Source organism: Amphiura filiformis, chromosome 17 (genome assembly GCF_039555335.1).
Source record: "Amphiura filiformis chromosome 17, Afil_fr2py, whole genome shotgun sequence".
NCBI lineage: Eukaryota > Metazoa > Echinodermata > Ophiuroidea > Amphilepidida > Amphiuridae > Amphiura > Amphiura filiformis.
This window is the reverse complement of record NC_092644.1, coordinates 52,600,871-52,889,228: the sequence shown is the minus strand read 5'-3', so window position 1 is coordinate 52,889,228 and position 288,358 is coordinate 52,600,871. Positions and strand designations below refer to the sequence as shown.

At 36.8% G+C, this 288,358-nt stretch overlaps 9 protein-coding genes and 1 long non-coding RNA gene across 17 annotated transcripts in view; 2 read left to right on the top strand and 8 right to left on the bottom strand.

Moving 5' to 3' along the window:
* LOC140138469 (uncharacterized) overlaps positions 1-7,168 on the bottom strand; it is an 18,609-nt gene extending 11,441 nt beyond the window's left edge. For both annotated transcript variants that reach the window (XR_011857010.1, XR_011857011.1), the window contains exon 1: positions 7,062-7,168. This is a non-coding gene — a long non-coding RNA (uncharacterized lncRNA). The remainder of the gene's footprint in view (positions 1-7,061) is intronic.
* A 58,631-nt stretch (positions 7,169-65,799) lies between these two features.
* LOC140137960 (uncharacterized) lies at positions 65,800-109,318 on the bottom strand. 6 transcript variants are annotated; one of them, XM_072159780.1, is made up of 6 exons: positions 109,265-109,318; positions 99,066-99,162; positions 97,254-97,939; positions 96,349-96,703; positions 78,028-78,235; positions 66,976-67,113 (listed from the first exon to the last, which is right to left on the bottom strand). In XM_072159780.1, exons 2-6 carry the CDS (start codon positions 99,138-99,140, stop codon positions 67,100-67,102), a joined length of 1,338 nt encoding a protein of 445 aa, XP_072015881.1. In that variant the 5' UTR covers positions 99,141-99,162; positions 109,265-109,318; the 3' UTR covers positions 66,976-67,099. The 6 variants fall into 6 exon arrangements, with proteins under 6 accessions (XP_072015878.1, XP_072015881.1, XP_072015880.1 ...); XM_072159777.1 differs by lacking the exon at positions 78,028-78,235 and having other exon boundaries at positions 65,800-67,113; XM_072159779.1 differs by lacking the exon at positions 66,976-67,113 and having other exon boundaries at positions 75,914-78,235.
* Positions 109,319-109,546: 228 nt separating this feature from the next.
* Positions 109,547-123,388, top strand: LOC140137959 (uncharacterized). Its single transcript, XM_072159775.1, has 5 exons — positions 109,547-109,733; positions 113,026-113,120; positions 117,308-118,023; positions 121,053-122,169; positions 122,825-123,388. The coding sequence occupies exons 2-5, from the start codon at positions 113,049-113,051 to the stop codon at positions 123,251-123,253; spliced, it is 2,334 nt and encodes a 777-aa protein (XP_072015876.1). The 5' UTR covers positions 109,547-109,733; positions 113,026-113,048; the 3' UTR covers positions 123,254-123,388.
* Positions 123,389-137,445: 14,057 nt separating this feature from the next.
* Positions 137,446-184,586, bottom strand: LOC140137295 (nuclear pore complex protein Nup160-like). The gene is given in 35 exon segments (XM_072158938.1): positions 137,446-139,964; positions 140,898-141,002; positions 141,896-142,021; positions 143,131-143,275; positions 143,745-143,840; positions 144,451-144,577; positions 145,136-145,246; positions 146,228-146,294; positions 146,811-146,971; positions 148,258-148,363; positions 149,309-149,405; positions 149,846-149,940; positions 151,178-151,273; positions 151,555-151,773; positions 152,571-152,640; positions 153,429-153,671; positions 155,746-155,879; positions 156,543-156,670; positions 156,673-156,702; positions 157,456-157,485; positions 157,488-157,621; positions 158,097-158,259; positions 158,665-158,773; positions 159,062-159,127; positions 159,791-160,003; positions 161,001-161,069; positions 162,229-162,322; positions 163,106-163,281; positions 163,946-164,107; positions 164,426-164,540; positions 166,958-167,036; positions 167,899-168,124; positions 170,947-171,154; positions 171,429-171,540; positions 184,505-184,586. Coding segments are annotated over 35 exon segments (4,305 nt in total). The 3' UTR covers positions 137,446-139,853.
* Positions 184,587-186,742: 2,156 nt separating this feature from the next.
* On the top strand, positions 186,743-200,415 carry LOC140137957 (U1 small nuclear ribonucleoprotein C-like). Its single transcript, XM_072159772.1, is given in 6 exon segments — positions 186,743-186,842; positions 193,043-193,085; positions 196,279-196,387; positions 197,645-197,787; positions 197,790-197,883; positions 199,317-200,415. Coding segments are annotated over 6 exon segments (501 nt in total). The 5' UTR covers positions 186,743-186,834; the 3' UTR covers positions 199,421-200,415.
* A 6,070-nt stretch (positions 200,416-206,485) lies between these two features.
* On the bottom strand, positions 206,486-235,497 carry LOC140137954 (DNA-binding protein SMUBP-2-like). 2 transcript variants are annotated; one of them, XM_072159766.1, is made up of 16 exons: positions 235,435-235,497; positions 232,412-232,516; positions 230,312-230,481; positions 228,835-229,027; positions 228,064-228,182; positions 227,581-227,744; positions 226,935-227,135; positions 225,516-225,740; positions 224,660-224,757; positions 213,882-214,064; positions 212,724-212,842; positions 211,946-212,040; positions 210,851-210,974; positions 209,800-209,976; positions 208,502-208,866; positions 206,486-207,548 (listed from the first exon to the last, which is right to left on the bottom strand). In XM_072159766.1, exons 2-16 carry the CDS (start codon positions 232,486-232,488, stop codon positions 206,700-206,702), a joined length of 3,159 nt encoding a protein of 1,052 aa, XP_072015867.1. In that variant the 5' UTR covers positions 232,489-232,516; positions 235,435-235,497; the 3' UTR covers positions 206,486-206,699. The 2 variants fall into 2 exon arrangements, with proteins under 2 accessions (XP_072015867.1, XP_072015866.1); XM_072159765.1 differs by having other exon boundaries at positions 235,398-235,479.
* A 16,908-nt stretch (positions 235,498-252,405) lies between these two features.
* LOC140137294 (uncharacterized) lies at positions 252,406-252,876 on the bottom strand. Its single transcript, XM_072158937.1, has one exon. It carries the CDS (start codon positions 252,874-252,876, stop codon positions 252,406-252,408), a length of 471 nt encoding a protein of 156 aa, XP_072015038.1.
* A 4,169-nt stretch (positions 252,877-257,045) lies between these two features.
* Positions 257,046-262,302, bottom strand: LOC140138468 (uncharacterized). Its single transcript, XM_072160352.1, has 6 exons — positions 262,278-262,302; positions 261,622-261,776; positions 260,832-260,896; positions 259,029-259,210; positions 257,958-258,103; positions 257,046-257,653 (listed from the first exon to the last, which is right to left on the bottom strand). Exons 1-6 carry the CDS (start codon positions 262,279-262,281, stop codon positions 257,477-257,479), a joined length of 729 nt encoding a protein of 242 aa, XP_072016453.1. The 5' UTR covers positions 262,282-262,302; the 3' UTR covers positions 257,046-257,476.
* Positions 262,303-262,689: 387 nt separating this feature from the next.
* On the bottom strand, positions 262,690-270,041 carry LOC140137293 (cysteine-rich venom protein latisemin-like). The gene is made up of 7 exons (XM_072158936.1): positions 269,703-270,041; positions 267,940-268,185; positions 265,893-266,002; positions 264,362-264,453; positions 263,922-263,954; positions 263,261-263,353; positions 262,690-262,859 (listed from the first exon to the last, which is right to left on the bottom strand). The coding sequence occupies exons 1-7, from the start codon at positions 270,003-270,005 to the stop codon at positions 262,690-262,692; spliced, it is 1,047 nt and encodes a 348-aa protein (XP_072015037.1). The 5' UTR covers positions 270,006-270,041.
* Positions 270,042-276,591: 6,550 nt separating this feature from the next.
* LOC140137290 (solute carrier family 23 member 2-like) lies at positions 276,592-283,735 on the bottom strand. Its single transcript, XM_072158934.1, has 9 exons — positions 283,694-283,735; positions 282,791-282,972; positions 282,094-282,214; positions 280,786-280,942; positions 279,891-280,144; positions 279,569-279,698; positions 279,255-279,398; positions 278,985-279,080; positions 276,592-276,827 (listed from the first exon to the last, which is right to left on the bottom strand). The coding sequence occupies exons 1-9, from the start codon at positions 283,733-283,735 to the stop codon at positions 276,592-276,594; spliced, it is 1,362 nt and encodes a 453-aa protein (XP_072015035.1).
* Positions 283,736-288,358: the final 4,623 nt, after the last annotated feature.

Sequence of the window (288,358 nt, the reverse complement as noted above, 5' to 3'; positions counted from 1 at the left end):
TGCTCATTTTAATGCTTAAATTGGGAATTAATGCATGGGTTTTTCTGATAATTGAAATTCAAGGGCGCACAACCATATATCACTATTTGGTGTTCTGAACTCTTTTGGACCTTGGATGATCTTCAAGGAAGCTCATGCCATCCTTGAACTCGAAGGACTATTTCTTTGCTGTTGAATACCACCGACTTTATCACCATTTACAGCAACTGCACATTAAATTGAATTTCATTTGAATTTTCACCTCCGTAGAAGCAAATTAAATTATGATGACCATTTTGGTAGAATTCAAGGAGATAGGCTTCTTCTGCAGGGTGTCCTAACCATATATACAGTGATGCAAACATCGAATACTGCTGCAATAATGGTTTGAAGGAACAAGCTTTCAAATGAGACCAATTCATTACTGTGCGACAAAGTAGCATACCTTGTTCTACAAACTTGACCGCCCCTCATACATAACTGAACCTGGTCCTTTGAATCACCGGACCGATGCCCTACCAACTGAGCTATTGAGTCGGATGGAGAAGAGCAGTGATGATATCATCTTTATTATTATACGGCTTCAATTCAATAACTGCCCACTATCATATGGAATATATATGCTTTGAATTGAAATAAAATAATATTGTAAATAAATTCACAGCTTAAACTTCATTTTTGCAGTTCTTGGGGTGTGCGGTTCTCGACACAAAGTGTCAGCCTCAATTCTTCCACCATCGAGCTAGGGGTAAAAATCATATATAGGGGAGACCTGGGCGAGCCCCGCCCTATTTTTTTCAATCTCGCCTAGAGAGGACAATTCTCATATTAGAAGGTTATCAGGGGCGGATCCAGAAATTTTCCATAGAGGGGTGCGCCGCCACACGTGGCTCGGCGCCCACACAAAGTCAGGCGCCGCTCTGCAAAAATACACAGAGTCAGGCGCCAATCTGCAAAAAATAGAGGGCGCCCCTCTAAATCTGCCCTGGCTATAGTTTTTACATTTTTAAGCTGTGTATGTACTATAGCTAAATACTACCACATTTGTAAGGACATTGAGCTTTCATAAACATTAAACAGTGGTATGTGTAATACTGATACCACTTAACTTTAACTAGAATGGTTACCGCCCATAGCTGAACCATGGGGCTTTGGCAGCCTATTGTGGTACATGTATACCCCTTTATGACCCCTTAATGACCTCAAATATTTTAAACATGTTTAGAGTGTCATAAGGATCATTGCATTTAAATATCAGCTCAATTGGAGCATTTTTGAAAACTTGACCTTTGAACCCTTTATGACCCCTTATTGACCTTTTAAAAATGAATTTTAAAATATTTTAAACATGTTTAGAATGTCATGTCATAAGGATCATTGCATTTAAATTTCAGTTCAATTGGACCATTTTGAAAACTTGACCTTTGACCCCTTTATTGACCCCTTAATGACCTTAAATGAATTTGAAACTATTTTAAACATGTTTAGAATGTCATAAAGATCATTGCATTAAATATCAGCTCAATTAGAGCATTTTTGAAAACTTGACTTTTGACCCCTTTATGACCTCTGATGTTAGGAAATATTTATTATATTCTTTACTCCTTCCTCTTTCGTGGCATTTAAAGATATGTCCATTTCAGACCAAATGGTTGGTAAGGAAGTATTAAGTAAGTAAGCAAGTAAGTAACATACACTAATATAGGTTGATACCATTTCATGGTTCAGCAAAAATATGCTTGCATGTAGTTTTACTCTTCTTAAAGGTATTATTATATTTTGCATAATACGCCGATAGCGAGATCAATAAATTCAGGTATCATGCGAAAGTACCCGTCCAATTTTATTATTATTATGTCTTCAGAATCATTTTTGGTCAAAAACATTTTTAGTAAAAAAAACATGAGTTTTAGTAGAACTTTGCTTAAAATTTGATTTCTGCTCAAAGTGTGATTTCTGCTCAAAGTGTGATTTTGGTAAAAATGTGTGATTTTTGGGTAAATAATGTGATTTTTGGTAAAAATGTGATTTTTGGTCAAAAAAAATGTGATTGGTGGTCCAAAATGTGATTTTTGGTCCAAAATGTGATTTTTGGTCAAAAATGTGATTTTTGGTCAAAAATATGATTTTTGGTCAAAAATGATTTTTGGTCAAAAATGTGATTTTTGGTCAAAAATGTGTTTTTGGTTAAAAAGTGATTTTTGGTCATACTACGGCAAAAAAATCACACCAAAAGAGACATACATGGTGACTTTTGTATATATATAAACTAGATGAAATATGAACTCTATGAAGAGGTTACAGACCGATACACAAATTTATCGGACAGCCGATACACATCAGATTTATCAGACAGCCAGGTTATGTACAAAGTATAGGATGCAAGAGATTCTGAAGACATAATGAAGTTAATAGGTCCTTGCACTAAACTGCAGAGTATATTATTGACAAATTTATAGGCAGAATATGCAAATAAGTTTGTCATTATCACAAAATAACAAGTCAAGAAAAACATGCTTTACACTACATTGCTCGTGACGTTGCATAAATAGCTCATGCGAGTATGCATGCGTATATCTTATAAACATCTCAAAAAAAGTAACTAACCCCCACCCTCCTAAATAATGGCCATTTACACATTGGTAAAATGCATTGGAAGCAGAATTTTCTGCGCATTTTGACACCTCATTTGACAGTAAATTGACACAATAGCCCAGAAAACAATAAAATGTCACCGGTCAATTTTTAAAAGTAGTGAGGTCCAGATTTGAAAGTTGCACTTACCTACGCCCCAGATATCATTACACAGATTTCCTTCCATTATGCTGAATACAAAATCAATACAATTTACTGCAACTTTCAAATCTTGGGTTACATTGATTTAAATGTACGCTGTGACATCAATATTTAGTCACTTTCTACAAATGAGGTGTCAAAATGTGCAGAAATAAATGCTGCTTTCAACACATTTTACAGATTTGTAATGCAATCACCCATTTTGAATAATGGTCTTTATTTAAGGATGATTAGAGATTTTTTGAGATGTTTATCTGTTCTAGCAGGGCTTGCATTGTTTAGGACCGGAAAGCCGGGTGTAGATGTTGTTTATCCATCCCGCCCATATCCAACACTTCAATTCCGTGGTCCAAGCTGTGCGCCAGCGTGAGACGAGCGTACACACAAAAGAAATAAACAAGCCGATTGAACCATTGGTCGTCGGCCCGGTGCGTAGTAGCGACCTTGTCACGTCTCACGCGATCACAATTCACCAGCGCGTACCGGACCACGGAAGTAATAAAAATTAACTTTAGACGAGAACAACTGGTAACCAGCGCCAGCGGCACTGTGCAGTACCGGTCTGCTTTTCAATTGCATGGTGCACACATAATAATTTACGTGTAAAATGCCTATACGGTGATCCACCCAAAAAAAAGAATCATCGTATAGATCCCTGTACTACTATACTATACTATATTACTATACCTCATAAATATTTATTAGGTAATCCAGACATCTTATTGGTTAATAACGCCAGCGTCCGAGTCGGTATTTTGACTGCTTCCCGCGCCTGTGCAATTACGCGCGCAGCGAGGAAGTAGTAAAACTTCCGCACCCTACTACCACACGGTGTCTCGACCCCACGCGTCACCGTTCCTTCAGACGTTAGCATTATGCTACACAACGGCAATTCTGAAGACGCGTTAATCGTGAAAATGACGTCTGCTGCAGTTATTTTGCCGAGATTACCGATGGATAATAACACGCGAATTTGACGTTTTATGAAACAAAATGTTATTTATCCATCCCGCCCATATCCAACACTTCAATTCCGTGGTCCAAGCTGTGCGCCAACCGTAGACGCGCGTACACACAAAAGAAATAAACAAGCCGATTGAACCATTGGTCGTCGGCCCGGTGCGTAGTAGGCGACCTTGTCACGCTCTGCGATCACAATTCACCAGCGCAGCACCGGACCACGGAAGTAATAAAAATTAACTTTAGACGAGAACAACTGGTAACCAGCGCCAGCGGCACTGTGCAGTACCGGTCTGCTTTTCAATTGCATGGTGCACACATAGTAATTTACGTGTAAAATGCCTATACGGTGATCCACCAAAAAAAAAGAATCATCGTATAGATCCCTGTACTACTATACTATACTATATTACTATACCTCATAAATATTTATTAGGTAATCCAGACATCTTATTGGTTAATAACGCCAGCGTCCGAGTACGGTATTTTGACTGCTTCCCCGCGCCTGTGCAATTACGCGCGCACGCGGGAAGTAGTAAAACTTCCGCACCCTACTACCACACGGTGTCTCGACCCCACGCGTCACCGTTCCTTCAGACGTTAGCATTATGCTACACAACGGCAATTCTGAAGACGCGTTAATCGTGAAAATGACGTCTGCTGCAGTTATTTTGCCGAGATTACCGATGGATAATAACACGCGAATTTGACGTTTTATGAAACAAAATGTTATTTATGGAGTGTTAAAAAGAAACCTAGAATAATATAGGCCTAACTGTAAATTGATTGAACAGAAATACTCCAATTAAATCAGGTAAGCAAAATATTAAGCTTATTTACCATGCCTGCCGGCACGTTGATTGGTGTGTGTTTTGACTTTTGTTTACGATTTTACCGTGATAGTGAAAATATTTATGAGGTATAGTAAAACAAATACAACATGTTCCATTTAGGGGAAGTAGTCAAAACTACTGGTCCCTCGGTGTTGGATGATTTGACTACTTCCCTCCGTCAAATCATCCAACACCTCGACCAGTAGTTTTGACTACTTCCCTCAAAACATGTTGTATTTGTATACTATACTACGCAATAACATGAAACTACGCTGCATGGACATACATGGTAATGCAGATGTTTTTAGGACTATGCCAGAGTAGTCTATGCCACTGATGAACGTATTTTGGTGATTATGATTTAACATGTTTATAATTACATTTTTGCAACTTTCTCATTTTTTTGCAATCTTAAACCCATTTTCTGCTTATATTTATGGGTCAAAATGTTATACTGTAGCGTTTTGTAGGACAAAATTCCGAAACATAACGATGAAAATGGTTCCGAATTTTGACCCACGTACGTACTACCCTTACGAAAATGCAAGCAATGAAACATGTGTGCGACAGCATGCAGCACGCGTGCGGCAGTGTGCAGCACACGTGCAGATGTGCGCAGCATGCATGCAAGGCCTGCTGGTAGCGTGTTCATGCGTCGAACCAGCTGTATGCATGCAGGCATCGCACGCAAATATCCACCGCGCACACAATTTGCTTGCAGAACCTGCGTGCAGACTACCAATCTGCACGCAAATTATGTGCAGACTACACTTGTGTGCGGACTGTAGGACTGCACGCAAATTGTTTCCCAACTTGCACGCATCTTGCATGCAGCACGCATATTGCTGCACACATGCTGGATTTCCAGATCACAAAGTTAGAATGCTGCACGCATACAGGGTTTTCAGAAGCAGCAAAGGTAAAATGCTGCATGCATGCAGGATTTTCAATGACTAATTCACCTTTACACAACTTGACATCAAGTCACAATTTGGCAATGAACTAGTAGTGAAAATATTTAAATGTTTACAATGAATAAATAAGTTAGCCTTCAGACCAAAATTTTCTAAGTGTTTCACCTTCAGACCAAGATTTTTTGGCAGTCCAAGAGGGGGGGGGGGCAAGCAATTTTTGGCAGGCCAATAGGTGAGGGGGCAAGCAATTTTTGGCAGGTCTATATAGGGGAGGGCAAGCAATTTTTGGCAGGTATTTGACAATTTTACCCACTAATTATTGCACAGCCCCTAAATAGACCTCGTCTCATAATATCAATACAACATTTGCTCAACGTTGGCAAACATTGGAAGGACCATCGCGGTTGGCACGCCAACATTGGCCCATGGTTTTTTGCATCTTTTCAGCAGCCTTTGGAATTCCATTATTGGCCCAATGTTGAAATGCCAATCTTGTATCAACAGTTGGCATTGCAACATTGGGCCATTGTTGATTTGCCATTACTCAAGTTTCGATAGTTAGCATTTCAACATGGGCCAATGTTGGAATGCACCATTCCTGTTTTGATAGTTAGCATTGAAACATTGGGCCAATGTTGGAATGCCATTCCTGTTTCGATAGTTGGCAATGCAACATTGGGCCAATGTTCAGTGGAATTCCATTCCTGTTTCGATAGTAGGCATTGCATCATTGGCCCAATGTTGGAATGCATTCCTGTTTCGATAGTTGTCATTGCAACATTGGGCCAATGTTGGTATGCCATTCATGAATCAACAGTTGGCACTGCAAAAAAATCAAAACAAAATTCAACATTTTTATAATAAATATCAATATTTACAGTAAATTTGATCAGTATTCATAAAATGATGCACTTTGGCCAGTTTAGTCATCAAAATATTGCTTATATTAACTTAAAACACTTCATCAAATGTGTACACCCCTGTTAGCTCAAATGGTAAAGCATCAGACTCCCATGCAGAAGGTCCCTGGTTCAAAATCAGGTAGGTAAAGTTAGATAATGACTTGTATAAAATTAAGCCAGGCAATTTTGGTTCATTGTAAAATAGATAGCCAGGTAATGTAAGACTTAATGTAAGGACAATATACACTGTTAACAACTAATTTTGATTTTTTTTTTCGTGATTTTGTCTCGCATATGTATATATGGCCAGTGCGTGCTGCACGCTAATGGATTTGCATGCTGCATGCAAACTGCGCGCACTCATTTTTGCTGCATGCATGCAGCAAGCATCTGCATGCTTCCTGCATGCGTGCCTCGCTTCAAATATACGCATCCATACGCTACCTACTGCACACATGCTGCACACGGTGCGGCACGCGTGCTGCTTGCGTACTGCATGCATTCAAAAACTGCGTGCCATTTTCGTAAGGGTACTGCCTGCACTGACTGGCATGATGACCACGAATAATGATCGACGAAACATTCTGTTTCCATACAATTATAGCGTATTATATGGAGTACGCCAAAAGAAAAAAAAACCCGACACGCCTCTTGGCCGGGTTTACATTGACTCTTACCTTTTCATAAAATCATGAAATGTCATGACTAAATCATGAAATTATAGCTCCTATCATCGCATCATAAACAGCACCAGCAGTGCAGTCACATGATGTTTTGATTTTCGGTGGCTCCCAATATTCATCGAAAACGCTCCCTAACGTGTGTGGAACCGCTGCAAACATGGTACAGTGTAAATGTATGCTAGTATCCCTTGTTCATCAATTACCAGAATACCATGTGAGACTACAATATATTTTAGCACAATGGGCAATGCATACTATCTTTTTCTCGTATCCATTGGTTAACATGTACTAATATGAGAATAGGCTGGCCCACATGACCTATGGGCGCTGCCATACCAAGACCACCAAGTGATCAGTAGATGTGTTACAATGCTAAGAGATAGGAATTTTTCAGACAAATATCATCAAAATTGCTGAAAATTTAATAGGCAAAATAAGTATACCTTGGGGGATTCTGTTTTTTTTAGTATGTTTTCAAGAACTAACAGCTGAACTAAATTTTGAAAGATTTGATCGACGGAAAAAAAAGTTATCGACGGAAACTCTTACAATAATACTACAAAGTTGCAAAAAAATGACAAATTTGAAATACACAGGAAAACCACCCGCTGTGCCAAAGGTCACTTTTCCAGACATCCTGTCTAGACGCTGTAATGTCAGCGCCCATCTGGTCACATGGGCATTAAATTAAGTGCCTTTATTTAAATGCCCTAAGACGACTGATTGAAGCAATTTGTTGGACGAATTTAACACTATAGTATATTATGTAAAATTCTAGTCAGAAAAAAATAGGAAATGTATGAAATTGAAGGCCCAATTGAAGCCATTCACCATTATTCACTAATACTGTAGGCCTAATTGTTAAGTTATTGCTTGAAACATAAACTCAAGGGGAGTCCAAAACAGGAGCGAAAAGTATTAAATCACTTTCATTTGCCCTTTCAAAGAATCAAACCTATAGGCAAGCCAGCAAACAACTAAATTACAGCAGCACAAAATCACAATGCATATTAATATGGGAATTAAAGTGCATGAATTGTTCTGCATACATGCATTTACACAGTTTGTAAAGAGCCATTTTGTTCAGACAGTGTTCCCGCACCTTGAAGCCTTTAAAATTCAAGGACTTTCAAGGTCCAAAAGCATGATTTTCAAGGACTTATGACAACACAAAAATTACGATGTGGCTCTCCATGCGGCACAAAAGTGACAGTTCCTCTCCACTCTCCACATTTTGTCAAAATTACACTGTAGGTAAAATTCCAATTTTCAAGGACTTTCAAGGACCTTGTGCACATTTCCAGGACTTTCAAGGCCTTGAAAAGGTGTTTTCAAATTCAAGGACTTTCAAGGACTGCAGGAACCCTGTTCAGAGTGCAGCATACAACATTATGAATATCAATAACCCATGTCTATATTTTTGTGTTTATCACCTAACAGTTAATTTGATTGGGAAGCACATGCAGTACTATACACAGCTAATTTAATATAAAGTGCATCAAAATGCAACAAATAAGAAAGCCAATTAATTAAGTTCAGTTGAAAACATTGGGTATATTTGAAAAATAAAAACATAATGGTAAATCAGTTTGTAACTCAAACAAAAACAACTTTGGCAACATTGTGCTCATTTTGCTAGACCAGGGCACAAAGTTTGAATCTCTTTCGTAAAATAATCCCCACAACGTTTGACATTCCCATTCATGATCATAATAAAAGTACATGTTTCTTCTAAGACTTTGATCCTTCTCTGGAATTTTTTCATAGCCATTTTCCATATAATTGCATGTTGCCCAATATTTTATATTCTATATTATTCTTGATTCCATTGAAACCATAGCAACTTTTTTTTTTTTTTTCATAGCAAATTTTAGAACTAATGATTGTGTACTAGCTCACAGAGTATCTATCCAAAACACAATATGTTTGAGCTACATACTAGTACATCCATATACGAGTGGATATTCATACGTAGTGGTAGATAATGATTAAAGAGTTTAACTTCAACTGTCTGGGAGCACGTCGTAAGATCAAAAGTTCTTGAACGGGAGCAAAAGGAATATTCACGTAGAGTTCTGGAAGCAATACATATAAGGACTCAGAAACCAAGACTGAATCGTGACAAAGGTCTAGAAATAGACCCCATCTGGGATAACTTGCTGATGCCCGGGGGGGGGGGGGGGCGGTGCTACATCGTAACATCCTTATGACATCATCCTGTCAATCATGACGTCATCAGTGAGAAATATCCCGATTGTAGACAAAATATCATCACAGCATCACCATCTGCTGAAGACGCTAGTCGAACTAGTGAAAACGTTCCAGGTGAGCGAAAAAATAGTGTAGTGTTGAAGTTAAACTCTTTAATCATAGTACATCCATGATTCTTAAATGGAGGATATCAAACTTTGCAATTATTACAAAAGATAGTTTTTGAGGTACATACCATATTAGGTTACCTACAAGACAACAATCTTCACCAACTTCAACTATATTGCCCTAGGGTGGTAGTTACAGAATGCAGATACACAACAATAGATCACTACACCAACACCTGAAATGGTAATAAATCGTGTCATTAAACTTAGTGATTGGTCAGATCAAAGTATGTAAAAATTCCAAATATTTGCAGTCAAAGGATTCCATTGTAATAGAAAGTGACTTTATAAAAAATGTGGATAGCTACAATATACTCTGTACAAAATGGTAGGTTATGTGCTGCCGATATGGGCCACATTTTTAGCCTCTTACTATGGTAGATCAGTCTTTGTTTTGGTGCTACTTGCTAAATACTTGCCAAATATGATGGGGTATCCAAAAGTTTTTGAAATCACCCAGAAGTGAAAGAGCTATATCGATGAAATTCTGTCAGTGTAATCACTGGTCCTTATGTACATTATGGTCCAAAAATGGTCTCATAAGTATGTTTACTTTCTTTACAGGTGGCGCTAGATGGGCAGTAGGCGCAGGGGGCAGCCAAAACGAAGGGGTGGCGGAAGAAAAAAGGGGCGGAAAAAATTTGAAAAAGTTGGGTCAACCTTTTCGGGCTGTTGAGGAAGGGGCAGCAAAATTTTGAATTTTCTTCAGCCCCCCGGGGTAGGAGCGGCCACGGTACGCCACTAATATTGGTATTGATGAAGTAAGTAGTTATCTCCTGCTGATACTGGTATCGATGAAGTAGCCATCTACTACTTATTGTGGTATTGATGAAGTAGCTATCTACTGCTGATACTGGTATCGATGAAGTAGCCATCTACTACTGATAGTGGTATTGATGAAGTAGCTATCTACTGCTGATACTGGTATCGATGAAGTAGCCATCTCCTGCTGAAATATATTTAGAAGAGATAATAGTCGCTCATTTCCAATTTCCTCAAAATTTCCGAAAAAATCTGGATTTTTGACCAAAAATGAGCATTTTTTTACATTTTTTTCAGAAAAAATAAAAATCGATATTTATGAGCATGGATGTGTGCTTGATTAATTTTTCAAGGGGTCAAATGTCACAAAAAATAACAACTTGCCCTTATACAGCGAAGATCAATTTTTTTGATTTTTTTTTTTCTTCATGGGATGTAATACTCTGACCGAAGTTGCCCCAAATGCGGGGTAACTTTGGTCAGGCTATTTTTAACCCCTAGGGCACCCTTACAAAATTATTTTAAAATCTTTTTCAACTTCAAGGTGTAGAAGGGAACCCTAATGTCACAAAAAGGATATAATTAGAAATAGAACTGGTTTTGTTTGGAAGCAGTGGTTTAAAAACTCTGAAAAGTGCCCAAAGTTACCCCATTTTACGGTAGCTATACACAGCTGACATATTTTGTTACTTTTACAATGTATTGGATTTATTTCACCAACTGTTTAGAAGCCATCTACTGATGATATTGGTAAAAGTCAAAATTTTTGCATGCTTCGTGCTTTTCAGCACAAATAGTCATTTTGAAAGATCAATTTAAGACCAAAATTCAACTTCATTTAATATAACCAAAATGAATTAAGGTGGTGTTTGTGTAAAATTTTGCGCAGTCTGTGTGCAATTGTTTCAAGCATGGAGGGAGGGGGGCACCATTATGCATCCTTGCCCTGAGCGTCACAACCCCTAGCTACGCCACTGATGACCCATGTATGTAGAGAGTTACAAAAAACTTGTGTCACAAATAGTGGACCATTTTGTCATTCTTAATACTTTTACTAACTATCCATCAAAAATCAGCTTTCACAGTAGATCAGTATAAACACTAGATAGCTGCATCATTAATACCAATATCAACAGTAGATGTATGTAGAATTCAATTTGTTTCACAATTTTCAAATAAATTTTCCCCTTTTACAGGGTATAAAATAGGCTATTGTTCACCCATTTTTTTTCCACCAACGCCTTCCGTTTACCTGACAGCCTTACATGAACCAGCGGCCATGATGGGGGGGGCACCGCTATGCCACTACGCTACGCCACTGTGGGTATACCTCACTAACAATAACTACATGACTCCAGATCTTGTCATAATAATATTTAAACATTTGATAAGCCCCTGGGATAAACCAAACTAAAAAGGACCCCAAACCCCTATAGGATCATGCAGGGGGCAAAAATTAAACATGTTCCAAATTTACTATCAAATTATTCACTTGGGCCTAAGGATCATAAAAATGTAATACATGTGCGTAGGCCATATAGTTACTAAGTTATGAGCCTAAACAGGTCCAAGGTCATTTGCATGTTGCACAGGGATGAAAAATTCAAGTTGCTCCGATTTTGGTAAAAATGGAGGGAAATGGTTCAAGTTCACAGGCAGATCTTTAAACTCTTTGCTGTGTAACATACTAACTAGACACTGAAGATAGTTTCAAGCATGGAGGGAGGGGGGCACCATTATGCATCCTTGCCCTGAGCGTCACAACCCCTAGCTACGCCACTGATGACCCATGTATGTAGAGAGTTACAAAAAACTTGTGTCACAAATAGTGGACCATTTTGTCATTCTTAATACTTTTACTAACTATCCAACAAAAATCATTTTTCACAGTAGATCAGTATAAACACTAGATAGCTGCATCATTAATACCAATATCAACAGTAGATAGCTACTTCATCCATACCAATATTAGAGTAGATAAGTACTTCAACAATACCACTATCAGCAGTAGATAGCCCCAGCAAACACAAAACGTTTTCGACATCATTCGCAAAAGGTTATAAAATGTTGCCAGAAAACGTTTAAATGTCGGGTTATATAAAGGGTATATTAAGGGTATAAAACGTTTTCATAACATTAAAAATCATTTTTTGATAATCTACCGCTCAGCAAACAAAAATGTTTTACAGAAAACGTTTAAATGTCGGGTTATATAAAGGGTATAAAAACGTTTTAATAACATTCGAAAAACATTTTTGAAAACTTGATACAAAACATTCTAAACAGAATGTTATTTTGGGGTTGAAAAAATATTTTGCGAAAAATGTTTGCCCAAAATATTTGCAATAACGTTTTAAAAACGTTTTCATGACGTTTATATAACCCGACATTTAAATGTTGTTAAAACGTTTTGAAAAAAACATTTTAAGAACATTTCTGTGTTTGCTGGGTGCAAATATTTTAACATAATGTTATTAAAGTGTTGACAAAATATTTGGCAAAACATGTTTGCAAAAATATTTTACAATAACATTTTTGAAAACATTTAAAAAATATTGTTGTAGTGTGTTTTCATACAAAACGTTATAAAACGTTTTCATGACCTTTATATAACCCGACATTTTAATGTTATTAAAACGTTTTTATGTACACCAAAGGCCAAAATATAACTTATTAAAAACGTTTTTAAAACGTTTTTGTGTTTGCTGGGTAGCTACTTCATCAATACCTTTTGGAGGGGGCGCAAAATCTATTTTTTCTTTATCCACCATCATTTCGGCTCTCCCAAAATGTGGCGCCCAGGTCATGTGCCCACCCCCCCCCATAAAAAACAGATAATAGGTGCTAGCAACCAATAGAATTCAATTTGTTTCACAATTTTCAAATAAATTTTCCCCTTTTACAGGGTATAAAATAGTCTATTGTTCACCCATTTTTTTTTCCACCAACGCCTTCCGTTTACTTGACGGCCTTACATGAACCGGCGGCCATGATGGGGGGCACCATATGCCACTACGCTACGCCACTGTGGGTCATATACTCATATACCTCACTAACAATAACTACATGACTCCAGATCTTGTCATAATAATATTTAAACATTTGATAAGCCCCTGGGATAAACCAAACTAAAAAGGACCCCCAAACCCCATAGGATCATGCAGGGGCAAAAATTAAACATGTTCCAAATTTACTATCAAATTATTCACTTGGGCCTAAGGATCACAAAAATGTAATACATGTGCGTAGGCCATATAGTTACTAAGTTATGAGCCTAAACAGGTCCAAGGTCATTTGCATGTTGCACAGGGATGAAAAATTCAAGTTGCTCCGATTTTGGTAAAAATGGAGGGAAATGGTTCAAGTTCACAGGATTCAGGAAAAGAATAGACAGATCTTTAAACTCTTTGCTGTGTAACATACTAACTAGACACTGAAGATAGTGCAAACTATTCTTTTTCTGAAACTTTAAGCTAAACGAAGAATTAGCAACAATTTTACGAAAATTGAAGCAACATTGCCATCTGACCCACGTACAACAAGCAAATCGACCTTAGACCTTTTGTGTCCCATGATTTCTTAACTATCGGTTGTACGTGCACAAACTTTACATTTCATGGCCAGACAAATAGTTTATTAGAAATGGAATCAAATTAACTTTCAATCCTGTGGGCTGGAGGTGGGGGGTTCTTTTGTGGGTTATGGTCTCAAAATACTAACGGAGACAACGGACTAGATAACAGTTCAGCGTACGTGATTTAACAAAAAGAAGTGGGTTGCAATCTTTCATGCAAACTTGCCGATTGGACTGTGATTTTTCCGAAATAGAACCAGTCTATTATAGCTTCAATGGAAACCGTCACCATTTTGAGTGAAAAGACCATTATTTTTGTGAACAAAATAACTTAATAAATACAGCATTTAGATGTAAGCAATAAGCTCACCATCGTAAAAAGCACAATGGCTCCATGGACGTTTTTTCTTCTTCATTTTTTGGTCTATTTCCGATTTTAGGCATCAGTTTTTTGCAGATTTACATATGTGAATTTTAATGCACGAACATGTCAAAAATGGCCCAATTCATTTTCTGGATGCATGAGTTAGTTTATTGCGAGTAGCGTTTGAGCCCAAACTTGGTAAAGAAACCAAGTAGAGATATTACGGATTCCACTGCACATATAATTAACATTTAACTGATATCAGTATTGAAGTAGATATCTGTTGCTCCTACAGTAATATCGATGAAGTGGTTATCTACAGTCCTACTGAACTGTAATATTTGAATTTCTTGATGCACATTTACATTTTCACAGAATTCTTTGCTTTTCAGAATTTGTCAAGATGTCAAAGGTCTGTTAATATTAAATAACAGTTAACACCCTTAATTAAAAAGTAAAACACTTACAGACATATTTACAAATGTTCAGCAACCAATTTATTTTATCACTGTAATACTTCAAACTATAACTGTTTTCAGGGATGAAAGTGGCCTGAAGTGACTTGGCAGGAAAAGCCTGAAAAAGTACGTAAATTTGGGCTATAAAGCCTCAAAACGGGCTAAAAATAAATAAAAGTGCGGAAATTTGGAGTAGCAGAAGGCCTGAAATCAGGCAATTGCCTGAAAATTGACATCCCTGTGTTTTGGTGTTTTTACAATTTAACAAGAAAATAACACCTTTTGGTGGTGTAATAGCTGGGCTACTTACAGGTTTGTTATAAATAGGCCCTATGAAAAAGTATTGTTTTTAAATGATCATTTGCCACACAAGTCCTCCTGAACCACACAAGTAAACAGGGTTCGAATTTGGCTGTATCGCATAGCAGTTTGCTCCACATTTTGAACTGCTACCCAATTTTGCATTTGTATAGCACTTTTTATAGTGCTTTAGTATATGGAAGTATCCAAAAACTGCTACACAAAATTTTTAAACCAATTCGAACCCTGCAAGTAAACCTAAAAGAACAGCAAATGTGATGGACAAAAACTTCCAACAACAGGTGTTTTTATCCACTCATGAGTGAATTTGATGAAATTTATTGTCAAGTAAATTAGTATGTACCTTGTCTTTCAGACCACCTATTAGATATGTTGTTAGTGACACTGTACACTTGAATACATAGCATCACCAGCATAAAATCAATAGCTAGACATATTGGACACTGTCTGAAAATGTTTGAAATAATTAGCCAAGAAAATACAAGCCAGATGGAGGCATTACTACACATTTCCAAATATCTTGGGAATACAATTACGGAATGTGTTAACCATTTAACAAAGGTAGACAAATAACCCCAGGTTGATGCCAGGCTATTTTTTTAGACCTATAAACATGTACTGTAATTTCTTGTGGATTTAAGGGAACATGTAAAATATGTTTTGACAAAGCTAGTACCCTGTTCTTGTTTCAATAATGAGAAATAAAACATCTAAACTACATTAATATAACACTTTTAACATTTCTTGATTTTAACTACCAAACATTCAGATTATCCCAAACCAATTTAATATTGAACTGTTTATTGTCTTCAAAAGATCAAGTTTATTCAATTAGAGTAGCAACACAATATATATAAAACATTAATTTTCAATGCTTTCATATAAAGCAAAAATAAACCAAGTTTGTGTCCTGTAGGTGACCTAAAAACCAAAACACAGCATGCATATTTGTACATTTTTATATTTTACAGGATTTAATATCAAATCAGTGCAGAATAATTTATTGATTTCAGATTGCTGGATTTCTTAAATAAAAAAACCCAAAATACGGTAAATTGCCCCCCCCCCCAAATAAAAAGAATGCAGCTATAAACAGGAATCAACTTATTGTTTTTAGCCTAACAACTTATAACTAGTACGTTTAACTCCCAGGGGGGCCACTGGTCATTGACCAGGGGTATCATCGTGGCCAAAGATTCAAGTAAAAGGGTATTTTTTCATGATCAGGCACTGTACTTACGTGCATCGTGAATAGGGTATCTAAAACAAGGAAATTTGAGAAAAAGGGTATACCTTGTACAATAAATCAGTGTTTAGGGTCCTTTGAGACAAATGTAGTATGTAATAATGGTTAAAAATTATGAACTTTTGAATTTGTATTTTCCCTGTTATCATGAAGGGTTTTAGAGTCAAAATATGACTGATTTACTTGCTTCTGGGTGCAAAAATAATGTCAATACTTATTTAGGGTATGAAATAGCACTTGTCATACTTGTTTAGGGGTGCATTTTCAGACCTCGTAAATACTTGTTTAGGGTGCTATTTGAAACTTCATGGCCACGCATGATACCCCCTTGTCAATGACCAGTGGCCCCCCCGGGGTTTAACTTGTGCGAGTGAATGGGGCCTGTGTTGGTATGAATATTTGATAACACTATCAATAGGAAATCTGCCACTGATCATTCACTTTTGTGGTACGTACCCTATAGTTTGATTTTCATTCGAGGCAACTTCTCCACCTAAACTGACAAATCGGATGAGGAAGAGTAATTTTCCACGTAAAGTCGCTAATAAAAACGGGATATGATCTATGCAAAAATTCACTGCTTTAAATTTAGGACATTGTTTAATAGAATTATAAAACCAATGTGATCCCGAAAACAATTATGTAAGAGCCGATAAGCGAGTGCTTGAATTCAGTTCGCGTAGTAACACAAAGAATGATTGCTGATTGTAAAACAAATATTCCCTCAATTATTGTCATTCCCCATGGGGTAGGTCATCCTACCTTAGTGTAGCTTGAGCTGTATGTGGACTTGGGATTGCATTGAGATAGTGCGGGTGGTTCAGTTCAATACCTCGGGCGGCATAGTTCTGGCAGCATTTGCACTGATACCTTTACAAGTAAAACATCTGACAATACTTGCACTAACAGGGTTTTTCTTTTGGTCCTTGGTCAGTAAAAGATGCTACTTATGGTTTCTCTTTGGTGTGAATTGTGATGTGTCTTTTCATATGTTGACTCAATCTAAACAGGGATGTGAGAGTAACTCTCACATCCCTGATCTAAAACATTTCTTGCAGTGGTCACACTGATACGGATTCTCTTTGGTGTGAATCCAAATGTGCAATTTATAATTATCTTGGTCAGTAAAACATTTCGGGCAATACTCACACTGATATGGTTTCTCGTTGGTATGAATTCTGATGTGTCTTTTCAGATGGTTACTGTGTCCAAAACATTTCTGGCAGTACTCACACTGATATGGTTTCTCTTTGGTGTGAATTCTGATGTGTCTTTCAAGATGACAGTCATTTGCAAAACATTTCTGGCAGTACTCACACTTACAGCAATTCTCTTTGTTGTGATTTCTGCTGTGTACTGTCAGATGGCCCCTATATGCAAAACATTTCCGGCAGTACTCACACTGATAGAGTTTCTTCTTTGTATGGCTTCTGATGTGTTTTGTGAGCTTACTTTTATGAGCAAAACATTTCTGACAGGATTCACATTTCTCTTTGTTGTGATTTCTGATGTGTCTTTTCAGATGTTGACTCTGTCTAAAACATTTCTTGCAGTACTCACACTGATAGGGGTTCTTTTTGGTGTGAATTCTGACGATGTACTTTCCGCTGAGAAACCTTTCTGGCAGTACTCACACTGATAGGGTTTGTCGCTGGTGTGAATCAGAATGTGCTTTTTATAATTAGATTGGACATTTCTGGCAATACTCACACTGATATGGTTTCTCTTTGGTGTGAATTCTGATGTGTCTTTTCAGATGATGATTCTGTCTAAAACATTTCTTGCAGTACTCACACTGATAGGGGTTCTCTTTGGTGTGAATTCTGATGTGTGCTTTGAGATTACATTCCATTGTGAAACATTTCTTGCAGTACTCACAATGATAGGGTTTCTCTTTGGTGTGAATTCTGATGTGTACTTTGAGATTACTTTCCGCTGTGAAACGTTTCTGGCAGTACTCACACTGATAGGGTTTGTCACTGTGAATCCGAATGTGCCTTTTATAACTACTTTGGTCAGTAAAACATTTCTGGCAGTTCTCACATTGATATGGTTTCTCTTTGGTGTGAATTCTGATGTGTCTTTTCAGATCAGAATTCTTTCCAAAACATTTCTTGCAGTACTCACACTGATAGGGTTTCTCTTTGGTGTGAATTCTGATGTGTGCTTTGAGATTACATTCCATTGTGAAACATTTCTTGCAGTACTCACAATGATAGGGTTTCTCTTTGGTGTGAATTCTGATGTGTACTTTGAGATTACTTTCCGCTGTGAAACGTTTCTGGCAGTACTCACACTGATAGGGTTTGTCACTGTGAATCCGAATGTGCCTTTTATAACTACTTTGGTCAGTAAACCATTTCTGGCAGTTCTCACATTGATATGGTTTCTCTTTGGTGTGAATTCTGATGTGTCTTTTCAGATCAGAATTCTTTCCAAAACATTTCTTGCAGTACTCACACTGATAGGGTTTCTCTTTGGTGTGAATTCTGATATGTACTTTGAGATTACTTTCCACTGTGAAACGTTTCTGGCAGTACTCACACTGATATGGTTTCTCTTTGGTGTGAATTCTGATGTGTCTTTTCAGATCAGAATTCTGTTTAAAACATTTCTGGCAGTACTCACACTGATATGGTTTCTCGTTTGTATGGGTTCTGATGTGATATGTTAAGTTACTATTATGATCAAAACATTTCTGACAATACTCGCACTGATAGGATTTACGACGTGTCTCTTTGTTGTGATTTCTGATGTGGTAGAAAAGGACACTTTTTAGGTCAAAACATTTCTGACAATGCATACACTGACAGGGTTTTTCTTTAATGTTCCAGCAGTTATTAATTTGGTACCATATCTTACTATGGTTATTCAACTGTCTTTGCAGGTTTGTTGAAAAGCTTTCCTGACTAAAACTTGATCTGCATCGAAGTAGCCGCACATATTTAATCATATGTCTGTTGACATGGGTTTTCAATTTGTCCAAAGATGAATGTTTGATGCTGCAAAATGTGCAAGAAAATGGTTGCAAAAGTTTCATTTTCATCTTAATGTTTGTTACATGTAATTTACAAAGTACATAAAGATGAACCCAACAACATTCAAAAATGTAGATCTAGTTATGTTCACATTTCAAACCTACAATGGAAGTTAATTCTAGCAAAGATGTAATGGAGCAATAAGTAATATACAAGACAACAGCTATAGCTTCTGTATTAGGCCTGGTTGTTCCCCGGGGGTTGTTCTTTTGCCAATTTCCAACTGCAGATATATCTGTGGATCAAAATATCTGAAATGTTAATACAACGTTAATTAATGTTTGGATTATGTATAACATAATCAAAATCAAAACATATCCATGATATCCAGTGGCAGATCTAGAGCAGTCAGAGGTGGCCCAATTTGAGAAAAATTGGGAAAATGTAAGAAATGGGCACGAAGCTGCCATTGTGCCACACTTGTGCTATGTAGAAGGAGGATGTGCCTTGCAGAAGTGAGAAACTTTCGCAAAATGCAGGTCTAAATTGAAGCCCTTTTGGTGGATCATCTTGACACTATTATTTTGTAAAATGTTATAGTTTGAAAAAGCCAACATTTGTGAAATGACGACTCAATTGAATTAAGCCATTTATGGGCAAGTTTTTGCTATTATTGTTGCTTTAAACATAAACTACCGGTTGTCCAAAACAGAAACGAAAAGGGCAACTTCTTTGAGGGGGATGTTTTGGAAAACTTTGCAACTGAAGGCTTGATTGAAGCAATTTGATGGATGAATTTAACACTAGGCCTATGTAAAATTCTAGTCAGAAAAAATTCGGAAATGTATGAAAATAGGCCCAATTGAAGCCATTCACCATTATTCACTAATACTGTAGGCCTAATTGTTAATTTATTGCTTGAACCATAAAGTGCAGGGGTGTCCAAAACAGGAGCGAAAAGTATTAAATCACTTTCATTTAGCCCCTTAAAGAATCAAACCTACCATGCCTATAGGCAAGCCAGCAAACAAATAAATTACAGCAGCACAAAATCAGTGCAAATTACTATATGGGAATTGTGCATGAATTGTTTGATCTGCATATAGTCCGGCTGCAAACACCATATTTTGGGGGTTAGATGGTTTTGCCAGTTAAAGTTTGTTTTTTTGCTGGTTATTGATCTTTGAGTGGTGTAGAAAAAGATTCCGTGGGATGTAAAATCGTCACCCTTGGGCAATCCGAGATATTCAAGATGGCCGCCACGTATCTCTGAAATAACATTCAAATGGTGTTTTAGTGACAAAAGGTATCATACCAAATAACTATAGTGTTTTGGGCAGTTAAAGTTTGTTTTTTGCTGATAAATGATCTTTGAGTGGTGTAGAATAAGATTCTAGGGGGTGTGAAATTATCACCCTTGGGCAATCCGAGATATTCAAGATGGCTGCCGCGTATCTCTGAAATAGCATTCAAATGGTGTTTTATTGACAAAAGGTATCATACCAAATACTGTTCTGGGCAGTTAAAGTTTATTTTTTGCTGATAAATGATCTTTGAGTGGTGTAGAATAAGATTCTAGGGGGTGTAAAATTGTCACCCTTGGGCAATCCGAGATATTCAAAATGGCCGATTCGTAACTCTGAAATAGCATTCAAATGGTGTTTTAGTGACAAAAGGTATCATACCAAATAATCAGGCGCGGATCCAGGCATGAGCACACCGGGCCCGTGCCCCCCCTTTTCGAGGGTCCTAATTTTTTATTTTTTTTTACAATTTTGTTGAAAAAAAAAATAAAAACCCTTTGTTTGGCTTTACATTTTTACATGTTTTATGGAAGATATAAATCGGAATTTGTTCATGATAAACTGCCTCCCATGCCATGGCGGATCCATGCAGGGGCACACCCCGGACCGTGCCGTCCCCTTTATTTTGAGAGTGCCCCCCCCCCCCCCAACAAATGAAAGAAAAAAGTGCCCCTCCGAAAAAAAATGAAAGAGAAAATCAGGAGGGCAAAGGAAAAGAAAAAGGGCAAGGAGCCCCTTTTCTAGCATAATTCAGGGCTAAAATAGTGTAAAATACAAATTTTTCCGCGCTACGCGCGCATATTGTCACAATAAAGCCCATTTTTAGCCGGATAATGGGCGAAAATAGTGTTAAACACCATTTTTTTTTTTTTCCTACGCGCGCACATCATCCCAATAAGGCCCTTTTCGGGAAGCTCAAAGACATACAGTCTCTATGTATTGTATGATGCAACTGCAATTTTTTCGTCTGTGCCCCAAAATTTTATTTTGCCCCCCTGACCAAGAAAGCTGGCTACGCCCCTGCTTCTCAGACACCCCCTGCGTATACATAATAGTTGCCATTTTCACTTCTGCTTTGGACACCAGACCCTTTATGTTTAAAGCAATAATTTACACATTGGTAGTGAAAATGTGTCGATGAATGACTTCAATTGGGCACAAATATTCGGCTTTTTCTAATTGAAACTTTACAAAATACACAATTCTTACTTCTGAGGGGGCACATCCTCTCTCAGACACCCCCTGCTTGCTTCGATTTTCATTAATTAAATCAATAGGCCCTATATTACTGAAAAATAACACTTTGTTTTGCAAAAGTTCATTCTACAAATTATATACTTTGAATTGAAAACGTGCTTGATTTGTTGTTGAGTTATGTGCGTTTTACAACATCCCCCCCTCAGACACCCCCTGAGTATGCATAAGGAAGTTACCCTTTCGCTTCTGCTTTGGACACCCAAAACAAGAGTTATGTTAAAGCAATAATTTACACAATAATAATGAAAACTTGTCGACAATTGGACCGTCATTTCACAAATTTTCACCTTTTTCAAATAAAAATTTTTACACAATAATAGTGACAAAATGGTCCACCAAATGGCTTCACTTAGGTCTGTATTTTGTAAAAGTTTCTCACTTCTGAGGGGGGCACATCCCCCCTCAGTCACCCCCCTGCGTCGCGCAAGCGCGACGAACGGCGCTTCTGCACCATTTATTCTAAGTTTGTGCCCCCCCTTTTCAAAAATCCTGGATCCGCCACTGAAATAATTATAGTGTTTTGGGCAGTTAAAGTTAGTTTTTTAGCTGATAAACGATCTTTGAGTGGTGTAGGATAAGATCGTAAGGGTGTGAAATTGTCACCCTTGGGCAATCCGAGATATTCAAAATGGCCGACACGTAACTCTTAAATAGCATTCAAATGATGTGTTTAGTAACAAAACATTAAATAATTATAGCGTATTTATCTTTGAGTGGTGTAGAATAAGATTCTAGGGGGTGTAAAATTGTCACCCTTGGGCAATCCGAGATATTCAAAATGGCTGCCGCGTATCTCTGAAATAGCATTCAAATGGTGTTTTATTGACAAAAGGTATCATACCAAATACTGTTCTGGGCAGTTAAAGTTTATTTTTTTGCTGATAAATGATCTTTGAGTGGTCATACTTGGCAGTGGGGTTTGACCCCCACCCTTTTTATTTTACCCCCACCCTTTTTATTAAGGCACCCTTTATATTGAAAATTCCTGACCCCCACGCTTTTTACTGAGGCACCCTTTATACTGAAAATTCTTGACCCCCACCACTTTTTGCTTTTTCCCCTATTTGTATACATTGATGAAGTCACAGGCAATTTGGTTCGAAGTAAATCAAGTACACCGAATTCTGCACCTATCATATCACACGATAACCTAGTGGATGTAAACATGCATCAAATGGAATTTTATCTTGCGATATAGTTTGCTGGCAGTGGTTTGGCACTTATTCTTGTGGTTTGGCACTTATTCTTGGAAACTAGGATGATTTTATCATTCAATATATTGTAAGCTGGCACTCCCACCCTTTTTATTTTACTCCCACCCTTTATATCAATCCACCCTTTTTACCAACAAAGTTTAAACCCCCACCCTTTTATGGATTTTCCAAATTTCCAAGTGGCACCCTTTAAAAAGGGTGCCCTGCCAACAGTGGTGGTGTAGAATAAGATTCTAGGGGGTGTAAAATTGTCACCCTTGGGCAATCCGAGATATTCAAATTGGCCGATTCGTAACTCTGAAATAGCATTCAAATGGTGTTTTAGTGACAAAAGGTATCATACCAAATAATTATAGTGTTTTGGGCAGTTAAAGTTAGTTTTTTAGCTGATAAACGATCTTTGAGTGGTGTAGGATAAGATCGTAAGGGGTGTGAAATTGTCACCCTTGGGCAATCCGAGATATTCAAAATGGCCGACACGTAACTCTTAAATAGCATTCAAATGATGTGTTTAGTAACAAAACAAATAATTATAGCGTATTTATATTTGAGTGGTGTAGAATAAGATTCTAGGGGGTGTAAAATTGTCACCCTTGGGCAATCCGAGATATTCAAAATGGCCGATTCGTAACTCTGAAATAGCATTCAAATGGTGTTTTAGTGACAAAAGGTATTGACCAAATAATTATAGTGTTTTGGGCAGTTAAAGTTAGTTTTTTAGCTGATAAACGATCTTTGAGTGGTGTAGGATAAGATCCTAAGGGGTGTGAAATTGTCACCCTTGGGCAATCCGAGATATTCAAAATGGCCGACACGTAACTCTTAAATAGCATTCAAATGATGTGTTTAGTAACAAAACAAATAATTATAGCGTATTTAGTGCGCATTAATGGTAGTGTGGGCTCAATATGTAATAAATGCACATAGATTATGAATTGATACGCTTCAGTATTCCCAAATTGCCATGATGGCGTCCCGTGAGTTGTGTAATGTATGCTCATAATAGGTAACTGTCTTTTCTTTACATATTGAATGGTTTGCATAACATATCATACTCATACGTTTCTTGTTATTTAATTTAATCATTCTTAACCATTTGCATAAAGTTTTAGCTGTCTTTCAGACCATTTTAGCAATAGAATACACCAATTAGAATGAATTAAAAATCATTACATGTGTATATATTGTCATCATGAAATTATGTTCTTTAACACAAATACCTGAGAATTGTAGGTATAATTGTATGACACTCTTTGAAAATACACTTTAAAGGAGTGTGAAGATATAATGATTACTGTTCTAAGGGAGTAATTTGAGTAATAGCCCACACTTGTATGGACTAAGGTTGAGTTTTGAAAATGACAAACTGGCCTATATTATACAGCGAGAAAACATTCCAACGTGCGCAGAAAAAGACAGCATATTTTCTTCAGTCATTTAAAAAAAATTGAAACAGTATGTATTTGAAGATCTTTGTTTCAAAACCCTTACATCCACTTGCCCATTTTCGAGAACACATCAACAAATCATCAAAAAAATCACTGATATATGGGGGTTTGCAACAAAAGCAGTTTTTGGTGGGATGCTTGGGTAGGATGAGCATCCCACCAAAAACTGCTTTTGTTGAAAAACATCTTACATGTTGAATTTTTATTGTGTTCTTAAAATTGAGCAAGTGGATGTAAGGGGTTTTGAAACAAAAGCTCTTCATATCCGGTTATATATATTTGTTTCAATTTATCTTCACATACCGATACGGGAACGAATGTAATAATGCTCATTGTTGCTCTCTGTACAATGGGCCAGCACGTATACAAACAATCATCAATGCAAGCAAGATTATGAGTATGATTTGTATGTCAGCTTATGTCAGCCTGAAAAATGATAAATTTCTTAAGAAGAAATAAAACAAGCAAACTGTATTTTTTACTGTTTTTAGTGACAAAAGCAATACACGCTGTGATGTTGCAGCATCTGAAGAAGATGCAACTGATGAATTAATAAAACATGCGGTAGATGTCCTATCTGGTGATAAGAGTCGCATTTGGAAACCTGCTGAATTGTATCAGGAATGCTGCACACATTCGGAAATCACATTAACTCGTGCTGATCGTAGGTGACTCAATGAAGAACTCCAAACAAACTTTGCGAAGAGCTTCTAGTTCTTTCATCACAAAGTTATTCTAGTATTATCGTATTCCGTTGCAACTTTAACGCACGTGAAAGGTGAAGTAGCATCCAAAAGAGTAGCCAAACAGGTAGTACGAGAGTGCAAAGACATTCGCATTGTAAAGTCACACTACAATATCCCTATCGACGAGGATTTGGCTGCATAATCAGTATCTGACAACAGACTGACATGCTACAATTTCCTCGCCGAAGTTGAAGAAGTCCTTATCAGCTTTACTGATAGGCAACAAATTCCTGTGCAAAAGCAAGCAATGGATCTTCAAGTGGCATTGGGTGTCTTACTCAGATATTCAAAGATGATTATAAACCATCTGTTCGGTCCTACACTTAAAGAATTTCGGCTGCAGTTGCAGGCGCTGTTGATATTACTCTTCAAGGAATTGAAGGCGATCAGCTCAGGAAGGATTGGTACAAGTTCGGCAGATAATTTCGATACAGATATCAGTTCAGATATCACCAAATGGAAAGCTGTTAACCCCGAGCTGTCACTCAATTCACAATACACTCCCTGCAAAAAGTCTTCCAAAATGTGTTATATTTCTACCTTTCATTTTGGTGGTGGCCATCTTGGAATTTTTATGCGATTGTACAGAAGTAAAATGTCAAACTGGATCTGCTTAATTCTAGGGTGTACATTAAATTTTGTAAGAAACAAAATCTGGCAAAAGAACTTTACCTTGAAACTAATGGTTTTTGCTTATGACGTTTAACAGCGGCCCTTTTGAATTGCGAGAGTGTCATGTTTAAAACTGTATATAGTTTACATTTAAAGCATCCAAAAGGAAAATAAATTACACAAAATACTGTAAGTTATCATTTATTTTGGTACCACTAGTGAATAACCGAGCTTAATTTTATTATCCATAGCGGCCATCTTGAATATTTCTAATTGCCCAAGGGTTACCATTTTACATCCCCCAAAATCTTATTTTGTACCACAGAAAGAGTAATAATCAGCAAAGAAAACTACTTTAACTGGCAAAACCATCTAACCTTGCTCTGCCACCGGACTAATAGGCCATTTTGTTTAGACAGGGTTTCTGTACCTCGAAGCCTTTAAAATTCAAGGACTTTCAAGGTCCAAAAGGTACATGCAGTACTATACACAGCTAATTTAATATAAAGTGCATCAAAATGCAACAAATAAGAAAGCCAATTAAGTTCAGTTGAAAACATTGGGTATATTTGAAAAATAAAAACATAATGGTAAATCAGTTTGTAACTCAAACAAAAACAACTTTGGCAACATTGTGCTCATTTTGCTAGACCAGGGCACAAAGTTTGAATCTCGTTTTGTAAAATAATTCCCATAACTTTTGACATTCCCATTCATGATCATAATAAAAGTACATGTTTCTTCTGATCCTTCTCTGGAATTTTTTCATAGCCATTTTCAATATAATTGCATGTTGCCCAATTATTTTAGATTCTATATTATTCTTGATTCCATTGAAAGCATAGCAACTTTTTCCCTTCCCAAATTTTAGAATGATTGTGTACTAGCGCACAGAGTATCTATCCAAAACACAATATGTTTGAGCTACCAGTACATCCATGATTCTTAAATGGAGGATATCAAACCATGATGCAGTCATGTCTACAGTAGAATTCATCTCGACCTTTGCAGGACTTAAACCCCATTAAAAGCTATTAAACCAAGATAACACTCATTGAAACAGCTCAACTGATTAAATTGGATCTTTTCTGGTTGTGCACATGTGTCTGTTTTTGCATGTGCGATATCGCAATAAAGCTGGTATTATAGCTTCAGTTGGGTAACCGATTATAAAGGAAACGGAAGGACACAATGGTATGTGGACCTTTGTTCACGAAATGAGACAATGGCCTGCTTTTTCTTAACCAGCATTCTTGAAATGAGCAACATAATGATTGTTGACTTAACACAGTTTGGAAATAATTTCTTCATTTTTTTTGGTGTTATTTGTCGTTTACATATCCTTCCTAAAACACAAAAGTGCGACCCTCTCCAAACACCTAAATTAGCTAAAATTTAGGACATGTTACAAAACTATATTTTCTAGAATTTCATAGAATAATTTAAATGTAGATTGTACCGTTTTTTTGTGGCATCCTTCAGAAGTGAGCGGTCCGATACTAATATTTTCGGTCAAATCTCCATTCAATTAACACGGGGAGTTGGCTAGCTATGCCTTGCCCTCACTCATATTTTACAAAAGTGCGACCATTTCTGAACATCTAACCTAGCTGTAATTTTAGGTCATGTTAGAGAAATATATTTGCTAGAAGTTTGGAGAATAAATTAAATATTGGCTGGTTATTTTAAAAACACAGTGATGTTAACTAGGCAAGTGTCCATTCTTCCAACATACATCATTTGTAGAGGTCACGCGTCAATGGTGAGAGCACTGTGTATTGTGTATAGGAAAACGGACAGTAACTGCAGTATGCTTTGCAATTATTACAAAAGATAGTTTTTGAGGTACATACCATATTAGGTTAAACCTAAAAAGTTCTATCCAAGATGTCCCATGATGAAGTAACAAGCTAGACGAGACAACAATCTTCACCAACTTCAATTATATTGCACTAGGGTGGTAGTTACAGAATGCAGATATATAAGAATAGATCAATACACCAACACCTGAAATGGTAATAAATCGTGTCATTAAACTTAGTGATTGGTCAGATCAAAGTATGCAAAAATTCCAAATATTTGCAGTCAAAGGATTCCATTGTAATAGAAAGTGACATTATTGAAAAAGGTGGATAGCTACAATTCTGTACAAAAAGGTAGGTATGTGCTGCCGATATGGGTCACATTTTTAGCCTCTTACTATGGTAGATCAGTCTTTGTTTTGTTTGTTTTGGTGCTACTTGCTAAATATTTGCCAAATATATATCCAACAATAATTTTACAACATTTATTAATTGTTGTTGCAGTGTTTTCTCATACAGAATGTTTTAAAAACATTTTCACAAGCTTTATAACCCAAAATTTTAAGTTATTAAAACACTTCACCAAAAACCAAAACATGTTTATTACAAACTTTATAACATATTCATAATAACTATATTTTCAAAATAATTTTTATGATTGCTGGGATAGGAATCTGGGATACAAATGGGACATTTTTTGATTACTACCACTATATAGCAAACGTCCAAAAATGGACTTTTTACTATGTGATTGGTCAATATTTGTACCCTCTGGAAGCACACCCCCTACCCCTTTTGCTTGAAATAGCTATGTCCTGCTGATAGTGGTATTGATGAAGTACTTATCTCCTGCTGATAGTGGTATTGACGAAGTAGCTAACTGTTGCTGAAATATTAGTATTGATGATGCAACTATAGTCTGGATACCTTTCTTGAGTCAGTAATTTAGATATTGTTTTTTATTGTATCTCTAAATGTAATGATGATAAGTACCGTGGTATGTAAAAGTTTACATTTTCAGAAAGAAAATGATGCAAGAAATCCAACTAGCATAACAGATGCCTGCAAAAATTCAAAATATGATTTTACTTTACTGACTCGAGGAAGGTATACAGACTATATATCACCTGCTGCTATTGGTATTGTTGAAATCTCCTGCTGATGTTGGCATCGATGAAGTAGCTATCTCCTGCTGATACTGGTATCAATGATGTAGTCATCTACTATTGATAGTGGTATTGAGGAAGTAGCTATCTCCTGCTGATACTGGTATGAATGATGTAGACATCTACTACTGGTAGTGGTATTGATGAAGTAGCTATCTCCTGCTGATACTGGTATCAATGATGTAGCCATACTACTGATAGTGGTATTGATGAAGTAGCTATCTATTGCTGATACAGATGAACTAGCCATCTCCTGCATGCTGAGCTGATAGTGATATTGATGAAGTAGCTATACAGCTGACATATCATTTTTTTGTTTTGATTACTGCTACTACAAAAAGTCCAAAAATGGGGTTTTCACTAAGTATTCACCTGCTGATACATACTGGTATCGATGAAGTAGCCATCTAACAAACGATAGTGGTATAATGAAGTAGCCATCTACTGCTGATATTGATAGCTATACACAGCTGACATATTTTGTTTAGTTACTTTTACTATGTATTGGATTTTTTCACCAACTGGCAGCACACCCAAACCTGTTTAGAAGCTATCTACTGATGATATTGGTATTGATAAAGTAGCTATCTACTGCTGATAGTGGTATTGTTGAAGTACTTATCTACTCTAATATTTGTATGAAGTAGCTATCTACTGTTGATATTGGTATTAATGATGCAGCTATCTAGTGCTAATACTGATCTACTGTGGAAAATGATTTTGATGGGTAGTTAGTAAAAGTATCAAGAATGACAAAATGGTCCACTTTTTGTGACACAAAGTTCTTCTTTGTAACTTTCTACATACATGGGTCATCATAATGGTGACCTTTCCTCCATTCTTGAAACAATTGCACACAGACTGCACCAAATTTTACACAAATGCACCACCTTAATTCATTTTGGTTATAATGAAGTTGAATTTTGGTCTTTCAAAATGTCACTTTCTATTACAAAATCCTTTGACTGCAAATATTTGTGCTCAAAATGAGCGAAGCATGCAACAACTTAGACTTTTACCTTTTGGAGGGGGATATATTTTCTTTATCCACCACCCAAAATGTGGTGCCCAGGGCATGTGCCCCCTCACTACGCCAATTTCGTAACGGGGGGGGGCACAACTTGTAAATGTACAGACGGAAAAGTTGTGAATTGTTGACCCCTCATAAAACAGATAATAGGTGCTAGCAACCTAAAAATGCAAAAATTTATGTATTATTCAATTTGTTTCACAATTATCAAATGTTTTACAATTTTGCCCCTATTGTTTACCCATTTTTTTCCATCAACGCCTTCCGTCTACCGACAGCCTTCACGAACCGGCGGCCATGATGAGCGGGGGAGCACCACCCACTGGCTATGCCACTGCACTACGCCACTGTGGGTCATGTCAGAACTCGGAAATATTGATTTTGAGATATAGCCAAACAAAGGAAATATTTCCTTTTGTTTCCTCTTGTTTTGGAAACTCTTTTAATTGCTCATATCTTTGGAACTAGTTGTTCAATTTCAATGGGGTTTTCTGCAAAATGCAGCTTTGTAAATCCTTTTCACTATCCTATAAGAAACTGATATTTATGAGTTCTGATTGATTTTGCTTGATCGCATCACATATTTAAACATTTGATAAGCCCCTGGGATAAACCAAACTAAAAAAGGACCCCAAACCCCTATAGGATCATACAGGAGGCAAAAATTAAACATGTTCCAAATTTATAATCAAATTATTCACTTGGCCCTAAGGATCACAAAATGTAATACATACATGTGCGTTACTAAGTTATGAGCCTCAACAGGTCCTAGGTCATTTGCATGTTGCACAGGGAGGAAGAATTCAAGTTGCTCCGATTTTCAAAAAAAATGGAGGGAAATTGTTCAAGTTCACAGGATTCAGGAAAAGAATAGACAGATCTTTAAACTCTTTGCTGTGTAACATACTAACTAGACACTGAAGATAGTGCAAACTATTCTTTTTCTGAAACCTCTAAGCTAAACGAACAATCAGCAACAATGTTTACGAAAATTGAAGCACCTTTGACATCTGACCCATGTACAACAAGCAAATCGATGTTAGACCTTTTGTGCGCCATGATTTCTTTTACTTTCGGTCATACGGGCACAAACTTTACATTTCTGGGATCCGTATGGCCAGACAAATAGTTTGAAAGAGTTATTGGAAAAGGATTAATTTTCAATCCTGTGGGGGGGGGTCTTTTGAGGGTCATGGTCTCAAAATACTGCTAAACAGACAACGGATTAGATAACAGTTCAGCGTATGTGATTTAACAAAAAGAAGCGGATTGCCAGCTTTTATGCAAACTTGCCAATTGGAACATGATTTTTCCCGAAATAGAATCAGTCTATTATAGCTTCAATGGAAACCTTCACCATTTTGAGTGAAAAGACCATTATTTTTGTGAACACATTAACTCAATCAATACAGCATTTAGAGGTAAGCAATGAGCTCACCATCGTAAAATGCACGATCGGCTCCAGGGACGTTTTTCTTTTTACACAGCCGTGACGTTAGTCACGGCTGTGTCTTTTTCTTACAGGATCTTTCTTCTTCTTCTGTCAACCATTACATTTGCTCTAGTACTCACATGCTTACATCGATTTTGACCTAGCTTGGTCACAATGATCATTGACCATGCCCCTACATCTCACATGAAACTCGCGGGGTCAAAGGTCATGCAGGGGTCAAAAACGTACCCAGTATCTATGTGGTGTACACAGATTTGTGGTCAAAGGTCATTAAGGGGTCACTTCCGGTATAAAACGAAAAACCTTCAACAATTTTTATTAGCTAAGTAAAACATAGCACAATAACGGTATGTTCACATGTGATCTGCAGTCACCCAATGTATATGTGGTATTTTTTTATTTGGGGTCAAAGCTCATTAAGGGGTCACTTCCGGTATAAAAAGAAATACCTTTAAAATGCATCTTCTTCCACAGATTCTGTAGGACAGTGACGCCACTTGCACACATGCATTGTTATTACCCAGTGTCTATGGGGTGTACACAGATTTGGGGTCAAAGGTCATTAAGGGGTCACTTCCGGTATAAAACGAAAAACCTTCAAAATTTTTTATTTGCTAAGAAAAACATAGGACAGTAATGGTATGTTCACACATGAATTGTGGTTGCCCAGTTTATATGTGGTATTATTTTATTTGGGGTCAAAGGTCATTATGGGGTCACTTCCGGTATAAAACGAAATACCTTTAAAATGCTTCTTCTTCCACAAATTACGTAGGACAGTGACGCTACTTGCACACATGCATTGTTATAACACAGTGTCTATATGGTGTACACACATTTGGGGTCAATGGTCAGTAAGGGGTCACTTCCGGTATAAAACGATATACCTTCAAAATGCCCCTTCTGCCACAAAAAGCATAGCAAAGTGATGCCATGTGGACACGTGCATTGACATTAGCCAATGTCTATGGGGTTTTCATATATTTTGGGGTCAAAGGTGATTAAGGGGTCACCACACGGCTGTGTTCGTGGTCTTAGACCACAGCTAAGTCTAGTTAATTTTTTGGTCTATTTCCGATTTTAGGCATCAGTTTTTTTGCAGATTTACATGTGTGAATTTTAATGCACAAACATGTCAAAAATGGCCCAATTCATTATCTGGATGCATTCATGAGTTAGTTTATTGGTTTAGTTTAGCCCAAACTTGTAAAGAAGCCAAGTAAAGTTTTTCTGTTAGCAAATATATTACGGATTCCACTGCATATAATTTAAAGGCTGATATCAGTATTGAAGTAGATATCTGTTACTCCTACAGTAATATCGATGAAATGGTAATCTACAGTCCTACTCTCCTGATTACAAAACTAAAAATTTATTTTAATCGGACATTCGTTCTCGAGATATGGCCTGTCAAAATGGCGCGAAACCAATAAATTGGCAACAACTTTCTTTTTATTTTCTTTATTTTTGGCATGCAGTGTTCCCAGGTAATTTTCTACTGCATGAATTATGCAAAGTAAAGTTTTTAGATACAATTAGAAGAGGTTTGGTACTGAAACTTGGTACATGGGTAGTACAAATGAAATGCAACAAACCTACGGATGCGTTTGGCAAATTTCCATTTGCATAATTAATTAGGCCCCTAATCAACTTGTCTAATTAGTGGCCGTAATTAATTATGCAAATTGAAGTTTGCCAAATACAACCGTAATTTTGTAGCACCTTGTGTGTACTACCCATGTACCAAGCCTCAGTACCATAGCTCCTTTAATTGTATCTGAAAACTTAACTTTGCATGATTCATGCATATATAATTAGGAAATTACCTGGCAACTGGACTGGTCAAAACTATAGAAAATAAAAGAAGTTGTTGCCAATTTGTTGGTTTCGTGCCATTTCGACAGGCCATATTTCGATGTCCGATTGAAACTAAATTTTCAGTTTTGGAATCTACAAGGCAAGAATCAAAATTTTTGCATTAGCCAATAGGCCCACCTTAAGGCCAGTATAAAATTAATGTTTTGGTTCTCGTCCAGAGGATTTTCATGAATTGATGAGGAGGGAGGTGTTTTTTTTTTTTTTTTTTTTCAATGTAAAATTAGCATTGTCAGTAGTTTTCGGTCTTCTCCAACAGTGCTCGAGGAAACGATGAGGCCCTTTTTTTTTTTTTCAAATGTGAGATTCTGAGGATAAACCCCTAGAGTACCACAAAAAGACTTGGAAGTGATGCTTGTTCTCTAATAAACTTATTTATATGTATGAAGATTTCATAAATCATTCCAAAGTCTAAAAAATTGAAAAATCTAAAAAAAAAAAATCTGACAAATCCAAGAAATTGAGGAGGGAGGGGACGAGAACCAAAATATTAATTTTACACGGCCTAAATAACATCCTTAATTCAAGTAAAAACACTTACAGACACAAAAATTAATTTTCAGCAACCAATTTATTATATCACTGTAATTATATTATAGGAACACTTAACTGTTTTTACAATTTAACAAGAAAATAACACCTTTTGGTGGTGTAATAGCTGGGCTAGAGGTTTGTTACATGCCCTATTATGAAAAAGTATTGTTTTTAAATGAAAAAATTTGCCACAAAAGTCCTCCTGAGCCACACAAGTAAACCTAAAAGAACAGCAAATATGATGGACAAAAACTTCCAACAACAGGTGTTTTTATCCACTCATGAGTGAATTTGATGAATTTATTGTCAAGATTTGTCTTTCAGACCACCTAATATGTTAGTGACGCTGTATACTTGAATAGGTAGCATCATCAGCATAAAACCAATAGCTTATAGACATTATCTGAAAATGTTTGAAATATAGCCAAGAAAATACAAGCCAGATGGAGGCATTACTACACATTTCCAAATATCTCAGGAATACAATGGAATGGGTTAAGGTAGACAAATAACCCCAGGTTGATGCCAGGCTATTCTAGACCTACCCAGGACCTAAGCATGTAATTTCTTGTGAATTAACATTTTTTGTAGTACTCACACTGATAGGGGTTCTCTTTGGTGTGAATTCTTTTTATCTTTCAATGTTTATTAGATTTTTATTACGAAAAATTATCAACAAATTACAGAAATCACAAAAAAGCAACAGCATACAACATATTTTAAAATAATTACAGAAAGATGGGTAATTCCAAGTTTACACACATACATACATACATACATACACACATAAGATCATGCAGCCAATATATAAACTATTAAACATGTTAAAGGTCAAAACGCCATTTACGGAAGTGGGAACTAAGCTTACCTTTCTTTTTTGCAATTAAATATTCTATTTCCCTATTATTCTTAATACAAGCCTTAACACTAATAATATTTGGTTTTTTGTTTTGAAACTTGCTGACAAACACATGATACTTAACACATAAAAAAAGATAAGTTAAGAATTTATCATCAGGGACACCAAACATTTTGTCAAAAACTGAAATTGAAAAATTAATATCATGCTTATTTCTGATAATGATAAGCAAATCATTCCAAATAGGTTGAACCACTTCACATTCACAGAAAACATGAGTAATTGTTTCAGGCATCTTTTCACAGAAAGTACATAATGGTGAATCCCTCCTTTTAATTTTGTACAGAAAATCATTAAATGCAATAGCATTATGAAATTTTTTAAAGTAGAATGAACGGAGACGAGAATCAATGGAGCTTTTAAAATTACGTAAGTGAATTTCTTCCCAGTCCAGGTCCTGCGAATCATCAACCAACTCATTCCAAACACCAATACGCTTTTCGGGAATACATTTTTCAATCATGATGGAATAAACATGTTTTGGAATTTGTTGAAAGCTAATAAGATTATCAACCACGCGATTGAAAACATCCAAAATTTCAATGTTTGGATTATCAAGCCAAGAACTGGGAATATTTTTCATCACAAAATTATATTTTTGTCTACCACGACGTGAAATATCAAAATCCAAAATTAATTCTTCAAATAGTTTACTACCTGGGAGGGGGGGATTAAGTAAGTCATTTACCAGCAAGATACCTTTGTCACACCAGTCTTCAAAATAAAAGCACTGCTTAGATTTAGACCTAATATTTCTATTGTACCATAAACATTGACAAGCTCCAAGGTCAGTAAAGTTGATATCAAAAATATCTTTCACAGCACTTTCACGGTACATGTACCAGGTTCTAAGAGAATCAGCCAATTGAGTACAGTTTAACCTATTTAAAATAGATTAAAATAAGATTATCAACCACGCTTGATGTGTTTTGTGTCCTCGTCCGTTGGATTCACCATTACCTACTTTTTCTGATTTTGCTGGTGATCCCCTGCAGCCGTCATGGTTCCGGACCTAGGACTCCTCTCGCTTGTCTCTCGCTACATCCCCAAATCCGTCTTGTCTTCAATCAGCTTCAAAAACACAAGAAAAAATCTTGCGCCACACTTCCAATCATGATTTTCTTACTACCCTCAGATCTATCAAACTCATCCCTAAAGGATTGTCAATTAGAGGCCACATCAATACAACAAGTAGGTTTTGTTCTGACCTGGTTGATGAAGCTTTTCTTTCTACATCCAGCAAGCTTCTTGATATTCTCATTATAGATTCTGTCAATGCTGTTCAACAACAGTCTACTGAATTCTTGTCTCTCTGTCGTGTTTTATCTTCTCTGGTTAACCCCGATATCTTTTCAGCCATCCTTATGAAACTCAAAGAAATGGGCTCTAAACTACAGTTCGAGCTTCTAACTCAAAAATGTCGCAAACTCCGTGAGAACATTAGCATTGCACACGCATCACCTGGTGCTTACCACTATATCGACGAGTCTAATCGTCCAGCTATGATTAGTGGTGATAAACCTAACATGCAAGCTTCCATCCTTAATGCTACTAATAACAACGTTCACCAGGATAGTAGACCTACTCACAGGCCCACACCGGCACCTACCAGAACTCACAAACGGCGTTGGGTTAAACGAGCCTATCGGCATCGCCCCAAAATAGCCCCTATCACTGATAACAAGAGTGTTGTCAACTTGTCTTCCCACAGTCTTACCGAACATGAAGCCTCTGTTCTATCCCAAGGCTGAAATTTTGTCCGACAAGTACCTCTCTTGATGATCTTGAGCTTCGACGGACTTGGATAAATTTGCCCGTCGACTTCGCCTTAAAGTTCACTTTCACAGAGACGATGAGGAGAACACTAACACCACTCCTACGACTGATGAAAGTCTTCTTAATCATCCACTCTTGAAGCGGGAAAGTCTTTTCACACCCAATTCAATGCTGGTCAAGATCCATTTCTTGATGCTTATATCACTGAGGTTAAGGCAGACATTATCCAAGGATAAAGCCTAAAACATATCGGAACATCTCTCGTGAGGAGAACAAGGCTCTGCATGATATCAAAAACAATCGTAGTATTGTTATCAAGGAGGCTGATAAAGGTTCTGCAGTTGTCATTCAAGACAGGGAAAGTTATGTTCACGAGTGTTTAAGACAACTCAACAACTCTGATCACTACCAACAACTTGACCATGATCCTACCCCTGAATTTGAAAAGCGTGTGTGTAAAGGTCTTATCAAAGCCTTGGAGGTGGACCTTATAGATCATGATCACAAGGTTGCACTCACACCCAAACGTCCCAAACCAGGTAGATTTTATACTCTACCTAAGATCCACAAACATTTTGACACTATACCAGTTGGTCGTCCAATAGTTAGTGCCAATGGCAGCGTCACAGAGAAGGTTTCTCTTTTCATTGACCACCATCTCAAACCACATGTCTCTACTTTGCCATCGTGATGTTCAGGATGACATGGATTTCCTTCGCAAGCTAAAGGCTTTTAACGCACATGGGCCCCTTGCGCCTAACACCATACTTTGCACTATGGATGTTTCAGCCCTATACACTAATATCCCGTCAAACGAGGGTATAGATGCATGTCGTTCTTTTCTTGAACCCACTTACTCTCCTGACCAACTTGATGCTTTCTGTGACCTCATGGAAATTGTTCTTACTTGCAATAATTTCACATTTGACAGCACAAACTACAAGCAAATATTTGGGACCAGTATGGGAACGAAAATGGCGCCCTCTATGGCCTGTCTTTTCATGGGCTGTCTTGAAGAACGTCTGCTCTCTTCAATCTCCAAGAAACCCCTCATGCGGATGAGATATATCGATGATATTTTCTTTCTGTGGACACATGGACCTGATGAACTTCAGCACTTTGTCAACTTCTGCAATTCATTCCATCCAACTATCAAGTTTACCTCTGAATCCTCAACCAAGGAAATACCCTTCCTAGATGTACTGGTATCCATCAGAGATGATACTCTCCACACGGACCTGTACTCTAAACCCACTGATTCACATCAGTTTCTTCACTGGACTTCCTGTCATCCCAAGCATACCAAGTCAAGTCTCCCATACAGCTTGGCTTTCCGGTTGAACCGCATCTGCTCCTCCCCTGAGACACTTCAGAAGAGAAAAGTTGAACTTGAATGCTTTCTAAAGGCCAGAGGCTATCCTGGTTCTGTTATCAACAGACAAATCAACAAAGCTCTAGAGATTCCTAGATCTGATGCTCTCGAGCCTAAGACGCCAGACTCTGATAATCCAGAACGCATTCCACTGGTCATCACTTACCATCCTTCGCTTCCCAAACTTTCTCAGATACTTCACAAACACTTGCGTATCTTGCATTCTTCAGATAGATGTAAGAAGGCTATTCCCAACCTACCCATGGTAGCTTATCGGAGAAGTGCTAACATCAAGGACATGATTGTATCGTTCATCCCTACCTCCAGCCCAACCTCCTCCCAGAGGCTCGATTGCATGTGGCTCATGTACTTTATGTAATCATGAGATCCACTCTAAACCTAAATGGGGTGGTGGCTCACCAGTCGCACACACCAAGAAAGGGTCGTCTTTCACTAGTTCTTCCACAGGTGAAAGTCATGTCATCCACAAACACCTCAGTTGTCAGAGTGAGAATGTGGTCTACCTTATCACATGTGCTAATTGTCAAGTGCAGTATGTGGGAGAGACTGGTCGTAGCCTGGAAACCAGACTGACTGAGCATTGTGCCGATGCTCGTCTTAACAGAAATACACCAGTAGCTAAACATTTCAAGCTCCCAGGACATTCTGCAAATCACATTACTGTCATGTGTATTGACAAACCCCCAAAGACTGACACATTCATGCGAAAGAAACTTGAGAAAGACTGGATCTCTAAACTTCAGACAACCCAACCACTTGGCTTAAATGTTAAAGATTAACATGCCAGTGTATCTTTAGGCCTATGGATCTTGTTAGCATTTATTACGGGACCTACATGTAGGCCTATATGTTTGATGTGTCAATTCACATTTGGCTTTCTTATTGTAGGCCTCGTTGCTTGCTAATATTTTTCCAGCTTTTAGCAGTCCCTGTATCACTACCTTTTTTGGCATATTTCATGTCAATTTGCAACGGTATTTCACTGTGCTTTGGTTTTAGTGATTTTTGGCTTTATCACTTTCATCCGCAGGCCTATATCTGTACATGCACTGAAATTAAATTTTATCATGCATGGACCACATGCTTTCTTACTTTCTCTGTTTTTTTACCTCCCCTTCTTTTCAGTATGCATATTACACTTTAATATTTGAGACCTTCATTAACTTGTGTTTTATCCAGCAATTTTTGGCTTATTTTTCACTATACATGTATTGTGTAGGTCTATAAACATTATTTGTTCTTTATTTAATATGCATTACTTTTCTCATAATATTGCAGTTTGAGTGACATTTGTCCACTTATCCTATCTATTCATTCTCTACAACCTTGACATTCACTTCCTGTCAATTAGGACAATACCCTATTGTCCTGTGGTGGTGCTTATTTACATATATAGTGTTTCCCAGTCTAACTTTGTAGTGAATTTGCTCTCAATGAGAGAAGACACAACTTATTTTGCTCTGAGTTTGAAGTCTTTTTTCATTATATGTACATGTCCTTAAAAGTTTTCAATGCATGCTTTTTCCAGCTATTTTCAGCTGTGACAGCTAGTTGCCATGGCAATTGCCATGGGCATAGTGGTCCACCTGTCATCATAACCAAGTGGACTTGGGTCACCATACTATATGCCCTCCGGCAATTCAGTGCTTGGACTATACTTTCAACCACTATTTTTATAATGAAAAAAAACATAACTACAACTCATTACCAACATTTAAAGTTCATGATTATTATAGGCCTACTTGGTATTTTATATTATCAAGTGTCCATAAGTTTTGCCTGTGAAAGTTGACTGCCCATTAACAATATCGGACGCCAATAAACTACAAAACAACTAGCCTGAATGCAGGGCTCTTCAGAGCAAACAAACTTCCAGCTCTCTCTCCTCTCCTATAGGCCCTATGCATATATTTTTAACTTTTAATTTTCATATTGTACTGAAAAGTGTGCTATTTACGACAGAGTAACATTGTATTCTGCTCCAAACATACCCAAACTCATTTACAAACATTCTTAGTTTTTGATATTTGTAATAAACTTAAGGGATCTAAAATGAGCGTTTATTGCGTTTCGACAGTATTTTTTTTGGGACATGAGAGCACGCAGACCTATCGAATTGCATTCTGAATACGAAGCATGTCTTTCTGATATCAAATAATTTTCATTTTTTGAAAATCACAATATAAATTATAATACAAATTTTATGACAAATTATAAAAATTTGATATTTTTCCATTTTTGATATATAACAGTCCTCGAAGTAAATTATATAAATCTAATGATATATTCTTAAAGTGTATGTAGCAGGAGGAAAAGCCGACGGTCAGTTGAAAATTTTGACCTTTCATATTGAAGATATGGATTTTTTTCCCAAAAAGACCTAATTTTTTTTGTGTGTTTTTTGGGAAAAAAATCCATATCTTCAATACTAAAGGTCAAAATTTTCAATTGATTGTCGGCTTTTCATCCCACATACATACACTTTAAGTATAAATCATCAGATTTATAAAGTTTACTTCAAGTACTGTTAAATATCAAAAATATCAATTTTAATGATTTGCCATAAAATGTGTATTAAATTGCGAATTTCAAAAATCAAAATTATTTGATATCAGAATGACATTCTTCGTATTCAGAATGCAATTCGATAGGTCTGAGGTGCTCTAATGTCCCAAAATAAATACTGTCCAAACGTTCATACCCCAGCCCTTAATAAAACTAAATTTTCATGAAATAGCGAGATACGAATATTTTCCACCATTCAAAAATATCCGCAGTCACATGTTCTGAGGTTTCAATACTTCCAGGACTTGGCAAATTAAAACTTCCCTGCCTCACTTGTAATTTTTTTTAACTTCAATTTTCACATTTTACTAAAATTATTATTTTCAGCACCTGTATTATTAATTTCTAACATGTATACCCAAACTCGCTTGCAAAACATTCGAAATTCTTGATTTTATACTAAATGTTTCTATATTGTCAAGTTTTTTGTGAAATAACGGAATACAAAATTTACCACCATTCGAAAATATCACAAGCAATCCAGGGCCTCAGCCACCACGTGTTGCTGCAGACTAGCTATGCATGCTTGTGACTACCCTAGACGAGGTGACCTTTGCACTAAAGCAAAGCAAAATTGATCGACCTTGTAAGGAACAACCCAAAAGTTCGATGAAGTCCTATAAACGAAAGTCCTTTCGTTTAATAGGAGGAGGGGCAGGGGAGGGGTGAAAAGTCCGATTACGTTTGTACCGGGCATTTCTATAAAAAAAAGTAGTTACAACATCGGACAAAGTTGATCTTTTTTAAAAGGATTTATTATATAATTTTAAAATTTAGTATTTTCTGGAAGTACGAGTTTGACATTTTACAGTGGTCGCTTCAGATGATTTCAAATCAATAGAGTGCAGGACGTAGGCCTACTCGTAATTCGCAACCTGCAATTTATATAACTTCATTTTCAAAGCAGTTGTACAGTTAGGCCTATACCGCAATTTGATTATTTTATTAAAAAACCCAGCAAGTCTTATTTTTTCCGTGCCAAAAAAAAGTATGAAGAAAAATATTTTAAAATAAAATGGAATAGTCAGTTATTTCTTCCATAAACATGATCAATGTCCAAGCATTGCATCGCCAACCCCCCCCACCCTTGCACATCCACCATAAAGACAGCCCTGTATTCTATATGGGTTAGAATTTTCGATATTTGACTTCATCCAAATTTTGGGTTGTTCCCTAATGTGATCTGTCGTTGTTGTGGCTCTGTGCATGTGCTTTAGCTGGTCAGCTTCCACGAAATTGTATATGTTAGGTGAAACTTCTTAACCACATGTGACGCGGATGAATATGAATAGTGTGATTAGTAAATAATTTTGTATATCAGATCTGAAACATTTCACGATGTTGCATTTAATATTTACAAATTTACAATTTACAAATAAAGATACTCACTGAATATTTCACACATAAAATTTAATAAAGAAATCCTCTAAATAATATAATATACTTGGAACTATATTATGTTATGGAATTCAATTTTCTCAGTGATTTGACTCAGCGAGCCAGGTTAACCTTGCCCCCAGAACATCTGGAATGTGTTGACACGCAAGAGGACAAACATCAGCAGGTGTCGAGTACTGGCCAGGAATATGAGATTAAATTTATGATATCCTATTTCGGAAACTGAAACCAGTGGAGCAAGATTTATTGCCCTCGCTTCTTTCTAATCGAGGGTAATTTTGCCCAAGTTGTTTAAGGAGCCGTTTGCGAGATGTGCTACTTATTTCAATTTGAACTTGCCTTCAATTTTTGACTTGAATTTGTTTTTAAACTACAGCATGTAGTTTTTGTTGTTTGCTTTATATTTTGGTGTCTTTCCCTGAATAAGAGCAGTTTATCTGCTCGAAACGTCGGGTGTTTTTTGTCTATTCTGTGTTTGACTGCTATGTACACAGTGATTTTCATCACTTCCAGTGTACTGTTTTCCTGACACTTTTGTGGGCTCTGGAATTGGCAATTTTTGGCCATCGAACTTTGCCTGTTTTGTGCCTACTCTAGATGTTTGGTTAAGCGTGTCTGTTTATATGCACAGTGATTTTCATCACTTGTTCTAGTGCAGTTTTGTATTACCATTGATCCTTGTTGTTTTTGCAGGTTCAGCACTTACTTCTGTGGGCCTTAGAACTGGTAAAATTTGGCTATCGAACTTTGCCTACTTCTTCTGCCTATATTTGCTGTTTTTTGTCCCCCTGCATACTGTCTAGTCTGCATTTTACTTGTTTCCCCACATCAAGTTGGTGTACCTTGCTTTTTTCTTTCCTATTTAAAATACTTTCAGGAGCATATGAAATCCATAACATATCACCGTAATGATCCATTACAGATAATTCTATTTTTTTCCATAAACTAACATACTCATTATCTGACAACAATTTAACCCAGGACATTTTTGTGCCAAAGCAAAGGTATACGGGTCAATCATGCGCAGACCACACATTGAAAAATCATTACACAATACTCGCACTGATAGGATTTACGATGTTTCTCTTTGGTGTGAATTCTGATGTGTCTTTTCAGATCAGAATTCTGTTTAAAACATTTCTGGCAGTACTCACACTGATACGGTTTCTCTTTTGTATGGGTTCTGATGTGAAGTTACTATTATGATCAAAACATTTCTGACAATACTCGCACTGATAGGATTTACGACGTTTCTCTTTGTTGTGATTTCTGATGTGGTAAAAAAGGACACTTTTTAGGCCAAAACATTTCTGATAATACATACACTGATAGGGCTTTTCTTTAATGCTCCAGCGATTATTAATGTGGTACCATATCTTACTATGGTTATTCAACTGTCTTTGCAACTCGCCTTTTGTTGAAAAGCTTTTCTGACTAAACAAACATGTTTTGCATCGAAGAAGCCGCACATATTTAATCATATGTCTGTTGACATGGGTTTTCAATTTGTCTAAAGAATAATGTTTGACTCCGCAAAATGTACAAGAAAATGGATGTAAAAGTTTCATTTTCATCTCAAACCCACCATGGATGTTATTTCTAGAAAAGATGTCCTGAAGATGTCTCGAACCACACAATACCCCTGGCTGGGCGGTCAGTAAACTTGTATCTCAGATGATCCCTGGTGACCCCGAAATGACCTTCCAAAAATTTGGCTTTAAAAGGGCATTTCGGGATCCACAGCCTCATCCTCCCCACTTTTCTCAAAAAAAGTTGAGATTTTTATACCACTGGATACCTCTGACAACATATTGTTTATGTACCAAATATTTCTTGCAGATTAATTCGTTTAGCAAAAATATCGCCAAATTTGTATACCAGAACGAAATTACAACAGTGGCCTATGGAGCAGTGTAATACACATAATCGCGTATAGCTCGCAAACGTGGTAATTGCCACACCAAGAATATTGAGTACATTGCCTGTTATTCAAATGGAGCTCGGTAACATAACCATTCAAACTACCTCCTCTGTAAAAAAATCTAGGCGTCATATTTGATTCCGGCATGAATATGTCCGACCAGATCAGTGGTCTGTGTAGGAGCGTTAATTTTCATATTCGTAATCTATGGCGAATAAGAAGGTTCATTACACAAGAAGCCTGTCATCACGCTGTACGATCTTTGGTCCTGTCCCGAATAGACTATGCCAATTCGTTACTTTTTGGCGCCAAGGAAGTCGACCTCAAGCGTATTCAGCGCCTGCAGAATAAGGCTGCGAGGTTGGTATTTGCTTGTGGACGGGACCAAAGTTCGTCACAGCTTTTGTGTACTCTTCATTGGCTTCCGGTTAAGGACAGAATTAAGTACAAGATACTGTTATATATCTATAAATGTCTTCATGATCTAGCTCCTTGCTATCTTACCAATGATCTTGTTTTGTACAATATTTCAGATGGTAATGATGACTCTAGGCGTCGACTCCGTTCTTCCTCTGATGTTACCAGGCTTGTTGTTCCACGCTCGAGGCGGACGGCTGGTGACAAAGCATTTCACGTGGTTGGCCCATATCTTTGGAACCAGCTTCCTGTTGGCATCAGAGAGACGGCGTCCGTCCAAATCTTCAAATGCCATCTGAAAACCCATTTATTCCCTAAAGTTTAGGGATTTGTTTATTATGTGCTTCTTTTTGATTTTGCTTCTTGGTTTGTTTGTAATTTTGTATTATTGTAAGGCGCTGTGATCTCTGTAGAGCGCCATATAAGTATTCGTTAATAATAATAAATAATAATAATAATAATAAACGCAAAATCGGAATCAACTGAAATTTTGGGAATGAGCTTTTTTTGTGGACATCTACTGAAAAATGTCATAAGAAGAGGACGCTGGGATCACGGAATCCTCCTTTAAATGTTGACTGTACCCTCCAAGTTTCATGCCCAACATGGACAAAATTAGCTTACTATGTCATTTTTTTTAAATTGTCATGTCAACCTTGGTTGAAGTAAAGTTTAAACAGTCTAAAGAGCTAATAAAATATACTAAGGCAGACTGCATTTTGAGGAGAGCAAGAACAATCACTATCTACTGCCTCTCCTTAAATCTGATATAGGAGAGTGATTTTAGCTCTCCTTAGTTGATCATTCTCTCCTTACTTTCTATTGTAAATGCTCTAAACAGCTCTCCTTGAAGGCTCCAGAAGAGTTATTTAATGCTCTGCTGCAAATTACAAAAGACAGTCCCTGCTATGGCCAAAAAAATAAAGGTTTGTCTTGTGTCCCCCACATGCATTAGATTTCTGATGGTGAAAATGTTCATAAATAAAATTTTATTTCATAATTTTTATTTTATTTTTAAAAAAATGAAGAAAAATTGCCTTTGGCAAAACATAATGGGTCAAAACAGGTGAGTTTTCAAGGGGATAACCCCCTGAACACCTGATTTATTGATTTAAAAAAAAACATACCGAAATTGGATTTCAAACTCCCATGGGACATGAGACAAATGTTGTTGTTTGTTTGCCTAATATGATATTAGTACTGATGAAGTACATATATCCTGCACACATTGGTATTGATGAAGTATCTATCTCCTACTGATACTAGTATTGATGAAGTAGCTATATTCTGCTGATATCAGCAATGATGCAAGTACCCTTCCACTGCTAAATTTTGGTACCATATCATTATCAATAAAGTACCTATCTACTGATGATATTTGTATTGATAAAAGTACTAAATCAACTTCTGATATTAGTATTAAATGAAGTACTAGCTATCTAATGATGATATCAATTGGTATTGATGAAGCAGCTGTATACTGCTGATAGTGGTATCCATAAAGTAGATCTTCTACTGATATTGGTATAGAAGGAGTACTGTGGATATTGGTTTTGTTGAAGTACCAATGAAGTAGCTATCTAGTACTGATAGTGGTATTGATGAAGTAGCTATCTACAGATTACTAGTATATTGGTATTGATGAAGTAGCTATCTACATATTACATATAATCGTATTGATGAATTAGCTATCTACAGATTACTAGTATATTAGTATTGATGAAGTAGATATCTACATATTACATATAATCGTATTGATGAATTAGCTATCTACTGCGAATAGTGGTATCAATGAAATACCTACTACTGATAGTGGTATTGATGAAGTACCTTTCCACTGCAAAATCGTAGGTTTTATCACATAGTGACAAATTGTGATTTTTGGTACATGGTCATTTTCCTAGTAAGGGGTGTGTGTAACTTCTGCCTCACAGGGTCAAAATTTCAAAATACGTTTCCATAAACATAATCATGTCTATTAAATTATGTGTGGAAAGTTGTAAATTATTTTAATAATGATAAAATTTTAAAAAACAAGTTTTAAATTATTGCTTAAAGGGGCTGGTGTCCAAAATAGAAGCGAAAAAGGTTAACTTCTTTATGCATAGGCATGGGGGGTGTCTGAGGAGGAATGTTCCCCCCCCCCAAGAAGTTAGAAAATGTGTGAAAATGAAGGCACAATTGAAGCCACTCGAAGACCATTATTCACTATTACTGTGGCCTAATTATATTGCTTAAACTTGTTTAAAAACAGAAAGTGTACAGATGTCCCAAACAGAAGTGAAAGCGGTCACCTGTTTATCTCCCCTCAGAAGTTAGAAAATTTTGCAAAATAAAGGTCCCATTTAAGTCATTTGGTGCATCATTTTTACACTTTTATCATTGCTTTTAAAAACAAAAAAGGCACCAAACTCAATGTGCAAAATTTTAAATATTACACACAAGTTTGTTCCGGGACTGGTCCGGACTGACACTTTATTAGGCCTAGCATGCACAGATTGGCGTTGAAGTCAGCAATGAGTCTATCGTAATACTGATGTTGGGCGTTTGGGCAGAGGACCCGCCTTGAAGCAATGCCTAAAATAATCACAGATAAGTATAGGCTTGGGCCCACTCAAAGACTACTCAATTACGTGCAAATATTTTTTCCCTTCTTCTCACCCGGTCTTCTCAATTTATTTTTCTTTTCTTTTCTGTCTCTCATTTTCGCCCATTCTCTTCTCTCCTTTCCTCATTTTTTTTAGCTGTGAAGGGGGCAGGGCACGGGCCAGTATGCCCTTCCACCTAGATCTGCGGCGGCGCCTGGTCCAAAAAAGAAGCCTATTGACTTCTTTACCCATATGCGGAGGGAAGGTGTCTGAGGGAGGATGTAAGGTTGAATTGAAGCCAAATCATGGACCATGAAAAGGAGGCACGGTTCGGGTGTGCCCCTGTATGGATCCGCCACTAGCATGGGAGGCCGTTGATGTAAAAATGAAAAGCAAAACAAAGGAATTTTGTTCATTTTTTTCCAACAAAATTGTAAAAAAATAAAAATAAATAAATTAGGACCCTCAAAAAAAGGGGGGGCACGGGCCCGGTGTGCCCATCATGGATCCGCGCCTGTGGTGAAGGTTGCAGTGCAGTGAACATCAAAGAAACTAGTCTAGGTTGTTCTCCATGTCAAGAAATGACACAGAATAATATATGAAATGTAGCAGTGGAGCAGTACCGTACTTCATTAATACACTATAGAGTAGATACGGTACGGTAGTTACTTCGATACCACTATAGGCCTACTCTGATCAGCCTATAATAGGCGGGGACTCATAACACAGGCATGAGACTGCACTTTCCTAAAAAAAACTGAAAAAACTGAAAATGCGTGTGAAATTGGGCAAAAAGTACCAAAAACAGGCTGAAATTAAATAAAGTTGCGGAAATTTTGACTGTAAAAAAAACTGAATTCAGTTTTAAACTGAAAATTCTCATGCCTGATAACATCGTGTGGATTGATATATAACGGCTTACACACAGCTGGGCGCAGCAGTTATGCAAACTGCGCTTTGCGCGAAGATGCATGCTTTTGTGAATTTACGCGTGCGTAAGTTGGAACTTGCGCAGTAACAAAAACTGAATAATTCCCGCCTATTATTAAGAGCTGATCACAGTATATCAACATTTCAACAATTAGCATATTTTCCCCTAACAATCGTTAGACTAATTTGAAAAAGAAGAATACTGACCCGGGTCTTATAGCTTCTTATAAAGAGTGCCAACACTGGGTGGGGAAAATACCACCAAAGTTGGCACAACATTTGTATAAAAATTTCTTATTTTTCTCTTTCATTTGACACCTTTTTTCAGTTTTTGAGATTTGTCCCTTTAAAAGACCAAAAGGTGAGCCTGGAAAGAAATGTCTAGGCTGGCAATTATTAATTTGGTACTGTACCATATTAACTTAAATGTCTTTGCCGCTTGCCTTTTGTTGTAAGCATTTCTGACTAAACAAACATGTTTTGCATCGAAGCCGCACATGTTTATTCTTTTGACATGGGTTTTCAATTCTCGCTATTCGCAATAAGGGCGCCGCCAGCGGTTTGCGATGTAATCGTGATGCATCATGGGAAAATCGTGATGTATCATGGGAAAAGGTCGACATCAAGTCCGCGCAATACGAATATTACCATGCTATTACATATGTTACAATATTTTTTAGTTTGTCAATATAACGGTATTACACGCAAATCGATAGAGAAAAAATTTATTGTGCACATTTCAAATCACATTATTAAGTATTATTGAGTATCGATTCGCGTGTAACACCTTTATTTTGACAAACTAAAAAATATTGTCACGTGTTCCTATGTAATAGCATGGTAATATTCAGTATTGCGCGGACTTGGATGTCGACCTTTTCCCATGATACATCACGATTACATCATAAACCGCTGGCGGTGCCCTTATTATGAATAGCGAGAATTGTCTAAAGAATAATGTTTGACTCTGCAAAATGTACAAGAAAATGGTTGCAAAAGTTTCATTTTCATCTCAAACTCACCATGGATGTTATTTCTAACATGAGATGTCCTCCAGTTTAAACTCCGCAGGAGTATTTAGGAGGTTATCTCATCCAAGATCCTGTAGTGGAGAAGTATGTAATACAAGACCCCATGCAAATCCTCACTAGTTTCTGTCTTTATAAGTCTGGTTGTTCTTTTGTTAATATCCAAGTTCCAAATTTATGCAAACATATCAGTCACCGATGTCTGAAAGGTTAAAATACAACATTAATTCCAGTGGCGGATTTAAGCTGTCAGCAAGTCAGCAGTTGCTGACAAGGCCCCCCTGCTATTTTGGCCAAAGGGCCCCCTGCTTTAAAAAAAAAAATTTGCTTTAATTGTTTTCTGCAAGGTTCAGAACAGCAATGAAAAGACCATTAAATTTATGCCCGCATTTATGATTCTTGGGTTGCTTCTCCTTCTCCATCCACATGAGTGTCAAGTCTCAAACTAAAACAGTTATCAGGCCCGATATGTAGCACATCTAGGGCCCTCGTTTTGGCCCCAGCAAGAGATCAAAGGTCAAAGGCCCAGGGGCACAAATTCAATATTTGGGAATACAGTTTGAGAATCAGGACTACGAGTTCACACTGAAAATCCTAGAGAGTACGGTATACATTCTCAAAATACAGTTCACCTATATGGGCCCCGAATGATAAAGCTGGCTATATAACTACAAAGGATCCCGTATGTGCATCGTGATACACTTAGGCCTAAAGGCCTTTCCACCTAGATGAATTTTACCAATTTTGGCCCAGATATCCAAGATCAAGAGATCCCGGGGGCTCAAATGTCAAAACAAAAGGTCAGTCGTTTCTTAATAACTATTTATGGGTACAAATATTATAGGCCCCCTTGGCCCTTTTGCGGCCCTCTACCCCAGGGCCTAAATGTTATAAACGAAATAATTTAAATTAAATATAACAGCTTATAGCTTCATGGTTCTGAGTTGGTATAGCATAGGCGTAGATCCCGGGGTGGGGGGAATAAATCCCCAGCATAGCAGGAAAAAGTGGGCAATACGGGAAGCTCATTGCCGGGACAGTAAACTTATTCTGTCGCCAAAAACTGATTTACTATACTTCAAGAAATTTTTCCAACCCCATCCCCCCATGTCAAAAAGTAAACTACGCAACTGATAGCACTTGGGCAGTGTACCTTTATATGGGTACGTGAACCTCATAATGTCACAAATTATGGGGTACAGGGCCACATTGTTAAAACAAAGGACTAGCCATTTCTTAACCATGTTAACCAATAAAGCCATGTTAACCAATAAAGGTCGCCAAAAAGGAAATATTCCTTGTTTTTAACTCTTGAAACAGATTCATCAGGATCGTTCATAGTTCAATTAAGGCCAATGGAACTCGATTATTAGTTTCTGATTGGATGTTTGAAAAAAAGGACGAGGTCGCTATTTCATTATTCATTATTCGGTCTCTTTTCATTAACCATTATGTCAACAAAATCAATGATTTTATGAACAGCTTTCTCCAAATTTAGGTTCCCCACTAGTACCAAAGTATATATTGTTGATGAAAGACCATCTCAAAACCGGTATTAATGCTAAGATCATCTTTACAGACATTTTACAACAGATTGAGAAAAGATTTGAATTTGTTTTCATTAAAATGAAAAGAAATTTGCAATTTTTGTAATCACTATAAACATGATGAGGTAATCCTTAAATGTCCATTATTTACTACATCCTCTACCCCTACAACTAAGACAAGGCGGTTCTCGAACCACGAGTCTCGTCTGCTTTTGTGACTGCCTGCTTTAGCGATAACTGTTGGTAGAGAGGTAAATGAATTTGGCGGTTATCGGCTGGGCACGATTATCTGGCCGATGCTAACTGTACCCACCAAGTTTCATGCCCATGCAACAGTTTTTACTAATATGACCTCAGATGACCCCTGGTGGCCCTGAAATGACCTTCTAAAATTTTGGCTCTAAATGTTGACTGTACCCCTCGTGCTAAGTTTCATGCCCATACGACAGTTTTTACTAATTTGACCTCAGATGACCCCTGGTGGCCTCGAAATGACCTTCCAAAAATTTGGCTTTAAATGTTGACTGTACCCATCAAGTTTCATGCCCATACGAAGTTTTTACTAATTTGTCCTCAGATGACCCCTGGTGACTCAAATTACCTTCCAAATATTTGGTTTTAAATGTTGACTGTACCCACCAAGTTGCATGACCATACGACAGTTCTTACTAATTTGACCTCAGATGACCCCTGGTGACCCCAAATGACCTTCCAAAAATTTGGCTTTAAATGTTGACTGTACCCACTAAGTTTCATGCCCATCCGACAGTTTTTACTAATTTGACCTCAGATGACCCCTGGTAACCTCAAAATGACCTTCCAAAAATTTGGCTTTAAATGTTGACTGTACCCACCAAGTTTCATGTCCATCCAAAAGTTTTTACTAATTTGACCTCAGATGACCCCGAAATGACCTTCCAAAAATTTGGCTTGAAATGTTGACTGTACCCACCAAGTTTCATGTCCATACGACAGTTTTACTAATTTGACCTCAGATGACCCCTGGTGACCCCAAAATGACCTTCCAAAATTTGGCTTTAAATGATGACTGTACCCACCAATTTTCATGCCCATACGACAGTTTTTACTAATTTGACCTCAGATGACCCCTGGTGACCCCAAAATGAACTTCCAAAAATTTGCCTTGAAATGTTGACTGTACCCATCAAGTTTCATGCCCATACGAGGTTTTAATAACTTGACCTCAGATGACCCCTGAGTGACCTCGGATGACCCGTAATGACCTTCCAAAATTTGGCAAAACCAAAGAACTTTTTCATCAAAGTAATAAATCAAAACAGAAAGATGCTTCCTTTACGAGTTATCACTCATTGAAAGTGCTACTTTGCTATACTTTACATGGAAAGCGACTATCTTAAAGTCGTCATATTTCCTTAATTACATGACCGATCAAACTGTTATTGGGATATGTGATGCACAGTTGAAAATTAATTATTAAAAGATTTGGTGACCTCAGTTGACCTTTGACCTTGTATGTGACCTTTGACCTCACGAAATTGGATAAAGTATGTTGCGCTGAAAAATCAAATTTGGCAATACCAAAGAACTATTTCATCAAATATATCAAAACAGAAAGATGCTTCCTTTACGAGTTATCACTCATTGAAAGTGCTACTTTGCTATACTTTACAAAGAAAGCGACTATCTTAAAGTCGTCATATTTCCGTAATTACATGACCGCAGTGTCCGATTTACAAATTTTTTCCTACCTGCACTGGTGCATGTAGCCCAAAATTTCTACATGCACAGCAAAAAGTGTGCATGCACCAAAATTAAAGCAAACATAAAATCTCATTGAATCACGATCATTGTCAGTTAAGCTTGTAATAATATTCCCGGCTCCACTGTCATTGTCATTTTTATGCCGATCACTCGCCGATTTCTTAGCCAAAACACTGGATGCTGTGCCTTCATCTGTTCTAGAACTAGTCGCCGACGAGGTGCACGATTTCCAGAATGATGCAAGTGTTTTTTGAGCTAAATATTTCCTTTTTTGCTGGACATTATTATGATTATTTTCCGTACGTAAACAAATATTTCCCACGTTTTAAATTCCGGTTCTTTTTTTTCAATGAAATGAAAATGACAGCTTCTACATGTGCGAGGGTATCGGGAATTGGTGGATGACGTCACATTACCCTAGCCCCTCTAAGGGAAGTCATAGTCTCGGACCAGATTGTATGTGGCTATCTCGAATGTTCGTTAGGATCGACAAGTATCAGACCGATGCAAACTGGCTGTGTAGAAGACTAGGGAAGTCAATGAAAAAAACTGACAGTTCTCACGTGATAGGGGTATCTGGAATTGTCGGGAATTTGCGCCAGCCCTTCTAATGAAGTCAGGATGTTGCGCTAAAAATAGATTGGGTTTTTCCAAATCGGACTGACTGCTTGTTTACTTTTGTATATTGCCTTGTCATATCGCTAGCGCTAAAAATAAAATCGTACATGCACGCGTGCAGGCAGGTAGTGAAAAGCTGCATGCACAGAGGGAATGTTACATGCACTGGTGCAGGTATGCAGGTGGTAAATCGAACACTGGACCGATCAAGCTGTTATTGGGATATGTGATGCACAGTTGAAAATTAATTATTAAAAGATTTGGTGACCTCAGTTGACCTTTGACCTTGTATGTGACCTTTGACCTCATGAAAATCTAATCTGGTCGAGTACCTCTGGCCACGCAACTCCCCACCAAGTTACGTCACTGTACCCCATACGGATCTCCAGATAATCTGTTCACAAGGTATTTTGCTTATTACGCATATATTATGCAAATTAGGTACTTAATTACCATATTTTACGCTCAAAATCTAATCAGGTCGAGAACTTCTGGCCCCGCAACTCCTCACCAAGTTACGTCACTGTACCCCATACGGATCTCCAGATAAGCTGTTCACAAGGGGTTTTTGCTTGATACGCATCAAATACGCATAAATTATGCAAATTAGGTACTTAATTAGCATATTTTGCGCTGAAAATCTAATCAGGTCGAGAACATCTGGCCACGCTTACTCCCCACCAAGTTACGCCACCGCACTTCTACACGGATCTCCAGATAAGCTGTTCACAAGGGTTTTTTTGCTTGATACGCATCAAATACGCATAAATTATGCAAATTAGGTACTTAATTAGCATATTTTGCGCTGAAAATCTAATCAGGTCGAGAAAATCTGGCCACGCTACTCCCCACCAAGTTACATCACTACCCCATACGGATCTCCAGATAATCTGTTCACAAGGTATTTTGCTTATTACGCATAAATTATGCAAATTAGGTACTTAATTACCATATTTTGCGCTCAAAATCTAATCAGGTTGACACCCTTTGGTCATGCTACCCCCTATAAAGTTTCATCATCATAGCACTTACGGTTCTCAAGATAACGCGTTCACAAGCTTTTTCCGAACACACACACGCACACACGCACGCACCCCCACACACACGGACACACACACACCATAGTGATTACTAAGTCTCTCCCTGAACATTCAGGCGAGACAAAAAACTGCTGATTATGATCAGCAGGGGATGTCAGACATTTTGAGAGTTTCAATTTTGATTATTTCCATTTCAATTTTCAGATCATTGACTTTTTATGAAAATAATGAAAGTTTTGGTCAAATTGAAAAAGTGATGCGAGCGGTCAATAGGAAACTAACAATCGAGTTCCATTAGCCTAAAGTAGAAAGGGTTCTTTTTCAGATCCAATTATTCTGGTACTTACTCAGAAATATTTCAATTCCAATTGAAATATTTCTGAGTAAGTACCAGAATAATTGGATCTGAAAAAGAACCCTTTCTACTTTAATTCCTTGTTTTTAGTCCCGTTTAAACATGCACAAATTTGATCATGTGATAAACCCTCGATTTGGGTATAGAATAGTGTAAAATCGCAAATTTTCGCGCGCTTCACGCAAAATTACCCAGATGTACATCAACTTCTACTTCAAATAGTATGAAATGGAATTTATTCGCGCACTGTGCGCACGTAATTTTCATAACATTGGGACAAACTGGTCAAATGTCTGTCTTGCCACCCTCCAAACAAAAGGTTCAGGGTAGGCACGTTCCTGATTTCAACTCTTTTGCTATTGGGCCCCTAGGATATTTTGCTGACAGGGCCCTTTTCCTTAAATCCGCCTCTGATTAATTCATGTTTGACAAATACCGTACCGTAATGAATTAATGCAGAATTTCCGAGGGCCATGATTTGGGCAATTCCTTGATCTTAAATGTTTGAGGGCCCTCACCCGGGGCCCTCACAAATTTTTGTGGTTCCGAATTTGGGCCTGCATTGGTTTTTACCTATAGGTGACCCCGGAGTGACGTCACAAGCCGTTGACCTCCGTTGACAACAAATCCGATTCAGAAGTCAAATTTGTAGTTTTCTGTGGTTTGTCCCTTTTCAAATCGGCCAAAATACTACCATTTCTATAACTTCTCGACATGGGGCTTCCAGCCAACAACAAAAATAAAGACTCTCCTCTACATGTTCATGTGTTCAGCTTCACATAAAATGCAATTTTCGCCAAGTATTTAACCTTAATTTTACCGAAATCGGCCGAGAAATTTGCTCGATTCAAGGTCAAAACAGAACGTAAACAACTGAATAAGCTCTGCTACAAGTCTTCAAGTAGTCGCTCAGCTGCACGATCTATTGTGGGTTGAAAAGCGTAAGTGTAGCCGACTGTAGCGTCATGTAAAATAAGTACCCGGATGACCGGGGTGACCTATTTGCTATAGACTATGTCACCCCACAAAAAAGTGAGAAAAACTGCCACAAATTTTGCGGGCCATTTGGGCCCGCCGTACATGTCTTTTGCAGGCCCTCACTGATTTTGGGGGGCTGAGGGCCCTTGGGGCCTCCTTATTTCGAGCCCTGGTAAAATCTACCAGTGGCAGTGCTAGCATACGCCGGTATTTATCATGTTATCTTAAAAGTGCCAATAATGAATTTAAGCTTACTTGGCTCTGATTTCCATCAACTTCACTCTCAGCTTTTATAGCGATGTATACAACCATGACAACAGAAAAGTACTTATTCGTACAGCGTACACACACCAATGACAACTACCGGTACAAAGTTGGTAAACAAATTCCAAAAATTGTGCTATTTAAAATAATAATTTTATTAATTTCCTGGATCTTAACTTACTTTTGCATGTCGCGTCGTCTGCAAATATTTGGCGTGGTGTTTCTATTCCATAAGTCGAAAACCTTATATTTCTATCATCAGATTATGTTTATCTAACCCATTATATACGTATGGTATGATTGCAACAAATACTATGCACTGCCAACAGATCTCAATCTTTTTGGCAGAAAAGATCTTTTATCTTATACTATGTTGTTGAATTTAGAGATTAAAAACACTGAAAGCGCCTCAAGGGGGCACACCACTAAATAAACGTCCAAAGTAAATTAAGCTTATAAATTATGCAATTTAGCTTGGTAAAAATTAATTTCTAGAACCACTGTCCCACCTACCCTAAGCGGTGAATTATATTAACTGGAGGTGTGAACAAGTGAACAGTTGCATGGCATAGGGGCCTATAGGGGAGAGAGTGGGCATGTGCCCTCCACCGATGTGGTACCGGTAGGGGAAAGTGGGGTAATGCCGGACTGTGGGGAATCCCGGACACATCGATTGCAGCTAAACGGAGAAAGGTGGCACTATTATACTACCTTTAGGGTATTAGCTACCTCAAGGTGTACCTCACGTGTATGGCAAGCCAAAAGGCCCATTACGTATTGCGACAACGCGTTGCTTTCGCCAAAGCAACGCGTTGCTTTACTGTAAAGCAACGCTGCTGCTAAGCCAGCCAATAGAAATAGAGCTTTTAGCAACGTTGCTTTTTCACAAGCAACGCGTTGCTTTTCCCAAAGCAACACGTTGCTTACATACTCAATTCAGAGGCGCCCAAGCCGAGTTTTTGCATAGCCAATCATATCGTCGCTTTGAAGAGCTGTTGGTTATGTCCATCTTGCCTTAGTGGTACTAGCAACATTATATTATAAGCTAATAAACTTAATAAATAAACAGCACGATGTGCAGGTCTATGTATCTAAGCAATCTGCTAAATGAAATTAGCAGTAGGATTTATTCAAAAGGGAAGAAGAATAACAAACACACAAAACACAAACTAATAAACAAACAATGAACACATGAGCTTCTATGCTAAATAATTGAGATTCAAGGAAATGAGGGGAATAATGGTATCCTGTAAGAGTCGCTGTGATTGGTTGTCACCACAAGACGTAAAGAATGACAACATGGGGTTGTTTGCGAAAGCAACGCGTTGCTTTCAGAAGGCGAAAGCAACGCGTTGCTTTGGGGGAAGCAACGCGTTGCTAAAAGCTCTATTTCTATTGGCTGGCTTAGCAACGCGTTGTCGCAATACGTAATGGGTCTTTTGGCTTTTGGAAATAAGGGGAATAATGATATCCTGTAAGAGTCGCTGTGATTGGTTGTCACCACAAGACGTAAAGAATGACAACATGGGGTTGTTTGCGAAAGCAACGCATTGCTTTCAGAAGGCGAAAGCAACGCGTTGCTAAAAGCTCTATTTCTATTGGCTGGCTTAGCAACGCGTTGTCGCAATACGTAATGGGTCTTTTGGCTTGCCATACACGTGTACTACTACCAGCGCTTTGGGTCTCGTCTTTCTTTGTGAAAATTGCGAAAAAACAGAAATTGTCATTTTTGACTATTTATCTGAAAAGTGATTTATTAGCTGGGTGACAGTTAAAGGCCCTTTCAGTGATTTCACAGGAACATTAAAAAAATGGAAATTTGTCAGAGTTGCTTAGAAATAAAGAATAAGTCTACAGAATTTCATTAAACCACTTTTCCCTGAATACATCGACAAATTAGTCAAAAAACAGAAGTTTTAGAAAGGTTTTCTACTTCAACTCAGATCGACTCGAGAAAATCGAGATTTTTAGTACAGTGCGCCACCAATCGACTGGAATAACTTCCTAGTCCAGTGTTTCTAACACGGGGGAAGTAGAGTCTAAATTGATTTAAAACAGACGCTTAATTTTTGTAGTAGAAAACAAAATAAGCAATTAAAGGTCACCGAGGCAAACTAACGGTCAATTCAAATATGAAAAACAGTTAAAATTGTGTATTTTGTTTAAAATAGTAGCTACTGATGTAATAAGTAGTAGAAACAATACATAACGCGTGTTGGTACGTGGAGAGTGAGCTTCTTCGATCTCGAGTCGGACTTTTGTACTGTCAGTATCAAAAGTCCAGAATCATGCAAATGCTTTATTTTGTCTAAAATACACGGCTTTCGACCGAACCACTAGCAGGCTATGTTAGCACATCTATGCCAATTACAAAGGTACCAAAATCTGAATTTTGATGATTTTTACGATCGTCCGGATGAGCAAATCACTGAATGGGCCTTTAATGCAACAAGGGACACAGATGAAGTATGGATGAAAATTATGTTTGATACTTGATTGTTAGCTGGATGTAGCACTGAAAAATTAAATCAGGACCGTGAGGGGTAAACCCGGACACACATGCGTCTCTATACAGATGGGGTAATGCCGGACACTTGTTATTTCGAAAATATAGACAACAACAGCCCCCATAGTTGTATGCTAGAGGTAACAGAAGTACCTAATACTTTCTAGGGGATTATCATCCTATTCCACTTTCCCTCTTAGCAACGATCATGTGTCCGGGATTACCCTGTGTCCGGCATTACCCCATCATTTTTTACCATTTTGTTTTTTAATTATAACTTATTAATTATAGATGTTGAGTTATTAAAAACTGGTTACTAGTTTAGAACATTACTCCTACTTTGCATTGATATGATTTTCACTGATGAACTTTATTTAATCTTGTACCTGTGTAGCCTTAAGGAAAGGTGCCCGCGATTACCCCACTTTCCCCTACACTGCGGGCCCACATCATCCGGCACATCATCCATTGCATAATGAACATGGTGATTTTTCATTTTGCAGTCTTTTTTCAAAGTGTCACATTAATGTGGACCAGTGTGACATCAAAATTTTAAATTTGAGTTCCGACCTTGTGGTGCTTGAAGCAAATAGCGCGAGAGTGATCATGGTGATAGACGTGAAGTTTATTATGTTGTTTCTTTGCATATAATGATTGGATATTATCATTTTGGCAGAAAAAAAGAAAAATCTCAAAATGTAAAAAGATCGTACATGAAGGCTAAAACATAAAAGTTACAAGTGCCCCTGTGTGATAAAGCTTTTACAAGCAGCTTCATACCAATTTGAAATGTTGATACCCCGGTTAACAAGTCATGTGGAAGTCAAATCATGAGTGAGTGAATTCGTTGGTTGTATTCCATTATGTGGCGTATAGTGGGGCACCGCGAATAAACAACTTTTCGAGAAATTCCGGTTTGAAGAAATGCCAATTTAAAATCGAGTTGTGTAAATCAGACATTCATCATATTTTGTAAATGATGTGAAATTTCTGAAAAAGAATTAATTTTTATATATTTTTCAAAAGAAATAAATACATAACATTGCTGGCAAACTGAAAACAATAGGTACAAAACTATACGTCACTATGGAAAACAAGCAAAACGCAACACCTTAACCTAACATTAACCTTACGCCACCTACATCGCCGTGTAATCCCTATGGCGTTACTTTTTGTCAGCTTTATTCCATAGTGGCGTATAGGTCTGATACGTCACTATGACATGTAGCGAGGTGTACGCCACTTTGACATGTAATGTTTTTCATTTTTGCCGATATTTTTTAATTGTAAAATGTGTATAAAAAGTGGTGTACATAGTTTCACTTTGTAACTATACGCCACAATTAATTAATTAATTACTAATTAATTTGCTAATTTTAACTGATGAGACTTGAAAAAATGACCAAAAATCACTATACGCCACTATGGAATACAGCCGACGAATTGTTCTGTCATCCAGTAGTTGAAATCAAACATCATTGATAAAATCTAATAGTGGAACTTGTAGACATGCATCCAGAGGATGATTTAAGGAAGCCCCATCATGCACTGTAAAAGTGTAATCACTAGAGTTTCAACTGCCACTTTACTTTTCAAATCCCATTGAACTCTGTGCAAAAGATGTTGTTTTAGAATTGCCCGTGTTTCATTATTACTTGGTCGATTTCAGATCTAAAGTGATGTATGCATGAAGGATAATTCACACCTTCTGTAGATAACATAAAATGGGAAATCGACTGGCATTTTGAATGTGTATTTATTGTAAATATATCAGTCCAAATTCAAATTTAACCATGCACGTGTGTATGCAGTGGGTGGGCAGTGGTGTCATATTCACTCACACAGCTGTGCTAACCGCAAGACTTGCTGGGAAGTGCTTAAATCATCCTCGGACATGCATCTGAAACCACCCAACTTTATCAGGTAACTGACCAAATAGACTGGTCATAAGATTGACAAGCATTAAGCATCAAGCATTTTAGATATCGTTTCATATGACCAGTGCAATAGGTCAGTTGTCAGGTGAAGTCTGGAGGTTCCAGATGCAATGTAGCAAGTCTACAACAGTAAAGATTTATTCCCAAATGTTTACAGATTAATAAATGTGAGAAATTGTACCCTGCAACCGATAAAGACGTGCCCAGGATTGGCTCATGAAGTTTAGTTAGATTGGTCAACATGATGGCGATTATATTGTCATCATGTCTTGCACATGAATCATATTCAATTATACTTATTATGATGCGATGTAACTCTGGTAAGACTCATTAAAGATATAGGCATATTTCTTCACGCCTAATGCATGCATACTGAGATGTGATGCATCTAATGCACGAGCCCCAAAGGCCAGGAGTGTATTAGACGCATCAACATCTCAGTACAAGTGCATTATTAGTTAGCTCAATCGATAAGGCGTTCGACTATGGTGCGAGAGGTTGCGGGTTCGAACCCTGGCGGTGCCTAGTATGCTCTCGTGAAAAATTGAGTTAGCTTGAAATTCCCTTGGACAAGGAACTCACTGCTAATTGTCTTGTTGTGACCCGTACGAAACTCGGGGAGCTGATCCTGGTTGCGAAGGTTAATTGTGGAATGTCTAGGGTGTGCAAGTCCCTGAATAGTTGTTAAATGGTTTATGGAATGATGTGGGGCCGTAGTGGTCAGCGACAACCTGTAAAGTGTGCTGAGGCTTGTGGATCAACGTCTAGGCGTTGTGCCTGTCAAAGCGTAGCGCACTATAAATCATTGCGCTTTTTTTTTTATTTCTTTTTATTTTGTACAATATTTCTCAAGCAAGAAATGATATGCATTTATTAATGCGTTTATTTCATACAAGAAAAAATTCCATGATTTTAAGAAAATTGTCACTAAAGTGTTGGAAGATAGAAGCAAATATAAATGTATCATCCCACAAGAAAAATTAACACGTTTGAAAGCACTGCACATAGTGCGAGCGAGCCCATACATATACACAATCAATGCATGGTTTGCATTTTTCTAACGCTGGCTGTGATTGGTTCTCGCTATCTAAAAGTGTGTGAATGTTTAATCATGAATGTTTTAAAAGCTTTTTTGTTGAAAGTAGCTTATAGTCTGATAGTTGGAAGGAATGAAGGAGTAGGGTGCCATGTCCAAATCCTAGTTTTAGGCCACTGAACTGAACTGATTCTAGTTGAAGATAATTTTCCTTTCCTATGGAAATAAGCATATTAATAATCAGACACTAAAATTTACTCATAATTGTTGTACCATAATGAAAATGAGAACACTCATAATATATGGATCACTCAAAAAAGGGTCAAGGGTTTTAGTTTCACCACCATATGGGTAGTAGTTTTATTTTGATGTACATTTTATGACTTCCATATACAATGTACAGAAATATAAAAATAAAAGTTACATTGATTACATACCTTGCTACATACATACCATTTATCCTGACAGGCCTAAACTAATAAGTAGGACGTAATTCAGAGGTTGCAATTTCTTATGCCATCATACTAACGTCCATAACTGATGAGCATATAAGCACTAAGGTTTAAGAAATCTCAGCCTCTCAAATAATGTCTACATAACTCCGACTACAAATTTAGTCTACAATAGAAACATGTACAATTTGTTTTTGGGACCTGGATCTGTACAATGAGAGTGTTTGTAGTAACCATATAGGCCGAGTTTTGAGCTCAACGTTTCAGACTTTGTGATCCTTCTTAACTAAACATAATGACGAGAGAGTACAAGCCGCCTGGGATCGAGACTATGTATGGACCAGTACAGTACATTCCCTGAAACGACTAGGTGCTAAAAAATGAGGAGTTTCCAGACAATTTGTGACCGCACACAATTTATATGCCAAGTACCGGACATCTGCACCCACTCTAAACAAACTCAGTGTTGCTACTTCAATGAATTTTTAGATATGGCTGTAGGTGTTGCTCTGTAGTCCATTTCCGTCAACATAAAAGTTTTCTTGGGAATTGCAAGTCCAATTAACAGTCCGGTCCGACTGCCTGATCAGGAAGTACTGCCGAATCTGGCAGCATGTTGCCGAGTCAGGCAGTATGGTATCCCATGATGCAATGCTCTATTTCAAATAGAGCATCTTTTAATATACTGTTATTTCTTGGTTTAGAGTAAAGAGGTAGGTAAAATACATAAAATTATCAATGAATGTACAATTAGTAGTAATTTTTCATCAATTTTAGTTAAAATAAAGTTAATTTGCATATTTAAATCAAATTTTTAAAAAACTGTTAGAAATTGTTTTGTTATTTAAATAATTTTTCTCCTGGTGGAATTTTTTTTCGCCCAGTGAAAAATTGTCAACGTATGTCAAAGTAAAATTTCCACCGATCTTTTATAAAATCACCATCAACAATTTAGTCCTTAGTCTGTCGAATTCGGAAGGGTTACCAAAGCCTGTGTTGCCAAACTTCGGCAACATGCTGCCTGATTCGGCAGTACTTCCTGATCAGGCAGTCGGACCGGACTGATTAACTTCTGTGGGTTTTACAAAAAAGACTCTCTTGAATTAAAGCTAATTAAGTGCAAATAAAAGTCCTAAGACTTGACAAAACTAGAAACTGGGTGATGATAATAATCATCAAATTAGAGAGTTATTGTATGATTAGCATGGTGTCCAAATAAAAGTGAATGTATACTGCATTGGGAGAGGCAAGAATTGTTTTGCAGAACTAAATCAACTAATGGGTGACAGCAGATCAAGGGGCAAGAAATATTTGGCACATCATAGTTTGGGCATAATTTTAAAAGATGTTCTGGAGGGGCAATTCACTGATTGGGTCTTAAAGAGTGTTGTGAAACAACAACCAATACCTGCAACCTGTTGAAGGTCATGAAAACATTCTAAAAATGTTTCATATATAAAAATGTTGTCAAAAAGCTATTGCCTATATTTTTTGTTGACAAATATTTTGGCAAAATATTTTGTCAACACTAAAAACATTAAAACGGAGCTTTTCCTTGGAGATCACTTGCTTGCCTTTACCAGGCTCATAGCAATGTAACAATTTAAATTGAAAACATTTAATTTCTACATTTTGTTATTCAAACATATACTTCATCCTATCCTTGGCACTTAAGAACTGTAGTGGGTAACCTCTATTTCTAATATTGTAGTAAAGTGTCAGCAAGGACCTCGAAATCAACAAAATCGGCATTCTGATATTTATTATAATAATCCCATACGTGAAATTAACAGAGAAGGGGTTCTTGGAGGACACCCAGTGATTGGGGATCATATTTGCGCATTTGGTAAAAAATTGGGAGTTTTATTTTTATTTCTGTATGGGCCATGATATAATTTATCATGATTTATACATAATTATGTACTCTTTGTATGAATGCGAATGTGATAATATAGGTGCCACATTCTACATTCATACATCCATCATTAAGTCGCTAGTTACCTGCAAAGGGGTGCTGAAAATTGCAGTCCCTTTGAAAAAAAAACCCCCAAATTGATGAAAAATCCTTATATTTGAAACAATTAAAGAATGATCGCAATCATGGTTTCCCTCTACAGTACCTAGTGCCAAGGCGTGGTTTATATCTGCAAGAAATTGCCTTTTTAGTACAATACCACAAAGCAGGGAAGTACAACTTACCTGACTTGTACTAAATTGTAGAGTATTGGTATTGTTACATTTAAAAGTTTAAAACGATCTCTCTATCACTGCCTTTAAAGTGTGATACTTAAATTACATCAATTTCATTTAAAGGAGTATTTTGTGATCTTAGCATCCTCTTTTTATGACATTTTTCAGTATACAGGGTGTCCCAGAATGATTTGTACCGTGTTTGCAAAAATAACTAAAAATAGAAGACGGGCAGTGTATCTATTTTTGATACAAGCATTATAATGTTGGACATGTCTCCTACTTATTCTGTTAATTTCAGCACGCTACCTTTATTTGTTTTGGCGTGGCATGCAATAATGTAAAATCGATGAAAAACGACTCGCATACCTTTGAAAAATGGCACGATACGATTATTGGAACGTGGGATGTTTTGCACAGCATTTCGACGACAACTACTGTTGGGGTTGCGCCTTAAAGCTTGCCGGACAGCTGCAATGTTTGCTCTAGTTCTTACAGTCTTACGAGCACCAAGCTTCACTCTGCCGATTCCTGACAGTTCCGTGCTCGTCAAACTTCTTTACATTATACACTATCGTCTAATGAATCTTCTTTGCGTCTCAACATAGCTGCCGGTTTACCAGTAAGTTTTTAAAAGAAATCCACACTGCTGTACAGTAAATTGAGGAGCCTTTTTTTCTGTACCACAACCAGTTCGATCTCTGCAAGCATTTCAAATGACATGGACCTCACACCACAATAACCATATTTAAAACTACCGCCAAGGAGAGAATGGGATTAGGCCACAAATCCTTAATTCCATATAATGATTGCTTCAGAACGTCATAAATAATAGATAGATATCGGCTATTTAGTGGAAATATGATCAGAGCACAACTAAAATACCTGCATAACTTTTTTCCAAATAACTTTGTGCTGAACGGTTAGTAATGTTACAGATTTTCAAAATAGGTTGCGTTGTCAAAACTTAGAATTCACCATTTTTACGCAATCTTCTATAACTTCTACTAGAAACGTCCAATTTTTAAAATCTAAAAAATCTGAGAAAGCTAAATATATGCAAAACTTAAAATGCAAAACAATATGACCATTCAACATGCCCTTCATACCTAAAAAATTCCATATTTCCCGGTACAGATCATTCTGGGACACCCTGTATATCCACGTAAAAAGCTTATTCCCAAAATTTCAGTTGATTCGGATTTTGCGTTTGCCAATTTTGCATGTTTATGTGTATTACACTGCTCCATAGACAATGTGTTGTAATTTCAAATTTCACGATATCATTGCTAAACGAATTAATCTGCAAGCAAGTTTTTGTACAAAAACATTATGTAGCCAGAGGTTTCCAGTGATATAAAAATCTCAACTTTTTTTGAGAAAAGTGGGGAGGATGAGGCTGTGGATCACAAAATGCCCATTTAAATATAATAAACCATGCCCCAATTTTATGGCAGCTAGAAATCCATTCTGAATTGTTTGAATATCAATTTAAAAACAGTAATACATCAAAATACATTATAAATACATGTAACTTACAAATGTACAATAAAATCCTTTATTTCAAGTGTATGCTTGTTACAAATTTATTGACTTGTGTGTCACTATAAAAATAATTATCTAGAGTTGTGCATAAAAATACTAAATAAGGCTAAAAAGAACAATTGTTATGTCTCAAAGCCGCCGCACGCGTTCATTTTTCTTAGCGCATCCATGTCAGCTTAAACGGCGAATTCATTTTTTATTTCCCTTTTTCTTTTTTTATAGCTTTTTTGCCATAAAATCATGAAATTCTGAGACAAATTTAGAAGAAAAGTTACTTGATTCAATACTTGCATTGTTTAGGTATAAAACAATTGATATTTGTACTTCGATTGTGTAAATCAACCACAATTTTATGCTGTGTACAATCGAAAATGACATCTCAAAATTTAGTTGTAAAAAATCTTTAAAAAATTAAAAATCTTAAAAAAACCACCTCATTCCGCATTCGTTTTTGAAACTGCCATGGGCTTTGAGACATAACAATTTTTTTAGCCTAACAATTGTTTTCTTTTTTCAATGATTGTGATGTAAAACTGCTCAGAACAGTTTAAATTGTGAAATATTAGAACAGTTTAAATTGTGAAATATTAATACCTCTAAATATTCCGCTATGCAGTTTGTCTACTCACCCGATTGATTTAATTTACAATGATTGATTTCCACACATAATCCCCTATTAAAGCATAGACAGTAGAGAGCTCTGTCTATGATTAAAGTAAGCGAAGATCAATCATAAGTCTTTGTGAAACGGCCCCCTTGGTCTTTTCGCCTTACAATGTCAAAACCAGCATCCCTGCTTCCCTTGACTTGTGTGATTTCCTTAAGGCCAAAAAAAAGGTTTGTCTCAAAGCTTGCGTGCGCGTTTGTAAAATCGCACGATTCGACAAAAAAGAAATGCGGAAATTTTTTTATTTCAAATTGGTTTTTTTATAGTTTTTTCAGAAAAAATCGGCGAAAATCAGACTTTTTCTTAAAATACTATGAAAAAGTCGAGAATGAAAAAAAAAAATCGCATTTTCGCATTTGTTTTAAATTTCTTGTGAGCTTTGAGACAAAACTTTTTTTTGGCCTAAAACACAATGTTACTCCATTTACACTAGAGTGAAAAAATGTAATTAACTTTGTTTTCAATTTTATCCAAGGATAGCAATAAATTAATTTGGTTGTAAGCGCAGTTCTTAAAATCTGCACTCAGAAAAGTTTGCATGGGATATAGTAATGTTTCACTCAAGAATTTGTGTAAAATTTCTTTGCACACCGATTCATGAGCAAAATTGAAGGCATTTCAAATGAAGGATTGAAGTCCCATTCAGTGATCCCAGTGCAAGTGTAAAAAATTTATATTGTTTATAAATTTCTTAAAAGTGAAGAATAAGTCATTCATATAGTCAGTTGGTATTTTTGAAATGAATAATTTGGCAAACATTGAAGAAAACAGGTGTATTGAAGAAGTTGAAGCCCCGTTCAAATATATGTAGCTAATTTATATACTGTCAATATATAAATTATTACAGATTCATGTAAATGCCTTATTTTGTCTTAAAATACATGGCTTACGGCTGAACCACTAGCAGGCTATGTGAGCACATTATAACAATGACAAAGGTACCAAAATCTGGATTTGGATGATTTTTTCGATCGTCTGGATGAGCAAATCACTGAATGGGCCTTTAAACAAAAATCATTGAAATGTTAATTGTGACCAAATTATGTTAGTTTATGTTGATTAGGCAAAAAAAATCTGTGTTCTATACGTGGAAGGACTTGACAAGAAGGGCCAGTCGGTTAGGATTTAAAAAAAATCTGGACGCGGCTAAATGATACTAAGGTGACGAAAAAAGAAACCCTGATTTACGGACGGACAGGCTTTACAATTAGGGTCCGGATAGCCATTCAACCAAATTCAATTACAATTTTTGCAAAACGTTTCAAATTGTTTGTCAGGTACCAGCATTCTTTAAATGCTGAAAACAGTCACTTGGCACATAAGCTAATGCTATCAAATGTTCTTGAACTGTTCGATTATATGTTGGATACGCCGGCATTCTCAGTATATATCTATCCCTATACTCCCTTGGTGTACACAGCTCTAAATCCCTGTTAACATCCAATATTTCAGAGGCATTTTCCGGTTTCTCCTTGATGAATACATAATGCTGTGCAATCACTTCAATTGTGACAAGGAACCCTAGGCCAAGGCCCTGAAGCTCCTCACAGGCAGACTGGAATTGCTGTTTTGTGATCTTTCTGAGAGACTTACGATTTTTGACAACAGATATGAAGGATGTGAGTGGTCCTGCAGAGAGTAAGATGGCTGACATGATGGTGCTCATGGTTACAGTACCATCACATAACTGCAAAGCTTTACCTGGTCTTCCCTAAAGATAAAGAACAACAAAACAAAATATCATTTTAAGTGATATTGAAAGAACAGAGGTGGATTTTACAATCACTAATGCATCATAAGTGATTTAACCCATCATAAAGGCCGCTAAAGACCCTCAGTATCGACATAGAATATTTGATGTACATATCTACGTATATTCTATTTCCAGTAATGCTTATGTTCGAACAAATGTTTGATGATGTAAAATCGATAATATGTTACGTAGAATATCTGGTAGAAATATGTTATTGATTTTACGTCATCAAACATTCGTTAAAACTTTAATATTACTGGAAATATAATGGGAATAGATTAAATAACGTAGATATTTTACAAAAAATATTCTACATCCAATAAAAAGTCTGCAGGGTCCTTTACTCTTCCATAGGATTTTTATGATTAAAATTACAATGGCTTTGGACTTACATGTCATAAATGTTAGTGAAATCCACCCCAGTTCTCTTCAGTTAGATGGGCTAGAGGTTAATAACTGCACATCAGTTATTTGGAGGGCATTGTTTGGAGGGCACTTTCATCTCTTCCCTTTACAGAATATTTGTAAAAATAAAAAACTTTTACATTTTGCCTTTCCAAAAATCAAACAGGCTGATATAGGATGACCAATAACAGGAGTGTGAATCACAATCTGTGCAAATAAGGTAGCGCGCAATCCAAATATGGAAGACAAGCATGCAAGCAGTTTGCTCGACACACATCATCATACATGTGCACGGAGGTTATATTTACGCTGGAACAATGACGCAATATTTTGCGGTCAATTGTGAGTACTGAGTAGTATTAATGACCTTGATTTGCATTCACATTGTTACAAATAATAAAATATGATCGATCACACGCATCTCCTATATCCATGAGGTTATGAATGACGGGTATTTAGTACATGTATTAGGAATGACAAAATGGTCCACTTATTGTGACACAAGTTCTCCTTTAGAACTTTCTACATACATGGGTCATACATACTCCTATCTCAATGTCAATACTTACATCTTGTCATAATAATATTTAAGACAGCATTCAAGAACTCACCCCGATTTTACTGACACGAGTGTGAAAAAAATATTTGAGGGTGAAAATAACAATAAAACATATGCTTATAGGTCATTTCTGGGGTAAAAGTGTTTGTAGTTTCTAATTTTACCACTTAAAACCTTGTGTCTAGTATAGTTTTTGAGAAAAATACTGATTTTGGGTCAATTTTGTCCGAAAAACGCCATTTTCGTGTGACAAAATTTTGGAGCCTTCATTTAGAATCACTGATTATACCCATTTAACCTTTAATAATGATCCATTTATCACTTTTATTCATTAATTTAGGGTAGTAGCATTCAGTCAAAACCATTATTTTCCATATTGATCATTTATTTTTCTTGTAATGGTCACTGGTAATTGTAACATTCATAAAATTTGATCAGAAGGTGCTACAAAGGAGATTTACCCCTCATTTTATTCAGCATTTAATAAGCTTAATGCTGATAATAATTTTGTGTATTTATTATTGTTTACAAATTTTCAGAAAAATCACAAAATGTTACCCCTACCCCTTAATTTTCAAGGGTGTGAAAAAAAATACATGCGTTTGTTAAAAAAATCCAGGCTTTTTTAATAATCGACCTATGGACTTAAAATACAAACTTGATGTGCCCAAGATACTTGGCTACAACAAGTTTGAGTTATTGGTGCTCACTGTGTATATTAAAAAAGCCTGGATTTTTTTAACAATCTGATATGCCCATTTTAGAGCCCTGGACACACCTTTTCGTATAGGAAATTGCCATAGGAATTTTGGATTTTGAAAACGAAAGCACTGTAGGCATTTTTGACTTCAGATTCAGATTCTACACAAAATTTCACTATAGAAAAAGTGTATTTTATTGTTTTACCAATAACTTTACTTTTTGGCAAATTTGTCAGTCAAACCGGGGTGACATTTCGAACCTTGTCTTAAGCATTTGATAAGCCGCTGGGATAAACCACACTCAACTCAATATCATTCATCCTAGCATGTGGAATCTCAGTGTGCTTTACCAAATCATGGCCAAATATTCAAACTACAACCACACTTGTGACTTGTGTAAAATGTAAACTTGTGTAAGGTGGTGGTATGTTTTGTTATAGTTCATTGAGGTCGAGGTAAGGGGCTGTATAATAATTCTGAAGGGGAGCAAGCAATTTTGGCACATGGGGCACCATAAGGTTAAATTTGGTGACAAAAAAACACTACCGTTTTACGGCCCGGTCGACCAAGATATTTTGTTTCAATTTTGCTCAAATAATGCAAAATCAGCCATTTCTTGGCCAAAATTGATTGACTTTGACCATGTTGACTGAAAAGTTTGCAAAACATGAGAATATTTTCCAAATATGTTTGCAAAAATCATCAGACTTTTTTCAGATTTTCAGCCTTTCAGTGATATTTTAGCAAGAAAGAAACTACCAACCCAAAGTGTTACAATTAAACAAGACAACAAATAAACACAAATCCTGACCGGCACACAGCCCAACTTGAAAAAAAAAAGCAAGGGAATGTGCTGGCATGGGATTCGAACCCACAACCCCCGATCTCTAGACGGACGCTCTATCCATTAGGCTACCAGCTCCCACTGATAAACGCTGGTTAAAACTCAGGTCTAATGTGGGCAGTCTAGTTGAGGTATACAATACTCACAAATACTTGTGTACATGGCTTGTGTATAGAGGTTTGTGAGTATTGTGAATTGCTCTTTGTTATGCTAAAACCTTTCCCTATTTCACATGCTCAAAGCTGTTTCTACACATGTGAATGAGTATGAAGAGTCTATCACACAACAGATTTTTCAAATTATGTTCTTTTGTGTGTGTAGCTAAGAACAATATGTTTGACAGTATGTGGCCTTGTATGGTTTTCCCACAAGTTATTGTTTTTACCAGTATTCCTGAGCAAGCTGTTTATGTGACATAATGCAATACAAGGTTCATTAGCAGGGCATTTGAGTAGGCCCAGCCATACCATAGCAGACGTAGTAATCAGTGGCGTAGCGTGGGTCATCTGAGTCTGATGGGGGCGCACCGGGTCTGATGGGGGGAAGCACAAGCTATTTTTTGGCAATTTTCCGATGGGATTTCCTAAGTTTTGCAATCAATGGGGGGGGGGCACATGCCCCCAGTGCCACTGGTAGTATTTCTATTTGGATGAACTACGAGTGAGAATAAAACTTGCTTAGTTTTATTTCGGGAGTTTAAGTGCCATCAGAAATGGACAATATTCTTACAGAATAATATGCCAGATTGACACTCTGTCTAGGCCAACTTTACGAAAACTTGGTTTAATGCGAGTTTCTTTGTGCAATTTAGTTCAACCATGAAAAAAAATTAAATAAAAATGGAAAGTAATGAAGAAAATATGCAAAAACAAAGGTGTGCTTGTGTTCAACTTTCGTTGGAAGATATTTTGATGGTTGGTCCCTCTTGACACCAGTTGTCTTGTGCTCATAAGTAAGTTACTTTTAAGATACAGAGTTGAAACTTAGTAGACACTTACATTGTTTTTGTTGAAGGATGAATAAATAAAATCTTAAAAAATTACATCGTTTTACCAACGCAAAATGTGGTTCATTTCTACATCTAACCTTTTCTAGTAACAAACTGTATTTTAATACATGTAAGTTACTGTACAGGTCAGTTAGATAATCATATTGATGATATTATGAAAATATTCCAGCTGACACACACAACAACAGCTCACACAAGTTTCACATATTTCAACTTTTATTTTAGTACATTGGTTGGATATTTTACAAAGTTCACCATTTACTATAATCATGATTATGTACAGTACACTAACTTTACAAGATACATTGTATTGTATTGTATTGTATTGTATTGTAAAACACTTAAACAGTGGCAGGCAAGATGAACAATTTTTCAGAAATCTCAGACCTCTCAGCAAACACAAAATGTTATTAAAACGCTTATTCAAAACATTTTAATAACATTTAAAAACATTTTTGCAAAATATTTTGTTAACAGTTAAATTACATTCTGTTACTAGTGTTAGAGTGTTTTGCATCATGTTTTGCATCATGTTTTATAAATGTTATTATAATTATAACATTTTCATACACTTTATATAAGCCCACATTTAAATTAAACCATTTCTGTAAAACGTTGTGTGTTTGCTGGGCTGCCACTGTTGTTTTTTGTTTAAGATTTAAGAAAGGAACAGAATGCATGCACGCTACAACATATTTGTCAAAAATAACACAATGCACAAAGTATAAAGGCTTATTCAGTGATCCCCAAAAATATAAAATTGTGTATAAATTTCCTCAAAGTGAAGAATAAATCATTTAATAGTCATTAGTATTTTTGAAATGAAAAATTTGGCAAAAAGTGAGAAAAACAGCAGTATTGACAAAGTTGAAGGACTTCCCATTCAAATACATGTAACTAATTTCTCTACTTTATAGAGAAATTGCAGATTCATGCAAAATGTCTTATTTTGTCATGTAATACCGTAAAAACTCGATAGTTAGCATAAGTATGTGCTTACTATCGAGCGCTTTTGAAAACATGAAATTGTACCAAAGTCCAGCGCTTTACCAACTGATCTATTGGGGTTGAGACACATATTTGCAGGTTTACTTGTTTGTATAACTATGTGTATCGATGATTTGCTCAAAACCCTTTACACCTTTGTGAATGGGGGCTCTTCATGTTTACATGTTTTAAAAGCGCTCGATAGTAAGCACTATGCTAACTATAGAGTTTTTACAGTATACAGCTTTTAACTAAACTAATTTCAAAAATCATGAGCAACCAAAAATAGCAGAGATATTACTTTTGAAAGTACCTGAGCACCCAGGTTACTAGCAGGCTATTAGGTTAGCACATCTATGACACTAACAATTGTGACACCATAATCTGAATTTTGATGATTTTTATGATCCTGAGGATGAGCAAATCACTGAACAGGCCTTTAAATGCAATTACTTGCAGTCATATTTGTTTGAAAGGTGGGTGATCCTAACATTTTGAGTTGTGGAACAAATGATTATGATCTTTTAGATGCCAATATTTCAATTTTGATGGGGTAAAGTCAGGGGTGTAGCCAGCAAATTGCCCCCCCCCGCACAGCATTTTACGGGATAAAATGGGGATGGCAAAGAGTAAAATGGCTAAAAATGGGACAAAAATTGACAAATGGGGACAAAAATAATTTTGGCTTTTCCCCCACTAAAATTCTGGCTACGCTACGCCACTGGGTAAAGTGCTTTGTGTGAGTGACGGGGGTGACTGGGGGAGATGAGAATGTAATTCGGATCACCCATCCTGAGTACACATGTCAATGCTTTCAAAAAAATACTGTAATATTTACATGCAACATACAAATGTACAAACATTCATTCATAAAACATGTGCAAATGCATGATTTCTAATGATTTCACTGACAAAGGGAACTCATTTACATGTTTTAAAATGACAGAATATCGCATTAAAAACTATGTATTTTATGACTTTACATAATTAGAATACTGTAATAGGTTACAACAGTTAAGAGGTTGTACAAAAAAATTCATAGAATTATGGTCCACAATGAGCTACTGTCAAGTGCTTCATTATAAGGAGATAAAACAATAAGTTCATCAACTCTAGCAACTGACTTTATCTAAGTAAAACATAAGCAATAAAATTTGGCAAGAATATGGGAATCGATAATCGTTATTATCATCATGACATGCCACATTTAATTTTGATCATCTATAATAATGAACCTCCTATACATAACAGAACCTGTTCATTCTTAAGGCAAAATGTAAAATCATCTCTTTGACCCGGGGGCCCCTACCAAAATGACTTTACCAGGATACATGCATGCACAAATTTGCAGTTTTAATTGGTCAATTTTGTACCGGTATTTCGAGCCTGGGGAAGTGCCCTTTACCCCCTGTCTGTACTCGTCCCGTTACCCCCGGTCTGTACGGCACTGATTCTGAATATTAAATATTCCTGTCTGATTCTAACAAAATTGAAATCTTAATGTGAATTCTAAGCTCTATACCATGTACACAGCATTTGTAATGATTGCAGCTCAGTCCAGAGATATAGTGTTTTGATGCTTATATATCAACTTATTACTATACGTCATAAATATTTATTAGGTAATCCAGACATCTTATTGGTTAATAATGCCAGCGTTCGAGTACGGTATTTTGACTACTTCCCCGCGCCTGTTCAATTACGGCACACGGGGAAGTAGTAGAAACTTCCGCACCCCTACTATCACACGGTGTCTCGACTCCACGTCACCGTTCCTTCAGAGTTATTTTGCTGAGATTAACGATGGATAATAACACACAAATTTGACGTTTTATGAAACAAAATGTTATTCATGGAATGTTAAAAAGAAAATTAGAATAATATTGGTCAATATGTAAATAAATTGAACAGAAATCCTCCCATAAAATCAGGTAAGCAAAATATTGAGCTTATTTACCATGCTTGCCGGCATGTTGACTGGTGTGTTTTTTGACTTTTGTTTACGATTTTACCGTGATAGTGAAAATATTTATAGTAAAACAAATACAATGTTCCATTTCGGGGAAGTATTCAAGACTACTGGTCCCTCTGTGTTGGATGATTTGACTACTTCCCTCCGCTGACGAGTCAGGAAGTAGTCAAATCATCCAACAACTCAGGACCAGTAGTTTTGACTATACTTCCCCTCAAAACATGTTGTATTTGTATAATACTGCACACACTGCATAAACACCCTTACATCATTGACTCAGCAGAGGCAATATACTATCTAGACAAAATAGCATTAACTCCCAGTTTGAACTTGCCATGACATGTAAAGAACAAGAAGTGCAATGTAGGCAAATAAGCCAATTTTTACCTTGGAACCAAATTGAAAACTTCAGCCGTTGAAAGAAAATGAGTTTTACAAACCTACATTACAGTACACAGAGGGTGCCCACATTCAAAATTGGATGTCGCTTTAAAATGTTCATAAAAACAAAATGTCCAATACTAATGACTTCATTTTTTATACAAGGTCATTAAGTCGGTTTCAGATTTGAAGCAGGTTTGACTGCCAAAAATGGCAAAATATAAAGTTTAAAAAAATATTGTTTTAAATATGTTTTCTAGACTGAAATTTTGTGTAGAATTCATTTCTGAAGTCAGAAATGCACAATCTGTCATTGTTTTCCTGATATGAGCATTACAGTAGAGGCATATGCTTTTGACGGAAATAAAAATATGAGATCCATAAGTGACAACATCATCACAACATATTTGAACTCTATTGGCACACTTATAAAGGCTCTGTAAGGCTCACATCATGTTGTAGTGCAAGTCTGACATCTGATTGGTGCACTCACATTGAATATAGGTCACATGATTGCGCAATATAACAGGTACTAATTGTTCCCGATTTTGCTCAAAAATGGGATAGCAAGTCAATTTGATAAAAAAAATTAGAACTAAAAAATATGCATTTTAGCACAAGTTTGATACTATATCCCTGTAGTACTGTATCATGGGAATAACTGATTAGTTTTTCTGAAGTCAGATATGCAAAATCTGTCATTGTTTTCCTGATATGAACATTACAGTAGAGGCATATGCTTTTGACGGAAATAAAAATATGAGATCCATAAGTGACAACATCATCACAACATATTTGAACTCTATTGGCACACTTATGAAGGCTCTGTAAGGCTCACATCATGTTGTAGTGCAAGTCTGACATCTGATTGGTGCACTCACATTGAATATAGGTCACATGATTGCGCAATATTACAGGTACTAATTGTTCCCGATTTTGCTCAAAAATGGGGCGGCGAGTCAATTTGATAAAAAAATTAGAACTCAAAAAATATGCATTTTAGCACAAGTTTGGTACTATATTCCTGTAGTACTGTATCATGGGAATAACTGATTAGTTTTTTAAACATGTCGCCCTAAAATTTTACGTAATTTACAGATGTCACAAATTGATAAAAAAGTTAGAAAAGAAAATTGAGAAGGAATGGAAAGATATTAATGTTATACCCAAGTAGGAACTTATACTGTGCATAACTGATTAGTTTTTCAAGCCTATAGCTCTTGTAGTTTTCTTGTAATCCCGATTTTTATAAATGGCTGGAGTTTTTACACACATCAAAATTTTAAGGGGTAGGGGAAACATTTTTACATTTTGCAAGTCTTTCCCATAGTTAAAATGAACAAAGTTAGGTATCAAATGAAAGCCCATTCAATACTGCATAGACTGGTAGGTCAACCATCACTGTAGCACCTTCCTATCAAGAGTTATGATTTTTCAAATCAATTTTTTTGCCGCAAACGGCTTATTTTGGCATGTCAATTGTCACGAGGCATGTCATATTTGAATGATTCTGGCGTGCAAATGATTAAGTCAATCACAAAACAAATACCTGAATCCATCAAATAGTACCCCCAGCCCCAGCTGATATGTTGACATTTTAAAGGGCCATATCTATGTATATTGTAGACTCTATGAGTATACAAAGTTGGCATGTGAAAATTTTTGTCACCCAAAAAGTGCGTTTTTCGGGCAAAATCGGCCACAAATCAACATTTTGTAGCAAAACGATGTAGGATGCACACGTTTTGACTACAAACAATTTTACCCTAGAAAAGACACCTTAGAAATTAAACATAGCTATTTTCACTCTGGGGTGAATTTTTACACACTTTGGCAGTGAAACCTGCTTCAAATCTGAGACCATGTCTTAATGACTAAACATTCATGCATTCATTATACTTGTCATAATTATAAACACATAATTATTTTGTAACATTGGGTGAAAGACTGTGTAGTGATATGTAATAAAGTATGTGTTTATATTTAAAATAGCTCTACCATTTATTGGTATTGAGCACTTCTTAATGCATGTATTGTATATATAAAATAAATAGTTCAACCTGGTTCTAAAATAAAGATGACTTGGCCCTATTGCACTTTTTTACTTGCCCTGTATCTTAACAACTTTAAAGATACATGTATAATAATATTACACCCAATTATAAGGGTGTTTCATACAAAAGTGAAAATTTTGCCTGTAAGAATCAAATGAGACTTTCCCAAAACCAAATAGAACCTTAGTGCACAATTCAACAACTACAATGGAATACATATTGAATATATTCCTATCTAGTGACAAGAAATAGGCAAATATATCAGCTACCCTTTTCCTTCCATTTCACTGAGCAATAAAAATAGCCCAGACCCATCATGCGGTTTAGGACAGCTGAATAATGGGGCAATAGTTTGGATAAATTTATCATGTTTTAACTTAACGTAAAACAAAGTTTGGTGGTTTATTAATTTTATAGTAGAATCTGTAAATGCAGTTTGATTATTATCACTAATTATTGTATTATCATTCTATGTGTTTCTACAGGGGAACGGTTGGCGGGTAATGTGGTTTAGTTTAGAGTGTTACCGGTCAGTTAATGTGCTCAGTGGAAACAGATCGGTTCAGAGTGATGCGGTTTGGACAACTTGCCCATTGCTGCTTGTTATGTATAACATACAGATCCAATAGGGTACAAACCAAAACTTTGGTGACATCGTAGTTGATCTTTCCGGTTGGAATTTTCACAATTTCAAGCTTATGTTAGAGGGAGAGAGAAGTTCAGCCTCCTACTGAAAGCACTTACATTTATAAGACATCATCAAACTTATGGTTTGTTCCCTTACCAGGTGCACAGGGGTGCGAAGTCCTCCTTTGCCAACAAAAACAAATTTGGTCCTTACTAATATTACAGCACTATGTGCCTTACAAAATCAGTAGAATTTAGATTTTTGCAGTTTTGTAATACATTTGTAAGTTTACATACTCTGTCAGTGACAGCCAACTTTAATGTAAATTTTCAGCAATTGCCAATATATGCATTTGAACAGAGTTTTATAAGACAAAACTGCTGGGTTTTTTTCTTCCTGTCTTTTAAAAACCATTAACCACAAATTTCACATATTTCTAAGCTGTTACAGTGATCACTGATAATATACTGGTAGTTAATGTAAAAATTATAGCATTCAAGGAAAATCACATACACACACAATCAATTGAAAATCTGAGTGGAAGAAGGGCCCAACTCCAATTTTTTACAAAAACAAGGTAGACGGTAGACCCACTATTTTATTGCCAGCAGAATGTTCTTCATTGTGTGTGAAAGATGAGCTGAAATCCACTCTCTAAATAGACTTTCACGTATACTTAATCATGGTTTTCATGGAAGAAAATATTGGGTTAAAGAGGAATTTTGTTCATCCATGAAATCTGCTTTTCACTACAATAAACTTTCTTGCTAACATATGACATGCTTCTACTTGTGCAATTAATAGATATTTATAACACATCTGCTTACGGACAGTACTGCTTACGGAACTGGCACTTTCAGTACATTAGTGGAAGGGCCCAACTCCAGCTCGTATTAAGACCTGTACCGTTGCCATGGAAACATCATCTATAATTTCGAATATATGTAATATTGTATGTTCATGTATTAAAGGTCCCTTGAAGATGAAAACATTCTGCCTATAAAACTTTTCCAAATATTAAGTTTTTTCTTAATATCTCAAAATCAGTTTTGATGGAGTTGGGCCCTTCTTCCACTCGGGTATTCAATTTTCTAGAGTCAAAATGGTTCCAAAGAATTCACAAAATTCCATTAAAAGTCCAACATATTTTTTTCAAAGACCACATTTTGGAAATCCCAAACCCCAACAAAATACAACCTGCATATAGGCCTGTGTTTTAATTCCATCATTAATAAACTGAGATCTATTATTTATAGAGTTCAATAGTTACTTAATCATCTGGATCATGATTATGAATTCCCATGATCTTTACTTCATTATTCCCGTTCTCACCCGACACAATCGCTCGTCCTTTGCACTGATACCTCTTGCGACGTTTACAGCGTAGATACCAAACACCTTTACGAGAGGTTCTGTCTTTCAAGTACGTATAGTCACCAATTTTGAATCCCCGTCCATTGCGGCCGCGGCTCAGCTCTTCCCATACCACATTGTACAATTTGATTACATCCGGGCCACTTCCCTGACGATATGTCCTATCCTGTTTTCAAATCAATTCAAATGAAATCAAAATCAATCTCTTGTTGTCAACTTAATTATTTAAAATTGCTTTAGTTGGAATTAGGTTGAATGAATTTGAAGCAATTCTCAATACAAAATACTGCCTACAGGTATGCTTACAATTGAATACATGAATACAAAACCCACCCAAGTCCATGGAAAGTGATTTTAAGACAAATATAAAAAATTGTGTATCATTTTAATTCCTTCAGTTAGAAATACAGCATGCAAATGAGTGGGTTAAACTGTATTAGGTATGACGATTAGCATTTCAGGGACTTTGTGGGGGTCATTTTGTATGCCGGACTTGGGTTGTTTTTTGAATCATATAAGTTAGTGTATTCTTTACCCCTTGCTTTCAGTCTTTTTTCTTGTTCTGTGCCCATTCAGCTTCATATTTGTGTTTTTTACCACTTCTCCGTCATCACTGTTGCTATCACCTCAATTCACCACATCGGCCATCTTGGCTTGTTTGCAAGGGCACTATAATATGTGTGCAAAAACTACCCAAGTCCTGGACTTGGGTGGTTTTTGAATTCAAATAATACAGATTTCATTCAATGAAGTGTTTCAAAAAGCAATTTATGGATGTCTCAAAAATAGAGTTTGAGCTGATGTATGTGACCAAAGCAAGTTCAAATCTGTGATGGAACAAACTGAAAAATCAATGCGGACCAATGAATGAAAATTAATGTGAGTGTGGATGGGTATTTTATGGAAGTTAAAAATTATGTTTCTGGTAGCCGGTATATTTTTATTTTAAATTTAAATATATGTGTATACTTTTCAATCAATTCCTGTTTCACCTCAGAGAGAAGGCATGTAGTCAACCTTGTTATGGAACTATTAACTAAACTTCCAAATTGTTCAGAGTTATGAGCCTTGTGTTGAGTGTACATGTACATGTATATGCAGAATTAATCTGGAGTCACACTGATTGGCTGATCAACAATCATTATAACAAGATGGTTGAACCGTTGGCCAAAGGTCATCAAGCACATAGAACAGAGGAGACTTCGCCTTTTCTAAGCGCTCGATGATCATCATCATTCATCACATACCAGGAACTCTGAAGTAGGAAATTTATTTATAAATGCTTATATGGCTTCATCAATGTTTTGGTTTCTTCCCTTATTGTTTTCTGAATTGTAAAAGTATCATGGGGCTTACACGATTTATTTTGTTAAAGTGTTTCTTGGTCAGTAATCTCCACTTACTAATATTAAACTGGCAAATGTACAATAATATTCATCATGCATGGGATTTAAACTGATTTTTGTCTTGACAAATGACTTGTGGGGCTATTCCAGTTGAAATTCACACACTTACTAGGGAACTCATTGTGTTAATCTCCCACACAGTGACGGTGAATTTCAAATGAGGTTACCTGAATGGGTGACTCCATTTGAAATCTATACTCCCTGTGTGGGAGATTAAAGACATGTTTTCCACGGGGTATGTATGGATTTCAACTGGAATAGCCCATTTAGCTTGATTTCATCATAGGTATGAAACACCCTGAACATGAACAAGGATCAGGGCAAGCAAAAACTATCACAGGTTTGTAACTCTCTCCTGTGTCTACTCTGAATTTTTCAATCTTTCACCTCAGGTCATCAGTCTAATGACCTCTGACCCCTGACACAGTATGTCTCATCCATCAACCAGAACAGTGAACAAATTGTTCGAATACACAATAAAGGTGAGCAACTTCTCAAGTTTGCATCTTGAACTTCATAAATAAAGTACAAAATGTTAATGTAATTAAATGCCAAAGCATGCATTTTGGGATAGATGCTAACATTGGGAGAAAATAAAATGCCATCTCAGGAATCACTTTTTTTCACCCTCAACACCTCTGTGCATGTGGAACTTTGCACCATACCTGGATCACAATGACAAGAAATCAGGGAAGTGGCTGAGAATTGTTTTATAATCATGTTTATAGTACTGTTTCAAATTCAATCTAGTTCTATAAGTTTTAAATAAAACCTCCATCCTTGAACAAGACGTCTTATACTATTGGTGGGAGTGTCACCCAAATGCCCTGGTTTGTGCTCCCTTTACAGTTCTTAGGTACCCCCTAAAAAAACTCACACATTTCAGTTTGCACTAATTCTTCAAGATCTTGTTATCATGCTGATACTCTTTGAAAATTTTCATTCCCTTTAGTTTTATAAAATTATTTTTACTATTATTATTTCATTGCGTATTATATCTTCCTTGCTAGGGTATAAATATTTGCACAGCATTTTTTGTGGGACATGAGAGCACATCAGATATATCGAATTGCATTCTGAATATGAAGAATGTCCTGATACTGAAATATGCAATATAATACACATTTTATGGCTAATGATTAAAAATTCGAGGACTGTTAAATATTTAAAAAAAAAAAAAAAAAAAAAAAAAATCAAATTTTAATAATGTCATAAAATTTGTATTATATCGCGGATTAAAAAAAAAAATTATTTGATATCAGGTCATTCCTCGTATTCAGAATGCAGTTCGATAGGTCTGGTGTACTCTCAGCTCCCACAAAAAATACTGTGCAAACGCTTAAAATGTTAATATCCGATTCCTTAACAATCTCCATTTCTGACTAATATTTTGAAAATCCAAAGACACTGTTCTTCTCAGCAACCAACTCTTAATTTTCAGAAACTTGGCTTCATTCACAGAAAAGCATCTTTTTCAAAACCATGTGCTCTAGATGTATATTAGGACAATCTTTTGTTCAAAACCAAACAAAATAGTGCATCATGCTCTGCTTTTGAAAATCATGCGTTAGAATAGAATGTCACCAAACAGAATTCACCAAATCAACTTTTGATTCATGCAAATATTTGTATCATGTATTTTATAATTAAGCAAGAATATGGTTTCATGGATGTGAAACCCACAAGGGTACTTGAACTGACAAACAAAAATACTTGTTTAGGGGTGTCAAAATTACAAGTTTAGGTTAGCACACTTGTTCGGTGCATAGGGGACTGTGACAGGCTCCATCTGACATTACAAAATCCACCAGCCCTAAAAAGTATGTAAGGTGGCCGCTTCGCAGCTGTGACCCCCCTCCTGGGCCTGAGGAACTTAGATTAGATTATACATCTAGGGTATTCTTATGCTGACACAAATAATTGCTTAGGGTGCTTTATAAAAGTCTATGTTCATGGATGATACCCCCTTGTCAAAGACAAGTGCCCCCCTTCAACCCAGGATTGAACCAATTCCGAGCATTTTCATGCTAACACAAAATACACCCAAATGTTCTCCATAGAAAATGTTCTTCTAGTAAATGCTGCATTTACAACACACAAACATGTATTTGTCATTCATCTTGCAAGCGATTCCTCCATGAATCTCTATAGATCTGAACAATTCTGTGAAATTCATCCTGCGAGAAACAATTCCAAATTGTGTTATTATATTCACATGACTTCTTCCTTCACAGACCGCACTTCTTCCTTCACAGAACGCATCGTCGATGCCCGCGGTGATGCCGTTCTCCTAGTAGCACTGACATCTTCTGGTTTGTGATTATGCTGATTTTTAATCTTCACAATTGACGTGCCATCGGATTGCATGGATACAATTGCTCGTCCTTTACAATGAAGATGATCCTTCCTTTGCAGCGTAGGTATACAACCCCTTTAGCTGTTGATTTGTCCGTTTTGTATAAGAAGTCACCAATCTGGTAAATATTTCCATAGATATGAGTCACTTCCACTGGTTCACCAGTTCCTTGATTATCTTCAGATTTCTGTTTGAGAAAGTCAGGTCAGAAGAAAAGTCTGTCACTAGTTTGCTCCTTACATCATTATTACACAAGTCAGTATTTCCTCAAATCATACATCACTTCAACCTGTTTATTGGTACATATTGTAGGTTTATTCACAATTTCACAAATACACATAATCACAAAGGGTTGTTATACACACTCATGATGACAATTTTAGGCCTAACTTATTGGGATGATACGATATTAACCCTTTGCACAGATCTTGCAACACAATTAAAGTGAGGTTCTCTGAGCAAACGCATGCCCAAAAGTGCATTTTTTTTCCGCGCTTTCCATGCATTAAGGTTCAGCCAGTATCTTACGCAAATGCAGTATTTAAAGCATGTATACGAAAAGCGTACACAAGTTAACGCAACAAAACAGGCATTTTGCAAAAAGCTCATGTTGAGATATTGAAACCATGCAGAGGATCAATAAATAGTATGCAAGTTTCTGTTCACCTTAGATTCTTCATGATACATCTTTAACCTCTCCCTTATACATTGTAGCACACTGTAGTTGATATCAATGCCATGACCGTAACCATTTCAACTAAATAATATTCAAATTTATGCAACATATTTTTAAACAGATTGATGTATGAATTTACAACACAAACATTCCACACATGAATGGTAAAAGTCCCTTTTAAAAATGTGTAAAATTAAAAATTAAAAAAAAGTATGTGACCATGGTGACTAATCTGTACACAATGATCCAGTCCAAAGTATCAGGGGTACAAAAGTGGGTACTCAATTGGCGACCATACTGTACTTGAAAGACAATAACTACACTATACGATTCTTATTGCGACCGCCTGAACAGGTACACCATCAGTGGTATTGCACTGGTACTACCTTGGTACTACATAGTACCTGCCAAGTACCTTGGCGACAGTGTACCTGTGCAGGCTGCCCAATAGGAATCTTGTAATGTACTTAAAAGAGATGTTTGGTACATTGCATGGGTGTGTACGTACCGACAATGGGGTAGCATTATTTTGACCAAACATATTATTAAATTACACAGGACTCAAACTACTTTTTTGGTTAATATCTAGGGGCTATATTTTGGACTAATGCTACCAAAAGGAGCCCCCTCCATGGGTGTACTATTTTGTTAAATAACATAAATTTGAGGGTGAATAACCTTAAGCCCATCTATTTTGAGCCCTGATTGCATACCACTAAAAGGTACATACATGTACATTACATATACCATAACACAAACATGTTTGTTCCAAGTTCCCCTGTATTTGTGTGCAACTACATCATATATGTATGACAAGTTGGATCCCTATAATACAATGTCCTTGTATTGGTTGTCAACAGGATGACACACCCTTATTGAATTAAATGCTATACACTTGGATCAGTTATCATATCTAGATAGCATCAAGTATCATTATGCAATATATTTGGTAAAAAGTTCAAAATTCATCCTCATCCAAATAAGCTCCAAGAGTCATGAGTGTAAGAATAACACAAACTGGTTTTCAAGCAAAATGTTAACTGCAGCACACAAAAAAACCCATTGCCAGTATTAACAATGTGCCTTCCATTGTGATCCAAATTATGCATTTCAGTGTGTAGAGTCGGTTGAGACATTCTTGGCTTTTGATACCCACATCATAGAATAGACGTCTACTGGTCTTTCTTTCTTCATCTTGAGAGGAATATCTACATGAACGGGCTCGTGTGTGTGTTCCTTTTTAATCTTCACCACCGCAGTGCCGTCTGCTTCAATGGATATGATTGCTCTACCTTTACAATCCACAAATTGTTTATGAGATTTGCAGCGAAAGTATGAATTCCCTTTTGCCGATGTTTTGTCTTTAGTATAAACATAGTCACCGATTCGAAAAATGTTTCCATACAGCTGGGTTACTTCCAATTGTTCACCAGGTCCTTGGTGGTCTTCTTTTTTCTGTTTGAAGCATAAAAAAGTGGGCCAAAATGAAATTTAAAAAGAAATCACTAAGCGTGTTCGGTGAAGTACACAGAATTTTATCCACCACCCATTTTGTCTCAAACTGTTTTACATGTCACATGCATCCTGCGATAGAACATAAAACATGTGCCTATAAACATGTACAAAATCACTTGCAAAATGAAACAAATAGTAACTCCTGTGTCATCTTCATTGGTTTCCTTCAAGAATAACAACAATTCACATTGATAGCCATATTTCTTTCAAAACATTGTATTTCTTAAATTCAGAACACTTGAACTACCGACTATGATATAACATTTGATTATAACACCAAATGTTTGCAAGACCCCCTGCATACATTTGGTGTGCCTAGGCCAGCTTTCCCTTTTAAAGGGATTTTTGTTTGTATGAAAAAAATAGGTTGACGGTCAGACCAAGAATCACATTTTTGGTTCAGCTTGAACACTTCACATCTCACATACTCTAATAAACCTCCCTCCTTTCCCAGCTACAAGACTACAGTGACCACTTTCCCCCTGTGGATCATCCCCCCATGCTAGCAACCAACTAGGCTTTATAGTTTCACAAGTTTATGTTATGTATTGCATGCACCCATGATAAAAGACATCAAAACTTCAAACAACAGACAGCTACACTATTCTTCAGATTTTTAAGTTTATTACTGTAATAAACTTACACTGTACTAAATACTGGCAAGATTTACTACAAAGTATCATGATTTACAACTGAAGTATAATCTAAGACATCACAGAATGCCTCCCACACTGCTAAATTGCAAATTTCATGCTCCATGATTCTTTTCACCTAAAAAGCAAAATAATTTGCAGTTTAATGCTTTGTAAGTATAACTTGCTACATGGGATATATACAATGTCACTAGATGCCATTTCAGAGAGAGGTTTTGTACAAATTTAAACATTTTATGGGTCATTTGGAAAAAGTATCCTTTTGTATTTGTAGATAGACCTTTCATGATTATATTAAAATATGTGACACAATCTGATCCAACCATAACAAAGTCGGTAATAATGAAATAACATACTAAAACAGTATAAACAGAAGACAATGGACATACAAAGTTCACAGCTTCGTTACCAAGTATGCCAGGGACTGGGGATTTCAATATTAGAAAGCTTAGCAATATTTTTTAAATTTCCATCTTTGGTCTGAGTGGATCAGATTGTGTCACATATTATATTTGATGCTACAAACATGATTCAAATTTATTTTAAAACCTATACCTTAACATTAAAAACATTGATGGACAGAAATCACAATCTTTAAAAACATACCATGACATTTATATGTCAGTCATTACATGAGAAATATCGAGTTGTTTTATGAGTTGTATGAAGAAACAACAAAGAGTTCTTTGACCCAAAATACACATGTAGGCAATAATCATGATCTGTTAAACATATCCAAACTAATCCATGCATTTTTCATAATCTAAATTATCCAATTCACTGGCCACTCTACAGTATATTTACAAGTTTGAGTTGCTCAAATGTTTACTTAAAATCTCTCCCCGGTCCAATAAAGGCATTGTCAGCATAAAGCTTTCTATTTTACATATTTAGATATCTGTCAATATTTATGGACGGCTGTTGTACTGTTCAACTCGGGCATTATAGGGAACAATTTTTAGCATTTCCAACACATTTTGGTGACTAATGAATGAACCAAAATTTCTCAATAGCTACTTGGCATTCAATAAGCTTTGAGACATTAATTGTTTTGTTTCAGACTGTCTACACATGTATGTAGTATTTCAAATGTAGGAACTGACTTCGATTTTTGTCTCGGTCCCAGCCGGTTTGTGTTCCTCTGTCACTAAACAAACCGTCTGGTGACAACCCGAAATGATGATCACTAATTGGTTAATGAATTTCCAAATAAAAATGTTTTCAATTGGCTATAGGACGTGATTTGTGTAAGTGACACTAAACATCATAGGCCCCCACTATTTGTAGATACCACAAACGCAAAATGTACGCTGGCTTAACAGCCACTAAGGCGCCAATCGTCTAATATTGCCTTTTATGTCAGTGACTCTCAGCGCGTACTCATGTACATTGTGTGGATTTAAACCGCATAGCTGTCCATCAACGGCTGCATGCGCTGAAGCCCAGCGCCGAGTGACAGCCAAAAATTAACTCAATTTTTCAGTGAGTTAATTTCAGCCAATCAGAAAAGACGTACTATGAGGTTGTCGCCAGACGGCTTGTTTAGTGACAAAGGAGTACAAATAGGCTGGGACCGAGACTAACTTGATTTCACATTATTTTTACAACAAAAATCACCGCACTCAATTTCATCCCTATTTTTAGATTGCCTAAAAAGAATTCAGATATTCATACTCATAGACACATTAATAACCATGCACTTGGTGCGTAATATTTTTATGTAAAATTTGAAATGAAATGAATAAATTGTGATGTCTCTGTACTTACATAAAATTCCAGTGATTTCAACGACATTATGCTTTAATAATATTTCAAAATTTTGTTTTCAAATAAATGATGAAAACTGAATCTCTACATTAAGGGATGGGGTATGAACTGTGAACGTTTGGACAATATTTATTGTGGGACATTAGAGCACATCAGACATATCGAATTGCATTCTGAATATATGAAGAATGTCCTTCTGATATCAAATAATTTTGATTTTTTTGAAATTCGCAATGTAATACACATTTTATGGCAAATGATTAAAAATTGATATTTTTGATATTTAACAGTACTCGAAGTAAACTGTATAAATCTGATGATTTATACTTAAAGTGTATGTAGATGGGATGAAAAGCCGACGATCAATTGAAAATTTTGACCTTTCTTATTGAAGATATGGATTTTTTCCCAAAACACCCAAAAAAAATAGAGGTCTTTTGGGAAAAAAATCCATATCTCCAATATGAAAGGTCAAAATTTTCAATTGATCGTCAGCTTTTCCTCCCAGCAACATACACTTTAAGAATATATCATTAGATTTATATAATTTACTTTGAGGACTGTAATATATCAAAAATGTGAAAAATATCAAATTTTAATAATTTGTCATTCAAAATTTGTATTATATCGTGAATTTCAAAAACTGAAAATTATTTGATATCGGAAAGACATTCTTCGTATTCAGAATGCAAATTCGATATGTCTAATGTGCTCTCATGTCCCACAAAAAATACTGTCGAAACGCTCATTCCAGATCCCTTAACTGAACGCACAATACTACCATGTATAAAATGTTCTTTAAAATCATAAATATTACATCAAAAGTCATATTTCATCTTAAAAAATGTTTTTTTTAAATTAAAACTGAGCCTAAGTCAATTAAGCATTAAAATAAATTCCTGTTAAGAAATATTTCATTCCAAGTTCATTTTGTCAAACTAGTAGAACAAACTTCAATTGTTAATTTATGCATGAAATTTTCAATCATTTATCTACAATGTAATAAATATTTTGACATTTCATTATTAATTACACAAAAGTATCGGTTGAAATTGATATACAATGTGGGCAACAAGCGACTTGATGGGCACCAAAATGCACTGTTTAGGAATCTACAGTACATGTACATGCTTTTTCATTAAAATTTCACAGAAATACAGATCTATAAATCATACAATAATAAATGGTAATACAAAACATTAGTGTATACACTGTATATTATACAATCAAACAAACCGAGTCACATATTGACCATTTAATTTGGACTAGCTTTTCAACATAAATTTAAACACATGTATTGTAAACAGTACATTGCGAAGCGTATCAAGATTCAATCGTTAATTTATATATGAACAGAGCACATGTAGTGTCCCTAATAATGAAACAAAAGAAACATACATGCCTGCTTTGGCGGTAACCTAAAATTGAATTATCATTACACTGCAGACTCATTTTGCTTGTTTGCATCATACATTGTAAAATATATTTTGGTCAGATACATGTAGTACCATGATACTTGTAAAGTGAGTTGCACATTACAATACCACATAAAACTCTATCTTTGTACATACATGTATGTACAATGTGAATGTACAATCTATAAATCTATTATTCAAATAAAAATAATACATGTAGATCTAAACTCCTCAACAAAAGTTTGGAAAGTTTTTTCAAGCATCTGTATCTCCAATTATTTGTGACATATTCATATCGTGTTGCATATCACTGGATAGCTACAATACTCCCCTTTACAATGACACCCCATTTGAAACAACAACATTTTTCACGGCCGAGTACACGCCTTGTGAATGTAGTGGGGTCTCAAACAGAATTTGCCAAATTGACCATTATTCTGTGCTCAAACAAAGCTAGCCACTAACCTCAATAGCGGATGGAAAAACCACAGGCAGCCACAATAGTCAGGCACTTTCTCCTCATGATGCTCACCGACCTGGTTACACGTTACTGTGGGATGGAATTCCATTTTTCAACAAGGATTCGTCGCAGGTCATTCAATGTGGTTGCATATGGGCTTCTCTGGTACGCACAGCACGATCAAGCTGGTCCACAAGTGTTCAATCGGGTTGAGGTCTGGCCCCCGGGTCTGGCCTGATGGCAGGCCATTTTGACTCTACTCCCATATTCTGAAGGTAGTCGTTGACTACCGTGGCTATGTGGGGCGAGCGGTGTCATCTTGGAGGATTGCATTAGGTCCCATATTGTGAAGTTATGGGATTGCAGCTTGCTGCACAGAATAATGGCCAATTTGGCAAATTCTTTTTGAGACCCCACTACATTCACAAGGCGTGTACTCAGCCGTGAAAAATGTTATTGTTTCAAATGGGGTGTCATTGTAAAGGGGAGTATTGTACTTATCCAGTGATATGAAACACGATATGAATATGTCACAAATAATTTGAGGTACAGATGCTTGAAAAAACTTTCCAAACTTTTGTTGAGGAGTTTATTTGAGCTGTTGCATATAAAATCTATGGCTAATTACTTAGCAGAAGCACATTGCTAAATTAGGTGAACAGAAATGTTTGTATCTTGAAAATCTGGAGAAAAGTTTTTAGATATAATTTAAGAAAACCAATCTTAATTTGAGAAATCACAGAAAATGGGTTTTCTTTCAGAATTTTGACAGACAGGCTAAATGTGACACAACATCTGATGGTGAATAACACAAAAAAATAAAGGTAACTTTTTAATTTTGTATTTTATATACCTTTTGTGTTACTCCCCCATTGGATGTTGTGTCACATTTACCCATCTACATGTACTTTTATCCTTTGTTAGTGCAAGATAGTTTCAACCTCTTGGATCCATCCTTTTGTTCCCTGCTGGTAAGTTGGAATTGATTTACCCTGTTTTTATAGAACTTTGACAGGCTGAAAATGTGTTCCCGCTTCTTCACGCTTCTAAATGTTAGAAAACATGACTGAAGTGATGCAGTAGAGAAAGACAAACCCGGTATTCATAGAAGGTGAGAACAAACATACAATTTTTAGCTGAGGTGTGATTGCCTGTGGCAAATACATACATTTACCTGTATCAAAATGATTCAGCAATCAGTTCCGATGGTTTTTGAAAAGCCTGCTTCTTCCAAATGCAACAGCCAACATACATGTAGGGTCCACTTGAAATTACTATAATTTATTGCTATATGACTAATTATGACATTAATCAACAAATTATGCTGATACCATGTTGCATTTTGATGTGGCAGACTGCAGTCATGTCCATAATCACTGGAAACTGATGGGTACCATTCATTTTAATACCGCCTGTATGAGTACATGTATACATTGGCGGACAAGCACACAGGCAATCATACACATTGCAGCTATTGGACTGGAATACATCTTTCTACTGATGAGCCATCAAAATAAAAAATTTTACAAAATTGAGTTGAACTGCTTATTATAGTGCTAAAATCAATGAGTCATATTTCTAAAGAGTTGGAGAAAATATTTTCAGTTACTTTGTATACAAATCTGAGGCTTTATAGGTAGAGTTGTGCAGCTGGAATTTCGAAACCAGACTCCAAAAATATACCACATGGCGAAATGAGACCCAAAGTATACCAATTTTTCGATTATTTCTGTTCAAAATTACAGTGGATTTGCTCAATTCTGGAAAATGGTCTGCAAATTTTGTTGAAGAATTTGCACTTTTTCCAGATCTTTGGAGAACATGTGCACATCCCCATACCCACATTTCTGTACATGTACATATTCATGCATTTTTCAAATTTTATTAGTAGAAGCTTAGATGAATCCATCAATTGCCTGGTGCTCAGGAGAACATTTATAAACTTCTGACAGGCAGTATATCAAACAAAGTTAATATTCAACATTTGATCTACAATATGTACAAAGTACACTCACAGCTAAATGCTAAAAGTCACAAATTCTTGGTCAGAGAAGCCAAGTAGCTCAAGAACATAATATATGCTCCACTCCGTAGTATTTGATTACGTAGCATAAAACAGCTTTCCATACATTCAGTAAATTATAATTTTTAATCAAAATTTCATGTATAATCTGCATTTATCCCTTCATGTCGTCATGTTTCATAAAATTGACTGAATGACAGTGATAAGTAACAAGAATATATTTCACTGAAAGGGGCATTGTGAGATTTCACAAAAATTGCACCCTCAATTTTGGTCAAAGTCCAGTTTTTTAAAAGCATGCACACAATGTTTGTCGAATACTAATCAGCATCTCAAATAACTTAATTCACCATCTGCTATATAAAAAATCTGGAACTTTATTTCATAACACAGTTCAATAGCAGATTTAAGCTTAAGTGGCGCTCACACAATGTCTCTTATTTTCAATGTTAGATTTTCGTCTCTAAGTTACTGCTCGGTAGGCTTTTGAGTATTCAATAAGGCAATATTTTCTCATTTCATTTTTGTGTGAAATCTCTCAGAGCCCCAAATGGAAATAGTGCAAGTGAGACACTTTCACTCAAATGGAAATGCAAATAGATCAAGCCAGATAAGCACTCTCATCCCGCGTTTCATCAGCGGGGGGCTTTGGTATAACGAAAGCAGTCTCTTTATCAAGTTCAACTCCATCTGGAGGTTCAACCAAATCCAGATAAGTACTCTCATTGGGGGTGTCATCAGCAGGGGCTTTGGCATAACAAAAGCAGTCTTTCCATCAAGTTCAAGACCATCTGGAGGTGCAACCACATATTCTGTGTCATCAATGGGAGGCACAGGGGGAGGCCGGACAGGCTGAAGAAGCAGAAACTCCTCTTGTTGACGCGCCCGTTGCAAGTCAGGTGGTGAATGATTATGCCATCTAGTGATCTTCACTTTGTCATTAGCAATGACTGCACGTCCTCTGCATTTCATTCTCTTTGGTGTTTGGCAACGCAGGTACATGACACCTTTCTGTGTGTGCATATCCTTTGAGTACACATAGTCTCCGATGATGTAACCAGTTCCGTTTTTAACTTTGATCTCTTCATAGGGTATGCTCTTCCATCCGTTACCTCCTCTTCTGGACGGCGTCGAGGTGGACTTGTACGCAACACTCTGTTTAGAACAAAAAACACAAAGGCAGATTGCAGTCATGTTATTTGTTCATCATAGTATGTATAACAGTAGATATGTCCACATATAACTAGTTATTGGTAAGCATGCACATGTACCTCTAGTTGGTATTTGAAAATATCCATAATAGGTAGTAGTCCTGACTTGCTGGGTTGCTTGCTTGTGTGCCTCCCTGCCTCCCTGTACCCCTATAGATCTATCTGCTTTCCTGTTTGCCAGTCTGCTACCATATCTGTTATTATATCTTTCTATCTGTAGGTCTCATGGTCCAGAGTTGTCTCTTTATCATGATAACATCACAAAGTCTGCTTTAAGTCAAATTATGTATGCAGTTAAAACTAATACAATGCCTAAATTAAATTTCCAAACTGTTCTGAGTTATTACTGAATGCATAAATGATAAACAATCACGCCGATTGGTCATCAAGCGTGCAGAAGGAGTAGAGACTTTGCCTCTTCTACATGTACGTATGCACGCTTGATGATCATCATCCCGTAAATGAAACTCTGAAGAATTAGGAAATTTATTTTACTGTCAAAAGGATGGGATTCAAAGCTTGATGATTTACTCCATGAGGTGAGAGAAGTAAAGACAAAGCACACCAGGAAAGTTCAGGGAAACGGATCCTGCATTAAACTACATACCATGTATGAAGTGACGCTACCTATGTATGTGGCCATGTGTCTTGAACTCGCCCCATTTTGCGTTGCGCAGCCTTTTTGAGCTTATTTACGCCTTCTGAGGTTTAAGTTGACATAAAATGTTAAATATGCATTCCACCCCATACAAACTATACATTTCCTGAAAGGAAATTGCATGAGGAATCCAAATATGCCATTTAAAAAATTGTAGGAGGTATTGTTAAGTTATCCCGACTGAAATTTTCAGCTAAAATTTTACTTTTTCATTTGTTATCTTTCAAGCCATATTTTTTTAACCTCTGCCCCTATCTTTAATTGCTCATCATATTTGAACTCCCCATGAAATTTCCCTTCAGAAAATGTATACTTGTATAGGGGTAGGGCATATATACCTATTTTCTTACTTTTTCGGAAAATGACCTTTAATGACCTTTGTCCTGTGACCTTTGACCCTGCCTTTGACCTAAAACATAGCTTATCTAATACCTCTTTACTTATGGACACTTGGGTCCAAGTTACATGGAGATGGGCTTTTAAATTTGTAAATGGGATCAATTAAACAAATATAACGGCAATGCTCATGATGCTGTGTCTTCCATAGGATTTGTACAGCCCGCTTCCTCAGCCACCGCTTCCTCAGCCACCACCACCCTGAATATTCCAAAAACAAATGGACATATCTCCAACACCCTAAAACACACATTAATGAATTTCGCACAGCATGTAGTATGGAGTTTCAGCTTTAAATTGACACCACACTTATGTCTGTAGTACATGTGGTTGTCAAGTTATAAACATTTTTGGCGGAAGGATCTGGAAAAATGCAACACCGCCACCCTTTTTGGGTGGCGAGTTCAAAACACATGGCCATGTAGTTACAAACTAAATGAGGCCTAGGCCTGCACGTAAGTTCTAAAAACACTCAAGTGGACACAACCATAAAATAATATCACCCGAAAACTACAATGTATACTACAGACTAACAAGACCATCATGAATATTACGTATAAAACATTATAAAACATGACTACTAGTATTCACAAATGTAAGGAAGTTGATAGTGGTTAACGGGATTCTAATTAACAGCTCGGAAAAGAAAGTCCCCTCTTGTTCGAATGCATGGTTATATAATTTTGCGCACAATTAATTGAGAGTAATAGAATTGACATGTGTGGAGTTTTGTTAGTAGCCGGATATGATATGGCACTTGGGTAAAAAGAAATCAGAATAATTGAGAATTTAATTAAAATAAAGTTGCACAGCATCATACTGTGTAAAAGGATAAGCTTTGGGTATTACGTATTACCAGTACATAATGTTCTCTAAAGGAAAAAGCACGGTCACTGCTGGTACCGATTGATGACCCATGCTGAATGCTGACCGCCACTCATTTCAGGTGAGTTCACGTTAGGCTAGATGTAATTTCACACACCATAATCTGTTCAAATTTGCAACTACACCAGGCACAAAAAGAAACTCGTCAGTTATATTCATCCTTGCTGTTCAATAACTTAATAATTTTGGATTATTCTGAAATATACATTTTGTTAATTGGACATTTCATTCTCATTTGACACCCTGTTCGTGAACATTGAGCAAGAATTGACCAAGATATGCGCCTCCAAACTCTTAAACCCCAAAATGAAAAGTTGCAGTTTTAACGATTCAATTGTGCCTGTTACACTGTGTGCTTTATTGATTGGCCCGTGGTGCTTGTGTCAATACAACGATGCGTTCCCATTGAAAATCGTTGAAAATGCAACTTTTGATTTTGGGGTTTGAGGCTTTGGAGGCGCATATCTTGGTCAATTCTTGTTCGTTTTTCATGAACAGGGTGTCAAATGAGAAAACAAAGTCCAATTAACAAAATGTATATTTCAGAATAATCCAAAATTATCAAGTTATTAAACAGCAAGGATGAATATAACTGACGAGTTTCTTTTTGTGCCTGGTGTATATTTAGATAGCAACAAAATTCATTCAATTTTTAAACATATATAAATTTCACAATTAGCCCTCCTGTGAACCAACTGTACGTGGTAACACAATTCATGTTCACCACTGGGTCATAATTTCTGATGAAAGTTATAATGAATGAACAATAAATATATTGCCATCGAGCCAGGGTGAGGATGCGAGGTCAACATCATGTTTCATTTTGTAAACATGATAAAGATTTGTTTTGTAATCCTACTATGTAATCCTACAAAAAATGTACTATGCATCTGTAGAATTTTTAATATACGGGTGGCTTACATTTGTGTAAAATATGCAAAACAATGTGATGCTGACTTGCTGTCAGTTAGAAATAAACACCTCAAAAGAAATAAGTCCCCCTCTGAACATGTCATCATAACATCGTAAGGTTTCGTTTTGTACCAACAAAACTAACTTTGAAATAATTATATGACTGTTTACTAAGTGCTGTGTGAAAATGAGAGATTTCCATGACTTCAGGGCTGAATGAGCCTAAATTGAAGACAAAAACTGCCCTTTCCAAAAGTCACAAAGTAGGCCTATGCTTGTTAACTGCAAGCGTATTGGGACAAGGAATGGAACTGGCCATCTTACAACTCACTGTGCTGAACTCTGCACCAAGGGGATTTGCATGGCTGAATGATCAAGAATCGATACACATTACAGTAAATGTTCACTTGGTGATGATTTTAAACTGCACTCAAACACATGGGGTTTTCCATTAGTAACAAGCCATGAATCAACTTGTGACAAGCATATAGGCCTACTTTGTGACTTTTGAAAAGGGCAGTTTTTGTCTTCAATTTAGGCTCATTCAGCCCTGAAGTCATGGAAATCTCTCATTTTCACACAGCACTTAGTAAACAGTCATATAATTATTTCAAAGTTAGTTTTGTTGGTACAAAACGAAACCTTACGATGTTATGACGACATGTTCAGAGGGGGACTTATTTCTTTTGAGGTGTTTAGTTACTGCATCTTCCATAAAAGCTTGTTATGACATTAGAAATTAATTGGTATATCACCTTCAAGATATATAGCTCTCCTCATCAAAACACCATAATTTTGAAATTAATTCATGCAAGGTATCTATGAGTGACATCAAATACAAATTTTGCATGTGGTCTTTCACTGACAAACTAATTTATCTCTTCAATTTTAGTGAATGAATACTTGTAGACTAATGTTACCAATGTGCAATCCAAATTTGCTGTCTAATGAAAGAACAAAGAAGCCAGGGCAGTTTGAAAATGTTGCATTCATATTTTTAGTTTCTGCAGAGCAGTCCTTTATCAAAGAGTTGATGCACCTGTGATGTCTTCAGGTATAAATACAATACCTACATCAGTCTTACAGGCACTTTTTAATAAATAACAATATAATGCTGAAGTTGGTATACCAATGACAACCAGACATCATGCTTTCATGTACCACTTCATCCATCCTGTCATGTAAATGTAATTAGGGCTGGGAACCACTAGTAGTGATTCAAGGCAAAAAAATCATAATATTGGCAATGTTTTTAAGCTTAAAAAGAACTTGAGCTGAGCGCGAGTAATGTGGGCAAAATTTGACCTTTTGAAAAAATTGAAAAATTGTTTAATTTTGACACTATCGCAATGAAGTTACATTGCATGTCAGGTTTCTTTAAATCATGACATTAGAGTATAAGACAAATCAATGTACAGTGGAAACTCATTATAACGAAGTTGTCAGGGACAGAGAAATTAGTTCTTTATATCCAAATTTTGTTATATCAGGGTCGTAAAAACAATAAATAACAAAAGAATTTTGTATTTTGGTTCTAGAAAAATACTTCTTTATAACAGGGTTTTTCTTGTATCAGATTTCGTTATAATGAGGTTTTACTGTACTTGCACTAAATGTTGGTGATTGTCCCATGCAATTGCCTGCTTAGGACTTGTGCATTAGAATTTAGATGCATACATCTTAACATGTGTGCATTGATTTGTGTAAATTTCTCTTGCAGAAAATAATAACAGTTTTTAACTTGTTTCTATAACCATTATGACTATGACGGAGCACATTGATCATAATCTGAAAGTAAATTTTTTTTAGCATTTTTAATAATGTACCAATACTCTAGTGTTTCCAAAAGTTTTATTAGACGGCTTCAAAACAAAAAGCTGCTTTAAAAATCTGCATGGAATGGACTCAACAACCCAAACTTGATTTGAACAAAACTTGCTACTTACCCGTGCAGGTGTAGAACTTCTCGGCTTGATTCCTGACATTGATGTACTCGCCCCACTGGTGGAAGGCCCAGCACTCTGGAAAATTGGATTACTGGTAGGACTAGCCATGGTAAAAGTGGAATGGGAACTTGTTGCCGTGGAAATTTGCATTACACCACCTTGCAAGGACATAACTTGGGATATTTTGGGCATTGTTGGGTCACTGCTACTGCTAGTTTCATTGTCGAATTGTTGCGGTTGTTCCTCCATGCTTGCGTGCTGGAAATTTGTCGAGGCCATCATATGCGAACGGCTCATGTGGTCGTTTAATAATGTAACATTTGGGAAATTCCGACTACATACTGTACACGAATGTCTGCAAAAGAAAGAAACAAACTTATATACCATATTGTTCCTAATAAATGCCCCAGGGTGTGGCATTTTTCAAAAGGGGTGTTTATTAAAAGTATATTGGGGTGAAAATTGCAAAGTACGATTCACATCCGGTTCTTTTCCAGGTTCAAATCTAAGATGTTTTTGATGTTGATGTTTTGATTTTGATTTTTCCAATACAAATGCACAGATATTCATAGTTTTTTGGCAAATATAACCAGTTCTTATTGTTATTTTTGGAAAATCACAATAATGAATTCAAGTGAGGCTCAGAAAATGAAGTGAAGGTGGGTGACGGGAAACTGAAAATCAACTTTCATCAGCCTAATGGATTCCTGCAGACTTTCTATTACTTCATAATCTCTTCTGTGAAACCAAATCAAATCAACTTACCTGCTTGAATATCTCTGATGTATTATACATGGCAGTTAAATTAACCATCTAATAAGATGGGGTGATATGGTTTCAGCACATTGAATTTAACACTTAAAATGATTTCTTTGTACAATAATCTACATGCTGTTTGTGTTTACCTCTTTGGTGCTAATGCTCTCCCTAGCTTCACCCCTGCTCCCTTGCTTTTCATTCTCACACTCATTGATGACTTTGCATGGAATGCCTGTGTGTGTTTCTGTAAAACCTGTACACTTCTGAACGCCTTCTGACAAATCGCACATTGATACAGTTTGGGGGCTACTGAGGGAAGGTACACCTGTAATGTTGACGGATTGTCCATGTCTTCCATTCCATACGCTGCAGCTAGATCATTAGTATCATCATCCCCGATCAATAGACTTGGAATTGGAATTTCCATTGAGTCATTTTCACTCTCACCATCTTCTACAACTTCCATTTTAATCTTAGGTTCAAGTTCTCTTATTTCTTCTACATCTTGTTCATCCGTTACAGTTAACTGTAAGGGAAGAGGTGAGTCGTCATCTTCCAAATTGTTTTCTGTGCTTGTCGCATTCTCTACAGGCTTAGTGGATTTTGCCACAGGTTGCTCACTGTCTTTTTGCGTGGCTATGCTGACTTTAGGATACACGGGCATGCCTGTTTCTCCCGACACGCACATTTCATTGGACTGTTTGCACAAGCCTTTGGAACTGTACTCCTCCTGGAGTGATTCTGTGGCATAATAGAAGTTACCGTCATTGTCTGCTTCATCCCGGATCTTCAGAAGCACTTCACATCCCGTCTGCATGGCAAGCTCATGTACCTGTGAACAATGATTCCAACATCATGTTATATATTGCAGTCATCATATATGAAAAGATGTATCGTGCAGTTTTGCACTCCACTTGTACATGTACATGTAAGGTGTTATTGCAACAGGCAAATGGAGATGTGATACGATGCAGCTTAATTCAAAGTCTGTTTCTACTTCATTTCAACAATAACAACAGTCCCTGCTTAATATTGTCAAACAAAAATAGTAATAAGGCAGATACATGTAGTTCAGGATCAAAAATTGATGAAAAGTGCAAGCTACAGAGATGTAACAGAGGTGTTTGTAATTTCCTAAAAATCAAACTAGCCCTTGGCCAAACATCCCAGGCATCAAACATTTATTGGAGCTCCTCCGGGGAATAGGCTATGGGGTATCACAGCCCTAAAAACAAATTTCTCTTTAAGGGGGTACTACACCCCTGGCCAATTTTGTGCCTATTTTTGCATTTTTCTCAAAATTATAGCGCATTGGTGAAAAGTATGATATGTATATTATAGGGGCAAGGACTACAACTACTCCACTGAAAATTCAGCAACTCAAGCTTAAGGCATGTAGTTATTGATTTATTGATCAAATATTGGTTTTCCCTCATTTTTGACTGTAACTCCACAACTGTTGTCTGTGTTGAAATGAAATTTCCAGTGCAGTAGTTGTAGTCCTTGCCCCTATAATATACATATCTTATTTGTCACCAATGCGCTATACAGGCATGAGACTCCACTTTCCTAAAAAAAACTGAAAAAACTGAAAATGCGCGTGAAATTGGGCAAAAAGTACCAAAAACAGGCTGAAATTAAATAAATTTGCGAAAATTTTGAATATAAAAAACTGAATTCAGTTTTTAAACTGAAAATTCTCATGCCTGGCTATAATTTTTGAGAAAAATGCAAAAATAGGCACAAAATTGGGCAGGGGTGTAGTACCCCTTAACAACAAGGAAATTTGAAGAAAAAAAACCAAACCCATAATACATCACTGGAATTTGATATAGGCAAATATGGTGTGCCAAAAACTTCTTGCCCCTCCCCCTTGATTATTTGTCACTTCTGCATTCATGCTTGAATACCCTTGACTCACAGCACATACCACGAAAAATGACTTTCAATAGTCTTACCTTAAGGACAATGGTTTTTCTCAGGCTTTTCTTCACCCATTCCCGAAGGTCCTGGTTTTCTATGTATTGCATCATGTTTGCTGGAGTTGGTTTGGACCTGGATTCAAAGTTATAGAAAAGGAATGTTAATGTTAGTACTAAAGAAAGTTGAAATCATAAGAGCTATGTGAGATCTAGTGGAAAATATACATCTGTGATTGGTTTTTGTCCAAACCTCAAGTGTTCCAATCAGATTTTTTTTATATTGAACAAAAGCTAACACTTCCCCCTAAAAACACTTTTTTACATTAGTTCAACAGATAACGCAATGCGACAAATCTGTTGAAAATTACCTATCCAAGCACATTTTTGACCAAAATGTAGGTTTTAAAAGTCAAAACTTCAAGTGTTCCTTACAATATTTTTATGTCATTAAATGAAAGAGCACACTTATATTGGCCATATACTAGCTTCTTTAGAATGAGCAATTGCCAATTCTCAAATTGCAAACCTTGTGCAAAAATGTACAGATTTCGCCTGTTTTGTCATACGGTTGTAAATTCAATGAACTATGACTTTGGGGCCAGAGCCAAAATTCCTGTTTGTGGCGGGATGGAATTTTGATAGGCCTTTTAAATTGTAGCTCTGTGCCTGTTTATTTTATGGATTCTTTATGTTTTTAATATAAACAAGTAAGTTACAGACTACATTCACACACAAGAAAAATAGTCCTAAGAATCAACACGTTGCCAAGGTAACACAAATTCATTGATGTGGCGGGACGGAATGATAAACTTCATGTATTTGTGAACACAGTACATTTGTTGTACAAATGTACATCAAAAGTACTGGGATAAAACATTTGTTTCTAACATTGGTATTAACTTCAACTATCCTTCTTTTGTTATGGGAGGAATTGTAAAATTCACCCCCTTCTTTATAGTATGTTCATTAATTTTTAAAAATCATGTCAATGTGGCGGGACGGAATGTGGCGGGACGGAATTTTGTCCACCATGTCAAAATCAAGAAAAAAAGTAATTGATTCACTTTAAAACTGACAAAATTGTTTTTTCTTTCACTTCCAATGAAAAATTATTGCAAAATATTGACTGAGAAAGAAATTTTCATAGATTCCTGAACTTAAAAAATCATCTCAAAATGTGGCGGCGCCGTGTTTTACACCAAAGACCCTGAAAATAGCATTATTGCTGGCATCCTACCACAAAAGGCCTGAAATAGAAGAAGTTAAAATGGTTTTGAGCCTAGCAAAGTTGATGAATTCAATTTTTATGTACTCAGGAATGTTAATTACCATAAAAGTTGATATTTTGGAAAGTTTTGACTAAAAATTTTTTTTCGTCTCTTCCGGAACGTAAAAAATTCACCTCAAAATGTGGCGGGACGGAATTTTACACATATTTTAATTTATTTCTTTATTTTTACAAAGTCCACGGACATTTTTTTTCGTGCTGAAATTGTCTATACATAAGACATTTATAATACCATAAACAAAAAAATCCTATCTTTTTTAAATATGCAGTAACCATGGTAATATCAAATTTAACAATTCCGTCCTGCCACACCGAGAGGGCGCTACATGTGTATTTTATTGCTTGTATTCCAAAATTGACGGGCTAATTTTACATTTTTTTTGCCGATTCATAATCTTTGGTAAGTGGTCTATTAAATCAGAGGAGAAATTCACTCCTGTAACAATTTCTAAATTTTAGGTTGAGTGATGACCATTTTTGGCTCTGGCCCTTTGTTAAAGAGTGCTTACAAATTGATATGATTCAGTGGGAAAGAAAAGCCCCAAGAAAATGGTGGTCATTACATATGGGAATGCTAAAAATTGGGTGTTAAATTTCTAAATAAGGGGTCATTGGGTGTAAGCAGATACACTCCAGAATATAATTTAACTTCCTTTGCATTTCACTATATCATGTTTGAAGCAATACCAAAATGAAATATCTTTCAAATTTCAACGCCTATCGATGCAACCCAAGCCGGCAAATCCACAGCTACATGGGTGTCTAGATTTTGTCCAAACATGTGCTAATTTCTACATAAACAGAAGTGCACACATAGCTTCCGAGTCAAGTCAGCTTAAGTTAAGTCTTTGAGCAAGCACCCGACCCTTTGGAGCAATGGCTGGCGCATGCTCTCTATTCCAAAGATCATTGCGGAAACTCAAGGGCCAGTGCACTTGATCATCAGAATGTGGTCACTCTTGCTCAAGTATGAGAACTGTGGCGTAGCGTCATACATTTGTACAGGTATGTGACACCCCCCCCGATCAATTGGAAAAACTTAGCAAATGGCCAAAAAATGGCCTGTGCCTGCTCCCCCCCCAAAAAAAATTATGGTCGGTGACCCCCACAGGATGACTCACGCTACGCTTACCCCAGAATCTTAAAAACAAAACATTAACAAAACATTATTTTAAGGGGGTACTACACCCCTGTGGTAAATTTGTGGCTATTTTTGCATTTTTCTCAAAAAATAATAACACACTGGTAACAAAAGTTATGTATATTATTGGGGCAAGGAATCCAATTACTACACTGAAATTTCAGTGACTCAAGAAAAGCGGTTCAGTATATATGATAGGAAATGAGGTACATTCTAACGGTACCTCTTTTCTTATCATAAATAACGAACTCATATGTCTTGGGTCACGGAAATTCCAGTGTAGTAATTGATTCCTTGCCCTATAATATACGTGAATTCGATTACCACTGTGTTATTAGTTTTTGAGAAAAAATGAGAAAATTGACACAAATTTATCGAGGGGTGTAGTACCCCCTTAAAGAAGATTGTATGGATAATTTACAATAACCAATTATCATTGCATTAAATTCAATTAGGTATTTACATTGTTGTAGAACGGCAGTTTAAGGTTACACGAAGAAACATATAAAAAACGTATAAAAGACGTATAAAGTTGTTCTCTAAAACCGCGTTTTCTCAGCAATCAAATATCGCAGTGAGTGAAATGTTGGTGCATTGGATGTAGCTTAGCATTTTTGTGTGTTATATACAAATTTTTAGAATAAATTTGAAAATCCTTCGTTTGAAGCATTTTTACGCACTATGTTCACAAGATCAAAAACACGTTCCATGACGTTTTTTTCAAATGGGCGCCCTGTATAAATCCACGCCGAGTGATTGTTTTCTTCTTTTTCGTATTGTACTACAAATCGACCAAAGAAATAATGTTGCCATGGGGAAGAACCAAATACAGAACCGATTAAATTTTAAAAGCCCGTTTTTGGGGAAAATTTTGGAGAATTCGCTTGAGAAAAAGCTGGTTTGTGAAATTATCGATATCTTGATTACGGGACGTTAATTTAGACATCTGAATACCTACATTATTTCTCAACATTCTGCCAATTGCTATTCCATTTGATTTTCACTCCAAATTGAAGCTAGTTTTGCAAAAAAACAAGGTTTTTCTCCATCGGGTTCGTCCAAAATTTCAGCGCCGACACGCGTGTTTATTCTAAGAGCCATTATGCGGACGCAATTGTAATCACGTCATTAAGTCAAATTATAATTATATATCCCTTTGAGGACAATCAATTGTGCAAGCTAATGTGTGGCGAGCGGATAGAGCGTTGGACTTTGAATCTAATATGATGAATTTTTGTGGGTTCGAGTCCCTGTGTGGCTGAAATTTAGTTTTTTTTCCCTCTTTTCTCTTTTTTTCTTCTGTTCTTCCCTCTTTTCTTTTTTCATTTCTTTTTTTTCTTTCTTTCTTTTTTTCTTTCTTTATCTTTTTTTTTTTATTCACTATTTCTTTATTCTTTCTTGCTCCTTTCTTTTATAGTTTTTGTATATTTGATTGATTCGCTGACTACAGTGATTGATTGTTTTTCACAAATATAATTCAGAAATTTGTAGGCCTGCTAAGTCTGTCTTGTTGAATATTCCCAAATTCGATTTACAAATAATTGCTTTGTGATGTTGTTGTTGATGTTATTTATTTATTTCATCAAAGATACCAAGGCTCTATAAATTTAATATCAACACATTTTCTAGACGGTGGCGTATCTTCATGGGGCGGGCATATGGGCCAGAGGAACCCGGGGGATCACTCGCATTCCAAAGTGGTATGCATGCTCGTCCCAGCACCTCAAAAATGGACCCTAAATGGCGTAACCAGTGTAGAAAAATTTCACCCCTTAGTGGCGTAAGGCTCTGTAAATCTTACCCCTAAAATATATCGTAATTCGGCGTAATAAACTAAAATGGGCCCCTAAATGGCGTAAACTCTAAAACAAATCCATTAAAGTTGAAAAAAGATACCCTAAACGTCGAAACTTTACCCGAAAAGCACCCTTTTTTCTAAAAACGTCGACGCCGCCACAAGGACAAAAATTGACCCTTTTTCGACGTTTTTTGGGACGAGCATGCATACCACTTTGGTATGCGAGTGACACCCCCGGGCATAGTAAGTGCCCCCAATCGATTTTAAAATTTATAAAATCCTCATGTGCCCCCCCCCCCATCACGAGCTCCGGGCACGAGCTGAGCCAAGTTTCATGTCTTGACCGTGGATCGATATTCTATTATAATTATTAAAGTAGGCATATACCTCCCGCACGCTTGTTCATTTTCTGCATGGCTGTTTCTGTTATGAACTTACGCCCTCTGAAATCAAGCGCATGAAAAACCTTTCAGCTAACCTTAAAACCATCCAGTTATCAATTTCACATGCATAAGGTATATAGCAAAAATCTGCTGGCGCTATGCATGTTGGGAATGGATAGGAATCAGCCCTCGAATTAACCCACGGCACCCACAGCATTTTGCCGTGGGTGCCCATGCCAACTGCCGTAATGCCCTAAAAATATGTACTTAACCCAAGGCAGTCACTTGCTGTGCCCTCTAATGAAGTTGCTGTCGGTGCCCCAGCCCTGCCCCTCCATTATACAATCATCTATCTCTGTTTGTGTGTGTTTTCTTCACTTTTGAGAAATTGCCTTGGTGCCTTTCTCAACCTTTCAACAGTTGCCATGATGCCCTCTAGAAATATTACAAACTGCTGTGCTGCCTTGCCTTTTCAGTGAAAATCCAAGGCAATTTTCAATGTGCCCTAAAAAAGTTGCCGTGCCCCTTCAGATCCTTAATTTGAGGGCTGATAGAATAGGAAAGGTCCAAATTTGCATTGGTGCAGAGTCGGCATAGTCCGAGTCGGCATGAGAATGAGAATCTATCCCCATGCGGCGTATTTTGGGGGGCTTTGGGCGCCAGCCCCGGGTCAAAGTAAGGGGCGGCAAAAACGAAGGGCGGCGGAAGAAGAAGGGCGGCAAAAACAGGGCGGCAAAACGAAGGGCGGCAAAACGCAATTAGCAAAGAAAAAAGGGCGCAAAAAATTGAAAAAGCCTAAAAAAATTTGAAAAAATGTTGCTTTTAGGGCGCTAGCACCTGAATTCCTTTTATTTGATTTTTAGTACAAAAAACTACATAATTTATTCAACACATTATTCAATTTAGCTCTGTTAACCATGTTTATTAGATACCGGTATTTGAAGAATAATTGCAGTAAAGTTCAAAATCAGCACAGTTTTAACACCCAGTACAAAGGTCAAAGCAGTCGAAATTTACCAGGAACGCACATGATTCATACATAGCTTCCGGTTTTATTCTAAAATTAACCTAATGAACTTCAGAAGTGGTTCGAACATGATCCAATTCCAAAATTTTTTTTATCAAAAACATCGGCATAAAATTTACTACCGGTAATGAATTTCTGAAATGGCGGATGGTGCACCACTGGGCCTTACTATTTTTGGCTGCTCCGATAAGGAATGATCCGATAAGGAATGATCACATATATCCATACCTACCTAAAGTTTCCTTAGTGTGTTATGGAAGTGATTCAAGTACTTTTCCTCATTTTTTCCATATTTTGAGGTTTGCTGCATTTATCATATTCATTCGTAAAATATGTTTGCTAAAACGAATCATGTATTCATATGTTTCTATGTGTGCCCGCCGCCGATTTATCACCCTGATCAAAATTTGTTTTCAAAAATGGGCTGCCGAATTTGGCATGCAGGATTTGATCAGTGAAGATATCTATTCTCATACTCAGATTGCAGCTTATTTTAATACTTAATATATTGATTTCTTTTCATGCTTTAATACCGGTAATTATTTTTAAAGCATAATAATGACATAATAAACTAGAGCGATAACCGCACCATAGCTGAACCATGTGGCTTCGGCAGTATATTGTGGTAGGCCTATACTAAAGCCTCCATTCCTCCGCGATACGGAAAACGGGAAAAAATCACGGAAATTGGAATTTGAGCACGGAAAATCGAAAATGAAAAATTCTGAAAAAGTAAGCTTAAAATTGACAGAAAAGTAAGAATTTTCTTGAAAAAATATTTAAAAATATAAAAAAATTTGCTTTTCTCGCCGTGAATCTTGCTTTTTAGTGCTTTTCTCGCTTTTAAAAGATTCATTTCTACCACGAAAATCTATTTCTGTGGCGAAAGGTTGCAGAATTCGACAACCATTGCAGCTAAAAAAGCTAAAGTTTGACCTGATTTTCCAGCCTGAATGTACAAAAACAGTCCATTTTCTGGCACATTCAAGCAACAACACAAGTAATATTCTTTATTTACTACTCAAACCTTGCAGTATATTGACCTTTTAAGCTGATTTATGAGGACAAAATTTGTGTATTTTTGATAGTCCGGTCGGCAATTTCCATGCTTTGTTTTGGTATCACTCAGGGTATGGAGTCAATGAAATACTGCCTCACTCAATTTTTTTACCTTTTTTGATTTTCGCCAATTTTTGGGCATAAATCTCGCTTTTTTCTCGTTTTTATAGGGATTTATGAGTAAAACGGAAAATCACGGAAAATGGCAAAATTGCAAAACGGAATTTTGATTTTGTAAAACGGAGAAATGGAGGCTTTAGCCTATACCACTGTCACCCGGAGGTATGACCGCCCGAGTGGTGTTAATGAAAGAGGAGAAGTAAAGAATATAAAATGAACTAGAGGAACTGTGCCCTTTGCAAGGGCACGAGGTACCGTAAGTTAGGCGGATGACTGTGACGATCTGATCAAGCAGCAATACTGTGCAGGATAGGCCTAGTATTAATTTTAATCAGACTGTTTCATTAATTGCCGTTTTAATATAGGCCTACCTTGATCGTGAGAAGCTGGCATTTTGAAAACTTGACTTTTGACCTCTGTATGACCCCTTAATGAATTTTAAAATATTTAAAACATGTTAAGAATGTCATAAGGATCATTGCATTTAAATTCCAGCTCAATTGAAGCATTTTGAAAACATGACCTTTGACCCCTTTATTGCCCCTTAATGACCTTAAATGAATTTTAAAATATTTTCAACATGTTTAGAATGTCATACGGATCATTATGTTTAAATTTCAGCTCAATCGGAGTATTTTGAAAAACGTGACCTTTGACCCCTTTATGACCTCTTAAGGACCTTAAATGAATCTTAAAATATTTTTTTAATGTTTAGAATGTCATAAGGATCATTGCATTAAAATTGCAGCTCAATTGGAGCATTTTGAAAACCTTGACCTTTGACCCTTTATGACCCCCTTAATGACCTTTAATAAATTTTTAAATGTTTTAAACATGTTTAGAATGTCACAAGGATCATTGCATTTAAATTTAAGCTCAATCGAGCATTTTCAGTTAAAATGACCTTTTTGACCCCTGTGACCCCTGGATGACCTCCGACGTTTGGAAATATTTTTATCACATTCTTTATGTTTTCCTCTTTCATATGACACCACTCATGGGGTCATACCTTCGTCAACATTTAGAGATATGTCCATTTCAGACCAAATGGTTAGTTAGTAAGCTAGTAAGTAAGCTAGTAAGTAAGCTAGTAAGTAAGCTAGTAACATACACTCTTATAGGCTGATACCATTTCATGGTTCAGCAAAAATTACCAGGTAACTTTCAATTTCAAGGGGGGGGGGGTACATGTGGAATGATGCTGGGTGGGATAGGGGTCCACACACCCCTTCTGGGAATTTGTTAAAGTCAGTTTTTTTACTCATTCAATCATTTTGGAAGCTTTTAAAAGACAATTACCGTATTTCGTCAAATAGTCGCCCCCCTCAAATAAACGCCCCCACCACTTTCGATATTTCCATGCTATCATGTGTACGTAAGCTTACCAAGTTGCTCACATGGTTGATAATAGCAGCAATAAATGGCGAAAATCTGCATCGGCAACCCGGAAGTGAACCAAAAGTCAGTGTCAAAAGTTCATAGTTCGTCATTTTAGCGTGACTTTTAAGCTTACCTAATGATTTTAACGGGAATTGTCGTGCTAAAAATTACCTCTAATAACCACCCCCCCCTTGGGAAAATGTAACGCCCCCGGTGGCGTTTATTTGACAAAATACGGTAATTTTTATTTTTCATTATATTTATTTTTATTTTTGTTGTTTTTATTTTCACAGATTTGTATTACCTTTGAATTGGGTACATGCTGTACAAAGTTAGAAATAAAGGATCCATTTAGCATGCCAGGCACCACTAAGCGAGTAAGCGTGCAATGTGCATAGCATCGGACTTTTGGTGATCCCTGTTATCTTTTTTTATCGTGTCAGGCAGGAGCGCGCTGCTCATTAAATATTCATGAACATGATGAACCCAACACGTCACAAACACATGGTCTTATTCGGCCGATCAGAATCGTTTCAATTGACCCGACATGGTTTTATGAATGAATTTATGACCTTACTGGGCTCAGACATATGCATATATTCATTTATTTTGTAATATTCAAGATGGCTGCTCGATCCTGGCGTCAAACGAGCAAAAATTTCAATGACTGAAGATACTCAAATTTCATTTATCTGTAATTTTGGTAATAATTTTTTGTTGGACATGGTATATTTTTTCTGACTTAGCTGGAAGCTTATTTCAAGTGGTCATGATGGATTTTACTGCGGAGGATCCAGTTTTTCAACGGAGACGGACAATATGCATGAGGTGTTTTTTACCAAATTTTACAAAAATTTCACCGATCCTACGCACACGATTTGTCAGTTCTGTGCACGTGATGTCATGCAGTGGGTGCGTGGGGCAGTGCTAAGAAATTTGCATAATTTTAACTTGGTAAGAACTAGCCCTGTTCCACAAACCGCGACGCCTCTCGAATAGCGAGCGAAGCGAGCACCGAGATTTTGCAATTAGAGCTCTTGATATTAAAAAATACATGGAAATTGTGCCCACCATATGACATATGCCACCTATTGCAATATATTCTGAAGTAATCACACGCACAGGAAATAATCACACACAAAACAAATTGTTGCACATCTTTGTACACTTTATTTATGTCCCTGAAAGTAAGATTTACAGACAAGTAAATTCAAGTATATAAATTAAAATAAAAACAATCTGTACATGATTAGATAGTTCAGTGAATTTGAATTAACCAAATTTTCAGTGAGTGGCAATTTTCACATTATTTGTCTTGTGCACAGCATTTTGTTCCAACTTCTTCAGTCATTCATCAGTCAAATTCTGTAAAAAGCATTATGACTTACTGTAAAATCAAAATGGAAATTTTTGCACTATATTTATATTTTCGTTGACTTCGACTTCGTCTACGAAGATGCTCACACAGTGTCCGAAATAAGGAAAATCTGGAGGTTATCCCGAGGATAACTAAAGCATAAATTCTTCTTGTCCTCAATACATTTTGGTTGTCCCCATAATGTGTCATACTTTTGGAGGTAAAATATAGTGATTGTCCAGGGGATAAGTACATAGCTCAATATGGTTGTCCCCAGTGATTTTTGGACAAGAGGACAAGAGGATAAGTACTTATTTCGAACACTGTGCTCACAGAATATAATGAAATTCATCTACAACTTCATTTAACTACAAAGCTAACATAAGTCTAATACACCATGTACACACGATATAAATATAAAAAATCACAATAATTAGCCATTTAAAATTTTGACCTGCACACCCCTACCATAATTAATTGAGTTGTTGTGCATGTTTTGTGATTGAACAAAGGATGAAAGTGCCGACAAAATTCTAGGAAATTACAACAATCCACTTGGGTATATCCCTCTAGAACTGGATCAAAACGCAATTTTAGACTGTCAATTTACAATCTATTACCTTAAAATAAATGCATATACAGTTTATAGGATGTAAAATAGCATTAAAAATTGAGACATTACCTTGAGTTTTCACGACTTTCTCCTGTGACCTTTCACCTGAAGGCCCGGAAGTAGTGTTTACAGATATAGAAACCTATAATTATTTTTTACATGGCACAAGCACCTCTTTTGTATATATTTAGCTATAAAATATATATTTTAAATTATATATTTTATTATAATAATAACGTATAATAATTGTGAAACCAATTTTATTATTATTTATTTTAATAACGATGAAATCCTATAATAGAAACACCTACATTGTCACGGCTGGAGGTCAAGGACATTTTGATTGATTGAACTGGCGATGATGCGGACATAGACATGAAGGAAGACCAGGCCTGAAATCACCAGAAAACTACCGATGTTATGGAAATGGAGACTCTTGAATAACTAGTTTACATGTGTAGACTATAAGCTCTGAGTTAGAATTCAACCAAGACCTTTTCAGTCTTTTAAAACAGTAATTTACGGGTTTTTTTTTTTGGTAAGCTTAAAAAATTAACCATCCAATCACAATGAACCATCATCATCATGTCCATAAAAATTTCCCAGTAAACTTCTAGTTCTATTACAATCATAGCCATGACTTTACCCTTTACTTTGTACTTCTTTTTTTTTTGCGTTACGGCTCAACACTTCAGGTGGAGAAAGGGCAAAAGCGACACTTTTTACAGCGTGGGTTTGGAATTCCGAAAATCTGTAAAAAGGGTGGGGGTTAAAATTTTGCTGTATAAAGAGTGGGTTTCTAAAAAGCGTGGGAGCAATATGTAAGCGTGTGGGTAAAGCCTGAGACGAATATACCTAATTCGTCTCGGGGTACAATGGGTAAAGCTACCTATTGAAAAAAAAATTATTTAAAGTAATTTGATGATCTCTTGCTCTGAAGTGAAGTCAAAAACATTCATAATCATATTTTATTTTTTAATTTTGATTAAAAATTGCCGGAATTAATTTGCTGATGTTCTCATAAACGTCACCCATAGTAGAATCGACGAGCCATGAATTTTATGAATGGCCATGATTTAATAGTAGTCTCTACACAACGGCTTTGGCCCTCTCACTCCACACTAGATTTAGTCCCAGAGCGAGCGGACGGAACCACGGTGGCTGTGTAGAGATGATATATATCTCGGAATCGATTCAGGATGTCAGCCATGTGCAGAAGTTCATACGTGTTATTGTCGTCTGAACGAAAGGAAATTGATGATAAAAATGGTTTCAACACAGAGTTCGTTCCTAAGGGACCTTTTGGGGCGAGTTAATTGTGCCAATATAGTGTTGCAAATGTTTCAGATGAGTGTTAATAGATGAGGATAGATTCTGCATCAATTCGGACTCTGAAATGGACAATTGCGGGTGCAGATCGTGAGAACCCGGAAGTGACTATGTAATTGCTGTAGCGACGAAGCTTCCAAATTTGACAATGTTGTAAGCTTTGGTCACAAAAGCGTGGGGTTCAATTTCTGGTAAAAGGGTGTATGGTTAAAAAGCGTGGCAGAAAAATAAAAAGGTGGGGGTTTGACCCCCTGACAAACAGTGCCGGCGAGTCGGAATTGTGTGTGCGCAAGTGCTTTGATGCTTATTACTGGAAATGGTACTTAGTTGCTGCTTGAATACTTTGCTGGTTTCCTCCTGAAGCTTCCGCTTGGAAACTTGGCTAGGAGGTCGTTATAGTGTGGTTGTTTGTGTTGCCTAAATCAGAATGCAAACCTGAATGCGAGGTGCTACTACATGTAGTGTAAACATGATAAACCAATGGCGATCCTACATGTATATCATCAGCCTGCTACGCTAATTGCCTACTTGGTCATTTTTTGTAATTTTAAGAACAAAGAATGTGGTTCAAGCATGCATCAGTTTACGTAATTACCCTAATTATTTTGGATTGTTCCCTTTCATTTGTATCATTAGGCTAATGGAACTCAATTGTTAGTTTCCTATTGACCGCCCGCGTCACCTTTTCAATTTGACCAGAACTTTCATTATTTTCATTAAAAAGTCAATTATCTGAAAATTGAGATGGAAATAATTAAAATTGATACTTTCAAAATGGCTGACATCCCCTGCTGATCATAATGAGCAGTTTTTCTTAGTTGTAGGGGTAGTGGATGTAGTAAATAATGGAAATTTAAGGATTACATGTACCTCATGTTTCTAGTGATTACAAAAATTGCCAATTTCTTTTCATTTTAATAAAAACAAATTCAAATCTTTTCTCAATCTGTTGCAAAATGTCTGTAAAGATGATCTAAGCATTAATACCTGTTTTGAGATGGTCTTTCATCAACAATATACTTTGGTACTGGTGGCCGGTGGGGTACCTAAATTTGGAGAAAGTTGTTCATAAAATCATTGATTTTGTTGACATAATGGATAATGAAAAGAGACCGAATAATGAATAATGAAATAGCGACCTCGTCCTTTCTTTCAAACATCCAATCGGAAACTAATAATCAAATTCCATTGGCCTTAGGCCTATCATTTATTCATAACCTCATAATAATTATACGCGAAGCCTGTGTGATATGACGGTAATGAATGACAATAACTATTAGTCGGGTAATGAATGACAATAACTATTTGTCAGGTTTTGTTTTGGGCCTCTGGAGCTGCCGCTCCCTCTGAAAAATACCTCGGCCCAAAACAAACCCCTCCGATTTCACACAATGACCTCAAAATAGATGGTGCTCAGTTATTATTGTCAAATTTTTGTGCAAAGATTGGTGAATAAATATTTTTAAAAATGCATGCTTGAACCATATTTTTTTGTTCTCAAATGACTTGGGCAATTAGCGTAGCAGGCTGACGATACAATACGTCCTAGATGTCATACATCTCTTAGCTTAGTCCCAGTAAGACCTGCGCTCATTATCATTTACATTGGGTATTATCTGTTAATTGCTTGGCCTCAGGTTCCTCGCCTTTGGCGATGGCACCATACAAATAAGCGTCTCTGTGCAATTTGACCTATACTGTATCCATTGCCTACATATATGTTTGTCAGAAGTTCAATTTCAATAAAACACATCTCTGAAGTTTCCATAGTATGGAAATTATTAATGCTCACTAGTGATTCCTACATTTTATTATTCAAAAAAATTTGTTGTAAGTTGAAACAACCTCCACCCTTTTTATTTTACTCCCTCAGTCCCTCCCATATCAATCCACCCTTTTTACTGACAAAGTTTAAACCCCACTCTTTTAATGATTTTCCAAATTTCAAAGTGGAACCCTTAAAAAGGGTGCCGTTCCAACAGTGTGACTAGTGCATGAACAATATGGCGGCCATCTTGTTATTGTTATATTCATGACTTTAGAGTTTGATTAAAACATTTGCAATCCACTGTGCTGTGATACCTTCTGTCATCCATCCATCATCCCTTGTTCCTTCCATACCCATTCTTCCCTTGATCATCAAATGTTATTTTTGAACACTTTGTGACAATGTTTAAGTGATACCTAATTTTATCGCTGTGGGTCTTATTATGCCTGGCAAGTAACTTTTGTACAAAGGAGCAGTTTACTGCACCATATAGACTAAGCACCGGAGGAAAATGTGATCGCTGTTTTCGCGGCCGCAGTTTTTTGGGTGCAATTGTGTTTTTTCAAAAATTTCTTTAATTTTTTGTAAGTTATAGACCCTTAACTTTCTTGTTATTCAAGGTTGGAATCAGAGAAAACTGCTGTTTAAAAAAAACCACTAAACTAAACTAAAAGTTCTGAGGTTTTTATTCAAAGCTGGATAAAGTTGTTAATTTTAAAAACTTTTCCCACAGATTTTATACTTTGTGAAGACAAGATGCGATACATAGAAAACAGTGATTTGAGAGAATGGGTGAAGGACAACTTGAGGAAAGCACTCTTTCAAAAGGTATGTATTTATTATGCACAAAACTCTTGATGCAGCGACGCCATCCATCAAGCATACACTCCATGAAGCATGTTTTAACCATTTTATGACCAATTCTTTAGAGAGTAAAAAATCCAAGGGGAAAATTCACCATTGCATACTTTTTATGCCTCCACCGCGAGGCATACTGTTTTTGCAATGTCCGTCCTTCCGTGCTTACGTCCATCCGTCCTTCCGTCCGGAGGCTATATCTCGGGCATGGATGGGCGGATTAACTTCAGATTTGCAGGATAGGTGGGTCATGGTCAAAAACTCTGGCTACTTTTTTTTGAGTGAGTTTCAAGGTCATCTACTGAGGTAAAAGGTCATTTGAGGTCAAGGGGCCCATTTTCCTCATTTACCTCTTTTCTCGGAGACTAGGGGTCACACGTTCCTCAAACTTGGTGGGTGGGTGCATCTTGACCCCAGACAGAACAAGTTTGTATTGGTTAGTGGGTCAAGGTCTGAGGTCATGCAGGGGTCATTTGAGGTCAAATTAGCAAAAATAGTCATATGGCCCTGAAACGTGGTAGGTAGGCCTACAGTCAACATTTAGAGCCAAATTTTTGGAAGGGCATTTTGGGGTCATCTGGGGTCACCCAGGGGTCATCTGAGGTCAAATTAGTAAAAACTGTTGTATGGCCATGAAACTTGGTGGGTACAGTCAACATTTAGAGCCTAATTTTTTGAAAGGTTATTTCAGGGTCATCTGAGGTCATCCAGGGGTCATCTGAGGTCAAATTAGTAAAAACTACTATATGGGCATGAAACTTGGTGGGCACAGTCAACATTTAGAGCCAAATTTTTGGGCGGTCATTTTGGGGTCACCCAGGAGTCATTGGAAGGTTGTTTTGGGGACATCTAGGTGTTGTCTAAAGGTCAAATTCAGTCCCCTCTTTTAGGCCACATCACACCCTTTGGTGGAGGCATCACGGTCGACGCTGTGCGTCGAAAGCCGCGACATCCGAGAACCGCGGTCCATCTAGTTTTCAAAATAAAAAATGTTTACATAAATATTGTGCTTTATAAATATCAAAAATTACAACTCTCAACTTCAGAAAATCATCTCATTTCTTCTGCTCCCGATAATTGTTTAGTAATGTTTACATGTGCCATCTTTCAAAATTAGTTTTGGTATTGCTCAGTTTGATCGATCTAACACTATATTCAGATCATGTGTAATAACTCATAGAAAAATTTTAATGTGCAGATGAATTTGGGAGAGTGACGCTGTCTCTTCACTGAGAATCATGTTTGAACTTACAGAGCTACTGGGCAGCCAGTCTGTGCATCATGGCATCACCAGGGTGACATCATGTTCTCCCAATATGGTGCTTTATACTGGCATTTTGATAGATCATTGAGTGAAACAAAGGACAGTTCTCACATTTCACAATACAATGCGCCTCCAGCAGTCGCTGGGTCGAGGCCAAAATATGCAGTGCATCATGGGAAAATGAGTCGACATCCAAAGCCCGCGTAATACGAAAATTCATACAATACAGGAACATGCAACATTGTGGGTTTAAATGTCATTATAATGATGTTACATGCGAATGCACACTAAAACAACAATTTACAACTATAGTAGATCCATTTTCTAATTATTGATCACAGGGAATCCTTTGTGGAGCTGTTTTCAACATATTTATTATCACACTCGCGTGAAAATTCAATAGCAGCTAGAACGGCGATGTCGACTCTGGAGTCGAAAATTTGACTGCCAAAAGTAACCGCTGGTGGCGCATCGTATTGTGAAACGCGAGAATTGTCAGTATAAAGCACCATATTGCCTATTAAAAGTTGGAACATTTGTATAAAATCTAATCAATAATAGAAAACGTCTGCTACTTATTTAGGCACCAGAAACAAATTGGTTCGATCTTTGGATCGATCGACAGTCGATGCTGCTTCGATGCCTGTAAAAAGAACTAACAACTAATTAATGATAATTAATGCTAAATTTATATTGATCAATATCAAAACGTACTAGAGATTCATATGTATGTTATCACAATTAACAATAGTCAATTAATTGATTTCATAAATAATAAGGATCGACCAAGCATTGATGGTCGATCGAAAGATCAAATTAATTTGTTTCTATTGCCTTAAAAAAAATGAAGACAGGATTACAGACCATTTATCTTTCTTCCAAGGCATAGTTTGTTTGATGCAATCATAATGCTAAAAAAATTAAAAAAATTGTGCTGCATTTGATTTTGCAAACTCTGTTTGATGATAACTAAATTGTGTTTTATAGTAGCAGAGACCTAACTGCCATAAAAAAAGGTTAATGTGTATTCTAGGAGCAGAATTTAACCACACAAGATGTAGGACGGTCAACTTCATAGTAGGCTCAAAATAAGCTAAGGTGTCATAAAAGTGTAACACACAATTATTTTTCCAGCTCTTTTCTTTTGGTCTCCAACCAGGTTTAAATTATAGTATGCACATATATCGTTCATAATACACTAAAAGAAAGATAAGTTGTAGACCATTTACTTCACAAATTTAATTTTCTAGCCCTTGCGTACGTTATATTTGACAGACACAATTTTGATGATTTTCTGCAATCAAATAAAAATTTATAAAGTATTACATAAGGTATTTTGTGGTTATTTAGGTGTAGGACCTACAGCAACTGATTGTGGAAAAAAATGTGTCCAAATATTACAATAAGGAGGATAAATTGTTATAAATAAAATATGTGTGTCTGTCAAGCCATAACATACGCAAGATGTCTGTCAAATGTAACATACAGAATAATAATTTGGCAAAAACAGTAGTTCAAGATGGGAAATTGAATAAAGATCACATGCAGTTTATAAATCACATGTTTTAAAACACTTTTATAAACTCTCATCATAATGTGAACATCAAGTGATTTTTAATTTTTTAAAACGCATTATGATGTTACTTTTGACAGACACATACAAATCTTATGTATGTTACTTGCGCACAAATGTTTGACAGACAACACTTAACAATGGATTGTGTCATCAAAAAGCTTCTCCTCACAAAGTGATAGTGCCACAAAGCTAGGTGGAGCTAAATGCTATGTCATGTAGCATAATTAGCTGTATCACCCTAGTTTAGCAGGAATTACAGCACCGTCTTGCGTATGTTACTATTTGACAGACATTTCAAGAATAATTTTAAAATTGTTATATGTTCAAAAAAGATGGCAGCCACTTACAAATTGATTATAATATGGAGAAATGAAGTTATTTACAATAGATTTACCCTTTAGTTTATGCTTCAAGTCTTTGTTTATAAAATACTGAGGGACTTCAAAATCAATCAAAAGTTTGACAGACAATAGTAACATACGCAAGGCAAACTTTTAAATCCTTTTTTTGATCTGTTAACTTATAATTCATAATGCCTTTTTCTGTTTTTTTGATTGGTTTACTGCACCATTTTGGGAAACAGGTCACATGAATTTCTATAAGGATCCATAAAAAAAATTAAAAGCTGTTGAAAAAAGGCGTCTCTTGGCATGTTACAAATAAAAGTGTAAAAATAGGCATTTTTACAGCTATTTTTTATTTTTTTATTATTTAGAGTCAAAGGATTTTACTTAAATTGTGTATGCTATGTCTTTACTACCTAAACTTGCCACTAAACTAGCAAATATTCCATTTCTATAATTATTATTTTAAAAAAAAGATGTCAAAATATATGGCTATAATATGACACCTTAGCATATTTTGAGCCAGTAACATGTACAATTTGAATTTGTGCAAGAATTTTTATGCAGATTCAAATGGCGTCACCATGGGTCACTTGTGCATACAAGTATTTCACTTTTGCATACAAGTACATCACAAATCGAGGGTTTTATGCAAGAGGTTCCTGTCTGCAATAGCTGCCAGGTGTCATTTTAGATGTGTGTGTAATATTATGCAGAATTGAGTTATTCCATCATTTAATTATACACAAAATTTGGATTGGGGTTAGGATTAGCTTACCCGAAATAATTACATGAAGGATCGACCAAAAATTGTCAAATAATATAGCAGCTATATTCTGTCAAAGTATATTTGTATACAAGTATGTACGCTATGTACATTATGTAAAATGTAAGATTTGGTCAAATGTAAGATTGCGTCCATGCTGATTGTTTCATCAATTGTATCAATAAATTTTCTTTTTTTTTCTCCTAGGCTCATGCTCTAGCTGTCCAAACAGGTTGTGAGATATTGTTGAAGCTGGAAGATGGCATCGATTCTACTGGTAACCAGTACTATGTCACTCGCAGCCTGCAGGAAGCTTTCACCCACGGTGGGGTGTGTGAAAAACCAGGAGACTTGTGTGTGTCTGGTGAAACTGGTATGCCTATTAGGCAAGTGGTGAATGTAGCTGTGCAGAGCTCTATGGAACACAGTGGCATACATCCATTACTGACTGGTAACAGGGACAGTTTTGGGTTTCTCCCATCTGTAGAATCACCATCTAGACATGGGTCAAAGCATAAATCACCAGCCCATAACAAAAGAAATGGACCACATGGAACGGACACTTCCCCACCGAGTACCTCTGATGGTACACCTACATGTAGCAAGCGGGTCAAGACTCATCACCAAGACCAGGCATCTGCATCATATGAGAGCAATGCACATCCCTTGTCTGCCAGCAAAGATGGCGGTGAGAAGGAGAAATCATCACCAGGGGACCGCTTGACCCTGTCACCAGTACCAGTCAAGCCGTTTCCGTGTACCTGGTGTGGGAAGAGACTGAAGACTGCCAAATCTTTGCAGAAACATACAAAGACATTCCACTCGCAGGAGCAAGAAGCAGAAGTAAGCCGTGACAAAGGAGAATCATCTAAATCAACTCATGCGGAAAAATCACCCCTTTTCACTCCTATTAGTCCTGAAAGGTTTGTAGTTTTTGTACATTCTTTTAGCCTTGATTTTAGATCTGTTATACATTCATAGAATAGACCTGCAGAGTCACTCTGAGGGGTCCACTAATACATTCCCCTATGTTAAAATTTGTCAAATGTAGGGCTCAGGGGTGTGAGAGTTTCTCTTTTCTGCTGATTTCCTCGTTTTTGGTTGACAAAATTTACGCATAATTTTCTTTTATTTTCAGCCCATATTTGGTGTTTTTTTCCCTGATTTTATGCTGTCAAATCTAAAGATCCGACGTCGGCAATTTGTTGACAAAAAATATGTCAATAAAGTCATATTAAGTTCAGAGACCACGGTCAGCATCGTTTATTTACATCAACATATTACTGTCAATTACACATCAAATTAGTAGATTACCATTGCAAAATGAAGTCTATTAATCCACTATATCATTGTCATCTTGTGCTCAATTATTACTTATTATTCTCCACTCAAAATTGTTCAGATTTCCCCCTTGTTTTTCTCTTTTTCCCCATTTAAAACTTAACATCCCTCCGCCATGGTTCAAGTAAATAATCAGATTAGGTAAGGGTTTATGTGCAATCATCAAAGGCACTTCTTACCTTGGTGTGTTGTACACATCCTAAGCATTTGAAATGTGCAATATGCAGTCCCATCCTAGCTTGAAAAGTACATTGTACATTTATATAAATTTTTCCCTTAAGGGGGAATAATACCCTGATTTTCATCAGTACCCCTCTTCTTTTTTTTCTTGCAAATTTATGAACTCCATAAATATGTTCATCATCTCATGTCCTAAACTTATAAAATATCTCTACCTACAAAGTGATTTTAAACCATTTCAGAAAATCATTTTAGCCCTACATATTTTTTTGTTTACTGTATCCTGGTAACTGAGATGTGTGTTTCATAACAAACCATAATTTATTCTATTGAACATGTCCAAGTAGAATACATGAATAGAATACATTAAATCCTTTGTTATACTATCTATAGAAATGTACTCACTGATTATAACACTGAATAAATTAAATAGGCCTAATCTCTTCCACATAGACAATTTAATACTACACCATGTATGTACTTCTATAATGTGTTGTTAGGAAAAGAGATTAAAAAAAGGCTATAAGGTCATCAAAGGTCAGGTTATAGGTCAATTGGTTCAGGTCAAATTCAGGCATCAATTTTGAATACATGTGATAGTCTGTGATATCATACATGTCATAATGAGGCATCAATTTTGATATTTTGTCTGTTACTGGATATATAATGGAAATGTGTGAGGTGGATATACTACATGTAAAATACCTTGGGATGTAAATGGTGAGTACAATTTAGATTGCCTAGTTGAGATGGATTGGGCAAATAAATATAAAATAGTTACCAAAATCACAAAAATGAAGCTTACGGAAAACTACCTAATATGGTGGTATAGGTGACAAAAAATACATTCAATCTTTTTCAACATTGCTGTAGTGTGGTTGTGGTAACCTGTTACCTATGGCTTAATTAAGTTTCAGTGAAATAGTGTCGCAAGTTCAAAATACAAAATATAGCTCAACATTGAAAATAGAAGCATTTTAACCGGTTCGTTTTTTGATAGTTGTGGAGCACCAAGTTCATGAAGTCATAAAAGAAATCAGGGACCACTTGTTCCCATTTTACATATCAACATTATTTCCCTAATGTGTTAGCAACACATCGTCGGCTGTATTCCATAGTGGCGTATAGTGATTTTGGTCATTTTTTTGAAAATTGGCACATATGTTTTTAATGACGTTCTCTTTCATTTTTTCTAAGTCTCATCAGTCATAATTAGCTAATTAATTAGTAATTAATTAATTAAATGTATGTATAGTTACAAAGTGACATTTTTGTATTCCATAGTGGCGTATCGACCATACGCCACTTTTTATAGACATTTTATGATTGTGAAATATCGGCAAAAATGAAAAACATCGTATGTCATAGTGGCGTGCATCGATCGGACCTATACGCCACTATGGAATACTGAACGACGAAAAAGTAACGCCATAGGGATTACACGGCGACCGAGGTGGCGTCACGGTTAATGTTAGGTTAGGTATTGCGTTTTGTTTGTTTTCCATAGTGACGTATAGTTTTATTTTCAGTTTGCCAGCAATAGTATGTATTTATTTCTTTTGAAAAATATATAACAATAAAATCTATTTAGTTTACTACAGAAATTTCACATCATTTACAAAATATAATGAATGTCTGATTTACACCACTCGATTTTAAATTGGCATTTCTTCAAACCCGATTTTCTCAAAAAGTTGTTTATTCGCGGCGCCCCACTATACGCCACTATGGAATACGGACGACGACATATCCAAAATTTTAACGAAATCCGTTGATAGTAAGCTTTCCAAAATTAAGTGAATTTAAAACATCAGTGATACTTTTTGGCTTATACCATTAGAAGCATGTACGCGTCATTGATATTGATGCCACCAATTGAACGAGAAGATTTGCCCCTTCATTTTGCATACCACTTTGTCCAATTTCTTTTTCTCATTTCTTCACAAAATGCAAAATAATGCAAAAAAAATGCAATGGGTGTAGTACCCCCTTAATGGGCTTACAGCAAACCATTACATAAACAAAGGGCTAGTGTATACACTTACCCTTTTTACATTTTTTGAACATCAACTCAGCAGTCAGGAGGTCTAGAAACTACCAATTTGTGATTTTACACTCATTTTGTGGAGGCAGGTCACATACCGTAAACGTTCGCCTAATGGCGCACCTGGGCTCCTTTAGGAGCCTTGGGGTAAATTTCATGTTCAAATAGAGAGCTCCTTCCTCTAAAAATCCCAACAAGAATTAAGGGTACGTGCCCTGATTTGCTGGTGAGATTTTTATGTGAGGGCACTTTTAGTTTATGTGTCTAAAATTCCAGTTATATCAAGGGAGCCCATAGCGCCATTAGGCGAAAGTTTACACTATGGTCACCTCTTAAAAAATTGTTTTAATTATTGTCTTAATTATTATATTTTCTTTCTGTATTTAGATACCCATGCCAAAAATGCGACCAGACCTTTGACTGTCCTGATTACTTAGAAGCTCACATGAACGACTTCCACAAGAAGTTGTCGAAACACAACAAACCAGAAGCAGTAATGCCTCGCAATACAGCATCTCCTAGTTCCAACAAGAAGCGGACACCAAAACGAGACAACCAGACCCCCAAAAGAGATGATCATAGGGGAGATGAAGGTGGAGGGGGGAAAGTAAAGAAACAAGAAAGTACAACACCTAAACATGGTCATCATACTCCAAAACAAGACCATGGGCATCATAGTTCAAAACAAGAACATAGCAACCACAGTGAGAAACATGAACACAGCCACCACTCTTCAAAGCAAGAGCACAGCCATTATACTCCAAAGCAGGAACATGGCCATCATGCTTCAAAACACGAGCACGACCGTCATGCCTCAAAACATGAATATAGCCACCATAGCCAAGAACGTAGTCACCATACGCCAAAACATGAACAAAGTCATCGTCACACCCCAAAACACGAACATACTCCAAGACAGGAGAATCACACACCTAAACATGACCTAACACCCAAACATGATACAACGCCTAAACAGAATGTAACACCTAAAAGTGATGCAACACCTAAAAGTGATGTAACACCAAAAAGCGATGTCACTCCAAGGCACAACTTAACCGACCTTGCAGCTCCCACAACTTATCCTCTTCTTGGACTCTCTCCTCAGCATCTCTTTGTAAGTCCTCCAGCTTTGTCCTCAGCATCAAGCTCTCCACTCAGTGCACCAAAGACCCCTGGAGAAACAATTGAATCACAGTTTTCCTTCGATCATGACACACATACCTCCCTAGTAGATTTACCAGGATCTCCTGCTGGTTCACATAGTTCAGGATCGGAGCCCAGTCGACCAAACACGCCTGGTGACACACCGTCTATGTCTTACGAGTTTTCTGATGAGATTCAGACTTCCATTATGAACATACCATCAATCTCATCAGCCTCTGAATTGATCCAGGAGAGTCCGGCAAGTCCTGTTGAACATTATACCCCACCAAGGTCATCTAAAAGCTACAGTATGATGTCACCGGACTCAATGGCTCATAAAAAGCAGACTTCCCCTAGAAAGGTACCTTTTATCCTTTAATATTCATAAATAGGATCATGATTTATCATCAGTAAACCAGAGCAGTTGTAAATCAAATAGTTTATCAATAATGACTTTGGCCATTGTTCATTTCAACTAAACCTGAATAAGTTGTTATCATGCTTTACTAATTTCCCAATGTACATAGAGGGTCTGCCTGTGACATATACTGTAATACTGACTGAAGTTCTTTCAGCATAAAAATGTTTATTTCCCGGCAAGAGAGATACATTTCGCTCTAACTTAGCAGGATTTCCCACCATTTCTTGTGTATTTCTTTATCCAGAAAAGCACAATTTCCCTCCAAATTACCAAATTTCCTGGCAAGAAGAATGCCAAATTGCTAATTTTTTTCAGGCCTGCTGAATGCATGGTATCAGAAAACAATAGCCACATTTCAGTTATATAATCGGCTTATTGTACCACAAAAATTTGTCAAAAGTTCCACACAACATTTAATGGAATGGAATTTATTCAGATAGCATGCCTGTTTGATGAAAAAACCTACTCCCAATTAGTTGATGCTGCAATGTAATCTAATGACATGATCCTAAAACAAAGTTGAATTCAAAAAATAACTTTTCACTGGTACAAACATCAAAATAATTACATACTTTGTTGTTTTCTTTTATCACAGGGTACTGCTCGAGGAAGTGAAATCAAGTCGGCAATACTAAGTACTCCTGGGCCGATAGTGACTACACTCTCGCTGCAACACAACGGGCCGCATTCTGTCAGACACATCTCCAGAATACAGTTTGAGTCGGCCATCCAAGGTCTTCAGATCGNCGACTTCGGCTATGTGGTACCTCTAACAGTGAAAGATAACGCTGTGCTTGTGTTTGTCAAGAAGTCCCCTGCTGAGATACAGGAAGTGTGGCAAGAGAAGGTGGCGGAGCTCGGACTTTGCTCATTAGAGAGATATAGAGAATTGTACAATCTACCTGCACCTCGTGTTATTTCAGAACATGTGAAGAGTCAGTTGATTGAGCAAGGTCATGTCACAGATGAACAAATGAATGGTATTAATACATCATATCTATATACTATGAGTATGGAGTATTAAAGTAATGTAAGATATCTTGATTTGTCTTTGCCAGGAGCACTGTTTAAGTAGCTATTTTTCACATATAGAATTTTTCACGATTTCAGACAAAGGAGACCTTTGTGCATGTTGGTATTTGTTGTAAAATTCTTGCCTTAAGGGGTACTACACCCATTGATTTTTTTTTTTTTTTTTTTGCATTTTGTGAAGAAATTACCAAAAAAAATTGGACATAGTGGTATGCAAAATGAAGGGGCAAATCTTCTCGTTTTATTGGTGGTATCGGTATCAATGTAGCTTACATGCTTTTACAGATAGAAGCCAAAAGGAGGTACATCACTGATGATTTAAATTCACTTCATTTAGGAAAGCTTACTATCAACGGATTTCGTTAAAATTTTGGATATGTGTTGCTAACACATTAGGGAAATAAAGTTGATATGTAAAATGGGAATAAGTGGTTCCTGATTTCTTTTATGACTTCATGAACTTGGTGCTCCACAACTATCAAAAAAGGAACTGGTTAAAATGCTTCTATTTTCAATGTTGAGCTATATTTTGCATTTTTAACTTGCGACATTATTGCACTGAAACTTAATTAAGCCATAGGTAACAGGTTACAACAACCATACTACAGCAATGATGAAAAAATTTGTATTTCTTGTCACCTATACAACCATATTGGGTAGTTTTCCGTAAGCTTAAGTTTTGTGATTTTGGTAACTATTTTATATTTATTTGTGAAATCCGTCTCAACTAGGCATTCTAAATTGTACTCACCATTTACATCCCAAGGTATATTAGTATATCCACCATGCACTTCTCGATATATATCCAGTTAAAGACAGAATATCAAAATTATGCCTCATATGATATCACAGACTCTCACATGTGTATTCAAAATTGATGCTTAAATTTGACCTGAACCAATTGACCTATAACCTGACAATACGGTGACCTAATAGCCTTTTCTTCTCCTAACAACTAATGACTATGCATCCATTGTATACGTGTTTATCTAATTTATTCAGTGTTATATCATGGTAGGTATTTTGCATGCACCACTATAGATTTTCTATAGAGAGTATAACAAAGGATTTAATGTATTCTATTCATGTACCCTACTTGAACATTTTCAAAAGAATAAATTATGGTTTGTTATGAAACACAGATCTGAGTTACTAGGTTACAGTAAACAAAAAAATATATAGGGCTAAAATGACTTACTAAAATTGGTGAAATTCACTTTATATGTAGATATATTTTATAAGTTCAGGACATGAGGTGATAAACATATATATGTACTTAATAAATTTGCTAGAAAAAAAAGAAGAGGGGTACTGATGAAAATCGGGGTATTATATCGCCTTAAAGGATCGGATAGCGATGTTTGCACAGTATTTTTTGTGGAGCCTGAGAGCACATCCAACACACCAAATTGCATTCTGAATGTGAGGAATGTCCTTCTGATAATTTTGATTTTTAGAAATTGGAGATATAAGTTATTAAAAATTGACATTTTAGACATTTAACAGTCCTTGAAGTAAACTTAATAAATCTAAAGATGGAGCTGGGAGGAAAAATCAGGTCTTTTTGGAAAAATGTGTATCTTCAATACAATTTTTCAAATGATGGTCGGCTTTTCCTCCTAGCTGCATACACTTTAAGTACATCATCATTAGATTCATAAAGTTTACATTGAGGACTGTTAAATGCCAAAAATATGAATTTGTAATAATTTACCATAAAATTTGTATTGCTAATTAAAAAAAAAAAAAGCAAAATTTCTTAATATCAGAAGGACATTCCTCGTATATAGAATGCAATATGGTGTGTCTGATGTACTCTCAGGTCCCACAAAAACTACTGTGCAAATGTCGCTATCCAATCCCTTAACAATTTTATTATTTGACAAGTTTCATATAATTTGCGTGTTGGTAAATTAGTGGCATACCCTCTATTGGTAAAATTCAGGACAATAATACATTTACAAAAATTAATACTTGTACAGTATGGTTTGAAAGAAATTTACATGATTATTGCTTGTGGGGCTTATTGTTTCTCACTTAGTGGTAAATTATTTCAAGAAATATAATTTCAAAGCAGGAAAAATATAGAGATAATTAATATTGTTGTTAGATTGTACAGTGCACCGAGGCCTTGTGAATTGGGTATGGTGCACAATAAATCTTTGTGTGTGTGTGTTTTTTTGTTTTTCTTTTCATTTTTTTTCTTTGACAGTAATTCATCATTTCATTTGTTGTACAACTTCATTTCAATGACAGTAACATAAAAAGTTCATAAAAGTGCAATACATTTTTTGTCAAACCAAATGCAGATAGACATTTATGCGATGTTGGAAATGGGATAATGTGCATTGAAAAGCAATAATATTGGTAAAATGACCGGAAACAAATGTTAAAACTTATTACCAAGGGCATTTTAAACATATTATGTGACATTATCTGATCCACTCAGACCAAATTCAGAAATTTTTGAAAATTGAGTTATTACCATTTCTAGTTCTAAATTTTTCTATATGCGTACTGCTGTTGAAATCCCCACATCCGGGGTACATGTATGGTTGCAAAATTTTGCACTATGTATATTAATTTTCTTGCTGTATTTAGTTGTATTTTTGCTTCTTAGTTTTGCCTTTATCTCAATTTCATTATTGCCAACTTTGGTTTCATTTGATCAGGTCATGCCACATTATAACCAGTTGCATGAATGCCCAGTAAATTGGACTCACAAGCTCACATGCGCAGATTATAACCATCAACTCTTCCCATCGACATTACATTGGTCAGTTAACATCTAATCTCTTTGAATTTACCCATCAGAAATTCAGAATATAACTTAAGTTCTAGAGGGTTCATTTTACGAATGGTTCCTGCCATCCCACAAAGTTCTGAAAAGTAAAAAGTATGCTTCTGCTACTTATGACAAAATGAGTTCAAATCTTTGTGAAATGATCCCTGGAAATGTAAACACAGGTGAAGGTCAAATGCACCACAATGTTTATTAATGTTGTGGTGGGACACTATTTCTTTATGTAAACAGAATAGTATGATTTGATTAAGTCTGTCTTCACCTGACACATGACATCTCATTTACATATATTTGTATTTTACCATGAATATTTTTGGATATTTTTTGATAAAAGTGATTATACAGATCACTGAGATCAGCTCATGAACAAAATGAAATAAGCAATAAATAAAACAACTCCAAGATAAAAAAAAACCTATTTAAGTAACACATTGTACAATGTTTACAATAAATATTTAATAATAATGAATTTTAATAATAATTTAAATTTTTGTTACTTTTTTACAATATTGAATTAATTATTTAAAATATAGTGGTAGAGTGGATCCACAGGAAACACTTGTGTGTTATTATCTGGTACATGTATTTTGTGTTCACAGGATTTGTGTTGTCAAGTATTCACTCTACTGTGTCAGCTATAATCAATGTATAGTTTGATCAGCTAGTAATCGGCGGGAATTGTTAGGCTTTTACCACTACACCGAAAAGTAGACCCTCACTAAGAGTGACATAGTTGACCTGTTTGGTCTATATTTTGAGTGTTAAAGAAAGTAGACAATAGTATATGATTTTAATCAATAATTTTTGATGTTTCTTGCGATATCACAAGACAATTCTCGAAATAAAATATATTGATATTAATCCGCGATGTTATAAGGCCTGCCGATTACAAGCTGATCGTAGTATATTTGTACAGCTGTACAGTTCTTCTCACATCGGGTTTGGTAGCGGTGTCACTGCATGTGTTAGCTTGTATAACCTTGGATTGTGCACATTCTCTTAATCTGAGCATAATACACTTGTGTGTAAAGATGGCATAATTGAAATGCTTTTGCATATGCAGAAACACTTTTTGATTTCACTTCCAAACCAAATAGTGAGAAGAACTAGGGTTAGTGTCTATGAATCGCTTTTCAGTATTTGTTTTATGGTGCAAACATTGATCATGATCAGACGTGTTTATATGCTGCAAACCTTCCTTGATTTTTACATAAATATTTCTAATCTTAATTTCCGTTGCACCAGCAGCCAGAATGAGAACAATGTTTCTAGATCAAAGTGATTAGTTCGAAAGCTGACAACCAGTTACATGCTACGGTCATAAATTTATGTCATTGTCATCATGACCAATTGCTTTGCTTTAGAGCAGAATTGGCTAACTCACTACCCTATGTGACTTCCAATGCGACCTGCGATGCCTCTCCTTCCAAAGACCTGCTACATGTACATTCAGTACAGAACCAAACAAATCCCAAATGACAATAAGGCCTGCAGGTTCAGCCAACAGCTATTATATAACTTTTCTTCAGAAAAATTGCCCCTATCCAGTTAGTGTTACTCATTTTGTGGGAGCTATTTTAGAAAATACAGTTTGGGTGAATCGCCCCATCATCCTATATTGTTTGAGTCGTGACTGAAGAGTAACACTTTTACTCGTTTTCAATGTTTAACATTGCATTAGCATGCCATGATTGTGACATACATGTGTCCCTGCCTTGTGGTGTTCCTTGAGAAGCCTCATAAATGCAATTTTTAAAATGATCCAGCAGATTCTGCTTGCCAGCTCACAGTTTTGTCTATTAAAATTATATGATGTATAAAGCTTGTTGATCATCATAATTCTTGAGTCTGGAGCCAGTTCACCCATGTAGCCTGCAAATACATTGCACATAATATGCCATGTGATACCCAGATCAAAAATGGTTGTTCAGCTATGATGCTGTTGCGTATTTAATTACTTTATCATGTTTTTGGAATTCTGATGAATTTTCTATTCTTGAAATTTGTAGATTTTGTAATTTAAGTATATTCCTCCTTTGTGTACGAAATTAAGCTTGTTATATTATCGGGCTATTCCAGTTGAAATCCATACACCCTATGGAGGACATGACCTTAATCTACTATGCAAGGGGTATAGATTTCAGGTGGCATCACCCATTCAGGTAACTCCATTTGAAATTCACACTCCCTGTGTGGGAGATTAAGGTCATATCTTCCATAGGGGGTACACAGATTGCAAGAGGAATAGCCCATTGCAATAAAGAAGTGTTTGGGGGAAATTAATAACAATTTGAACAAAATATTCAAAGAAAATCACTAGAGATTTACTGTAAATTGAATGGAGGATGGTGCACCTTGTTGAGATCCAAAAGACCTTGAAATGTTATTTTAAGAAGAATGATTCATTCAAAATTTATGTTGAATTTATCATTATTGAAAATGAATTTGTCATTTAAAATGATCATAAGGTACGGTAGATATAAATTTTATTTATCAGTATTAACATTTTCTTTGATCGTGTGATAGATACAGATGTACATTTATCAGTATTAATACGTTAATTGGCTGTATTATCAGTAAATCATGTGTGTAAGTTTATATTGGAATTTCCTGCAGGTGAAGCAGCACTTGCTCATCAGTGCTCAACATGACATGTGTCTGCAAACCGGCAGATGATCATGTTTCTTCTGAAAACTATTTTGTAATTGCAATTTTATGTAGTTCATCACAAATTATGAGTCAACGCACATAAAGCTAATGAGAGTTGATAGTGAGTTTTCTGTCTCCCGTCACCTTTCTACAAAACAATATGCTACATCAGAAAGTAATTTTGCAAAAATAATTCATTATTTTAGCATTTTATTGAAAACTTAATGTTTCAGTTCTGTTTTGTACATGTACTTTTGATAGTCTCTTGTGTAAACATACCTCCTACATAGATGTTGATATACTGAAGAAGCTAGAGTATATTATTGAGCTGTCATTTCTTGCCTTTTGTTTATAGTATACAGCAAGGTACTTCAGCAGTCTGTAAATACAGAAGTGGGGTTCTGATTGGCTAATTGAATCACATCATCACCACATCGGCACCTCATTCGCCGGACAAGCTGAGTAGCATCATGTGACATACATGTAGATCTTTTTATGCAATTAGTGAGAAAAGCGATAGAGCTGTGCTGAAGGACCTTGCTGAATACTATACTATAGTGTGATAGATAGCCTGGTAATGTGTTTTATTATTATAAATGCTCAAAAATAATGAAACAGCCGGCAAAAATGTGTAGCGGGAAACTCAACATCAAAGTTCATTAGCCTAAGTTAGGGAGGAGGCTATTCTCTTGGTCGGGCTGACGTCACAAAGGGGAAATAGCCTTGTAAAACCAGTGTGCGCATGTGCAGTTCCCCTTTCTCGAGCTGGTTGCTATGCGCACGGTTGTGCAAAGAGGACGAAGGGGACAATGTTCCCAGATGGCCGACCGAGTGAATATATGCAATAGTTCATTGCAACTCATTTTTGTACGCTGCATTTGTAACATGCATTCAAACATGGCAGAATTTCCCCTGTTTATATCCCTTGACCTACAGCTCATCAGAAAAGTTGTAAATTGCAACAAAGGATTTGTGTTTGTTAGTATTTTTGTAATCTACAGTATTATTATAGGCCTTGAAATTATGTGTTGCAAAATTGCAATTGAGAAACAGATTAAGGTAGTGAGTGCACTGCAATGCAGCATATTTCAAGGCCTGTTAGGTCAAGAAAAAATAATTATTTGCTTGTCCATGCTCCCTCTGTGGAAGACAGGGTGATCGATCACAATATTTTATAGGTCATAAACAAAACATGTATAGACCTAATTAACTTAATAAAACAAAGACTAATTATGAGTGGGATATTTATCTTCTGGACCACTCCACCATAGTTTTAGAATTGTGAAGAAACTAGAAAACTTTTCAGGATATCAACAATTCTGAAAGAAAAACAACTTATGGAATTTCTAAAATTAGTGTTGGTCGGTCAGGGCGAGGACAAGCAAACATGTTTAAGGTAGCCTTGTCTAGTGTTTGATATGGTAACTTGATTATGCATGCAATTAAAAATATGAATATAATATGCTGACCCTACTGCCCTTTCTGACAACTTTTTTGACATTTTGTAGTAAAATACAGATATTTTGTATGAACCACTGTTTTATGCGATCAATGAATTCAAATTGCACTTGCACATCAGGACTTAACAGGTCTAAAGTCACAATTTTGTGTGATAAATATTTAGTAAAATGTTCTTGAGAGTATGATACGGTAAATATTTACCCCTGCAACTGATTTTCACATGTTTATATGTGACATGATCTGGTCCATGGGGGCCAAAGGAGGCATGCATTTTTGAAAATTGAGTTATTATAATTATCACCTTATACAAACATTGAGCTATCATATACTGAAAACACCAGAGGTCTAGCACACTTGGTTTTAAAGTTATGAAGTTTTGCGACGTCTATTTTCTTATGTATTTTATTGTTTTTTTGACCCCATATTTTTGCCATTATCTCAATTTCAAATTTGCCGCCTTTGGCCCCCATGGACCAGATCGTGTCACATATGGTCATATTATGTGGAAAACGCTTTTTCTTAACTGTTGTCATTTATTCGCTGTCGAAGTTGGGTAATAATCGGATTAACTACCATAGCAATAGATGTATAACATTTTTGAATAGATCACCGTGCACTACAAGCAGGTTGCACTCATCACCTGTGTATATCTGCATTCATAGATTGAACACAATAACGCTCTTTTCAAAGATACTAATCTTACAGGTGTGAGTGATTAGCATTTCTGTGACATCTATGGTTCAATAATAATAATAATAATAATGGAGGGTTCTTAGTAGGCGCACAATCTTCAAAAGAACTCAAGGCGCACAAACAATAAAGACAAACAAGTTACATATGTGAATCCGGAAAAGCACGAAGAAAAGATGAGTTTTAAGTTGCTTTTTGAACTGCGTAGCGAATGTAGTAAGATGGAGGCTGTTTGGAAGCGAGTTCCAAACAGCCGGGCAGCGAAATGAAAGGAGCGTTCACCAGCCGATTTTAGATTTACACGGGAGATTTCAATAATCTTTCAGTAGAAGATCGAAGTGATCGAGCTGGTTTGTACGCGTGCAGAGCGTAGCAGACAGATAAGTTGGTAAAGTATCTTCAAAGTGCCGAAAAGCAAAAACAGCTAACTTATACTGAATCCGAAATTCTAATGGCAGCCAGTGAAGCTCATATATGACGGGGTGATATGCTCATACTTCCTTTTCTTCATGATTAAACGGGCGCGCAATTTTGTATTCTTTGAAGTCTGTTAAGTTGGTCAGTGGTGATACCAGTCAAGGACGAGTTACAGAAGTCAAGACGTGATGTAATAATTGAATTGACAAGACATGATGTAGCTTTATCAGACAGATAAGGCCGAATACACCCAATTCGTCTTAAAGACAAAAATGATGAACGGCAAACTTCACTGATGTGACTGGACATGGATAACGTTTGATCTAATCTCACCCCAAGGTACTTAACAGACTCCTGTATTTTGATATCAGAATTCAAAATTGTGATGGAATTACTAGCAACCTGCTTAACACGCAAAGTGGTGCCCACAATCATAACCTCGGTCTTATCTGTGTTTAGCATTAGCTTATTGCTGTCCATCCAACATAAAATGTCACTGATACATTCCTGAATTGCGATCTTAGTTACCTCAAACTTCTCAGGAGGACCACTTTGAAATACAACGGTATCATCGGCATACTTATGGAAAGAGCAATTGTGAAGATTGATGACATCTGAGAGGGATTGGGAATATAATGTAAACAAAACTGGCCCCAATACAGAGCCCTGTGGAACCCCGCAAAAAAGTGGGCACGGATTTGAAGTAGAACCATTAACAATGACAGATTGGAATCTTTGTGACACGTATGAATGAAACCATTTAAGAACATTGCCACTGATACCGAAAGTGATTTCAAGGCGTCTGAGAAGAATTGAGTGGTCAAGCGTATCAAACGCAGCACTGAGGTCAAGGAGGGCAACGAGTGAGACAAATTTCTCATCAGAGTTTTTGAGCAGGCGGTCCATGACACTCAGTACTGCGGTTTCAACACTATGACCCTTCCTATACGCAGATTGATTTATTTCCAATAGGTTATTGTCAAAAAGGTGTTGCTGCAATTGACGAAGAACCACTCTTTCTAGAAGTTTTGAGATAAACGGTAGATTGGATACCGGTCTGAAGTTCTTTAGATTATTACAGTCAAGTCCATGTTTCTTAAGAATTGGAACTACAACAGCCTCTTTAAGTTTAGATGGAACAAAACCTAATAGAAGAGACTCGTTAATGATACGAGTGATTAGAGGAATCAGGCTCTCGGCACATTGTTTGACAATATATGTTGGAAGTGGGTCCAGGATGCAGGTTTTATTGGGCATTTCCTTCATCATAGCAACAATATCCTCTTCACAAACCGGAGAAAAATTATCAAACACTGGACCATCATAAATAGCAAAGCATGGAGGCTGGCAATGCCGAGAATCTAATTCCTCTCTTAGGCCTGTTATTTTGTCAGAGAAGAATTGGCAAAACTTGTCTGGCAATTCATCTACAGGAATATTAGATGGGAGGGCACGAGATTTTGATTTGCCCAGAAGCTCATTTGACACATTGAAAAGTTGTTTGGTGGAAAAACCGACAGAGTCTATTTTACTTCCATAGTAGTCTTTCTTCGCGCAGTAACATGCTTGATAGTATCGCTCCTAGCATTAATATAAAACTCTTCGTGAACAGACAGTTTTGTCTTGCGCCAGAGTCGTTCGCACGTCGACGCCTACGCCGCGCATTCCTGACTTCTGTGGTGAGCCAGGGGGCGGATGGTCTATCCTTAACACTGCGAGTGGTCAACGGAGCATGCTGATCGAGTGTCTGTCGGAGGGTATCATTATAGGTATCAAGAAGACTATCGACAGTCAAGTTATTCATGCTAAGGGACATCACAGACAAGTCCTCTTTCAGTTGATCTGTATCAATTGCCCTCAGATTTCGCGAGGTCACAACACGTTTAGCAGGAGCAGGTCTTAAGATGATAATCTGTCCTAAAATAGCAAAATGATCCGATATCCCACGATAAATACGAACATCATTAAAAGTTATAAGAGATCTTTCATTCCGCATTACGCCCAATCGAGAATATGATTCTTAATATGGGTAGGTTTATCTACAAGTTGCAAGAGTTGAAAGTCGGATAACACAGCATTAACGCGTTTCACACAAGATTCATCAGGCTCATCGAAGTGCAGATTAAAGTCAACAATGAATGACAAATCACTGTTTGAATCCGCAGTATGAGGAAAGCATATCGACAAAGTCGCCCATGAAACCATTAAAAGTTACATTATTCTTCTTGGTATGATGGATTCTATATAAACAAATGCATGTAACTGAAAGTTGGTTAACACACAACTTCATTTCAACACTTTCAAAAGAAGAGTAGTTCAACGGAGTAAATTTGACATATCTGGATAAGTTGGATCTAATGATGAAAGCAATTCCACCTCCTCTTTTTCCGCAACGTGGGAAAGAGTAAGACTTGTAACCATGTGGGGTCATTGTACTTTCATATGCCTCATCACCTTCAGCATATAGCCACGCTTCAGTTAACATTAAGATGTCTAGGTCATTATCGAGGATAATTTCAGAAATGTCAGTAGCTACATCGCGACATGATTGAGTATTAAAACACATCCATTTCAGATGATCACGATTAATTTCCACGGGAATTTCCATAGGCTTACCATTTTTGCGGTGGTAACGTTTACGTGGTAGGCCAGTGCCAATTTCTAGCGATCAAGTTTGGAAGCCAAATCTTTAGTCAAGCGTGCAGGTTGAATAGCGATCAATTGATCACGATTGTACGATATTCGTTGCTCACGATCAATGATGGATGTCAAATTACTCGGCCTTGGTTCAGCTTGTTGGTCTGACATGTATAATGGCGTATGCAATATAGGTATGCATCGTGAAGAAAATAACACTGCCAGAACCAAGAGATGGTATCGTGCTAGAACCATAAAAGATGACCAGGAGAATGAGATCGCCATGGCAAACCATATATCCAAAATTCACAGAGCAACACAGAGTACAAACACCAAAAATAAACGCAAACAGACGGAGCATGAGATCGCTCAAACCTCGCGGCAAGCGACCCAATGACCCATAGGTACCGCGTGAACGTTGTAGTGCAGGGCTATCTATTCAAAAATTGCTATGGTAATTAATCCTGTTACATCATCACTTTGAATGTATGTAATTGGACACTCAGTTCATAAAGTGCCAAAATAAAAGGGTTTTTTCTTTGTATTTCAAGATTTTGGAACATGGAAGAACTAGCAGAAGCATATAAAGAATACTAATTAGTTGGAACCACATATTGATCAAAGCAAAATGAAATGAGTAGAACATCTAGAATTAATTTAATTTTAAGAAGCAGCTAAATCAATCATGCTTTTTGTTGTGTTTTCTATGTTTAAGGGACAATACAGTCATATTGGTGTGATCACAACAGGTTGCGGAATGGGATCCAAACCGTATTGTATTGTTTTCTGTAAACAAAGGGAGATGTTACCTATTGTTTTACACTGAAAAATATCAACTTGAGCTTGATAGGGCTGGTTAATATTGTTATTATGCATTTGGTAAAATCACAACGATATCATTTTTCATCAAAGTGCAGCGTTTGCAATGTATTACTATTATATGTTATATATTGAGATGTCAAAATTGTACATTGCCGGCACTCTTTAAAAAGCAATATTGTAATGTAACATTTCCATAAGAAATAGTATTTCTTTACCACAAAATGTAAGTTTTCACTGTCAGATATGTCCCCTGTTAATTTTAACCAAAATAGATGAGGCAAAAAAAGGAAAAAAAGACATAATAATTCCAGCGCATATGTGGCCAATATGTGTCATTCTGTTTATTGTTACAGAGGTTGGTCCTTTTTGATGTGTTATGACCCTCCCGCACAGTGTCATCACTCCGATATCTACATGGCAGAAATCCCCATGATAGCAGGCCGATTGATTCCACTAGTTCTTCAACAGCCATGCATGGCCCTTTTGTTCCACCATGTTTAATAGTTTCGAGAGAGGGACGGAGGGACTCTGGCTTCGTGGCAACTAGCAAATATACGATAGATTGGTACATTTCTTTCCCACTTCGCATGCGCCACACACCACTCATTGGCTTGAAGGACTCATTTTTTATGTTCTGCGCATATAATTACGCATCTTTCACATTAACAGAACTAGAATTTTTTTCAATGCACAGGCTGGAATTGCAATGCGCCGACTGAAGCTTACCATATTCTTTCCACACACATATATTCAAGTGCAAACCTTATAATAGGTTTTTTATAGAAAATTACAGAATATATTCATAGTTTTCTACTCATGTTGAGGTGTAGGCATTCAAAGATCTAACATAGGAGTATCAATAGCATATGCCATGCATAACTCAGTCGGCCAAATTCACACTCACTATAAATAGATATAGATAGCCCTTAAAGCCAGAAATTTTGCAGGGTATATTAATTACTAGAATACATTGCAGTTGGGTAAAAATTTTGAAAATTATTGAGGGCACCCTCCTCAGCAAATGTTACAATATTGCTTTTAATTCCTGAAGATATTGCATCACCATGATATGGCTCATTTGATTTGTACAAAACAACACAACCTCACGATGTTTAACTACCTTGTATTAATAGTTACTGGAAGTACATGTATATAATAAATGATTTTTCTGTTTTGTCGAGGCATTTGCAGAAATATGAACAGATTTGAGATGGATGTTTGACTAATTAATAGTGCTCATTATTAGTGAGGGAAATCTATGTATCCTTTGCCTCTGTATGCTGTAAGCCATCTTTGTCTTTGCCTTCTTCTACTACGCTTTCCCATTCTTGGTTGCTATTCTGCGACTCCTTTTGTCCACCTTTTGTCATTTTTCTTGCAATGTGTCCTGCCCATCTCCATTTTGCTTCACCAATCCTTTCCATGATGTCCTTGACGCCTGTTTTACTTCTTATGTCACTGTTTCTGACTCTATTAAGTTATTAAAGAACAAACCTTGATGGCATCCTATAAACAAAAGCCTGTTAATTGGGAAGCTGTCCCCCTCCTCTGCCCTGAAACGCAAGTGTCAGAAGTTTCAACCCATATTTCTAGGATATTGATAAGAGTTGTACCCTGCGATTCGATTGGAAATTTTTTTGAAGCAACCACTGTGGAGCATCAACATTGAACTTCAGAAAATCCTTCAATTTGACATACATATTAAAATCCTGAAAAAAATCAACTTGACCCATGTTTTTGCAGTCTAACCTCACTTATCTATCCGGCCATGATGGGACAAAGCAATGACCACATTAAGTAAATTAAATTATGTGCAATTCTACATTGAGTTAAATACTTCATTGCATGAAATCCAAGGTCTTCCTGACCCTACTAAAGAATAGGCTTTTATTTGTAGGACGTCATCAAACATGTCTGTTCATCTACTGAGCCCTTTAAGAATAGGTCATCCAAAGTTAGCTTTTCATTCAATTGTGGTCGAATGTAATCTTCTACACCTTGTTAGTTAGTGACATAGGAGAGCATGAATAAAATTGAATTGAAATTGAATTGAATTTCTCTGGATGCAGTATTGAATCATGCATGTCAATTCAATTCCACAAAGCATTTAGTTTACACATGCGTGCAAGGGCATTGTTGGCATTCTTGAGGGGCAAACATGTGAAGTAAATGATGTCACTATTGAACTCGAGGTGAAACAAAGTGTAGAGATAAAATTGTTGCCCGTTAAATATTAATATGGCTACATGTACACACCCTGGGGGTCACTCTCACACACAAGACACAAGTGCTACCCACCCACATCTGGCCTCTGAAATGCACCGCAACTGGTGTATCTTACACAACCAATTTTGTACCCCTAAATGGTGTAATAGTACAATGAAAAAGCTAGCCTAAATTGTGTAAATGTGCTTGTTGGTTTTGGGAACCAAATGGCACCTGCCCTCCCCAACTTGGATTTCCCTTGGCAAATATCCCAACTATGCTACTTGTTGTACAAGTATCATGTAACTGTAAGATAACGACATGCTAGAATGCTAGATCCATGGCCATGGTACTTTCCATATTTACAACTTTTTATTAGAAGCATTTGACTACAAAATTTAGGACATATAGGACTGGATGGGATCAGATGACAGGCTGACAACACATTAAATAAGATGTAAACAAGGGCTTCAGATCAAACTTATTTTGTGTCTTTTCAAGATGCTTTTTATTAGTATCAAATATTTTCATATTTACAAAACATGTCTACACTGTGTGTAGGGTTATACTAATCATGATGTTTAAGTCACATGATACGCTATAACATTACTGTTTCATACATTGTTTTGAAGAGCCTCAAGGTGTGTCCCCCACTCCTTTGAATGTTTTTTGCATCCTTCAACATGTTTATATTATAGTTACTCGCCATAAACATATTTCTTACTAATCAATGCTAGGGCTGAAAATAATGTTATTTTCCAGCATACAAAATTAAATTCAAAACGTTTTTATAACATTTAAATGTTGGGTTTATAAGAAGGGCCTAAAATGTTTTTGTATCAAAAATACTACCAAAATATCAAAACATTTTTAGCAAAACAAAATGGGTTGTCAACATTTAGATAACATTAACTGCAAATATTTGGCACAACAAATGGATATATTTGGAACATTTTAAAGAAACTTTTTATATAACCCAACATTTGGACCTTTCTGACAATGCCTGTGCGCCCATTTGAAAATGTTACGAAAATGTTTTGTGTTTGCTACAAACCAAAATGTATTATACTTTGAATTAACCCATTCACTGACATATAGGCCTCGGATTGAGTGTACATGAGGAGTCAGTTCATGCAAATATGTGACACGATCAAGGTGAATGAGTCGCATGTCGACCTTGGTCGAAAATGAGTTTTACTTATGTTTCTAAAGAGAACATTGAGAGCTTTTAGAAACTGAAAACCCCATGTTGATACGACTCTTTGCAAAGTTACGTTAATTTATCAATCACTGAAAACAATATAGAACAAAAGAATTTTAACACTTTCTTTGCCAATATCTCAAAATCAATATTAGCGACATCCGACTCATTTCCGTTGATCGTGTCACATATTTGCATATAAAATCAAACTATTACCACCAAGATGCAGATGGGGAATGGAATAATTTGAAGAGCATTAGATTTACCAGCACACTTCACCAACAAGCCATTCCACAGCCCAATCACTTTACATCCACAGAGTGCGCAATAGCAATACGATTCATCTCACCAACAGAAGTAAAAAATATAGCCTTACGGTGCCCCATTACATCTAGGTGGAGTGTGGCAAGACAAGTAAATGCCCTGTGCAAGTGTGAAACAAGTTCTTCTGTCCTAAATGCATGGATCTTATAAATACAAATGGGGCAAAAAGGTCACATTACCAACTTAATGAGAACATATTTTATTTAGATATCATTTAAAGAATGACTGGTCATAGCTTCTGACAGGGTGTGTGAGATATCAAAGGCTAATCAGGATGGGGTCATGCTCCACCTTATTTTAAGTATATTATAGCATCTTGAAACTTGCAACTGTCTACAAGCCTCATCAAAATTTTAACTTGGCACTTATTTGCCAAAACCTTTCATACTGCCAGATTTGGCACACATTCAGGTCAGCAAAACATTCCCCACAGTGGGTTTCCATACTATTTTTCATTTTGCCGAGTCAGTGACGACAACATAATGAGGCAGCTGTTTCACATCTGCATGTATGTGGCACCTTTAAACATGTTCATATGTACGACAGTGCTTGTGAGCTGCGCTCAACAAAGTATGCACTGACATCACTGACTTGCCCAAGTGAAAATTAGTATAGACTTAAGGTGTCACAGGTAATGTGGGGTTCATTCTTTGTGAAAATGGAATAGTTGTATTCATTGATGGCTCGTAGCTTTTTTTTAGCCCAAATTTCAAATGGCCATGAAAGATGGTGGCTTATTTAAAGCATGGGTCCCTGATATACAATTGTTATCTGATTTGGAATGATGACAATTGATGGACATTGTCTTAACCACTTAAGTCCAATGTTCAAATGAATTCCGTCAGCTTGTTCCTTGCTGGTTCCAACTCTGTAATGCCAAGTTGGTCATTTGTAATTTGGAGTGATGTAAATGCCAATTGATGGACATTGTCATGTTCATGTCTCTTGGCGAATTCCATCAGCTTGTTTATACAGTTTTTATCAAATACATTGTCTTATGTTCATGTCTCTTGGTGAATTCCATCAGCTTGTTTATCCTTGCTGGGATCTCTATAATGCCAAGTTAGTCATATGTAATTTGGAGTGATGTAAATGCCAATTGATGGGCATTGTCTTAACAATGAATGTCCAATTTGTCATTTTAGTGCTGGTCGGCAAGACCTATAATTCCCTTGAGTGCCAGTCACTCAGGCTGAGTACTGGTTGCTGCCGACCACCGTGGCTACAACCCTGCGAATGTCCAGTGTTCAAATCTCTTGGTGAATCCTTTCAACTTGTCCCTTGTTGGTACCTGTAATGCCAAGTTAGTCATATATAATTTGGATTGATGACAATGCCAATTGATGGACATTGTCCAATGTTCAAGTCTCCTGGTGATTCCCATCAGCTAGTCCCTTGCTGGTATCTCTGCAATGCCAAGTTGGTCATTTGTTCTGATACCTGCTGAGCCTGATTGTGATAGCTCCGTAATTTGTTCTGCAAACTAAGATGGAGCTGTAAGAAATCATAGAAATATCACAAAGTAAGAAATACAGTTTTTATAAAATACATTTCAGCTATTGTGTTGATATTAGAGAGGCGTGGTCTGATTTTTTCATGTTCTGTTTTGCATCTTAGATTGAAGCCTACTACTAAAACAATGTGTTTCTATATTTTGAGCTCCATATGCAAAGTAAAAATGTGACATGATCAAGAGGAATGAGTCAGTTGTCGCTAATATTGTTTTTGAGATATTGGCGAAAACAGTGTTCAAATTCTTTTATTTTATATTGTTTTCACACTATTTAAATGAAAAATATCTCAGGCGATAAGTTTAAGTGGGATGAGAAAAATCTCAATTTTAGTCAGTAACTTGTTAATAGAGAGACAGACAGACATGGAGGAAGGAGGGAGACATGACAGAAAATCAGACAGGTGAGAGAATCAGAGAAAGACAAAGCCCACCCCTATGTGTTAACACCAGTAACTGAGGACACACACATTTGAATTTTGTCACCTTGGAATGGCTGTGATAAAGATTTTACTTTCCAAGTGCTGACTCACACTACACCACCAACTGCGGTTAACTTCAATGCTTTCTTATGGCATTTAAAACCTAGAAACACCATATGTGATGCGATCAAGCAAAATCAGTTGCAACTCGTAAATATTGATTTTGAGATATAGCCAAACAAAGCATATATTTCCTTTGATTTCCTGTTGTTTTGGAAACTCTTTAATTGTTCATATCTTTGCAAACTGCAGCTTTGTAAATGCCTCTTACTATCCTATAAGAAACTAAAAATTTAACATTTCCGCTCTTCGACTAATTTTGCTTGATCGCATCACATATGAATCATGGACATCCAAAGTTCCTGTGAGTCCACTGTTGTAAAAAGACTATGTGTCCTTGTTTGCCAGTGTTACAAACACAACTCAGACATGTACCTTTTGCAGGAGAGGTTCATTGGTAGCATCTCTAAGAGCCCTTGATAAATGATCAATAGCATTGTATGGTAGCCACACACTGGGTGCTGTAGCCCTGAGTGGAGTCTGAAAAAAGTACAAAAGTATACACTTTATAGGAAGCACAAAAAGCAATAAAAAATCAGAAAGTATAATGACAAGTATCATAACAGATTGTAGATAATATATTGTGGAATGTTCATTTTCCAAAACCAAATTTTCGACATTGTCTTCAGAGTGATGGAATTCCCAACATGCTCTCTGCTGTGATGACACAGCTCTATTTTGTGGTGGCATGTTCTTGAGGGGAGGGTCACAGACAAAACTGAAGAAGTATGTTGACTATGTCATACAAAACTGTCAGGTCGGTGTCAAAAATTTGGTTTTGGATGATAAAAATTACAAAATGAACCTCTTTGTTAATACTAATTTCATTTTATTTTTTGTGAAGTGCGGATCTTTCCACCATAAGATTTCAATATCAAAATCACCATTTCAAATAAGTAATGATCACATTAATTTCTTTCCTTCTAGAAAAGTTAACTTTCTCTTCACTGGAATTTGAATCAAGGACCTTCTGACCCAATATCTAAACCAGTGCATGCTCTTACCACTACAGCCAAAAAGGATTCAGTAGTTGGAAAATTAATGCACTACATTTATATTTTGTGTGTAACCTTACCTATGAATGAAATGTATTCTGCTAATTTCAAGGTTATGCTTGTCTTTTTCTCATAGGCCAAAAATAATTGTCTCAAAGCTACTGCACACATTGTTTCGCGGTGTGCATTTGTCTCCAAGAAATCGGACAATTCAATTTTTTTCCCTTTTTTATTTTTACAAAATATCAGTACCAAATGTTTTTAGAATTGTGTGACTGACACTCTCAATTAGGCAAAATATTTCATTATTTGATAAGAAATGTAAGCAACTGAAATAAGTATTTAGAACATTTTTCAACTGGAATTATTCAGACTTACTGTAAGACCAAAGTATTCTGTGCCCTTGCCCATAACTGCATCTATATACTCTAATGCAAGATAGGTGGCTTCTTCCAACATGTCATAGTTGATGTACAATGTCAACAGCTCTGCTGCATGCAATTTCTGTAAGGTAAAAAAATGTTATGAAAGGTAAAAAATATTATTAATCTGTTTAATTAAAACAATGAACAAAGATAGAGTGAGCAAATTTTATCCAAACGCCAGTTCCGAGGACCATATTCATGAACTTATATGTTACTCATTCTATTTAGTGATGGGTCGAATTATAACTTGTGTGTACAATACGCTTAGTAAGGGTTCCATGTTTAAACCATTGCTAATACTTCTGTCTGTTCAATAAACTGTAGAGTATTTTCTACGAATCAACACTTTTCTGCACAAAGTGAAAGAATCAACAGTTTCTCATGTATTCTAAATGATAGTAAGGGTGCACTATTCCAAGTCTTTCATTACACACGACATCATCCATAACACAATTTAAGAATTTAATGTACCAAGATCAAAGACATACCTAAAGTATACTATTCCATTTTCTACAGCCTGAATGAAATACTCTCAATACTGCATTAATATAATATGATTTTATAAAAAGATAATTGTGCATAATCCATCACATGAGTGACATTGCTTTTGGTGACATGATGAAGTTATGTGTGTGCTAATAGCTATATGCATCATGGGATGTGTGCACAGTCAAACAACCCAAATGGGCTATTCCATTTGAAATTCATACCCCCACTGTAGAAGATTTAGTTGTAGTCTTCCACAGAGGGAGTATGGGTTTCAAATAGAATAGACAATTGGGTAAGTTCAATTTGAAATACTCAAAGTTGTGGAAGATATAGGTAAAGCTATACAGGGGGAGTAAATAATAACCCTAGCCAATTCCATCTGAAAAACAAACTCCCTCTTTGGAAGACTTCTCTTAAATCTTCCACAGGGGTATGACCAATTTCAAATGTAATAGCCCAATAGAGGTTATCCACTTTACTCATGTGTGACCTCTAACAAAAGGTGCTGCTTCCTGTAGTATTCCTCATTCAAAACAATTCAATGCACAACAGATTTACCTGCATGTCTCTTGGCGGGCTATTTTGAAACAGTCATGGTTGCACATGTAGGTACTTCTTTTAAACGTTCTAAATAAGGTATAGCAGTCACTGATAGGATATGCAGCTTTTAGAACACTGATAACCTCTATAGATACCTACCTTGTAAGTATTAACTAGCCACTTGGGTAGATGAAATCCTACTGATAACAGCCTGTTGACAACACACTTGTAGTAAGTATGATCACCTTCCTGGTCATATTTGATCAGATATGCTCTCAGTAATCTCCATGCTATATCAGCAGGCCTGCATTAGGTATGAGAATAATTGAAAGATGAACATGTCACTTGTGTTTATGTATGTATGATCATAACTAATGCACAACTCAAATATGATTAAGACTAAAAATATCACTATGATGAGTAGGTATGCATGATTTCTTATTTGGGGTAGGTGAGATGGACTTGGTGTGCATCAAATTTAATGCTGCTTTTTATGAAATCACTGTAATGTTGAGGTTATCATCACAACAACACAACTTCCATTAATATGATCACTTTCTTCACTAATTCAACTATCAAATATCATATAATTGAAACACTTGGGTTTATCAACATTCAAAGTGTCAATAGATTCACTACATGTAAAACACCCTTTTTACAAATAGTCCAAATAATAATTCACCCACATAATTTCACATAGTTTTCATTGATGTGGTGCTCATCCTTAATAAACTCTAATCCAATGTGTTATGCTTTTGAATTAATATTCTTACCCAACATCTCTTGAAGGATTCAATTGTCCTAGTTCATTGGCTGACAACCACTTCCAGGTCAGGTCATCTGGCCCATTGGATGACAACTTCACACATCTGAAATAAAAGAGTAGAAAATTACTGTTAACAGAAAATATTGGGCAGTTAGTTTGTTCAAAAAGCACAAGTTAATTTCATATGTGGCAGTAAATTGTATAACTGAGAGCAGTTTCAAACAAAATATATGTCACTCACCAGTATTCATGACAATTTGTGATAAGCTTTTTTGTACTTATGATGAGTGAAATATTTTATAGAAATCAAAATGGCTTACTTTTACTTTTGTTGTCCTTTACATTTTCGTACCATGAGACAAGAATTTTCACCATTTGTAAATAAATGCATTTTATTTTGACAATTAGTGAAGCAACCCAATAAAAGTGATGCAAAAGAGAAAAATGTAACACCGGCTGCAAGGCTTCCTGCTAGCTTTCAAATTATGAAGTCCACATGGACTTCATTAATCTGACAAAAATGGGGTCCACACACCAAATTGTTTTGGATCTGTAGTGACAAATTCTCACATATTTACCAAGTTCTCTTTCAAAGTATGAGTCTCTGTAGACCCCACAATCTTCAACATTTCAAAAATATAAGATCTCCCACAATATTCCACAAAAAGATCCAAAGACTCTGATTATCATTCTAAATTGCAGCATCAACTTACTTTGTAGCCAGTCCTTCAAACACTGAATTCAAAGGCAGTTTGAAAGTCTTGCACACAGTGACTGCTGTGTCAAACAGACCTGCTTGTACTAGCAATGCTAAGGTCTCATCAGCAGACAGTGAAATACCTGAGGGGAAAAAGATTGAACAATAAAATGACATTAAGACATATGGCAGGTTGAAGGTCTGCACAACAGACTGAGAGATTTAATAATCTGAATTAGTAATACAGCAGTTTTCTATAACACACTGGCAGCTGTGTCAAATAAACTTGTTTGGCCAACAAAACTTACATCTCATACAAAAACAGGGAATTAAAACAAGAATTTACTGTTGTTTATTAATACAGCCTCACAACATTTTCAACTAAGGATTGCTTGTTCTTTTCTGATATTCTAGTTCTTCCAAAGAAGTCCAATATGATAGGAAAATATTATAACCGATGACCCCATGTTCACATTCCCTAAATAAGCTGTATTTTCGCTGGAAAGGGGCCGGGACGAGTCGGCCATTTTGTTTGCAAAAGGCATGTTCTTCTCCCGCGTTACCCGGAAGTGGCAGCACCAGAACAAAGGACGTCATTTCTGGATTTCAGCCGGAGCGGTTTACGTTCACTGCCGTGCATCAGTATAGGCATCAGCGTATCTAGGTTTTACTAAAGTAAAACATCTTTGTGTTCATCTTACCTGTCACATGACTTGAATCTTGTTCATGATTGGCTAGTTTTAATCTGGCTGATAAAAGCAGATATTCTTTCTCTATCTCCTTCAGTTCCAAAACTGTAACTTGTCGTTTTACTGTATAAATGAAACATTGAAACAAAACACCATAATGAAACCATGTGATTCATGCACAAACTTTGATTCAGTTGCTTCCATGCAGATGTTCCTCAAATGCATACTTTATGAAGACCTCAACAGCTGTTGGATTTCTATGCAACTTATTGGGTTGGTCAGGTCATACCTGTCAATCAAGCTTTTGCCCTGTTACTGTTATAGGGATTTTTTAGTGGCATTAATTTTTGGAGATAGTTTTGAACAGTTTGCAGATTGTTGATATTTCAGTTCATTGATCACTTTGGGTCAGAAATATTTTTGATACTAAGTTAGATAGTCCAAAATCTGAACATTATTATGTTTTGATGAATCCAAGTGCGTGAAAATATTGGATCCAACACATAATAATGATAAAATTGGATGCTTTACACCCAATATTTAGTGGGCTCGCTATGAGTATTATATCACTATTGATATGAATATACAACCATGTTTTTAATCAGAAGTAGGAATGTTGTTTCACATTTTACATATACTCTCAGCTTCATATGCTTCTTGAATAAGTTACTGAGAATGTGCATGATTGGCTCATTGTTGACAACTAAAACTAACAAATTGTAACCAAAGAATTTAACTTAATGTGCAGTAAGTCCGTAGACTGCCATGTATGAGGACAAATACATTGCACCTGCAGCATCATTTTTAGAATAATTACCTTAAGCCCTACACAGCGTACCCTGTGGGGCATCACACCCTTATGGTTCTCAGTGTGGCGGGTATTCCGTAATTGTACCCAATTTTTTGCATGCTACCTAAAATCCAATGATGGTTGGAGAATGATCATTATAAGTTGGTCCCTAACTATCAGCAAAATTCAGTTTCACTCATAACACAAAGTAGCACGCTCAAAAACTATGACAACAATTTGGAATATCTCCATGAGTGGCTGTCATTGTGACAAAGAGATCGCTTTTTTCTAGTTCATTCTATGTTTCAACTTACCATGTTGTTCTAATTCGTCCCCATCGTAAGTCCTCTTGGGTGAAGCTCCCATCATGTCCTCACGACTCTGTAACCAACAATGACATTTACTGATTAAACTTAAACAAAGCATTGGTTTAACATTACAACTTGCAACTCAGTTTACCTCACATTTGGCAAGCAGTGCAAAAAGCTGAGACGAATATAACTATCTAATCTAAGGTGCAAAGACCACTGCTGGACAAATTTGTTTTCTTAAATTCTTCTTTGATCAAATTTATTGTTATTGTTGAACATAACTTGTTTTCCTTTTCTTACCATACATGTCATTATGATATATATAACATTTCGAACTAGAGGATACTTCAATGATCAATGGTGTTAAAACAAATTGTTGATATTGTAGAGAACAAAAAATGTCACTTTGGATTTATTATTCTATGTGGTGTCATGTGGAAAAAAATGAACTCTTATCCCATTCTTATTGTCTGTACATTCCTACTCTTTCTCACACTGTAATCCTGTAAATCTTATTTACAGATGTTTATAACACAAAAAATGATTTGTTGAAATGAAAATTTGTAAAGAATTAACCCCGACTTACAGGTTGAGTATCTGTTGGCACTGGTTTAACGATCCATGCGTAATTAGGATGCACCAATCTCAATGCATTAATAGCTGCTAGATAGCATTTAGCTTGCTGTTGTAATCCACTCAGAGTTGGTACTTCTAGAGCTAGACGCATAGCTTGTTCATACATCACACCTCCAAAAAAAAAAAAAAATCAATATCAAAATAAAAATAGCTGCCACATAGGATTTTTGTTTCTTTGTAAATCTTTTCAGAATCGGCATTTGAATTGAAAAATTGAGATAAGCTTCTTATGCAAAACTGTATAGTTTGCAAACAGTGAATAGTATGATTCAATTCTTGTTTTGTTATGCACTACACCCAGTGGTCAACATATGCATATTTATAATGCATATATAATTATTGTGGTCACCACATATTGCTGAAGGGAATCCAAGTATTAACGGTTTGCATTACATTATTGTGTCAACAGCTGGCGACATAGCAAATTCTCTTGATCGCTTCTCGTGCTCAGCAAATTTTAATATTAGATATGGACTCACTGTAGTAAAATGTTATTCAGCATTCTGAAAAACTCACAACTATATGCCTTTGTACTTCACAGCTAGTGGCCGACCATGAATGTGAAGGTACAAGCTGATCAAAATTAATACAAATGCTGACTAAATGTTGCCACTACACCATAGCTCTACTTGCTACTACTCCTGTGTATTGATTAACATGTAGAGGTGCAACAGAGCTCCCCAAGGTGCAAAAGAGACAATTGATGCACTTTATTAAGAGAATATGCTGGCATCCACTACAATAAAAATATTGACCAGCCCATCCATTATGACACAATATTGGATAGGTAAAAGACAAAATCTTTTATTCTCATTCTTATTAAGTTTTAAGTATAATTTGTTTAAGTAAAACTGCTTTTTTGGCAGAAATAATAAAGCTCCTTTTGTGAGGACAAACCCGTTGTTTCAAATGAACAAAACCATTATGAACATCTAAGGCACTGAACTGTGTTCTTAGTTCGCGCACATGTATTATGTGAACACATTATCGCACGATCATTGAGGATCAACAAAGCATGCCGCTATTGTTTGTATCACTATCCACTATTGTGTCATACTATTTGGGTGAAACCAATCAAATTGCATATGTTTTTGACAATGCACACCAACCTTATAACAATGCATTCTATTCTATCACAGCAAATGTTCAGGTGGCTTAGTGTGATGTATATAACCTCACATCAGATGCGGGGGAGGGATGGGGCAAATAAATTCCAATTGAATGCATCGATTCTACATCTCTGATACTACAGCCCTTATCTGATATGTACTAGCCCATACTAATGTCATTGGTGGGCAGGGGAACAAGGGACTAAAGTCAAAAGGAGCTGGCAAATGCTTACATCTACAACTATGATGCTAATTGATGAACAGAAGTGCGGTCATTTAATATATTACCTTTTCTATAGTTGCCCCTATAGATATGGAATGCATAGAGCAAGTCATAATAGTTGTGTGTGGTCAGGTCAACTGTCCGGGCTCTTGATTCAATGATGCTTACAACCTGTAACAAACAAACAAACAAACAACCCAAAGTAATTAAATTATCCATTGCTGAAGTAGTTACCCTTGTCTTAAATAATCGCATGTACAACCGGTTTCTTTCAGGTAGCTATAATAATGGTTTGCATTCACATACTAGTGTACCAGGCAAACTGTAGAAATGGCCCACTGACCTGCTCCCATAATGACTATACTTGGGCAAATGTGAGTTGTGCAGTCTGCACACAGTCTTGTTTCAACATAAATTCTAGAATTAATTGAAATTTGGTCTCTACCAGGACTAGTCGAGATACACCCTGTAAATTTTGATCGATTTTGTCCATTCTGTTTTTCCAGTAAAAAAGTTGCCAACACCACACTCCACCCAGGTCTGTACACCGCAAGTGTCTCAAAAGTTTCCTTCTTCTTGAGTAATGCACCATGTGACAAATGTAACATTCAACACATCATAGCTTGTTCAGGTCATTTTTTGGAAGGGGGATGTCATGAACATGTCAGTAAGCAGAGTCATATTTTATAACCTCCATATCTTTTATGGCTCAATATTCAACTTAAAAGTTGAATTTCTTATTGAAAATTTGCATGACCCTTTCCCTCTGCACACACAGACCACAAACAAGAAATGTGTTATACATTTGTTCCCAGTTTATTTGGAAAGAATGCATATGTAGCACAAATGTTTTGATTGTAACAGCAATTTTGGCCAATGTTTGAATGGCAATTCAAAAGTCACAAGCCCTTTGATAATTTTATGACCACCTCATTTTTGGTGTATACAAATTTACGATCCCCTTTGAAAATAGCCGCCCCTTAAGTTTCCTTATTACAATGTAAAAATTTTGTTCGATTTTTATCAAACTGAGAGCATTTGCTCTGGTTTTTTAAATATCCATCTTTTTAGTTCCATGTTTTTGTGTGAATACCGCTTAATTCCTGGTCTACTTACCTCATCATGCAGGTCTACATAAGGGAACTGGCAGAGTTGCTTGATTTGAGCGCGCTCACACAATACAACAACAAACTGACGCAGACAATCATGACGTCTGAAAATTAAAAACAAAAACAGTGAGCAAATCAATTTTTTGATGGCTTAAATAAAAGAAAACATGAAAATTTACCCTAACAACAACATCCCTGATGTGGGTTAAAAAGAGACAATAAAATATTTTCAGCCTGTTTTGTCTTTTTTTACCCAGTTTTATCCTTTATTTTCCTTGGTGGTGTATACTTTTTGAATCTTTTCAGATCTATACTAAGTCCTCCTGCTGGTCAGTTGGTACTATTTTAGTTTGCTTCTTAGCTCATAATGTAATAATCATATATGAGGGTTCAACATTTAAAGGAAGCTCTTTAAGTTTGGGATGATAATTATATTGTAGGAAATTTTATAGCATAACAGTTTGAAACAGAAAACAGAAGGGAGTTACCAAAGCTGCTTCATCATACATCTTACACAACTACCTCAATTGTACAATACAATTACCTTTCATGGTCCCTATTGGCAGTCATAGCTCTGTAAGCTTCATCTATGTGGCCCAGCTCCAGATGATACTTGAACACTTTGCACCATAGAGTAGACTGCAATGATAAATAAGGTCAAAAGTAATTAGTGAATAAAACACAAAAAGACTGACAGAGAGAAAGGTGATCAAAACTGCTATAATAATGTGTGGGTCAAAGTAATTGCTCTTGTTATTGTTTTAAAGAGTTCTGATATGTCCAGCCATTTGTAACAGCCAACTCAATGAGTTCATATCAGATAAAGAAAGGTTACCTCTGCCATTGAAGAACTTGAATAGTAACCCTTTCAGGTATAAGCCCATCTCGCCGGCAGAGTGCTACACTATCGTAAGTGCAGTTTGGACAGTTTTACAGGAGGAGCATTTTTGTGTTTAGCGTAGCCGTTTGTTTCCAAGTAGCCATAAAATGACATGGGAATGTAAAGCAATTTGATTTTAATAATATAAACTATATAAATGGTGTTAAAGTTAATAAATCGATGAACTATTTACTGATTTAGATGTCGTAAGTGCCACATACGATAGTGTTACACTCAAATTGAAATGAGTGTAGAGTACAACACTATCGTATGTGCCAGTGTAACATTCATTGCTTAATTAGGATATGCGTAATATCGGCTCAAATATCCAATATTTTGTCATTTTATGTTTCTTAACAAGTGTTAATGTATTTTGGCACATAATATTAACAATAGCAAGACACCTTTTGCCGTAATGTTATCTCTCAAGATTTATTACTGAATCTAAAACTAAAAACACCGGATTTATCGTCTCTATTACCAGTCATGGGAGCTATGAACTTAGCCAGCATGATGACAACGCATACAGCCGTCAGCGTCACAGCCAGTGATGTGTTAGAGACTGTTTTGTACTTACGATGGTGTAGCATTCCGTGATTTTGGTGTTTGGGCCCAATAAAGTAGCGTATGTGGCACATACGATGGTCGTGCAGCAAATGACAAACAAAATTAGCGTGCAAGACTATCGTAAGTGGCACATACGATAGTCTGGCATGCATTAATTAAAATTGCATTGCACTTACGATATTTTATTTTATTAATTAAAAAATAATTAAGCAATTTTGAAACTTAAAACCAGGTTTAAAATGTGCGTTTTTATATGGCCTTCCATAATTAGTCAAAATCTCATTTTGGCCAAAAATGTCACTTACGATAGTGTAGCACTCTGGCGACGATCTGTGATCAAATTGCTAATTTAGGGGATGGGTTTATACCTGAATGGCTACAGTAATTCAAACAGAAAAATGACATTGGCCAATTCTTATAACAACTCACAATGTTAGGGTCATCATCGTCTGCTACACTGAGTGCTGTGTTGGCTAGTGAGATGACAAGATCTGGTACTGAAAACTGCTCCAATAACCTGATCACCTACAAAGAATAACAAGAAGTAAATGGTCGTAAGAGCACATAAATTGGAAATGGGAGGTAATGGGTTTGATCTCCATGGGGGATAATGGCTAAGATTTAGCTATACAGCTGAAGCCAATTTAAGTTTTCAGTTCTATGAACGGGCCAGGCCGCAGTCAAACTTGTGTGTGCAGTACACTAGAACAAGGCATTATCGAATGTGGAGAAAAATGTCTTCTAGCAGTCTAGAGCACCAGACTATGGAATGGGAGGTCCTGAAGCAATTCTCCCCAAGATCTTACCTTGAGATAATACAGGATGTCCAGTTTCTTTCCTTCAAGTTCTTCCGTCTGTAGCAGCTTATTCAGTAGGAAATCCTCTCTTGCAAGCCTGTTAGCAACCTTCAGGAAACATGACAAAGCTTTGTGAGGCTCACCAGAGTTGAGAAGACTATGTCCAAGAAGAAACTGACGAGAGCCTGCATTCCATTCACACCATGGATTCAACAGTCTAATGCATTCCTACAGAAACAGGTACATGTACTCTTGTTAAAATGTAAGATCAACTTATCAATATTTTGACAGAAAATGAAACTTGTGATTAAACGACATCACCCTCCTCCTGAATTTGACTCAAAACTGTTTTCTTCAAATATTCTTCAAGTAGTATAGAGCACCTTAAATAATAACCATGCATGCTATTTATCACGTTGTGAAATATTTTTCTGAATATTATTCATCTTTGTCCTAAAATTAAACTTGTGACATGGTTTGTGTGAAAAGCTTTGATTTTCATTTAAAGATGTCAAAACTGAAATCTAGTTTGCTGGTAAAATGTCTATATGTCCCTTTAACCAAATGTTCCAATTATAACTAAAGCCAAGTCAGATTCCATTTTTTTAAATTCATTTCTTCCGTCAATAATCAGATTCAACTTACTCATAAAAATCTGTTTACTCTTAATTTAATGTCTATTATTCAAAATGCAGAACTATTTCCATTAACAATGATGTACTGAGATTGAGTTTGAGGTACAAAACAGTGCAACCTATTTTAAGTGATGATTCTGTTACTTGACACATCCACTTTATGAAAAGGACTCACTGGAAAGTGAAAGAAAATATTGACAATGGTTTCATTCACTATCATCTAGTTTCCTACTACTGGATCAACTGGCGATTAGTGCCAAAAAAAGATGACATACAGCCCTGGATCATGTGATATTTGTCACAATAATGGTATTCATAAGCTGCTATGTTTTTGTTCAGAATTACTGCCAGAATTGCCTTTCTCATGTTAGGCACTTTGATGTGACCTACCTGTAGCTGTGTGTACTGACATCTGCACATGAGGAACTCTGAGAAGAGAAAGTTAGCACTGATTGGCCAACTGAAGTCACATGGTTAAGGTCTATAAATGTGTAAACACTTTCAATTTATACCCAATACACATTTTTAATGCAATGTTAAATGACTGAGTTCAAGAGCTAGGATGTTGATGAGCAAGTGGTACTTTGTGTACAGCAACTGATGATTTGAGAAAATTCAACCAAAAATTTAGGTCACAACATTATAGTAGTTTTTTGTTCATGTAGCACATTTTATAACATAATTAGCAATTACTCTGAATCTGGCTTCCACTATCATTCATAAAAGTGATCTCAATTATATTAACATGGGTAATAATGATTTAAATCATGATTTAATTCACAATTTAAATCAAATGTGTTTTTTTTAAATCACTGATTTACATCAAGTTTTTACCATTTTTGATAAATTCAAGTTAATTTGCTTCATTTGTAATTGCAATACTTCTACACCTTTTGGATATAATTAAAATACCTCTATGATGTCATTATATATCTATTGCTAAAAATTCATCTTCAAGGTGCACAATTCAACAGGTTTTTTCCATGATTTTACCAAATGTTTTCTTTGAAATTTTCACAAGTAAAAACATGTTTTGATTTTTTGTATATATCTGATGGGATTAGCATATGTCTAGCATTCCACTGGTCTCTTTTGACTTTATCATGGCGTAAAGCAGTTCTTGGAATCAAAAAAATTGATTTAAATAAAAAAAATCTGATTTATATCAAATAAATCGATTAAAAAAAAAAATCAACAATAAAAAAATCGCTAACCCTGTCAGTCCGTATTACATCACATTAAGGATACATAAGCTGAGCCAGCTTAGACACAGCCGGCAGTAAAACACCCGTCCACATTTCACACATGTCCTGTGATAAATAGCCACCTCTTGAGATCTGAGACCGCACCTGTGTACCACCGACACCCCTGAGGAACATATGGATCACGGTCGGTGACATTCCTCCCATCTGACTGGCCGCAAGACTCTGTCCCAGACCTGACGAGGCATCAGTGATTTCAAGAGCTGCAAGCTGACGCATGTTGGACTCCCTGCAAGATATGTGGTGAAATCAGAATAATGATGTTCTTTTAAATTAGGCTATTCCTCACGGTTGTTTGATGTATATATAATTGGCTTCATTATTAACTAAATACAAACTATAGATGGCGCTATTTATCATAAATCATATTTCTTTATTTGCAAGGGTTTGGTGATTAATATGCCATTAAAACAGTTGGAATAGGTGAAACAAGCAACAAGGACATTTTATAAACATATTTTATCAAACAATAAAAGGAATTATTTGTATTAAACGCTTGAAAGGGTAATTTCCAGTAATTAAATAGGGCCACCAATTTTGTCATTAATAGATACATTTTATATCCAAAAAAGCTTTAAAAATACTATAAAAGTGAATAATTTTGTAAAAGAGGGGAAATTAAAGTTGAGAATGATTCAAACGCATCTGAATACATTAGCATGATATCACTTTTAGCTGTTTAGGCCTAAAATTTGGTTGTACATGATGTTTTGTTTGAAAAATTAATAAATGATCCCATCAAACAACCGTGTCCTGCTGAAATCCATACACCCCCTACGGATGGAAGACATGCCCTTTATCTCCCATACAGGGAGTGTTAATTTTAAATGGGGTTTCCTGAATGATTGACTCCCATTTGAAATTCATACTTCCTGTGTAGGAGATTGAAATCACACCTTCCATAGGGGTGTATGGATTTCAACTGAATAGCCCACTGTATGTATTTTTGACAGTTGCTGAATTGTGATTTTCCTTCCTCATGATCCAAAGACTGGGTCTAAACTTCCTCACTTGATGTGTTGGAAAGTGGCCCTTTACCCTCTTGATGTTTAAAACTTCAGTTCTGTGCATTATGTACTTTCATTCAACATTGACCAGCATGCTTATAAGGCCCTTTGCACTTGATTATTAGTTTCCTGTTTACCGCCCAGCGTCCAAAATTGAAAATCTCAAAATAATTAAGTATTTTATTTTTATTTCTAATTTTCTCCTTTAAAATAACTTTCAACAACTTCTACTTGCCATTTTCTGACTTTAATAATATCAACAATAATGATGAATGAACAAAGAGTACAACTCCACCTTCACTTATTTATAAAATCAAATATTGTTGTGAAATAATTAAATGCCCGCTCTAGTCAAAACGAGTCAATAGTTGCTTGTAATAGTTCAAACTAAATAAAGAAAATAAAAGATAATTAATAATTAAAAGTCACCTCGTCCCTTTTTCAAAATCTTTAACAGGAAACTAATAATCAAGTGCGAAGGGCCTAATAGGGTTTTATGCCTTCCTTACATACATACATACATACATAAAGGTATTCATATAGCGCCTTTAAAATTTATCAAGGCGCTGAACAAGGAGAGAAAGGATGGGGAAAAAAGAAACACAGTGGAACAAGAAAGAAGCTAACTGAAAAGGTGAGTTTTCAGTTTCTTCCTGAAAACTGGAATTGATGGAGACTCCCTGATGGATTTAGGGAGTTTGTTCCATTCCCTCGGGCCAGAGACAGAGAAGGTATTTAAACCAGATCCTCTATGTGCCCTAGGCTGACTAAGCAGGGTCTTATCGGAAGAAGATCTCAATTCTCTTCCTTGAGCAATGTACTTGAGTCATTCCCATCAGGACCCACTTTTTGACACACAGAACAGAACATGACATGTGGATCTAATATGACCCAGGAAAATTATATAGACATCCATGACCTTTGATTGTGGAGATGATTAGTAAAACCAACAATTGTCCGCAATTTTATTTATTTATTTTTTCTATTAGAGGACCATCTTATAAACTGTGTGTCATGCTCAATAAATAAAAATTAGAAAGCCTCTTTGTGTCTCAATTCTATAAAAATGTTACTTTCTTGTCAAGTTAGCTTGCCATTGCCCATGACCAACTGTGCAGTACAAATGAGACAGGGGTTCCTATCTGTATTGTTGAAAGTCCATCCACTTGTGACCCTGTTCAAACCCAAGTTACTATTTTATTTAATAGAAACACTTTTGACTATAAATTTTGAGATCAAGATAGACCGTATTTGGGGTTTGGATGAACAGGATGAGAACCTTATGATGAGACTTACATAGAGTTTGTATGCACAGATGTTGTTACACATCCACTCATGTAATACAGCATATAGTAGGCTAGCAGCAAGTTGGCAGTATCTGGGATCAGCTCTGACTGGATCTTGATGGAAATGTCTTGGGAGATTGATGCCTGGTAAATAAATTTAAAAACAATAACATTACAACAAAAATAGTTGCAGTAGTTTCCTCTTTATTAAGTTCTTATCACAAGTTTTTTAATTGAAAAACTATGTCTATCAAGACAAATCAATGTCCTTGCACTAAGTGCAGAAGTCTGTACTACCCCTGTGGGGCTCATTCATGAAACACATCAATATCTCTGCATGCATGCATCGTTTTATGTCAACTCTTAAAAACAATTTCTTCTATAATTCACTCATCCTTTTGTCATATCTGAGGAATGTATCTCATGTTAAGTTTCCCCACCCAAATGGGTTCTGATTTATGCTGCTACAGCCTTAATTTTACACTTTTGACTGATCCAATGTTCACAATAAATCCCTATAGTCCTAATTTGGCAAGTCAAAAACATTATGTGGACGGAAGAGTAAAAACACTGTTGGAATTTGATTTACTGTATATCAGGTTACTTTTGTGGGGTTTATTGTTCATGATTTTAACAATTCTGAACAGTTTTGTGGTTTCTTTTATTCACTGTATAATACAGCTACACACTGAAGCATATAGGCATATGGATTTAAAATATTTTCACAGGGTTTAATGGGGTTGCCTATTTAACCCTGAAAAGCACAAAAAATTAAAGCAAAACAAAAGATTTTCCATTATATAGTACCTGTTGTCCAAGTCTGAGCATAGCACACTGCAAGATGAGTAGATCCCTGAGTAGATTTAGTCTTGTATGTGACATCTGTGTAAAGCTGGTAGCTAACAGATCTACAGCAGATGAACTGGTAAAAGTCCACTTGCATTGAGATGCTGTTGTGCATCTGGTTCTGTTCAATAAAAACAATCATAAGTAATTTCAACATAAACCTTTACAACAAAATCAGCACTTGGGAAGAGCATGAGATGCTTGGTGAAGAAAGGAATACAAGGCCAGATGGTCTGGTGTAGGAACCCTTACATCAACAGAATATTTTCCCAAGTCCTTTGCAAGCCCCAGTCCTTGTGTGACATCCATCGTCAAGCAATGTGCGTAGGACCCAGTATGCTTAATTTGTAAAAGCAATTTGGCAAAACATTTTTGTTAAAGAGTATGTTTTTCCTTAATAATACATGACATGCATGCATACTGACAGGCCAAGAATTATGACAACTGCTGAGCAACTGTTTGATATGACCTCACATGTCACCTCAAATATACTTATTTTTCTAAACAATAATAAAACAATTCTTCAAATGAAAAATGTATTGGGTTAACATCAGGCTTGCAGGTATCCATCACTTTAGGACTTTCAGACCCATTTTCTCAAATTTAATCTGCCCCTTGGCCAGGTGGCTGAGTGCTTTCGTGCGACACTGAACTTTTATGGGGGCTCAGGGCTATGGCTGGAGTTACAGGGTGGTTTCATCACCTAAAAAACAAATATATACTCTGATCAGCTCATAAGAGGCGGGACTCATAACATTGTGTATTTTGCTTTTGTGAATTTACGCAAAGGTAACTTAACATGTGCATTGTGCAGTAACAAAAACTGAACATTTCTCACCTATTACAAAAGCTGATCATAGTATAAGCTACTTACCATCTTCATCCAGCATCAATGATTCTGGGTTCCTTCTGCAAGATCTATTGCAGCTAGCATCGCCTGGATGGTCTTGTCCATGTCTTGTATGGCTTGTAATCGCCTCGATAATTTGGCTGTGAACACTGTACCCTGCGCCGCTCTGCTAGGAGTGTCTGTATCCGCTCTAGGTAAGAAAGAAAAGCAATAGAATTAACTGTTTAAATGTCTTTTTTACGTTCTGATGAGTAATGACTGTCAGCCCTTTACTTTTACCAACAAGAAATATAAGAATCCAAGATCTAAGGGAGAGTTGCGTTTTAGACCCGATAGTGCTGCCTGGAACGACCCTGGACGAAACAAATTTTCTGTTTACAAGCAATATGAAAGCAATAAATACTATGAAAATCAATCTATAATTTCATAAAACTTATGATTTTCATATCAAACCTACTCTGCACTGATTTGACAATAAATATTTGTGATTTGAGGTAGCATATGTTATGTATAAATCATAACTGAAGCAAAACAAAATTAAATTAAAAAATACATTTCACATTTGAATTTTCAGACAACCAACAGGAAACAAACATCTTTAAGAGTCCTTTTAAGAGTCCTTTTGAAATCAGGAAAAATTTGTGAAAATATGTATCCCTACTTACCCTAGTCCCAATAGATCACTTGCAATTTGATGAGCGACTTCTTCTGGTCTGACCAGCTGGAATAAGTCATTCTCAAAGGATAATTGTATGATGGGACTCAGTTTACCTCTCACTATCTTGATGCAATCTGACAGGGCTATCAGGTCATTGCACAGAGATGTTTCTGAAATGGTCAATGGGCAATAAATAGTGTTAGAATCACTATTATTTCAAGTGATATTTTTCATATTACACATACTATCATGATTATCAACATGTATCACCTCCATAGTGCACCAAACTTGTGTGTAAGCAAACAACCTTGAAAACTTTTAAGTTTTCAAAAGAGCCAACAAATTAGCAATTATTTTAATCATGTGTTAACCCTGACAGAAACAATGGATTTTTGCTATAGGAAAGGAAAGAAGAAATGAAAAAGGAGAGAAGATGAACAAAGAAGTCAGTTGATATCCCCGGGATTTGAACATTAGTCCCCTCACATGCCAAGCAGAAGGTCACCGCCTGGTAGCCACAGGGGTTTAGCTGGCCCGGCCAGTGATTCTGTGGGTATATATGACATAGTACTTACCATCTGTTACAAATGGCACATTGGCAAAATCTTCCGCTACACAGCTGCCGATGGGTGACAAATACAGGTGCTCTACTGCATCACAAGGCCGCAGCACACTCAACAAACTCTGTGTGAGAAATATTTAAACAGTTTAATACTTTTAATCTTATAGATGTCAAGATAAATACAATCTGTAATGATAGAGAAACAGACTACATAATCATGTGGCTTCTTTGCTTTAAGTCCAAGTTACACAACATATAGACCAGTCTTACAAAGAAGAGTATCACATGATTTTGATTTTATATAACATGATATGATATCGATGTGATAATGAAGTCTGATCCGTCAATGGCAGTAATCCCAATTATAAGAATGGTCTAAAGTTTGTTCTGCTTATATAGGTTGAACTCACCTTCTTCACAATAACCACCATCCCTGTTGCCTGATCTAGCATTACTCCAACAGCTTTATTTGCAACCTGGCAAACAAAATAAAAGTGTATTACTTGAATAGATAGTAATGAAGAGTAGCTTTTATTTTGATAAATTCAATAACTTCAAAACATGTGCCAATCACACATAGGACTCTCATTTTCTGTACCTTCCTGACCCGCCGTCCAACACAAACACTGTATGGTCTGCATGTTCAATAGAGTGTGCAAATAAGGGAAATTCCATGTAAAATTTTACTGCAACTGGATAGAAATATCTGAAACTTCAAACTGATGATATTGAAGTAATAAAAACCCTGACATTTCAGGCTCTAATTGGACATTTTAAAGTAGACAATAATTCTAAACAGTTATACACTACATGTAACCTCAGCAACTTGGAAAATGAAAGTGCTTTTTTAATGTCAAGCATATCTAGGGATATCAGCTGAAATCAGACAGATAACAAAACTTCACTCAGGCCAAGTTACCTGGTGAAGGATATGCATGTGTAGCCGACAACTGTGCATTATGCTGATTAGAACCAACTGTAACAAGGTTTTTATCATGCATGGATCACTGCCCTGTCATTTCCAGATGACCATGAGTAGAGCAGATTTTGATTTGATTTTTTTTTTTGGTTCAGCAGAGATTTTGAACTTGTGACTTCTTGCACCACAGGCAAAGACCTTATCAAGGTGCCATGCTTACCTCATGATACTGCACACAGCATGCATAGAACTTAGACCAGCTCTGTTGCAATAAGTTATGGTACTCCTCCTGAGTCATCTCGCTGCCTCCAACTTTCTGCTGGATATCATTACCTATGATAGCCATGGTCTCTTCCTTCAGTGCATCCATACTAATCTGACTCATATCTGATAGAGAGCCAATTCCTTCACCTCCTGACTGCCCATGGTACAACTGTAATAGGACACATAAATTCATACACCACAAGATTCTTATTACGGCCACATGCGCAGGTACACCATCGCCAAGGTGGTGCACACAAAGTACCTACAATGTACAATTTGTATTATGTAGGTCCTACATAGTACAAATGCAGCTGCTGCTGCACATGACCCACCAGCAGTGGTACTGCATTGGTAAGTACACTGGTACTGCAAAGTACCAACCGAGTACCTTGGCTATGGTGTACCTGTGCAGGTGGTCCCAACAGGAATATTGTACTGTAGTAGTGTTAAGAAACAATTTATTTCAAAAGGCTCAGCCTTATCACTTATAAATCTAACCAAAAGAGACTGGTAAAAACTTCACCTATTAAAGTGCTTTTTAAAACTACATTTAATATACCACACCCATTTACAGGAAGTTGCCAGAATATATCGGACATACTAAAGGAGATTAGACCCAAAGAGTCATGAATCCGAGTGTTGCACATGGAGGGCAAAACACAGTACCTCTGGATTATTTTGCCCTGCACTCAGCAAACTTTGACTAAAATGTGTGGCTGTTTGCATTCTGTGTGCTGTGTGTTCTGAAGCATTGTACCAATAATCCATGCTAAGCGCTACATGTACATGTGCAAAACCTTTGTAACACTGATGCTTAAAGATGCAAATTATCATTCAATTTTGGGCTTCAGTACACTATTTTGCCCTCCATAAACAACAAAGCAATACGCCAGATTTACATGATAGCCTCACTTATGGGCTATTCTGAGTTGGCACTCTTTAGATCTATTCTCTTTGGCATACTGCAACAAAATTTGTTGTATCCCCTAATTCTTCAGAATAATGGCAAAACAAAACAAAACTAATACCCAATGTTTATGACTCATTTTATGGAAACAAGTAAATATGCACATAGATGAAACAACCACACAAGTAAAAGTGACAAAACTTCAAAATTGACAATAACACACAGTAAAGTAGAATCAAAATACAGCTGCATCACTTACATTCAAGGCTCGTCCAATGGAATGCAAAGAAAATTTGCCAGGTTGGAAAATATGATCCATGTATGCTTCCTGATGGTAACAAGACATGACACGTAGATAAATATTTAGCACTATCATAGTTATCAGTAAAAAAATAACACATTTGCAAAATTTTATTTGATTAAATTGCTTCAAAACATTATTGATAGAGTTGACCGAGCTTATCAGAATTGAAGCATGATATCATTGAAAGATTCAATTCACCTGATTTTAAGTTAACGTTCAATATGAGTATAAATCCGACAAGAGAAGTAGCAGATCAAAATACCATATCGGCACTTTTTAGTAGCGTTGCTCGACTAGTCAGTAATAGTCATAGTCACGACCATTGACAGTAGTCTCTACTTTCAACTATGATTTGATGACTTTCTATTGTGTCCTCGAGACACATTAAGTAAGACAACTGTAACACAGAAAGTTTGGAAACTGATAGTTTGACATCCATACAACTCTTGCTGGAATTTGATTTTATGTGTAAGTTTATTCGTAGGTAGACTTGATGTATTTGTCTTGTCTTGTGATCTTTGGTTGCATTATGATTGTCACAGTTAGATTAATCCCTCAAACCATCAAGATGATGCAGATTTGTGCATTTTGGACATGAAAATTGCTTTGAGTTTTTACTCAAATTTTGACCTCCAAATAGTCGTAATTAGTCGAGTAGTCACTACTATTTGGTGCAGACTGGTCCACTACTAAAAAAGCTGAAGTCATTCAATCCTATGTTTTGTACAATGAAGTTTTATAATTAAATTTGTCTGATTATTCCTACACAGGATATGGAATGATCACAGGATGATTGTCACAACACATACAGCTTTTAGATTTTGGCCCTTGTCCGAGGACAAGTCAAGATTCACATCTCTTCAGAGTTCAAATACACAGCTCTTGCGGAAGCTTTTTTCAATTTTTACAACCAAAGGCAACATTTTGAACCATTCCAGATTTAACACTTTCCATCCACAGCAGTACAAAAATGTGAAGAATATAATGTGGGCAAAATTTATCACATTTTAACCTCTATTACTCTGATTCAGCTGGAATTAAACACAAAATGAGTATTTATTTCCAGGATTGAATATTTTGTGCAGTTGCTCATGGCAGTAAGTGTAATCGCACACATGGTTGGGTGGGATTTACAAATTGGTGCCAATTCAAAATTGGAGAGGTCTTGTATTTACTGACTCACCCGAGGCTCCAGGAATGGTGGAACAAGAAGATCGTCACTTGAGTGAGAACTTGAGAGAAACACAGGACTCCAGCCTTCACTACCAGGACCACCACTGTTCATAAAAAAGTACAAGTTATTAGTAGAAAAGATGACCTCAAACTAAATGACCATTAACTGGCTTCACTTTTCAGAAACATAATCCAATGTACACATGTCAAAACTATAGCAGATGATACATGAATTTTTAAAGTAATTTCTAGCTACCGAATCAATGTTACATTGACTCAGATATCAAAATTTGAAGATTTGGACTATTCTTTAGAAATAGTGCTGAATAAGACTTATCTGCAGGCAGCATATTAGCACCCTTTCCAGATTTTCTCTCAAATTAATAACTATAACAGACATGGCAATATAACCCAAACATCGCTCATTCTTTGAAATGCTACATTTACACTTCAATTCAATTACCGTATTCATTCCAATAAGCACCCAGGGCACTTAACAAAGTCATTTTGGGTGGGCGCTTATTTTTACATGGTTTATCTAATTTTTTCCTGACAGGCGTTTATTAGAGACGAATCTATGTACGTTATAAAAGGGTCCTGAGACGTTCTAGTAGCTTTTCTGATGCAGAAAATGTATTGCAAGTTTTACACAGGACTTCTAATCCCCCAGCTATTTCACTTTATCGATGTCTGTCCATCACTTCAACATTAACGGTACCATATAGCAAATTGAAAATACCCTGGGTGGGCGCTTATTGGGGTATGGGCGCTTATTGGAACGAATACGGCACCTTAAATTTGGCAATTGTCTCCCCAGATGAGGTCTTCCTGCTAAAATCAAAGATGCCTCATAGTAAAGCTCAATTGAATTTTCCTATAACACTTACCCTTCATATGCTTTGAATTTGGCAACTGTCTCCCCAGATGAGGTGCTCCAAGCAGCCCAAAGGTGTGTCATGGTGAGCCCAAAGTCAATCAGCGTACTCTCTTTACCGCCCTCTATTGAGGCTATGTGTAATAGTCGCCACTGACCATCTTCCAATGTTGGTTGCAACACAAGGAACTAATGACAAGAGAGACAAACAGGTAACATTATATGCATTAGTACATTAACATCTAAAACCTGTATGCCCATAACGTAAAGCTTTGCCTAATGGTGCTATGGGTCACAAGACACAAGTGGAATTTTTTTAGGCCTATTATGTGTTTAATACCACTCATACATAAATTCAGTAACATTGTGAAGGAAACTTCATATTTTAAAACACAACACAAAGTTATGCCTTGGCTATAATTGAGTCCACAAGGTCTGTGCAATCTTGATTTTGAGCTGTCTCTAGCTTGCCCGCATGGACACAACACATACACTGTCTGTCCAAGGCATGGAGGCTTGTTTTGTATTGCATGGCGTAAGTGTCAATAGGATGGTAAAAACTGTGAAACAAGGGTGGTTGATGTTGAAACTATCAATGGTATTCTCTCAACCAATGAGCTTTTTGGAGCTGTACATATCCAGCATCACTTGTCCCAGCACCTTGATGGCAGCTGCACGAGTATACAAATATTCTGTATTTTCCTTTTAGGCTCCTATATAGCGGTACAAACAATAAACAGCAAGTTTCACAGTCACAGCTCTGCCCTTACCAAAACCTTACCTTCATGACATTTATAGCTGACATCAAAGATAACTTGGATAAGGATGAATTTCTATTTTTTACTTGTCTTACCTGATTTCTATCAGGGAATCCAAGATATACACCAATGATTAGGTTCCTTGGATCGCTACCTACAGCTTGCCTGATTTTATGGCCTACAGCTGGGGCCTCAGATAACTCGGCTCCATCGGGTAAGAATTCTAATAATTCAATACTCGCTAGGCAGGTCTGGTTCTGAAAATTATAAAAAAAAAAAAATTTAAAGCTGTATGGCTGAAATAGTGACAAACATGTAGACAGTCACCCCAGAATGTAGACAAACATCATCGCCCCCTAAAAAGTGTGCTGAGGCTTGTGGATCAATGTCTAGGCGTTGTGCCTGTGCGTAGCGCACTATAAATCACCATGCTTTTTTTAAACACACACACACCCACCCCTGCATTATGCAGTATTTCCAAACATCTGAAGTCTAAAAGGCCTCTGTCGGTGTGTTGCAAGGCGCAATGCATACACACATTCACACACTTTATCCAACATTTAACACATTCCTACCTTACATGACCACATGCGCAGTTTATGATCTCTGCAAACACAGAATACAAAAAAATCTTGTCCTACTGGGTTCATCACCAGGCTCAATGTTGTATCAACGGTCTCTTGACCTCTCCTGTGGTAGCAAATCAAAGTGCATTTTTTGGGGGTCAATAGAGCATTAATTATCACCCTCATTTACATCTCTTAGATTTATTCCATTATGTTAAAAGTCCTTTAAAATATTATCGGTACAAACCATATTGGGCAACTACTCCATGAATTGTTCAATTAGTTTTGTTCAACTTATATAAGGGGGAAATTATTGGCTTTTGTTACTGCGCGCGTCAACAAAGTCCCAACTCACGCTCATGTAAATTCACATAAGCATGTGCCAGCCACACATTACGCAACGCAAACCTAGCGTAAGCATTGCCCCAACTGCGTGCATGCCATTCTATATCAATACACGGTGTTATGAGTCGTATTTTTTTTCCATCTTATATAAGTCAAACAAATTTTAGCAATGGTCCACTTGATAAAAACGAATGGTTAAGGGGGTACTAAACCCCTGGCCAATTTCATGCCTATTTTTGCATTTTTCTCAAAAATAATAGCACATTGGTGACAAGTAAGATATGTATATTATAGGGGCAAGGACTACAACTACTGTACTGAAAATTCTGTAACTCAAGGCAAGTATTTATTGATTTATTGATCAAATATTGGTTTTCCCTCATTTTTGGCTGTAACCCCACAACTGTTGCTTGTGCTGAAATAAAATTTACAGTGCAGTAGTTGTAGTCCTTGTCCCTATAATATACATATCTTACTTGTCCCCAATGCACTATAATATTTAAGAAAAATGCAAAAATAGGCACAAATTTGGGCAGGGGTGTAGTACCCTTAACACTCACATTTTTTACTTTTTTTTGCATACAAGTAATTAAATATTTTCTACCAATCCCTAAAGCCTTAAGATAAATATTTCCCATTAAATTGTTACTAATTATTAGGGCTGTTGTTGAGTAGAATTTACATAGTCAACAATCATCAAATCTCAAGATCCGATATCGACAAGTTGTGGATAAAGCAGTACATCAATAAAGTCAAAATATAAAGTTCAGAGACCACATTGTGCATCGTTTATTTATACACCGAAATATTTAATATTACCATATACCATATGCGCATATTTGGATTGTAATAGAAAGAATATCTGCACCACTTATGAATGAAATAGAGAGACTGATGCAGTTGTTTCATGGAAATAATGGTGATGCTAAGTATATCTTAAGTTTTTTTAACCTTTTAGTGACTAGATTTTTTGCTGACAATTGTTCCATGCTTGCTGACAATCCGGAAAATTGCTTTGTCGAAAATATTGTCAACAACAGCCCTACTAATTACGAAAGGTAAGAATTTGTTAAATAAAACAAATATATTAATTTAAAATACATCATCCATAAGTTACCAATGTGCATTGTCCTATTTTAATCACCAAGGAGCAAAGCATTTGTCAATTCAGGATGCCATATCTTTACCCCAATTGTGTAACATGATTGCCGGCATTATCTATGCCCGTGCAACGGGGCATAGATATTGTATTTGTTGTGTTTAGTCTTCTCCTCCTCATCGTTCTTTTGCATGACTCTAGCTCAAGAACTAAAGTAGCCTCGGAGCCCATACTTGGTATAATGATGGCCTGTGTGCCGTGACCCCTAAAAATTTCCTGGGGTAGCCTCGACCCCAGAGGTCAAAGGTCATGGGCTACAGGGGGCAATATGTGTAAAATTTCAAACACCTCTAGCTCATAAACTATAGCGCCCTCAGGGTTCATACTTGGTATAATGATGGCCCATGACCCCTAAAACATTCCTGGGGTAGCCTCGACCCCAGAAGTCAAAGGTCATTGGCTACTGGGAGCAATATGTGTAAAATTTCGAACACCTCTAGCTCATAAACTATAGCGCCCTCAGGGTTCATACTTGGTATAATGATGGCCCATGACCCCTAGATATTTTCTGGGGTAACCTTTACCCAGAGGTTAAATGTCATGGGCTACAGGGGGCAATATGTGTAAAAGTTCAAATACCTGTAGCTCATAAACTATAGCGCCCTCAGGGTTCATTCTCGGTATAGTGATGGCCCATGACCCCAGATATTTCCTGGGGTAACATCGACCCCAGAGGTCAAAGGTCATGGGCTACAGGGGGGAATATGTGTAAAATTTCTAACACCTCTAGCTCAGTAGCCTATAGTGCAATAGATATCAATCATTTGGGTAGCTACCTGCATTTGCAATGATAACGGTTTCGAACATATGTCAACTTGATAAAATTCCCTTAAAAGGGAATGTGTACGCATTTTGCTTGTAACAATGTACGAATTAAAGTTTATAACAAGGGCTTCCACATGGTGGTCACAAAGTTTTCGTTTGTGGGAAGGGGTTTAGGTGGGGTCATGGGCATAGATATTCATGTTTGGTCAAACACAACTGTGCCATCTAGTTTCATATTGTATTACTAGTACTACCGATCTCTTCTACCATACCTCATGACAGCAGGTACCAATCCTGTCCATAGTCTCTGCATCACTGTAGCCTGCCGCAATTCATGCTGGGTTACAATACCTGCAATGATAATGTTTGCACATACATGAGCCAACATCTCCCTTAATAAACTTGGACACTTTCATTCCTGTTACGATATGGGATTTCAGTATTGGAACTTTAGAGATTTTTAGTAAAGACCCATATGTGATATCAAGCTAACAATCCAAGCGCGAGACCTGACAACATGGAGGTAAATAAAGGGAAATAAAACAAGACTGTCATAAAATATAAATTACACCTGATCTATGTGTGTTCATAAACTATTGGCTAAAATACACAAGACTTTAACAATTCCCAGCATATTTTGATAGAAACATACCAATCAAGGAAAATGATATAATCCACTGGGAATTGCTCATTTTCTCCCCATTTTTCTCTAGATTGAATGTGTCGTCAGCAGATTCTGATGAACATTTTGGATTTTTGTTTGATAAAACCAAGTGAATTTTTACTCACTACAATATCAGGTATTCACTTCATCAGGTATGACTGATGGTCATCTGATCCACTTTCCTGGCAAACAAGTTTGAGTGGTTTCTGGTGTTCTTTAGTCTCTCTTGGATATTACAATAGTGGATCGTAAACATGACTTAAGAGGTATGTGTCCCCCTCTCTGTTTAGATGTGTAGGACAAAATATTGTAGTACAAATTCACTTGATTTTGTCAAACAAAAATCTTGAATGTTTATTTTCTGAATAAACCTGATGAATCTATTCAAAGATTCTGATGACTTTCCAGAGCTCTTTATGATGTCATACAAATTGCCTAGTCTGCCATTTGAAAATCAATATCTATCAACATCCAAGTGTGAAGGTTGAAGCTCACTTACTACTTCATACAAAATGTGTGTAGTATATTTATATATTCAGTTTTACTCACCTTGAATTCCCATGGGAGCAAGCTTGATAAGAACCACACTTCCCACATTGGTTGCCATAGCAAACAGTGCCTCGCCCTCATTGGTCAGCCATGAGGCGCTGGTGTGAAACTCATATGACTGTGATGCGCTATGGCTGATCACATAGTAGTTGGTAGATTCCCGGAACTGTGCCAACGAGACGTCTGCAAATACTGAAGGTACAGATGACTCGCCACCATATGGTTCCTGTAAGCCAATCAAGGAGTAGTTACATCAAAAATAAAGCAACCATAGGCCTGTCACTGACACTTCTTGGTATTACTTGAATGCAGAACTTGGTAAGCTGTTTCAACTAAAATGAACTGATCAAAGATATTTTCTCAACATTATTACACCCAATTTAGTGCAATTATTTTGATTTACCAAATGAGTTCCACATTTTCTAAAAAGAGAGGTATTCTCTGTCCCTTTTTCTCTTTAAGTAGCTTCAGCTAGAAGAGCTAGTGTTCATTTTTAATGGCTCATTCAGAAGCCATTGTAATCAGATTTGGGATGGGAAGTAGTCAAGTAATATAGGAAAAAAGTTTTTTTACTACTCTATCATATAATTGTCAAATAATTTTAAAATGATTATTGATTTCAGAGAGGAGAGAGGAAAAATAACCTATACTTTAAGACAGTTGCTGAATATACAATGTAACACATGGGTAGGGTCAGAATTTATAAATACCACCATGACAGCATTGAAGTTTTCAAATTAGACCAAAAATCACCAGAGTGTACCCTTACCAAAGTGGAATACAAATTTGGTATTCCATTTGTATTCCATCTGTATTCCTGGCCTAATTTTGCTGGATTGATGGTGTAGGAATGTATTCCGTCATGAGGAATACATGTACACTGATTGGATATTAGGAATACAATATTTGTATTCCTCATAACATTTTGGAATACAATTTCCTGGACCTGTATTCCTCATTTGTATTCCTTGCAATCAAGGTCATATTTTGTATTCCATCTGTATTCCTGACCTTTGACATGTTTGACAAAAAGGTGCATGATGGGAATATATTTCTAGCAGCCATTTTAAAATTGAAATGACTTCAGAGAAGATGTGGACTCATTATTTGGGGATATTTCACCATTTTCCAGCTGTATTACAGGCCTTGTTTTTCACTATTATTGGGTTGTTGCTTAACAACAATGTATGTAAACCATGTAACTATATCAATTCTTGTGTGCAAGTGTTACATTTGAAATACAAGGATAACAAGGTAAGCTTAAATATTAATTAAGGTAAGCTTAAAAATATGATTGCTTGATGCAAATTAAGGTATTCTAGTTATTATGTATAGGCATGTAGTGTCTCAGTAGGAATGGTCTAGCACAAGGCGGAGGGAGGTGTAATTGGCATTACATCATATGCAACTTATATAATTTCTTATTTTGTGTAATTTATAATGTTTAACAATTATACTAAAAGTGCCTTGTCATGCTGGTGCAAGATTTGTATTCCTGGAGTGCAATACATCCCTGGGGTGTATTCCTGAGGTGTATTCCTTGGGTGCATTCCTGAGGTGTATTCTTATCTCATTTAAATAATTAGGCTCACAGGAATGCATTCGGAATACAGATTTGTATTCCTGGAGTGGAATGCATTCCTGGGGTGTATTCCTGGGGTGTATTCTCATCTCATTTAAATAATTAGGCTTGTGGGAATGCATTCGGAATACAGATCTGTATTCCTTGATTGTATTCCTGCCCATATACTTGTTAAGAACCATATCGCTAATTCTACAAAATCGGGTGCCAATCCACTGTAAAAATTGAAAAAATAAAAGTTGTTCAAAAAGACCTGCTTTTTATGTTTTTTAAGAGTAAATGTATCACTACTTTCATATGTAAAAGATTGCCAACACCACTTGCATATTTTTCTTTCAGGAGGTCATGATGTTTTTAACACTAAAACTCAATGTAATGTGAGCTACGTTACCGGCTACAAAATGGGCTGGTTTTACTCAATCCAAGGTCATAAAAAGCAAACTAAAGATCACTTGAGTGAAATGTAAACCCGAATTCACCATTTCGTGGAAGTTTTAAAGATGCGTAAATGAGTGTGTAACGTAGCTCACAGTAACGTAGTTCATGGGTTTTAATGTTTTGATGTGATTTGCTTGAACGTTAGAACGTTATGTCGGTTAATTCTAATATAAATGGGGTTCGACCACTGGTAGCTTTCACATATTATTAGGAAGTACATGTAATACAAGTGCATACTATAGAATTCTGGTAACGTAGCTCACCAATCTTAACATGGTCGGTCGAAATTTCAATGTTGACAATATTTCTATGCCAAAAATGCTACAGCATCACGATTTTTACTGTGATTTTAAAAACCTATGAGTGTTTCCTTTCAAAAACCGCAAATTACATTGATACCTCTGTTTTACTTCTTTCCAATAACGTGTGTTAAAAAAGGGTAACGTAGCTCACAGCGTTTTGGTGGAAAGTGCAATTTATTTTAGAATTACTCAAAGACGTTTTAATCACTAAAAAATAATGTTGATAAACAATATGATGGTGCGTTATCTAATTAAAAAACAACAAATATGTAAAGAAATCGCATTTATTCAAAGAAAATATTCAGGGTTAGATGTGACACTTGAGCAGTGGAAACGCATTTTTAGCGATTTTTGAGCCTTTGCAAGGGTTAATCAGGCTGAAGAAAGCATTTAAAGTATGGAAAACTATATATGTCCGTGTAGATCTCGGTGAGTTCTACCAGAAAAACAACATAATTGATGCCCTAAATGCTCGACAAAGTGTTTGTGGACCAAAGAATGGAAAAAAGGCTATTGGCACCGGATTTTGTAGAATGAGCGATATGCTGTATTCCTCTATTTTGTGTATTCCTCATCTGTATTCCTGCACGTCCAGGAATACAGATGGAATACAAATTGGGAATACAGCTGGAATGTATTCCACTTTGGTAAGGGTATACATGTCTGAGAGCATAAATCTATGGGTGGTTTATGAAGTCCTGCACTTCATACGCATGAATATCTTACCATTCTGTGCAGTTTATTTGGATGGGGTACCACCAATCTGTGAACGCTGTGAATGGTAGCCACCAGGACAACAACATGGGAATGTGTCTCATGTATGGATACCCTGGGCAGGATGGGAGCATCGGGAAACCTGAGTCGCACTGCGTTGCCAGACAAGTTGTAGTCCAGGGATAACTCCACTAATTCGACAGTGTCTTGTGATGATCGCCTACAAGAACAAAAACAATTTATCATTACTGCATAGTATCATAGACGGTTGACGTGGAATGACATCTGTACTGAACTTATATCACATAAAACCTTGTATACACCTTATCAACATATGAATCTGTAACAAGTGACAGTGCTACCTTTACTTTATTCCTGTAACTTCCCGCAGCATCTGGGATGAACACATATTGTACAGTAATATTGGAATTATATCATTGTGTCCCCTTGTCCTTGAATACCATATCACCTGTGTGTACAGTACTACAACTTACCAATAGATGAATCTGTTGCGAGTGACAGCATTAACTTTAGCACTATCTCTGTAACTGAAGCCACCTGCACTGTCTGGTAGATTGACATCTTGCAATGTACCTTGTGTGGCACCTATTGAGATAGGAAGAAACAAATCATCCATGAATGATATATTAAATCAGAGACAGAAAATTTAAAAGACTCGATTGCGTATTATACAGAGAAATCCCAAACAAATTTGATTCCAAGTCAGTCCAAGATGATTGGCAAATGCACTTCAATCCCAAAAAATGTTTTGTGATGAGACTCACATATATATGCAAGAACTGTAAAGCATTTTCAATACAAACTTAGGGAATCAATCTCTAGAGGAGCAGACTGACAGTCAACCACACCTTGGAGTGTTTACAATAACCAACAACCTCACTTGGAATAAACATGTTGATAAAATCACTGCAACAGCAATAGGACATCATCTCAAGAAATGTGTACTCAATGTGCACAACACATCAAAGAATCAACATTTAAAACCCTCATATGGCCACTCACCGAGTATTCATCAAGTGTATGGGATCCCTACATACAAGTTCTCATTAACAAGCTGGAACTGGAAGGGGTCCAAAGGAGAGGAGCTCGGTTTTGACTGAATTACTATGAGACCAAGTCGGGGACCAAGTCAAAAGGATGTGTCACTGAAATGCTGGAGAAACTTGGCTGGTAGCCACTTGCAACAAGAAGACAAACAAGGCATCTCGCTATTTGCAGAAAAATGATGGCCGAGAAAATGCAGTAATCACGGTCACCTATCCTTAATTACCAGTTGGAAACCTCCTTCAGCACTGCGATCCTCATGGCACTCCAATTCCAAAGCTTTCACACCAATATTTGCATCAAAAGACTGCTATAAACATTCTTTCATACCTCGAACAGTTAAAGATTGGAACACATTGCCTGTAACAGTGGTTTCAGTAACAGAACCCAAACAATTCAAAGCAGCAGTTAAAGAATCAAATTACCATACCCAAACATGGTTTAGGCAAAGCAACCAACCAGCATATCTAAATTTCATCTGCATGCGCACTACTACCCTGACAGCTTGATTCCACCAGAATAAGAAGGCAGAGACACATAGAATTAGTGTGCACGCTAGCCCCCCCCCACGCCGCATACATACAAGGAACTAATACGTTGTCCTCATTCACAAATTGATACTATCTGTCCAAGGTACGGTATAAGGCTAAGACCGTACAGCAGGTCTAGTCCTACGCTGTCTTTCCTATTCGTCTGTTTACAAACAGAGAGGTAGACAAAAGACTGTTCCATTTGTCCAAACACTCAAGTATCAGAAGGTACAATGTAGGTATGCCAGCTGAATTCAAATTTGCCATCAAACTGCATCATTTTATATCAAATTAAATCCCTTGAGTAAAGAAAGCCAAAACTGAAAACCTTTTTGTCATAGCACTTTCCGTAGCAAAGTTATATCTTGTCAAAGATTGACTTTCATCAAAAAGATTCAGCTAACAATTTTCGCATTTCGGTGGTGTTTCTAGATCTTAGTCTCATGATGATAGCAGCTTTTCTATGTGGAACTGCTATCAAAATCCCTCTAAAATTCCATGTGCGAGTGTCTCATCACCATAAAAAATCATATATTTGGGTTAAGTGAAGTATAGTATAGACAACATTTATGTAGCCTGTTCTTTTAAATTTCTATGTAAATATGTATTGTGTTCTAGGCAAATTTGGCTGACTAGCAAATGTGTTAATTAAGGTTTGCCTGGCATACCTACAGAAGGATGGTCCACATAGCGTGATTCATGTACGGTAACTAAATTTAATTTTTATTACTTCCGTGGTCCATGTACGCGCTGGTGAATTGCGATCGCGTAAAAGTGACAAGGTCGCCTAATAAGCTAATTCGATAATTCAGAACAGAGTGCATTGTGGGTAATATTCTTGAGGATATAATAACACAATCCTCCCATAGACGGCTGTGGGAATGGACTTTGACTGATCGGAAATTCCTGTGATTTCATTGTCATTTACAACTTTGGTACTTCCAAGGTAGGTTCTAACTATCTTTGTTTGTTATATAAAAGTTCTATGGGACAATCAGATCCAACATCTGGCAAAAAAATATTTTAAAAGGTTTTTTTAAAAAGTGCAAAGTTCGTCACCATTGAATTACTGTGTGAGGCCTGGCTGTGATATCCCTACAAACTTTTACCCACAATGCACTGATTTGCACTCTGTTCTGAATTATCGAACTTGCTTAGGCCATGGGAATTGAAGTAGTAGATTTGCGTCCAGAACTTTATGAAATCCCACGGGGCATTTTTTCATAAATTCATTAAATTCATTATTTCTATTCTATTTAGGCACAAACGAACTACCCCATTCACGCTGTACAAAGTTAGAAGTAAAGGACCCGGTTAGCACGCCAGGCACCACAAAGCATGCAAAGTGCATAGCATCGAATTTTGGTGATCCCGTCATCTTTTTTTACCGTTTGAGGCAGTATCGCGCTGCTCATTAAATATTCATGAACCCAATCACGTCACATTCACATGGTCTTAATCGGTAGCTCGGATTGGTTGGGATTGACCAGGCATGTTTTTATGAATGAAATTATGACCTTAACAGGGGCCCAGGAACAGGGGTCAGGCATTAGCATATTCATGTGGTTTTGTTTTTCAAGATGGCTGCTGGCTATCGGCGTTTGCCTGGCCTGTCATGCTTGTTGTACTGAACTACGCCCAGGACTCGCGGTGAACAGCCAACACGGGTGAACAACATCATTGCAGAATCATTTTCACGGGTTTACGACTGTTTTACCAACTTCAAACTTGCTGATTTTATGTTTGCAAGCCATTTTTTTTGTTTCTGGTAAATAATGGAAATTTTTTGCAAATAATGAAAAAATATGCAGTAGGTTTTGGAGCATGCGGGCGGTCGACGCAAATCTACTACTTTAATTCCCATGGTCTTATAATCTACCCGAATAGTCATTTCTGTGTATGCGCTTGTGGAGTCGTGGACGCTTGGCGCTGCTCGGACCACGGAAGTAATAAAAAAATAACTTTATGAGGATTAAATTAAAAAGTATGCCCGCAAATTTAAGCTTTATGAGAAGCCTATTTTGGTTGCAAAATGAGAACACAGAGTGGCTTATCTTTTAAACCCACATTCTCAATCTCTCATGCCAGAGGTTAAAATAAAACAATCTCTAACTACTGGTTTCGTTAAATGTTGATGACACGTGGGTGAAGCTACGCAAAGATCAACTTGCTCCGTTCTTCGACCATATCAACAGTGTCAATGAACATATTAAGTTCACCCAGGAAGAACTGAAAGACGACAAACTTGCTTTCTTAGACTGTTTGGTCACCGTGCAAAGTGATGGCAGTCTAGAAACATCAGTATATCGTAAGGACACTCACACAGATCAGTATCTGTTGTTCGACTCACACCACCCATTGATCCATAAATTGGGTGTAATACGGACTTTATTTCACAGAGCGAACACGATTCCCTCTAGCGAGAACGCAAAGGAACAGGAACGCGAACACCTACATAAAGCACTGAACCGTTGTGGTTATCGCAATTGGACCTTTAAAAAGGCTCTCTCTCAGACCAAATCCACGAAAAAGACTCCGCCGCTTTCGCAAGACCCAAGGTGACGGAGAGGCAAAACGTGGTAAGAACATCACCATCCCCTCGTCTCTGGACTGTCAGAAAAACTCCGCCGGATTTTTCGAGACAAAGGGGTACCGGTGTCTTTCAAGCCCAAGAACACGCTACCAGGGACGGATTTAAGCAGTGGCCCGGTGGCCCGGGGCCAGTGGATTTTGCGTCGGGCCAGTAAACTTCCAACAACACTGGCCCAGTGGGCCACTAGATTTTTGAGCCAACACATATGGCCCTTCGCACTTGATTATTAGTTTCCTGTTTACTGCCCGCGTCCAAAATTGAAAATCTCAAAATAATTAATTATTTTATTTTTATTTCTAATTTTCTCCTAAAATAACTTTCAACTACTTCTACTTGCCATTTTCTGACTTTAATAATATCAACAATAATGATGAATCAACAAAGAGTACAACTCCACCTTCACTAATTTATAAAATCAAATATTGTTGTGAAATAATTAAATGCCCGCTCTAGTCAAAACTAGTCAAAAGTTGCTTGTAATAGTTCAAACTAAATAAAGAAAATAAAAGATAATTAATAATTAATAATTAAAAGTCACCTTGTCCCTTTTTCAAAATCTTTAATAGGAAACTAATAATCAAGTGCGAAGAAGGGCCTATGAGACAAGATATAATCAGTCATGGACATTATTTACACAGTTTCTGCTCTGCCTATCCCCTGTAATTTATATCTTTATTCAATGATTTTTCGTATATTCTTATTCTTGCATTGCTAGCAAGTTGGAAATATACAGCCGCTTTTACCGGCGATAGTAGGCCTACGTAGCCTACTACTTCCAAGGCTCTTTCGTGCTCTATCTGATGATGATAACGATACCGCATATATGAACCTTTGTGAACTTTTGGAACTAAAAAAGGCAGGACCAGTGGCGTAACTACGGGGGGCAGAGGGGGGCAACATATAACATGGCCGGGCGCCACCCTAGTGCGCCTAAATTGACCAATTCAGCATCGATTCTGCGCCCCCAAGCGATCATAGTGAAAGTCAAAATTTTTGTGCGCATTTCAGCACAAAATCAATTGAAAGAACATTTTAAGACGGATATTCAACATCTAGTAATCAAAATTAATTAGTGTATAGGCCTTATTTGTCCAAAATTTTTTCGAGAATGGGGGAGCATTATGTATCCTTAGCCCCTGAGCTACGCCACTGCCAGAGTCTAAGATATTCTTGGGTGGGGGTAGGGGCACCAATTTTGTTTCTTGCCCCGGGCGCTACCAACCCTAGTTACGCCACTGGGAAGGACTACTGACTGAACTCGTCTTAGTGACTACTACACTCTCTACATTGAGTACATTCAGTACAAAACAAATGTTAAGGTTTGCTTGACTCTAAGGGCTCGGATAGCGACATTTCCACATATTTTTTGTGGGACTTGAGAGCACATCAGACATATTGAATTGCATTTTGAAAACGAGGAATGTCCATCTGATATCAAATAATTTTGATTTTTTGAAATTTGTTATACAAGGTGTCCCATAAAAAGGTTACATGTAGAAAATGAACCGCATTTTGTGATGGTACAACAAAACAATGTGATTTTTTCAGATATTATTTATTCATCCTTCTTGTAACTGTTTGCTAAGTTTCAATTTCATAAAAAGCAACTTAACTTATGAGCCCAAGATGACAGGGGTGTCCAGAGTGGCTAACCATCAAAATATCGCACAACGAAAGTTGAACATAAGCACACCTTTGTTTTAAATCTTTTCTTTGTTTTTTTTTATATTTCTCTTATTTTTCATTATGGCCATGTGTTTTGAACTCACCACCCGTAGCGTTACATCACAAATATATGAATTTTTACACCAATTGAGTTTCAAATTAGAATATCTCCACAATTATCAACCCTAAACTAGCAAAAGTATACATTTTTGGAAAGCTGAAGGCATAAGGAATGTAACAATACATATTTCGACTCATTATACAGGGTGACCTTGAAGTTATACAGGGTGGAATAAAAAAATTGCGGATACAAAAAGGGTTACTTAATGCATTGCTTATTACTAACTTGCAGTAATAAACTGAAAGTAAATAACATCTATTTAGTTAGAGGATAGGGGGAGCCTACAGACTTTGGAAGATAAAAAAATCACAGCTGTTTGATAATCTCGGAGTACAGGGTGTCCCAAAGTATGTTAGAATTTTTTTTTTTTTTTCATATTTTGAAATGAATCATTTACCCCTAACCCATACAGGAAAAGTAAGTCCATATTTAGATTCCTCATCAAATTTCCTATCAGAAAATGTATACTTTGACTATGATAGGATAAGTAATAAAAATTTTACAGTAACTTTTAGATTTTGAAGACATCCGCATTGCTTACTACAGTGTTTAATATGAAAACGGGTGGTTTCGTACGTGAAAGTTTGAATTTTATAGGCTAAACCAATCATCAAGAGTTCAAAATGATTAAAAATAATTAGCACAATTGTTTAGCTGTAAATTAAGACCAAAACCAAGTTTATAGCCCCTGTAGCAGTGAATTTATTCAAGTTACACACGTGAAACGTCGCGTTCCCATAGAGTTTGTGTGTACCACCTCCCCCCCTCCGCCTCCACCACCCTGACTACTCGCAATTCAATCGACCACAGCTTTGTTAGTTGAGAAGCTATATTGTTCATATGTACAGGTTATTTAGTGGTATTATTTAGCTTTTAAATGAGACCAAAACCATGTCATAATCTTTTTGTTTAGCCGAGTTATGATGAATTGAACAGATCACAATTTGAAAATACGTAACACCACCACCCTTTTTGGGTGGCGAGTTCAAAACGCGTGGCCTTATTGAACTTATAGCACAAAAGAAACATTGAAAAATTAAATATTGTACACTGAAAATAAATCAGTTTTAGAGCTTCTTGACTCTTGGTGGTAAAAATAAAGGAAGATGGTCATTAAAGAAGAACACGTTTTTGGTGAAAGCAGTTCTGCACGCTGTATCTCCTGTTATTAACATATTTAGTGAAATAAATAACAATCTTTTGCATTTAGATCTTGCTTTGATTTGTTGACTTGAAATCGCTGCTGTTTGTTTTTACATTTCTGACTGAAATAGAACTGAACAAGTTTTATTCTTTGTTTATCAAAATAGCCTACTGCATCTGCCTACTCAAGTGCCCCGCCAAAATGCACGGTGGCGATAATGAACCTTGTGTCGCATTACGTATGTCACGTAAAGAGCTTGGTCAGGAATGCCTGGAATGCGGGCTAAGTACGTAGGTTGTGAACTTGATATTCACAGGGGTACTAGTAGAGGGTACATAGATTATGTCATGAGAAGGATATTTATATGTTAACATTAACTTAGATTATTTTCAAAAACCTACATGTAACCTTTTTTTGGGACACCCGGTTATGGCAAATGATTAAAAATTGATATAGATTTCCTTTTTTGCAGTAGAACATATTGAAAAAGCTGGGCCAGTAAATTTATTGCAGGGCCACTAGATCTGCCATTTCACTGGCCCGGAGGGCCAGTAGAAAACTGAAACCTAAGTCTGTCCCTGCACGCTACGTCAAGCGCTAGTCCACCCTAAAGACAAACAACCCAAGGATAAGCAGAGCAATATTGTTTACGCGATCCAATGTCAAGACAGCGGTTGTGAAGAACGGTATATTGGTGAGACAAAACAAACGCTTGCAAAACGCATGTACCAACATAGACGAGCCAGCACTGGTTGTGGAGACTCGGCCGTCTATACACACTTGGACAGTTCCAAACATTCCTTTGACAACAAGGATGTTATGATCTTGGACAGAGAAAGCAGATGGTACGAGAGAGGAGTCAAAGAAGCAATTTACGTGCAACGGGAGGAGCCTTCACTGAACAGGGGAGGCGGCCTACGTCACAACTTGGCGGGGCCTACAGTTCAGCGATTAGGAAGATCCCTCTCAGGTTGAACTCGAAGGTGACCTGTGATACTACAACATCCGTTTCACAGGTCAATGAACTTTACCGCCAGAAGATCAGTCGGGCTGATGATGCGTTCAGGATAGAACGTGAAAATTTCCCACTCAAAAACGTAAGTCCAGTTGCCTAGATTGTAGTTCAAAATAATTTATTAATCTCTAACTAATTATCAAAAGATCGTAAATTTAATTTCTGGAAACGTGCCGGCGAAACGATTTGTTTACAAGTAACAATCCTTGTTCCGACACCGATACCGTTCATTCGGCTTCATTCGGTTTCATTCGGCAAACCATGTGATCACTCAGCAGCCCTCGAATTAACCCACGGCACCGACGGCATATTGCCGTGGGTGCCCACCCCCATTGCCGCAATGCCCTCAAAATATGTCCTTTACCGACTGCAGTCACTTGCCGTGCCCCTAAATGAAGTTGCCGTGGGTGCCCTAGCCGGCCAGCCCTATCCCTTCATTATAAAATCATTAACAAGTACTGGTTAAATCCCCGCAAAATTGTGGAAAATTAAATCGAAAATCTTGAACACGATCGCTATTTTGAGCATCGTAACCCAGCTATCAATCACAGTATACACAATAGTTTGTTGTGAATTAATATTCATTAGTAATCATTACCCGTACGTAAGCTTACATATTCAGCCAATCACATCGGCTTTTATACATTATCTGGTTGCTAGAAATCTGACATTCTGATTTCATTTTCTCGATTGGTCAGAGAAATACCTCCAACGTACTATCGACCAATCATAATTTACCAAATATTTGAAAAGGTACCCTAAACAAGTTGTCCAGTTTCAGAAAACTACCCTTATTCTTGAAAATCACTGTTTTTAGACCCTAAACGCGTCACGCACGTAACTTGCCTTGCCTAAAAAAAACACCCCCTTTTACTTGTTTTTTTTGGTCACGCATGCGTACAGACCATTTATGTGAGTGATCCCCCCGGGGTTTTAGTGTAAAGTTGAGAGTCGAATTTTACTTTGGTGTCGAATTCAGCTGACGGTAATGCATCTATTCGCTTTTGAAAAATTGCCTTGGTGCCCTTCTCAAATTTTCAACAGTTGCCTTGATGCCCTTTTGAAATATTACAAATTGCCGTGCTGCCTTGCCTTTTCAGTGAAAATCCACGGCAATTATCAACTTGCCCTAAAAAAGTTGCCGTGCCCCTTCAGATCCTTAATTCGAGGGCTGTCACTCAGGTGAACTATGATTGGACGATTGCGTTAAATTTTATCCAGGTTACCGGGCCATTCCTAATGGCGATACTCGTGTCTTGGAAATATTTTTCAACCACGTTGCAAAATAATCAGAAATACACCATCAAGGCGACTCGATCGGTAAGCATCATTGAAATTTCTTCTTTTAATTTTTTCGATAAAATTGTAGTTTACAGTTTTGATTAGTTTGATGAGAGTGGATTTCAAAACCAGTCCACTAGTAGACGTTGTAATTGACAGTTTGACATTTCCGCCGGAGGATAATGTGAATCCATAAGATGTGGCAATCAATTTCACGATTAAAATCTTTCCTTTGGGGCGATTTCCATTTCTTGCTATCATTTAAAGCCTGAAAGCATCAATACTAAAGATAGGCTATCAGTCGCTTGTGCAGATATATGTTAACATTGGATTCCATTTCTTGTTTTTGTTCACTGTATGGAAAAGCCTGTTCTGTTGTATCTTGTATTGGTTGTATTTCCGACGCTTAATTAAAAAGCTGTCAAGTAGAACCATGTGCTTCTTTTGTCCAATTAAATTTGCCATCAAGATTTCATATGGAAACAGTTCAGACCCAGAATACGATCATGTCAGAAATTAATATTTTGTTCTGGGACTGATTATTCTAGTGGGGATTATGCACTTTCAGTTTCCCACGCGTTTGAACGGGAATTGGATTGCGTACTTTTTCGATGTCTAGTGAGCAAATTTCTTCAATATTTTGAGAAAATGATGTCAAATTTTCTATTCTATATTGTTTGGTAATAATGTCTTTTGCCAATAGTATGTTTAAAGTTGTAATTTTGTGTTTTTGATCGCAAAGATCGGATATTTTCGTTCGATTCAATTCTGAACCCTTCAAGGGTGCCGATTTCAATGGAACTTTGACGATAATTTTGCCTTTTGGACACTAAAATGCATTCGATCCTTAAATTTGTTTCAACCGAGTCTTAAATTAGCAAGCACAATAAGGTTGGTACCATTTTTATATACATTGATGAAATTTTAAAGATTTTTTTTCAAGTTTCTAACCGGCGCAAATCGTTAAGTGTGTATTTCCCATTGACATCCAAAATGGCATAGGTACGGCGTATATGGTCATTTTCACGGTAAAGGGTGTAACTTTGGATTTTTAACATTTTAATCCGTAGTGTTCTAATAAAGCCACATATTTCCATGATTTTTTGGCCACATAAGTCATCTAGTTAGCAGCTACCTTGGGTAGCATAATCAGCTTTGGGAGTTACTGCGTTCAGTTTTAGCAGGCTTAAATGTACTTAATATTGCCATTTTGAAAAACTATAAAAAACAGTAACATTTTTGTAAAACCCTGTGTTTTCTTCAGTTAGTTCATGGATAATTTTTCTTATCCTGAAAGTACAGTCATATGTTCAGTAAACACTGCCACATTAGATTTAATTGTGAACAGCCCTGTATTTTTGAGAACCGGACTTTGATATTTGTTGTTTGAGGCTTCATTTTCCGTTAACAATTGTTAACAAACTTTGTGGGTGTAGCTTTGGTTCATAATTCTTGGTTATTTCTTCACTTCTTCTTGATTCATAACAGTTGTTATCTTAACTTGAAATGGGTAACAAAAATTAGTCGATTTGCAAGCTTTTAAAATTTTTATAAAATCTTGACTTCAAAGAGCCGTTTTCCGTTAACTTTTTGAAGCCTCCGAAACAAACTGTTCAGCAAGCTTGTGCAAATATAAATAAAAGAGCTCATCCAATCTATTTATCAAAATGTAGCAAAGTAGATCCTCAAGTCACATGTTTTTAAATCGTGGAGATATATATCACCGTTTGAAAATGGGACCAAATACGAACTTTCCGTTAACAATTGAAGCCTCCGAAACAAATGAAGCCTCCGAAACAACAATAAGATTAATTATCATCTATGCATATCTAAATTGGTGTGTTTCATACTGATATCTGCATTGTAATTATTACTTGATATGTGCAGAATGTCATAAATTAAAAAAAAATTTGACATTATGGTTAATGTTTGAAAAATATACTGATACCCAAAAAGCCTGTTTCGGAGGCTTCACATGCAAAAAACACCATACTTAACAAATGGGTGAAAAAATTAACATGTGATAAATCTACAATATCTGCCACATAGAATCATTGATTCAATACACACAAGAAAATAACAGCTTAGATGATCCCAACACTGTTGTTTTCAAAAAAACTACTTCTGCATTGTTAACATGAAGCCTCCGAAACAAAAAAAATGACTTGCTGTGATAATTTAATTTTTGTCACAACTGAAATTCAATACTTAGAAGCAAAGCATGAAAATTGGTAATTGTGATATTTTTTACCTATTTTTTTATGTCAACTTGTAGTAGTTAGCCAAATATTTTACTTTTATGATCACCTGTGTTGTTAACTGAAGCCTCCGAAACACAAATCGCTTGAATTGCCATTTCTAAAAAATAACTCCAATTTCTGTGAAACTTGGCTAGGAGGTTCCTTTCATCAAGTAGTATTTGTACATGAAGTTAGACATTCAAATTATTTTAGGAACCCAATTAAAACTTAAAAAATATGTTTAAGGTTTGGAAATTTCCATTGTAAATGACACTTGATGTTAAAAATTTTCAAAACTGCAATTACAAACATAGCAAAACATGGTATAAAATTTAACTTATATCTGTTGACTTACTTTGGAATGGGATTTCACATGTATTACAGCTTTCATGTCATAATTTTCTGAGGTTATGTAAAATACATTTTTTCTTAGATTTTAACCAAAATGTTATGGAAATGTCAAATTTTTTATTAGAAATCAAAAGGTTTAAGCCTTGAAACATTATTTTACTGGAATTTAAGTTGCTTCTATGCATGATTTCAGTAAACAGAAACATATTTAAGTGGTTTGAAATTTTGACCCTAAAAATCAAAAGTTACACCCTTTACCGTGAAAATGACCATAGGAATGGCAAGCGAGTCTAGATTATTCGGACTAGGCTATGCTAGGCACCGGAGTTTCGCTCGATTTAAAACGGCAAAATGCGCGGCCGGTTTTTTATAAAGCGCGAAAATTCAAGTCAAAAAGCGTGAAAATGCATTTTCCAGTATTTAAATTCACGATTATGACGATACACACGTACCCCGGGTCTACACCTCATCAAATGTTGATTGTTAAAAAAAATAAAAGTGCATTTTCGCGTGATATTCCATCTCCGTTAAGCTATGATAATTTTTCTCATTTCTGTGTCAGTTTTGGTCCGAAACGTGGTCAAAAACAGGTGCAAAAACATGAGCAATTTTCGTTCGTAAATTCACTTCCGCATTTCTTTTTTAAAATTAACGTGTTGTTGATGCTACAAAAACTAAAACACGTGCTACCACAAATAATACGAAAAAGGGGTTATCATTTGGATTTTGTCTTTAAAATTGCTTTTATTCATCGTAACAATAATACTAATAAAGGAAACCTAGATTATTTATGAGAAAATAAACTTAAAATATTAAAAATTGAATATTGTCAGGTTGTGATAAATAACATTAACCGCACGTTAGCGGCACGTGCTTGGTTGTAAACAAATCAATCGGGACTTCCCCACCATCAGGCCAGCGATCGTTCGGAAAGCATGCAAAAAGTGCACGATTTCCTGACGTTGCATTTACAAATATTGCAGAATTTACTTCAATTCTCAGCAGGTGGGTCAAAATTTTGGGGCTTTTATTATCTGGACGCAATGGCGCACACTAACGGGAAGCCTGTTATGTTGTAAAAAGGTTATTATTGGTGAATTTACATTGAAAAGTAGTGTGTTTGGCAAAATTCTCAAAATTCACGATGGACCACCAAAATCGCGATGGACCCCCCAAAATCGTGATCTTTTATGCTTTTTCTTGCGATCGCTGAAACTCCGGTGCTAGGCTATGCCTAAAGTTGTCATGCATACATCATTACAAAATGATGATGAAAACAAGGCGGTAGACAAAGCACACTCTCCCACTGTTCTCGCTGACTAAATAAGAGGGATTTTAAAAGTCTGTTTGTTTATTTATTTATTTGGGTTTTTTCTTGGCTTTCTTTCTTTCGTCTACCGCCTTGTAGTAGTTGTAGTATGATGAAAGCTTTAAAAAATTAAAAAATAAAAATTAGGCTTCTCTCCCGGGGCTTCTCTCAGGCATATCAGGTAGCCAAACTTGACACGTCGATATGGAATATAATTGAAAATATGTTACTTCATATTACAAGCTTTAATACCAACCTGTAGTGATTGTCAGCTCCTTCCATCGGTAATTTTCTGCAGTAACCAGTGAAGCCTCGTGATAACTACTGTAATCCGCCATTTTGTTCAAAACAAAACAACGATCAAACCGTTAGAGGCGCTAGATGAGTAATTAAGCGTTTTATATTATACTAACCATTAAAAACTAATCTATAAATCTGATATAAATATAAATATACACAACTTTGTATATTTTAATGATGTTTGTTACTTTTAACTAATTAAAATATATTGTGATTGTGTTTTTTTAATTAACAAAAGCTTTTTAATATTTTTGAACTACATGTAGTGGTTATTTATCTTGAAACTAGAAACATTGATTGAAGAAAATAAGGACAACCAGGGATATAAAGGGATAGGCATCGTAGCTATTACGTAACACACCGAATGATGTAGTTTAACTCTAGACAATAGGCGCCATATTGCAGGAGGGTTAGAGTTCATAGAGGAAACGTTAAAGGTTAGTAGATTAGGTCACCCAGGCACATCACTAATGTGTTTCACGAGTTGTAATACCGACAGGTAAAAACATTGATTTTGTAAAATTCTCCCCAGCTTTTAAAATTACTAAATAAGGAAGAGTACTTCAAACCATTCTTTGATGAATCTATGCAATATGACGGTAATTTTTGAAACATCTAAGAATCAATCTTAAACATCTTCATGATATTCATTTTTTTTTTGCGCATGGTCAAAGCATGCTCTTGCGCTATCCACAGACTATCCGGTGGAAACTTCAAAGCAACGATCATGCGTTAATATTTACAAAATGGCGAATGATGTAGTTTAACTCGAACAATAGCGTGACCGGCGTGACGTAGTTTTTGGCATTGTTCCTATATGCACTTTCACCCTCCTGGGACAACGTCGCGTCGTGCGGTGGTAAATTTGTGAAAGATTTTTACCTGTATTGTCATCTGTAAAGCTTTCTATAATGCCAAAGTGAGTGTTATATATGTATAGAAGATTATTATTATGTTGTTATTATTGTTGCATTGAATATCTCCCTTCTTTTATGTCCCAAATGACTTTTGAAATGAGCGATCCATCCCAACCAAAAGCAAGCCAAATGCAAACCATGCATGCATGCAAAATGCCCATTGACGTACGTAGATTATTTATGAGAAAATAAACTTAAAATATTAAAAATTGAATATTGTCAGGTTGTGATAAATAACATTAACCGCACGTTAGCGGCACGTTCTTGGTTGTAAACAAATCAATCGGGACTTCCCCACCATCAGGCCAGCGATCGTTCGGAAAGCATGCAAAAGTGCACAATTTCCTGGCGTTGCATTTACAAATATTGCAGAATTTCCTTCAATTCTCAGCAGGTGGGTCAACATTTTGGGGCTTTTATTATCTCGACGCAATGACGCACACTAACGGGAAGCCTGTTATGTTGTAAAAGGTTATTATTGGTGAATTTACATTGAAAAGTAGTGTGTTTGGCAAAATTCTCAAAATTCACGATGGACCACCAAAATCGCGATGGACCCCCAAAATCGTGATCTTTTGCGCTTTTTGCGCGATCGCGCGAAACTCCGGTGCTAGGCTATGCCTAAAGTTGTCATGCATACATCATTACAAAATGATGATGAAAACAAGGCGGTAGACAAAGCACACTCTCCCACTGTTCTCGCTGACTAAATAAGAGGGATTTTAAAAGTCAGTTTGTTTATTTATTTATTTGGGTTTTTTCTTGGCTTTCTTTCTTTCGTCTACCGCCTTGTAGTAGTTGTAGTATGATGAAAGCTTAAAAAAATAAAAATTAGGCTTCTCTCCCGGGGCTTCTCTCAGGCATATCAGGTAGCCAAACTTGACACGTCGATATGGAATATAATTGAAAATATGTTACTTCATATTACAAGCTTTAATACCAACCTGTAGTGATTGTCAGCTCCTTCCATCGGTAATTTTCTGCAGTAACCAGTGAAGCCTCGTGATAACTACTGTAATCCGCCATTTTGTTCAAAACAAAACAACAATCAAACCGTTAGAGGGCGCTAGATGAGTAATTAAGCGTTTTATATTATACTAACCATTAAAAACTAATCTATAAATCTGATATAAATATAAATATACACAACTTTGTATATTTTTAATGATTTTTGTTACTTTTAACTAATTAAAATATATTGTGACTGTGTTTTTTTAATAAACAAAAGCTTTTTAATATTTTTGAACTAGTGGTTATTTATCTTGAAACTAGAAACATTGATTGAAGAAAATAAGGACAACGTCGCGTCGTGCGGTGGTAAATTTGTGAAAGATTTTTACCTGTATTGTCATCTGTAAAGCTTTCTATAATGCCAAAGTGAGTGTTATATATGTATAGAAGATTATTATTATGTTGTTATTATTGTTGCATTGAATATCTCCCTTCTTTTATGTTCCAAATGACTTTTGAAATGAGCGATCCATCCCAACCAAAAGCAAGCCAAATGCAAACCATGCAAACCCATGAACCATGCATGCATGCAAAATGCCCATTGACGGATGCATGCACATACAAAACTGTGTAGGGAATTTCAACGAACATAAATTATCTGTCGTATCCAAATATGGTAGATCGTTACCCAAATGAGGCAAGTTGTAATATAAACATTAAACAGTGCGGCGCTCAATGGCGCTCGTGATGTCTATCAAGTAAAATAATATTATTAATTTCTCGATCATGAGAGTATGTAGGTAACCCAGGCAAACCTTAGTTAACACATTTGCTAGTCAGCCAAATTACCGATAATGTCAATGCATTTTTACATAGAAATTTAAAACAACTGCCCGAAGAAAGAAACCTACATAAATATGTTTTCTATACTTCACTTGACCCAAATATATGTTTTTTTATGGTGATAAGTCACCCGCACATGGAATTTTAGAGGGATTTTGATAGCAGTTCCATTAAAAAAAGCTGCTATCATAATGAGACTAAGATCTAGAAACACCCCCAAAATGCCGTTTTGGGGAATTTTGCTAGCTGAAACTTTTTGATGAAAGTCAATCTTTGACAAGATGTAACTTTGCTACGGAAAGTGCTATGAAAAAATGGTTTTCAGTTTTGGCTTTATTTACTCAAGGGCTTTAATTTGATATATAAAATGATGCAGTTTGATGGCAAATTTGAATTCACCTAGCATACCTAGAGTATGAATGTTCTGCTTGCACTGCTTAATGTCGCAAGTTTAGTGGAAGAACACGATAGCGCGATCGATTGTGCATGCACAGGAAATGCAGCGCCATCCAAAGCGTGTGTGGTAGGCGTTGTACGCTTGACGCAATTGTCATTGCGTGCCAATTGAGCACTCATGATCGAGGAACTATTATTTTAGCTATAGTCCCAGTCCCAGAACAAAATCAGAAACAGAATCACTCAATCAGTCCCAGAACAAAATATTAATTTCTGACAATAAAGTGACATGATCGTGATTCTAGGTCTGTACTAGACTCGCTCACCAGTCCTACGATACGCTGTACCTACGAACTGGCTCGCGTCATTTTGTTTGTCTGGGAAATACACACTTGACTTGACGGTTTGCGCGGGTCAGATATTCAAGAAATTTCTTCAAAATTTAATCAACAGTACGGTATATAAAATTGGTACTCGCCTTATTGTGCTTGCTAATTTAAGACTCGGTTGAAACAAAATTAAGGATCAAATGCATTTTAGTGTCCAAAAAGGCAAAATTATTGTCAAAGATCTTCCGAATTCTGCACCCCTGCGAAGGGTGCGGAATTGGAATCGGATCGGGAATAAAAATATCCGATCTTTTTGGGATCAAAAATTACAACTTTGGACGTACTGTTGGCAACAGACATTATTGGCAAACAATATAGAATAGAACATTTGATGTCAGTCAACTTGTCAAAATATTGAAGAAATGTGCTCCCCAAACTTGTGGCGAGTAGGCAAAATAATTCCCATTCAAACACATGGGAAATTGAAAGTCCATAAACAGTTTCTGTTTGAAATCTTGATGGGAAATTGGACAAAAGAAGCACATGGGGTCATGGTTCTACTTGACAGCTTTTAATCCCTATTCATGTTACGTTAAACACCCTATTGTGGACCATCCTTCTGATACTTGAGTGTTACAAGCAGAACGGTATTTTGTCTACATTTCTGTTTGTAAACAGATGAGGAGGTCAAAATTGTCATCCTCGCCAAATAGGAAAGTCAGTGTAATCGTACGGCACTATATGATGTCATTGATCATGTGATGCACAATCAAACTTCTACCAAGTTACTAGTTAGGCATGATCACAAAATTTTCAAGTAGGATATTTCACATGGAAATTGTTTTGTAATAAAAAGGTGATTATTTAAGGGGGTACTACCCCGGGTACTACACTTGATAAATTTGTGTCTATATTTGCATTTTTCTCAAAAACTAATAACACAGTGGTAACAAAAGTTATGTATATTATAGGGGCAAGGAATCCAATTACTACACTGGAATTTTAGTGACCCAAGACAAGCCCTTCGTTATTTATGATAAGAAATAAGGTACCGTTAGGATGTACCTCATTTACTATCATATATACTGAACCACATGTCTTGAGTCACTGAAATTTCAGTGTAGTAAGTGGATTCCTTGCCCCTATAATATACATAAATTTTATTACCAGTGTTTATTATTTTTGAGAAAAATGCAAAAATAGTCAAATATACCACAGGGTGTAGTACCCCTTAACTTAAAAATGAGTGGTCAACCATGTTTGTAGGTCAAAAATAGCAAAGTTCATGGGCAAATGTCTGTTTTAAAGAACTGCATTTTTCTGCGGCCATCATTTTTCTGCATCATTTTTCACCACGCCGATCTGTTTTACACAAAGGCGATTTTATTTGATGAAATCTAACTATCTGCATGACTTAGCTGTATCAAGGATAAAGTACCAGCACTTTTTAGACTACTTCTCCAAGTTTCTGGTGTCCATTCTGGTGAAAATTTTCTATTTTCCTATGGGGATTACACAGTTAAGCCATTTACTGTGGACGCAACTTTTTGAGTTGAACGTCGCCCTCTATAATAATAAATAATAATAATAAATTTTGGATCTATTACTACGACACAATAAGCAATGTGGACATGCCTAACCAAGTCTAAATTATGCAAATTTCCTAGCACTGCCCCATGCACTGACTGCATGACATCATGTGCACAGAACTGACAAATTTTTTAATAGAAAGCAAAATTATACTCAAATTTGGTACACTCACCACCAACCGGAGTCCAGAGCGTTTTCACAGGGTCAATTGGTGTCTTCAGCAGATGTTATTGCTCTGAAGATTTCTTGTTGACTAGTGGCATTGTTGAGACACTTCCGACGTCAAACAAGAAGATGTTGTGGCTCCCCTTCATCTACATACATTGGTGAACCTGGATGCAAGCTCAAAAGGGGGCTAACAGAACATAAATCCAAAGCAGCCAGTTCAAAGTCAGCGATCAAGGAACATATTGACAGGAGCAGAGGGCACCAGATTGACTGGGAGAACGTAAAGTGTTAGAGAGGGAGTCTTAGGACTTGTACGTAATCCATATCAGAACTAAAAAACCCAGACTAAACCGTGACAAAGCGCTAGACACCGACCCTGTTTGGGACAACCTCCTGACCCCCCGGGGGTGCCACTACATCTTCTTGTTTGACGTCATCGGAAGTTTCTCAACAACATCACTACAACACTAGCAACAACAAATCTTCAGAGCAATAACATCTGCTGAAGATGCTGGTTGACCCGGTGAGCACGCTTCAGTGAGTATACCAAATTTGAGTAGCGAAGTATAATTTTGCTTTCTATTATTTTTTGAAAATGAAATACCAAAATCTAGATTTAGGTTGTGGAAATACAATTGTTTGTTTATTCATCTCTGTCACCAATTCCGTGTGAAGTTTGCATTGTTTATCACTCAAAATAAATCACATTGCAACTGACCCTACTTTTGATTGGCACACAGTCCTAAGCAAACAATTATTTTACCGTGCAGCCTTATGGGCAATTCCACAATCTAACAGGGTGACAATTTACAAGCAGTAACTTTTGTGCGGTTGTAATATTTAAATTGCAAATTATTGAGAATAGCCTAAAATTGCGGTTTCATTACTTTTTAATCGATTTTTTTTTCAAAATGCCTAAAAATGAAATATAAATATTAATTAGAGTGGTAAAAAGGCATGAATTTGTACCTTAAAACTGATATGAACTGTGTGATTGTGTGGGCACGTTTTGTTTCATAAAGGCATTTTTATGTGGGATTCATGATTTAATAAGGCCGTGTAAAATTAATATTTTGGTTCTCGTCCCCTCCCTCCTCAATTTCTGGGATTTGTCAGATTTTTTTTTTTTAGATTTTTCAATTTTTTAGACTTTGGAATGATTTATGAAATCTTCATACATATAAATAAGTTTATTAGAGAACAAGCATCACTTCCAAGTCTTTTTGTGGTACTCTAGGGGTTTATCCCTCAGAATCTCACATTTGAAAAAAAAAAAAAAAAGGGGCCTCATCCTTTCCTCAAACACTGTTGGAAAAAACCGAAAACTACTGACAATGCTAATTTTACATTGAAAAAAAAAAAAAAAAAAAAAAAAAACACCTCCCTCCCTCATCAATTCATGAAAATCCTCTGGACGAGAACCAAAACATTAATTTTATACGGCCTAAACTAGACCATCACATCCAGTCCTGGGGTGCAAATTAGGCAATAATAGATTCTCGCATCAAATCTCCTGTACGGTAAATGTAGTTTAAGTATCAAACTTGATTATCCTAAAACATGCATACTATAGTGTATGTCTATTCCATGTTAAATTCTTGCAAGATGAATTTGAGAGAATCAATTTTAATTCATATAGTTTGCACCACTGCAGTCACTTAAAATGATGAGTTAAAAAGGCAAACTGATATCAAAACAAATTGTATTCAGTAACTACATGATGATGACAGTCATGACACCCTAAACTTGATGAAGAGATAATCAAATACATAATAAAATTCATTTGCATGTAAAAATTTCACTCTTCAAGTTCAGCAATTAAAAAAAACTTACTGAGAATGTTTTTTTTGAAGTATACATGTATATACTTCAAATATGTATTCATGGTACCGGTATAACATACATATGTGTACAATATGGCGCAATTGAAAGAGCATAAATTTTATGTTGACCTCTTTCATCTTGCCATGGTAGCACTTGTACTATTTTTATAGTGTGAAAGTTCATAAGCATTTTTCAATTTGTTTTTTCATGTCCATGTTTATGGAATTGCCCAGAAGCTACTAGAGCCCAAAGTCTCAACCAGACGTTCTTCCACACCACCACTGTCTCAAAACTACACATCACCACTGTCTCTACACTAAAATGAAGTGAGTTTGTAAATGTTTGTAGGTATAGCTTGTATGTGTAACAGCATAAGAGTGACATAGAACCATCCTGATGTATATTATTTATTTATAAATGAACAGCACCGCTCATTATGACAATGATGATGTGTGCTCAGATGCTCTTGGCCAGACCTGATATGTTTGTATATAAACTTGGCCTTTCTGGAAATGCATCATGGTCATTTTCTAATTATTTATTATCAGGGTGCCATTTTGTGTGTATTTCATGAAAATTTCAGATGACGATACCCAAATTTACATTTTTTACAATTTATTACTGGTTTTTCTGGGAATGGGAAAGGTTTATTTTGACAAGTTATGCTGGATGGACAGTGTTGTATTTCAATGGCCATGATTGTTTTCTTTTTTCCATGCAGTTGTGAACAAATTTGCTTTTGCTACAATGATTTAGAGTCAGGCATTTAGAAAATTCTCAAAGCCCCTGTGCGGCTGTGCACATTAGTAAAATTGCCCGCTTTTTGCGTGATATTCCTGGATTGAGTAAATTTCATTTTTTCTTTCAGCTGTTTTTATCTCAAATGCATCACACAAAAATCTCATAGCCTGAGTCATAAATCTCAATAAAATTCTTCATCTTGACCACAGTAATGCCTTCTTGAGAGATGGAAGGTGGTCTTTTCTTGTCAAAAAGCTCACCCTACAGTTTTAAAAACAAAAAATAAACAAAAACTGCATTCCGCATTACATTTTTAACTTTGGAACCTGGGCTTTGAGACAACAAACTATTAAATTAAGGCATCCTTACAAAGAGGAACTTCTGCAACAATTTGACCCCAATAACATGCCTCTGCTACCAGGGATGAGAATTTTCAGGCTTTTGCATGAATTCAAGCGATTTTGTTGTCCAAATTTATGCATTTTTATTTATTATTCTCATGCCTGTGCTACACATTCCTACAAGGTTTGATCAGATTACAATTGCAACGCCATATGTTTACTAATCGGATCATAATACAGAAATTCAGACTCCAGGATATGCTACACTCACTCTGTTTGTACACGAATGAGGAGAATTTTAGGGTATTCTTTATGGCAGCACGCAAACACATAAAAACAGTTACGATATCAAATACACATTGTCTTGAATAATGTTTTGCTACTTGTTTTTCAGGTACTACTGTGACTACTGTGACACATACCTAACACATGATTCTGTAAGTACAAGACAACTTTCATGAAAAAAGTTACTGCAAGAGTGTTAAAGGAACAAACAAAAAGTTTGATGATGGCCCATAAATGAAAGTCCCTTCATTAGCGATGGGGTCAAAAACAAAAAGTCTGATTACGTTTGTAAAAAGCTAGTCAAAATATCGGTCAAATTTTACCTTTCGGGTTGTGTAATTTTCAACATTTTACTACTTTATGTAGTGCACATTAGTATCTATTGGTTACTGGTTCAAGCCTAGGCTCATACACCTATTCCGAATTATGATATGCAATAGGCATTGGGTTGTAATCATTTCAGTGGTTGTAACAAAGACAGTGTGTGCCAGTTGACCTAGCAACAGTCATATTCTAAGCAGTCAAGTTAGCTCAATCGATAAGGCTTTCGACTATGGTGCGAGAGGTTGGGGGTTCAAACCCTGGCGGTGTCAAGTACGATCTTGTGGAAAAATTGAGTTGGCTTGAAATTCCCTTGGACAAGGAACTTACTGCTAATTGTCTCGTCGTAACCTGTACGAAACTCTGGGAGCTGATTCTGGTTGCGAAGGTTATTTGTGGAATGTCTAGGGTGTGCGGTCTTGTAGCAGCAAACACTGATATTCAAAAGTATCTCATTTTGGAAAATGGATCTCATATTTGTAATTGTCTCAAATTGAATAGATTTGAGATCCAATATGAGATCCAATTTGAGTGACAAATTGAGATATAATCCACCCAATTAGGTTTTATTGGGTGCTATGTTGCTAACTATTATAGTTGATGAAGTATGGTACTGTATGGAATCAGTGTCTAGACTTCTCATGGTCAAGAATGGGGTTTAATTCCTGTTCATGGTCTTTTGAGTATACACAAGGTGACCATAAGGTAAAGTTGATCTAAAAATGTTTTGCTGGTTCCTTTCCAAAACAAAAAATTAAGAGAATGTTTTTCAAATTATTTAAAGCATCAGAATATTCTGAATATCTCACAAACTTAAAATCTGGCTCAAAATAAGCTAAGGTGTCATAAAAGTGTAACACACAATTATTTTTCCAGCTCTTTTCTTTTGGTCTCCAACCAGGTTTAAATTATAGTATGCACATGTATCGTTCATAATACACTAAAAGAAAGATAAGTTATAGACCATTTACTTCACAAATTTAATTTTCTAGCCCTTTATGTCGTTATATTTGACAGACACAATTTTGATGATTTTCTGCAATCAAATANCAATTTATAAAGTATTACATAAGGTATTTTGTGGTTATTTAGGTGTAGGACCTACAGCAACTGATTGTGGAAAAAATGTGTCCAAATATTACAATAAGGAGGATAAATTGTTATAAATAAAATATGTGTGTCTGTCAAGCCATACCATACGCAAAGTGTCTGTCAAATGTAACATACAGAATAATAATTTGGCAAAAACAGTAGTTCAAGATGGGAAATTGAATAAAGATCACATGCAGTTTATAAATCACATGTTTTAAAACACTTTTATAAACTCTAAACTATCATCATAATGTGAACATCAAGTGATTTTTAATTTTTAAAACATATTATGTATGTTACTTTTGACAGACACATACAAATCTAGCGTATGTTACTTATGCATAAAATGTTTGACAGACAACACTTAACAATGGATTGTGTCATCAAAAAAGCTTCTCCTCACAAAGTGATAGTGCCACAAAGCTAGGTGGAGCTAAATGCTATGTCATGTAGCATAATTAGCTGTATCACCCTAGTTTAGCAGGAATTACAGCACCGTCTTGCGTGATGTTACTATTTGACAGACATTTCAAGAAAAATTTTAAAATTGTTATATGTTCAAAAAAGATGGCAGCCACTTACAAATTGATTATAATATGGAGAAATGAAGTTATTTACAATAGATTTACCCTTTAGTGTATGCTTCAAGTCTTTGTTTATAAAAAACTGAGGGACTTCAAAATCAATCAAAAGTTTGACAGACAATAGTAACATACGCAAGGCAAACTTTTACATCCTTTTTTTGATCTGTTAACTTATAATTCATAATGCCTCTTTCTGTTTTTTTGATTGGTTTACTGCACCATTTTGGGAAACAGGTCACATGAATTTCTATAAGGATCCATAAAAAAATTAAAAGCTGTTGAAAAAAGGCGTCTCTTGGCATGTTACAAATAAAAGTGTAAAAATAGGCATTTTTACAGCTATTTTTATTTTTTATTATTTAGAGTGAAAGGATTTTACTTAAATTGTGTATGCTATGTCTTTACTACCTAAACTTGCCACTAAACTAGCAAATATTCCATTTCTATAATTATTATTTTTTTAAAAAGATGTCAAAATATATGGCTATAATATGACACCTTAGCATATTTTGAGCCATCTGAATACTCATAAAATTGCCCCGGAAAATCGCAAACTCAATCACAAACAAAGGTCTTATAAATTCCAGGAGGATAGTTAGTTTCAGGTTGTTTGCTACAAAAAATGAAAAGAACAACAGCTAATGTTTAAATAATTCATGCAGTGAAAACTGAAGCAAGACCCTGATATTTAAATTGGGATTCATAAACTTGAAGTATGTACATGTATCAACAATAAGATGTTTCATAGTATAATTGACCTTGTCTTCTTGGCACTTGCAGAGAAACCTGATCTTAGGCCTTGCTCTGTCAAAAATACAATTTTGGTGATCCCCAACTTCTTTGACCATGAAATGACAAACATTCAATGGTAGCAGCAATGTATTAAGCACCAATTGGGTGATTATGGATCTCATATTGGTACTCAAATTCATTCTCAAATTGGGTCTCAATTCTATCCAATTTGAGATGATTTTCAAAATGAGATCCATTTTCCAAAATGAGATAGTTGTGCACAACAGTGAAAGTCCCTGAATTGTTGTTGAATGGTTTATAGAATGATGTGGGGCTGTAGTGGTCAGCAACAACCTGTAAAGTGTGCTGAGGCTTGTGGATCAACGTCTAGGCATTGTGCCTGTGCATAGCGCACTATAAATCGCTGCACCTTTTTTTTTTTTTTTTAAGGTGCACTATATGCTAGTGAATAATATTAAAGAGACCTTCAAAGAGCTGTACCTGTAAATTTGTAGTCAGTTTCAAAAAGAGTAGGGCATTTACCCTGGGGTTTTCAATCTGACACAGTTGTTTGTAAATAAACTCTTATTATCTAATGTGACTTGTTCTTTTGCAGCCCTCTGTGAGGAAAACACATTGTAATGGTAGAAAACACAAAGAGAATGTGAGAATATACTATCAGAAATGGATGGAGGAGCAGGCACAGAGTCTCATTGATAAAACAAGTAAGTCTTGTTTGTGTAGTGCACTACACAATTATTCCTATCATTGCATTATATGGAATTGCACAAATCAGTGATAAATGGTTTGGCATGGTGCTTTGTGATGTAAAAAAAAATCAACCCGGTTTTTGGATGTTGTTAATTCAAGAATTTTTTAAAAACAAAATAAGCAGTGTACTGCAGGAGAATTAATAATGATTAATAATTTGATATAAAAGTTTGATATAAAATTGGATCGATTGAGCCCATATTTATTGGTCGAGCTATGAGTTTTAAAATATTGGACGAGACGTAGTCGAGTCCCAATATTTTAAAACTCATACCTAGACCAATAAATATTGGGCGTAAAGCATCCAATTTTATCATTATTATGTTTTGGATCCAATATTTTCATACACTTTGATTCATCAAAACATAATAATTACAAAAATTGGACTCCTGTACAACTTAAAAAATGGTTTATTAACACTTTGGTGCATAACTCGGCAACCACAGGTCGTTCACACACTAAATATATATTTGTAATCCATATGACAAGCAGCGGCGTAGCTGGGAATTTTTCCAGGAGGGCAAGACTGTATGGGGCGGGGGCCCAAATCCACCAAATTTCCTCTTGGGGGGGGGGGGCAGGGGCCCAAATAGACAATTTTTGCCAGGCTTATTGATAATAATCGTATGGTATTGCATATCGTATGGATTCCCCATCTCTCTGCCCCTCCTCTCCCTCTCTCGCCTCTCTTTTTTCCTCTTTCTCCCTCCTTTTTCCTCTTTTTTCCTTGCACTAGGGGCGGGGGGGCCCAAATAGGCAATTTTGCCAGGGGGCAATTGCCCCCCCTGCTCCCCCCCGGCAGCTACGCCACTGATGACAAGGCGGATAATTTGATAATGCTTCTGAGTGAAATCAGAGCATGTTTATTTTTGACCCCTGTATAACGCCATGGGTTTATTTCAGGGGTCATTTAGAATCAAGTGATGTATGGGGTGGTATCCACAATTTTGGATTCAACAGGTCCAAATTAGGTAAAGTAGCTAGGATACCAACTTTTACTAACAAATGCCTTTTGAAGTTTGATTTATTGAAATCTTGTCTAGTCTAAACAGCATTCACTTGATGTTACATTTGAGCCTTCTCCCTACTGACCTCGAAAAAGTGGGGAATTTGTGAACAACTGTATTCCTAAGAAACTGGACGTGTGACATCGCCACCACATGGTTTCACCTACGCCTATTATTATGTTTGCATTTTATTTTTCATTGCAGCTGAGGCATATCAACAGGGCAAAATTCCACACAATCCATTCCCAGGTGCAAAGCCAGGTCAAGAGGGACCACCAGGAGTTGGGCCCCCACAGCGAACCATGGTACCACCACCAGCAAATTACGGTCCTGCTGGTGGTCCACCAAACCAATGGGACCTGGAGGCCCAGGTTTACCACCACCTCTAATGGGCCCACCACCACCAGGAATGATGATGGGGCCACCAGGGCCAAGAGGGCCTAGTAAGTTCTGATTTATTTACCTCATTAAAAAAACACCAACAGCAATGAAACAAAACAGTGATGCGACTAAAAAAAAACCTTGTTCTACGGTCCTGACATATCCAGATTTTGTGACTTTAAAAAAAATTGAGCTGTATGCAATTAAAAACAGCCATCGGCCGTAGAACAGGTTTTTTTTCTCATAATGATGAGAATCTAGTCATGTATGACTTCTTGCACTCTTCTGCATTTTATACGTTCTCCAGACACAATCAGTCATTCAATTTTGTGGTTCAAACCAGTTCAAATTTGGTACTCTGTAAAACTAGTATTGTATTTAATGTCAAAATATGCCCCCACCTCCAAAAATGTCACCTGTACGTTTGATAACCCTAATTTTTGGCATTTGCCTAAACTGTAAGTTCATGTTGCACTGGGCATATTTTGTCGGTCTGAGTGTTGTCATAACTTGGCTATTCCGGGCACGTTCCTCATCAACCTCCCTCTGACACTGGAGTGAATGATTGCTGGTGTGGGGAATGTTAACAGAATTTGAAACAGCAGCCACATCTTTTCATAAAAAATTCCAACATTTGACATATTGTTCAGTTTGATATTTTCTAAATTTCTGGTTGAGAAAATGTTTTCACTTGTGTCAACCCGAGCAAAAGCCTGTTAGCTTGGTTGTCTGACCGACAGAATAGAGCAATTTTCTAAACTAAAATTTAATTTTGACTTATGCTGTAGAGTGTCCAAACAACCTGGAAGTACTGTATACGTGTCTTGTTAATTTGTTGATATGCATAATAATGAAAGCGGTTCAATTTACGGAACATACAGAATTTATATTCTTTCATTTAAATATGTGGTATTACAAATGGGTATCATTCGTGTGTGCATAGGCATGTTAGAGGGATATCATATTGATGGGGTAAAGGAGTTATTTCATTGAGAAGTAAAGTGGAAGTTTGAATATAAAGGGTCCACAATTTCTCCCTAAGACTTTTTAGAATAAATCAACAGCAGGTTTTGTTTAAAATAAAAAAATTAAAAAGGTAATTTGTAGCACATTATGTTTGACACCATTGGTCCAAATTTATAATGTCACACATCCTTGTGTTCTGTCACAGTGGCTCAGTATGTAAGAAAATGTGCAGTTTTAAAAGATGCACTTTGATCCTTTCAACTCTCAGTAGGCTTGAACTACTGTAGGTTACATTCTGCATACATTGTGCGAGTGGAATGGATAAAAATGCAAGTTTCAAAACTGCATCACTTAGTATGTAATGTGCCATTGTGAGCGCATTGATGTGTGTTTTTTAATCTTGTACAAAACTTTTTGATTTATTTAAACAAGTCCTGTGGGGAATTATGTGAGGACCTATTAGTTTTAATTCCTCAAATATCAATCAATCAAAGTGTTAATACCAATCTCTTTGTGTTTATTTGTGTAGTGCTGAGACCAATGGGCCCTCCTATGATGATGCCTCCTATGGGACCTGGTGGACCGTTATTACAAAGACCTCCAACAGTACAAAATGGACCTGCAAAGAAATGAGGAGTTGGAGAACAATGACAATCATGATGGACAAGATTTTTAGCAAACTTTGTTGTATAAACTTTTTTAATTGCCAGCTTTTAAAAACAAGCAAACATTTGGCCATGCTCTGCATGATGTAGAACATCAGTAATGAAGTGCAGGTCTACAGAAGTGGAATGCGGAATTTCCTTGAGTTTAAATATTGTGAGCCAGCTTTGGAAATCAAGCATAGGCCTGAATTTGGCTGTTTAAGAAGACACCTTACTTGGAAGGAACAAAATGCAAAGTTTTCATGTGTATAAATATTTTTTACTTGTGTTGTCTCTTGAAAATTGGGTTCTCAAACCATGCTCTACAAGGACCATCTAAGGAACCTGTTAGCTCATTTTAATGAGTTAATGTTATCATTGGTGTAAACTTGGAAAAGTTAGGGTACAGCTACAAATAAATTGACAAGAATTAAATTTTTAAAGCATTTTGTAGAAAAGTTAAAAATGAGAGGCACAGAGCATTAAGCTATTTCATTGGTCTGGTATTGTGTTGCAAATTGTTAATAATTAAAAATTAATACCCCTTCAGGGGCAGCCAACCATTTTAGACAGTTGCATAGTGTTACTAAAAAACTTCTTTTTTATTGTGTATTCATGATAATAGTCTTGTAAAAAAAGGCTCTGCGAACCACATTAGATGTCATTTCGGGCTGCAGGCAGGCCACCCCTGCTATAAATATTATGTCAATTGTTCATATCATCACACAAGGTAACAAATCATAAAATTGATGGAGCCTGCAAAAAAAACTAGTTGCGTAAGGTAGGGCAGGGTTTAAAATGTTACATGTCTTGTATACTCCTGAAAATATAAATGGTAAAATGTGTCTCGTTTGTATCAGAGGGAGGGAGTGGTGGATAACTTTGTAATGAAATTAGTAATTATGTTTCTAGAGCTTCACGGTTTTGTTTTTGTTTTGTTTTTTCCTAACAGAAATCCCCAATAAAGAAGTAAAATTTCAATAATTGTCATTGCATTAGTATTATTGTCACATGTGAAAGAAGTTTATTTTATAATTGAATACCTGAGTGGAAGAAGGGCCCAACTCCAATTTTTTTTACAAAAATGAGTTAGACTCAGCATTTTATTGCCAGCAGACTGTTCTTCCATGTGTGCGAAAGATGAGCCAAAATCCACTCTCCAAATAGTCTTCCACGTACACTTAATCATGGTTTTCAAGGAAGAAAGGCTCAACTCCATGGAGTTGGGCCCTTCTTCCACAAATATTGGGTGAAAGAGGAATTTTGTTCATCCATGGAAATCTGCTTTTCACTACAATAAACTTTCTTGCTAGCATATTACATGTATAATTATCAAATTTCTGTAGCTATTTATAACACATCTGCTTACAGAACTGTATCTTGTACCTTGTATATTAGTGGAAGAAGGGCCCAACTCCAACTCGTATTAAGACCTGTACCGTTGCCATGGAAACATATATAATTTCGACTGTATGTACTATGGTATGTTCATGTATTGAAGGTCCCCTGAAGATGAAAACATTCTGTCTATAAAACTTTTCCAAATATTAAGTTTTTTCTTAATATCTCAAAAACAGTTTTGATGGAGTTGGGCCCTTCTTCCACTCAGGTATTCAATTGAAAACGGAATTAGAAAGACTAGTTTGCATATGACGTCCTGTCAATCAGACCAAATATGCTGTACTGGATGGGCAGGTCAGCAGCCATTCGCACCTGCCTTTGCCCTGACGTCAGACACAAACTAGTCTTTTCAATTCCTTCTTCGTAGGGTTGGTTTGGATTTCACTTGATAGTGGAATGATTAATGACCTGGGGATGAAATCAAAACTCGATCGCCGGTTCTGCCTGGTTACCATTATTTAGAACAATAGCAACCGGGCGGAACCGGCGGTCAACTGCCGGCCGAGTTTTGATTTTGTCCCCTAGCCTGCTAGCTGTATTAAAAACATATTGAGGTACCGTATTCGACTAACTTGGAACCCCCGGCGATAAAATGTAGTCGAAACCTCCCTTATCCAGACCTATTAAAATATGGTTCTTGTTATTTTCATGCTTTGAAGCATTGTTGTCAATCACATGTTCTACTCAAATACATTTACCATCTTTCTCACCTTTTATTACTCCATATGAAGGACTCTTCTGTTGACCCAAGTTTTGAAATTCAATGCGGAATTCCAAATAATTCACTAATACAGATTTTTACCTGGCCAATGCTTGGTCCCACCATGGCAGGATAAGAGGTTTGACTGCAAGTGGTTTTAAGAGGGCACTGATTATTTATTGTAATATGAAAGTGAAACGGGACATTTGCCATGCAAAATATTTGATTGGGAGCTAGCGGCACTGGCTTTGCATCCCTCTGGGACTAAACCAAACGAACTTTTTTAGGTTCCCTAGATGGTCCAAAATCCCCAAAACAAATTCAAGATATTCCCAAAACTGAAGTGGCCTTGGGTGCATAGGGGTCAATCAAGGGTCAACACAGGATTTAAAAGTTTTGACTCAATATCATGCTGAAAAGTACACTGAGAGAGGGGTGTTCCTAAACAATTGCAAGTTGGAAAAGTCTTGTGGAGTGCTAATAATGTTGAATATGGAAGTAGTTAACCAGTGTAGGGCTCAGGTCCATGCTACCACATTACGTGGTGTAAGGAAGAAATTGTTTATCCTAATAGTTTTGCTGTCCCCCAATTTGGGGTAACAGAGCCTTGAACCTTTCCTAAAACTCTGCAATCCATTGGTGAATTGCAGATACGTTTGCAAGTCCCCCATCCCCACAGAAAAACACAGTATAACTGATGGAATGAAGTCACCATGTATTATACATAACACCACAATAAAATAATGTGAAAGCACAGACCCCCATTGCCCAATTATACATCAATACAAAATATTGACCAACACACCTTGTGCGAGTCAAGCGGTACATTGTGTTCCATACTCAAAATATACCTCGATCAAAAATGCATTTGAAGCTGATTAAGATTTGCCCAAAAAAGGCTTACAAAAAAGATGCTTCCCCTTGGTTATGCCACTGGTTGGAAGTCCCTTGGGCCTACTTAACATTCCAGAAAAATACAGAACTATTTTGGGGGATAAAAAAGATTGTTTTGCCATATGAAACATAGTTAAATCCTAAGCCTTTAGTTAGTTGCAACTGGCAATAAAAGTAAAATTTTAATATTCTGCTAATTTTTGTTTTTTTGGTCAAAAAACATTCATTTTACTGTGTTTTTCTTTTGCTGTGACAATCAAGCCCAAAGACTTGTGCTAAATTACTATGACTAATTTCAGGTTATGCATTCTAAATTCTGGAAGACATGTTTCATTTTATTACCAATCATTTAAATATAGTAACACAAAAGTGAGAATTAGAGCCAAAATTTTGGCATATACTCAATATTTTGAATGCTTAAGACTTGTTCCAAGTCTGATAGTAAAATAGTGAACTATTTCATTTTTGGAGAACTGGTTTAATATTTTTGTTAATCCCCCAAAATTAGTGCTGTATTTTTCTGGAATGGGGAGTAGCTAACGCAGTATGGTGATCAAAGACTGTTTACAGGTAAGGGTATTGTTCGCCATGAATTTTCATTTTCACTCTATTCACCCTTTGCTACCAAAATGAGGTTCTCCCTGCAAATACATGCGCAACACATGAATTTTTGTTTCTCTCACTTTCGAAGCAACACACCAAAAGAAGGCTTTTGCAAAGCGTATGTGGTAATAAAACACGTCTGACAGGCATACCCACACACAGCACACACTTTGCGGGTAGAAACTCATTTTGAGATGACCGTGCGATTGGCGAAATTGAGGAATGCAAAATCATGTGACAATGCATTCAATGGAATATGAATTGTGCCACTAGGATGATGCTGCATTAAGGACAATGTCTTGTTTTATTCCGTGTTCAAGAGTTGTCACACTATTTTTCAGGCTACAACACTATTGGGTTTCAATTTGCCAGGAGCAATATAAAATATCCTCCCCTATCTATGGCAACATAGGGTAACCAATGTCTATGAATCGAAAGAAGTACACAGCTACACATTTTTTTCCAATGTAAAATAATTTAATATAAAAATATTAAACAGGCCAATTATAACAAACAAAGAAAATATTATCATTAGCATTATCATTTTCCACACTTTTGGCATTTAATATAAAAATATTAAACAGGTCAATTATAACAAACAAAGAAAATATCTAGCATTATAATTTTCCACAATTTTGGCATACCAAACTTAATTACCGCCTTGGTGAGGTAAATCATTTTAAGGCGCTTTTATGAAAGTGAAACTACATTTTCAATGCAAAATAGTACAATTCAAAGGAGGAATACAAGCGAAGGGTTCAAAACCAGACTACCTGCAGAACCAGCAGTGTCACATGTTTTAATTTGTCCAAACAATATAAACCAGGCCCAACCGCAACATCTGCCAGGGTGCTGGTGGTTGAGTTCTGAAGCTACCATAAATGTTGCAGCCATTGAATCTTGATGCACAAATCATTTTGTGTCAGTGCTTTAATTTGTTTAATTCTGACTAAATTTCATGCAAAAAGTACATGTGGAGAGTACTAAAAACACATGCAAGTTGGAAAAGTCCTTAGGATTTCTACAGGTGGTGGTCGGTATGATAAAATTTTGCAGGTGCTGCACCCAGCGCCCAGATGTGTGTACGCCATTCTATATCAATCCACGATGTTATGAGTCCTGTCTCTTACGAGATGATCAGAGTATAGTGCACATGACAAAAATAAATGCATATGCCCTTTAAATTTGACCCCGAAGAGTGAGTGCATTGTGATGGGAAAAATAAAGGGCAAGTGCAATGATTTTTGTCATTTGCACATCAACAGGATCATATTAGTCATTATACTCATTCATAAACATAAAACCATCGTTGTTATGAAGGTATTTTGTTATAAAGGTATATACAAATTACCAAAATCAAAAGTAACATAAAAGTCAATCACTTGTAGCCTAGTTTTGGGCACCCATAATTGAATTGACCAAGCTACATAGATGTATGTGCGTCAAGTAGTAATATGTGACATGATCAAGGGGAATGAGTCACATGTCGACCCTGGTCGAAAATGAGTTTTAAATATGATTCTAAAGAGGACATTTAGGGCGAGTTTCCCGACAGGAGTCTTATTAAGCCGTAGTCTTAAGGTGGCCTTGAGGCTACTAAGCCTAGCCCGCTCTTGAAGCCCGAGTCTTAACTCTAGCCGGATTTCTTCAACGCAAATTCAACCTAGTCTTAGTGGCCTGGCAGGCTTAACGCATGACAACCTCGTCCCTTTCAACCAGCGACTTAATTGTATAGGCTGTTGGAGGTATAGATGTACATAAGCTGTGGTCCTCACGGTTTACCGTACTAACAAGGTTGCCGTCTCATTATCGCAATGTTCCCGGCGCAAATACTAGCCTGGACCCACGGTCTTGTGCTTGGGCTTATACCGTACACAACTTGATGCAAGAATATTGTGTCTGTTTTTGTGTCTTTTATGTAAGTAGGCCTATATGCTTTATACTCGTGGTTTTTTCTTTGCATCCCAAAAAGGGTAAAACTGTTAAGCCTAATGGAAAGGAATCTGTGATTCCCCTAAAAAGGAAAGCAATCAACGTGCTATCTACTGCTGATATCAGTAGTCTTCTCAGATCTCACATGAAGTTACTGTTGGTACAATATTTGTAATTATTTAAGTAGAAGATATAGCAATATTATATGCATCTTATCCATAAATTCAGTTTTAATACTGCATGCATTATTAATTCGTGTCAAATATTTACTATATCTTTACCAATTTTGTCGTTCTTCTATTGTATTAAATTGATGTCCAACCTGGTATAATATAGGCACTCCAAAATAATATTGTAATAGGCCTACTTATGAAAAGTACGAGTATCAAACTATTAAGGCTTGGATAGGGACAGGTGGTATCATATAGGTCTTCATGATGATGATGATGATGATGATGGTGATGGTGATGGTATTATGATGATGATGATGATGATGATGATGATGATGATGATGATGATGATGATGATGATGATGATGATTATGATCATGATGATCATGATGATGATGATGATGATAAAAGATTTTCTTTAAAATTATATTCGTTGTTAAAAAAATCATCATTCATTTGGGGGTGGGGTAGGGGAAAGCGGGGGCAAACATAATAAATGAGGGGCAGGCATCGTTCATGCTGTTTGGGTTTGTAAGGGGTGGAGTGGGTCTGAGGAGTTATGGGATCTGCTTGGAAAGTGTCCCGGAACATTGGCGTGGGGGAGGTGGGATTGAAAAAATGGTACAAATGCCATTAAAGCTATTAAAGCTGGTGACATATAGGCCAATGGTACAAAAGTGGGATAAATGTAATTTATTTAACCTTAAAAATTGAGTTTTTAAGGTTAAAATGACCAAATATGAGGTTTTATAACTCTCAGAAGTTTAAGCCTAATTTACCAAGAGCTCCCCCGCTCCACCCCCCTAGTTATGCGACTGCTTACTCATGTTAATTGAAAGACCGTCAAAATATGAAAGATACACTTTGCGTTACAATTTAAATAATTTGTAAATTGAAATAGACCAAGGCTTACGACCTAAGACATGCTCTGAGGCAGGGCCAAGAAAAGCCGCTGTAAGCCTGGTCTAACAGGCTTGCGAAGACTACGGCTACAGAAGACTGATTTCGAGAAATGCAAATTTTACTAAAGCCTGCGGCTAATCCTACAAGCCTGGCCCACGGGCTAACGAAGCCTCGAGGCTATGGTAGCCGTGCTTGGGAAATACGTTTTCAGTTAAGCCTGGTCTTACGACCTCTTAAGCCTGGAGGCTAGACAAGCCAATTGCTAAGCCACGCGTCGAGGAATTCGCCCTTAGAGCTTTCAGAAACTGAAAACCCTTGTTGATATGAATTTTCTTTGCTTAGTTAAGTCCATTTATCAATCGCTGAAAACAGTAGAAAACAAAAGAATTTTGACACCTTCTTTGCCAATATCTCAAAATCAATATTAGCGACATCCGACTCATTTCCTTAATCGTGTCACATATGTGAATTTGCATTGGTGCATTGACAACAATCAATGCATGAAACATACTTCAAAGGTCAGCTGCTGGTGGTTCACTGCCTCACGAATACCATTTATGAATGCATTGTAAATGTTTGTGAAATACACCCCAGTTTGATTCCAGGGATAAACAATTTGACCCCTCCAATGAACACAACAAATCAAAATATTGCCTACATATCAATCATTTCTTTTTTCCTGATTTTCTACCTCTTTTTTGTCCCATTTCGCTCAATTTTGCATCTAATTTTCTCTCCAAATGAGCCTTATGAGCTGGATCGACTTTCTTCTCCTTCTTGCCACTCCCTGGGGTGACCACTTTCTGCTGCCTGGTGATCTGCCTTGCTTTAGCCCTGGCCATATCCCCACATCCATGTACTTCTGGGATATGATGACTAAAACAATACCTTTTATTGCAAAATTCACACAATTGCCCCAAAGCTGTGATCTTTTCTTTGCATTTCCGATAATTGCATACATTATCCGCTTTCTTAGCCATTGCGATCAGTTTATCAAAGTCCTCTTCTTTAGTGTTTTCTAATGCCTGTTTTTGCTTGCTTTTATCGATCTTCCGTTTGGCTTGTTGTCTTTTAGCTTTCTGAAGTTTCTCTTCGTGTATTTTCTCACAGTGTATTTCATGAAGTAGATGATTACCTGGGAGGAGTCCTACACCACAGTATTTACACGGCAATGTGCCGTCATCTTTGTATAACGTCCTTGTAGCATTAGCATTGTTGTGATTACCAGAAACTTGTTTGTTATCAACTATTTCAGTACTATGCTCATTGCTTGGTTCATTTTCCATGGTGGGCAACTCGGCAAGAACACTCATTTTGTTTTCCGTTTCAATTTCTTTGATTGCGCGCTTCAACTCCTTAACAGTCACCTTGCTGTGTTCCTTGTTATTTTCATCAACCTTATTGCCAGTTTTTGCCTGCTTGTGACCTGCATGGGTGATCATCTTGCTTACTGTGATGTGCCTTTCTGAACCTTCCCCTGTGCTCTGATGGGCTACACCGGTCTGCTCAGCAAGCTGGAACATGGAAAGAAAAATGACACAATTATCTTAGTGATTATGAAATACTAAAGGATAAAACAAAAATTGATGTGCAGTTTTGCATACTACACGTGTGTTCGCGTCTTGCATGGTTGATCCATTTTTCTTGAAGGTGGGTGCATTGGTATTGGTCAAATTTTAAGGCATTTTTAGTATTTTAGTTAGTTATAAAGAATAGCAGACGTTGCTGCCAAAATTCTTTGTCGTGTATGAAATAGGTTAATAAATGCATATCACTTGTTGCTCAAGAGCTGAACACAATATACACTTGTGCTGAATGTTGATGTATCTGATGCACTTCCCCTGCAGCTCCCTGCAGGGTTTGTGCATTGGACACATCAACATCTTATTCTTAGTGCGAGTACATTATAGAGTCCAATTTCTCTCTCCACAAGTGATACACATTTATTAACCGGGTCATTCCATTTCTAGAATACCTCTATGGGCATAATGAACACATGGAAAAATAGTAATGCTCAACTTCAAGCGGTTTTGGAGATATGGCTTGTAAAAATTTGGCCCAGACCCACCCCCCTTGTTTGCTCTCGCGAGTCGCGTCATTGCCTCGGCTTTGGGTCTTTGTGGGCGCACGATAACTCTCAACTCCCCACTAGGGTCTGGCTGGGCTCCAGTCAGCAGCAGAGAGGGTGTCTCGGGCCATGGCGGCATTGCTGTGATTTAAGTTTTTTGAGGTTTGGTGGGGTTAGGGTTAACTTAAAAAGCAAGATATTTTAAGATTCTTTAAAAAAGACCAATCTTGAACTCCCCACTAGGGTCTGGCTGGGCTCCAGTCAGCAGCAGAGAGGGTGTCTCGGGCCATGGCGGCATTGCTGTGATTTAAGTTTTTTGAGGTTTGGTGGGGTTAGGGTTAACTTAAAAGCAAGATATTTTAAGATTCTTTAAAAAAGACCAATCTTGACTTGTCATACCTCATGTACAATATATCTTTCTCTTGAAGTGAGTCCAGAGGAGAACTCCATCCGTGACCTTTCCTTATCAGCAACAAACTCATCAATCTGTTTCTTGAGTTCCACATAGCCAGGAATATCTTCTATAGACTCCTGGACATCCTCTGATGTAACCTTCTTGCCACTGATACTGCCTTCTAATTTCCTCTTGTCATCTGGTTTCTTTCTGTCATGATGCTGTGTGGTCTTGTGACCATGGTCTTGCTTCCTGGTCTTAGGTTGCTTAGGTCTTGCACCTTTGTTACTTTTCTCTGTTGAAGTCGTATGCTGTTTTTTGAACACAAGATAGTCAGGACGGGACACATCTAGTAAGGCTGAGTTCATATCTGATGAAGAAATAAGTTAAATGTTATTCTTATTAATAGGTAATTGGCAGTGTCAAATCTGAACTAGTATTAAAACTAGTAAAACTGTCTTATTTGACCTAACTACTGCTTGGGCATTTAAGTCAGTCACTGGGGGGGGGGGCCTAATCAAAATGATAATAAGGAAGTCAAAAAAGTGCATTTAGGCACCAGAAACAAATTTGTTTGATCTTTGGATCGACCGTCAATGCTGCTTCGATGCTTGTTGTTAATGTACTAACGACTATAAATTAATCAGAATTATTTCTAAATTTATACTTTTCAATATCAATACAGGCAAAGAATTAATAATGGTAAATTAATTGATTTCATAAATAATAAGGATCAATCAAGCATCGATGGTTGATCGAAAGATCAAACTAATTTGTTTCTATTGCCTTACACACAGACATTTCAAAGTAATTTCATGGAAATCTAGGGACATAAAAATTAATAAAGATCAAAAATACAATAAAAAATATATATTGGCCTGCATGCAGGTGTGAAAATCAAAAATATTATATTGTACTTTTGCACATATCAAAATCACAAAGCACATAACTGAATGAAAAGCTGACCACACCCACCCTAAACTACACACAAATGGTAAATAGGGCAATTACACATTTAAGAAGGGACATCAAATAAAGAACTGGACTATAGTTGAAGTGCATGGTTTTGGCTGGCAATTGCAACAATCTTTGAGAGTTTCTAAGAACTCTACCTTGTAGTAGGGAGCAGATGACCAGTTCTCACATTGCTACCAAGTCCCTGGGTAAATTTTAGACGGTGGGAGTCTCTTCTGTCTTTTAAAGATCTCATGTTACACTAGACAAGTGCCTCTCAGTAAGAATTACCAAGACACTGACTGTACCAGATAAAAACAGTATAGTAAGTATGATATGTCCACTGTACCTTGTTGGTATTCAAAGGCAGTCCTCACTTCTCCTTTAGCCATAAGATATTCAATCAGGCTCTTGAGAAACTCATGATGGCTAACCGTTTCTGAATCACAAATAACTGCTAGGTGGCGCCTTGCTCTTGTGATGGCAACATTTATGCGTCTATCTTCAGAGAGAAATCCAACTTCTCCTGTATAATTAAAAAGATTGCAGATCAAAGTAAGTACGCCTAGTCATTCAAGATTTGCTGTAAATAGCATGCAACACTTAAAACCTTAAGTGAAGGAAGGGTAATTTGTAGCACAAAGACAGTAAATGAATCGCCATTCATTTGGTCCATAGATCATAATTATGTGTCTGACACCTGTACCTACACACATACCCCACGCCCAGGTGTGACTTCAGGTACCTGTGTCCACACACCTTTGTATCACTGCCTTTCCAAGGACACTTAACCTGAAGCGAATGTCCCTGGATAGGTTATCAAACATATATGTGGAATGCTTGCATTCTGAATGTATGAGGTGTACAATACTTAGACATATACCCTAGTTTAAGTCCATTACTTGGATCATGTAAAGTAAAATCAATTACACACACACACCCCTATATGTTTTTATCGACAAACGTGGCAATAGTTCACAAAGTCCACACACAAATGAAACAGTTTCAGGGTAACTGTTTGGGGAATAGTAGTTTTAAGTTTGTAATGTAGTTTATATACTTTGGGTACTCCAATCATGTGATTTTATACTGTTTTTTTATCCTCTGTAGCGCTAAGAGACTTTTTTGCACACTAGCACTTTATAAATGTCTTGTATTACTTATTATTGTTATTAACTGTGGATATTATCCCCTATGCCCTTTCTGAGTATTTTTTTAAACACACACACACCAGTTGCATAGCTTTAAAAGCACTACATGGAACCAGGAATATCCCTGTTTGACTGTGTGCCCTACAGGTAAATACATTGTAGGACTCATTCATGTCCCTGGTTGTATACAGAAAACGGGTGCCACCAGTGCACACCTGACACACACCCCCTACTAACACATACACCTACCTTTTTGATTAGATCTTACAAGAGAAATAACCACAGCCTCTTTTTCCCTTCCTTGGAAACCATCTACAGATTTGATTTCTAGCTTGGGGTATTGATTGGATAGCCGTAACCTTAACAGATCAACCTGGAAAAAATAATAACAAAATATTAAATGGTTTGGTCCAAATCTTGAACCAATGGCAATTGAAATGAAAGAATATACCGGAAATAGAATACAGTGGCTTCGCCAATTAAAAAAGAAGCTAACCCTTTTATCCATTGAAATCCTTCAGTCTTATTCCCACTCCACTAGTTTCACACATTTTATGGTGCTATAGTTAGCCATACTGGTCAGCTCACTTCTCTTTAAACCCAATCTCATACATACCTTGCAATCTACAACTGATGACACAAAGCAATGGATGGATCCCTTATCTAATCCCATATACCATGTGCAATGCTTCATTGTTATTTCCACTCATCACAGCAATTACTAATTCTGCAGTTTGTATAATCAACTCCCTTATCCCAATGATCACCCCGTGAAATCATTCATTCTTTTCTCACTCCTTGTGATTCTGACTAACCTGCAGATGATATGGTGCTATGTCACTTTGATCAACTCTCTTATCCCTAAACCCAATTCCATACAGTACTAGTATATCCCTTGCAATCCTTCATTCTTTTCCCAATCTTCGTTGTGATTCCAACTATCCTGCAGGTTGTATGGTGCTATAGCAACTACATGCATCTTTTTTAGCCCCCCAAAACACCATGTATAGAGCAAAATTGCAACATTTTGCACGATTCGCATGCACTGGGCTGTTATATAGCAAAATTCACCTTCATTTGGGGTTAAAACAGCCTGAAATTGAAATTGTTTGCAAATTCTTGTTAAATCTATGCTCGTTTCCCTCTTAATTGTAATGCTCCCAACGCCACTGTCGATCTTATACCTGGACCAAAACTTGGCCATTGAGTGCACATGCCTTCCTCACAATATATTTGGGGCCTCCAAATTTTTGCCTGGCCAAGGGCCCCCAAAAAGGTAAATCCGGCCCTGACCACCTCCTTTGCACTTATCCAAACCTGTGCATCTCTGTGATTCTAACTAACCTGTAGGTTGTATGGTGCTATAACAGCTATGTCACTCTGATCAACACCACTTTCAATCAAGCTCTTGACATGTAATGTCACAAGGTCAGCTTCACCTGTAAAAAGAGCAATGTGAAAAAATAAAGCAAACTGTGGACAATTCATATTCATATTTTTTTATTTTTTCATCATAAAAACACAACAAAATAATAAATAAACACAGCAACAACAAAAAACAGATGGGGAAGTGCAGCTAAAAGCAAAGAAATGCTTGGCAATTGTTGCACCCCTTTACATTTACAAAAGTTGCCAAACAAAATACACAATCAGAGCTTTCAAAACAAATCCAATACTGGAACCCACCCCTAGCAACCCTCCCATGCCACATCCGGAACCACTAGACTCTGTCAGTCACCTGATGAAACCAGGGAGCTCCAGACGCACATAGCAAAGTTACAAAAAGTAAGTTCCAGCATTAGATCCATTTCCAAATCCCTGTTTAGGGTGGTGCAATAACCAAGGGTATCCCAGGTGGTGAATTAAATGAAGGCAAACTGCCACAAAAAAGAGGGTAAAGACTTTTTGGCAGGCAAAATGGGGGAGCAAAGATTTTACAGCAGGCCAAAAGGGTAAAGCGTCCTTTGGCACAGATATTTAGGCACGGTGAGCTGGCGCATGCTTTTATGAATTTTTATGTGTGTAAACTGGGACTTTATTGATGCACGTAGTAAGAGCACCAAGTATTTCTGCCTATTAGTAATTGAACAAAGTATGTCTAAGTAAAATCTGAGCCACTTGCCTTCATTTCCTTTGGACAATTCTTCCTGTAGATCTAATTCATGAAAATCACAGCCAGCTGTGTCAATCAATAGCATAGGAATGCTAGTGTTCTCACTCTCTGTCACACTGGATAAATCTCTGTAATAAATCACAATGTAAAGAAATACATATCTGAATATTTGTTGATAACTGCTGGTCTGCTGGATGAAAATGAGCATGGGAAAAATTTTATTAAATTTTAGTATACAATTACAAAACTATGAAGGAAAATAAAAATATTTTACCCCTAATCCCAAGTTGTTTTTTTGGATTGGCGATCCTGACAAATGAAATCATTTCCTGTGTGGTGCACATGACAGAATGGACTTTATAAATCCAAAAATTATAAAAAAAAAGAAATTAAATATGAAAGGCGCTATATTGTTGACAGTAAAATAATGCCATCATGATATAGTAATGTTGCAATATTATCATCGAAGGCGATAATGGACAAGATTAATCTTGCCGTGCCGGAACCCTTTTCGGTATGGTAGGCACCTTCAGCCCCTCATTTTAATCATGATATATTGCAGAAGGCCAGCCCAGTTCACATCATGTACCATTGATCACTTCAACTGTTATTCATCTTACATGTATTAACCAGCATAAAACATGACAGTGTTAACGAAAGACATTGGAAAATAAGTGACAGACAGCCAGAGACAAATTCACTGGCTATCCCAGGAAGCAAAACCTTTAGATCTCCACATTCTCCTGCTCTATCAGAATCTATTACCAGAACTCTGACTGTAAAAATTGGTGGGTTATTGTTTTATTTCCTTGTCGTTAAATTTGCATGCTACAGAGTCTACACAACATGGTGCATTGGATCAGAAATTTAACATTCTTGTTTGTTCCTTCCTTCATTCATTCTTCCATTCATTCATTCAATTATGTTATTCCCAAAATTTTCACATAAAAAATAATAAAATATAAACTACAATATCAATACATCAAGATACCATCAAAAGAATCATAGATGAGATGACTGAAAGGCCAATATGGCCAGAGGTAGCTATCATGCGCAATGCACCCTATTGTGTTTCAAGATATGTGATAGCATGGTATAACTATGACAGCTTACATAGCTTAACCGACTGCTACTTTGATAAATTTCTTTCTCCTTGCTATTACTTACTTCAAAAGATGTCCAGATACTGACTCATGAGCTGTAAGCTTATTGCTATAGAGTTGTGCTGATGGCCAATCCATGATATCACTATGCATACGATACTGAGTTGTCAACATCCTCACAATCTTATCACCATGGTTACCAATGAGGCGTTCCATAAGCGACAAGGCAAGCCCATCTTTTGCAGCTCTGTAAAGATACAAAATATTACAGATCAGCAAATGTAAAATTGAGAAATTCAAATGTGAAACATGATAAACACCAATTAGGAAATGGATGTGTTGTGCATTGGAACACTTTGGCTGTCTTTTGGTATACCTCTGCCCCCCATTCAAAGTTGCACAAAGCCATGATGTTGGCAGGTTTGTGAGACCCTCCAAGATGAAAGATTTGGAGTCAGGGCCGGATTTACCATAGGGCCAGATGGGCCCGGGCCCAGGGCCCCCAAATTTTGGGGGCCCCCAAATTTGCCCTGTGCAGTGTGCATCTTCCATTTTAGCCAAAAAACACCATGTTTTTGACCAAAATAGGGTACAAAAATGCAAAATTTTGGCGCTTCGCACGCACTGGCCCATTATCACTGATTATATAGCAAATTTCAGCTTCAATTTGGGTAAAATAGTCTAAAATTGAAATTTGTTGCGCCCTTCGCGCGCAATTATCCTAGTACAATCTAAACACTTGGCAACTTGACAGCACATGCCTTCTTCACGATACGTTTGGGGCCTCTAAATTTTGGCCTGGCCCAGGGCCCCCAAAAAGGTAAATCCGGCCCTGTTTGGAGTAGGGGAAGGGCGAGATAAAGGGGGAGTCTGTGCTTCACATGATAATACATGCATATTTCACTCCCCTCTCCAATTTTGATAGGGCATGCATTCCAAATGTTTAGCACAAGTGTTTATTTTCCAGGATTGTAGCTTTAATCACTTTGCACTCCATTAATCCTGGCATTCCCAAGTCCAATCTTGTGCAGTGTCTTTACTCAACAGCTATTGCTTGGAACTTCTCCCTGAACATGTTGTTTCTTCTATCACTCTGCAGAACTACTAAAGGAGAGCGTGGCACAGTGGTTAGAATTCACACTTCTAGTGAATGATGTCGCAGGGTCGGTTCCCAGTGGTGGAAAATTTGCTGGGGTACTGACTTGAATGATCGACAACATGGCGGACAGTGAGCCACGATAGAAAACGTCGTCGTGCAGGCCCATCTGTTTTCTCCATCTTCATGTGTTTACAACACCTCAATTATATTTCATTTGACTGTATCATGATTTTCTGAACACTTCTGTCTTCACGATATATCAGCAGGTATTATAGATTTTCTAATATAAACTGATTTGTTGCTCATTTGATTCACTACTCCATCGCTTTGCTTTGCTTTGCACTGTGTATTCGCCCGCTACATTCAAAGCCGTGTTATTCGCCGTGTCATCCATTCATTCTCCATTGCTTGTATTGTGTATACTGTATCGTGCTCTTCGGCGGATTTTGAACTGGCGTGCTTCTTTTGACACCACGGTGTTACGCATCACTAAATCCTTTTGCACGGTTACGCTCTTGACAATTTATGAACTTATCGCAATGGAGGAACTTAAAACAATTCTCAATGACATGAGAAAGGAAAACAAGAATAACTTTGCGGGTATTTCGTCACAAATTGAAACATTAAAGAATGATTTATCAGACCTGAAACAGGAAGTGACGGACCTGAAGCTAAGCGTTGAATTTATTGACTCAGAAATCAACGCTGTGAAAGAAGAAACGGTGCCGGCGTTACGTGCTGAAGTAATGAAGGAAATACAGGCCATGAAAGCTCAACGCCTTTCGTCAGAACTGTATAGTAAAAAGACAAACCTTCTCTTTTATGGTATCCGCAAGAAACACCTGAGGACTCTGAGCTGGTTGTTCGCAACTTTCTGAAGAACACTCTCAAACATCCCAGAGCAGATACGATGCACTTTGTTAACGTGCATCGCCTTCCCACCCGTCAACCAGACAGCTCAAAACCAAAACCCGTCATAGTGAAATTCGTCAAGATGAAAGATAGAGATTCTGTCTTAAGCATGGCTCCTGTTCTGAAGGATGCCCCTGTCAAATATGGCATTTCACCTCACCTTCCGCAGGAGATGCAACAACAGCGGCAGAAGCTTCTACCAATCAAACGACAAGCTATGGCAGCCGGCAAGAAGACCTTCATCAAGACTGTGGGCACCGACATCAGACTCTACATTGACAATATACTGTATGATCCTACCTGTATCTTCCCCCCTGTTTAATGCAGCCTTCCAAACTTTGTGTGGAATTGACGATGCATTATGATACATTACTTGACATTTTTGTGTGTCTTTCATGATAATGAACTGCATCCATAAATTGTATGACTTTGGATAACTAGTTAGAAAGTTGGTTCACTTAACTAATCTACTCTTGAACTTTTGCATTTTGAACTTTCTGCCTCACCATTCACAGTTTCAGTCAATTGTATTTTGATATCTATTTATATCTGTTTGTACCCAATGTCATGATCTTTTATGCTTAAGGTTTAATAATTCTTTATTTGTATGTTCCCTTGCTTTTGCATTGCAAGTCTCGTTCCTGCATATTATGTTTTTCACCCCCCCCCTCCTCCACGGACTTACACGGAGAGGGATGCTGCTTTGAGATGTACGTGGCATGGCCCTGGGTATGGGGTTTTGACGGCATTTTTCTCCGTGTACGTTGGCCTGTTTTTATTTTTCCTGCATCCATTCCCCGGGGTCCTCTCATTCCTTCCTTTTTTGACCTGTGATTGTGGACCCCGGTGTCTACTTATTCCCTCCAATTTTGGTCTGAGGTGTTAGACCCCGGGGTCCACACATTCCTTCCAATCTTGTCTGTTTTCATGGCCCCACTTATTCCTTTTAAGCATCCTTGATCTGTCATCATGGTCCCATTCCTATTATGTTTTTCCCATCCATGTTTACCTTCTTTCTTAATTATTTGGGTGTTTTGAAGTATTTTGGCCTGACCGTCGTTTCCTTTACTTTCTCGAAGCCCTGTCCACGATTATTATATATATATATTTTCTTATAAGTAACTTCTTTTTGTTTTGTATGTTTGTATGTTGTATGTTGGCATCTTATGGCAAATACTTGTAATACTTGTTGTAAACTTATTTTAAGACATCAATCTCGTATTTTATGCAATTCATGCAACTCATGGTATCATAATCGTTGTGTGTTTACTGATTGTAATGTTAATGATGCGTGGTTTATTTGTTTTAAATGTACAGGCTAATTATTTCCATTTAATCATTATGTTGATGATGATGAATTTAAATTTGCTTTATTCTGTCATGACAACACCATTGATTTTAATAGACTGCTAGGTCTCAAACTTAATCCTTTTGCTTACGATGATATTCTTTATAATACATTTAATGATTCTGACAATTTAATTAATTATGATATTTCCAAATCGTGCTCATATGTTTTTGATCGTGACAATATCACCGCTTCTTGCAATGATGATTTCTCAATTCTTCATCTCAATCCACGTAGTTTCAATAAGAACTACGATTGTATTAATGAGTTTCTTTCAGGATTAAACCATTCTTTTACTATTATTGCTTTGTCTGAAACTTGGTTTAAAGATGATGATTCAAATTTAATTGATATTGATAATTATGTCTTACTTAATGCCCCTCGCCGGGGTCGAAGAAGTGGCGGTGTCGCTATTTATGTTTCTAATTCAGTTTCTTATCATATCAGGAATGATCTCAAGCTTATCAATCATCCAACTGATGAAACTGATCATTCTGAATCTATTTTTATTGAAGTTGTCGTCACAGGGAAGAAAAATATTATTGTCGGCAATATTTACCGTGCTCACCGCACCAATACTGATATATTTATTACAGATCTTGCCCGTTGTCTTGCTCAAGTTAATTCCGAAAACAAACAATGTTATATTTCAGGTGATTTTAACTTTGATTTATTACTTCATGAAGATAACCAAACTATTAACGAATTTCTTTCTATTTTCCATGATCATGGCATGTTTCCTATAATTGATAGGCCTACAAGAATCACTCCTACGTCCGCCTCATTAATCGACAATATTTTTACCAATGTCCTTACTCATAAAATTAATTCTGGTGTCATCATTGCAGACATTACTGATCATTTCCCGATTTATCAAATAACTCAGTCGCTCCCAATCAGTTATCACACCGACAGGCCTACTCCTACTCGTGCTTTCAGTCAAGACAGAGTGCACAGTTTCCAGAACCATCTTAACCTTGTTGATTGGAATTTTGTCCTTGATTTTGATTCATCAGATGATGCGTATAACGCATTTATTTTAAAATTCACAAATATTTATAATGTTCACTTTCCTATCAGGTCTAAATGCAAAACTGGGCACAGTCGACGTCGTCCACGCAAACCATGGATTACACCCGCGATTCTGACTTCTATCCGCCGTAAAGAAAAGATCTATAAAAAGTACATGAATCATCCGTCTGACTCGAATAAATTTGCCTATGTTACTCACCGCAACAAGCTAACTACTTTGATTAGGCTTTCTAGCGTCAATATTTCACGAAAAACTCGAAGAAGCCAAATTTGATTCAAAACAAACTTGGAATATTTTGAATAATTTACTCGGTCGACATAAAAATCCGAATATTTCATCTTCTTTTAAAGTTAATGACACGCGTATTTCCAATCCGAACACAATTGCTGATTACTTCAATTCCTATTTTGTTCATGTTGGTCCCAAACTGGCACGTACCATCCCAAACCCTGACATTGATTTTAGGCACTTTTTAAACAATATTAATTCCCCTCCAAGTTCACTTTTCTTTTCTCCCACCGACAAAGACGAAATAATTTTAATTTGTAAATCTCTTAAGTCTGGCTCTAGTGGTTGTGTGGCGACATTAAACCTGACATTATTAAATCTGTGAGAGATTCAATTGCTTTACCTCTTGCTCATATCTTCAATTTATCTTTAAGTACTGGCAGCGTTCCAAACCAACTTAAAACTGCCAAGGTTGTTCCTATATTTAAAAATGGGGATAACGATATTATGAGCAATTATAGGCCTATTTCAGTTTTACCTGTTTTCTCAAAAATATTAGAGCGTTTAGTTCACAAAAGGTTGTATAGTTTTATTTCCCGATATAATTTAATCAACAAAAATCAATTTGGTTTCCGTTCAAATTTTTCTTCAGAAATGGCTATCCTTCAAGCATATGACAAAATTATTTCTGATTTGGATAAGAAAAATCATACTCTGGGCATCTTCTTGGACCTCTCGAAGGCATTTGATACCATAAATCATGACATTCTTTTATCTAAACTCTCCCATTATGGTATCCATGGAATTGCCTTCGAGTGGTTCAAAAGTTACCTTACAAATAGGTCCCAATACGTTTCTTCAATCACTACAATTCATCCAGTTCTAATATATCTTGTGGAGTTCCACAAGGCTCCATCCTAGGACCTCTCCTATTTATTTTATATATCAATGATATAATTCATACTAGTAATTTCTTCACTTTTATTTTATACGCCGATGACACCAATATTCTTGCATCCCATAAGGATTTAAATTTGCTTATTAACACTGTCAACAATGAACTTTCAAAGATCTCCGTTTGGTTTCAAGCTAATAAGTTATCTCTCAATGTCAATAAATCAAATTTTATGATTTTCAAAAATAGATTTAGTAATCGCAAATACCAAGACATCAGCATTTTTATAGATAACTGCTCTATTTTGAGAGTTTCACAGACAAAATTTCTTGGTGTTATCTTAGATGAGTGCTTAACTTGGAAGCCACATACAACTTCTGTCGCTAATCTTGTGTCCAAGTATTCTGGAATTCTTTATCGTCTCAAACTTACTTTAAGTGTCAACATTTTGTTCTCCTTATATACAACTTTAGTTTTGCCTCATATTCAATATTGTAATTTAATATGGGCTGATCGTAACAATTGTAATTTGAATTCCATTCATATCAAACAAAAGAGAATTATGCGCTTATGTACTGACTCCCATTTCCTTGCACATACACCACCCTTGTTTACCAAACTTAAAACTCTTACCGTTCATGATATTCATATGTTTCAAAAAGCCGTCTTTATGTACAAGTATCATAATAAATTACTTCCACATAATTTTTCTGATTATTTTGTCCTAGTTAATGCTATTCATGATTATGGGATCAGGTCTTCTGATTTGTATCGCCCAACCAATTTTGTTACTGATCTTGCACGAAATGCAATCAGAAGACAGGGTCCCATATTATGGAACAGCATTGATATTTCTATTCGTAATTCAACATCAATCAAGCGGTTTAAGTCACTTTATAAGATTCATTTATTATCAAATCAGTAATCTCTTGTAGTACAAATGTTTATTGTAATAATTATTATTCTATACTTTTCAATGTGTATTAGTCTTGATTCATATTTCATTTGTCTATGCCAACATACGTCGTTGTCTGTCTCACTTGTCCTGTCTTCTTGTTGTTTTCACCATGTCTCTCTTTTTGTCTTGTGTGACTTGTCCTTAGTCTCTTTGCACTTTTCAACATTTTCTTTGTTATAGGGTGGCCAAATATTTTCGAGCTGTGCTCTCTTTTGACCATCCTTCCATTATATATTTATATTTCTATTTTGTATGACTTAGTGGATAAATAAATTATACTGAACTGAACTTAAATTTTAATTTTAAAGTGCAATACTCTACCAACATGCTGCACAAAAATTATTAAAAAATTAAGAGTGTCTTTAGCATCAAACCGATTAAAAACTAATTTATTTGCACATGTTTTTCAATAATACAGGTTTGTAATTAAGTGGTTTACTAATTGTGGTGGTTCTTTTGAATTATAATAAGTCCTCGTAGTAATATTGTGTTGGGGAAACCCTAGTTTCAGACCATTGTTTTTGTATTGACACTTAGGATTCTGACTACATATAGGGTCCACAACTTATAAGTACCCCCCTAAATACTTTTTAAAATAAATCGAAAAATAATTGACGAAATGTAAACCTGTAAAAAGATATGGGTAGCCGTATTTGTTTTACACATGTGGACCAAATTTCAAAGTCACACGTCATTGCGTTCAGTCACAATGGTTCATTATGTAAAAAAAGAGACCGTTTTAAACAGTGTTAAAAGTTGCATAGGACTTAATTCTCAAACAATACAGTAGGTCATTGATATGTGTTTGTAAAAGAAAACATAATCTTTGGTATTCTTACACAGCCGTGACGTTAGTCACAGCTGTGTCTTTTTTCTTACAGGTTCTTTCTTCTTAAGTTAGGCGTGCAGCCTAACTTATTTTTTTCTTGCCATTTCTTTCTTCTTCTTTCTTCTCACAATTTGCTACTACTTCCACATCCTTGATCGGATTTCGACCAAACTCAGTCACAAGCAGTATTGGGTGGCTGGCTACAAAAGTTATGGATTGTTTAATGTCAGAGGTCATCCAAGGGGTCACACAGGGGTCAAAAAATGGTCATTTTAACCGAAAATGCTCCGATTGAGCTGAAATTTAAATGCAATGATCCTTAGGACATTCTAAACATGTTTAAAATATTTTAAAATTTATTTAAGGTCATTAAGGGGCAATAAAGGGGTCAAAGTTCAAGTTTTTTCAAAATGCTCCAATTGAGCTGAAATTTAAATGCAATGATCCTTATGACATCCTAAACATGTTACAAATATTTTAAAATTCATTTGAGGTCATTAAGGGGCAATAAAGGGGTCAAAGGTCAAGTTTTCAAAATGCTTCAATTGAGCTGAAATTTAAATGCAATGATCCTTATGACATTCTAAACGTGTTTAAAATATTTTTAAATTCATTTGAGGTCATTAAGGGGTCATAAAGGGGTCAAAGGTCAAATTTTCAAAATGCTTCAATTGAGCTGAAATTTAAATGCAATGATCTTTATGACATTCTTAACATGTTTTAAATATTTACAGGGGTCAAAGGTCAAGTTTTTTCAAAATGCTCCAATTGAGCTGAAATTTAAATGCAATGATCCTTATGACATCCTAAACATGTTTAAAATATTTTAAAATTCATTTGAGGTCATTAAGGGGCAATAAAGGGGTCAAAGGTCAAGTTTTCAAAATGCTTCAATTGAGCTGAAATTTAAATGCAATGATCCTTATGACATTCTAAACGTGTTTAAAATATTTTAAAATTCATTTGAGGTCATTAAGGGGTCATTAAGGGGTCAAAGGTCAAGCAGTATTTGGTAGCTGGCTACAAAGGTTATGGGATGTTTAACGTCAGAGGTCATCCAAGAGGTCACAGGGGTCAAAAAAGGTCATTTTAACCGAAAATGCTCCGATTGAGCTGAAATTTAAATGCAACGATCCTTATGACATTCTAAACATGTTTAAAATATTTTAAAATTTATTTAAGGTCATTAAGGGGCCATAAAGGGGTCAAAGGTCAAGTTTTTCAAAATACTCCAATTGAGCTGAAATTTAAATGCAATGATCCTTATGACATTCTAAACATGTTGAAAATATTTTGAAATTCATTTAAGGTCATTAAGGGGCAATAAGGGGGTCAAAGGTCAAGTTTTCAAAATGTTTCAATTGAGCTGCAATTTAAATGCAATGATCCTTATGACATTCTTAACATGTTTTAAATATTTTAAAATTCATTTAAGGTCATTAAGGATGTCATACAGAGGTCAAAGGTCAAGTTTTCAAAATGCCAGCTTTCCACGATCAAGGTATATAAAAAAGGCAATTAATGAAACAGTCTTATTAAAATTAATACTATCCATCCAACACAGTGTTGCTGCTGGATCAGATCGTCACAGTCATCCGCCTAACTTACCTCGTGCCCTTGCAAAGGGCACAGTTGCTCTAGTTTCTTCTTTCTTTCTTCTGTCAACCATTACATTTGCTCTAGCACTCACATGCTTACATCGATTTTAACCTAACTTGGTCACAATGATCATTGACCATGCCCCTACATGTCACATGAAAATCGCTTGGTCAAAGGTCACGCGGAGGTCACAGGGGTCAAAAACGTGATTTCAACTAAAAATGCAGCTTCTCCCACAACTTACGTAGGACAGCAACCCCACTTGCACACATGTATTGCTATTACCCAGTGTCTATGTGGTGTACACAGATTTGGTGTCAAAGGTCATTAAGGGGTCACTTCCGGTATAAAACGAAAAACCTTCAAAAATTTGTATTAGCTAAATAAAACATAGCACAGTAACGGTATGTTCACATATGATCTGCAGTCACCCAATGTATATGTGGTATTTTTTTATTTGGGGTCAAAGCTCATTAAGGGGTCACTTCGGTATAAAAAGAAATACCTTTAAAATGCATCTTCTTCCACAAATTATGTGGGACAGAGGCGCCAATTGCACACATGCATTGTTATTACCCAGTGTCTATGGGGTGTACACAGATTTGGGGTCAAAGGTCATTAAGGGGTCACTTCGGTATAAAGCGAAATACCTTCAAAAATTTTTATTAGCTAAGTAAAACATGGGACAGTAACGGTATGTTCACACATGATCTGCAGTCACCCAATGTATATGTAGTATTTTTTTATTTGGGGTCAAATCTCATTAAGGGGTCACTTCCGGTATAAAACGAAATACCTTTAAAATGCATCTTCTTCCACAGATTCTGTAGGACAGAGACGCCACTTGCACACATGCATTGTTATTACCCAGTGTCTATGGGGTGTACACAGATTTGGGGTCAAAGGTCATTAAGGGGTCACTTCGGTATAAAGCGAAAAAACCTTCAAACTTTTTTTTTGCTAAGAAAAACATAGGACAGTAACGGTATGTTCACACATGAATTGTGGTTACCCAGTTTATATGTGGTATTATTTTATTTGGGGTCAAAGGTCATTAAGGGGTCACTTCCGGTATAAAACGAAATACCTTTAAAATGCTTCTTCTTCCACAAATGACGTGGGACAGTGACGCCACTTGCACACATGCATTGTTATAACACAGTGTCTATATGGTGTACACATATTTGGGGTCAATGGTCAGTAAGGAGTCACTTCCGGTATAAAACGATATACCTTCAAAATGGCCCTTTTGCCACAAAAAGCATAGCAAAGTGATGCCACGTGGACACGTGCATTGACATTAGCCAATGTCTATGGGGTTTTCATATATTTTGGGGTCAAAGGTGATTAAGGGGTCACCACACGGCTGTGTTCGTGGTCTTAGACCACAGCTAAGTCTAGTTCTTATTCTTTTTCAAAAGCAAAGCAAGTGTTTAATTCGTTTCTTTTTAATGATAAATGGCTGAGATGGAAGGGATGTGTTAAAAATGAGGATGACCACCTTATCAATGAAAACTCAACACTGCAAGAGCTAACCCGAGCAATCCACATGTATGAAACAACATGGACCAGCAACAGGTCCGGAATTTAATAAACAGCATGCGGCGACATTGCAATGCACTTGTCAACAGTGCAGGATGACACATTCACTACTAAACACAAAGACTTTAAGTTTTATATCCATTACAAACACATGGACAGGCCTAACATACTGTATTGTTTGACAATTGACTCCTATGGACTCAGGTGCAACTTCCTCTTTTTTACATAATGAACCATTGTGACCAAACGCAATGATGTGTGACACTACAAATTGGCCCAGATTTGTAAAACAAATAAGGTTACTCAAAACTTTTTACAATTTTACATTTTGTTAAATAATTTTCGATTTATTTCAAAAAGCATTAGGGGGAACTTATAAGTTGTGCACCGTATACTTACCTCTTTGAAATGATCGTTGGTGGAAGCTGTTGGTGATCACCAGCTAGCACACAGCGAGGCCCTTTCAACAGAGATATCCAGCAACTGGCTTCTAATGCCTGCATTATTAAACAATATTGGAATATGTTTCAGTCAGATTTAGTCCCAAACTTATTATTTAATTCTGGGATTTATACTACTAGTCTACTATTCAGGAACCATAGTCATTATTAGGGTCACAGGTTCGAGTCACATCGGGGGTCAACATGTTGTGTCACTGAACAAGGCATTTAATCCTATTTGCTGCACTTCACCCAGGTGTAATTGGGCACCAGTTTATGCTGGGATGGTAAAAAGACTCGTTGTGTATGAGGAGTGGTGCACAGCGTCTTAGCTAGCCAGTCACCCGTCTGCCTGTCATGTTAGACGGGGAGTTTGTTTCTGTGACGGGCCAAATTAATGCCTTTGATAGATGCTACATTATAATTGTAGTTGTTGAGAAAGGCTGTTGACTTTTTTATAGACCAGATTTTCAAAACAAGGCCATATCAACACATATTTGAACTCTTTGAATTTCTAATGTGCTGGTAAATGTTTGAAAGGTCAAATTAGGATGGGCAGTTTTATTCAAATGGCCGGCAAGCCTCAATTTCTAGCTAAGACCCTGGTGGTGTACCCCACAGCAACATTACCCATAGAGTCTGGCCTCAAAGTTGCTTTGAAAGAGAAATGGGAACTCTGACCTGTGAACTTTAACATTTTGTACACAGATGAAGTTTTACATCTCTGTCAATGACCTCCATATATTCTTGAGTGCACTTACACTTACTGTCTAATTTTCCATACAAAAACAAACAAAACAAAAAACACATCTTACCTGTGCACATTCATCTATAACCACAAGATCAAAGTGATCATTAGACAACTGTTTCAGCGGTCCACTTGAAGTAGCTCCTGTGTTAGTCGCCAACACCACATCTACATGTGTCAACACATCTCTGATCACATGATTTTCTCTTTCACGCAACTCCTTCCGTAAGAACTTGGCTTCATTGCGTAGTTTATGCCTCTCATTCTTGTCTCTGGTTTTCTGAATCTTTGCCTTCAAGAATTGATCAAATAACAAGAATCTTAGAAATGCAGAAAAAATCTATTCATGTTATTTATATATACTGCACACTGGTCATTTGACAGCTTCTGTGGAAGCCAATATTTTCACTTCAATATAATATTCACAATTGGAAGCAAAAAAACACGGCCATTTCTTAATTTTCACAGTTGCTCAATCCTGTCACATAGTTCCAATGCAGTATTTATCAATTCATGCATCTTTAATTTCAAGGTTTTGGCTGGATTTGTGAAATTTGCAAGAATAAAATCTCAGGGATGTAAGTAGGCCTGAAGAAAAAAAACTTGAAAATCTGGAATAATCACGTAAATTTGGGCTAAAAAGCCTCAAAATGGGCTGAAAATAAATAAAAGTGTGTACATTTGTGCTAAAAAGCCTCAAAATGGACTGAAAATTAATAAAAGTGTGTACATTTGGGCTAAAAATCCTCAAAATGGGCTGAAAATAAATAAAAGTGCATACATTTGGACCAGCAAAAAATCTGGAATTCTAGATTAATCCTGAAAACTTACATCCCTAAAATCTTCATGAAAAAAATACTTATATGGTATTTAAGAAGAAACAAGTAAGCTCAATTGCAAAGGTATGATATGTTGTACTATTTTGTGTTCATGATTTGAATAGTGTAGGCAAGACGTACTGCAGCTGTGCCTGCATGGCTGTGACTAAGTCGGTACAGTTTATGAAGTATCCACACATCTGGAAACTACGTACAGTTTAAGTCACTGTGGATTCAATTGTCTGGGCCACTTATTTTGTTGTAGAACCAGCAAGGGAACAAACCAAATGTTTGATAACGTCCTATAAACAAACATACTTTCGTTAGGAGGGAGGGGGTCAAAAAGTCTGTGTGCATGTACATTTGCAGAAACTAGTCAACACATCAGTCAAAGGGTTGAAATTTTCCATATTTCACAATGACGTTTCGGGGAGGGTTGGAGTGGTCAGCTTCCTAACAAACAGACTTTCATTTATAGGATGTCATTGAACTTTTGGTTTGTTCCCTTTTTACAAGTTTGAAAAGGCAAACTATATAAATACCATGTATCCAACGCTTGCCCAAATGAAAAGTTAACAGTTGAAAGGATTTCAGAAAATGTAGCTTTTTTTCTGAACTGAATTTTATACATTATTGTAAATTTTTAAATTAACTTTGGCAAAGTTTACCTTAGTCTGATCCATATCTCTGCGTACATCCTGCACAATCTTTGCCCCATCGCTTGAATCTAATAAGGCATCTAGTGAGTACTTCTGTATGCTGTGTAAGAGTCTAGCTGGATGTCCTAATCGCACAACCTTAGCCTTGCCTGCGACTAATCGTTCCACTAGATTGTCTACTGCAACATTGGAGGGAGCACAGGCAAGAACCTGTAATAGCAAAACAAAGCATATGAATGAACCTTTCTTTCATATTATGAGCTATGATATGCATTACCATATAATATAAAAGTAGAAATTCTATCAAGACTTTTGGTTGCCAACAAAGACTAAGTTCAATGCTTCTCTCGGTGTACAAATTGATTGATTACAAATGGTTCAAATTCATTCCCCAAGTCACAACTGTTCACCTAATTAAGCCCTGTGGGAAAAACGTGTGTGTAACTGGTCTTTAAATATGTTCAGCAATATCCAAAATTAATTCAATTCCTCTCACTGCATAGGTTACTGTTTGGAACTTGGGCCATGACAGAATACATTGCCATTCATAGTTTATTCGTATGGCTCATCAACACAAAACAGAATAAATCATAGTATCAACACTTCTGGTCAGTAGCCTCAAACTGATATAAAGCATGTTATAATCTATACATACCTTGAGCTTATTACGGACAGCCTGTAGGATGATTTCCACAACTGTAGTAGTTTTGCCAGTGCCTGGAGGCCCGTGAATGATGGCTACGTCTCTCTGAGCTAAGGCAAATTGAACGGCTTCTTTCTGGGAATCATCTAGTCTCTCGTTGTAGAAATGGATTGGTGCTGCATAGGTGAAAGTAATGACATGGGGAGTCAATTTTGGAATAATCTTTGTACTTCTGTTTCCTACATAGAAGTGTAGGAATGATTGATTTTACATCCTCAAGTTTTCCTTTGAGTGTAAACAAGTGACCAGGCCCTCAATTCTGTTTAATATCTATTATTTAAACATACACATATAATACAGACATTGAAGATATCAACAAATTGTAAATTATCCCCAATAAATGCAAACATAGGAAAAACAAACACATACAAGCAAATAAACAATTACATAAATAAACAAAAATAATAATAATAACAAGCACACAAAGTAAATTACCTAGTGGGTCATCCAGTGGCTGAGTGATAGTTGGTGGACTGACTTCTGCATCACCAAATAGTACATCAATAAGATGACTGGCTGGACCAGCATGGTATGACTCTAATTCCTCTAATGCTCTGGAAATAAATATAAAAGATACCAATATAGTACAATGTTCATCAATATTAAAGGTGATTGACTGAATTTCACGGTACGACTCTAAACTCCTCTAATATCAAATATATACAAAGCAGTAATATGTACATCAAGAAGGTGATTGACTGAATTTTATGGTACGACTCTTAACTCCTTTAATGCTCCGAAATACATATCAAATATACTAAGTAGTCAATGTACATCAATAAAGATCTCACATGTGGTAAGACTCCCTAAATGCCTTAACATAGCAGAATGCACATTCTCAGCTGCAGGACTGGAATTACATTCTGTACACACCAGCCTGACAGTTGAGACTGTTATCTTTGCTGTTGGGCTGGTAAAGTTGCAATGTTGTGACTAGCTAGTAGCAATTTAAAATGATCCATAACATTACAGTATGTTGGGCAGGTAAACTTTCCTGTGTGAGTCTCACATCAGACACACTAACATATATTAATGCTCAAGTAATGCTACAAGAAAGGCATTCTACAATGAAGACAATTTTAATACAAAAATTGACTAGATTTTCAATTCTGATGCATATGCATCTATTTCATCAATCTTAATACATTCTGAAGTAAAACCTCTCACCATTTATAAATTACACACCATAACTATACCTAGATGTACCTTTTTATTCTTTTGTAAGTGACATCATTAGCCAATTTTGTGAGTTGATAAAGTTGTCCATTGTCGACTGTGAGTTCATCTGTTTGCTCCTCAAAGGCTACTGTTATAAATGAAGTCCCAACCCTGGACACTATGCCAGAAGCCACTTGAGATGACGGACTTCCATGTACAGGACCAACACCAATGATATCACCTACAATAATACATAGGGAATAAAGTATGACGATAATTATGATCAGGATTTGTTCAGGATATGTAATTTCTTTTTGCAACTATAATGGGCCACAACTTACAAACCTGTTGGGGTTAGGGTTAGATATTAGGGATATGGGGCCGGCCAGGCTTGTGGGCTATTATGACTCTAATTCAGAAAATTTAAAAATCCTTACAAAATTGTTATCTAACCTTTAGTGCTGGGATTGGAAGGTCAAAAAAGTTTGTCCCAACTTCCTTTGGCAAATGGTGTGTATTTTTTGTTTTTCCATTTTTGCTCAAAACCATAAAAAACAAAAGGAAATGTGCTAAAATGCAAATTTTAAAACTTATGCATGCATGAAGCTCAGACAAACTTTTTTGGGCTTAATAACAGTAAATTGAAAGATTCCAGTCAATGTTGCCTCATACATGTAGACACTAACAGACTCACATACTTAATTAAACAGAGCTTCACATTTTTTCACAAAGTTGCTGATTTTTCCTTCCTTTTGTTAATTTTCATATGAAAACAATACCTGACATGAATTTCATACATTTATCCTTCACTCAAGCTAATCCTACACAAGTTTCCATTATTTGTATGCATTGATGGGAATTGTTGATGGTGCCTTATACAGGATGAAAAATGTGAAGGCTAAACAAAGTCTTAAGAATTCCTAACACTGAAAACGATTTCATATTAAAGTGACTTGAGATTGGATGTGACCAGTGCCTCTTGAGCTGGTAATTTTGATATTAGAGTTCCAACTTTGATAAGTGGCCTAGCTGGCTAACCAAATTCAAGGTACAGCCCTGCTAAAACATTACTGATTTTGAATTGCTACAATGCAGAATCTTACTAGAAATACATTGAGACTATGGAGAGAGCCCATTCATAATATCAGTAAAATACTTCAACAAATATTAAATGCACACACTGAACACCTCCAAACTCCAACTCCCTCACACACATACACTGAACTATGGTATGTGTTAACTATATTATAGGCATTAATGCAAACACACCCCCATGTGTAATCGCCTCAAAACGTGGACACCATTTAGGATTATGAAAACATGGCTGTCTGAATCTATACTCAGTTGACATATCGAGGACATATTTCGCAAATACATTACACATGCAATTGTGGTCATTTACAAACCTCCTTCAATCGAGGATGGTCCCCATTGCAAAGAAGTCCACAGTTTAAATGTGAAAATGAGTATGAGTCCTCATTTGCTGGCAAACACCTACACAAATGTATGAAGTTAAAGTACATACCTGAACTGAATGTGTGAGTTGGCAGTTTCCCATCGCCATGTCCTTTGGGGAGTTCAAAGGTCAGCAATGTTCTTCCATATAAGCCAGTTGATTGGTTGCTAATGTGCAGCTTCAGCAGACAAACACCACGCCGCTGAAGCTCTTTGGAGGAGACATTTTCTAGTAAAGTACTGCAGAAGGGAATTAAAGAAAGTAATTTTGACAGGGTTTGTGGAAAAGAGGATCTAATGAAAAGACCAAAGCAAAAGAGAGATCAAATAAAAAACATCAATGTACCAAAATGTTCAGCCACATGTGCACTACCTGCCAATTTATCAGCCTTTATTGAAGTACTATCTTGACTGGTTACAAAGAGGGCTATATATCATGCACTGAACCAATCAGAGATGTGGTAAGAATGTTCAGTTATATGCTAAGAGATCTGAAAGCTCTATTTTGATTGGTTACTCAGATGATTATATCATGTAACTAACCAATCAGAGGTACTGTGAGAAAGGCAGTAATGCCCACAGGTTAGATAAACATACATTGTATACACTATACAGGGTGTCCCAGAATGATTTGTACCGTGTTTGCGAAAATAACTAAAAATAGAAGACGGGCAGTGTATATATTTTTGATACCAGCATTATAATGTTGGACATGTCTCCTACTTATTCTGTTAATTTCAGCACGCTACCTTTATTTGTTTTGGCGTGGCATGCAATAATGTAAAATCGATGAAAAACGACTCGCATACCTTTGAAAAATGGCACGATACGATTAAATGAAGAACGTGGGATGTTTGGCACAGCATTTCGATGACAACTACTGTTGGGGTTGGGCCTTAAAGCTTGCCGGACAGCGGCAATGTTCGCTCAAGTTCTTACAGTCTTACGAGCACCTGAAGCTTCACTCTGCCGATTCCTGACAGTTCCGTGCTTCGTCAAACTTCTTTACGTTATACACTATCGTCTAATTAATCTTCTTTGCGTCTCAACATAGCTGCCGGTTTGCCAGTAAGTTTTGAAAGAAATCCACGTTGCTGCACAGTAAATTGAGGAGCCGTCTTTTCTGTACCACAAGCAGTTCGATCTCTGCAAGCATTTCAAATGACATGGACATCACACCACAATAACTATATTTAAAACTACCGCCAAAGAGAGAATGGGATTAGGCCACACATCCTTAATTCCATATAATGCTTGCTTCGTAGCGTCATAAATAATAGATAGATATCGGCTATTAAGTGGAAATATGAACAGGGCACAACCAAAATACCTGCATAACTTTTTCTAAATAACTTTGTGCTGAACGGTTAGTAATGTTAAAGATTTTCAAAATAGGTTGCGTTGTCAAAACTTAGAATTCACCATTTTTACGCAATCTTCTATAACATCTACTAGAAACATCAAATTTTTAAAATCTAAAAAAATCTGAGAAAGCTAAATATATGTATAACTTAAAATGCAAAACAATATGACCATTCAACATGCCCTTCATACCTAAAAAATTCCATCTTTCACGGTACAGATCATTCTGGGACACCCTGTAGTTGCCAGAAGAGATCAACTTAAAACGTCACTTCTGCATGATCTCTTGTCAATCAGACCCAATATGACATACTGTGCAGGTCTGTAATTAATCACATCACGCTTCTGTCCAGACATCGGGCGCAACATTCTGAGTTTGTCTCTGCTGGTGACTCTAGCAAAGACACACATCATTCAAGCAATAAAGCAATAATTAGGACTGAAATTCCTGACACAGAACAAAGGTAGGACAGAGCCAAGCATCCTCAAACTTAGCTTGCCAGTTATGAAAGTGGATGGATTCATTGCACATCTTCCTGGGAGCTGTATGATGTAATGGTCACATTATGACTGAGCAAGGCTTTTTTCCCATGGGAGAAGTCTGCCAGCTCCCAGACACCCCTGGGAATTTTTGCGGAACATTGATTGTCCAGACGCTTTTTGTGCTCAGATACTGCAAAATTAAAAATGAACAAATCATGCATGTGTCTCAAATTATTTACTATGCAGGTCAACACATTCTGCATGTTTTGGGTGTTCAGGAGAATGTGTTCTCCCACAATACATGTAGGTACACCACTAATCTCACCTTGACTCTTCTATTTCTGCTTCTCTCTCTAAAGCTAACAACTCATTTTGCTTGGTGACAAATTCTTGCACTGCCATATAGGATCATTAGTCTGGACTCCTGTATCTATTAAAATATAAAAATAATAACAATAATATTGGAGATCTGAAATGAAAGGTTTACAATCTGATTCTGACATTTTTTTTACTGTACCGGTATAACAGTTGAAAAACCAGGCTAGTGCAAAGTGCAAACATTTGAACTGAAAACTATTTCAGCCTCAGGACTTCAGAATGTGACCTAGAGTCATTTGTCCATCATTTCCATATGTTCATTCTAGTGATAGAGAATTGAATGGTGCACCTAGAGCACAACAGAAATCAGCATAAAAGTTAAAAGTAACTCTTATAAACAACTCTAGAAAAGGGTTAAGGGAGTACTACACCTAACACCCCTAGTCAATTGTGTGCCTATTTTTGAATAAAAAAAAAAAATTATAGCACATTGTTGACAAGTAAGATATGTATATTATAGGGGCAAGGACTACAACTACTGTACTGAAAATTCAGCAACACAAACCAAGTAGTTATTGATTTATTGATCAAATACTTGTTTTCTCTCATTTTTGACTGTAACTCCACTGTGTTCTGTGCTGAAATAAAATTTCCAGTGCAGTAGTTGTAGTCTTATCCCCAATAATATATACATATCTTACTTGTCCCAACTGCGCTATAATTTTTGAGAAAAATGCAAAAATAGGCATACAATTGGTCAGGGGTGTACTAGTTCTAGACTGCTGTCCTCATTCGTCAACCATCTTGTCACTATGAAGCATACGAGTGCATGCACAGTATAGGCGAGTGATGGAATTAGTCAAGTTCATTCATGAAATATATTGTGACTTGTGTGTTAAAATTAGATGCGCTGTCCAGTGGTTTCCATTATTGTGCTATCGGCTTTTACGTGTAAAATGTGGTACCCATTTTTTTTCTATCTTTTCTGTATCTGTATCTATTGTTTCACATACAAACACCATCTCTGGTTGTCATGGTCATGTGGGGGTCATGTTGGAACCATTGGAGTATGTAAGAAATATTCATTAATGTGACTGAAGCAATGCTGCAATTTCTATGTTTGTACTGAGCATTTTCTGACACGGAGACTTCTACAAATTCGTCCAAAGGTATGTTAACCAAAGCCTGAGGGTGGGGATCGCATTTTTAACTTAATCCTTCGAGTTGAGGTCAACTAAAAAGTAGACCATTTTGAGGGCTGTAATTGGTGTACACATGTCACGTTTTGAACATAGTAAAATGCAACCATACAATACATTCTTCTTCTTCTTATATGTGCATACCTCAATATTGAGTTTTGTTGCACGGGCTTATTATGTGTACAGGTTATCTATGCACAATCCTGGAACCTAGGATCGATTGTAGATATCAAAACCGGGAATGGTCCTTCTCTTTTCGAATAGCTCTAACACTTAACATGCACAGTGGTTGACTCTTCCTGTACACGGGACAAACAGCTTTACATGACCTCCGAACCACGAGACGTCGCACATACATGTACACTTACCTATATCTGCACGTGCTAAGCAGTGTATGGGGGCGAGAGGACATTCTACAATTTTATTCTGTAAAGTAACTGAACTGTGAACACAATTGTAGGATTTCAAACCTTAGGGAACATGTTGGGAGAGGAAGAGAATTCTCACCTAAAAGCTAAGGCAAGCCAAAGGCTCGAACCCTCGCCGATCATAATCTCCCGGCCGACAGCGCAACACCTTTGGCTTAACCTAGTACAACAAGTCATACCTTGAATATTTTTTCAATCTGAATTTTATCCTTTCTAGATATGACTGCTTTTTCTGTGAATTTGCGTAAATTCCCGATGTCATGATATGTGCGCCACGTTTTTTAAGCTCTGCGATTGCCGATTACAATAGACGAACTGACGAGAGCAACTGGTAAACAGCGAACCTGTACAGTACCGGGCTACAATGTACTATACAATTGCATGGTGCATGGGTGACGTGTATTTTCAATGTAAAATGCCTACATGTATACGGTGATCCACCCAAATAAAAAAATCACCGTATATACTATAGATCCCTGTACCGTCATGACCGTACTAGGCTTAACCTCTCGGCCATCTCGTAGGTATGCTAGGTGAATTCTAATTTGCCATCAAACTGCATCATTTTATATATCAAATTAAAGCTCTTGAGTAAACAAAGCCAACACTGAAAACCTTTTTTTCATAGCACTTTCCGTAGCAAAGTTACATCTTGTCAAAGATTGACTTTCATCAAAAAGATTCAGGTAGCAAAATTCCCCAAAACGGCATTTCGGGGGTGTTTCTAGATCTTAGTCTCATGGCGATAGCAGCTTTTTTTAATGGAACTGCTATCAAAATCCCTCTAAAATTCCATGTGCGACTTGATTATCACCATAAAAAATCATATATTTGGGTCAAGTGAAGTATAGAACACATTGTCACATATTTATGTAGGTTTCCTTCACCGACCTATTCTCGAAAAAAATTCAAATTTCTATGTAAATATGCATTGTGTTTGGGCCCCGGTCTCGGCGAATTTCGCTGACTAGCAAATGTTTTAATTTAACTGAGGTTTGCCTTTGTATTCGCCTGGGATACCTACATCTCGCACGCCCTCGCCGCACAGCCCAGGCTATTTGCTGAAACAATCTAGATTATTTTAGCCTTATTTGCTGTCCGGAACCAGACATAATATAGAGACATTTTGAATAAAAATTTATAGGACAGTCAAACTGTCGTTTCGCGTTAAAATATTTTGATACATTCATGTCATGACCTGTCCAATTTGGTAAAAATCAATCCAACTTCATTAACATGATTCATGAACATGTCCAAACCAATTCCTCCATTTTTGATATTTACTCACACTTGCCGAAAACAAAGATCAATTGTAACTAATCAGGATATTACAGCTTACTCTTACGTTTGTTTCCAGAACATTTACCTAGCTAGAAAATCCCTAAATGGTGTTGTTTTTCTACCTGAAAATTAGAGTTTTTGTCCAGTTCCGTGCAATTCGTTCGCTGTATCTCGGTAATGAAAGCTCGTCACCCAAGTTCTGCCTTACGGATGCATCACACTAAAACTAGTAAATCGCTCTAAAATCTACTGACATATCAAAGGGGCTGCCATTTTTTTTTTTTTTTTTTGGGGGGCATGAATATACGGTAATAGAATTTTGTATACCAAAAGGGGGTCATAATTTTTACACCAAAAATAATGACATATTGTAACCGAGGTATAGGTGCGTTAATAATTAAATTAAATTAAAAAAATTAAATTAAATTAAATTAAATTAAATTAAATTAAATTAAATTAAATTAAATTAAATTAAATTAAATTAAATTAAATTAAATTAAATTAAATTAATAATGAAAAACTATTTAAAAGATTATAAGTATATGCTTACTATTGATATATTGGCGTTGATAGTAGATTTCATATATCGAAGACGAAAAAATATTTGATAAAACAGTGATTGTATTGACTGCAAATCAGTGGCGGCGCTACAGGGGGCAAGGGGAATTTCCCCCAATATTTTCATTCCCCCAGTTTTCCCCCACACTTTTAAGACAAAACCCCAAAACTTATGTTAATTTCTACTTTTTTGTGGCAATTGTACGCAAAATTTGTTGATTTTCCCCACCTGAAATTCCCTTTGCCCCCCCCACCCCCATGCCCCCCGAAAAAAATCCTGGTGCCGCCACTGCTGCTGATAGCGATATTGATGAAGTAGTATAAATCAGCTGACCTGATATCGACGATGAAGAACTATTTGACAAATTATATGAATAAGCTGATGTTTTGCGCCTACTGCTGATATTGGAGTTGAAAAGAAGCAAATTTCAATTACCCTTAGACAGAGAAAACCAAAAAGGACAATGACACGATTGTTTTGCTAATCATGATGGCAATCAAACAAGTCACCATTTATTATGCACTTGGAATTTGTTTCCGAATCAACACCAATTAAGGAAATTTTGCATATTTGAACGTGTTCATAACGTTTTCCTACGCCTTTTTAGGGCGTAATATAGAAACGGTGCCCAAAATATCTGTGCCAAAAATTGCTTGCCCCCTTTCGACCTGCCAAAAATCGCTTGACCCCCCTTTAGACCAGCCAAAAAATGCTTGCCCCCCTATAATCCCCCCCCCCGGTACACATAATTATTGCACCACCCCTAACATATAATATCCTGGCTGAGACCCACAAAGGTATATAAACTACTGGTGCATACAATTCAAGATCTCAGAGGGTGAATATCCCTGGATTCCTACCAGGCGTATATGTGACCTGGAAGTTACAATGGATAAAGGATTACTGTGAAATACTCGTATAATGTGCATACATATCATTGTAATTCAAGAAAAGAATATCTCAAAATCCAAGTCTCCAATTAACTATGGAGATAGTAAAGAAAAAAGGCAACATACATTTGCACAATTATAACCTTATTATATTGCGACACCTTTTATCTTTGAAGATATCATTATCTTTGAAGATCTATGAAAGCTTTCTCTGAAATACCTATGGCACCTGAGATAATTAAATTACAATTAAATAAGCTAATTAGTTAAGATATAAACCCAACTATATTTCCATTTTGCTTGTAGATCTGTGGAAGTTTCTCCCTCTAAGGTACTCTTATATAACCTATTTAACTAGTATCTTGCAAATAACTTTTAATGTAAACGATTTCCTTCTCACATGTGCTCCTATGCTTCGAAAAAGTTGAGGAACATTTTAACGATATCATGCTAATAAAACACAATTGATAATTCATCACTCTATTAATTTTGTTTTCTCTTTCTATAACTCTTTTGTATGCAATCTTACTAACTTTTCCATAAAGTTACATATATCTTTTCATTTAACTATTACATTCAAGACTTTTTCTTCCTTGCACGGGTTTACCAAAACTCTATTGATATAATATTAGATATTTTTCACCAACAACATACCCTTATATATAAAGGGAGTGGTGGGTGGGAAATTTTTCCCGATGTTGCTTGTTTGATTGCTAATCAACAATGATAATCAAAACATGATAGCGCCCCAACGTTATCACGAGACGGAGACTCCCATTGGTTCATGGTCCCTGCCAACAATAACAACAACTGCCCAACAATGACCGACCTGGAACAATGGAATCATCCCTTTTCTCAGCATGGGTAAAATGAGTTTTACTTTTACTGCGCCTTGTAAAACTGAATTAATAAACGGTGTTAAAGAACTATTTGATTGATTATAAGTTAGCGATCTTCTGCTGATATCGGCGTTGATGAAGTAGTTTTTATTTTAATAAATCAGCTAAGCTGTTATTGAAGATAAAGAACTATTTGATTAATTGTAAGTTAGGGATCTTGATGAAGTAGTTTTATTTTAATAAATCAGCTAAGCTGTTATTGAAGATGAAGAACTATTCGATTGATTATAAGTTAGCGATCTTCTGCTGATATCGGCGTTGATGAAGTAGTTTTTATTTTAATAAATCAGCTAAGCTGTTATTGAAGATGAAGAACTATTGATTGAACATACTAAGTTATGATATGCCTACTGCTGATATAAACATTGATGAAGTGGATTTCATCAGCTAAACTGATATCGGTGTTGAAGAACTATTGAGTAAATACATCTAAGCTATTATATCTACTGCTGACACCCTACTTGTTTTTAGCTTTTTATCGAGGACAGAGAAAAATAGAGGATAGGCGAAGGAGAAGTATTAGTAGAAAGTAACTCAAAAGTGTTTGTCTAAATTTGAACGGTGAGTCGTATAGCTAGTCCACACATTGTAGCTCATTGTTACATCGATAGTAGATATTCGATAATAACAACATCTTTCAAGTTATTCACTAATAGTTTTATCACAGACCTGCAGATCAGTGAACAGCAAATTGAGTAGTATTAGTTCTGTCGTCATGGTCGTGACCAGTTTTATCCGCTCTGGCAACATGTCAATAAATCGAGACCATCACATCAAGCTATGTTTCAGAACATGAGTCAACGTAAGAAAGGACTGAATTCAACGAGGAAAGCCTAAAAAGCCTTTTAAACCACGGACAACTTTGGCTAACCTACGAAATGAAATAAAACTTTCGCAACATAGGAGCTGCTCGAACAATACGCTTCAATTAATGCGAATTTGCAACAAAACTACACACTTACAAACTTTCATCATGGAAAAACTGGTAGAATTTGTAGATGCGTTACCATGGTTATTTATTTATTTATTATTTATTTATTAGACTTCATCACTGGTACTGGTACATAATTATTGCACATCAAAAATTAGACAAATATAAATATAAAAGCATTTATTTTTTTTAAACATGTTAAAAGACCAGCGAATAGGCTGGGATAAACAGGTGTAAATTCACCTCTAGAACCATCCCACCTAGGAAATACCTAAATAAAATGGAAAAAAGAATGGAATGCCAGAGGCAAGACCTTAAATGGGCCTACAATTGGGGCACCGGCAAGTAGAAAACCAAGTGCGGGTATCAGAAGGAACAAATTTGGAATAAAATTGAGACTTCAAAAAATCCAGAGCTTGATATTTGAAAGGAGAAATGGAATTGGATAATCTGGTTTCCAGAGGCAGCTGGTTCCACAAGGGAACAATGCGGTTGAAGTATGATTGTTTGTGGGATTCAGTCTTACACCTCTGAAAAGATAACATAAGAGGATCTGCAGAGAGCCTAGTGGTGGGATGGTTCTGTTGGTTTTACTTTTAAAACAGCAAACTTATCTACATCTAAATCATATTGCCCCAACTTGCATCTATGAAAAAGCCAAGATCACCGAGTTCCTTCTGGATGATAGTGGAAGAAGGTTAAGACTGGTTAACCGCTCTTTATAGTCCTTGTCAGGATAGTGCATAATGAATTTGGTAGCCCGTCTTTGGACACCTTCAATAAGCTGGACATTTTGTTTTGAAGTCCCGCTCCAAAGACAGCTACCATACTCAAGGTCACTCCTGACAAGGGCAGTATCAAGAGTCTTAGTCACTTTAACTGGTGCATTAAAACCAACTGTTCGCATGATCATCCCCATCTTTCTGTTGCTCTTTTTGACCACTTGTTTAACATGAATACTCCAGTCAAGCCTGTTTGAAACATTAACACCAAGATCTTTAATGGCATCAATTTTCTCAAGGGTAATACCATTCATCTTATAAGCAAATTGAACTTGATTTATGCGCCTGGACATGGTAATAACCTGACATTTTGAGGGATGGAAGTTGAGGTCCCACATCAGACTCCAATTATACAAGGCATCCAAGTCTGATTGCAGTAGCTTACAATCGGAAGTACTGCTAATGTTTTTGTAACACTTGGAATCATCCGCAAAAAGAAAAACATTTGCATGTTTGGCAACGCTGGGCAAGTCGTTAATATAAAGAACAAAAAGCAAAGGTCCCAAGATCGAACCTTGAGGGACACCTGAAATGACAGGGAGCCAGTCAGAGTTTACCCCATCAACAACCACTCTCTGCTCCCGTCCAGTAAGGTACGCACTAAACCAATTTAGGAGGTTGGAATGCATACCAAAAGATTGTATTTTGTGTAAAAGAAGTTTGTGGGAGACGCTGTCGAAAGCTTTTGAAAAATCAAGATAAATCATATCGACTTGCCCAGCATTGTCCATAGCAGCACTAACCTCATGAAAAACGGTAAGGAGTTGAGTAGTAGTTGACCGTCCCTTAATAAAACCATGCTGAAGATGATGTAACTTGGACTTTATTTCAGGGAAGATAACATTATAAATGGCCCTTTCCATTACCTTGCCGCATATACATAAAAGTGAAACTGGACGATAGTTACCAACTTTTTGCTTATCAGATTTTTTATAGACTGGAATTACATTGGCCTTCAACCAATCACTGGGTAAATTACCTGAATCAATTGACATATTAAAAATATGACAAAGGGGAGATGCAATTTGGTTAGCACATTCCTTTAAGACACGCGGAGATATGCCATCAGGTCCAACAGCCTTAGTAACATCCAGATTTTTCAGAATGTCAAGCACATTATCAACCTGAAGGGATTCATGTTGGAAAATTGGCAAGTGGAGAAGACAGAAGGAAAGTTTTGGGGAATCCAAACCACCTGACGATCCATTGGCGCGACTTATGGATTACCTTGATTGCGTAACTGCTGTTGTCATATATGATACAGAAGAAATGTAATTTTTACGAAACTAGCTACATAAACTACCGTAATGTGGTTGGAATAGGTCTGGAAGCACTTTTGTTCAAATATGGTTTATAATCGTCCGCTTGAATATTACAACGCGTTTTGTAAAGAAACGTCGTGCGGTGATAGCGGTGTTGCGTTCTACAATTTATCCATTCCCTGCCTGCTTATGCGGTGCATGAAAGAGGAGGCGAGTGTCCTCTGGAGAAAAAGCTGGACAATGATACTGCTAAAAAAGAAACGCTGACCCTGAAGGAAATCAGCATACACAACAGAATGGATGACAAGGAACTATTGGAAACCAATGGAGTACTTTAAGCATGCTAAGTGCGTGGGCCAGGATGGAAATATCGAAGTACGCCATGTACGCCGGGAAGTCAAGACTAAAACACAGTCATTCTTTTTCTGTAACATCCTTTAGTCTCCATTATTTAAGAACGGTAACCATGACAACTGATCTGTTGTTAAATATGTGAGTAGAATTGAACTATGACAATAGAATTAAAATGTTAATTCTGTGACTTTGACAGAGATCAAGAATAATATACATTGCACTAAAAAATTAAGAGCGCATGAAATCTTTGAAATGGCAAACTGATAGCTAACAATTTTATGGACTAGCTTCGTCAGCACACTTTCTGGAACGAATTTTGATGCGAGATCGAATAAACATCTGCGATGTCAACAAACAGTTCTTACTTGCTAAAACACATTTAGTTAACCCGAATCTAAACCTGATCATGTTATGACAATTTGATTACCTGGGACATCTACGCAAACATCGCGTTAAGAATCGTTATAGCCTATTACATTTTACTTGTGTCTGACACATATACCATGTATACACGTCCACCCCACATCCTCCCACTCCACCCCGTTCCTACACTCTCTCACCATGCTTACACAAAAGAACCCTAAATCCGACACGTAAAATTCAATCAGATTCAATACTCACAACCCAGCAAAAATGTTATTAAAACGTCATAAAAGCGTTTTGGTTTTGGTCAAAACGTTTTGATCAAAATTTTAATGTCGGATTCTATAAAAGTTATGAACACTACAAAAATGTTATCAAAATATTATTGCAAAATAGTTTTTGCAAAGAAGTAAGAATGTTTACATCTTGTTTTCAAAAATGTTTTCTGAATGGTGTTTTAAAAAACGTTTTCTCTCTCACTCTTTTCTCTCTTCACAAAGGTGACGCCATCTACTTCTATCAAAAACCAAACATGTTGTACCATACATTCCGTGTGATGAAACATTCTTCACATCATTTGTCCAAGATGTTGATGGACGTCCCCTTCCACGATGACCTTCCGCGGCTCCCTAAAGAATCTGCTTCTCAACTCCACCATCCTTCTTACGATGTGGCCAACTAAAGTAGCGCAATTTCCTCTCAATGATGGACTTTCTGATGTTTAAGTCTGTGCCAATCTTATTTAGGACCCAGACTTTGTCTTCTTGGCTTTCCAAGATCATGAAGATACTCCCAACAGCCACCTATAGCACCACATCTCAAATACATCTATCCTCTACCTGTCATTCTTTGTCATTGCCCAGGATTCGCACCCGTATGTAGCAAATGAGAAGACTGTTGCACGAAGTAACCGTACATTGAGGTTGATTGATAAACAACTGCTCTTACAGTTCAAACATTTTATACCCTTTACCCATCATTTTTCTGTTAAATGTTTTGTGTTTGATTGATGGGAAATGTGCATTTTCTTAAATAATAACGTACGTGATAAATTGCATTTTTGAATAAGGGGTTATATGATTATCTTTTTCAATTTTGTTCGAACAAATTTGATGAACTTCTTTAATGTTCATTTTATTACTTTTACAACTCATCTCATTTTTACATATATCAATTGATTCACAGATCTGTAGTCTTACATTTTCCATGTTGTTCCTTTACAACTGACATTTAGTATAAGAAAGGACGTGCAATAATGTGCATTATTATAGCTTTGTTTATTTAATAATGCCTTTATATGGCGCATACAATTATACTTGTACAGACACTAAATTTTTATAGATCAATTGAATTAACACTTCGCATATTCAACGTTTTCGTACAGTTTTAAACGCATCTGATATTTAAATGATGACATTATAAGTATGCAACATTGAACGACTCGATCTACATCGTATTTGGGGCCGTAAAACCGTATGGTGTTAAACATCATCCTCTCAGTTGTTCATATAAGTCATCATGGAACTCAATTCTATATATGAAACGATGGAAAGTAACATGTCTACTGAAGCTGTGACTGAAGCAACTATGAAATTTGAACTTGATTTCAAGATAATATTCTTTTTATTTGTGACAGTGACTACATCCTTTTTGGGTACACTTGGCAATTTTCTTGTCATCGGTGCTCTTTTTACGCATAAGAAACTCAGAGTATTAGGTAATGTGTTTGTCGGCAATTTAGCAGTAGCTGACTTATGCATTTCTGCTCTAACCAACCCCTTTTCGGTAATGGCAGTTTTTAATGTATCACTTTACAAAAATTATCCAGAAGTATGTGAAACGTTAGCTGTTATTTGCACAATGAGTTGTATGTGCTCGATATTGAGTATGTCAGCGATTTCACTAAACAGGTATGTGGCAATATGTCACCATATCCACTACCACAAGATATATAACAAGAAAACAGTTCCCTTTATACTTGCTTCAATGTGGCTTTATTGTTTCATACTGGATCTGCCGATGATTTTGGGGCTGGGAAGACACGTATATAACGAAAAGGCGTATTTTTGCTCACTCGATCAGACGACGAACTATATATATAATAGATTTATCATATCACTCGGATTGTTTATTCCTATGAGTGTAACGGGCTTCTGCTATTTTCGCATATTCTGGTTTGCTCGGGAAAGTAAACGACGATTACAAAACCAATGTGCAACTCCTATTAAACGCAGTGACATGCGATTGCTCAAGTCCGTGGCGACTATATTTGTGACATTTTTACTGATGTGGACGTCTTATGGACTTGCGATTCTCTTTGACGTTTCTGGAAGTTGGCCAAAATTATATTGGCTTCTTGCCATTGCCTCGGCTCACACTAATAGTTCCATTAACAGTGTACTGTATGCGGCTACCAATCAGAACTTTCGTGACGGTTATGCGCTCTTCATCAAACGAATATGTTGTTGCCTGCATAATATGGCACCAAAAGATACATTGAGAATTGCAATTGATTCATCATCTGGCAGTTCCAAAGAACATCGTGTCACATCTTAATTTTATGGATTTAGCTTCATCAGTCTACAGCATACTTTCTGGAACGAAATTTGATGAGAGGACAAAATACATCTACGATGACAACAAACGGTTTTTACTTGTCAGCCAATTATTACTTTGAGCAAGGGAATGCTTTTAACACGCCCAACCTTATAGTGAACATCAACAAAATGTATAATATGGTGGATATATTATTATTATGTTTATCATTTATCATGTATGGATTGCATGTACATTATTTACAATTATTCATACGGACCGGTTTTATCCACTGTCGTTATTTCGAGAAAGTACCAGATTCAATGAGAAAGCCTGAAAAAAGCCTTGAATTGACCCGCCGCGGCTCTAAAAATTTGGCTTACATGGCTAACCTACCATGCCTACGAAATGAAATAAAACTTTCGCACCATTTTCCATAGGAGCTATAATAATACCTATTGACTGCTCGAAGATTGTTGCAAGAATATTTAAACTGTCTCCAGACATAGGAAAAGTAGTGGGGTATGTCATTCAATCCTGAATGTGAAGTCCTGCGTATTAGCAACAAACGATCTCCCATTCACACCACTTATTCACTATAAGGCCAACATCTAGCCTTAACAACCAATTCCAAATATCTGGGAGTAACCATCAGCTCTGACCTATCAACACCATAACCAAAAAGGCAAACCAGACACTACTGGCTTGTACAGGTGCGTGGCAAACAAAGAACATCAACTCAGTCAGCCAGGATGTCTCGAATTAACTATCAACTTGCGACTTTATACTCATTTCCTTGTAGCAGGTCATATATATATACAGCCTGTCTAAAAAATTGTGCAAGTGAAAAGCGCCCTCTTTGAAAATACCGTACGTTGTGACATGATACTTACATCAACGTCAAGGGCGCAGTCTTAGCTCTCAAATGCCGTATTTGTTCTGTTCAATTTGCTTGTTTTAATCTCGAGATATGTTTAGTTAACAACGAAAGAGTAAAATCACAATTGTGCCACTTTTACTAGGGAAGAGGTCTGTCAATTCTAGCTGAATAATATGTTAGACTGTTAACATCAATTATTGAAGCGATTCAACAGGAATTCAGAAGTCAGATTTAAAGTTTTCATATCAAATATTCCAAGAAAACCTCGCTTGTTTTCCATACAATCCAACAAAGGATCGATTGGCATTCACCATTGAGAAAGGCAACATATTGGATTGCCGACACTGTGTGAAAAACAAGTGAGTTTTGTTTGTTGTTGTTGTTTTGAATTTTTACTACGAAAACCTTTTAATCTGTTTATATACATCAAGTTTTCAAAATGTTTTCTGAATGGTATTTAATGCTCTTCATATATAACCCGTCATTGTTCTATAAAATGGTTAGTGTTTGCTGGGAAATGCGTATTTCGTTAAACAATAACGTGCGTGATAAATTGCTTTTTTGAATAAGGGGTTCTATGATTATCTCTTTCAATTTTTTGTTCGAACAAATTAGATGAACTGCTTTAATATTTATTTTACAACTTTACAAAATCATATCCTCAGGAGCTCAGGTCAATCGATTTACAGATCTGAAGTCTTGCATTGTTCATGTTGTTCCTTTAGAAATCAACATTTAATACAAAACATTTTGCACAAGAAAGGATGTGCAATTGTGCATTATTATGGTTTTGTTTATTTAATAATGCCTTCTATGACGCATAAAATTGCACTTGGACAAAAATAATTATTAAATTTGTGCAGATCAATTGAATTACCTGTTCAGCATTACAGTTGCAAGTACATCTAATAACAAAAAAATCACTCATATGTCCGTGATTTTATGACGAAATAACTGTTTCATTGTATATTAAATTGGAATATAATCTAATCAACTGACCTCACTTTAATTTTGAGAGGCTACGGTATCACACCTTATTCTAGGTGCATCTTCAGGCCGTCTGATGATTAGATTATATTCCAATTAAATATTTATTTTACCTGGATGAATGAATTAATGTTTCATTGTCTGTCAAACATTTTGCGTCAATCAAATCTCCCTACCAAAACCGACCTCTGATATAAATGATGACATTAGTAGTGAGGCACATTGAACGACTAGCACTACATCGTATTCGTATAGCCGCAAAACCTTATGGTATGTCTAAACATCATTCTCTCTTTCGTCATAGAACTCAATTCTTTAACTAGGCTCAAAGTGCTTGACATGATGGAAAGTAACATGTCTACTGAAGCCGTGACTGAAGCAACTATGACATCTGAACTTGACTTCGTGATAATATTCTTTTTATTTGTGACAGTGACTACGTCCATTTTGGGCACTCTTGGCAATGTTCTTGTCATCGGTGCTCTTTTTACGCATGAGAAACTCCGAATATTAGGTAATGTGTTTGTTGGCAATTTGGCAGTAGCTGATTTATCCATTTCTGCGATAACCAACCCTTTTTCCCTAATGGCGGTTTTTAATGTATCACTTTACAAAAATTATCCAGAAGTATGTGAAACGTTAGCTGCTATTTGCTTCATGAGTTGTACGTGTTCGATATTGAGCCTGTCAGCGATTTCACTAAACAGGTATGTGGCAATATGTCACCATATCCACTACCACAAGATATATAACAAGAAAACAGTTCCCTTTATGCTTGCTTCAATGTGGCTTTGTTGTTTCATAATGGATCTGCCGATGATTTTGGGGCCTGGAAGGCACATATATAACGAAAAGGCGTATTTTTGCACATACGATCAGACGACGAACTATATATAATAGATCTATAATATTACTCGGATTGTTTCTTCCTATAGGCGTAACCGGCTTCTGCTACTTTCGCATATTCTGGTTTGCTCGAGAAAGTAAAAGACGATTACAAAACCAATGTGCAACTCCTATTAAACGCAGTGATATGCGATTGCTGAAGTCCGTGGCGACTATATTTGTGACATTTTTTCTGATGTGGACGTTTTATGGAGTTGCGATTTTCTTTGACGTTTCTGATAGTTGGCCAAAATTATTTTGGCTTCTCGCCAATACCTCGGCACACACTAATAGTTCCATTAACAGTGTGCTGTATGCAGCTACTAATCAGAACTTTCGTGACGGTTATGCGCTCTTCGTCAAACGAATATGTTGTTCATTTCCCAGATGCGGATCCAAGTGCCGCGCAGACACTAGCTGACACTTGCTATCAGGGAGGGGTTCATTTCACTTAGCTCAAGTTTACGAATTAAGCTTCGTTGTAACTCTCATCGGATTTTGCAAGTTACGAACGATTTTGAGACTTCCGAAGTTTCGTAAAGTTAAATGAAATGGACCTCAGGGTTGCAAATCAATACGGATCCCGTGTGAATACTATATAATATGTTTATAGATTACATCAGATAGGAGAATCGGAGAATTATTGTTGCTTATGACATGTCTGTTTTAGAAGGAATCAATATAAACTCAAAACATTAACATAGCTAGCTTTAGTTTTAGGCCACGTGGATAGCACAACAACAATAACAACACCTTTAGTGATTCACTAAATCATAATTCAAACTAACCATAAAAAGCAGATACTCGAATTTTCGTATATACAGCCTGTCTCAAAAAATTGTGCAAGTAAAAAGCGCCGTCTTTGGCAATTAGAAAATACTGTTGTGACATGATGCTTAAATCAACGTCAAGGGCGCAGTCTTAGCTCTCAAATGCCGTTTGATCTGTTCAATTTGCTTGTTTTAATCTCGAGATATGTTGCTTGTTTTAATCTCAAGATAAAGGGTAAAATCACAATTGTGCCACTTTTACTAGGGAAGAGAGCTGTTCATGTAAATCAATGATAGCATCAAGTTTATCAAGATTTCCTTCTTGAAATCAAAAGAATGCATCGATTACATAGCAATACAAAATAATTCTTACTGTTTTATCATGATACCGGTATAATGATTCTCCAATTCCATATTAAAAGATAAATACATATTTCAAATTCTGCTGTATAATTAAATACATGCGTAGCACTGGATAAAATATGGTCGAAGTTGAGAAAATTATAGGCGCAGTGCAAAATTGAATACAATTTAAGAGACACATCGTTTCGGGTGTAAAACCCCCGGGGTAAAACCCTTTAACAAGTGTGATGATACCAAGCAAAATGCACAAATCTAAATGAAACAAACTGGCAATTAGGCCTACATAATACAAAATAACAAAAATGGTTGGGTGAGTAACTCAGAACAATAAGAAAAAAAATGTTCTGAACTACACACTTACAAACATGATAAAAAAAAGGCCATTGACCAAGCAAAACAGGGAAAAAAGAATTAAAAGTACTTGGTCGGACCTTTTTGATGACTTAGGCAAAATGTGAGAAAAATAAATCAACACAATATAGTCTAGGAGCCAAAGGCGAACAAAATACCCAAAAGGGTGTTATAGTCCAAGAGCTGGGAATAAAAGTTAGACACTGAAAATGTCAAATTTGTTGAGTCCATTTGGTTGAACAGTTCCCAGTTTGAAAATGAGTTTATGTTCAACAGCAATGCGATCTTGATTGTTGCCTCTGGTGTGAATGGCACCGGTAACTCTGATGTCATTGATGGTACATGCGTTGGGTGGATTGAAGTGACGGGCCACTGGAAAACCGTCCAAATTGCACCTTATTGAACGCAAATGTTCATTGAACCGGTCGGCCAACCTCCGTAAAGTCTCACCAACGTAAAGAATATTGCAGCGGGTGCAGATAATCACATAGACAACGTTCGTAGAGGTTCAGGTGAAGTGCCCGGATGGACCATTAATACGGAGATTGGCCTCGTTGGATACGTAAGGGCAAGTATTGCAACGTTTACGAGCACAACTGTATGTTCTAGCTTTGGCATCGTTCTGGTCCAAAGTATGAGGATGGGATGCGCGAACAAGGTGGTTGGAGAGGTTTCGATCCTTTCTAAAAGCTGTAACGGGAGGGTCTGTGAAAACGTACCGAGTGGATGGATCATGTTGAAGAGTCTTATAGTTCTTGAATATGATGTTCCGGATGGGACATTGTGAGGGTGATAGGTGAGCGCAAAATTATGGAGTCCGATTGGGTTTATCGCGGCTGGATGGTTGAAGAGCCTCATCGCGTTGGACTTTATTGACGCGCGTCAGGGCAGACTTGGTGATATTATCTGGATAGCTGCGGTCATTGAAGAATCCAATCATTTCTCCAGCAACGTCTTTGAAGTCTTCTTCTTGACTACATGTGCGTTTCGCTCTGAGCAGTTGGCTGTAAGGAATGGATTTCATGCATGCTGGTGGATGGCTGGATTCAAAGCGGAGAAAATTGTGGGAGTCAGTCTGTTTAAATTGGATCGTGGTGTGGATACTGTCCTCTTGAATAAAAAGTTGCAAGTCCAGGAAAGAGATACTGCTGCTGGATATTTCATGAATGACTCGAGGTCCTGGCGGTCACCGACAAAAATACCTAGAATATCGTCAATATATCTCTTAAAGGATGGGGTGGATTCTCTACATAGGTCAAGTATGCTTCTCTCAATGTAACCCATGCTGAGGCATGCAACGCCTGATTCAAGACGGGAATCCATGGCTATCCCTTTGCGTTGTCTGTCGCCGTTAAACTGAAAATCGTTGGTGGTCAGGACCAATTCGCACAATTTGAGTAGAGTGTCGGTGGACACAAATTGGTCGTTACACTGGTTCAGATAGAATGAGAGGGCTTCCATGCACAGCTTATGAGGAAGGCAGGTATAGAGGGATGAAATATCCATCGTGAAGAGATATTTATCGCCGGGTTGGTTGAACCTGAAGTATTTCAGGAGGCAGAGAGCGTGGGAAGAGTCTTGCACATATGTGGGGAGCTGTTGGACAAGAGGCGTGAGAACGGAGTCAAGGTAAGTAGCAATTTGGACTGTTGGACAAGAGTGCGAAGATACAGGGTAGGATATAAAAGTTAGCGATCTGCGGACATGGGTGGATGAGGCTTTTGGCAGATGCGCGGGGAAGTTGCTTCTGTTTGATGAGATCTTTGACTTTTCTACTAACGACATCTTGACTGGCAGAGGTAGGATCTGCATTAAGTTTGTTGTAAGTGCCAACATCAGATAGTTGCCTGGTAGCTTCCTCCGTATATAAATTTCTGTCCCAAACAACTATAGCCCCACCTTTGTCGGCACTTTTAATGATTATGTCGCGGTTGGCCTTGTTAGCAGATAGTTCATTATGGCTCATGTTGGGTTTGTAAGTAGCCTTAGACTTCAAGTAGAGGTTCTAGTTCATCGCGACATCTATTAATAACTTTGTCAATGATCTTGTTTTCTCCGGAGGGAGGTATCCAGGTGGAACGTTTGGGTTGTAGGTTTTCAAACGGATCAGGATCGCTGTTGTCATTAGGAGATTCATCTTGGAAGTGTATTTAAGACGGAGTCTATGATAAAAAAACACATCATCAACGTCCTGGCGAATGTCAAATTCCTTAGTAGAATAATCCAAAGGAACAAAGTTGAAACCTTAATTGCTTAAAACACTGCGTTCATCCTCTGTGAGGGCGAGATTAGGTGGTATGGTAACTATAAGTTTGTGATGTGCATTTGAAGCCTTACGTTGGTTTACAAGACTGGTGGAATCCAAGCGTTTAAGCTTGTCGCCTTTGATCTAGCTGTGAAACAAACTGAAACAGTTGACTGTTGGCGAGGTGGATGAGATGGCGAGCATGCTTGGTGTCCGACAGTTGTGTGGTTAACTCAGATCCAAGGTTTCTCATTTGTGAGTTTTCTTGTCAGTCATAGTAGATAATGCGGAATGCATGAGTTTACGTGATCATTGGCTAACAGCAATGCTGCTTCGGCGTAGATACATTGACTCATGAGTTACATTAGCGTTGAACTTTAAGCGAAATCCATTAGGAATTATCTGACGATGAAGACATTTGCTGATAAATTTTATATGGCTAGCAAAGCGTGTTTTGCCAAAGGTGGCCATGGCCAAGTTCAGGATCGTCTTTTGAACCGGTGGAGAACGATGCCAAAGCTGGAACATACAGTTGTGCTCGTAAACTTTGCAATACTTGCCCTTACGTATCCAACGAGGCCAATCTCCGTATTAATGGTCCATCGGGACACTTTGATATCAAGGATCAATTCACCTGTACATCTACGAACGTTGTCTATGTGATTATCTGCACCCGCTGCAATATTCTTTACGTTGGTGAGACTTTACGGATGTTGGCCGACCGGTTCACTGGACATTTGCGTTCAATAAGGTGCAATTTGGACGGTTTTCCGGTGGCCCGTCACTTCAATCCAGCCAACGCATGTACCATCAATGACATCACATCAGAGTTACGGGTGCCATTCACGCCATACATACGTCGTACATACATACATACACTGGGCTTTTATATTGCGCCATTTCATTTAGACCACAGCGCATAAAAATACAACAACAACAACAACACAATATTTACAAGCAAAAGAAATAAACAACAATTTGTGTGAAAAGGTTACTATTGAAAGAGATGTGTTTTGAGACCTTTTTTAAAACTGTGTAATGAGCTGGAAGTACGGTTACTGATGGGTAATTTATTCCATAAACCTGGTGCTGCGAGCGAAAAACATTTATCGGCGGCAGAGTTGAGAGATTTGTGTGAAAATGTGGGCTCTGCGAGACGTGTGATATCTGATGATGAGCGAAGTCCAGAACGAGATTGACTGTACAATGTGAGACAAGATGATAAATAATCTGGTGCCAGTCCATTCAAGCTTTTGAAATCATAGAGCAATATTTTGAAAATGATACGGTCCTTTACTGGAAGCCAGTGAAGTTTTTGTAAATATGGTGTGGCATGATCGCGTTTTCTAGCACAAAAAAACAATTTTGAAGTCTTTGTATTCTGTTAATCTGCGAGATGTGTATTCCAAACAAAAGAGCGTTTCCATAGTCCAACCTAGATAAAACAAGTGAACGAACAATATTGCTGGATGTTTCCAAGTCCATGAACCGGCGAATACGAGTGATATTACGTAAGTGCTAATTCACACTACATGACAAAGATGTTACATGTTCAGACATTGACATCACATCATCAAAAATTATACCAAGGTTACGGATTGTCTTGGATGGAGAAATGATATCACTACCAATCTGAAGATGAACTGCAGGCATAGATTTCTTAAAATGGGGGAGAAGTTGCAACACAAAATTCAGTTTTATCACTATTCAGTTTTAACATATTTTCGGCCATCCAAGTTCTAACTTCACTGATACACTGTTCAAGTACCGCCAGGGCTGACTGAATAGATGTTAAATCCGAAGGAATAAAGCTGGTCCAAATTTGAATGCCATCAGCATATATATGATAAGATAAATTGTGAGTTTTGATGATTCTGCCAATGGGAATGGTGTATATTGTGAATGATTTAGGTCCAACAATCGAGCCTTGCGGGAGCTCATATTCCATGTGACAAACAGCAGAATATTCTCCATTTATCAAAACACGCGTTGTTCGACCTGTGAAATAAGATTTAAACCACTTCAATGCTATTCCTGTTAGTCCAATCTCGCTCTCCAACCTGTTAAAAAGGAGGCGGCACTTAAATCTAACATTACAAGGAAAACACCTCTTTGGTTGTGAATAAATCTCATGATTTCATCTTTCACTTTGAGAAGTGCTGTCTCCGTACTTCGTGAAGCGCAATATGCTGATTGAAATTCATCACCAAGGTTAAATTTGAGCATATGAGTACTGATATTATTAACCACACGCTTCTCAATCAACTTAGATAAAAACTTGATGTTAGCCACGGGACGATAGTTCTTGAGTTCATCTGGGTTAAGAGATTGCTTTTTAATAAGAGGATTCAAAACAGCATGCTTCAAAGTATCAGGGAAAACACCAGTAGAAATGGACTTGTTGATGATATTTGTTATTATAGGCACAACAGGTTGAAGATTGCTTTTCAGCATCCATGTTGGTACTGGGTCTAAAGCACAACTCATCCTCTTCAGACACAAGATCATATTTAGATAATCTACATATTGCAGATTTGTGCACATCAGTATTAACAACACAATATTGTTCACTTTTAAGCCCACAATAAATTTTGTCAACCTTCTCTTGAAAGTAATTAGTAAAGTCATTACATAACTTCTTAGCACACTCATGTGCTGGTAAAACTGTACTACACTTATTTAAGAGTCCATTAACAACTCTAAAAATAGTCAGTTGTTGATTGGAGCTTTTCTTTAACATGGCATTTTTTAGCTGCTTCTATTTTACTATTAACAACTTGGTTCTGTTCAATATATATGTTATGGTAAACCTCTAAACCAGTCTTTCGCCACATCTTTTCATGTTTACGTCTTATTCTACGGGCCTCATGAATATCTGAATTGTACCATGGTTGTCCGACTCTGACATTCTGTGATCTTTTGCAAAGAGGAGCATGAATATCTAAGGTGTTAATTATTGACTGTTCAAAACTTTCTGTAAGATATTCAACATTTTCCAGATCCACAATGTTGTCAAACAGTAACTTCAAATCTTTCTGAAACTCTTGAGAATTGATTTTCCTAATGTTTCTTATAACAATATCTTCCTTGAGTAACTCCGGTTTCTTCTGTAGGAGATCACAACACACAAAATGATGATCCGAGAGTCTGGCACCCACAACACAATTTTGTATCAATTTCTGCTCAGGACGGGCTAATATCAGATCCAATCTATGGCCACTTCTATGGGTAGGCCCAATAACATACTGATGTAAGCCAATGCTCTTAATTATGTCCTGAAAACGTGCAGTGTCATATTTCCACGGGCAATCATTCACACCAGAGGCAACAATCAAGATCGCATTGCTGCTGCACATAAACTCATTTTCAAACTGGGAACTGTTCAACCAAATGGACTCAACAACAAATTTGACATTTTCAGTGTCTAACTTTTATTCCCAGCTCTTGGCCTATAACACCCTTTTTGGTATTTTGTTCGCCTTTGGCTCCTGGACTATATTGTGTTGATTTATTTTTCTCACATTTTGCCTATGTCATCAACAAGGTCTGACCAAGTACAATGGATGTTTTGTCCTGTTTTGCTTGGTCAATCGCCTTTTTGGGCGAAAAATGCGATGGGTTTTGGCTTACTTATTTCCTCACAGCGTTGCAGAATAAAAATAAAATAATCGTGCTGTCTATGTAATCAGGAAACTACAGAGGCGATAGTGTAGATTTAAATTTGTCATTACTACTTCATGTTGATATTCAAACAGCGCTATAAAGTTGTCTTACCAAGGAATGTGTTTTATATAAAAGAAATAATTGTTTTACAACTTGGATGAACTAGAATTACTTTTATGCAAATCCGAAAATTGCAACATATATTTTTCATTTCTTTAAGATTTAGCGGTATTGCCAGATTGTACTTACAGTTGCGCTACATTAATAGCCTCATTATAGTTTTATTGATACTGGTAAAATACTTGCCTGTATGTGCTTGTTGTTCTGCTATAGCGTATAGAATCTGTTCATGATACTACAGTCAATTAATTTATGTCAACATGAGGCGAGGCTGTCGGATTGCTCAGACCAAGAATGTTTGCTTATTGACCAATTTACCAGGAGAAAAGTCAATAACTGGTTGCCCTTTATCTGCTAACTTGGTTGAACATGGTGTGGTGGTATACAGCTGTACACGTTGAAGTCAATGTTCAATAAATGCCAAATGTTGCTAGCAGTAGAATAGTTAAATAGGCCTACAGCATGCAATGACAATAAAAAAAAAGTTTATGATGTCGTCATGCGTAGATCTTAAGGTGTTCTGGGCCATTATTGGCATAACCACAACCGTATTAATCAACCTTCTTTTGATCTTCTTCTGTTATGACTTTCGGAACATCATGTAATGTTTTGAACTTTTGAATTCATCTCTAATAAGATTGTTTGTTTTGGTTTTTTTTTTCATTTCTTCGATAATTTTTTTCATTTCTTCATTCATCGATAAAGAAGAAATGTTTTTATCTAGGCCTAGGTGCAATTATTTTCGTTTTAACGAATAACCGCGGAACGACATTGACATGTAAAACAGACGTAGGCCTATCATGTAAACATTAATCATGATGATGGGGGCATAATTATGCGCATTATTATAGCATTTAACATTCAGCGGAAACTAATGAAATGTTCTCAATAAGTGCAAATACTACCCTGTCAGCTTTTAAATAGAAAAATTAATTATGCAAAGTAGAGCAGCTAACTAATTAATTATCTGGAAGTCATTAGGAACACTTTGACCAAGTTTGAAACCAGTATTCTATTAAATAAAAATGTTATTGAATATTAATGAGCACTTTCGAGTCAGTCATATTGGTTCATTGATTATTGATAAAAATAATACAATGCAAAGAAATAATTGTGTGTATTATAAAAACCGTCCATACACTGTACAGTCTCATTGCAAGATCATTATGATCGATGCGAATTATAGAAACAGTTCAAACAATAAAATTACTACACCTTTATCTTGACACTTCCTCATTTGCTCGCCCTGTTCCTTTTTAAAGGAATTTTTATTTTATCATGTTTGTAAGTGTGTAGTTCAGAACAATTTAGTTTTTTCTTCTTTTTGTCCTGAGCTACTCACCCAACCATTTTTGTTTCTTGTATTATGTAATTGCCAGTTTGTTTCATTTTGATTTGTGCATTTTGCTTGATATCATCACACTTGTTACAATATAATAATAGGATTTTAAAACGTAAACCCATAAGATTTTTATCTTTATATCTCGCCGAATTTTCATTCGTGGACTCTACATGTATAAAATGTATAAAATGAAGTGCATTTAAAACAGTTTCTTGTAGCACTTAATTTGAATGCAATTTTGCACTACCATGACTACGGTCTCTGTATCTGTATCTGTATCTGTCGTCGTCAGCAGAATCTCCTCTTGTAGAGGCAACATCGCCAACCTTGAATAAAGAGCATGACTTGGATGGACGTGCAGGTTAAATTGAAAATTTTGTTAGTTGCATAATTCTTTGTTGACTTGATTCCTGAAGGCTTCAATGGTAGTGGCATTTACAGTTGCTGCAGACAAGTTGTTCCATATAGGGATGGTAGATGGAAAAAATGTATCCGCATAGCGTCTGGTTTTGTAACGGATCTGGCGAAACTGTTTGTTGTGTCCCCTGGTTTCGTGAACAAGGTGACTCCGCAATGAAATGACGACTAGCCCATGCCGGATCTTGTAAAGCATGGATACGTTCTTGATCTTTCGTCGGGTCTCTAATGGTTGCCACTCTAGTTCAGCCAAGATTTTTGTAACAGTACCCTCCTCTCTGCTGTAGTTATTTTTACAGAAACGTGCTGCTTGACGTTGTACTCTATTAAGCTGGTTGTTGGATTGGATTGGATTGGAGTATCTCACACACTAGCAGCGTACTCCAGCAATGATCTGATGAGGGTGGTCATGCAGCTGTTGTTGATGGTGTTAATGTTATGTTGTTGTTGTCGTCGGAGACAATCGGTATTATCTCAGTTGGTTGTGTTGCTATTGTACTTTTAAAAGACCGCGCACGTGAAGAAATAAACACGATTTCTCAATCTTTGAATTTTTCATACACTCGTATTTTAATGTTATCATATAAAAAATAGTATAAAATTAGTAGGCACTATGATATAAAAACACAATATCAAGAGGCTTATTAAGATCAACATAGACTCTATCCCGGACTCTATATTGTCGACAGAACAAGCGTTTTGCCACACGGCTATAATATTGTCACCACAAAATTGATATTATTATGTCCGGCTGTTATACATGCTTACTGAACCTTCCTGTTTTTGAAAGGTTTCTGGTTAGGATATTCATGAGTAAGGTTAGGTTAGGTTAGGGTTGTAACTAGGGTTAGACTAAGGCTTAGGATTATGGATAGGTAAGTATTTAAGTCTTCTATCAAAGTGTCCGACCTGCGCGACCTTTGAGCTTAGACTTTATTATAATATACTATCCACCTAAAAAGACCAGATCCTAAATACATGTGCCTGTGTGTAGAAAATGTTTTGCTTAAATGTTACAATTTGGAAATATATCCTTATAAAAGTTTCTGAACTTGGAAATTTCGAAACGGGGGGACTCTAGTAGTCTGAGCGAAGAGTTAAACAAAATTTATTAATTTCCACAGGTGCCTGGGAAATGAATGGGGAAAATCCACCGCTAGAACATGTAAAAAGGCATACTTTGTTTCAATCGTCCGGATTGTTTTTTTGGCGGCAGTACACTATAATGATATAGAATTACTTCAGCTTCGAAATTTTTTTGTCTGCTATAAATGATAAAACACAGGTTTATTTTATTATTTCCCACAGCCACACTGATATTTTGATTAATAAAATCAGTTGGAATCATCTGGTTTTAGCTCCCTGAACACTACCTGCCGATCTAATATTGTCTCTGATTGGTTTACGTGATATCCTCACTTTAATCACTAATCAGAATGGAGCTTTGCAAATAATTCACCCCAATTTTGTGGTGAAATTATTCTAACAATGTTGCTGATTGGACCAATTGATAATGAAAACTTCTTTTTGGCCAATCGGCAGGTAGTTCTCATGGGGTTAACCGAACTAGTAAATTGGTGTGAATATGACATCGGCTTTTAAGCCTTTAGCTTTTTTAAATGTATCCGCCCAAAACCAAAGGTTGAGTTTGGTTCCCTGAGTCATCTCTCCATTCCATGGGTGATTACGTAGGCGATATAGCTTTCCTTTCTGTTCCTTGCTCACTACTTCACCATTGCAGGTCTGAGAAATGATTGGACAAAATGATAATAAAATGATTATGGCAATATTTATTATAGTAAAAATAATATCTACATGACACAATTTTTAAGTTATTAATATTATTTTAAAATTAAATTAAATCTTTGAAACATAATTATTTATATATGTAATAACTAATTTTTAAACAATATATCTAATATTGTACGGTACACCATCGAAAATCATCTTTTTCAACAGCGGGACATTCAAAATGTAAGCACGAACTTCATAAATGTATTTCCGCAAGGAACAACAGTTACTGTTTAAGAAACAACGTAAGACTGACCTTAATTCGATAAACATTGCGTGGAAATTTCAGGTTTATTTTCCAACCTCTGGTGGGAGGACCATGAGGGATAATTATATCAACCTCACCAATAAAACTGCCTCTGAATTCCTGCAAAACACGTGTTTGCTTGAATACACGAGGTACTGAAATAGAAGAAAATACAATGAACGTCAATATCAGGAACAGGTGTTAAGTGTTAAGCAGTAAAACACACAGTAGAGCATGATCTTCTACCGGAGACTCTAAGATATTGGACGGTTAAATCACTATGGCCCTCCTTGACTACATGGGTTCGAAGCTCACTTTACTCAAATTATCCTGGAATTTGTTGCTTATCGAAATTTTTTATTTGTTCATTCAATAAAAAGTCGGTTAACAATACATAATTATACGGTAATACTATATGGTTGTATAAATTCAGGTGCACAATAAACCCGGGAACTTCGTCTTAATCCTCTAAATCTTACTCATGTGACCGAATTCAGCATATATCGCAAATTTATGGCATGGGTATGTAAGTTTGATGTGATGATTTTATTAAGTTTTCTAACCAATAATGTTCAATTCTAGACCTGAACAATACCAACAGGTATCACACAGATAATATATACATATATTTTTAGCCATTTGTAACATAGATTTTTCATTTCTTTATCACTTTATTCATCTTTTTCTGCTTTTTTGTTGTAATTTGTATTCTATAAAATGTATATCTGTTTTTTGGAAATTTCCTTTGATATTTGTTACTATTTTTCTGATGTTTTAATGCCATTAAAATTAAACCAGTGTTTACGCCTTGTAAAGATGAAAACACGATTTAAGATAAATAGCGCCATCAGTGTTCGCCTTTTCTTAAAAACGACGTAGTTTTACATGCATTCAAACAACCGTGTAAGATTCATGATATTGCAATGAACACTGATGAATGCTTTCCATGTTGCAGATATCCACACACATCGTGACCTAAACATTTACAGGGCTACACTTCCTACTATACAAGTCAAGTATTCACGAACACCCACCAGGCAGCACCCACCCTCCCCTGCACACCCACCCCACAGTTCTTACCTCCGACATACACTGATTGAGGATCAACTCTAAAGGATCCGAGAGTGCCATTACGGACTGCTCGTTGGACTTCGTTGGTTACCATGTTACTAATCTCTCTTTGTATGACCTGAGGATCTTCACTCATGGATCCGGGATTGTCCCGGAAATATACGCTGTAATCTGTTAAAACACTGCCTCTCCTGCAATATAAATTTATTCGAAGAAAAAAAAAAGAAATTTTTATTCAAATATAAAGAAAGAAAGGACAAGAAATGATTGATTATATTAAGATTATAATGTGTATAATTTTTTTTTTAAATCCTGAAGATAAGGAATGATAAAGGTGTTTTTTTTATGTCAAGACATATCAAGGCATTAACAGATGTTATCATTATGATAAAGCTGACGCTTTTTGACCTCCTTTTTGAAGCGGGTCCGTTTCAGAAATCCTGGAATGTGAGGCGGGAGAGCATTCCACGTGCGGGCCGCAGATGGAATGAAGGACCGCACATGACTAACAAGATTGGATCTTGGGATTTGAACTGCAAGGTCGTGTGATCTAACTGAGCGGCGAAGACGAGGGTCAGTCTCAGGCGGCGGATGACATGATCGAGCCGGCAACTTGTGAAACCGCCCGGCCGTATGGCATTTTCCAATATAGTCGGTTAGTTTTGTGCGGTTCATTATCGAACCCCAACGGTTTTGGCTTGTATTTATATTATTTATCAACATAGGCCTATTTGTTTGTGATATTTCAAGCGTTTTAAAATGTCAAAATAATCCCATTCAATTACACGGTTGACGATGAAAATTTACTGAATTTAGAGAATGCAATGCGGCCACCACCTGGTCAGTCTGAAGCTGGTCAGGAAGTAGTTGGAAAATGGAGGAGGGTGCATTGGTTAATCATAATATAGCTTATTGTGATATGCATGAAAAAATATCTTTAAAGATCCAATGAAGCCAATACATTTGATCGAAAACGCGTGAGCGTGAACTATAGTGCATTACCCGAACTCGATTATGACGGTCCCGGGAATATACCTGGATTTCACTATAGTTTTCAGCAAGGTTCTTCAGCGGTCTGCCAATTTGGTGCAGTTTATGGCGTACACGGAAGTGGGCCCACACCGCTGATGGTATTTTCTGTTACAAAATGTGTGTGTGTTGGGGACAAAGTTCACCGGCAAAGTGCCTGCACAAAATCCAACGATATTTATTCATGGTTTCGCGGTCAATAAGTTTGTGTTTTCTTGTTTCACAAAATAACAATTTCGAGCATTTATGTTTATGGATAATTTTGTTTGCTTCATAGCTGGATGATGAACACTTTTTTTTATACAATTTTACGAATAATGATTATAAAAATGTCCCTTTTTTATATCGCAAATCACATTTCTTCAAAAGAAATCACCCCCTATTTCGCAAAATTGTCTTCCCGCGGATAAACGAAGTGTGGGGACGCAGGTGAAACCAATGTTTGAATGTATTGCCCTGGACGTACGCTATAACTCAGCATCGCACCACTTGATTGATTATTAAAGAGTAGACATAAAGATCTGTATGGTAATTCTATGGACATTTCACATTATGCAGAGTCCGTGTACGTTTTACTCGCACCTGTCTTTGAAAAGACCTGTATTGTATTCAAATATATGATTGCACACATACACAGACATGACAGGTGTTGAGTCGAGTGCCGCCTACTTATAGTGGAGGGCAATCAGTATATTAAAAAAATGTTCTCGCCCATCGCTATGGTAATTAATCCTGTTACATTACACTGATTACTACTTCTTCGGCGAATTCTATTTAACTTACTTGAACCTATCCACTACGCATCTCTCGTAAGGTGCACCAAACCGTGGCCTCAACAATTGGTCCATCTAAGGAAGAAAATCGATCAGATAGATACGGATTGAATTATCATTAAGGCGTAACTTTAGAATGCCACTCCTGTCATGCACCCGCTGATTATTTTAAGAATGGGGCATACATACTCAGCAGCTCTCAGCATGCTCATGAGAATGCCCTAACACAAAGAGACGAAGGGGAAAACCCGGGGGGAACAAGCCCAGAGAAAGGGGCGTGAAGATATAAAGCCAACCCGGGTAACCAACAGGATCAAGACGTATAAAACAAAAGAAACTGGCTATAAACGTGATTAGATTGAACATTCAAACATTCAGCAATAATTTTGGATTTTTGAGAGTTGGATTTGACCGTTAAATCCTCAGGGAAGTGGGTGCTTGTAGAAAGACCTCTGGGATAAGGTCATACAACGGAATGCTGGATACATGAATTGAGGTTGTGAAGGTTGGGACGGGAATGAGGTCCCAACCTTTACAATCTCAATTCCTGCCTTCAGCTGGTCTTCTCCAGTACTCATTCCCATCCAAACCCTCACATGCACAGCCTTAATTCATTCCCGTCTTCTCCAACATTCCGTCGTATGACCATATCACATTCGGTCGTATGACCATATCCCAACTTGGTCTTTCTACAAAAAGCACCCACTTCTACTTGTTTCAAATTACAGAGAACAGGTGGTAGAGGGTGGCGATGTCACAAGACTCGGATGGGAGGTACTGGTTGATACATTAATACTTACAGCCATTGAAAACGAAGTAGCTAATTCCATAAATGCAGGAGACCTTGGATCAAGCAACGCATTTCGGAACTCTTGTAGTAGCCTCAAAGATCCACTGACACGTACGGGTCTCATGGGTTCCGGCTTTGTCATATTGCCAGTCATATTGTTATTCTCTGCATGTATATGAAAGAGCAAACTGTATAGTGAATTTCACGGACAAGGCACAAAAAAGAGTTATAAATTAATATTCCAGTATGCAAGTCGACATTTCCGACTGTTCCCGAAAAATTATATTCACATAATGTGTCGGGCTGTGCAATCAGTATGAGCTCCCACCCGGGTTTATAGTGATTTATATAGTACGCCATGCACAGGCATACCCCTCAGTACACTTTACGCTAAACCATTAGCATCATTTAGGGACGCGGCTCATAATACAGGCGCAGAACCGTAATCAGCCTATAAATTAATATAACCATCGTAACCAGGATAAACTAGCCTGGTTTGTGCATTTTGTATAGGGCTGGGGACTGGGGCATTGGATTTTCAGGGACCTAAGCGTTACGGACAACATTTAAGTTATTTCTTGTCACCATGGTCGAGCACTATATAGAAAGGTTTCCTTTGTGTTGACCTAAATGGCAAAATATAATGTCAATACAGCACCAACTCACCCATACAAATTTCGTCTCCTGTTCCAGCTTCTGAAGTGAAACGAAAGGGTTAAATATAAAATGTGGGCCTCAAGGAAGAACAGATGATTAATTGTGTTTCAACTGATTGAGTGTCCCAGGTTAAAGAAGAAATAAAACAAACAAACAAACAAATGTAACATGAAAGCACTGAGACATTCTGATATATCGCAATTTTAATATACAAAGCAATTGAACATTCTGAATGTTTGGAAATAACTGAGCTTCGCAGAAAATAATTATTGGGCTTCATTTTGGTATGCAGTTTTAACATTCGATGCATAGATTTTGAGTTACATTTTACATCGGCAACCAATCACGGCGCGCCTTTGCCCTGACGTCAAACGCGAATTAGTCTTTTAATCTCGGTTTTTCATTTTATGCCGAATTTATATTATACTACTCGTAGTAAGATTATTGTTATAATTATGTAATTATTCTTACCGCATACGCCACACATAAGTGGACAATTGGTAGGAACATATGGATACTCGGGATCATCGCAAAGAGAAGCGGGCCAGCCAGGATTTGCCCCACAATATTCATGGTAATCTTTGCATTCATCTGTTTAGGATACAAAACAATGATTCTCATTTCTTTATTTTTTTTATTAACTTTCAATATTTCTTACAATAATGTTTTAATATAATTCTTGATATAATATTAGCAGTTTTTTATCTTCTTCTTATTTATTATCAAGTGTAAATGTTGCTAGTATATCCATAACAGACATTTTGTACTGATTAGTTTTGTGGTAAGATCACTGGCGACTCGTATACCACCCGTGACGTCATACCTTTCATTTAATTTTATTCGGCTCCGGAGCAGGCGATCACAATTTTTTCTGTCCACTATTGGTTCATGGCTCATGTAGAGATAGTGGTTGGTCACTGACCATATCAAAAGGCGGAGGCGGATGTCAAATTTTATTGCTATGAAATGACAGCATTAATAGTTTTACTTACCAGAGCAAGATGACCCGTACCATCCCTTCTGACAGGAACACGTGCATTTCTCCTCATCTCTCTCACCACAATTTCTACAAACAGCACGACAATCTGTAAATAATGTCACATATAAGAGCGGACTTGATGAGATATATGATGAGATATAGGACTACTGCAGACACGTATGATTAAAATTTAGGAAAGATCCGAGCTGCGGGAGTCATAAACGATTCATGAGTTTTGGTATAATTGGCATCAACTCTCTGGTTGGACCTATACTATAGGCCCGCCCTATGCTGGTTGTGACCGCAAAGTTGTTACCATAAGAATACCAGTCTAAATAACAAGTCGTGATTCTTCATATTTTGGACCAAGAGGTACGCATATCTCACAACAATCCTGAATTAATCCTGAGTAAACAACACTAATGTTTACTGCAATTATCATAATGCTATCATAATGATGGACTAATGTTTGTCCTTATCAAACTTCAGACCCGGTACTTCAGTTTAGGGTGACACACACAGCCCAGAATGCTGGGTTTGTTTTATTTTAAGCAACTGGCAACTGGAGGAACAAGTGATATCTATAATTGAAAGCATACCAAATGTATACAGTGCATTGAATATTTTTCAAAACATAAAATTTTTCGAGTAAATCACAATGAGAGCATCCTTACCACATGATGATTCGCTGTCTCTTGTACAATTTCCTGAAATGTAAATAATTTAATGAACCTCAATCAATATGATTTAGAAATCTATTTCATTTTGATCAGTTTTGCCTAAATGTGTTCCTCGACTTCTGGGCAACTGAATCAGTTGCCCAGAAGTAGAAGAACATATTTATGCAAACTGTACACAAAATTTGTCAAATTCAATACCTTCAATTTGCGCCGGCGATATAGAAGTATCAAGCCTGCAAAAGTTTTGAGAACTTTTAAGTTTAGTATTATGACGGCACTCAATATAATTTTCAATAGCCTAGCTTTAAATATAAAGTGGTCAACTGTTCATGGCCGAGCTCACTTTCCGTGCTGAACTGAGCTTCTTTTCAAAATTAAAACCGTATAGGCCCTAAAGCCGAACTATATTTATGAAGCATGCAAACACTACTTACTGCAACTGTTTTCGAAGCACTGACCCGAACCCGACTCGCATTCTGTACAGCTTAGTCCTGCAACGTATGGTCTAACTCCTTGATAGTTTCCGCTAAATTTTAAACACAAAAATTAATATTTTACATTTGTCAATTGGCAGCGTTTTTACCGACTTAACGAAACAGAAACAAAAATTTGTTGCATAGATTGTACGCACATTTTGAGTCGCCAGCCCTTAATAATTCTATAACCCCCTATTTTGGGTGTTAAAAAATTATAACCCCCCTCCCCTATTTTTGGTCTTAAAATTCTATGACCCCCCCCTGTATTTTGGGACCCCCCCTTCCGAAGAAAATGTCAGCCCCTAAGTAAAAGGAAAGAATAATGACATTAGGCTAATGTGGAATCTAGCCTCATAATGTTAATGTACATTATGTACACAATGCAAATGTTAACTACGAAAAAAATATTGCATCCCGGGAAATGTGGGGGAACTGGTGGGGATTTTAAGCTGGGATTATACCTGGATGCAGATGCACTACTCTGACTATGACATGAGTAACCACGTACATGATGCAGTCATGTCTACAGTAGAATTCATCTCGACCTTTGCAGGACTTAAACCCCATTAAAAGCTATTAAACCAAGATAACACTCATTGAAGCAGCTCAACTGATTAAATCAGATCTTCTCTGGTTGTGTACAAGTGTCTGTTTTCAATGTGCGACATCGCAATAAAGCTGGTATTACAGCTTCAGTTGGGTAACCGATTATAAAGGAATGAAAGGAAACAATGGTATGTGTACCATTGTTCACGAAATGAGACAAAGACCTGCTTTTTGTTAACCAGCATTCTTCAAAATGAGCAACATAATGATTGTTGACTTAACACGGTTTGGAAATAATTTCTTCATATTTTTGGTGTTATCTGTCGTTTACATATCCTTCCTAAAACACAAAAGTGCGACCCTCTCCAAACATCTAAATTAGCTAAAAATTTAGGACATGTTACAAAACTTTATTTTCTAGAACCTATTTAGAATAATTTAAATGTAGCTTTTACCGTTTTTGTGGCATCCTTCAGAAGTGAGCGGTCCGATACCAATATTTTCGGTCAAATCTCCATTCAATTAACACGGGGAGTTGGCTAGCTATGCCTTGCCCTCACTCATATTTTACAAAAGTGCGACCATTTCTGAACATCTAACCTAGCTGTAATTTTAGGTCATGTTAGAGAAATATATTTGCTAGAAGTTTTGGAGAATAAATAAAATATTGGCTGGTTATTTTTCACACAGTGATGTTAACTAGGCAAGTGTCCATTCTCCCAACATACATCATTTGTTGAGGTCACACGTCAATGGTGAGAGCACTGTGTATTGTGTATAGGAAAACGGACAGTAACTGCAGTATGATTTGCCATGCGCGGATAGTATGCCTACGTTGTAAATGCGCACCAGGATAATAAAAGTAGGCAGGGGCCTGCGTCAACTTTGTATCCACTGAAACTGAACCATTTTCACCCCCCTCATTTTTTTAAACTCTACTTACGCAGGAGCATAATGGCAAGTCATAATCCATGCATTGTTGTACGTTCCATTGCTAACGTCAGAACAAAACGCTCGACCACACCCAAGATAGATCGACTTGGCCCAAACAACCTTTAAGGATAAGAAACAATTTATTAAAGCGAACCGACAATCAGGGTGGAAATGACACCAGTCATAGGAAAGGGGGAAATACCAAATCGCCCTTTCACAGTTACAGGCCCATTCAGTGATTGCTCATCCGGAGGATCGTAAAAATCATCAAAATTTCGATTTTGGCACCTTTGTTTAACAGGCTAATTTAGCACATCTATGACACTAATAGCACCGGTGTGTCCAGGATCTTTTCCTGCGGGGGGCTCAGATAAGATTTTAGAGCAGCTTTGACTTGACAAGGGGTTAAAGTGTGACGCCTAATTTGTAGTAATTTCACGGTTGTATGACCTTTTGACCTCTGGTCAAAACATGGATATCCGAAAATCATATATCTTTCTTTCTTTTTTTCACGGCAGTGAAATGATGCCACTTGCACCCACATCTCATATGCACAGTTTATCCCTTACATGTCCTGTGTCTTGAATAGCTATATGTGGTTAACCAGTGTGGTTAAGAGGCTAGGAAATAATTCCTAATATCTCACACCCTAGTTTGTATGCCTTTATCTAATCTTGCCACACATGACAACTTAATATTTAGCCTTACACCCGGGAAAGAGTCTGTTAAGTGGAGGAATTTTTTAGCCTTTTTTATAAACATGTTTGTAATTGGCTTATAGCCATCACATGCTGACAATACACATAACTGATTGCTTAATCAAAACTACCATTTCATGGTCAGGCCTAATCACAAATTAACATATCATCTGTAATTAGAAAACTATGAAGCAGGCGATTTACTTCAGAAAAAGTTTAATATAATTACATTGCACAAAACTAAGTCCATTATCTATAGTTAATTGAATGTTTATTGACTCTTGTAATAACCCAGTTAATTGAATGTTTATTGACTCTTGTAATAACCCATGTGTATAAACCTGTATAATATTGGTGTTCATATAAAAGCTGGACCATGACCCTGACATAAAAATTCCTTTAAAAAAGGAATGGGGCGCCCAATGTGAGCTTGGTCGTGATGTGGTGAATTTCATGGTGTTTAGATTTGGCATTAATTATCTCTTGCAAACCCGGTGACACCTCATTATAGAAATCAGACCTGTTGATAGGCTGTAAGAGGGGATAGCCTTTTCCAGGCATAAATTGGGCCATATAATTATAAAGAAAGTTTTGCTACTTTGCAACGCAATAAAAACCTAAATGCAAAATGAGGTTTTTAAAAATATTGTTTTCCAGAGTCAAGACGCAGGTATCATTATTAAGCCTCATATCACTTATTTATTGTCGAATAAGTGCAGAGTAGGTTAGATATGAATATTAAATTTTAGACCAAAGTAGCTCAAAGTACATGTACTATACACCTGATCCGTGAACTTGTCTTTTTTAAAGACACATTCTTGTTGGCAATGCTGCAGTTCATATCTATGCAACAATACCACATTTGTAGAACTGAGGAAATGCTCCATAATGCTACCACTACCCCTTAATATAGCAACTCAAATATCAATAATATTTAACTTACAAACGTGTCTTTAGCAAAAATAATGATAACCAATTGGAGACTTGCTATTTGGCGATGTTCTAGAGGGTCCAAACAAACTACCCAAAGTGTTAAATATTGGTTATATGATAGTATCTGAATGCCTACATTTCCCAGATTGTTTCTACTGATTCCTCTATATAGAGTTATATAGTAAGAAATAGCAAAAAGTAGGGATTTTGTGAAAATCTACTGCCCGTGTGAAACATGCTAAGCTTCGATCTTACTGATATTTCAGCACAATACTAGTATGTACCCCAGTGAAATTCTCTGAGAGTTCCAAGTCGATCCGAAAAAAAAGTGTTTTTCGCCCCACCCTACTTATCATACATGTGTAAATGTTGTCATTTTGGTATATCGACAGATAAAAATGCAGAAAAAAATGTGTGATAACTTACTTGGGTGTAGTGACCACAGACTCCCGAGCAGCTATGAGCGTTATAATCGTAATCCTGTTCTTCGTTGTACCAATTATTGGTCGCTCCGGTGCCACTTGGAGGTGAGCCCAAATTTCCTGTTCCAAGCCATAGATTTTGTCCAAAGGAGTCATACGGTGAAATGTTATCCAGGCGACCCTTGTCGTGTTCCCATATACAAGCTGAAGACCAGGTTTCACCCATTGTAGCCAAGTCGTCATCCCAATACTAGAAAAATTAAAGCAAAGAGCCTGTGGTGTTATTCTCCAACCCAATAATGCTTTGCAATTTTCCGGTGTATCCTTCGTGTAAGAGAATACCAAACAAATCCCAACTCTAATCCTAACCCTAACCCTAATCCTACCCTAACCCTAACCATTACCCTAACCCTAATTCCTAACCCTAACTCTAATCCTATTAGTATTTCGTGCTCTCTTACACTAAGGATAAACCATTTTTCCGTTCAAAAGAAATTTTAGGTCGTACACGCCTCAATTTTCTAGGGAGGAAAGTCCTCACAAAAATCAGAGCCGTCGCTAGGGGGGGTATGGGGGTGATACCCCAATTCTAAATATTGTCGGCAAAAAGAGACTGTTGTCGGCAAAACCATATGATTGTCGACAAATTACAATAGTCATAATTTTTTATAAAAAACAAATGAGCTGTAACAGCAGACTTTGGATGTTGGTCTTATAGATAATAAGCTGGGAGAGAGAGAGACTACCCCGTAGTCCACTTGCCCATTGTGCATACTCTGGATATTGAATTTAAGCTTAAAACTACGATTTAATTAATTTGTGCACAATTGATAGATTTTCACAACTGATCATCTTTTTTTAACTGGGACTTATGCGATTAATAAACGGGTAGATTCTAAAATCAGAATTGTTCAGTATTGAAGTGCTTATATAATGACATTATGATGTTGCATTCAATAATATAAGCCTACGTATACTTTACTTTTACTGTCACTAATTTAATTATATAAACTTTTTCATAACAATTTTATACTAGTATTTTGATGTAATAAATATCAGTATAATTTCGAGTTCAACTGAATGCTTTCATCATGATTAATAACATGTTTTATTTATCAAAATTCGACTATGGCATAGTCTCCCGGGGGCACTTCAATTTGATATGGATATAGGTGTAGGGCTAGCGCTTTCGCACTAAGGGGCATTCGGTGAGAGCAACATGTAAAAAATATGGGGTCATTGGGTGAGAGCATGATTTTTGGCATTCGGTGAGAGCAAAATGTAAAAAATATGGGGTCATTGGGTGAGAACATGACCTTTTTTAAATGGAATCTTTGGGTGAGAACCAAAACAGCGCCACAAAAACCTCGAAAATCGAATTTCTAGTTCTAAATGGCTTCAAATTTCTTTATTTTTTTCAAAATAAGTAACAAAATCAGTGATAAATGAAAGTTGCTGTTCAAATTGAACTTATAAGGGTCTTTGGGCATGTTGGGTGACAGATCAAATGGAAAAATAGGGGGTCTTCGGGTGACAGAGCGCGGAGCGAGCATGTGTTCGTAAAAAAATATGGGGTCTTTGGGTGACAGCGATGCTGAAAAGGGGGGTCTTAACAGCCCTACATACGCGTCACCTCCAAAGTTGGAGTGCCCCCCGGGCATAGTCTAGGAGAGAGAAAACAAAATGAAAGATGAAGAGGAGTGCAGTTTCGAATAAAGAAGAGGCGGTAAGGAAAACTTTTGTGGTATAAACAAACGATGATCTTACCATATATTCCATATTTGCTGCTTCTGGTGCCACTTGACTCCGTAACTCACGATGTCTTTCCAATATACCCATCTTCTCCTGCTCTGTGTAATCCACTACCGAACCTGGATAAGTTAGATCCCTTCTACGTCTCTCATGATGCATCGAAACCGGTACGTTGAAGTAAGATTTATTGGATTTGCCAATCATTCTCACTTTTTCGCCATCATTACCGTTAACATCTGTCATTTGCACATATTTAAAATAGGTGCAAAATAACAAGATATGGAAAAACAGAAGTGTGTTTCTTGAAGATGTATTCATTTTTCTTCAGAAGCAAAGCATGCATGCATACAAGCACACTCTGGCCTATCTAGATAAGTCTGGACAATTTTATAATCAATCACTCGCGATAATTTTGCACATTGCTTACACTATTTATACTCTTGTCGTTAACAGCGATATGCGATCGATCACTAACGAATGAACTTTCTCGTATGTATTTGTACTGGAAAAAACAGCGACATTTATTGGTCCAAAGTACTATTATTGCCCGGTATTATTGCAACCAACTGAAGTATAACTAAACCAACGGAAGAATAACCATAGAGGTAAATTATTTATATACATTTAAGCAAATACATATAGTACTACTGTACCTTTCGATACCAGCTCCACCCATTTTCATGTTTACGCATCAGATTTTCTGGTACTTTTTTGTGACCCTGGGTCTGTCATATTTTTATGTAAATGCAGTGACGCGATCAAGCAGTGAGATGACTGGACAATAAAATCAGAGAAGATGAGAGAAGCTCACATCTACTCTGGCTAAATGAACTATATATAAATACCATGTGTAAAAGGATCAGAAACTGGCAATCATGATTTTCATTCTCTTTCCTGTTCTCATGGTGCTGAAAGTGAAAAGTGGTTTTTTTTTCGGTGTAATAGGACTCCAGTATAAACTCGGTTTGTCGATTTGGCAGAACAAATGTTATGGCCCCTAAACATTATTGAATGAAATTACCGCACTCATCTGATTTATAATGTTACTACTTTAAAAAAAATGCTAACAAACAAGTTTGATACTTTATTTCTTGGTGTAGTGTAGTTCTAAGGTTCCAATTCAGCATTTCCAAGTTAACTAGAATAACCATGATAGAGTGTTGACAACCACCTTTACTCAACAAATGCCGAAACACGTATTGAATTGTTGAAAATTAAATGATCAATTAGTCCATTCTCTGTAATTTATTCTTGTGTACAAATCTGAAAAATTAAAAACAAGTTTCGATGCGGTTATATGCTGTAAGGGATCAAACTAAAAGTTCGATGAAGCTCTAAAAACATAATCCTTCCCTGGCTCTGCCCCAAACCTCATCTGTAATGAAATCGGAGGCAGAGGAAAAATAGGCTATACGAGAAACTCGAGAAGATGAGATCATGGAAATATTACTTTCTACTATTATCACGATGACACTACCTCATCTTTTTATTTACTGAGAAACACAATCGACACTTTTAACCTTCCCGTCCTTCCTTATCTAATTTTATTCTTTATGGAACAACACAAACACGGAAAAAGGAAAGAAAAACCTTGAGATCTCTTTTAGGTTTGATCAGAGAAGATGTAATTACATACTCTCTTGTTTGATCATGCAGTGACAAAAAGAGGAGGTGATTGATTTTACTTCCATACATATGTAGCACTTCTTTACACAGCTATGCTTCTTTAAACACGCATTTAACATGAAGTGTCTAAAATTAACATGTATCCAAGCCCGGGGGGGGCACTTCAATATGAAATGGATATAGGTGTAGGGCTGTCACTTTCGCAGTTAAGGGGCATTCGGTGAGAGCAAAATGTAAAAAATATGGGGTCATTGGGTGAGAGCATGAGTTTTGACATTCGATGAGAGCAAAATGTAAAAAATATGGGGTCAATGAGTGAGAACATCCCGGGAGAACATGACCTTTTATTAAATGGAATCTTTGGGTGAGAGCCGAAACAGCGCCACAAAAACCTCGAACATCGAATTTCTGGTTCTAAGTAAATGGCTTCAAATTTCTTTGTTTTTTCTTCTTCAAAAAAGTAACAAATTCAGTGATAAATGCAAGTTGCTGTTCAAATTGAAAAATAAGGGTCTTTGGGTGACAGATCAAATGGAAAAATAAGGGGTCTTCGGGTGACAGAGCATGTGTTCGTAAATGTAAAAAAATACATACTGCAGTTACTGTCCGTTTTCCTATACATAATACACAATGCTCTTTCCCATTGACGCGTGACCTCTACAAATAGCCTACGTAAAAAGTATGGGGATATGGCCTAGTTAACGTCGCTGTGTGAAAAATAACCGGCCAATATTAAAAGTACTCTTCTAAAGTTCTAGAAAATATAGTTTTGTAACATGTCCTAAATTTTTAGCTAATTTAGATGTTTGGAAAATAATATTCGCACTTTGGTGTTTTAGTTAATGTTATAGGTAATAGTACATTGCCTAGTTAACGTCGCTGTGTGAAAATAACCGGCCAATATTAAAAGTACTCTTCTAAAATTCTAGACAATATAGTTTTGTAACATGTCCTAAATTTTTAGCTAATTTAGATGTTTGGAAATATTCGCACTTTGGTGTTTTAGGAAGGATATGTAAACGACAGATAACACCAAAAATATGAAGAAATTATTTCCAAACCGTGTTAAGTCTGCAAACCACCATGTTTCTCATTTTCAAGAACGCTGGTTAACAATAAGCACGTATTGTCTCATTTCGTATACAAAGACCACACACAATTGTTCTCTAGCGCTCGCTTTAGGTATCACAATACCAATAAATTTCCCTATACTTTGTGTACAAAATAGGCTCTATTCAAATGGCTCTACCTACCTTACGAAGCGACTCAATTTTTCGAAGTAATATTTTCCTGAAAGATAAACAAATAAGCAAGTAAACAAACAAAAAGATATATATAGTTGACCATTGAATTTTCGAACTACTGGACCGCGAAGATTATCAAGTTTGTTCACCTAATTTTCAGAATAGCGCCACTTGTAATATTACCTAGAAACTGGCGTCTTGAGAAATGCATTTAAAATCTGAATAAAAGTACTGAGTCTTTTTAAATCTTGGCAGATGCTTGATTCAAGCCTACATTTAATAACTGGCACAAATTTTGCACAAAATCTGCCAATTTATTTTTGATTTTGATATTGATTTAATGTTGGTCAACTTTTACCGAAATGCAAAAACACTGCATCGGGACGGAAAGCGTTTAGAGACATTATTTGGTGATGTGAAATCTTTATAATCGTTCACCCAACTGAAAGGATAATCCCAGCGCATTGCTCCATTGTAGGTCTACGTGTAAAAGCAGAAACATATGATGTGTGTATTTAACCAGAGAAGATATGATTTAATCAGTTGAGCTGTTTTCAATGAGTGTTATCTTGGTTTAATAGCTTTCAATGGGGTTTAAGTCCTGCAAAGGTCGAATTGAATTCTACTGTAGACATGACTGCATCATGATGGGGTCTTTGGGTGACAGCGACGCTGAAAAGGGGGGTCTTAACAGCCCTACCGTAGCCGCCTACGCGTCACCTCCAAAGTGGTAGTGCCCCCGGGTGTCCAAGACCCGGGGTACTCTGTAGAAAAGGGTAGACACATGTCGGTATTGGTTGCTTAGTATTAAAATAACAATGGGTTATTTTTATGATGTTATTATGTGTTTTTAGTCATTATGTTTCTTGGGTGTTTTTTGTGTGTGATATTTATACAGTCAGAACGGTGGTCACCAGTTCTTTTGTTATGCATAGTCGCGCTAAACCAAAACCTCGATCTATACATGTTAAAATCAGCAGATTCAGCACAATTCAGAGATACACCTTTTTTGCTATGAAACTAATTTTCTCGGTCAACAAAAAGCAATATTTTTTTTTCTTCAGAAATGTCAGTTAAAAACATACACTCTTATTTTCCGTATACGAAATCCTTGAACAACTTTATGCAATCGTAAGCAACGGGTTCACTACATACGAGTATCCATGCAGATAAATTTCCCTGTATTCGTTGCACATTATGCCTTCACGACACTATACACATGCATACATGTTCACTACACGGTGCCTCGATCGCGTATGCCGTGTACCGCATGGATTTACACTGCACGGACTAAGCTGATAGATTCGAATCAAGTTCGATCTGTAACTTCCAAGACGTCTCTATAATCGCCTGTCATGTAATTCAGTATTATCCTGGGCTTCCTGGCTACACATCTGAATAATCTATGGACATTGAAGTAGATATTCCGGCAAATTTTATGATCATTGCTCGACAGTCACCACGCAATGCCTTGTCGATGTCGATCGTCCACCATTTTATTGTACTCTTTAACCAATCTTCGATTAAAATAAGGGTTGCGCGAACGTTATAAACACGTTTCGGTTTATTCAAAACGTTTCAATAACATTTAAATGTAGGGATAGATAAAGGCATTATGAAAATTTCTTTAATAACACGGTGTTTAACTTGTTTTGCATGGTTTTCAAAAATGTTTTGGAACGTCATTAAAACATTTCATGCATAGCCTTTTATATAGGCCTAACCCGATAATAAAACGTTTTCTATAAAACGTTTATTTTTGCCGGGTAAATTCATCCCAAAGGGCCGTGTATTGCAAAAACCAGTTGAACGTATTTCTCCTGAAAAACAAACTGTGTTGGTAAAATTCTAGCTCGTACGGCCCTTTTTAGCGTTCGAAGCGAAATATTGATTTCCAATGCAACAGCCTGATGACGTCATTATATGAACGTTTATAGAACTTTGTTGTGTGTATGCATATGCCCTATACTGTCACGAGATAGGGAAAAAGATGGTAACAATGTGGATGGTAGCGCACAAAATGACAGAATGGAATAGGACCGTCACTTTGACAAGAACCGCAGTCAGTGCGCAGTCATTCGACAAACCTATTTATTGCTATTGCTATGTAGAAAACACATCAAATCTTTTGTGTCTACAGCCCTACAGTCACTCTACACAGTCATTTGCTGCACGCTATCCACTAGCTGATCATACTGCCAATCATGCGAATGTAAAATTTCCGTGATCTAAAAATGGCGGTCAAAGTTTGAACTTGACCCGACTAGGTCAAGGTGTTTTTGTTAAAGGGTCACACCCGGGGGTCACACACACTAAAAATGGCAATGAAAAAGCGGCACAAACCACATTTAGATCACGAAATGAGCCGACTTTAAAGTGAAGCAAGAATTCATTTTGAAACGTCGCAAGCTGAACGCGAAATTTTAACCACAAACTGACCATATACATGCTTACACTTTGATTTGAAATTAATGGGAGTTTAAAAGGGAGAAACGCACGTCACGCGTCCCGTCAAAATCACATAAGACAACATTGGCCGATTTTATGTGCAAAAACTAACCATGAAATTTGTAATACTTGACGTAGAGTTTTTTCTGATGGAAACAACACCCGGAACTATTTGTTCTGTGCATTGACAGTGTTGTCCATTCTCTCACAACGTTCATGCCATAGTCATTGTAGTTTCAAGGACACATCTGTCTCGTTCGAAGAAACTCACTCGCTTACTGTCGGTTTTTGCGGAATATCAATTTTAAACTCTCAAAAAAGTAGTCATTCTCAAGGTCCTCATATTATTAGTTTTCCAATGATATGATGTTGTCAGAGCAATAAATATGCCCTTTAATATAACCAGTGATAAAAAGTTTGGAAATCACCACGTGACTATGATACAAAGTTGGCCTATTGCATAATGCATAACAAGTAAATTATCATGTCACATAGGAAGTCAGCACCAATATCAGTGAGTATACATACTTCAAATTTGTACGTGTCATACCCTGGCCCCGTCCCTGTGTAAAACATCGAGTTAACATACATAGCACCCAAGTGAATTCATTTTTAGTACCGCGTGGCGGGAAAATGTTGATTTGCATAAAACTAAAATGGCTTCTTAAACAGGGCTCAAAAATTCAAAGTTGGGTAAGGGGCTGTGCAATAATTATCAGCCCCCCCCGGGGGGGTAAAATTTCCGAACGGCTCGCCAAAAATCGCTTGCCCCCCTCTCGGCCCGCCAAAAATCGCTTGCCCCCCCTTTCGGCCCGCCAAAAATTTTTGCCCCCCCCCCCCTTGAACATGCCAAATTTTTGGGATCCCAAATTCCAAACTTTAAATGGTCTAGATGTATGTTGCGAGCGCAGCGAGCAGGAAAATTTGCATATTTAAGCGTTTCCGTACCGTTTTCCTAAGCCTTTTAAAGCATTTTAATAAAAAGGTGCCCCGTGAATGCGTGCCAAAAATCGCTTGCCCCCCCTCTCGGCTTGCCAAAATTGCTTGCCCCCCCTTTCGTCTCGCCAAAAATTTCTTGCCCCCCCAATTTTACCCTCCCCCAGGGCTCATAATTATTGCACAGCCCCTAAAACCCATACCAAAATAATTGTCGCTAATTTGAAAGACTTAGCTCAAGTCTAAGCATTCAGAAATGCTTACTTTAAATCTTACTATTTTATGTTGAATTTTAATATAGATAAGAATAGAAAATGCATTAGAGCGCAGACGGATATTAGACTTTGTACAAGTCTTTTGTCTTGATTTCCACAACAAATCCTATAAAAATGCAATGATGTTTTCGGGCCGCTTATTTGCGACTTTGGTCTGATTGGACTGATTGGATTAGAAGCTATTAGAACGTGTCACATTTATTTAATGATAATAATATAACTCTTGTCATTTAATTTGATCAATTACTTTTTAATATTTTTGATTTATTTTGTATTCCTGATCATTTATAAATGTAAGTGGAAGAAAATATATATGAAATTATGTATAAAACAATATGGAATGTTTTATTCGTTCAATGGAATGTTTTCAGGTTGTTAAACCCCGTTTTCATCAGTCTCTAGATATCCCATATTAGAATGATCCTCCTTTTTGTTAACCGTTATTTCCTTCCTCTTGTATGTCGGGCTAAATGGAATGTACTGTGTCCATTTCCACTGTCGCAGAAGTGTCATACCAAAGGGAAGATCGTACACATCCAAGGAGTTGATTTCATCATCGTCCTCTTTGTACTGTCGTGAAAATGCAACTAAGCCTCGTTCGTCGGTAGTTCCTAAACGTCAAACACAATGGAATAGAAGCAGTTATCTTATGCTTATCATACTTCATATATACTATCATATCCATCAAGCTTAAGTTAGGGACAGTTCACAAACACTTGTAAGGGGGCCTGATGCAAAATTTTTTATCGCGAACATTTTCGGGGCCCCTTTACAGACCTCGAAAAATTCAGCCCCCCTTTTTGACATGAAAATTATGGGTCAACCCCATAGAAAAGCTTTAACTCAATTTTTCCAGGAAAATTTGTGGTCATTTTTTTTTCAGGCCCCCCCCTTAGGGGGGTCAAAAATTTCAGGGCCCCCTTTTTGCATCAGGCCCCCTAACAAGTGTTTGTGAACGGTCCCTTATAGTGACTACGTCAACCGTCAACACTACCCGATTCCTAGTTCTGCCGCCCCTAGAGGTAAAACTGCTGCCCAGCTAGGCCTACTTCATTGGTACTCTAGAGTATCTGTATGGGTACTTTTGAGTACACATATCAGAGTCCCATGTAGAGTACACTGGTAATGGACTGGTGCTTTACTGTTAATCTAGAGTACTAGCTGCTCAACAGTGTACCTCTGAAATTATTTCCATTTTTGGCTAAATAATAAAGGAATTGAACTACTCAAACATATTTTTGTTAAAGAAAAAAAGAAAACAAATATCAACCGACCCTTATACTCTTAATTGTTGCAAATGAAAGCGAACATAATGGTCTTATGTTGATGTAGACTTAACAAAAGCTAATCAGGAGACCATTATGATTAAGAAAGTTAAACATTTACTCAAAGCTTAAATTTGCTCACCTGAAAGCTTTCGGAATGTAACACTATTCCTTGTTCACTCATTGATGGACTTGTGGAACTGTAACTCTGCTTATGTTGGTGAGACAGCCCGTCAGCTTAACACCAGAATCGCTGAACACCGCAGACCCAGTACCACCACCTCTCTTGTGGGAGACCATCAGAAAGGCAGGACATACAGTTGATTGGAGCTGGGTCAAAATCCTCGATAAAGAAACGGTCTAGTTCCGGAAGGGCGTAAAGGAGTCTATTCACATCAGGACTAATAAAAGTGACTTGAACCGGGACCAGGGCCGCCATAGATTTTCTGGAGCTTACAACTCCCTACTGCGTCAGTGTCAGACACGTGACCTACGTCACGGTCAGACGGTCACTGACTAGCAGTAGTAAGCATTTTTCACCAGTCCATCAACGCGTCGAGTGAACAAGAAATAGTGTTACATTCCGAAAGCTCTCAGGTGAGCAAAATTAAGCTTCGTGTTTAACTTTCTTCATCATAATGGTCTCCTGATTAGCTCAAGCTACTTGGTGGCTTATTTGCACGCATCAGCATACGGGGACATGGAGGCTTCCTTACTGCAGAGTAGACCATCTAATTGAGCCCAAGGTGATAAAGCCAACAGAATTGGCACATACACTCCTTATTGATCACATATTAGCCGGGCTTATTAGGAAAAATCGTAACACTGATTGATACGGTCTGCCGTTTTGAGAAATGGTGGTAATTGTGACTTCCAAGACTCAGGGCCGGATTTACCTTTTTGGGGGCCCTGGGCCAGGCCAAAATTTGGAGGCCCCAAACGAACCGTGAGGGAGGCATGTGCACTCAAGTGGCCAGGTTTTTAGATTTTACCAGAACTTTACGGTGCGCGTAGCATGGTAGCGCGCGAAAAATGTAAATCTTAGCCCAAATTGATGCTGAATTTTGCTACATAATGGGCCAGTGCGCGCGAAGCGCGCCAAATTTTGCAATTTTTGTACTATATTTTGCCCCAAAACATGGTGTTTTTCAGCTAAAATGGAAGATGCACACTGCATAGGGCAATTTGGGGGGCCCCAAAAGTTGGGGGCTCTGGGCCCGGGCTCATCTGGCCCTATAGTAAATCCGGCCCTGCCAAGACTCTCCTAGTTACTTTGGTTAACTTCACTGATTCAAATTTATTATAAGCCCATTTGAGTCTCTTTTGCATTTTTCGTGAGTCTTTTGCATTTTTCGTGAAATTTGTCCTAAAATTACCCGGGACATAACCATGACTATTATTTTCACTAGAGCTGCTTTCAAATAATCCCCCTTTATAGCTTTGCAATTGGAATTGAAGTATCAAGATTTCAAAATATTCGTTACGGAATTTAAAAACACTCACCGGGTATTATGTTATCCAGGAAGAATGCCAAAACACCACCAATAAACATTCCAGTAGTGAGCAGAACAATAATGATTTGATCTAATTCAAGGATTCCTATGGGTGAAAACATGGAAAATTATGTTTGTTTGGGTAAAGCACGAAATGGTAAGACGACATGGTCATGATTAATAATATGGTTATTTGCAGACAGATAATGTATCAACAGCATCCTTCTTATTCTCCTCCTTCTCCTCATCTCCCTCCTTTGCCTCTTTCTTATGTGCTTACCTGTTTCAATCAATTCTCGATTATTTCCAGCCCAATATGGGATAAGCATACCCATAAACAATGAGAAACCGAGAATAAGCATGTTACGAGGGGAATTCAAATCTACATATTGAAGATTAGATAGTCCTACAGCCAATACCGTACCTAAAATAAATGAAATATGCATATTGCATGACTGACGGTTTCAAGCAAACAGAAGGTTACAAAGTTATTAAATATTGAAAAATAAACCGTTATGTTCCACCTGCGTGTATCAAAACTGTCCACATGGAATTGCTTGGTAACTAACTTTAGGTACTTTGATGTTTTCTTACCAAATAAAATACACAGGATTCCTCCAACAATCGGAAGTGGAATGCTAGAAAAAAGTGCAGTCACCTTTCCGAGCATCCCTACTATTATCATGGTTATTGCACAAATTTGTATGACAACGCGGCTTCCCACCTACAAATAAAACGAAGAAAATATATGACAGCTGACATTATTATCACAACTTCGCAAAAAACATACATAGAAATGTATACGATACTAAAAGTGAACAAGCGAAACTTTAAAGATAAATATTTAGCTGCTGCATGCATGAAACGCTCAACGCCAGACTTGTCAATTTGTTAGTTGTCAATTTGTTAACCTCACCCTAGTTAGACCAACTAGACCAGCATTTTGGGAAAATGTAGTTGTTCCATTAGCTGTGCCCCATAATCCAGCCAGTATACAACCAATGCCCTCCACTCCTATTCCACGGTTTACAGCATGAGGCGGGGGAGGAGGTGCACCCGCCATCCTTGCGGTAGCATAATAATCTCCTAATGATTCAATGACAGAGGCAATAACGGCTGAAAACATACCAAGTACTCCAGCAAGAGTTATAATGGGCAATCCCCATTGTCCTATTGATTACAAAAAAAATCACACAAGTGTATTGTATAAATAAACGTGAATCATCTAGGAAAAATAACGAACTAGAATGTATGGACCGTTTTTCGTATTATCCAACTTATATCACTTAAAACAAGAGATCGTCACTGCGTACGATTATTTCGACAACATATAATGACAAGGACAAAGGTTAAATTTCTGTAATACATATAAGTCAAACAAATCTAGAAAATAAATAAATAAATAAATAAATAAATAAATAAATAAATAAATAAATAAATAAATAAATAAATAAATAAATAGATAAATAAATAAATAAATAAATAAATAAACAAACAAATAAAATTAATAAATAGATTAAATTAATTAATTAATGCTAAAGACAACGCGGAAACAATGCATCAGGAATAATCATAAAATTTGGTATTGAATAGAAAATATATGTAAAAGGAAGGGGTGTCGATTTTAGAATAGACAAGTACAAATAATAAATACAATTCCGAATCTGCATTATTAAAGAGATCATAAGGGTCCGGTCAGCAGTTACCATAATTTAGCTTACATGATACAGTATGCAAAACGAAGAAGCTATACGTCTTTCTTAACATAATGCACAATTTCCCAGTTAGCAATTACCCTAATTAAGCTTTACCTGGATACGGTATGCGAAACCACGAGGCTTCTTCAATAACATCGGACTTAAGGTCTGTTCGCGCTTCGTAGCCGTAGCTGGATGGATCTTCCGGGAAAACTCCAGTTGTAGTGAAAATAAAGGCAATTAACCACGTGAGTAGTACACCCAATACAATCTAATGAAACAAAACAATAATTATAATTTGATATGAAGAAACGCATTATTTTTTTTTTATAATGCTTCAATATTAATTACGGAATTACTGCGCATAAACAGGGAGGTCAGACCATGAAATCACATACAAGACGTGTTATTTCCATATTTGACTACTAGTTGTGTTGGGATCCTCTGATTGGGGATTTTTAAGCTAAACAACTTGCCGTAATTTACTGACTTCATGTCACTCACTACTTGACTTGCTACCCACTCGTACCCGTGTCCAAGAAAAACGTCTAAAAGGGCATGTTTTTCACCACACAACGTCGTCGACGTCTTTTTAAAAAAGGGGTACATCGCCATTTAGGGGTCCTTTTTCAGCCAAATCCTTAGATGTTTAGGTTTAGTAATATTATTGTTTGAGTGAGTGTGCACAATTTGATAAAAATCACCACTTTTTAATTGATTCTTGTTACTTTTGTGCATGTTTTCTTCAGTATCTAATATTATTTATATGTCTGCAGCATCAAAAAGACACCTTGGGTATCAAATTAACTCATTTCCCTGTTTACGACTTTTAGGGTATCAATATAGATATTTCTCAGTTCACGCAATTTCGGGTATGGTTTTTGCATGTGCTACGCCATTTACGGTAGGATTTTGCATGTGTTTCGCCATTAAGGGGTGCAATTTGGTTATGTGAAAATTTGCCATTAAGGGTGCATTTCAAAGGTGTTCGGACACGTGGGAGGCACTTTTGTGTGAGAGTGACCCCCCCCCCCCCCCGGGCTTCATGACTTGTAGCATATATCCTATGGTTGCAGAAACTCACTACCTCGACATAATGCGGCAACTTTTCGAGTTTTATATAGCTCATTATCTTTAATAGATAACAACCACAGCCTTAAGCGTTAGTTCGTAAGAATTGGCTATCAGGATAATATACGGTAGTACTTATTGCTACAATAGCTAACTGTATTTGATTACTACACATACGGTACATTACAATGACGTGTACTACTTTCACGTACGAATACCTAACCCTGTTAAATGAAGGAAAGTGAGAGAATGTATGTGTACGTCTCTGATACATGCGCGCGAAGGATGGGTGTGTGCAAGTGGATGAGTTTGGTGTGATAAGGATTGTATTGACTCGCTTGCAATAGTTACCGGAAACATCTTGAAGATCGGAACCTTTCCCGCAATACTACACTTCTCATGTTTCCATCCAGGGATAGGTATTTCAACTTTACTCAAAAATTGAGAAAACAATAAAATCAAAATGATCGTTCTGTATATTAAAAAGACAAGGATTAATGAAACTATTGGTATTATTCTTGTATACTGCGCTCAAATATTTCTGTAGATCCAAAACAAAAGCAATTTCTTAAAGACACTAAACCTAAATTACCAAATAAAGTAATCAACAGATGGATATTTTGTTCTGCGCATTTTTGACATTCGGCACGATGCGACTTTATTTGAATCGAAAAAGAGAGAATTTTAAAGTGGCATATTTGGGGCATTTCTTCCTTCAGGGTAATTCAAATTAGCGTGTTTTGAGAGAAATTTGTATGTAAATCTTTGAAATGCTTCATTTTTTTCATTCAAATTGGTCGCATCGTACCGAATGAGGTATTTGAATACGCAAAACAAAGTTTGGTTGTTTAGTTTAGTGTCTTTAAGATTTTGCTTTTGTTTGGTTGTACTACGGATATTTATTGTGGTGTTTGTTAGCTCACCCAGTTTAGAATCATTATGCTTACAGATGGATTCACCATTTTTAAGGGCTTTCGGGCCAGGATGAAATTAAAAACGGAATAGAAGAAAAGAATCTTTGTTTTTCCAGAAAAACACAGTCACTTACAAAGCCGCAATACCCCAATGTTGTCCAGCCCTTGTCGATGCAGGATCCACCGCACCAATACCAACCAAAGCTATTACAGGTGCAACGGTCATTGGACCGATAAACTTTAACAGGAAGCCAATAATACCAGTAAAGCCAATCAGAATCTGTAGAAAAGACGCCCCTATAATGGCACCTTGAATCTGAGGGATTGATAACAACGATCTATAACTGATGTGGGTCATAATAACAGGCGAAAATAGTAACTTTTTGCACAAGATTTGCTATTTAAAGAGAATTGGTCATTGCTCATTCTAGTGACTAGTGTGCTTTTTCATTTAATGACAAAAATTTGACAAATATTGCAACCTACATTTTGGTCAAAAAATGTGCTTGGATAGAGTAGTTTTCAACAGATTTACCACATTCGACTTGCTATAACATTGAATTGCGTTATCTGTTGACCTAGTGACTAAAAGTGTTTTTAGGGGAAGTGTTAGGTTTCGTTTGATATAAACAAATTCTGATTGGATGAAGGGAACACTTGAAGTTTCGACAAAACCAATCAAAAAGGCCCATTTTTCAGCTAGAAGCTCCACAGCTCTCACATTGCTATGCACTCAACCGTGTAGTGTAATAAAAGACTATGGTGGAGACATTCACTGCTTGTTTTCTCTGCTTGGAAGCTCTTGTAGGAAAATGTGTGCTCCGGTGTATCGAGGTGGAAACTGTGCTCATGATGGTTTATAAGAGAATCGTTTTGTATAGGAAACCTTTCCATATAAAATATAAAGACATAAAACTACGGTGTCCCATCGCCAAAAAAAAAAAAAAAAAATCATTAAAAAACAGTATTAATAACATTGATGTAGTGATGCTGCTAATATTACTGCTGGTATTTATGCTGTAGTTTACAGACCCTACCTTACGTATCCTTATGTGCCACACCTCTGTATAATTGGCCATTTCTTCTTGGGTTGAATTGGCTGAAATTGAAATCTGATGTGTTTACTCTACAACACATGTATATCATTGATATCAATCAATCAATCACTCAATCACTCAATCAATCAACCAACAAATCAATCAATCAATCAATCAATCAATCAATCAATCAATCAATCAATAATCAATCAATCCTTCAATCAATCAATCAATCATTCAATCAATCACTCAATCAATCAACCAACCAATCAACCAATCAATCAATCAATCAATCAATAATTTCTATGAAAATACATGCAGCGGCCTGATTTTATCCATATGTGTAAAAACCATTACATTTGTAATTCTTACTTCACACATTTTTTCTGATAACAAAACCAGTATACGTTCTGTGCATTGAGAGTTTTGACAGTCCATTCTCTCAAAGCTGGCACACTTCATTTCATGACATCGCACTAGTTTCTAGGACCAATCTGTCTCATTCGAAGGAACTCACCGCTTACAGTTGGTTTTTGCGGAATTTTAAGCGACTTATTTTCTCAAAACAATGAGTCATTTTCATTGTCCTCATAATATTAGCTTGCCAATGATATGATGTTGTCCGAGCAATATATATGCCCTTTAATTTAAATTTTCATTTCTATACCTCTATGACGTAAGGCAATTACGTACGTGTTATAGAGACTGGACATTCCCCATAAGTATTCAGAAGGGCAAATGCTGGCACAAGAAATGCGATACTTCCTCCTTGAACAACGGGCAATCTACAAACAAAAAAGGCGATATTCATTTTCATTGGTGAATATAGATCAATCATTTGGTGTGTTTTTTCGAGTTAACCTTGTATAAATTAGGTTCATCTGTTGATAAAAAGATTTAACCTGTCAAATGCGCAATAAGGGACCTTAACAAATAAAAAGTAACCAAACCTTGAATAAAAAGTACCAAAATACAATGATAATCAATTTACAAAGATTTACACCTTGCATTTGATTAAATATGGTTTATGCCGGTGGTTTACGTGTGGTAAATCAAACGTAAGATCAATCGATTTTTATTTTTGGAAATCACGGCCCCAGGTTTACACATTGAAAGCCAAGTACAAAATGGATGCTTTGAAATGGGGACACATGTACATACATACGCGGGGTATTATTGGAGTCGGTCATGTTTCAATTTGAAATTAAGTGAATAATCACCGCTAATGTGAATAATGACAATTGCTATTGATTATCTCATGTGTTGATCCCTCCAAATGCATGAAACAAAAAGAATAATACAATGACAGCCGAACAGATTTCATCAATGGATACTGAACGCAAGGCAATAGGATATTGCTCTAACTTGGTTTACTTTGATTTAAACGTACGCTGCGACATCAATAACGATGTCATACTACTCAGAAATAGATTCACCCTATCCAAATTTTGAATATGGTTTATATGAATAACATGTACGTACCTGACGCCAAACGTAACTTGCAGCAGGGTGATAATTCCTTCTATGAAAAATGCAGTCGATATCAGTTGACTAACCGCTAGCGGGTCTTGATCCATACATAGCGGACCAGCAAGTAGAAGCGGTGGAGTTATTCCCGAACCAAAAAATGTCAAAAAATGCTGAAATAGATGTATAAATAAAAACTTAAACATTAAACAGATGAGTCAACTTTAGATTTAAGTTTAATAACAGCGCTTATGTTACCGTTACCAATGCGAGCCACTCTTTCGAAAGTTACTCGGTCGGTTATTTTAATGTCCCGCACTGTGTGTACGAACTGTATTATGAACATGATTTTTTGCCTGATGTTGTAGTTTAGTTTGGACATTGCATAACAGATTTTGGTATATACTATACATATACCCTATAGTAGAGTTGTTATGAGGTGCTCCTCTCATGACATACCGTGACACTCATTTTTCTTTCTTTTTTATAAATGCCATGCCATCTTCTTTTTCGCCAGATACCTGCATTGCATTATTTGCAGATGAAGCCAAATGGTTCAGCACCATTTCTATCGTTGGTGACCAAGTTTACCTGAAGCAAAACGTGGAACATCGACCTCAATGCCAAAATAGTGATGCACGTATTTAAAGCGTAATCATACATGTATTTCACCCTTTGACTACAAATTTGGCAAGCACAGTCTGTTCAGTGTTGATTATGTTGATAATCATAATGATCAGGTCTGTAACGCTATGGTTTAGCCGCTAGCGCTCGAGTGCTAACCGTATGCTAGGCATTGGCTAGGTATGATCCGCTACTGATGATGTCAATGGGGCCCAGCATCACATTGTATTTGTGCAATAAAGGTAGTACTAAAATCTGTATCCGCACTAATGCCCACTTCTCATTCTTCTCTTCTCGATCTTCCTGACATGGCGTCCATATAAAGGTCCGCCACATTTTCGCCTTTATAAATTCCATACGACAGTAACAATTCACATTCTTGTATATTTGTAAAAAAAAACCGGGGGGGGGGGCACTCGCATTCCCCAGCTATACGGGTATGTGCCGCGGCGACGACCCCCTTTTTCAGAGCCGCTAGCCGTTCCTTAGACCCACTAAATTCATTGATTGCCGCTCTTGAAGCCCAACATTTTTTCTAGCCGTTTGACTCTCAGATCACCGATCTCCGCTCTCATTGGCATTTTGATTGGCGTGTTTTCTGTCCCACTATTTCGAGCCCAAAAGCTTCAAAGGGAATTTTCCATCAATTTCTTCCCCATAGCATAGAAACACATTGTAAGGAATAAGGTGGATTTTGGGCGGGATTTTGGGCTCCTTGTACTTTGTAGTAGTGGCAACACTGGTTGGTTGATTGTAAACAGTGATTGCAGCACTGCCGGCCGGGCGAGTGCCGAAGCCTTCAGCTGATAAACATTTTGCTGGAAATAAATGATTTTGAGATCTCTTTTGGGAATAAAATTGCCAAATATAAGGAAAAGTACCTCAAAAAATTATGTACACGGCCTTGCAGCTGGCCATAACAGTGAATTAAAAGGTAATTTACGATCTACTGGTTTAGTGCCAATAGTGGAATGGCTGCACACTTCACTCAATCGTCTCATGACAGTTCAATGTAGCCTAAATGTTTTTCTCTAGTAATTACGGCACTGAAAAAATATTTTTGTGGGTTTGTTTTTATGGTGGGCTTAATATGTAATGCTGCTCGCTGCTGCTATAATTATCAGTAGGCTATAGGTAGGTCTGCAGGGTCTAGTAATTTTGATCCGAATGCTGTTTTGCTTTGCTGAGATTTCCATCGTAGGCCACCCCAGACCAATTTTACATTAATGATTTTCTTGATCAAAGTGAAATCGATTCCTTCAAAAATCTGTGGCAAAAACGTAACGAAATTGAGCCCTGGTTTGGCCTGCATGGTTTAGTTCCGAGACCCCATTTTCAGATTTTGGCGGCTGATCAGTTCCCAAGACCCCCCCCTTTTTGGCTGGTTAATTAGTTCCCAAGACCCCCTTTTTGGCCGGCCAATCAGTTCTCTAGACCCCCGTTTTAGCCGGCCGATCAGTTCCTTAGACCTCGAGTGCGAAACTGGCGGTGGCACACCCCTACCAAAAAAAATTCGAGTGCCCCCCCCCCCCGGGGAAAAAAACCGTTCAGAATATACACTATCTTATAGCTATACCAATACCTGAAATCCAAGTGAAATTGCGAGGTACCAAGGTGGCCGTTCATCGACATCAAAAATCACGGTCTTCTTTTTCGTCACATTCTGCACGATCCCGTCAGCATTTTCATGGTTAGCCTCTTCATTACTGTTTATAATCTGTATCGAATTGTCCTGTGTATCCATGACAGTCACTAATCACCACCTAGTATAATTTCCAAAATGGCCGTTAGCAAACGAATATTATTAAAACACTTTCACTCACGTAATCATAACCAATAAATATCGGACTCAAAAGCAGTGAAAAATGTGAATTGTTTACTTTTGTTATTTTAGCTTAGCCCTAACACCCGAAGGGTTTTTCCTATCGAAAGGGAAGAAGAAACGAAAAAGGAGATAAGATGAATAAAGAAGCTACTTGATACCCCCGGGATTCGAACTTAGACCCTCTTGTGCCAACCGAAGAATCACTGACCGATAGCCACTGGGGTTTTGCTGGATTCCGTGCGTATATCTGGGTGATTGCATCATGGGATGCATGCCTTATTGGATTTTGTTAGTATAACACCGTTGTTCAAGACTACAAAGCGCAACCATATAAACAAATATACAAAATTAGCTTGTTAGTTTTATTTGTATGGTTTATTGTGATTTTTTTTCAAACCAAGGCGAAGTTTGTTAAGTTTTCTTTTAACACTGCTGAACACATTATACTAGTCATTTTGAATAAATGACGTGCATGAAATAGCTTCAAAATATTAATATATGTCTTATTAAACTGATATGAGATAACTTACCAAAATCGAGTATTCTCCTATAATTGAATAATGGATTGTCAATTCTTTACGTGCTATTTTACCGTCGACCTCTTGTTTGTTCTTAAGCCCACTATACACGATCGGATTTTTACATTGCAAAAGACAGATTCGTTGGATGGTCAGACCATGTAAATTTACATTGACTGTCGATCATGGGTAAATCATGGGCCCAACACACTTAAAAATGGAGTCGAAAAC

Coding starts and splice junctions, on each gene's coding strand:
- LOC140137960 (XM_072159776.1), bottom strand. CDS start 99,140: ATGATGCAATACATAGAAAACCAGGACCTTCGGGAATGGGTGAAGAAA. Junction 97,940..99,065: donor GAAAAACCATTGTCCTTAAG/GTAAGACTATTG, acceptor CATTGTTCACAG/GTACATGAGCTTGCCATGCA. Junction 96,704..97,253: donor AGAGCATTAGCACCAAAGAG/GTAAACACAAAC, acceptor TTTCTTTTGCAG/ACATTCGTGTACAGTATGTA.
- LOC140137954 (XM_072159766.1), bottom strand. CDS start 232,488: ATGGCAGTGCAAGAATTTGTCACCAAGCAAAATGAGTTGTTAGCTTTA. Junction 225,741..226,934: donor GAGATATGGATCAGACTAAG/GTAAACTTTGCC, acceptor CAATTCTTGAAG/GCAAAGATTCAGAAAACCAG. Junction 212,843..213,881: donor GTATCTGGACATCTTTTGAA/GTAAGTAATAGC, acceptor GATTTATTACAG/AGATTTATCCAGTGTGACAG.
- LOC140137294 (XM_072158937.1), bottom strand. CDS start 252,876: ATGATCTTGTGTCTGAAGAGGATGAGTTGTGCTTTAGACCCAGTACCA.
- LOC140138468 (XM_072160352.1), bottom strand. Junction 260,897..261,621: donor CTACTTCGTTTTCAATGGCT/GTAAGTATTAAT, acceptor TTTCTTCCTTAG/ATGGACCAATTGTTGAGGCC. Junction 258,104..259,028: donor TCAATCAGTGTATGTCGGAG/GTAAGAACTGTG, acceptor CTTCTATTTCAG/TACCTCGTGTATTCAAGCAA.
- LOC140137293 (XM_072158936.1), bottom strand. CDS start 270,005: ATGAATACATCTTCAAGAAACACACTTCTGTTTTTCCATATCTTGTTA. Junction 264,454..265,892: donor ACTTGCCATTATGCTCCTGC/GTAAGTAGAGTT, acceptor TTTAAAATTTAG/CGGAAACTATCAAGGAGTTA. Junction 263,955..264,361: donor GTGCTTCGAAAACAGTTGCA/GTAAGTAGTGTT, acceptor TTTACATTTCAG/GAAATTGTACAAGAGACAGC.
- LOC140137290 (XM_072158934.1), bottom strand. CDS start 283,735: ATGGCCAATTATACAGAGGTGTGGCACATAAGGATACGTAAG. Junction 279,081..279,254: donor TCGAGAATTGATTGAAACAG/GTAAGCACATAA, acceptor TTTCACCCATAG/GAATCCTTGAATTAGATCAA. Junction 276,828..278,984: donor CCTGGATAACATAATACCCG/GTGAGTGTTTTT, acceptor TTTGACGTTTAG/GAACTACCGACGAACGAGGC.